General features: G+C 34.8%; 1 protein-coding gene and 1 non-coding gene across 2 annotated transcripts; both read left to right on the top strand.

Moving 5' to 3' along the window:
- The first annotated feature begins 33,429 nt into the window (after positions 1-33,429).
- LOC148948529 (fibrillin-1-like) lies at positions 33,430-234,396 on the top strand. The gene is made up of 53 exons (XM_089094443.1): positions 33,430-33,568; positions 43,058-43,326; positions 79,341-79,423; positions 81,028-81,225; positions 95,467-95,571; positions 98,705-98,800; positions 110,741-110,935; positions 112,763-113,011; positions 115,921-116,079; positions 117,104-117,394; positions 120,746-120,868; positions 122,150-122,398; positions 124,530-124,655; positions 126,352-126,567; positions 129,024-129,223; positions 136,382-136,562; positions 140,886-141,305; positions 142,967-143,191; positions 150,381-150,506; positions 154,346-154,471; positions 158,695-158,820; positions 162,008-162,089; positions 163,073-163,236; positions 166,721-166,914; positions 168,562-168,696; positions 170,851-171,025; positions 172,077-172,190; positions 173,248-173,382; positions 177,009-177,226; positions 177,733-177,871; positions 180,124-180,237; positions 181,347-181,505; positions 183,563-183,757; positions 187,327-187,455; positions 190,311-190,559; positions 191,540-191,794; positions 193,849-194,010; positions 195,994-196,101; positions 197,804-197,983; positions 200,025-200,137; positions 202,555-202,687; positions 206,952-207,049; positions 210,275-210,425; positions 211,146-211,349; positions 213,066-213,191; positions 214,613-214,852; positions 216,869-217,044; positions 219,420-219,614; positions 221,375-221,479; positions 222,592-222,909; positions 224,613-224,696; positions 227,486-227,617; positions 229,886-234,396. The coding sequence occupies exons 2-53, from the start codon at positions 43,178-43,180 to the stop codon at positions 230,105-230,107; spliced, it is 8,847 nt and encodes a 2,948-aa protein (XP_088950569.1). The 5' UTR covers positions 33,430-33,568; positions 43,058-43,177; the 3' UTR covers positions 230,108-234,396.
- Positions 108,662-108,733, top strand: TRNAD-GUC (transfer RNA aspartic acid (anticodon GUC)). Its single transcript has one exon. It is a non-coding gene; the product is annotated as a tRNA-Asp (tRNA).
- Positions 234,397-252,625: the final 18,229 nt, after the last annotated feature.

Below are 252,625 nucleotides of genomic sequence, written 5' to 3' on the forward strand. Positions count from 1 at the left end.
AGAAGTGATGAATATAGACCCCCTAAATGAATGAATATAGGCTATAATGAATGAATGAATATGATGAAAATTTTCTTTATAGCCCGGTTTGTATATATAGGCCTACGATTATGATGGTTAAGACTAATATCAGGATGGGATACCTTAGGAAATAGTTCAAATCTCTTGATCGTTTGTTACAAAAATTGCACTTTTCTTCTATAGGTATAATTACAGTAACCGGGTAGGGAACGTAATAAATTTCTGATCATTGGGTCTAATAAACTACACTAAAAGATGGGGTTATCTGTTTTTAAGACATTTCTCTTTGTTAGTGTTGTTTCTTTTTATTAAATCATTCTTTACTAACAGAGCATAATTACCCTTCATCATATGATTATCTGCCACTGTGACTGCTCCCATTCCCAGTTCCTCACTGGTCCATTCCTCTGCGTTGGTGACCGCTAAAATTTACTTTACGATCCGTTTGTCTCAGTATATTGCTCTATCTCCCCCCCCCTTTCCATGACAGTTTCATAGTTTTTCAAATATTGAAAAAAACCTGTAATTTATATTGGTATTCTCGTCGTATCTCTTAGTAGTTGCTTGTACTGTGGGTGTCCTTAGAACCCAGGAAACTATAGAATGGCCTAGAGTCGAACTCCGATAATATCTTTTGTTAGGAAAAGACAAACCAACAGCGAAGAGCTTCAATAGGAGCAACTAAAGGGCTGGGCACACGTAGCTGATTTCAGGAACTGATTTCCAAATCAGCGCCGATTTGGAAGGAAATCGGCGTCGATTTGAGGTTGAAAAATTTTCACAAAGATTTTCAAAATCAGCGCTGATTTTCATCATGATCAATGCCAAAAAATAGGGATAGCCTACAAATAAACAGCCAGCCAGAGGTATCTGTGGTGAAAGACCCGACTACTGAGCTTGAGAATTAAACTGAGAACTAAGCTAAGATTAATCAAGTAACTATTAATAGACTCCAGTTGACTATTTGTGTCCATGATTTTTTGTTTTGAAAATTTTGCGCAATAAAATTTTCTTTCAACCAAATTTTTCTTACCGCTATCGTTTGTCCACTGATGCTGAAATCAGTTCCCGAAATCAGCTACGTGTGCCTAGCCCTTAATCGCGGATTACACATGGCAACGGGTAGCAGGCGACTAGAGGATTTTTTTGGCATCTCAGGAGGGTTGCCACCGTGAGTAGGATTTTACGAGATCTAGTAAAAAAAAAATCTAGTAAATTTAGAGGATCTAGTATATTTCCCGAAATCTAGTAAAAAGTCATGATTTATAATAAACACAACTTTTGTTATTTTCCATGAAGTCAGGGGAAAAAATTAGGGTCCATTCATCACAAAATCTGATTTTGGATTACGTTTCATATTATGACTACTATTGCTCTCATTTTTACAATTTCGTGTCAACCCTAGCGCTTACAAATCTCTACTCTTCTCTCAGCTTCTTCTTGATACTCGCTTTGAAAGGCAAACTATTTAAAATCAGTTCTGGTATGCCGGCTTAATTTGTTTTCAGAAAATTTTCCCAGACTCTCAGACTTTTTCAATATATCCGAATTTTATGACCTGAAGACCATTGATCAATTTTAAGCCGGGCTTCACCAATAGAATTTCCAGAATCCAAGATTCCAGACTATTGTTTGACTTCTTGCATACACCGCATCTGGAATATGAAGCCTATCCAGTAGTACGTCCAAATAATCCAAAAAAAGGATTTTTGAATTTATAGGTTTCCGGAATTTTCAATCATACTATGAAAACGAAAGAAAAGAGGAAAAAAGAAAAAAAAAGGAAAAAAGATTGTAAAAATCCTATTGATTATCCTCCTATAGTAAAAATCGATGCTTGATGGTGCGCAAATTTTTTTTTGAGTATTTAGTAAAAACAGATGCGAATAGTGAATTTTTCCTCACAGATTTAGTAAATTCTTCCAGACCAGGGTGGAAATGCTGCATTCCAGTCAGCACTCAGCGGGCTAGATTTCTATCTGGCTGTCATGGGTTTCCTTACTGGCTGTGCTGAAAAGAGCTTAGTGGTTTTACATTGTCATTCCATGCAATAAACTATCGAACTTAAGAAAGTGAACGGGACCAGCGTATTTCCCTTCCCCCATAAAAGTTACCCCACGAAGAATTTTCCCTCGGAAAATTTTCCCCTGGAAAATTCTCCCCACGTTTAAAATTGAGCAGCCCAGGGGAAATTTATACTAATAAAAGGATGAAGGAAAGAAGATATTCTGGAAAATTCTATCTATAATGTATTCCAAAATGCATGTAGAAAATATGGCATAGACTATCGTACAAGGTTTATTTGTATATGTTATTTCTTTTAATTCTTCTTTTCGTGTTTTGGGGGAGTTAGTTATCACAGCAGGATATAATAAAGGACGAAAAAATTAATTTGCTTGCTTATTTATAATGAGGAGTTCTATTCATCTTAAATCTTTTGGGATTTTGCATGGAGTTTGACTCCATTTTATTCAACTTAAAAAAAACTGAAGTAGGAGTAGAGTAGTACCTACCATATTGCGTACGGCCATAGCAATTTCTATGTTATTTGCGTACGGCCATAGCAATTAGGTCAACCAGACAGGTTTCTGGTGGGTATAGTCTGGTTTGGTGGGTATAATCTGGTTTGGTGGGTATAATCTGGTTTGGTGGGTATAATCTGGTTTGGTGGGTACAGTCTGGTTTGGTGGGTATAGTCTGGTTTGATGGGTATAGTCTGGTTTGGTGGGTATAGTCTGGTTTGGTTTTTCAAAGAGAGTGAGTATGTTATTTGCTTGTATGTATAGGAATTCCCATGTTATTTGCTTGTATGTACATGAATTACCTAGTTATTTGCTTGCATGTGTAGGAATTACCTTGATTTTAGATTGCATGTATAGGAACTCCCTTGCTATTTGATTGCGTGTATAGGAATTTCCTGGTTATTTGCTTGCGTGTATAGGAATTCCCATGTTATTTGCTTGCATGTATAGGAATTCCCATGTTATTTGCTTGCGTGCATAGGAATTCCCATGTTATTTGCTCGCGTGTATAGGAATTCCCATGTTATTTGCTTGCGTGTATAGGAATGCCCATGTTATTTGCTTGCGTGTATAGGAATTCCCATGTTATTTGCTTGCGTGTATAGGAATTCCCATGTTATTTGCTTGCGTGTGTAGGAATTCCCATGTTATTTGCTTGCGTGAGTATAGTCCTTCTAATGAATTTGCTGGGGCCCCTGTACCAAACAGGTTATTACCTATTAGCCAAGTTTAAAAAAAAAACAACCTACTAATCAACCTACAGATGAATGACGACGGATTTAACCTAAAAAAAAAAATTTGTATATCAGGAACTAGAAATCTACATGCACTCCATTTTTGGAACTAGGAGCGAGATTGTGTGACGCTATAAGACTGGTTTCGTTTCATGGGTTCATTAATAGAAGGACTAATGTTTTTTGAAAAGGGTAATTAATTCTTTAGTTTACGAGATTTGCGAATTTTTTGCGAAAAGATATTTGCGTAAAGGTATTGCGATGGTTAAGAATGCCTCACGGGTAATTAAAGAATGGGATGCTTGCATCAACAATACAAAGAATATGCTATTATACTTAATAGATTTGACGCAGGAATGGGATGCTATAATTAGAATGAATTTAAGTTGAAAAATTGTGACGTAAAAATAACTCAGTTATTTGCTTGCGTGTATAGGAATTCCCATGTTATTTGCTTGCTTGTATTTTGTGTTAAAATAAGTAGTTTTTATATCTTTTAAAAGAGCTTTAAGGGGTTTGAGAGACTCAGTTGCCTAATTCCGTGTGGTTTTTCTTTACTTGATGATCATTAAAAACGAATTTTTTGTGTTAAATAAGTAGTTTTTGTATCTTTAAATATAGATTTAAGGGGATTTAGAGTCTCTTGTTAAAATGTAATTTTTTTTTTACTGTTCCTTATTGAAAAAATTATATTTTATTGCTTTTATTTTTATTTTATTTTGAATCTTTATTTATATATTTACGTTGTTTAATAGACTCAGTGTCATATTTCCATGTGTTTTTTCATTACTTTGTGGTCATTAAAAACGAAATTTTTATGTTAAATAAGTAGTCTTTGTATCTTTTAAAAGAGCTTTACAGGGTTTGAGAGACTCAGTTGCCTAATTCCGTGTGATTTTTCTTTACTTGATGGTCATTAAAAACGAAATGTTTGTGTTAAATAAGTAGTTTTTGTATCTTTTAAAAAAGCTTTACGGGGAGTGAGAGACTCAGTTGCCGGATTCCATGTGATTTTTCTTTACTTGGTAGTCATTTGTTGTATCTTTTAAAAGAGCTTTAAGGGTTTGAGAGACTCAGTTGCCTAATTCCGTGTGATTTTTCTTCACTTGGTGGTCATTAAAAACGAAATTTTTGTGTTAAATAAGTAGTTTTTGTATCTTTTAAAAGAGCTTTAAGGGGTTTGAGAGACTCAGCTGCCTGATTCCGTGTGGTTTTTCTTTACTTGGTGGTCATTAAAAACGAAATTTTTGTGTTAAATAAGTAGTTTTTGTATCTTTTAAAAGAGCTTTACGGGGATTGAGAGACTCAGTTGCCGGATTCCATGTGGTTTTTCTTTACTTGTTAGTCATTAAAAACGAAATTTGTGTGTTAAATAAGTAGTTTTTGTATCTTTTAAAAGAGCTTTAATGGGATTGAGAGACTCAGTTGCCGGATTCCGTGTGGTTTTTCTTTACTTGATGGTCATGAAAAACGAAATTTTTGTGTTAAATAAGTAGTTTTTGTATTTTTTAAAAGAGCTTTACAAGGTTTGAGAGACTCAGTTGCCTGATTCCGTGTGATTTTGCTTTACTTGATGGTCATTAAAAACTAAATTTTTGTGGTAAATAAGGAGTTTTTGTATCTTTTAAAAGAGCTTTACGGGGATTGAGAGACTCAGGAGCCTTATTCTATGTTTTATTTCTTCATTTGGTATTCATAAAAAACTAATTTTAGGTTTAAAATAATTATTTTTTTTATCTTTTAAAATAGATTTAATATGTTTTTGATAATCAGTTTACTTAGTACGTGTGGTTTTTTTTTAATTTGGGGTCAGATTTTTTATATTTTAAAGTATATTTAAATATTTTTATAAACGCAGTTGCCTAATTACGTGTGGTTTTCCTTTACTTGGTGGTCATTAAAAACGAAATTTTTGTGTTAAATAAGTAGTTTTTGTATCTTTTAAAAGAGCTTTACAGGGTTTGAGAGACTCAGTTGCCTAATTCCGTGTAGTTTTTCTTTACTTGGTGGTCATTAAAAACGAAATATTTGTGTTGAATAAGTAGTTTTTGTATCTTTTAAAAGAGCTTTACAGGGATTGAGAGACTCAGTTGCCGGATTCCATGTGGTTTTTCTTTACTTGGTGGCCATTAAAAAAGAAATTTCTGTGGTAAATCATTATTTTTTGTATCTTTTAAAATAGCTTTAAGGGGTTTGAGAGACTCAGTTGCCTTATTCCGTGTGGTTTTTCTTTACTTGGTGGTCATTAAAAACGAAATTTTTTGTGTTAAATAAGTAGTTTTTGTATCTTTTAAAAGAGCTTAACGGGGATTGAGAGACTCAGTTTTACCTTGTCACAGTTACATTTTCTTGATTTTTCAAAGTTCATTTTGAATTTCTTTCGTTGAAATGCAAGAGTTGGAATATTTCAGTAGTGTTTAGTTGTGGTTTACCTTGTCACACTTACATTTTCTTGATTTTTCAAAGTTCATTTTGAATTTCTTTCGCTGAAATGCAAGAGTTGGAATATTTCAGTAGTGTTTGGTTGTGGTTTACCTTATCGCAATTACATTTTCTTGATTTTTCAAAGTTCATTTTGAATTTCATTCGTTGAAATGCAAGAGTTGGACTAGTTCAGTAGTGTTTGGTTGTGGTTTACCTTGTCACAGTTACATTTTCTTGATTTTTCAAAGTTCATTTTGAATTTCTTTCGCTGAAATGCAAGAGTTGGAATATTTCAGTAGTGTTTGGTTGTGGTTTACCTTGTCACAGTTACATTTTCTTGATTTTTCAAAGTTCATTTTGAATTTCTTTCGTTGAAATGCAAGAGTTGGAATATTTCAGTAGTGTTTGGTTGTGGTTTACCTTGTCACAGTTACATTTTCTTGATTTTTCAAAGTTCATTTTGAATTTCTTTCGCTGAAATGCAAGAGTTGGAATATTTCAGTAGTGTTTGGTTCTGGTTTACCTTGTCACAGTTACATATTCTTGATTTTTCAAAGTTTATTTTGAATTTATTTCGTTGAAATGCAAGAGTTGGAATATTTCAGTAGTGTTTGGTTGTGGCTTACCTTGTCACAGTTACATTTTCTTGATTTTTCAAAGTTCATTTTGAATTTCTTTCGCTGAAATGCAAGAGTTGGAATATTTCAGTAGTGTTTGGTTGTGGTTTACCTTGTCACATTTAAATTTTCATGTTTTTTCAAAATTCTTTGTGAATTTATTTCGTTGAAATTCAAGAGTTGGAATATTTAATTAGTTTTTGGTTTTGGTTTACCTTGTCAAAGTTACATTTTCTTGATTTTTCAAAGTTTATTTTGAATTTATTTCATTGAAATGCAAGAGTTGGAATATTTCAGTAGTGTTTGGTTGTGGTTTACCTTGTCACAGTTACATTTTCTTGATTTTTCAAAGTTCATTTTGAATTTCTTTCGTTGAAATGCAATAGTTTGAATATTTCTGGAGTGTTTTTTGGTGGTTTACTTTGTCACTGTTACATTTTCTTGATTTTTAAAATTTCATTTTGACTTTCTTTATTTGTATTGCAAGAGTTGGAATATTTCAGTAGTGTTTGCTTGGGGATTACCTTTTCAAATTTACATTCTCTTGATTTTTCAAAGTTCATTTTGAATTTCTTTCATTGAAATGCAAGAGTTGGAATATTTCAGAAGTGTGTGGTTGTGGTTTACATTGCCACACTTAAAGATTAATGATTTTTCAAAGTTCATTTTGAATTTCTTTCGTTGAAATGCAAGAGTTGGACTATTTCAGTAGTGTTTGGTTGTGGTTTACCTTGTCACAATTACATTTTCTTGATTTTTCAAAGTTCATTTTGAATTTCTTTCGTTGAAATGCAATAATTGGAATATTTCACTAGTGTTTGGTTGTGGTTTACCTTGTCACAGTTACATTTTCTTGATTTTTCAAAGTTCATTTTGAATTTCTTTCGTTGAAATGCAAGAGTTGGAATATTTCAGTAGTGTTTGGTTGTGGTTTACCTTGTCACAGTTACATTTTCTTGATTTTTCAAAGTTCATTTTGAATTTCTTTCGTTGAAATTCAAAAGTTGGAATATTTCAGTAGTGTTTGGTTGTGGTTTACCTTGTCACAGTTACATTTTCTTGATTTTTCAAAGTTCATTTGAATTCCTGTCGTTGAAATGCAAGAGTTGTAATATTTCAGTAGTGTTTGACTGTGGTTTACCTTGTCACAGTTACATGTTCTTGATTTTTCAATGTTCATTTGAAATTTCTTTCGTTGAAATGTAAGTGTTGGTATATTTCAGTGGTGTATGGTTGTGGTTTACCTTGTCACAGTTACATTTTTTTGATTTTTCAAAGTTCTTTTTTAATTACTTTCGTTGAAATGAAATATTTTTTCTAGTTAATGTGTGTTTGGTTATGGTATACCTTGTCATAGTTACATTTTCTTGATTTTTCAAAGTTCATTTTGAATTTGTTTCGTTGAAATGCAAGAGTTGGAATATTTCAGTAGTGTTTGGTTGTGGTTTACCTTGTCACAGTTACATTTTCTTGATTTTTCAAAGTTCATTTCGAATTTCTTTCATTGAAATTTAAGATTTGTTATATTTCAGTAGTTTTTTTGTGTTTATTTAAGTTTCTCTGGTAATTCTTATATAATTTAATTTGTTCTTATAGTTATTGTTTATTTTTATTGAACTATTTGTTATATTTCATTATTTTTTGTTTCTTGTTTAAATTTTCAAATCTAAAATATATTGATTTTTCAAATATTATTTTGAATTTCTTTAGCTGAATTTCAAGAGTTTGAATACTTCATTGTATGATTTAATTTTTATTGATTTTTAAAATTTAATTTTTAATTTCTTTATCTGAAATGCAAGAGTTGGAATATTTCAGTAGTGTTTGGAGACGGATTACCATGTCACAGTTTCATTGTCTTGATTTTTCAAAGTTGATTTTGAATTGCATTCGTTGAAATGCAAGAGTTGGAATATTTCAGTAGTGCCTGGTTATGTTATTCCATGTAACAATTACAGTCTCATGATTGTTCAAAGCTCATTTCGAATTTTTTTCGTTTAAATGCAAGAGTTGGAATATTTCAGTAGTGTTTGGTTGTGGTTTACCTTGTCACAGTTACATTTTCTTGATTTTTCAAAGTTCATTTTGAATTTCTTTCATTGAAATGCAAGAGTTGGAATATTTCAGTAGTGTTTGGTTGTGGTTTACCTTGTCACAGTTACATTTTCTTGATTTTTCAAAGTTCATTTTGAATTTCTTTCGTTGAAATACAAGAGTTGGAATATTTCAGTAGTGTTTGGTTGTGGTTTACCTTGCCACAGTTACATTTTCTTGATTTTTCAAAGTTCATTTTGAATTTCTTTCATTGAAATGCAAGAGTTGTAATATTTCTGGAGGTTTTGGTTGTGTTCTACATTGTCACAGTGACATTTTCTTGATTTTTCAAGATTTATTTTGAATTTCTTTCCATTAAATGAAGGAGGAGCATAATTTCAATAGTATTTTGTTGTCGTTTAACTTGTCACAGTTACATTTTCTTGATTTTTCAAAGTTCATTTTGAATTTCTTTCGTTGAAATGCAAGAGTTGGAATATTTCAGTAGTGTTTGGTTGTGGTTTACCTTGTCGAAGGTTACATTTTGTTGATTTTTCAAAGTTCATTTTGAATTTCTTTCGTTGAAATGCAAGACTTGGAATATTTCAGTAGTGTTTGATTGTGGTTTACCTTGTCACAGTTACATTTTATTAATTTTTCAATGTTAATTTTGAATTTCTTTATTTGAAATTCAAGAGTTTTTATATTTATGTTGTTTTTTGTTGTTGATTACATTTTAAATGTTTAATTTTCATGATTTTTCAAATTTCTTTTTGAATTTGTATCGTTGAAATTCAAGAGTTGGAATATTTCAGTAGTGTTTGGTTGTGGTTTACCTTGTCACAGTTACATTTTCTTGATTTTTCAAAGTTCATTTTGAATTTCTTTCGTTGAAATGCAAGAGTTGGAATATTTCAGTAGTGTTTGGTTGTGGTTTACCTTGTCACAATTACATTCTCTTGATTTTTCAAAGTTCATTTTGAATTTCTTTCGTTGAAATGCAAGAGTTGGAATATTTCAGTAATGTTTGGTTGTGGTTTACCTTGTCACAGTTACATTTTCTTGATTTTTCAAAGTTCATTTTGAATTTCTTTCATTGAAATGCAAGAGTTTGAATATTTCAGTAGTGTTTGGTTGTGGTTTACCTTTTCACAGTTACATTTTATTGATTTTTCAATGTTCATTTTGAATTTGTTTCGATGAAATGCAAGAGTTGGAATATTTCAGTGTAGGTTTTACATTGTCTAGATTTTTACATCTACATTTTGATTTTCTTTCTATGAAATGCAAGAGTATGAATATTTCAGTAGTGTTTGGTTGTGGTTTACCTTGTCACAGTTACATTTTCTTGATTTTTCAAAGTTCATTTTGAATTTCTTTCATTGAAATGCAAGAGTTGGAATATTTCAGTAGTGTTTGGTTGTGGTTTACCTTGTCACAGTTACATTTTCTTGATTTTTCAAAGTTCATTTTGAATTTCTTTCATTGAAATGCAAGAGTTGGAATATTTCAGTAGTGTTTGGTTGTGGTTTACCTTGTCACAGTTACATTTTCTTGATTTTTCAAAGTTCATTTTGAATTATTTTTCATTGAAATGCAAGAGTTGGAATATTTCAGTAGTGTTTCGTTGTGGTTTACCTTGTCACAGTTACATTTTCTTGATTTTTCAAAGTTTATTTTGAATTTCTTACGTTGAAATGCAAGAGTTGGAATATTTCAGCAGTGTTTGATCGTAGTTCACCCTGTCACAGTTACATTTTCTTGATTTTTCAAAGTTCATTCTGAATTTCTTTTGTTGAAATTCAAAAGTTGGAATATTTCAGTAGTGTTTGGTTGTGGTTTACCTTGTCACAGTTACATTTTCTTGATTTTTCAAAGTTCATTTTGAATTTCTTTCGTTGAAATGCAAGAGTTGGAATATTTCAGTAGTGTTTGGTTGTGGTTTACCTTGTCACAGTTACATTTTCTTGATTTTTCAAAGTTCATTTTGAATTTCTTTCGTTGAAATGCAAGACTTGGATTATTTCTGTCGTGTTTGGTTGTGGTTTACCTTGTCACAGTTACATTTTCTTGATTTTTCAAAGTTCATTTTGAATTTCTTTCGTTGAAATGCAAGAGTTGTAATATTTGTTGAGTTTTAGTTTGTTGTTTACCTTTTCACAGTTTGATTTTCTTTGATTTTTTAAGGTTCATTTTGAATTTCTTTCGTTGAAATGCAAGAGTTGGAATATTTCAGTAGTGTTTGGTTGTGGTTTAACTTGTCACAGTTATATTTTCTTGATTTTTCAAAGTTCATTTTGAATTTCTTTCGTTGAAATGCAAGAGTTGGAATATTCCAGTAGTGTTTGCTTGTGATTTACCTTGTCACAGTTACATTTTCTTGATTTTTCAAACTTCATTTTGAATCATTCAAGAAACGTGATTAAACACGTTTTTAAACTACATGCTATTTGCATGCCTTTCCTTGGCACCTTTCCAAACGAACGGCGATTCCCCGCTGGTTCCTAAACATTGCAAAAAAGTGAGCAGTACGAAAACTCCAAAAGTTGGGTTAATCTAGGTTCACTTAGAGTGGCGCGCCACTCCAAGTGAACCAAGATTAACCCAACTTTTGGAGTTTTCGTACTGCTCACTGTGACACTGAAATATTCCAACTCTTGCATTTCAGCGAAAGAAATTCAAAATGAACTTTGAAAATGTAACTGTGACAAGGTAAACCACAACTAAACACTACTGAAATATTCCAACTCTTGCATTTCAACGAAAGAAATTCAAAATGAACTTTGAAAAATCAAGAAAATGTAACTGTGACAAGGTAAACCACAACCAAACACTACTGAAATATTCCAACTCTTGCATTTCAACGAAAGAAATTCAAAATGAACTTTGAAAAATCAAGAAAATGTAACTGTGACAAGGTAAACCACAACCAAACACTACTGAAATATTCCAACTCTTGCATTTCAATGAAAGAAATTCAAAATGAACTTTGAAAAATCAAGAAAATGTAACTGTGACAAGGTAAACCACAACCAAACACTACTGAAATATTCCAACTCTTGCATTTCAACGAAAGAAATTCAAAATGAACTTTGAAAAATCAAAGAAAATGTAACTGTGACACTGAAATATTCCAACTCTTGCTTTTCAGCGAATGAAATTAAATATTAACTTTGAAAAATCAAGAAAATGTAACTGTTACAAGGTAAACCACAACCAAGCACTACTGATATATTCCAACTCTTGCATTTCAAGGAATGAAATTCAAAATGAACTTTGAAAAATCATGAAAATGTAACTGTGACAAGGTATACCACAACCAAAAACAACTGAAATATTCCAACTCTTGCATTTCAACGAAAGAAATTCAAAATGAACTTTGAAAAATCAAGAAAATGTAACTGTGACAAGGTAAACCACAACCATACACTACTGAAATATTCCAACTCTTGCATTTCAACGAAAGAAATCCAAAATGAACTTTGAAAAATCAAGAAAATGTAACTGTGACGAGGTAAACCACAACCAAACACTACTGAAATATTCCAACTCTTGCATTTCAATGAAAGAAATTCATAATGAACTTTGAAAAATCAAGAGAATGTAACTCTGACATGGTAAACCACAACCAAACACTACTGAAATATTCCAACTCTTGCATTTCAACGAAAGAAATTCAAATGAACTTTGAAAAATCAAGAAAATGTAACTGTGACAAGGTAAAACACAACCAAACACTACTGAAATATTCCAACTCTTGCATTTCAAAAAATGAAATTAAAAATTAACTTTTAAAAATCATGAAAATGTAACTGTGACAAGGTAAACCACAACCAACTACTACTGAAATATACCAACTATTGCATTTAAAAGAAATAAATTCAAAATGAAATTTGAAAAATCAAGAAAATGTAACTTTGACAAGGTAAAACACAACCAAACACTACTTAAATATTCCAATTCTTTCATTTCAACAAAAGAAATTCAAAATGAACTTTGAAAAATCAAGAAAATGTAATTGTGACAAGGTAATCCACAACCAAGCACTACTGAAATATTCTAACTCTTACATATTAAAGAAAGAAATTCAAAATGAACTGTGAAAAATCAAGAAAATGTAACTGTGACAAGGTAAACCACAACCAAACACTACTGAAATATTCCAACTCTTGTATTTCAATGAAAGAAATTCAAAATGAACTTTGAAAAATCAAGAAAATGTAACAGTGACAAGGTAAACCACAACCAAACACTACTGAAATATTCCAACTCTTCCATTACAACCAAAGAAATTCAAAATGAACTTTGAAAAATAAAGAAAATTTAACTGTGACAAGCTAAACCACACCCAACCACAACTGAAATATTCCAAATCTTTCATTTCAACGAAATAAATTCAAATTGAACTTTTAATAATAAAGAAAATGTAACTTTGAAAAGGTAAACAACAACAAAACACTACTGAAATATTCCAACTATTGCATTTCAATGTAAGAAATTCAAAATAAACTTTGAAAAATCAAGAAAAGGTAACTGTGAAATGGTAAACCACAATCAAACACTACTGAAATATTCCAACTCTTGCATTTCAACAAAAGAAATTCAAAATAAACTTTGAAAAATCAAGAAAATGTAACTGTGACAAGGTAAACCAGAGCCAAACACTACTGAAATATTCCAACTCTTGCATTTCAGCGAAAGAAATTCAAAATGAACTTTGAAAAATCAAGAAAATGTAGCTGTGACAAGGTAAACCACAACCAAACACTACTGAAATATTCCAACTCTTGCATTTCAACGAAAGAAATTCAAAATGAACTTTGAAAAATCAAGAAAATGTAACTGTGACAAGGTAAACCACAACCAAACACTACTGAAATATTCCAACTCTTGCATTTCAGCGAAAGAAATTCAAAATGAACTTTGAAAAATCAAGAAAATGTAACTGTGACAAGGTAAACCACAACCAAACACTACTGAAATATTCCAACTCTTGCATTTCAACGAAAGAAATTCAAAATGAACTTTGAAAAATCAAGAAAATGTAACTGTGACAAGGTAAACCACAATCAAACACTACTGAACTATTCCAACTCTTTCATTTCAGCGAAAGAAATTAAAAATTTTATTAGAAACATCATTATACTTTATATTTTACAATGTAAAACAAAAACAAAAAATACTTAAATCTTAAAACTCTTTAATTTATAATAAAGAAATTAAAAATGAAATTTGCAAAATCAAGAAAATGTAACTGTGACAAGGTAAACTACAACCAAACACTACTGAAATATTCCAACTCTTGCATTTCAACGAAAGAAATTCAAAATGAACTTTGAAAAATCAAGAAAATGTAACTGTGACAAGGTAAAACTGAGTCTCTCAATCCCCGTAAAGCTCTTTTAAAAGATACAAAAACTACTTATTTAACACAAAAAATTTCGTTTTTAATGACCACCAAGTAAAGAAAAACCACACGGAATCAGGCAACTGAGTCTCTCAAACCCCTTAAAGGTCTTTTAAAAGATACAAAAACTACTGATTTAACACAACAATTTCGTTTTTAATGGCCACCAAGTAAAGAAAAACCACATGGAATCCGGCAACTGAGTCTCTCAATCCCTGTAAAGCTCTTTTAAAAGATACAAAAACTACTTATTTAACAAAAAAATTTCGTTTTTAATGACCACTAAGTAAAGAAAAACTACACGGAATTAGGCAACTGAGTCTCTCAAACCCGGTAAAGCTCTTTTAAAAGATACAAAAACTACTTATTTAAAACAAAAATTTCGTTTTTAATGACAACCAAGTAAAGTAAAACCACACGTAATTAGGCAACTGCGTTTCTCAAACTCTGTAAAGCTCCTTTAAAATATACAACAAATGACCACCGAGTAAAAAAAAAACCACACGGAATCAGGCAACTGAGTCTCTCAAACCTCTTAAAGCTCTTTTAAAAGATACAAAAACTACTGATTTAACACACAAATTTCGTTTTTAATGACCACCAAGTAAAGAAAAACCACATGGAATCCGGCAACTGAGTCTCTCAATCCCCGTAAAGCTCTTTTAAAAGATACAAAAACCACTTATTTAACACAAAAATTTAGTTTTTAATGACCACCAAGTAAAGGAAAACCACAGGGAATTAGGCAACTGAGTCTCTCAAACCCTGTAAAGCTCTTTTAAAAGATACAAAAACTACTTATTTAACACAAAAATTTCTATTTTAATGACCAACAAGTAAAGAAAAACCACAAGGAATCCGGCAACTGAGTCTCTCAATCCCCGTAAAGCTCTTTTAAAAGATACAAAAACTACTTATTTAACACAAAAATTGCGTTTTTTATGACTACCAAGTAAAAAAAAACCACATGGAATCCGGCAACTGAGTCTCTCAATCCCCGTATAGCTCTTTTAAAAGATACAAAAACTACTTATATGACACAAAAATTTTGTTTTTAATGAACACCAAGTAAAGAAAAATCACACGGAATCAGGCAACTGAGTCTCTCAAACCCCTTAAAGCTCTTTTAAAAGAGACAAAAACTACTTATTTAACACAAAAATTTCGTTTTTAATGACCATCAAGTGAAGAAAAATCACACGGAATTAGGCAACTGAGTCTCTCAAACCCTGTAAAGCTCTTTTAAAAGATACAACAAATGACTACCAAGTAAAGAAAAATCACATGGAATCAGGCAACTGAGTCTCTAACTCCCCGTAATGATATTATAATATATAAAAACTATTATTATTTCAATCAAATTATAATATTTTTTTTTAACAGAATTCATTTCAAAACAAACGTAATTAGTCTACTGAGTCTATAAAAACCTTTAAAGATATTTTAAAAGATACAAAAACTACTTATTTAACACAAATAATTCATTTTTAATGAACAACAAGTAAAGAAAAATCACACGGAATTAGGCAACTGAGTCTCTCAATTCCCGTAAAGCTCTTTTAAAAGATACAAAAACTACTTATTAAACACAAAAATTTCGTTTTTAATGACCACCAAGTAAAGAAAAAACACACGGAATTAGGCAACTGAGTCTCTCAAACCCCTTAAAGCTCTTTTAAAAGATACAAAAACTGCTTATTTAACACAAAAATTTCGTTTTTAATGACCATCAAGTAAAGAAAAATCACACGGAATTAGGCAACTGAGTCTCTCAAACCCATTAAAGCTCTTTTAAAAGATAAAAAAACTACTTATTTTACACAAAAATTTCTTTTTTAATGACCATCAAGTAAAGAAAAATCACACGGAATTAGGCAACTGAGTCTCTCAAACCCCTTAAAGCTCTTTTAAAAGATATAAAAACTACTTATTTTAACACAAAATACAAGCAAGTAAATAACATGGGAATTCCTATACACGCAAGCAAATAACTGAGTTATTTTTACGTCACAATTTTTCAACTTAAAATCATTCTAATTATAGCATCCCAGTCATGCGTCAAATCTATTAAGTATAATAGGATATTCTTTGTATTGTTGATGTAAGCATCCCATTCTTTAATTACCCGTGAGGCATTCTTAACCATCGCAATACCTTTAAGCAAATATCTTTTCGCAAAAAATTCGCAAATCTCGTGAACTAAAGAAGTAATTACCCTTTTCAAAAAACAATAGTCCTTCTATTAATGAACCCATGAAACGAAACCAGTCTTATAGCGTCACACAAACTCGCTCCTAGTTCCAAAAATGGAATGCATGTAGATTTTTAGTTCCTGATATACAAGTTTGTTTTTTTTAGGTTAAATCCGTGGTCATTCATCTGTAGGTTGATTAGTAGGTTTTTTTTTTTTAAATTGGCTAATAGGTAAAAACCTGTTTGGTAAGGGGGCCCCAGCAAATTCATTAGAAGGACTATACTTGCGTGTATAGGAATTCCCCTGTTATTTGCTTGCGTGTATAGGAATTCCCATGGTATTTGCTTGCGTGTATAGGAATTCCCATTTTATTTGATTGCTTGTATAGGAATTCCCATGTTAGTTGCTGTCGTGTATAGGAAGTCCCAGGTTATTTGCTTGCGTGTATAGGAATTCCCATGGTATTTGCTTGCGTGTATAGGAATTCCCATGTTATTTGCTTGCGTGTATAGGAATTCCCACGTTATTTGCTTGCGTGTATAGGAATTCCCATGTTATTTGCTTGCGTGTATAGGAATTCCCATGTTATTTGATTGCGTGTATAGGAATTCCCACGTTATTTGCTTGAGTGTATAGGAATTCCCATGTTATTTGCTTGCGTGTATAGGAATTCCCATGCTATTTTAAGGGCTTGTGTTCCCTCCCATGATATTATAAGGGTTTATGTCTCCTTCCTATACTATTCCAGGAGCTTATGTTCCTTCCCATGCTATTATAAGGGCTTTTCCGTGTGGTTTTTCTTTACTTGGTACCCATTAAAAACAAAATTTTTGTGTTAAATAAGTAGTTCTTGTATCTTTTAAAAGAGCTTTACGGGGTTTGAGAGACTCGGTTGCCTGATTCCGTGTGGGTTTTTTTACTTGGTGCTCATTAAAAACACAATTTTTGTGTTAAATAAGTAGTTCTTGTATCTTTTAAAAGAGCTTTACGGGGTTTGAGACACTCTGTTGCCTGATTCCGTGTGGTTTTTCTTTACTTAGTGCCCATTAAAAACGAAATTTTTGTGTTAAATAAGTAGTTCTTGTATCTTTTAAAAGAGCTTTACGGGGTTTGAGAGACTCGGTTGCCTGATTCCGTGTGGGTTTTCTTTACTCGGTGCCCATTAAAAACGAATTTTTTGTGTTAAATAAGTAGTTTTTGTATCTTTTAAAAGAGCTTTAAGGGGTTTGAGAGACTCAGTTGCCTGATTCCGTGTGGTTTTTCTTTACTTATTGCTCATTAAAAACGAAGTTTTTGTGTTAAATAAGTAGTTTTTGTATCTTTTAAAAGAGATTTAAGGGGTTTGAGAGACTCAGTTGCTTGATTCCGTGTGGTTTTTCTCTACTTAGTGCACATTAAAAACGAAGTTTTTGTGTTAAATAAGTAGTTTTTGTATCTGTTAAAAGAGCTTTAAGGGGTTTGAGAGACTCTGTTGCCTGATTCAGTGTGGTTTTTATTTACTTGTTTCACATTAAAAACGAAATTTTTGTGTTAAATAAGTAGTTCTTGTATCTGTTAAAAGAGCTTTACGGGGTTTAAGAGACTCGGTTGCATTGTATTTTCCATAATTTTCTTACAAGAAACTAGAGTTTACGGCCAAATACCCTTATTAGCTCAGATTTTATAGAAATGGTTTTATTTTTCAATCTGAAAATAGACCAAAGTTTCAGATTTGAACCAGAGAAGTGTATTTTCCATAATTTTCTTACATCTTTGGAAATCATTAACGATAACAAACATGTTTTTGACCAGATGGGTTTTTGAAAGCACATTCAACATGGCGTGCGCTATTTTTTTTTATCATGAACCCTTTAGAGACCAATTTGATCAACTTGGAGAAAGCTCAAATAGAATCTTTACTGATATTGATATTAGTGCGTAAACTACAAACTGACAAAAATATCCAGAACTTTTTTTCTTATAGCCTTGACTTTGAAGACATTTCTTCATCTTAATTGGCTTTAGAAATATCATGCAAAATAAAACTAAGCAAACAGTCGTTGCTTTGTCGAATTTTGAGCAAAAAAAACGATTGTAACACCTGATTGGTTCGTTTGTATGCAATTTCAAGCCAGATAAAAGAACGAAACGTCTTTGAGTCACATTTTTTTTTAAAGGTAAATTCGATGTTTCTCTATGATTCAATCCCAACGTCACCCTGCTCTGAGTGTTGAAAATGATTTCACGACATTATTGTAGTTTTTTTTCTTGCCCCAAACTATTTTTTTATCATGAACCATTTAGAGAACAATTTGATCAACCTGGAGAAAGTTCAAATAGAATCGTTACTGATATTGATATTAGTGCGTAAACTACATACTGACAAAAATATCCAGAACTTTTTTTTCTTATAGCCTTGACTTTGAAGACATTTCTTCTTTTGTAGGTGTGTGTTGTCTAAAACCTATAGTTTTGGGAATGCTATTTGGGCTTTTCAGAGCTAGGTTTCTTAGTTTCTCATAGGTGTGTGTTGTCTGAAACCTACAATTTGGGGTGGGTAGTTTGCTATTTCTGGCTTTTCAGAGCTAGGTTTCTTAGTCTCTCATAGGTGTGTGTTGTCTAAAACCTACAATTTGGGATGGATAGTTTGCTATTTCTGGCTTTTATGCGCTAGGTTTCATAGCCTTTTGTAAGTGTGCGTTGTCTGAAACCTATAGTTTGGGATGCTATTTGGGCTTTTCAGAGCTAGGTTTCTTAGTCTCTCATAGGTGTTTGTTATCTGAAACCTACAATTTGAGGTGGGTAGTTTGCTATTTTTGGCTTTTATGAGCTAGGTAATAAACTATTTCTGTAAAATCTGAGCTAATAAGGGTTTTTGGTCGTAAACTCTAGTTTTTTGTAAGAAAATTATGGAAAATACAATTCTCTGGTTCAAATCTGAAACATTAGTCTATTTTTGGATCGAAAAATAAAACTATTTCTATAAAATATGAGCTAAAAAAGGATTTTGACCGTAAACTCTAGTTTTTTTTTGTAAGAAAATTATGGAAAATACAATTCGTTGGCTCATAGATGAAAATTAAGTCCAGTTATGGATCAAAAAATAAACTATTTCTATAAAATCTGAGCTAATAAGGGTTTTTTGCAGTAAACGTGCGTTGTCTGAAACCTATAGTTTGGGATGCTATTTGGGCTTTTCAGAGCTAGGTTTCTTAGTCTCTCATAGGTGTTTGTTGTCTGAAACCTACAATTTGAGGTGGTTAGTTTGCTATTTCTGGCTTTTATTAGGTAGGTAATAAACCATTTTTATGACATCTGAGCTATTTAGGGGTTTTGGCCATAAAATCTACTTTTTTGTAATAAAATTATGGAAAATACAATTCTATTGTTCAAATATGAGACTTTAGTCTATTTTTAGATCGAAAATAAAACTTATTCTATAAAATATGAGCTAAAAAAGGACTTTTGACCATAAACTCTAGTTTTTTTTGCAAGAAAATTATGGAAAATACAAGTCTTTGTCTCATAGGTGAAAAGTAAGTCCAGTTATGGATCTAAAAATAAACTATTTCTTTAAAATCTGAGCTAATAAGGGTTTTTTGCAGTAAACTCTAGTTTTTTGTAAGAAAATTATGGATAATACAATTCTCTGGTGGAAATCTGAAACTTTAGTCTATTTTTGGATCGAAAAATAAACTATTTGTTTAAAATCTGAGCTAATAAGGGTTTTTGACCGTAAACTCTGTTTTTTTTGTAAGAAAATTATGGAAAATACAATTCGTTGGCTCATAGGTGAAAATTAAGTCCAGTTATGGATCGAAAAATAAACTATTTCTGTAAAATCTGAGCTAATAAGGGTTTTCGACCGTAAACTCTAGTTTTTTGTAAGAAAATTATGGAAAATACAATTCATTGGCTCATAGGTGAAAATTAAGTCCAGTTATGGATCGAAAAATAAAGTATTTCTGTAAAATCTGAGCTAATAAGGGTTTTTGACCGTAAACTCTAGTTTCTTGTAAGAAAATTATGGAAAATACAATTCCCTAGTTCAAATGTGAAACTTAAGTCCAGTTTTGGATACTCATAATGATGAGGACTAATGATTCTAATTCAATATTTTTTCCATAAAAACAGACTATTTTTTTTAAAACTTATAAATTATTCAACTTTATTTATTTTTTGTTTTTTTGTACGTATATTAAAATTACAAAATATGCCCACGGCTCTACCAATTCTACTCTATGATTGGTCAGAGATATGATGTGGCTTTCCCATTGGTATTCTATGTCTGGTTATCGACACTACTTAGTCTATTGCATGTGTTAAATCAGTATTTTTTACGCAGTGGAACGATAAACACATAAGTCATATCTTAAAAAAAAAGTGAAGATGGAGCATTTTAGTTAAGTGTGTTCACATAAAAAGGTTATTGTAGCATTGAATGCCAACAAGGGGAATTATTTGAACTATGAAACAAGTACAAGTGGTAGCACTATTGGAAATGTATGCATACATTATCATGACAGTAAGTAATTCAATTTCCTTGGAATAACGAAAAAATTCAACTCTTATGTTGGTGGTTATGCGAGATTGAGATCTCCAGAGATGATTGTACTCAAAGAGAATGCCAACATAAAAATAATCGTTGATAATTGAGGACAACTCCTTGCTACTGTGGCAGGTAACACATTACCTACTGATACATCCAATCGTCAGCTTTCGGGTATTAGTATTCAACGGAAGGTCAAAAAAAGAAAGGCCTACTCTTCTACTAATATCGTAAATCATATCTTGTCTACGTGCCGAAACTGTTACCTGTGGAAAAATAATGTGATAATAGACAGTGAAATTGCCAGAAAAATAAAAAGGACATTGTCAGAAAATATCACTATGGAATATAAAGATGAATCGATGAAAAACAAAGCACCAGCAAAGGTTACTGCCATTGATCAAACAGTCAATGAACCAAATAATATCAAAGACGAAAAGCATATTGAGCCTGTTGATGAGACACCAGTAAAAATTGTGTATGACTCTAAATGGAATAGTGATTATTCTACTGATTACGAATTAAGAGAAGACAATAGCTACAATATCAAGAGAGAACATGTTGAACTATTTTATGGAACAAATTCAAAAATTCCAAAGTTAATCATTGATATTAATAATGTATCATAATATATTTTTGTATTAATATTCTACATAGCATTATCTCATTAAAAATAGGTTATGCATTACCTTGTTATGTGTTCATTATTTTTAGAGTAAGCTAGCATATCAAACGTTTAGAATGTCTATTAAAACATCGTAGAAGTAAGAAAAGGAATTTGCATACATCTATTGTCTGACACATGGGATAACATTGACCAAATCTAACTATCAGAATGAATAAATTCTTTATCAACATCCGTTGTTGGATATGTTATTATGTCATTATGAAAAAATTGTAAGTAACTAGGTAAGTAAGTAATTAAGTAGGTAAGTAAGTAACAAACTCTTTCTTGAATTCACCTTTTGGATACACAATACAGAAATTTAATTCAGGAAATTATGAAAAAAAAATTGAACAAATTCTTTATTAACATTCTTTATCGATTGAAGTCGCTTCCTAGACAGTCAATACAGCAATTTCACAAAATCTAAGTATCAGATTGATTAAATTCTATATCAACATCCATTTCTCGGATACATGCGGATGAAATTGACAAAATCTAAGTGTTAGAGTGAATAAATTTTATTTATCAACATCTTTTGTCAGATACATCGAATGAAATTGACAGAATCTAAGTGTCAGAGTGAATAATTTATTTTTTATCCACATCTTTTATCAGTTAAAACAATTATAAATAACAAAATCTAAATATCAGAGTGAATAAATGCTTTTTCAGCATCCTTTGTCGGATATGTTGAATAAAATATGCAAAGTCGACATAGCTTTATTTCATTTTTTAAGGTTAATTTAGACGAGGTTACGTGCGATCGAATAAAATTGACAGAATCTAAGTGTCAGAGTGAATAATTTATTTCTTATCAACATCTTTTATCAGTTACAACAATTATAAATAACAAAATCTAAATTTCAGAATGAATAAATGCTTTAACAACATCCTTTATCGGATATGTCGGATAAAATTGACAAAATCTAAGTATCAGAGTGACTAAATTCTATATCAGCATCCTTTTCTGGGATAAATAGGATAAAATATCGGATAAAATTGACAAAATCTAAGTATCAGATTGATTAAATTCTACATCAACATCCTTTTCTCAGGTAAATGGGAATAAAATTGACAAAATCTAAGTATTAGATTGATTAAATTCTATATCAGCATCCCTTTCTCGGCTACATGGGAATAAAATTGACAAAATCTAAGTATTAGATTGATTAAATTCTATATCAGCATCCCTTTCTCGGCTACATGGGATAAAAATTGACAAAATCTAAGTATCGGAGTGAGTAAATTCATTATCAACATCCTTTGTCGGATATGTCGGATAAAATGGACAAAATCTAAGTATCAGAGTGATTAATTTCTATATCAACATCTCTTTCTCGGATACATGGGATATAATTGACAAAATATAAATATCAGAGTGAATAAATGTATTATCAACATCCTTTAAATTCATAATCTAAGTACCAGAGTGAATAAATGCATTATCAACACCTTTTGTCGGGCTATGTCGGATAAAATTGACAAAATCTAAGTATCAGATCGATTAAATTCTACATCAACATCCTTTTCTCAGGTACATGGGAATAAAATTGACAAAATCTAAGTATTAGATTGATTAAATTCTATATCAGCATTCCTTTCTCGGCTACATAGGATAAAATTGACAAAATCTAAGTATCAGAGTGATTAATTTCTATATCAACATCTCTTTCTCGGATACATGGGATAAAATTGACAAAATATAAATATCAGAGTGAATAAATGCATTATCAACATCCTTTAAATGCATAATCTAAGCACCAGAGTGAATAAATGCATTATCAACACCCTTTGTCGGGCTATGTCGGATAAAATTGACAAAATCTAAGTATCAGGGTGATTAAATTCTATATCAACATCCTTTTCTCGGATACAAAAGATAAAGTTGACAATATGTAAGTGTCAGAGTGAATAATTTTTTTTTTATCATATGAAAAAAAAAATTGTAAGTAAAAAGTAAAAAACTCTTTCTTGAATTTGCCCCCAGGGGCCTAGTGAGAGAGACATGCAAAAAGCTAGGTTCATTTATTTTTTACTAAAGCAATAGCTACCATCTATTTCAATTAAGGTAAAGATGGCAGCACAACTGATTTTTCATTCATCCGGGCACCTGCAGCCAACTTACAATACCACCCTTTTTTTCAAATATCTGCATTTACGTTAGGTTCATTTAGGTTCCCTTAGCGTGGCCCACGCTAAGGGAACCTAAATGAACCTAACGTAAATGCAGATATTTGAAATAAAGGGTGGTATTGTAAGTTGGCTGCAGGTGCCCGGTTGAATGAAAAATCAGCTGTGCTGCCATCTTTACCTTAATTGAAATAGATGGTAGCTATTGCTTTAGTAAAAAATAAATGAACCTAGCTTTTTGCATGTCTCTCTCACTAGGCCCCTGGGGGCGAATTCAAGAAAGAGTTTTTTACTTTTTACTTACAATTTTTTTTTTCATATGATAAAAAAAAAATTATTAAATCTGACACTTATATATTGTCAACTTTATATTTTGTATCAGATAAAAGGTTTTTGATATATAATTTAATCCCTCTGATACTTAGATTTTGTCAATTTTATCCGACATAGCCGGACAAAGGGTGTTGATAATGCATTTATTCACTCTGGTGCTTAGATTATGCATTTAAAGGATGTTGATAATGCATTTATTCACTCTGATATTTAGATTTTGTCAATTTTATCCCATGTATCCGAGAAAGAGATGTTGATATAGAAATTAATCACTCTGATACTTAGATTTTGTCAATTTTATCCCAAGTAGCCGAGAAAGGGATGCTGATATAGAATTTAATCAATCTAATACTTAGATTTTGTCAATTTTATTCCCATGTACCTGAGAAAAGGACGTTGATATAGAATTTTAATCAATCTGATACTTAGATTTTTGTCAATTTTATCCGATATTTTATCCTATTTATCCGAGAAAAGGATGCTTATATAGAATTTAGTCACTCTGATACTTAGATTTTGTCAATTTTATCCGACATATCCGATAAAGGATGTTGTTAAAGCATTTATTCATTCTGAAATTTAGATTTTGTTATTTATAATTGTTGTAACTGATAAAAGATGTTGATAAAAAATAAATTATTCACTCTGACACTTACATTCTGTCGATTTTAATCGATCGCACGTAACCTCGTCTAAATTAACCTTAAAAAATGAAATAAAGCTATGTCGAATTTGCATATTTTATTCAACATATCCGACAAAGGATGCTGAAAAAGCATTTATTCACTCTGATATTTAGATTTTGATATTTATAATTGTTGTAACTGATAAAAGATGTTGATAAAAAATAAATTATTCACTCTGACACTTAGATTCTGTCAATTTCATTCGATGTATCTGACAAAAGATGTTGATAAATAAAATTTATTCACTCTAACACTTAGATTTGTCAATTTCATCCCCATATATCCGAGACATGGATGTTGATATAGAATTTAATCAATTTCATACACAGATTTTGTAAAATTACTGTATTGACTGTCTAGGAAGCGACTTCAATCGATAAAGAATGTTAATAAAGAATTTGTTTAATTTTTTTTCATAATTTCCTGAATTAAATTTCTGTATTGTGTATCCAAAAGGTGAATTCAAGAAAGAGTTTGTTACTTACTTACCTCCTTAATTACTTACTTACCTACTTACTTACAATTTTTTCATAATGACATAATAACATATCCAACAACGGATGTTGATAAAGAATTTATTCATTCTGATAGTTAGATTTTGTCAATGTTATCCCATGTGTCTGACAATAGATGTATGCAAATTCCTTTTCTTACATCTCCGATGTTTTAATAGACATTCTACACGTTTGATATGCTAGCTTACTCTAAAAATAATGAACACATAACAAGGTAATGCATAAAATATTTCTAATGAGATAATGCTATGTAGAATATTAATACAAAAATATATTATGGTACATTAATAATAACAATGATTAACTTTAGAAATTTCGAAACTATTCCATAAAATAGTTCACTAGGTATTTCCTTGACATTGTAGTTTTTTCATTCTCTTAGCTCGCAATCAGTAGAAAAATCACTACTCAATTTAGGGTCAGAATCAATATTTACTGGTGTCTCATCAACAGGCTCAATATGCTTTTCGTCTTTGATATTATTTGGTTCATTGACTGTTTGATCAATGGCAGTAGCGTTTGCTGGTGCTTTGTTTTTCATCGATTCATCCTTATATTTCATAGTGACATTTTCTGACAATGCCCTTTTTATTTTTCTGGCAATTTCACTGTCTATTATCACATTATTTTTACACAGGTAACAGTTTCGGCACGTAGTCAAGATATGGTTTACGATATTAGTAGAAGAGTAGGCCTTTCTTTTATTGACCTTCTGTTGAGTGCTAATACCCGAAAGTTGACGATTGGATGTATCAGTAGGTAATACGTTACCTGCAACAGTAGCAAGGAGTTTTCCTCTATCATCAACGATTATTTTTATGTTGGCATTCTCTTTGAGTACAATCATTTCTGGAGATCTAAATCTCGCATAACCACCAACATAAGAGTTGAGTTTTTTCGCTATTCCAAAGAAATTGAATTCCTTAATGTCATGATAATGTATGCATATATTTCCAATAGTGGTACAACTTGTACTTATTTCATAGTTTAAATACTTCTCTTTGTTTGCATTCAATGCTACAATAACCTTGTCATGTGAACACACTTAACTAAAATGCTCCATCTTCACTTTTTTAAGATATGACTTATGTGTTTATCGTTCCACCGCGTAAAAATACTGATTTAATACATGCAATAGATAAGGTGGTGTCAACAACCAAACATAAGATACCAATGTGAAAGCCACATCATATCTCAGGCCAATCATAGAGTAGAATTGGTAGAGCCGTAGGCATATTATGTAGTTTTAAGAAACGTACAAAAAAAAATAAATAAAGTTGAATAATTTCTAAGTTTAAAAAAAAAATAGTCTGTTTTTATGGAAAAAATATTGAATTAGAATCATCAGTCCTCATCATTATGAGTATCCAAACTGGAGTTAAGTTTCATATTTGAACTAGAGAATTGTATTTTCCATAATTTTCTTACAAGAAAAACTAGAGTTTACAGTCAAAAACCCTTATTAGCTCAGATTTTACGGAAATACTTTATTTTTCGATCCAAAAATAGACTAAAGTTTCAGATTTCCACCAGAGAATTGTATTATCCATAATTTTCTTATTAAAAAAAAACTAGAGTTTACAGCCAAAAACCCTTGTTAGCTCAGATTTTACAGAAATACTTTATTTTTTTATCCATAACTGGACTTAATTTTCAGCTATGAGCCAATGAATGGTATTTTCCATAATTTTCTTACAAAAAACAAGAGTTTACGGTCGAAAACCCTTATTAGCTCAGATTTTACAGAAATAGTTTAGTTTTCGATACATAACTGGATTTAATTTTCACCTATAAGCCAACGAATTGTATTTTCCATAATTTTCTTACAAAAAAAAATAGAGTTTACGGTCAAAAACCCTTTTTTAGCTCAGATTTTCCTGAAATAGTTTGTTTGTTGATCCAAAAATAGACTAAAGTGTTAGTTATCCACCTGAGAATTGTATTATACATAATTTTCTTACAAAAAACTAGAGTTTACTGCAAAAAACCCTTATTTGATCAGATTTTATAGTAATGGTTTATTTTTCAATACATAATTGGACTTAGTTTTCACCTATGAGCCAACGAATTGTATTTTCCATAACTTTCTTACAAAAAAAACTAGAGTTTACGGTCAAAAATCCTTTTTTAGCTCAGATTTTATAGAAATAGTTTTATTTTTCGATCCAAAAATAGACTAAGGTTTAAGATTTGAACCAGAGAAATGTATTTTCCATAATTTTCTTACAAAAAACTAGAGTTTACGACCAAAAACCCTTATTAGCTCAGATTTTACAGAAATAGTTTATTACCTAGCTAATAAAAGCCAGAAATAGCAAACTACCCACCTCAAATTGTAGGTTTCAGATAACACACACCTATGAGAGACTAAGAAACCTAGCTCTGAAAAGCCCAAATAGCATCCCAAACTATAGGTTTCAGACAACGCACGTTTACTGCAAAAAACCCTTTTTAGCTCAGATTTTATAGAAATAGTTTATTTTTTGATCCATAATTGGACTTAGTTTTCACCTATGAGCCAACGAATTGTATTTTCTATAATTTTCTTACAAAAAAAAACTAGAGTTTACGGTCAAAAGTCCTTTTTTAGCTCAGATTTTATAGAAACAGTTTTTTTTTTCGATTCAAAAATAGACTAAGGTTTCATATTTGAACCAGAGAATTGTATTTTCCATAATTTTCTTACAAAAAACTAGAGTTTACGACCAAAAACCCTTATTAGCTCAGATTTTACAGAAATAGTTTATTACCTACCTCATAAAAGCCAGAAATAGCAAACTACCCACCTCAAATTGTAGGTTTCAGACAACACAAACCTATGAGAGACTAAGAAACCTAGCTCTGAAAAGCCCAAATAGCATCCCAAACTATAGGTTTCAGACAACACACACATATAAAAGGCTATGAAACCTAGCGCATAAAAGCCAGAAATAGCAAACTATCCATCCCAAATTGTAGGTTTTAGACAACACACACATATGAGAGAATAAGAAACCTAGCTCTGAAAAGCCAGAAATAGCAAACTACCCACCCCAAATTGTAGGTTTCAGACAACACACACCTATGAGAAACTAAGAAACCTAGCTCTGAAAAGCCCAAATAGCATTCCCAAAACTATAGGTTTTAGACAACACACACGTACAAAAGAAGAAATGTCTTCAAAGTCAAGGCTATAAGAAAAAAAAGTTCTGGATATTTTTGTCAGTTTGTAGTTTACGCACTAATATCAATATCAGTAACGATTCTATTTGAACTTTCTCCAGGTTGATCAAATTGATCTCTAAAGGGTTCATGATAAAAAAAAATAGTTTGGGGCAAGAAAAACAAACTAAAATAATGTCATGAAATCATTTTCAACACTCAGAGCAGGGAGACGTTGGGATTGAATCATAGATAAACATCGAATTTACCTTTAAAAAAAAGTGACTCCAAGACGTTTCGTTCTTTTCACTGGCTTGAAATTGCATACGAATGATCCAATCAGGTGTTATAATCCTTTTTCTTGCTCAAAATTTGACAAACCAACGACGGTTTTCTTAGTTTTATTTTGCATGATATTTCTAAAGCCAATTAAGATGAAGAAATGTCTTCAAAGTCAAGGCTATAAGGAAAAAAAATTTTGAATATTTTTGTCAGTTTGTAGTTTACGCACTAATATCAATATCAGTAACGATTCTATTTGAGTTTTCTCCAAGTTGATCAAATTGGTCTCTAAAGGGTTCATGATAAAAAAAAATAGCGCACGCCATGTTGAATGTGCTTTCAAAAACCCATCTGGTCGAAAACATGTTTGTTATCGTTAATGATTTCCAAAGATGTAAGATGATTATGGAAAATACAATTCTCTGGTTCAAATCTGAAACTTTAGTCTATTTTCAGATCGAAAAATAAAACCATTTCTATAAAATCTGAGCTAATAAGGGTATTTGGCCGTAAACTCTAGTTTCTTGTAAGAAAATTATGGAAAATACAATGCAACCGAGTCTCTTAAACCCCGTAAAGCTCTTTTAACAGATACAAGAACTACTTATTTAACACAAAAATTTTGTTTTTAATGGGCACCAAGTAAAAAAAACCACACGGAATCAGGCAACCGAGTCTCTCAAACCCCTTAAAGCTCTTCTAACAGAAACAAGAACTACTTATTTAACACAAAAACTTCGTTTTTAATGAGCACTAAGTAAAGAAAAACCAAACGGAATCAAGCAACTGAGTCTCTCAAACCCCTTAAAGCTATTTTAAAAGATACAAAAACTACTTATTTAACACAAAAACTTCGTTTTTAATGAGCACTAAGTAAGGAAAAACCACACGGAATCAGGCAACTGAGTCTCTCAAACCCCTTAAAGCTCTTTTAAAAGATACAAAAACTACTTATTTAACACAAAAATTTCGTTTTTAATGGAGCACTAAGTAAAGAAAAACCACACGGAATCAGGCAACCGAGTCTCTCAAACCCCGTAAAGCTCTTTTAAAAGATACAAAAACTACTTATTTAACACAAAAATTTTGTTTTTAATGAGCACCAAGTAAAGAAAAACCAGACGGAATCAGGCAACAGAGTGTCTCAAACCCCGTAAAGCTCTTTTAAAAGATACAAGAACTACTTATTTAACACAAAAATTGTGTTTTTAATGAGCACCAAGTAAAAAAAAACCACACGGAATCAGGCAACAGAGTGTCTCAAACCCCTTAAAGCTATTTTAAAAGATACAAAAACTACTTATTTAACACAAAAATTGCGTTTTTAATGGGTACCAAGTAAAGAAAAACCACACGGAAAAGCCCTTATAATAGCAAACGAAGGAACATAAGCTCCTGGAATAGCATAGGAAGGGGACATAAACCCTTATAATAGCATGGGAGGGAACATAAGCCCTTAAAATAGCATGGGAATTCCTATACACGCAATCAAATACCCGGGTATGTCATATTAAAGCACGCAAATAACATCGGAATTACTATAAACTCAATCAAATAACTTGGGACTTCCTATACTCGCAAGCAAATAACATTTGAATTCCTATACATGCAATCAAATACCATGGGCATTCCTATACACGCAAGGCAATAACGTGGGAATTCCTATACACGCAAGCAAATAACATGGGAATTCCTATACACGCAAGCAAATAACATGGGAATTCCTATACACGCAAGCAAATAACATGGGAATTCCTATACACGCAAGCAAATAACATGGGAATTCCTATACACGCAAGCAAATAACATGGGAATTCCTATACACGCCAGCAAATAACCTGGGAATTCCTATACACGCAAGCAAATAACATGGGAATTCCTATACACGCAAGCAAATAACATGGGAATTCCTATACACGCAAGCAAATAACATGGGAATTCCTATACACGCAAGCAAATAACATGGGCATTCAAATACACGCAAGCAAATAACATGGGAAGTCCTATACACGCAAGCAAATAACTTGGGAATTCCTATAAACGCAAGCAAATGACATGGGAATTCCTATACATGAAAGCACATAAAATGGGCATTCCTATACACGCAAGCAAATAACATGGGAATTCCTATACATGCAAGCAAATAGCATGGGAATTCCTATACACGCAAGCAAATAACATGGGAATTCCTATACATGCAAGCAAATAACAAGGGAATTCCTATACACGCAAGCAAATAACATGGGAATTCCTATACACACAAGCAAATAACATACTCACTCTCTTTGAAAAACCAAACCAGACTATACCCACCAAACCAGACTATACCCACCAAACCAGACTATACCCACCAAACCAGACTGTACCGACCAAACCAGATTATACCCACCAAACCAGATTATACCCACCAAACCAGACTATACCCACCAGAAACCTGTCTGGTTGACCTAATTGCTATGGCCGTACGCAAATAACATAGAAATTGCTATGGCCGTACGCAATATGGTAGGTACTACTCTACTAGTATGACACGGCTTGATGACTTTTTTGAAAACTTTCTTTTGTTTTAAACAGTGTAATTACGGTGTAAACTACTTCTTAGTCCCAGCCTGTTATCCCTGTGCACTTCCATCATAGGGCAACCCTTCTACAGTTGCCATTAATTTTGTATTTCCATAAACCTTTATCTCACCCTGCTGGGATAACTCAACCCCCCAAACACAAAAAAAGAAGTAAAAGAAATGAAAATGTAAAAATAAATCCTGTAGGATATTCTACACCTTATATTCTGCCTTTATTTTGGAATGAAGGTAGAAATGGTAGAATATTCCAAACTTCTTTCTTTTCTTCATTATTTTTATTTATTATGCTTCCCGTTTGGCTGCTGAATATTGCAGGTGGGGGGGGGGTAAGCTTTGTAAGTCTCTCGCTTTGATTTCACTTCTTGCATAATACAGGCAGCTCATTTTGAACTTATTATCAAAACCATAGGACAGACTGAATTACATCTTTTTTCCAAGAAAGAAATTTGTATTATATCCCCTCCAGCAAGAAACCTGAAACTTGACGCGACGGCACTGAATATAAAATTACAGGCTGTAGAAGCAAAAAGATGATCCGTGGGGCTAATGTGAATGATAATGCTCAAGCAGAATACTCTCCGTAAGAAAAAATGCGGGTGCGAGCAAGCGTTTAAAAGTGCTTTAGCTTTTGCATTTAAAGTTTTCAAAACAAGAGATAATGTAACACATTCAGGGGAGGGAGGAAATTCGAAAAAAAATGCGAAATGCTTGACTATCGCACAAACCATACAGAGAACTACGGATTAAATTGCTAAAATCTTGAGTATTTGGCAGAACGACAAGAATTTAAGGGCTCCCAAATCCAAAGTATATGATTAGACCTTGTCCTTTTTCTGTCTTTGTTTGATCTTTGGTCTTCAAAATATGAATATAGACATGATTATATATATATATATATATATATATATATATATATATATATATATATATATATATATATATAAAACGAAACAATAGTAAAAAAAAGAGAAAAACGAGGATTATACAAGCCAGTGAAACATATGAACTAAAATGCAAATATTTCACCGGGTTACCCTTTCACGGTTACATGGAGAGGGTCTTCAAATTTTAGTTGCGCTTCGTTTGAAGGTTTGAAATTTTTTGTATAGTATCCATGGAGTTTTATTAGTACTTTTGATGTTATTATCCTGCACTGAGGACGGTCAAGCGGAGGTCTTGACCGAAATATTTGCATTTTAGTTCATATGTTTCACTGGCTTGTATAATCCTCGTTTTTTCTCTTTTTATACTATTGTTTCGTTTTATCATGATTAGCCAGTGTGGTCTTAGAATTTATATATATATATATATATATATATTATTTATATTATTTATTTATATTTATATTATATATATATATATATATATATATATATATATATATATATATATATATATATATATATATATATATATATATATATATATATATATATATATATATATATATATATATATATATATATATATATATTTATATATATATATATATATATATATATATATATTATTTTTTCTATTATAAACTTTTTAGGGTTAGTCGAGCTACTGAAATATACCGTTTGAAGAAACCTAGCTAACATGGGGGGGGGCAATATTTATGCTATGTTCGAAAGCCCTCTACTGCCTAGAAACTTTGTTTTAAGATTGAATGTCCTTTCTTCATAATTAGGAGAGTGACAATGACCCATTCTGTATCTTTCTTTACGTGGTCTTATGCTCGAGATTTGCAACAACTCTTAAGGTCAGGGGAGAGATCCACCTTTGAGGCACTTCTTGGGAGTTTATATACTGAGCAACGAGCTTGAAAGGAATCAACAAAATCCTTAATATTTTATTTTGATTTTTTTAATCTAACGAGAGACTTCTGATCAGACTCTATGATCAGGAACTTTGATCAGAGAGAGTTTTTCAGACACCGGTGGTAACGCCAGGTTTTGCTCCCCTCTCCCCCTTAAGAACGTAAGCTGAGTAGGTCCTTAGTAAAATATATCTAAATGGGGCCTTGACAGATCCTGCTCCAAGAAACGAGTAAACCCCATTGCCCCTCCTCCATATAAGCAGCTGAACTTGATCAGGTTCAAATTAATGAAGCCCAGACTAATTGGGAAAGGAAAACCTTGCATAAATACAGTAGACAAACCTCGTCAGCGGGGGGTGTATGGTTTAGGATCTTTAACCACCCCTCTTACCACAACAGAGAGCAAACTCGAAATCATGTTTACAATTTGTCCTATGATATATCATCTTATCCGTACAGTTCAGTTTTTTAAACTTGATCCCCCCCCCTTCGAAATAAATTTTTACGTAGGTGACTATTGCAGAAACACCCTTAAAGGAACAAAGACATTTTTAAATGACTATTAAACACAATGAACGTATTACATTTATATTTTAAGGCAAGGGCCTATAAATTGTTTATAAAGAAAATCCTCATTGCCAATTTTGAAAGGATGACTAATCAGTATGAGAAGGATAGGCTGGTTGGATTTTTAGGTTTTGTGAGTTCATACAGACAAAGATGGCCAAATTCTATCTGTTTTATGGCACATACCAAATTAGTGTATGCTAATGAGTGTTTAGAATCGGGTTCGGTGTGAGAGACCTCAGCTGTTGAATACATCCCAGATAAGAGATACAGAAGAGAATCTTTGTCAGTTAGCGACCGAAAATTCGTGGCTTGTGTGCTCCTGTCGTTGGGAATTTTGTTTTTACTTTCTTTGGAATCACTGCCTTTGGAATAAAGAAAGGGTAAGATGCATTGATTATTAGTTTTTGTTTTTGACTCTTTGAATTGAATCTTATAGCGCTGACACTCAGGGATGCGGATCTGCAGCCCTTGGAATTGTTGAGAGGTGGGCTGAAGACTTGTGGACACATAACGATAGCATTCTATTTTGGCTGTTCTGCAGAAGAAAACATCCTAATTAAATAACATCGTAGTTTATTTTGCGAAAGAATAAGCTAATTATAACCGAATGCGAGAGAAAACCCGGTTTACTCAGATCAAACAAAGCAAACTTCTTTAGTGTGTTCTGGATATTACACAAGTACCAAAAGTGGTACTATTAGATTCCTATTTTATGCTCTTTCCAATGGGGTGGGAGTGCATTCTCAGAAATTCGAGTTACTCTGGTGTCCTCACTGAAGTAACTCTATATTAACATCTTTTCCCTACGTGGATCAGTTTGCGCCAATTGTACGTTTTTGTTTTTGTTTTTTTTTGGTGGTGGTTTTATTGGTTTTTAGTTTTATCTTGTTTTTTTTTATCATGTTTTTCTTGTGTTTCTTTCGTTGCTGAATACGCCTTTTTTCTATGCTGGCGAAATATCCACGTTGTTTTGTTTTTGTTGTTTTCTTTTCTCTCCACTGGCCACAGTCTCGTTTGTTTTTTTTTGTTTTTTTTAGAGATTTTTCTCTTTGTTGGTTTAAGTTAGACCTACTACTTTTATTTTATTAATATATCTCCTTCTGTGGAGCCGCCTCACTAGAATTTTATCCAGATTATTTTTTAAGATTTAAAATCATGAAAGCAAAGGGAAACGTGGTTTGAGCATTGAAGACACTCACTAATCCATTTCAGCCGCTAGGCTATTTCAGTTGAGTCTATTCTGGGCTAGCCAAATGGGTCTTATGCATTTCGGCAATTTTTTTTTATTGTAGCTTAAACAGAAGGGTCAAGCTGCTTTTTTCTAACTGGGGAAGTTGTTGAGCTAGGTAAATTAAACTTTTAGCTACGTTAATAAAGCCAAATACGAATAAAAGACGATGTTTTCTGACTCGCTTCCTCCTTGCTTGTAAGGTTTGAAAAATTCCAGGGAAACTGTTCTTGGCTAGTCTAGCTTTGGATAAAATTCAATTTTTCTTTAGAAGACGGGTCAAATCCTTGAAACTAATTTGCCAAGGCTTATAGTCTTAAGATAAATATGCTTTTAGACAAAAAAAAAAAAAAAAAAAAAAAAAAAAAAAAAAAAAAAAAAAAAAAAAACGAAAAAGATAATTCCTTACAAGAAGAAAGGTAGGGGAATTCGCGTATCTGAAATTCTTTCTTGTCATAGCTTGAAGATTACCGGAGGACTATTGTAGGGCAAAACCCCTGTGTTCATTTTTCTTTGATAATGCTGCCTTGGAAGGTGCTTTTTTCCTGATGTTCGTACGAAAAGGGTAAATCGGACAGAAACAAAATGGGAAAACGAGAAGGTTGAAATTGTAGCATCTATCGTTTGAGGCGCGAACTTGTTAAAGACGAGACGAAGCAGATCATGCTCTGCCATAAAACTGACATCAGGTCCTTTGACGTTTCTTATATTTCTGACCACTTCGGTTTTTGTCGCCCCCTCCACTTTCATCGCTTGGGTGGGATTTGGGCCTTGTCACTTAATGTATTACGTGTCACTTTACTCGGGTAGGAGTTGGCCGCTGGCCCTAGTTTCGATTAGGCAAGCGCTTTGAGACTTCGCTTTGCTCGGGCCTTTGGCCCTCACGGGATTTTTTCAACTTCCTTCTGAAAATTAAATAAAAAGAGTGATCCACAAATAATAATTTAAGAAACCTCTTTTCTAAGAAAGAGCCCCCAAGTCCACTTTTATTGCCTCCCTACTGTCCTGGGGTGCCTCCGGTCATCAAAAATAGACCCTGTCTACTCGAATGGGATTCGAGCCTTCCTCTGTCACACGTGGGCCTTATCCTCGGTCAATTGGGGCCCTGGGCTTTGATCCCAGAATAATCCTCAACTAGATCGTCAACGCGCAGGGGTTTGGGGCTTTGTGAATGAGACATTACATAATTTATTTCCTTTCCCTCGCTAAGATTGGCAACTCGGGCCTTCGGCCCTTACATCGTTTCTTTTTGGCCTCCCTTATATGTTGTATGCTATAGAGATGTTCAAAAACCCATTTTCATACTGAAGTGCCAAAAGTAAGCTTACTTCAAAAAGTCTGCAGAGTTGACTAACAGCAGAAGATTTCTGAGACGCTAACTTTTCGAACTATAAAAACATGGATTTTTGCGATTTTTTTTTCTGTTTTGGCGAAATTTGGATTTTTTTTTCTCGATTTAAATAGACGATGTCTTTATGGTTTTAAAATGGGATAATTAGCACTAAATACACTTTATTTACGAAGACTGTCCACGCGGCAATAAACTTCTAATAGCGGTATGACAAAAAAAATCGCTTGTTTCTCATATTTTTAAGGATATATACTAGAAAAGAACGGAAAAGTTTATCGTCTGAGCACTAGATATTTTCTTAGGTAGCCAATTTGACGATGTCCGTTCTAAAACGCTTAACATTCTTCATACTCAAGGGCATGAGCAAATACAAAAAAAAATTATGGGAATTGTTCCGTCACACGATTAGAATAAGCAACAAAAACTTTTTTTTATTATTTTTCAATATTTGTATTAAGGACCAAATCAAACTGTTAGACGTATAACAAATTTAGCCGAATCGCTTATGTTTAGCTAAAATGACATTTAGGGACCGTTATTGGCATAACATAATTTTGCCTTTGATAATTAAATACTAAGTCTCTTCAAATAAAGGTAAAGAGCGACTATAAAATTTAAATTGAGCTTAAATTATCTTATTCATTAGAGCTGTAAAAAAATCGCTTGCTTCTCATATTTTCTAAGTATATATTCTAGAAAACCCCCCTCAGCGGAGCGCTCTTTCGGTTAAAGTTTAACTAGTGCTTTCCTGAAAACATTTGAGAGGTTAACAAATATAGCCTACTAATAATTGAAAGCTTTTTTATTTACTGATTACCTTTCAAAACACTTGAACTGATAATTTTATTCTTTGAACTATCTGCGAATTAATAAGCACTCATTCCCAAAGCCATGTGATAAGAAATTTAAACTTTTTACCACATTGTTCTGTGTTAGAGCATTTAGAGCATTCATTCTCGAATGAATATGACGGGAAAAAAAAGTCAAATTTAGAGAAAATCTGGAGGTTAAGGGGGGTCTCAACAGTCTCAATATGTATAGGATACTTTCTGCTTGTTATAAATGTTAAATGTCCCTCTTTGCTTTCATTTAAACCAGTTGTTTTACTTCTATTCCATTTTAATTCATTTTTTATATTATTATTTTCAAAGCTGTCGCAAATAGGCCATCTGCCCCCTCAAGTGCCCACTATTTATGCAAAAAACTGCGATAATAACAGCCCATGTCCGTATGTTTACTTTACTCATTAAAATATGGTTTTAGTTGATATAAGGAAGATCGTCGCCCCCCTCCGTCAAAACCAGGTCCTTACGCTTACACAATGCTGTTATATTTACAAGCTAAAATTGTTCATTAGATAAAAACATTAGAAGCCTCGCACGTTGGGCGGGGTCTTTTGGGAATGGTTCTTGAATCATGCGCGTTTTTCCATTTCTTCTATAGTTTCCCATTATGTTACGTTGTTGTTCTTCCATTTTGCTGTTTTAGATATCCCCTATATTAAATATGTTTGGATTTATAAATATGTGTAGCTTGGTTTGTTGACTCTTCAGACATTTTGCCGCACTATCGCACAACTGCATTTATTTGATTCAGTTCTTATTACCATTGAGTTATCGTCTCTTCTAAGGCCTTATTAAATCCTATTAAATTCAAAAGGACACAATTGTGTAACGAAATTGGCATAATTTAGAGAGAGATTTGAAATGCAAAGTGCTTCCAATTAATTCGGTCCCATTCCCTACTGCAACTAAATTGGGAGTGATCAGGAATATACTGAGGGAATAAATGAAGTGATTATGAAAGAGGATTGCTTATATTGGATGAACTCAGCAAACTGAGCCAAGACTCAAGCCACAGAAGCCTATTATCCCCAAGCAGGTTGAAAGTTGTCTGGGAAATTTTCCTTCTAAGACGAACAGGGCCAGATTTACTTGATCGGGTATCATCATTAAGCCTATATTACCTTGGTACCCATGTAAATATTTGTTCAAATGTTTCAATATCGCATAGTCATTTAGATACGAATTTATGTACCAGAGATACGGCCTTAATGCAGTTTTGTGCACACACAAAAAATGTCCACTAAAATCATTCACTGAATGATTTTAAAACATTTTGGTTGGATTGTAGGTGTCTTGGAAAGAACAACTTCAAAACTTGGCTACATTCTGATCTCAGTAGCCTATACAAAATTGCACTAGCAGAATTTTCTAAACCAAAAAAAAGGTTATCCAAAATACTCAAATTCTGCTAAAGTAAAACAATTTGTAAAATCGCAGCAAAAAGCTCCAGGAAATGAAAAAACTATGATTGCACTGTTGGATGTCACTGTAAACATTTCACCTAGATTCGCATTAAGCTCTATTAGAAACAGTGTCATTTTTGCTCATTAATATTACAGGGCAATAATTTGTGTATTCGGCTCGGCAGGAATTTGATAGAAGCAGGTACACTAGATTTTAAATAGCAACAAACTGAACCAAATGTGGAAATTTTCGATGAGCTACTAGTTTTCCTTAAATTTTGAAGAGCTACTAAGTTTTCATGAAACATAATGAGTAGAGTTATTGAATTAGATCAGTTTAAAAAAGAAGGAAATCCAAAGAAAAACAATCATGTCACCCCGAATCTCTATGAAAATGGCTTTCCTTCCCCATAAAGGCAAAGGTATACCTACTAAAGAAAACTGATCTCTTTCTATGGATGCTTGAATTACGTTGGTCTATCTTAGTTTTGGCAAGATTTTTGAAGACGCTTAATTTCAGCAGGGGGGGGCGAAACTGGGGTCTGGGAGGGGGAGAATTGCCCCCCTGTCCCATAGAAAATTACGCTCTTGCATATAGAATGAGACAAGGGAACCTCAATGAAGACGAAAGTTATGGGAAAAAATTGTGTTGATTTTTGGCATCCAAAACAGGCCCAAGCTTGTTTTGTTTCCAATCGGTTAGCCAAACGAATATAAGAGGAACAAAAAAAAAAAATTGGGTTGTATCTATTCGTGAATCGCCAAAAGGGGCCAAAATTGTTTGCCTCCGATCGGGATGAAACTTTCAGGGTAAGTAGAATGGACCAAGGGGATCTTATAGAGGACAGCAATTTTTTGAAGAAAAAGTGGTCGCATTGATTCTTAGCACGAAAATTATGTTGTTGTTTTTTTATGCTGGGGGGGCTGTTCGATTAATGGGCTTTTCGACCAGTTAGACAAGAAGTAGGGACATCGTTGTCTTGAGTAATTCAATCGCTTATGGGGGTAAGTCCGAAAAGAAACAGCTTGCAGTATGACAAAATGAAAGAAAAAGGTTTTTGCTGCTTTCGTGTGGGACAAACATGATGCGGAAAGTCTTTTCAGGTTTATTTACCATAAAGTACGGAAAATAGAGCTCATCTGGTGAGACTGTGTTGCATTACATTAAAAAGAAGCCAGTGAGTGGCTGCTGTTCAGGGTACAAACATTAGTTATGATAATTACACTTCATGGATAATCTACTCTCAGTACCCTGTCCATTTCACTGCCTTAATCTGGAGTTGTGTGATTGAATTCAGTGCTTGAGATGAATAGCAGTAGCAATACAAGCTTCCAACTGTTAGTTATTGCTCAGAAATACACTGGCATTGCAGTTTTTCAGCTATAGAGATCATCCACGACAAGATGGATTTACTGGTACAGATCCGCGATTAAAGTGGTCCCCAGACATATATGTACCTGGATTTTGGCCAAATATCAGTTACAGAGACAACCTGTGACGGAGAATGCAACAAAGACTCATGGACTTGCCGTCAATTTTCGGAAGAATGGTTTGCTAGACCTCCTACAAAACCACGCTTCGTGAGGGTAAGACTTGCCTTGCTCGAGTGGCAGCTTAGGTCTGAGGTTCCCTGAGACAGGGGTTCCTTACACCGAACTGCCCGATTCGCTGTCGGTGGCTCTCACATTCATCAAGGAGTAGCTGAGGCTTATGAATTTTTGAAACAGCACTGACTTCATATGTTATAGCCTATGAAGCTTTAAACAGGCCAAGATAAAGTATATTCCAGATTATATGTAAGGGAGGGATTAATTACAACTTCCCTATGTCCCTGGTACGCCGGTATGGCTATGTCGTATTTTACATCAGACTCCTGTGTTTGAAACTGTTTTCAAATTTTACAGCCTATGCAAATCCTTCCTTTTGTATGGATTCCAGTTCTATGTTTAGAGATGAAAAGTGTCAACTAAAAAGCCCAAAAAGTGCCGCTTTTTATGAATTGATTACTATCTTCAGATGTCTTCAGTACCAATAAGGCCTTTTTTGGGTGGCCAAAAATGCTGTTTGTCGGTATAAAACGGCAAAAATGGTTCTTTCCTGCGGCAAGATCCCTTTCATTGCTAAAAAGGGCACTAGGTTTAAAATTTCCTCTCTAATCAGCTCTTTTCTTACTTATTACTTTTTTTTTCAAAATTAGCCAAAAGGATCCTACGACAGCTCTTCTGAAGTTCCCCTGCTAGGTATGGCGGTACTTGTCTGTTAGACGACATACATTCAAGAATTACGTTGTGTGAGATCTGACAGAAACCGGTTTGCCTATCAGGGATCGGTTATGATTTGCTTATTTTAAGCGAGATAAACTACGATGTATGAATATTTTAATTAAGTGTTTAATATATAGAGGTGGTTTGGGGTTAGGTTTGGTGGTTTGGTGGTTAATGGTCCCCAGACATATATGTACCTGGATTTTGGCCAAATATCAGTTACAGAGACAACCTGTGACGGAGAATGCAACAAAGACTCATGGACTTGCCGTCAATTTTCGGAAGAATGGTTTGCTAGACCTCCTACAAAACCACGCTTCGTGAGGGTAAGACTTGCCTTGCTCGAGTGGCAGCTTAGGTCTGAGGTTCCCTGAGACAGGGGTTCCTTACACCGAACTGCCCGATTCGCTGTCGGTGGCTCTCACATTCATCAAGGAGTAGCTGAGGCTTATGAATTTTTGAAACAGCACTGACTTCATATGTTATAGCCTATGAAGCTTTAAACAGGCCAAGATAAAGTATATTCCAGATTATATGTAAGGGAGGGATTAATTACAACTTCCCTATGTCCCTGGTACGCCGGTATGGCTATGTCGTATTTTACATCAGACTCCTGTGTTTGAAACTGTTTTCAAATTTTACAGCCTATGCAAATCCTTCCTTTTGTATGGATTCCAGTTCTATGTTTAGAGATGAAAAGTGTCAACTAAAAAGCCCAAAAAGTGCCGCTTTTTATGAATTGATTACTATCTTCAGATGTCTTCAGTACCAATAAGGCCTTTTTTGGGTGGCCAAAAATGCTGTTTGTCGGTATAAAACGGCAAAAATGGTTCTTTCCTGCGGCAAGATCCCTTTCATTGCTAAAAAGGGCACTAGGTTTAAAATTTCCTCTCTAATCAGCTCTTTTCTTACTTATTACTTTTTTTTCAAAATTAGCCAAAAGGATCCTACGACAGCTCTTCTGAAGTTCCCCTGCTAGGTATGGCGGTACTTGTCTGTTAGACGACATACATTCAAGAATTACGTTGTGTGAGATCTGACAGAAACCGGTTTGCCTATCAGGGATCGGTTATGATTTGCTTATTTTAAGCGAGATAAACTACGATGTATGAATATTTTAATTAAGTGTTTAATATATAGAGGTGGTTTGGGGTTAGGTTAGGTATTTAATATGATGCGTTCTGCGCAGCCTGCTTTCCACAATTCTATGTCGTAGTTTCTATAATTTTGTTTCTATAGTATTAGATTATCAGCATGTTTTGGTATATTTCATTAGGATTAACTAACTTCACTTCTTGGGTGTGTTTCTTTTAGCAGACAAGTAGACTACCGCTATGGCTATCATCGGAAAAAAATAAAAGTTTTCTTATTTCAATTTCTTTTCTTCACTGGCTTTTTCTTAAAATTTGCCAAAGAAGTCCTCAGACAGTTTTAGGGGATTCACCGCTTTGTGCAGCAATATAATCAAGAATTTATCATTACAAAAACAATCTGCAGAAATGTTTTTCAAATGTACAGTTAAATGTGTTGTTGTCATATCTTTAGCTAAGCAATAACAAGGTAAGTAGCTCATTTTTATAGTTGCCGACGTAAAATTGTGCTTGATCTTTTTTGCCATTTTTCGAAAGTATATTAAAATATATATATATATATATATATATATATATATATATATATATATATATATATATATATATATATATATATATATATATATATATATATATATATATATATATATATAATGCGGCATCGAATGTTGTTCTACTATTACAAAATCCAAAATGCCTTCTGTGAGCATTTAAGGATAAAGAGATGTATCGTTTCAACATCATCATATCACGGGCTAGGTCCAGAAGCCCCATTTGGCTCCTTAGTTTTATATCTTGAAACTCCTTATACGAGAGGGCCCTTTTAAATATAATTTAAAGGTAGTCTAAAAAAATGTCTATCTTTAGTACTCGAGATCTATGAACTCAAGTCAGAGATAATAAGTCAGCTCTAATTTTCTATGTTACTTAATAAGGCACGGGATATGGCAATTTCCTTTCAAATCAATTTCCTTTCAAATGCCTCCTTTTCCTTGCAATTTCCTTTCAAATGCCTCTCCACATTTTGCGACCGCTGGTTCGGTACAATCACCCCTATAAGAAGGAGACACATCAGTACTGCCTATGCAAAAAATGTGATTTTCCTTGTTGTTCAAAATGGAGGACTGTAATTCTCCTATACGGGTTTTTCGACAATAGTGGGTCTAATGGTACAGCTTTCGTTTGTGGTTCCAATGGTGGGCTTTCAGGCTATTTTTTGAAATCTGTATAATTTGTTTTCGCAATGAACATTTACGATTAGCAGAAATAACAGTCACGATTCCTGAATCAGCTTAACGCGGCGATTTATCCTCACTTGACCAATTTTTTTTAAAACACATTTTAAATTCTAATTCACTATGGGCAGGATTTTTTTATTTACTACCTAGTAATGGTTGCACGGTTGCAGATACTGCTGCAACCATGATGTTGACATAAGATAGATGGTGAGGAAAAAATCCAAATAATAATATTAAAAAAATCCGTTAAAAAAATATTAAAAAAATTTATTTCTCGTAAAAATGTAAAAGATAAAGGAAAATATATAAGAAAACTTGAACAAGATAATGCAGGGCTGGATTGTTATCTTGTGGCCTCAACATCGAATGTGAACAGCAATGTCTTTAGGCTAGTCTCAACATACACAAGCAAGTTTGATTTCTCTTTCATGGTGATTTTGTTTTTCAGAATGATGTATTTACCCCGGCCGATTGATTTTACTACTATGTAGCGAGCAGATTGTTCGATAAACACAAATTTACAACCTAGTCACATTCTAGTTCTATCAACTGAACTCCAGTGAGAAAAATGATTCTTCGAAGTGATTTACTTATTTTTGTCTTATTCAGTTTGGTGGCATTTTGTAGAAGTGCAGATGACCCCGAGTATGTACCTTATAGTAGTAAGATAGCACAGCAAAGTGGAACCGGTGGACTTCATCCAGTCCCAGTTAGTGGGTAAGTGTAAAACATGGCTATATATATATATATATATATATATATATATATATATATATATATATATATATATATATATATATATATATATATATATATATATATATATATATATATATATATATATATATTGTTGGTTTAAAAAAAGATGCAAAAATGACTGCTGCTATGGCTGTTTCAGCGATTTCCTTCCACGAAACTACACCTTTTGTGCTCTTGCTAATGAACGTATCTCTGACCAGATTTAAAAAAATAAATCGAACAATTTTCTATATAATTTTAGGCCTATTATCCCACTTGTAGTCAAAGTGAACTAAATGCCAAACAAAACGCTCCTAGGTATTCGAGAACTCCCAATTTAATTTTAGCTCTGACTTCCTACTGTGCGTGAAAAATTCCAAAGGTTTTTCACAAATTCTAATTAACAATGTCTCTTCCTCTGTCTTGCTCAGATAGTGAGCATGTTTTCCCGCACCAGAAGAACAGCTGTTTTGTTCCTAATTAGGTCTTGCGTATGAGATCTTGCTAAAGACGTTTCATTTATATCCCAAGTATATTATCCAATCCAAGAGGGTGCATGTTGACATTGGCAGGTGTACATTATTTGCTGCCTCGAGTCCCTCCTTTGAACCCGGGTTCGATTCCAAGTCTAAGCCCCTCATTGGGAGAACCAAGGTATTCCTTGGTGAAGGGGGAGAACCAGTATCTCTTAATTCGGCTAAGACTGCGGGGGAATCTCGGTTCGATTTGAAGAAGTTACACTGGTTTGAGATATCTTCTGTAGTTTCGGTAGTTGTTCTATTCCTTACTCTCTCTTGGGCCCATTCATGCCCTCTTTTGCCTTTTTCCCCTTCTTTTCTACCTTTTTTTTAATGTATTTTTGGGTCTTAGTTCCTCTAATAACAATTTGCAATTGAAATCGTGGATAGGATTCACAAGGAAGCAGACAGTTATGAAATATACCTATAGTTTAATGCTAAGAGATGAAAAATAATTATAAAGAGTGATTTCATACTTCAAAAAAATTTTACAAACCAATTGATCTTGTGAAAGATGTAAAATTCAATTAGTTTCTGGTAAGTTTCAACGGACGATTCCATTTTGTATTATTATTATTATTGTTTATCGGAAACGCGTCTTCGTACAAAAAGAAAATGACGGACGTCTCGGGACAACGAAAAACGGAAAACGAAAAAAAAAAACAACACACACACACACATACAAATAAAGAAAAACACAGGCACTTGTAACAATAGTGAGGAAGAAGAGCTATGAGAGTGTAACTAGTGTAGAGGGAGTGGTTTCCAAGTATGGTTTGAATTCTTTTGGTTATGTTTTTCTATAAGTCTAGCAACACCTTTAGTGTGCTCCGCTATATGAAGATTATTCATGAGTTTTGAACAGCGTGCCCAAATCGTGTATCTCAGTAAGTATTTTACGAAACGGAAGAAAGTGCAGCGGATTTCAATTTATCAGCGTGTGTAAAAATTTTCCAGAAGGGTGCACTGTAGTGAATATGGGGGAGAACAACAGTGTTGTATAGCGTTGATAGATAACTGTGATTAAAACAAAGCCTAGCAGAGACTATGGAAGCATATAAAGCTGATATTCGGTGTCTGATGTGTTTTTTTTTAGAAAAGGACGAATGTGAGAAATTGTGTTTCCAATGATAATGTCGAGGTAAACAATTTGGTCAGACAGGCGGATTTTTGAATTTTCCGAGTACAATTTCACCAGAAAGTGGACCTTTCCAGTTAAATAAGAACTATGACGGATCTTTCAGCGTTGAATTCAACTTTTAAATATTCTGTTCGTAGAACATTGATAATTTAAGAAATTTTTGAAGAAATCTTACAGATAGCTTTTACCTAGCATAAGTAGTTTTTTTTGTATTAAAACTTGCATGGGGTATTAGGGAACTACTCATATAAATTTCGGGTACTTGTCTATTATATAAAACACACTCGAGAAGGGGAGTTTGATCAATGCTAAGAAGTAAATGAACGCGTTAAAACAAACTGCAGTAACAAATGGTATTTTACTTTTAGAAAACCACGTATTGACTCTCAAATTCACGGTTTTCAAACATGGCCTAGTGTTACACTTGTTGCTTCTCGTAAGAGTACAAAGTTATGGTGTGTCCATTGACGCATTGTTTTGTTTTGGGCAGCAACCCCTTATCCTGGAAAAATATAATTGCTTATTCTTCGGTCCTTGGCAAATCCCAAATCTTAGTTTGAACATCCATGGTGAGACACTATATTCTATCACTAGTCAAGGCAAACTAACCGGTGTCCTCAAGAATCGCATTAATAATGAACCAAAATGAACTAGGTCAAGAATCGCGTTAATAATGAACTCGTTAATAACAAACAAGTTTTGTTTATTTTGTTCTGAAGATTAAGATGCACTTTTTTCCCATTGCTTCTTGTCTATCTTTGATTTATGGTTTTGAGACATTTACTGGATACAGGGCATCTGAGTTCAGGACAAAAAGACTGCTACCCATGTGCAAGAAAACGTTTACCATCAACTACAACTGTTCATTGCATTCCGCTTTTCAATCAAATGGTTTATCTGACTTCTTTGAAGCTGAAAACAGACGATTCATAGTTATAATTAACAGTACTATACTTTTGATGTTTAATTACCGAGTAACACTATTATAAACTTAGTTTCTTGATTATTATGTGAAAAAAAGAACATTTGACCATAAAGCACATATCCATTCCAAATATGGGTATCCCACCATAACGTTGACAGTGAATTTTATGGTAATGCTTTAGTAACGCTTTTTCATATGTTAACCAGTTTCTTTAATGGCCTATTCAAAAGACGCAAGGTGAACTGCACAGTATATCCCATGTTAGTACACAAAACTGGATTCGAATTCTTTATGCATTATTCATGAGGAATCACTCTACACTAATAGCTATTTCAGGTTGTTTACTTTTTTATCTTTTGGCTCTGATTCTAATTCTTAAAGCTATGGGGTTTCCCAGCTTCCTATTTTAGATATTACGATGAAACCCAGCGGCGATCTTAGGGGGGAGAGGAGGTACTTGCCCTGGACGCAAAATTTCAAATAAATAATATAAAGGTTAGAAAAATGCTGTAATTTTTGAGATGACGCAGTTGACAGCAAGTATAAACAAATTGAATCCGAAATTTTCTTTTTTCCCTATCTTCATCACTGTTCCTTGAAAATGAAATAGATCGAATATGATTAATTTTGAAGTTTTTTTTTGTGATATTTTATATTCAATTTTGTTAATAGGTGACAATTCTGTTAATAAATGAAAATTTTTTTTAAAATTTGGCCTGAAAAGGGGGGGGGGGCTAATCAGGATTTTGCCCTGGACGTCAGCAAGGCCAGAACCCGGACGTCGGCAAGGCCAGAACCCACTGGCAAAACCTAGTAAATGTGACCATACAGGTTTAATGGTAAGCCGATTTAATATTCTAATGGACAGTGAAATAGTAGCCTGATTGTTTAGATAAAATAAGTGAAACTTGCACACCCATATATATCTTTTAAAACTCGGAAAAAATGTTAATTCAGTTTTTCAAACACTTGGTCTTAACGAACTGTAAATAAGGAGCGACCCGGCTCAATAGTAACTGAAACTGTAAAAAAAAACGGAATTTTGATACCAATAGATACATCAAAATAATCAGATTTTTATGCTGATTTCAAATATATATATTTAATCAAGTTTTAGGTTTACCCACCACAAGGTACTCATCTGAGGAAATTTGCCTTATTTTCGAAAAAAAAGGGGGAATTAACCCCTAAAATTCATAGAACCTTAATGAAAATCACACCATCAGATTCAGCGTATCAGAGAGCCCTACTATAGAGGTTTCAAGATCATGGATGCGTGTTTGTTTTTTTTCCAGGGGTGATTGTATCGACCCAGGGGTCCTAGATCATCACGGGAGGGCTCATTCGAACGGAAATTTAAAGTTCTAGTGTCCTTTTTAAGTGACCAAAAATGGAGGGCAACTAGGCCCCCTCCCATGCTCATTTTTTCCCAAAGTCAGCCGATCAAAATTTTGAGATAGTCATTTTGTTCAGCATGGTCGAAAAATATAAAAACATTGTCTTTGAGGATTACTTAATCCCCCACAGTCCCCGGGGGAAGGTCTGCAAGTTGCTAACTTTGCCCAATGTTTACATATAGTATTAGTTATTGGGAAATTAAAAATTTTGAATATTCATTCAAATTGTCTCCACTGTCTTGCAAAAAGATTTCCCTAGTGTTCTTCGTGCTTTTGTTGTTTGTTATGGAAAGGCAGTGTGGTCTTCGTCGCAATTTTTGGTTATTGGGAAGGTTACAGAAGTTTTCAGGGGGGATTTTTTCTGGCTGTCGGGGTTGGCTGGGTCGGGGGTTAAGTGGGAGGATCTTCCCACGGGGGAAGGGACATTGCTATGAAGGTGGCGCCGGATTTCCCAGCATTATTTAAAAAACGATCAGAAATTAAATAAAAAAAGAAACTTTCAACTGAAAGTAAGGAGCAACATCAAAACTTAAAACGAACAGAAATTATTACGTATATAACCCCCTAGTTCACCCCCTAGTCAACACCTCGCTCTTTACGCTAAAGTTTTTTTTAGTACTTTCATCAGAGCTATTTATTCTAATTAACGGTCTTTGAGGTTAAGGGGTCATTCTTAAAGAATTGGAACAAATTACGAACTTTAGCGTAAAGATTGAGGTATTGACTATGGGGCGAACCCCTTTAATATACATAATAAAAATACACGGATATAGAAGTTCATTACGTAATTTAATTCGTAAGTTACGTGTATTTATTACTAATAAAAACGTTAGTAAATAAAATTAAAAGTTTTAGTCCCCTTTTTAATTAACCAAAAAATTGAAGGGAAATTAGGCCCCCTCCTCCGCCCTTTTTTTCAAAATCGTCAAATCAAAATTTCGAGGAAGCCATTTAGTAAAAAAAAAAAAATTGATATGCAAATTTTGTTTTAATTATTCATGTACGGTGATCCAACATCAAAACCTGCATTAAGTCAAAAACTTTCAGAAACTAAATAAAAAAAAACAATTTTTTTAACTGAAAGTAAGGAGCGGCTCTTTCTCACAACTCTACTTTTTTAAACAATAAAAAAAAATTGCGAAAAGAGCGAGGCGTTCATATACGGAATAATTTCTGTTCGTTTTAAGTTTTAATGTCGCTCCTTACTTTCAGTTAAAAAAAATTTGTTTTTTTTATTTACTAAATCAATATATCAAATACATATCAAAATAAAAATATATCAAGGGTTGTGTATATCATGAACTTGCTTGAAACTCCCTTCCTTTTCCCTAATGGAATTAAGGGATAACCAAAAGCAGGCTTAGAAAACCTAACTCACTTTTATTCACAAAAGTGTTAGACCAACAACAATTTTGAACTCTTAACTAACTCGCTTGAACTTTGACTTATAACATGTACATTTCTTTAACTCTTTTTTAAGTAAATATAAAATATCATATATACACCCAAAAAAACAAAGTTGCCTCTCTCGCGGGCCAGTGGGGAGGCCAACCCATCAGAAGAATGACCGTCTAAAACTTTATTTGCAAGTATTTAGAAAGCAAAATCAATGAAGGAACATTAAGTCAGTTAGTATGATGACTCATACAGAAATGTTAATGCTATAAGACAATATTTTTCTTAGTCAGTTTGTGGTAATGAACTGTAAGTAAGGAGCAACCCGGCTCAATAGTAACCGAAACTCTAAAAACCGGAATTTTGATACCAATAGATATATCAAAGAATTGAATTTTTATGCTGATTTTAGTTCTATAAGTTTCATTATGTTTAGTCTTACCCATCAAAGGCTACAAGCCTGAGAAAATTTGCCTGATTTTCGAAAAAGGGGAAACAACCCCAAAAGGTCAAAGCATCTTAGTAAAAATTAAGCCAGTAAATTTAGCGTATTAGAGAATCCTACTGTAGAGGTTTCAAGCTCCTATCTGAAAAAATGTGGAATTTTGTATTTTTTGCCCGGAGAAAAATCATGAATGCATGTTTATTTATTTTTTTTTCCCATGGGTGATCGTATCGACCCAGTAGTCCTAGAGTAATGTCAGAGGGCTCATTCGAATGGAATTTAGAAGTTGTAGTGCCCTAATTAAGTGACCAAACAAATTATAGGGCAACTAGGCCCCCTCCCTCACCCCTTTTTCTCAAAGTCGTCCGATCAAAATTTTGAGATAGGCATTTTGTTCACCATAGTTGAAAGGCCGAATAATTTACGCCTTTGGAAATATCATGAACCCCCCACAGCCTCTGGGGAAAAGTCTTTAAGTTATAAAATTTACCCATTGTTTGCGTATAAAATTTGTTACTAGGAAGTATCTATTCATTTTTTTTAGGGGGAGGGGGGATTTTCTGCTGGTGGGATTTTCCACGTGAATAATTTTCCATAGGGAGGAAAGTTTCCAGGGGGTGAATTTCTAAGGGGAAGTTTTACACTGGGGGAATTTGCCAGAATTCATATACAAAGTTCTTTTTACGTCTTGCTTTCTTACTGCCGACTCAATTTTACGCGTGGAGATATTAAGGATTATTGTCCGGGGTAAATTTTCACCAGGATTAAGTTGTCTAGGGAATAAATCCGTGAAGAGGAGGGATTTTTCCGTGGAGGCGTAGTCAGATTTCCCGGCATTATCTAAAAAACGATCAGAAATTAGATAAAAAAAAACAAGGTTTTTCAACTGAAGGTAAGGAGCAACATTAAAACTTAAAGCGAACAGAAATCATTACGTATATGAGGGGATGCTCCTCCTCAACACCTCGCTCTTTACGCTAAAGTTAGAATTTTGTCCCAATTCTTTAAACATGACTCCTGTTCCTTTAATTCGGACAATAAGAAGCTTTTTTTTTTATAAAGTACTAAAAAATTTCAGCGTAAAGAGCGAGGTGTTGAGGAGGAGCAACCCCCCTCATATATGTAATGATTTCTGTTCGTTTTAATGTTGCTCCTTACTTTCAGTTGAAAAAAACATCTAAAGCGCGATTGAAAGCAGTTTATACATGGGAGAACTAGGATATTTATCTGTTAATTAGGACCACGGGCCAAACACTAAGCTAGAAAGGGGATCAGACACCTTAAGAAGGTAAAAATCCCTTTTGAATGTGTAGTGGTCTTTGGGATTCAATAGTTCGTTAATGTTTAATTAATACGGACCGAAAACGTTGTAAAATCGCCTAATTAGATTTTGTTATTTATTTTCTTTGTTCAACGTGACAACACTGACGAAAATGTGTTCTTGCCTTAAAAACTTCATAGTTTTGAAATATTAGTAAATTTGGGTTTTCAAGGAGGAATATACCTAAGATGGGTCCAGGGGGATTTTTATTATTATTTCGATGTTCTTGGTACTTTAAATGTTGAAGCTTGGGGAAGAACTATTAATGAAATAGATGGCATTAAAAGAATTTAATTATAATGAGGCTACAGATAATGACAGTAGGGCAAATAAGCTTTAAAATTTGGCAGTTACGATGTTGAGATAAGATTAGGAAAAATTACGTTATTACGACTGACATTTTCGATAAAGGGGAAGTCCTAGATTTAGACAGAAAACAACTTAACTTAAACCTCCATATGAGAGTTGGCATACGAGTGGAAAAAAGAGCCGAAAACAAGTGAATTACAAAAAACAATATTGGAAATTATGGGGTAAACCGAGAAAATCTTCGATATAGTAAATTATCCTGAAAGTCACCACTTTTCAACACCTTCTTGGCAACATTTGGTGCTTCTCAAGCATGCGATCGTTCCAAGGGTTTCTTTTATTACGTTTATACTCATCGATCATGAACGATTAATCCAAAACGTCTGCCATAAAATGCTGGAGGAGTGTAAGCCGTGATCAGTACCCTGAAAACCCCTAATTTCTCAAAAAACGGTCTACTTCATCAAAAATGTATGAATAAAAGTATTTTGGGTACCTTTTGTCAAGAAAATCACACATCACCATGCTGAGGTATTTATTTTTATGTAGCTATGGACCTAGGAGACGAGCTCTGAGTGGCCCAAGAGAGCTAGTCTAGGGTCGAAGGTATGAAATTTTGATTTCTGACAAATTTCATTTGATTTTGATCTTTTTTTTTTATTTATCTGTAAATTATCAAGCAAAACCGCTAAAATGATAGAACATACAACATCAGCATATAGTAAGGACATTGATCAGATCCCACGGGATGAGCAGATCCTACTAATGCATACAATGCACTGCATGTAATGTGATAAAGTAATCATATTGAGCAGCTCCTACCTCTCCTCTTGAATATTTTGCCTTTGTAATGATAAGTGACCCTTATGTTAGGAAAATGAAGCCACTTCTGGAATTCCATGTTTAGAGATTGTACATGTCTAGCAGCTTCTGCCTAGTCACTACTGGACTTCCAATGAATTTATTCCCCCCACCGGAACTAATAAAATCTCTTAGAAGTTTAAGTGCCTCTTGCAAATTTCAAATTAATGCCCAAGTGCCCTATCTATATTTAATTTATCAATGGGAAGAGTCTATTTTCACGTGGGTGTGCAAGGCCGTACCCAGTGGGGGGGGGTTGGGGGATTTGACACCCCCCCCGAAATGTTTGTTTGACTCGTAAAAACGTAACAAAAATGGATACAAACAAATTTTACATGGCTTTTTTGAGGTTTTTTTTGTGTAACCCCCCCCCTCCCCGAAACAAATCTTTGAGTAAAACCCCCTCCAAAAAAAAATACTTGGTACGGCCTTGTGAGTGTGTGTGGAATCCACCTCGAGTTTCCATTCTAATCCCATAGGGATGTTTTACCAAAATATCTCTTACCAAAACATCAAAATTAAGCCGCGGTTTTTAGCACCGGACTTCGCTCCCTTGGGAATATCTTCTAACCCATCTGATTTTTCATTCTCTTTTTTTTTGTGAATGAGGTGAAATTTTGCAGAAGTGAATGATTGGAAAAGGACCAACCCGTAATTGAAATCTTCTTTGAATTGTCAAACTTTGGGAAGTTTATTTATGAGAAATTATTTGATTTGACGTTGATTCCGGACTCAAATAGAGCTATACAATGGGTATAATGCCGTTCATCATCAATCTTTTGGGACATGGGGCCTATATACTGATTATCCCTTACCAGATCAGTAATTGTTACAGTATTATGTATGGGCTGTGTTTGAGGGCGCACAACTCAATTGGGAACACAATAGAAAGAATTTATTATCTCTTGTTATGAAGATGACTCGAAGATGCTATCTGTGAGTGATGGTGGTATTTATGGGGCTGTAAATAAGTATCGGATCTATTGGATTACTTTGTCAGCTTTTACTCAGTGTCTCGCCCCTTATTTAAAAGCTTAGATTTATCGATATCTTCGATGCCCTATGATCCAAAATCAAAACGTATTGAGTTCAATAAAAAAATGAAACAAAAAAACTAATAAATCTTTGGGGAGACTCCCATTATCGTTCTAAAGTGGGTTAGACTAGACTTTGTCTGGATTAAGTAAAAAAAAAAAACGATATTTTTAAACTGAAAGTAAGGAACAACATTGGAGATTAAAACGAATAAAAATTGTTACGTATATGAAGAGAGTTTCCCCTTCCCCAACCTTCGCCCTGCTTTCCGTTTAGCCCTAGACGGTTGACAGAAAAGGACGATCTTCAGTAATTTGTCATCCTTCATCCGGAGAAAGTGCCCTAACTATCTCAACCTTTCTGTCATTATAGCCCTTGAAAACGGGATTGATCCACATTTTTCGCCCAAGCTGCTATTTGAGATACGGTCACTCAGTCGGTTTTTTTTTGGAGCGCCTATGCTTCAGAACCATATTTAAATATTATAATCTTCCAATATTCTAATCTTGGTTTGCAGACTTATTTTCCCATTCTTCCAAACTTTTTATTAACTGCGAAAAAACGCCCCGAGCCTTGGCTATTCTACTTACAACATCTTCACTTCTGCCACCATCCTTACCAATAATACTACCAAGGTAAGTGAAGCTGTCCACTTGATCGATCTTTCCGTTATCTAACGTCACCTTTTCATCTTCACTTATTCCTAGCCTTAGCGACTTAGTCTTCTTAACATTAATTTTCAAACCTATTCTAGCACCCTAAACTCACCAAGCCTTTAAAAGTTCACTCATTTTGTACATACTTTGCATCTAGAATACTTAAATCACCAGCATAATTTAAGTCAAGGAAAGTTTTTCCTCCCCGTTTGATTCCGTGTTCTCCCATTACCTTTCCGGTGCTGCTTACCGTCAACAGGATCCATATAAATGGAGATAGAATATAACCCTTCTTAACTCTACCAACGTCATTGATTCCCGGAAGGCATGGTTCTCTAATATGCTGAGTTTGATGGTGGGAATTACGTTAAAATCGCTTGACTCGTTTGGGGCTTTCCCCCCTTTTCCCAAAATCAGGCAGATTTTTCAGGCTCTTGGCTTTTGATGGGTAGCTTTAAATTTAATGAACTTTCTATATTTAGAATCAGCATAAAAAGCCAACTCTTTGTATGCATCAATTGTTATCTACCAAAATTCTTTTGCTTAGAGTTTCGGTTACTATTGGGTCGAGTTGCTTGCTACTCGTAGTTCGTTACGTGACAGTTCTTTGCGATAGCTGAAAAGTGTTGTTTTAAAGGGTTATATTGCAACTGAACTCTCGTGTAGCTGAGCCCCGTGCAGCTGAACCCTCGTGCATAAGGCCCCAGGTGTACCTGAACCCCCGTTTAACTCAACCCTTGTGTAACTGAACCCTCGTGCAACTAAACCCCTGTGCAGCTCAACCCTATTAAACTGAACACACCCTGATGCAACTGAACCCTATGAAACTCAACCTCTGTTTAACTTAACAGTCGTGTAAATCAACCTCCGCCAGCCCCCGTGCAACTCAACCCCTTTCAACTGAACCATTATGCAACTCAACCCCCCTGCAACTAAACGCTCGTTTAAATAAAAACTTGCCGTTAATGCTAATTCAGGAATGATAACTACTATTGAAATTTGTCTTAATAGTAAAAGTTTATTGCGGAAACAAATTTATGGGAATTTTTAAAAAGAGGTAGAAGCGCTGATAAGTCTCCCTTTTCTTGTTTTATTTCTCCCGTACAAATAGGGCGCTAGGTCATCGTAGAGAGCTGTTTAAGGTCATTTCAAAGCTAATATTTATATTTATCCGCTTTTAGTTTCCCTATGACAACACCATAAAATGTCTTTTGCCACTAAAATGGTGTTTTAGTGTCATTTCTGGAATATAAAGGCTTTGAACCATAAAAGGCCTAAAACTGAGATTTCCATGATCGAAAACCCTTAAACTGGTGTTTAAAATCCTCCTCTTGAATACTCCCCTTCCAAATCACCTTTCCAAGTGCATAAATTTTTTTTTGAAAATACCAAGCCGATTCGTTAATGATAGATGCTATTTATTATCATTTCAGCACAAAAATTAATCTCGAAAATAATTCCCCCTCGAAGGAATTTCGAAAAAGTGTTTTTTACCCGGACGTGTTTTTTTTTGGTCCAGCACTAACAGGTCAGTGGAACGTTGTAGGGGCACTAAAAAAGGTAATAATCTGCCGTTCGCCGAACTAGTGTTTCATCTCCCCCTCACCCAGTAAAGTCGGGTGTCATTTCCGGGTTGATATTATGTGGAATGACACAAACAAAACGGTTTTACGTAACTTAAAAGTCACACTGAAAGAGCTTGAGGAACCGGGTATAAAATCAGAGTTTTCACTTACCCTTTGACAAAGCCTTACACGAGTACTAATTGCAAAGCTCGTAGTTTGCAATAAAACCCAAAAACACTTTATCGGGCCATGATTTTTGCGATAGACCCATTTATGAAAGTTTCTTTCAATTTTGAAAACTTCTGGAGTTACCCAAATGGATAATATAAATTAGAAACTGTGAACGAAACGAGAAACAAATTTGGAGCTTCTATTGATTTAAACGGTGAATCGGTTGGACGAGGGTTCGATTAAATGGTGTTAGGTTACACGAGTCTTGAGTTGCCAGGAGTCCAGTTAAATGAGGATTCGGTTGAACGAGAGTTCAGTTGAATGGGGTTGAGTTGCACGGGGTTTGAGTTGCAGGGAGGACTAGTTAAACGGGGTTTCAGTTGCACGAGGGTTCAGTTACACGAGGGTCCAGTTGCATAGGGGTTCAGTTAAATGGGTTTGCGTTGCACAGGTGTTCAGTTGAGCGAGGGATCAGTTAAATGGGGTTCAGTTGGGCGAGGGTTCAGTTGCACCAGGGTTTAGTTGCACTAGGGTTCAGTTACACGAGGGTTCAGTTGCACGGGGATTAAGTTACACGGTGGTTCCGTTAAACAGGGGTCCAGTTGCGCTTGGATCAGATGCACGAGGGCTCAGTTACATGGTTTCAGTTGCACGAGGGTTCAGTTACGCGCTTACCATTTTGAAGAGAGAATCATCTAAAAAGTTAGATAAACTGTCATGTGACTGAGTTGATTAAGGAAGTGAGACCTCACATTTTATAAAATATTGGACATTCACAGTTTATTCGTGACATGACATAAACTATTGTCTTTTAGGAATTTAGTACACGGTAATTACTTAAAATAAGCGAAAAGTCAATTTCTTAACCCCGTTGTCCTATATCTCCCAATACAATTGTATATTTTATGTTCAATTTCCTTTCAACTTTCACACAAATAAGGAGAAGATTGAAATTTGGAGTTAAAAACCGCAAATTCTCTTGATTTTCATAGTGAAAATTCTATTGTTCATTTCAAAATACTAAGCATTTCATACGCTCAAATTCTGATTTTTGAGAGAAAGCGAGACAGAGAGAGAGAGAGAGAGAGAGAGAGAGAGAGAGAGAGAGAGAGAGAGAGAGAGAGAGAGAGAGAGAGAGAGAGAGAGAGAGAGAGAGAGAGAGAGAGAGAGAGAGAGAGAGAGAGAGAGAGAGAGAGAGAGAGAGAGAGAGAGAGAGAGAGAGAGAGAGAGAGAGAGAGAGAGAGAGAGAGAGAGAGAGAGAGAGAGAGAGAGAGAGAGAGAGAGAGAGAGAGAGAGAGAGAGAGAGAGAGAGAGAGAGAGAGAGAGAGAGAGAGAGAGAGAGAGAGAGAGAGAGAGAGAGAGAGAGAGAGAGAGAGAGAGAGAGAGAGAGACTCCTGATTATTTGCTTAGTTATTTGTAGACAATTCAGTATTAAAATTACCACCCAAATTAATGTTATCCAATATTTGTCGGGAGATTTTTTAAAATAGCTTTTGCAGCATACAACGTTGTCAAATTACTTGACAATTTGTCAAATTACAAATCACTGTTACTTCTGTCTTAGATAGATGACACATATAACTGTAATGACTCTCACCCAATGGGGACTTTGTAAATTTTTGTGCCTGTTCATTTTGGCAAACAATATTTCGATTCAATGACTTTAACTACTTTCGTTGTATGCTTCTAAAAATTTGTGCACAAAAGTGCTTTAAGCATAGTGTTCTTTTTTGTTTCCAGTTCTTGGTTTCATTAATGAATGTCCTTTTTTAAAACTTGCTTGTGTAAGTTCTAAAACTGTTTATGTTGGTGGCATGACAACAAATTACTTCCTTATACTCTAGTTTATACAAACTAGCATTCGTTTATAAATATTGCCTACAATGAAAGATTTTGGTATAAAAAGCTAGTATATTTCAAATAGAAAATAACAAAAGTTATTCTTGGACCAAACACTTGCTTTAAATGAAATCCAAGTAAGGACGTGCTGAAAATTGTTCTTGGTCTCAGCAGGTTCTGACGCTTCTCTTCAACGTTGTTCTGCTGCTTTAGCTCTTTATTACAACAGCATTGAAGCCTACTGCTGTAAATACAAAGTGGTTGCATTTTACTCAACCTTTTTCTATTCTACACTGTTTAAGATCTTTGCATTTACCTTCTCTAAATTCCCAAATATTTTACGTACCTCATTATGTTATCTCGGCGTATTCTAGGGGAAGTTTCTTTTTCTGTTTCCGCCTTAAGGGATACTAGCTAAACGATGTCTCATTTACCGTATCTTTTGGAAGGAATTGGGTATTTAGCCACCAGTGTTATACCGGTAGGCTGCGATGCCACCAGTATTATAGTGGCAAGCAACAATGCCCCAATATTGGCGTGGTAATGTACGGGTGTCTCCACTTATTGGAGGGGAAAGCCCCGGCCCCAACATATAATGTAATGCCCGCGTGTACCACACCGGTTCTGCAAATATCGGGTTTGGTACTACCCTATTTACAGTATACCCTGTCCCAGCGTATGATAACGCGATCGAGTGGTCAAATGGCCACTTTCTAAAGCCGAATGTACCCGCCCTTGGGTTACCACTGAAAATCTCTAACTCTCTCCTTGGAAGTAATAAGCCCCCCTGTCAATATAATAATGACGGTATCTCATAACTCTACTCCTACCCAGCCTGGGTCCCAGGAAAACTAGTACACAGTTTGTAGAAAATCTTACTTGTATTCTTCCAAACGGTCACATATAACAACCAAAAAATATATGCTTCCCCGAACGGGATCTAAATGCAGACTAACTCAAAAATTCTTTACAGTAACTGTTCATAGGGATGGACCTTCGCCTGGCCCAGCCAATCTTCTCAATCCCCATTCAAAATCCATTCTTCTTTCTTAGCTTTATCTTTCAATGACTCAAACCAGGAAGTCCAAAATAGAATTTAGTTCAATGCTTACTTATTGCAAAACAACTATAGCTTAGCAACGAGACTTTTAAATTGTCATTGAAAATTATACTATAGGCAAATCTACGCAAATGTAATTACGGAACGAAAACAGGTCATTTATCTGAAAAGAAAAAAAAAACAGGGGTGGAACCCCAACAGAAGAACATACTCAAATTCATTCTAGACATATTTTACCACGCACTCTCAGGATGACCTTGTAGCACCTCCCCGAAAATCGGTGCCATAACTGTGGTCTGTAGATCAAAGTCGTGGAACAGCACTTATGTTCCTCTCATTAGCTCTGCTCTAGGACTAGGAAAAGAGGAAAAACTTCTACTCGGGTACCAAACAGCTTGCTTGCTCTCACCATAACATTTGAACCTTCCAAGATTTTCTGGTAACTTGAAGGTGATGCACTTCAACCAAAATGATTGCCTTAAATTGAGCACTTCTATACTACTACTAATACCACTAACTACTATGATTTACGAGAAACAGTGGATCAGAATCAGTTTCGTGAGGTATCTAGGTCTGGGAGAAAACCTCTCCTTTATATACCGTATCCAGGCTTTCGAACAGAAACTCTCGTAATCTGGGTATCATTAAGGAGTTGAAACATGGGTTTCCTCAAAAAACCTTCCTTAATTTTACAATGGACTTTTGAAGCCTCACTTGCAGTATTGTGCAATAGTTTTGCAGTCAACTTTCAAATCACACATAAATTGTGGTCCTTGAACACCAAAAGTCTCGATTTAAGGTAGTGGGGCCACTCTGCTTTCCACGAAATAGGTAGCAGATTCCCACTGGATTTCCACAACATGCCCTCCCAGGATTCCGCAACATGCCCTGTTACTTCACGACATCCATAGCACATTCCCATAGGATTCTGTGAGGCCCTTTTTTGCCACAAGACACGCCCCCGTTTCCTTGACCAGGTGAAATATGGATGACGCAATCTTGCTTCAGTATTCGAAAAGAGGAAAGTAAGAGATGTAGGTGTTAGGGAATGTTTACCTATGTACTAGAGGATGACGCAATCGTGCGTGACATGTTACATCATAGGGGATGTTTAGTAATTGAAGTTGAAGGTAATGCTATCGGACGTGGATTTATCGGAAATAAGTTAATAGCAGCGCTCATCTTATGTAATGACAGCGCACACACCACTGTCACATAATACTTTTTTGAGATTTCATTTTTCGTCGAGACGTTAGACCAATTTTTTTTTTCAAGGCATTTTTTTCAAAGGCGTTTTTTTCTTTTTTTCATGGTGTTTTATTTCTTTAGTTCTTATGTAAGGGGGAATCTTTATGGATGATGCATTCCCATGCGAACCGTTTCTTCAGAGTTCATGAGGGAATCCACCGCTTTTAATTGAGGAGGACACATACGTAGGGTAATACATAATACTTTTTTTTTAGTACGTTTTTCTCAAAGGATCATTATGTTCTAATGATTTTTGTGCTCGTTAGGACTGGAAAGATCAATTTCCATCCAATAGAAAAACGCCCCAGACGCCAGGTCCAACAAGCTATTTCCAATGTTTTGCTCTGGCTAATATATTCTAGATAGTCCCCGAAGCCGCGCCACGCCGAAATGACGGCGGCGAATGTGTGATTCAGTATCGGCGGCGGCGCGCCACCACGCACCGCGAAATTTTTTTGGGGGCGCGCCGCCCATATTAGCCCGACGGCATCCCACGGCGCCGATTTTTCTGATTAAGAATAATAATAAAAATTCCACTTATTCCACTTCACCAAGAACGTTCAACCTCGATTTTAGTAAGGATTTTTAAATGGTTGGCTAAAAACATACAAGAACAATATGACAAAATAGGAATTTGTTGGGCCGTGCGGAAAGTGTTTATGTTCACCGTCGATCAGACCAAGTAAAATTCTCATTTTTAGCCACTGGACCCAGGGAAACCTATGTTGTGTTTATGTTTAACATCGCATTGTTCCTATAAAATCCCGTGTTTAGTCATTTCCTTCTTGTTAATGATTTGGGCTAATGTGTGTATATCTTTCAAAGTTTGAAGTTCAAACATCTCCTGTTCATCAAATACATACGAAAAGGAAGTAAAAAAAACAACAAATAACAACATCGAAAAAACACTGTATACAAGTCAGATACCATGGCTTAACAACACCAACAATTTTAAATCAGCGGTTACATCACTTCAGTTACAATTGATGTAACAAAAGTGAGTTTGTTCACTCTGCCTGGAGCCATTGATCTTTTTGCAGTCACTATCAGTCCTGTCGTGCTAAAAAGCCGTTTAGCTGGGGCACATGTGGCCGGTACAGCCAGAACTTGACGAGTGTAAACTGCCACTCGCGGGATCTAATACTAGTATTGGATATTGGGGTCCCACAGAATGCCGCAAATGGGCTTCTTCTTTGTATCTGCTGAATTAAGTTGTTTTATAAGGGAGAACAAACCTGCACCTTCACCCAAGGGCTCCTGCGCCCTACACTACAGGAGGAACTAAACTGCACCTTTACCCTCTTTTCTCATCAACACGAAATAACCCTCCGAAATTTTTTTCTGAAAGAAGTGGTCAAGTTATAACGTTTCATGTCAAAGTTTAAGGCTACTTCAACTTCAGTGTGCTCTGCTAACTGTGCAAAAAAAATTTAATTCATTCCTATAGATATATTTCTATACTAGCTCTAGATAATCTACCAAGCTACCTAATCTGGAAATTTGTCGATGACTTGACAGTTTTAGAGATATGTCATAAAAACATCTTTAGCAACCCAATGGGCATACTCCAAGATATTGCCTGTGAGGCCTCTTCCCTTGAAATGACTGTTAACCCTTCTAAATCTGCAAGAGTCTCAGTAATTTTTTTTGAATCCCCTCCCCTTTTCCTTACTCCTATATATCCTGAAACTTCTGTCACATCTCTTAAACTCCTTGGTGTTACAATTTCTTCCAATTTGAAATGGGATGCCCATATAAACAATATCCTACAACAAGCAAATTCCTCGCTTTCCCTCCTTAAACTTTTAAATAAATTCAGTTGCCCCGAATCACATTTACTACAAGTATACATTTCTTTTGTGCGTCCCTTATTGAGTACGCTTGTCTTGTGTGGCACCCTGGCCTCTCTAATGAAGCAACACAAAAAATTGAAAATGTCCAAAACAGAGCTCTAAGAATTATTTTTAAAGAGGGCAAGATACCGTATTTGTATTTGTTAAATATTTCAAACCTAGAGACCCTCGAGAGACGAAAAAATAATTTGTGCCTCCGTTTTGCAAAAAATGCCATAACAAACCCTTGGACGGCAAGTATTTTCCCCAAACGTCACTCCCCATCCAGATTACGGCCGCCTCAAGCTGTTTCTGATCCCATCCCTGTTTTGTGCCCCATTCACTGAGTTACTTCGAGATATGAAAGAACTTTTGTCCCCTTTATTACAGTATAAATGAATAAAATGTCCTAATAGTTTCTTTTTTTTACTTTTTTTTTGTCTCCCCCCCCCCCCTTCTTGACCAGTTTTTATTTTTTAACTCTTTTATTGATTTACTGTAGTTGGATTATTGACACTTTTTTATTGTCCCTTTTAATTCATATGCATTTATGTCTCGCTCTTTTTTTTTTCCTGTGTATATTCGCTTATTGCCCCCCCCTCCCTTTTTTTTTGTCCGTTATAATTATTTTTGCGATTTGTGTGTGTGTAAGTTTAGTTTGATCAGTTTTTATCTTTTTAACTTTTTAATTGACTTTTTAAAGTTTTAATTATTGACTGTTAAATGATTGTTCATTATGATTTTTCCATTTCGCTGTTGTTGTTTCATTTTTGCCAGTTTTAGTGCAATCATTTATATTGTCGACTCCGAAGTCCGAATTCGGCCCTTTGTGGGCTTGTGATAGTGATCTTTTTGAAATAAATATCTTACCTTATCTTAAGCGGGAAACTACCGCAAATCAGCATCGATAAATAAATGAAACCCAAAACGAACAAAAATAACAATAAATAACTGAGTCAAACTCAAAACGAGCAGAAATTAACATAAGTTGGGCTCAAAACCCCTATGCCTTCCCAAGGCCAGAACATAATTTTCACTTTACTGAAAAAATATAAATGTTTTTACTTTTATAACTTTAATAAATCAAATAATATTAACAGTTTGATTACTAAATATCACTATATGTATATTAAACTGACAATGTATATTCATTTGTATTTTTGTCAGCAAAGTACAAATTATGTTCTGGCCTTGGGAAGGCATAGGGGTTTTGATCCCAACTTATGTTAATTTCTGCTCGTTTTGAGTTTGAATTGGTTATTTATTGTAATTTCTGCTCGTTTTGGGTTTCATTTATTTATCAATGCTGATTTGTGGTAGTTTCACGCTTGGTAGATTATTTGATTTTTATTTTGCTCATTTTTGGTTTAATGGAGTTCTTTACTTTTCTTTGAAAAAACTTATTTTTTGGAAACAGTTTTTTTAATTAATTTCTGTTCGTTTCATATTGACATAGTCTTTTCAGGGAAAAAGCAAATCATACTTTAAATCTTTTTGTTTTTTTAAGAATTTATAATTTGGCCTGCTATTTGTATGCTGAAAAGCAATTTTCAGCAAAATTTAACAACATAGACCCTTATAAAAATCTGGAAACAAATAGTAGTGTTTAATTTAGTTTCATACCTCCTCTAGTTGACCTGAAATAGAAAACTTGATAATATTCGCAAAAAAATTTTTCTACTTTCTTTGATAACTTGGATACACTTACGCTATTTTGATTTGGTCAAATTTAAGAGCAGAAGAAACCCTGAAAGTTTGAACATAATACCCTCAGTCGTTCTTGGGATACTGCTGAGATGCCTTATCAGAAATTAGCATAAACACAGTGCATTTTGATTTAATCTTAATCTAGTTGACCTGAAATAGAAAACTTGATAACATTCGCGAAAAAATTTGTTTACTTTCTTTGATAACTTGGATACACTTATGCTATTTTTATTTGGTCAAATTTTAAGAGCAGAAGAAGCCCTGAGAGTTTGAACATAATACCCTCAGTCATTCTTGGGATACTGCTGAGATGCCTTATTGGGAATTAGTATAAACACAGTGCATTTTGATTTAATCTTAAGGCAACATTAACTTTTTAAACATAAAGGCAAATGGGAGGGTGGGCGTGGGAGGAGGATTAGTTTCTCTCCAATCACTTTCGACTATTAAAAAGGACATCAACCCTTTCTATTTTCAATCGAATGAGCCCTTTTCGATGTTCCTACGACAACTCCTTCGATACGAAGTGTCCTGGTCTAAACAACAACAAAAACAAAAAATGATACATTATACCCATATCGATATCTACTATAAAAATGTCAAGCCTTCCAATCACTTTCGATTATTAAAAAGGGCACTAGGCTTTTCGATTTCCAAACTAATGATCCCTTTTTGAGTTTCTACGACAACGCTTTCTATAAACACCTTATATTTCCCCAGGGCATAAATTACACCCTTACCCTAAGGGATGTTAGGGTGGTTGTCATCCTCTAAGACCTAATTTCCAAAACTTTCAACTACGTTAAGCAAAATGGCTATCTCAAAATTTTGATTGGATGTGTTTGGGGAACTCATGGGTGTGAAAAGGGTGTTAGTTGCCTTCCAATCATTTTCGACTATTAAAAATGGCACAAACCACTCCAATCTCTAATTAAATGAGCCCTTTTCAAAGTTTCTACGACAACTTCTTCGATATGAAGTGCCCTGGTCTAAAGGAAAAAATAACAAATAATACATTGTGCCAACATCGTTCTTATATACCTCCAGGGCATAACTACAAAACCCTTGCCCTAAGGGTTGTTGGGGAGTAACCTCCTCAAAAAACGTATATTCTCTCTGGAAATCAGTTACTCTGAACAAAATGGCTATCTTAAAATTTTGATTGGATGTGTTTGGGGAAACGGTGGGCGTGGAAGGGGTGTTAGCTGCTTTCCAATCACTTTCGACTATTAAAAAGGGTACTAGTTATTCCAATTTCCAATCAAATGAGCCGTTTTTGAAATTTCTACGACAACTCCTTTGATACGAATTGCCTGGTATGGAAAAAAAAATAATACATTGTGCCAACATTGGTCGTTACTTAGACAGCTCGATTGCGCTGCCTATGACAACATCCTGAATTGCCTAATGCTCTTTTACCTACCTCTTTCATCCGAAAAATCAGAAAGAAAAATGAACAGAATTTTAAAGTAGAAGGTAGAATTATTGTTTCTAGAAAAATTTCTTCTTCTCCTTCCTATGAACCAATATACATGGCGAGCCCAAGATGACAGTATTTATTTTTAAGAAACAGATTAGCCGGGATGATGGTTGAAGCCCGGAGGTCGATAGCGATAACCAAAAAAGAGAGAAAAAAAAACAAAAAAAAAACGGTGGCGTATTTGTGACGCTGCCACCAATAGAAACAGCGGCGGCGTCTGTGCGCTGGTAAAAGCTCTGCGGCGCGTCACCAAATTTTCGGCACGGCTTCGGAGTCTAGTTCTAGAAATAGCCATTACCATGCAATAAAAATCCCCATGTTTCGCATACTGAATGACGATTATGTGTTTCCTACACCTGCGATATTTGACGTACAGAGGGGACAATTTTTTCTAGGTTTTATTGTTTCCAAGGCAAATGTGTAATTAGAGAAATCATGAAAATAATTTCTATGTATGCGAAGTAATCGTCAACCTATGTATTCGCATTCTTTTTATTTTTTTATTAGAAGTGTTATCATTATTTTAAATTACTGCTTGCAATGCAAATGTGTAATAAGTGAAATTATGAATATAAATACAGCGTTTCTTGAGACAAGACTATGCAAATGGGAAAAAAACGTGAAAAAACCTGACATAGGATGAAATACAAAAAAACATGCGTAAATTACAGGAAAGGTATGAGGGTCCTCGCAAGCATTGCCAGAGGGGCGGGATTGTTATTAGAGCTAAATTTAACCCATATTAAGAGCTTTGAACCAAAATACCACATTCTTTGATCCATGACTATGAATATTTCCCACCGCCATGACAGTGTATGGCTGCCCCCTAGCAATCATTTCCCAAGGGCGGGTCTGTTATTAGAGCTAACTTCATCATTCCTAAGACATTTTCAGACATTTCTTGTTAAATATTACGTGTTCAACCTATTTATTCAAGTTTTCACGAGCTAAGCCTTTCATGATGCACTACAAAAGATCTCATACCACGTGGCATCCCCCCACGTATCACCCCTAGGGCATTTTCAACCCTTTCCTTCCGTAAATAAGCTTGTGAATTTAAATTAAACACTGTATTTTTTATTTGAACAGTGGAAACTCGGAATTTTATTGCTAAAGCGTAATAATCCAAGCAATTCACGCCACAGTATCACACTATTACTGCTCCGCGGCACCTCTGATATCACATCATCATTCCAAAGACATTTTTCAGACATTTCTTGCTAAAAATTATGTTTTAAATTACGTTTAAGTTAAGTTCATTTTGGTTAGGTTAGCATGACATCTCATGCTAACCTAACCTAAATAAACTTAACTTAAACGTAGTTTAAAGAGTTACACTTCAATTTTGAATTTTTTCAAAGATATACTCCGGTTCTGAGATTCACCAAAGAAGATAAAAAGTTCCACTTCAGTTCTGAATGTTTCAGTGAAGAAACAAAAAGTTCAAGCTCCCTTCTGAATTTATCCCTAGAAGAGAAAAATGTTAAAGGTCGATTCTGAATTGTTTTTTCAAAGAAGAGAAAAATGTTAAACTTCGAATCTGAATTTTTTCCGAAGAAGAGAAAAAGTTACACTTCAGTTCTGAGTTTCCCCAAAGAAGACAAAGTTCCACTTAACTTCTGGATTTTCTCAAAGATGGGAAAGAGTTACCCTTCGATTCTGAATTTTCTCAGAGAAGAATAAGTTCCATTCAAGTTTCGAATTTTTCAACAAAGAAAGAAAAAGTTCAAGTTCTCTTCTGAATTTCACAAACAAGATAAATAGTTCCACTTCAGTTCTGGATTTTTCAACGAATAAAAAAGCTCAAGTTCTCTTCAGAATTTTTCCATAGAAGATAAAAATGTTCAATTCTGAATTTTTTCCAAAGAAGAGATAAAAATGTTAAACTTCGATTCTGAATTTTTTCCCTAGAAGAGAAAAAAGTTACACTTCAGTTCTGAGTTTCCCGAAAGAAGAAAAAAGTTCCACCTAACTTTAGAATTTTCTCAAAGATGAGAAAGATACACTTTGCTTCTGAATTTTCTCAGTAAAGAATAAGTTCCACTCAAGTTCTGAATTTTCTCAAGGAAGAGAAAAAAAGTTATACTTTGATTCTGTTTTTTTTCCAGAGAAGAGAAAAAGTTATACTTCGATTTTGAATTTTTCGAGAGAAGAGAAAAAGTTCCACTTTGATTCTGAATTTTCTCGAGGAAGAGAAAAAAGTTACACTTCGATTCTGAATTTTTCCAAAGAATAGAAAAAAGTTCTAGATCAATTCTGAATTTTCTCAATGAAGAGAAAAAAGGTCCCACTTCAGTTCTGAATTTTCTCAGTTCTGAAGAGTAAGTTCGACTCAAGTTCTGAGTTTTTCAACGAAGGAAAAAGAGTTCAAGTTCTCTTCTGAATTTCTCAAAGAAGATAAATAGTTCCACTTCAGTTCTGAATTTTTCAACTACGAAAAAAAGTTCAAGTTCTCTTCTGAAATATCCCATAGAAGAGAAAAAATGTTAATGTTCGAATCTGAATTTTTTCCAAAGAAGAGAAAAAGTTACACTTCATTTCTGAGTTTCCCCAAAGAAGACAAAGTTTCACTTAAGTTCTGAATTTTCTCAAAGAAGAATAAGTTCCATTTAAGTTCTGAATTTTCTCAAAGAAGATAAAAAATGTTATACTTCGATTCTGGATATTTTCCAGAGAAGAGTAATAGTTATTTCGATTCTGAATCTTTTACAGAGAAGAGAAAACGTTCAACTATATTTTCGAATTTTCTCAAGGAAGAGAAAAAGTTCACTGCGATTCTGAATTTTTCCAAAGAATAGAAAAAAAAGTTCCAGGTCAATACTGAATTTTCTCACTGAAGAGAAAGAAGTCCCACTTCACTTCTGAATTTTCTCAAGGAAGAGAACAAAGTTTCAAGTTCTGTTCGGAATTTTTCCGTAGAAGGTAATGAAAAGCTATACTTCGAGTCTGAATTTTTCCATAGAAGAGAGAAAGTTCCATTTTAATTCTGAGTTTTCTCAAAAAAGTGAAGAAAAGCTCAAGTTATCTTCTGAATTTTTTCATAGAAGAGAAAAAAGTTACCCTTAAGTTCTGAATTTTCAATGAAGATAAAAAAAGATATACCACAGCTCTGAGATTCATCAAAAAAGATAAAAAAAGTCCACTTCAGTTCTAATTTTTTCAAAGAAGAAAAAATGTTAAACTCCCCTTCTGGATTTTCCGTAGAAGTGAATTCTGAATTTCTCAAAGAAGAGAAAAAATTTAAAGTTCAATTCTGAATTTTTTCCGAAGAAGAGAACAAAGTTACACTTCAGTTTTGAATTTCTCAAAGGAGAGAAAAAATTAAAAGTTCTTTTCTGAATTTCTCAAAGAAGAGAAAAAATTTAAACTTCGTTTCCGAATTTTTCCAAAGAATAGAAAAAGTTCTATTTGATTCTGAATTTTTCCAAAAGAAGAGAAAAAAAAGTTACCCTTCAGTTCTGAGTGTCCCTCGGAGTTGATAGCGTACCCTAAAAATAGTAGAAACAAAACAAAGTAATGTAATAAAATATTTTTATGGAACTAATTCCGTGTCGAATGTCATCATTAAAAGATGAACGCCTTAAATCTACTTATAAAATACTTCGTCAAATTTTTTCTTCAGATGTCACATATTTCCATTTTGGGGGTATACACAACTTTTAACAACCTCGTCATACATTTCATTGTCGATAATACCGACTTCATCGACTGCATCTGTTGGTAAACCCATGATGGTAACAGTAACTTTTGCTGATGCTTTTTTTTCATCAATTTATCTTTTTATTCCTTAGTGATATTGTCTTTCAAAGCCCTTTTTATTTTACTTGTGGTTTCATTGTCCATTATAACATTATTTTTACATTGATTGCAGTTTTGAAACTTGGATATGATATATCATATGATACTGTTGCAGCGATATGCCTACCTTTTTCTTGTCTTCTTTTGAATGGTAATGCCTGAAAGATGGTGATTGGATTTACCAACGGGTAATTTGTTACCAGAAACGGTAGCAAGAAGTTTGCCTTCATCGTCAACTAACAGTTTTAGACTAGCATTCTCTTTAAGCACTATCATCTCAGGGAATGTTACTTTTGCATAACCACCATTTTGATAATTTTTTCGGTATTCTAAAGGAATTTAACTCCTTAGTGTCATGACAACGCACACATACATCATAGGCAGCACAATAGCGCTGCCTAAGTAATTAACGATGTTGGCACAATGTATTATTTATTTGTTTCTTTGTTTAGACAAGGGCACTTTGTATCGAAGGAGATGTCGCAGAAACTTCGAAAAGGGCTCATTCGATTGGAAATTGCAAAGGCTTGTGCCCTTCTTAATAGCCAAAAGTGATTGGAAGGCAACTAACATCCCTTCCATGCACACCATTTCCCAAAAAACTATCCAAACAAAATTTGGAGATAACCATTTTGTTCAACGTAGTTGAAAGATCTGGAAATTATTTCTTTGAGGAGGACACATCCCCACACCCCTCAGGGCAAGGGTTGTAAGTTATGCCCTGGTGCAAATAAGGTTTATATAGATAGCGTTGTCGTAGAAACTTCAAAAGGGGCTCATTCAATTGGAAATTGAGAGGGCTAGCGCTCTTTTTAATAGTCAAAAGTTATTAAAAGGCAACTAACTCTCACACCCACCATTTCCCCGAACGCATTCAATCAAAACTTTGATATAGCCATTTTGTTTGAGGTAGAATTTTTTTTATAGAAAATTTTTTTTTATAGAAGGTGTTTTTGTAGAATTTTTAAAAAGGGCCCGTTCGAATGAAACTTCAGGTGGCTAGTGTCCTATTCGATAGTAGAATATGATTGGCCAGAACCTAAACTCTCTCTCACGCCCACAATATCCCTAAACACATGTGATACAAAATCGGAAATAGCCATTTGGTTCACCGTAGTTTAAAGTTCTGGAAATTATGTCTTTGAAGATGATAAACCCCCCACACCCCTCAGGGCAAGGGTTGTAAGTTATTTCCTGGGGGCATATAAGGTTTTTCTTATAGAAAGCGTTGTCTCAGAAACTTCAAAAAGAGCTCATATGATTGGAAATTGAAATGACTAGTGCTCTTTTTAATAGTCAAAAATGATTGAAGGGCAACCAGCCCCCCTCTCACTCCCACCATTTTCCCAAACACATCCAATCAATATCTTGAGATAGGTATTTTGTTCAACTTAGTTGAAAGGTCAGGAAATTATGTCCTTGAGGATGACAACCCCCACAGCCATCAGGGCAAGGGTTGTAAGTTATGCCCTTGTGGAATATAAGGTTTTTGTAGAAAGCGTTGTCGTAGAAACTTAAAAAGGGCTCATTCGATTAGATTGAAGGATTAGTGCCCTTTTTCATAGTAGAAAGTGATTGGAGGGCAACTAACCCCCCTGTTACGCCCACTATTTCCCCAAACACATCCAATCAAATTTTTAGATAGCTATTTTTTTCAACTTAGTTGAAAGTTTTGTAAGATTAAGTCCTTTAGGATAACACCTCCCCCCACAGCCTTCAGAGTAAGGGTTGTAAGCTATGCCCTGGGGGCATATAAGATTTTTTTATAGAAAGCGTTGTTGTAGAAACTTCAAAAAGGGCTCATTCAATTGGAAGTTGAAAGGGCTAGTGTTATTTTTAATAGTCGAAAGTAATTGAAGGGCAACTAAAACTCACACCCACCATTTTCCCGAACACACTCAATCAAAACTTTGAGATATCAGGAAATTAGGTCTTTGAGCATGACAAACCCCCGACAGCCCCCTGAGCAAAGGTTGTAAACTATGCCCGGGGGGCATATAAGGTTTTTATACAAAGCGTTGTCGTAGAAACTACAAAGATAGCTCATTCAACTGGTAATTGAGAGGGCTAGTGCCTTTATTAATAGTCAAAAGCTATCTGAGGGTGAATCCCCCCCCCACGCCCAGCATTTTCCTAAACACTTCCAATCAACATTTTGATATAGCCATTTTGTTGAACGTAGTTGAAGGGTCTGGAAATTATGTCTTTGAGTACGACACACCACCCCCCGCCCACAGCCCTCAAGGCTAAGGTTATAGGTTATACCCTTGGGACATATAAGGTTTTTATAGATAGCGCTGTCGTAGAAACTTCAAAAAGGGCTCATTTAATTAGAAATTGAAAGGGCTAGTGCCTTTTTTAATAGTAGAAAGGGATTGGACGGCAACTAACCCCTCTCTCACGCCTACCATTTCCCCAAACACATCCAATCCAAACTTTGAGATAGCCATTTTGTTCAACGTAGTTGATAAATCTGGAAATTAGGTCTTGTAGGATGGCAACCACCCACAGCCCTCAGGGTAACGGTTGTAAATATGCCCTGGTGGCATATAAGGTTTTTATAGAAAGGGTTGTCGTAGAAACTTCAAAAAGGCTCATCCGAACAGAAAACGAAATGGCTAGTGCCCTTTTTAATAGTAGAAATTTATTAGAGGGCAACTAACCCCCCTCTCACGCCCACCATTTCCCCAGGCACGTCCAATCAAAATTTTGAGATCGCCATTTTTTTTCAACGTAGTTGAAATTTCCGGAAATTATCTCTTTGAGGATGACAACCCCCACAGTCCTCGGGGTAGGGGTTGTAAGTTATGCCCTGGGGTATATAAGGTTTTTTATAGAAAGCATTGTCGTAGAGACTTCAAAAAGGGCTCCTTCGATTCGAAATTGAAGGGCTAGTGCCCTTTTTCATTGTAGAAAGTGATTGGAGGGCAGCTAACCCCCCTCTGACGTCCACCATTTCCCCGAAGACATCCAATCAAAATTTTGAGATAGCCATTTTTTTCAACGTAGTTGAAAGTTCTGGAAATTATCTCTTTGAGGATGACAACTCCCACAGCCCTCAGGAAAAGGGTTGTAAGTTATGCCCTGGGGGCATATAAGGTTTTTATAGATAGCGTTATCGTAGGAACTTCAAAAAGGGCTCAATTGATTCGAAATTGAAAGAGATAGTGCCCTTTTAAAAGTCGAAAGTGATTGGAGGGCAACTAACCCCCCTCTCACGCCCACCATTTCCCCAAACATCCAATCAAAATTTTGAGATCGCCATTTTGTTAGACGTAGTTGAAAGGTCCAGAAATTATGTCCTTGAGGATGACGCTCCTCCCACAGCCCTCAAGAAATAGTTGTAAGTTATGTCCAGAGGTATATAAGGTTTTTTTTTAATAGAAAGTGTTGTCTCAGAAACTACAAAAAGAGCTCATTTGATTGGAAATTGAAAGAGCTAGTGCCCTTTTTAATAGTCAAAAGTGATTGAATTGCAACTAGCCCCGCTCTCACTCCCATCATTTTCCCAAACACATCCAATCAAAATTTTAAGATAGCCATTTTTTTCATCGTAGTTGAAAGTTCTGGAAATTATCTCTTTGTGGATGACAACTCCCACAGCCGTCAGGGCAAGGGTTGTAAGTTATGCCTTGGGGGTATATAAGATTTTTATAGAAACCGTTGCTGTACAAACTTTAAAAAGGCTCATTCGATTCGAAATTGAAAGGGCTAGTGCCCTTTTGAATAGTAGAAAGTGATTGGGGGCAACTAACCCCCCTCTCACGCCCACCATTTCCCTGAACACATCCAATGAAAATTCTGAGATATCCATTTTGTTCAACGTACTTTAAAGCTCTAGAAATTATGTCTTTGAAGATGACAAACCCCCCACACCCCTCAGGGCAAGGGTTGTAAGTTGTTTCCTGGGCGCATATAAGGTTTTTCTTATAGAAAGTGTTGTCTCAGAAATTTCAAAAAGAGCTGTTTCGATTGGCAATTGAAATGACTAGTACTCATTTTAATAGTCAAAAGTGACTGAAGGGCGACTAGCCCCTCTCTCACTCCCACCATTTTCCCAAACACATTCAATCAAAATCTTGACATAGGTGTTTTGTTCAACGTAGTTGAAAGGTCAGGAAATTATGTCTTTGAGGATGACAACCCCCACAGCCATCAGGGCAAGGGTTCTAAGTTATGCCCTGGGGGCATATAAGGTTCTTGTAGAAAGTGTTGTCGTAGAAACTTAAAAAGGACTCATTCGATTGGAAATTGAAGGACTAGTGCCCTTTTTCATAGTAGAAAGTGATTGGAGGGCAACTAACCCCCCTCTTACGCCCACTGTTTCCCCAAACACATCCAATCAAATTTTTAGATAGCCATTTTTTTAGTTCTTGAAAATTAAGTCCTTTGGGATGACACCTCCCCCCACAGTCTTCAGAGTAAGGGTTGTAAGGTATGCCCTGGGGGCATAAAAGGTTTTTCGTAGAAAACTTTGTTGTAGAAACTTCAAAAGAAGCTCATTCAATTGGAAGTTGAAAGGGTTAGTGTTATTTTTAATAGTTGAAAGTGATTGAAGAGCAACTAACCATTTTCCCGAACACATTCAATCAAAACTTTGAGATAGCCATTTTGTTCAACGTAGTTTAAAGTTCTGGAAATTAGATCTTTGAGGATGACAAACCCACCACAGCCCCCTGAGCAAAGGTTGTAAGCTATGCCTGGGGGGCATATAAGGTTTTTATAGAAAGCGTTGTCGTAGAAACTTCAAAGATAGCTCATTCAATTGGTAATTGAGAGGACTAGTGCCCTTGTTAATAGTCAAAAGCTATCGGAGGATGAATCCGCCCCACGCCGAGCATTTCCCTAAACACTTCTGATCAACATTTTGATATAGCCATTTTGTTGAACGTACTTGAAGGGTCTGGAAATTATGTCTTTAGATTGGGAATTGAAACAGCTAGTGCCGTTTTTAATAGTCAAAAGTGATTGAATGGCAACTAGCCCCGCTCTCACTCCCGCCATTTTCCTAAACACATTCAATCAAAATTTTGAGATAACCATTTTGTTTAACGTAGTTTCAAGTTCTGGAAATTAGATCTTAGAGGATGACAACTCCCCCACATCCCTCAAGGCTAAGGTTGTAAGTTATGCCCTTGGGACATATAAGGTTCTTATAGAAAGCGTTGTCGTAAAAACTTCAAAAGAGGCTCATTCGATTAGAAATTGGGAGGGCTATTGTTCTTTTTAGCAGGCAAAAGTAATCGGAGGGAGAATCACCCCCCCACACCCATCATTTCCCAAAACATTTCCGATCGACATTTTGATATGGGCATTTTTTTCAACGTAGTTGAAAGGTCTGGCAATTTTGTCTTTGAGGATGACAACCCTCCCTCCAAAGCCCTCAGGACAAGGGTTGTAAGTTATGCCCTTGGGGCATATAAGGTTTTCATAGTTTTGTTGTCGAAGCTTCAAAAAGGGCTCATTCAATTGGAAATGGAGAGGACTAGTGCCTTTTGTATTAGTCGGATCAAAGGACTAATGCCCCCCCCCCACGCCCATCATCTCCCCAGACACTTCCAATCAAAATTTTGAGATAGCCATTTTGTTCAACGTATTTGAAAGGTCTGGAAATTATGTCTTTGAGGATAACAAATCCCCCCAGCCCTCAGGGCAAGGGTTGTAAGTAATTCCCTGGGGGAATATAAGGGTTTTATAGACATCATGGTCATATAAACTTCGGAGGGGGCTCATTGGATCGGTAGTCAGACTCTTTAGTGCTCTTTTTAAGAGTCAAAGTGATCGGAGGGCAGCTACCCCCCCCCCCCCAACGCACGTCGTGTTGTCTCGTAATGCATCTAATAGAAATTTTGAGATAGACATTTTATTCAAAATAGTCTAAATATCATATAACAATGCTTTTGTGGTTTAAAAAACCCAGAGATTAGAGGCAAGGGTTGTAAGTTATGTCCATGGGGTATTTAAGGTTAACTCAAAACGAGCAAAAATTTATATGAGTAGGGTTCTAAACCCCTATGCTTTCTAAAAGTCAGAATATAATTTATACTTTACTGAAAAAATTCGTTTAAATGTTTTCATTTTAATACCTTTAATAAATCAAAATTTATTAAGATTTTAAGGAATAAATATCAGCAAATGTATATTAAACTGACAATGTACATTTTTTTCAGTAAAGTAAAAATTATACTATGGTTTTAAGAAAGAATAGGGGTTTAGAACCCCACGCATATCAAATTCTGCTTGTTTTGAGTTTGAATCTGTTTTTTATTTTAATTTCTGTTTGTTTTGGGTTTTATTTATTTGTTGATACTGATTTGTGGTAGTTGTACGCTTGGTAGATTATTTGATTCTATTTTTATTCATTTTTGGTTTAATGGAGTTCTTTATATTTTTTTGAATTTTATTTTTGGTAAAAAGTTTTTTTTAATTAATTTCCAATAAGATCGTCATCAATACTTACTTCATAGTTCAAATATTTCTCTTTCTCAGCATTCAATGCTACTACAACTTTATCATGTACGCTCGTCTTCTTGGAATATTTCATTTGCACTTTTAAAATACGATGTAGAGGTATATCCTTCCAATTTAAAAATGATAATGATCGAAAACATATAATAAACTAGCTAATTTCGATGAGGAGCCATAAATTACCACTGTGGCAGCCACAAACAAAATCTTGGTATTGGTGGAAGTTGGAGGCATCATGCAAGGGTTGGCTGGCGAAAACTTGTATAAATGGGTTCAATGTATAAGAATTGTCTGAAAATGTCTTAGGAATGATAAAGGGGGCTTCAGAGGGTGCCGCAGAGCAGTAATAGTTTGGTGGTCTGGCGTGAATCGATTGGAGCATCACATTCTAGCAATGAAATGCCAATTTCCTGCTGTTCGGATAAAAAAAGAGTTTAATTTAGATTCACAAACTTATTTTCGGGGGAAAAGAGTTGAAAATGTCCTAGGGATGATGATTGGGGGGATGCCATGTGGATGGCGGAGGGAAAGATGTGTAAAGCTATGATGGTGGTATGAGATGTTTTATAGAGTGTTATGAAAGGCTTGGCTCGTGAAAACTTGAATCAATGGGTTGAACGCGTAATTTTTAACATGAAATGTCTTAGGAATGATGAAGGAGGTGTCAGAGGGTGGCGTGGAGCAGTAACAGTGTGGTAGTGTGGAGTCAATTTCCTGGAGTATCACGCTCTAGCAATGAAATGTCGAGTTCCCGCTATTTGAATAAAAAACAGTCTTTAAAATAGATTCACAAGCTTATTTTTGGAGGGAAAGAGTTGAAAATGTCCTAGGGGTGATGAGGGGTGGTGTAACGTGGATGACGGAGGGGCAGGTGTGTAAAGCTGTGATTATGGTATGAGATGTTTTGTAGAGCATCTTGAAAGTTTTGGCTCCGAAAAACTTGAATAAATTGGTTGAAGGCGTAATTTTTGACAAGAAATGTCTGAAAAATGTCTTAGGAATGACGAAAAGGGTGTCAGAGGGTGCTGTAGATCAGTAATAGTGTGATAGTGTGGCGTGAATTGCATGAAGTAACATATTCTACAGCTTAAAAGTTCACAACCCTGCCCTCCGGAAATTATTGCTAGGGGGCAGCCGCCTATTGTCACGGCAGTGTGAAATATTCATAGTCTTGGCTCAAAGAAATGTGGTATTTTCGTTAAAAGCTTTTAATGTGGGTTAAATTTAGCTCTAATAACAACCCTGCCCCTCTGGAAATGCTTGCGAGTACCCCATACCTTTCTTTTAATTTACGCATTTTTTTTGTTTATATTTCATCCTATGTCAGGTTTTTTCACGTTTTTTTTTCCCATTTGCATAGTCTTGTCTCAAAAACGCTGTATTTTCAGAATTTCTCTCTTACACCTTTGCATTGCAACTAGTAACATGTAATAATTATGACGCTTCTAAAAAAATTAATAGAATGCGAATATACAATTTCAAGAATACTTCGCATAGATGGAACTTATTTTCAACATTTGTTTTATTAAGTATTTGTCATGGAAACAATGATTTCTAGAAATAGATTGTCCCCCTCTGTACCTCAAATATTGCAGGTGTGGGAAACACATAATCGTTATTCTAGTAAGCGAAACATGGCGATTTTTATTGCATGGTAATGGCTATTTCTAGAATATATTAGCCAGAACAAAATATTGGAAATAGCCTGTTGGACCTGGCGTCTGGGGTGTTGTTCTATTGAATGGAAATTGATCTATGGAGTCCTAACGAGGACAAAAGTCATTAGAATAAAATGATTCTTTGAGAAAAAATGAACTGAAAGGAAAATTAAGTATTATGTAACATCCCACGTACGTGTCCTCCTCAATTAAAAGCGGTGATTTCCTGCAGGGACTCTGAAGAAACGGTTCACATGGGAATGCATCATCCATAAACATTCCCGCTTACATAAGAACAAAAGAAAAAAAACGCCTTGAAAGAAAAAAAAACACCTTGGAAAAAACGCCTTGAAAGAAAAAAAACGTGTTGAACGTCTCGACAAAAATGAAGTCTCGAAAAGCATTATGTGACAGGGATGTGTGCCGTGTCATTACGTAAGATGTGCGCTGCAATTAAGTTATTTCTGATAAATCCGCGTACGATAGCATTACCCTCAACTCCAATTACTAAACACCCCTTGTGATGTAACATGTCACGCACGATTGTGTTATCCTTTAGTACATAGGTAAACATTCCCTAACCCCTACATCTCTTACTTTCCTCTTTTCTAATACTGAAGCAAGATTGCGTCATCCATATTTCACCTGGTCAAGGAAAAAGGGGCGTGTCTTGTGACTTAACAGTGCCTCATGGAATCCTGTGGAAATCTGCTATGGATGTCGTGACGTAACAGGGCATGTTGTGGGAACAGGACATGTTGCGGAATCCTGGGAGGGCATGTTGTGGAAATCCTTTGGGAATATGCTACCTGTGTCGTGGAAAGCAGTGCCCCCACTACTATTTAATCCACACTAGCGTTTATTTAAAAATACTGTAAATATAGACGACTATCTCTCCTTTGGTTCACTTCATCCCTTGTCGTTCTCAGCTTGTGTTTTTAAGTTCTTCTTAGGGCTACTTCCATCATCTTTAAACGATCTGTCGATCTGTCTAGTATTAGGCAAAGTTATAGATTTAGTTTTTTTCGCTTGAATATTAATATATTTTTTTATTTCAAGAGATGAGGTGGTGTAAAGTGCAGGGAGTAAGGGGTGGAACTCTAACGTTACAGTTAATTATTTTAATTTATTGAGGAGCAACGTGGCTGTGTTAAAGAGTGAAGTGGGAGGTGTAATCCATTCTAGTGAAGATATGTTCGTGGTCTCAATGTGTACTCTGTCGCTGAGCAGTGTATTTGAAGCTTATTGATTTCGTTTTTATTAATTAAATCCGAATGAGTATTGAACTATTGAACTTATCAATAATTTGACCCACTAGAAACAAGATACTGACAAATAAATCTAGTTGAAGGTTTTGCTTTTGCTTCATTCTTAGAAATTTGCAAAGATTTAACGTTATCCAGCAACTTGAGAAACTCAATTGAAAATCAGAGTAAACAAGCAGAGTAAACGATTTTTTTCGTTATATATAATTTATTCTTTGATTAATAGGCCCTCCTCTACACAGAACATTAGTTCTGAAGACGCCCTGTGATAAAAAAATATGATGGAGTCTAAAGTGTTCATTCATAAAAACAATATATTTTATGTTCAAGGTATGCATGAATATGCTAGCAATTTATGACACAATAATTTACTGCTGATAGATAAATAAAATATATTCTGATGTTTTGGAGTAAAATGAGGTTCAACAGAGCCATAACTCAGTTTCCAGAAACTAAATTACTATAGAACCCAATAGCAAACAGCAAAATGTTTTCCTAATGTAATTGATCCTTTTTCTGGTCTTAAAGGAATAATCTGAGGTATCGGACATCAATTCGCTCTGTGTAGAGCAGAATCATAAAAGATCGCAGAAAGGATTGACGCAAACGAGGATGGTACGAATTGAAAGCCAAGGATTGCCACTTTCAAAAATCATTGGTGGCACACTTCATGCGTAGCAGAAGTATGCCAAGCGTGGTGCGAAATTTGCCATATGTTGTCTTAAGAGGCACTGCGTAATGTAGGTGTGCCGCACGTGGCGTAACAAGCGAGATCTACATAAGCTGGTGGAGAGGGTGAAATAAGCTGGTTTATTTTATTCTTCTTTTTTTAAATTCTGAAATTCGAAGGAATTTTTTCGGAATGTTTGAACTGATTTCGCCAATTGCATCATTGAAAAATAAATAGCAATCTTCAAGCCCTTTTTAGCTATCGCGTATGACCTTGTATCTCACTGAGTAGAATTAGCCTAGAAAACAAACAATTCAAAACAAGAAAAACTTAAACTTTTATTTTGAAAAGTAGTAAAAACTAAGGAGGTAAGCATGCTATTATCAAAGGTGGTTTTAAGGGAGGGAAAGCGGGGGCACTTGCCCCGGGCTCAGAAATTTTAGGGTTGCGAAATTTCAAATAAATAATCTAACAATTGTAATCATTTTGTAATTTTTGAAATTTTTTATTTATTAAAATGAAGTAGAGGGTGCAGTTAATGGATGAAAATAATTAATAAATTATGAATTGATAAAAAAATATATAGAAATTAAAAATAATTAATTGAACTTATTAATTAATAAACTGAAGATAATTTTGTCAAAGAATGAAAATTTTGTTAAATTTTGGCGTGGAATTTTTTTTAGGAGACAGGAGGTAGGCGCTAATCAACATTTTTTCCGGGCGCAAGAGAGGCCAGAATTGCCACTTGTTATTATTACACAAAATAGGTGAGATGGGGGATAGAGTGCCAGTTTTCCTTACAGGGGATTACCAAGACTGAAGAAAACCCAATTTATATGCCATACCGAAGGAATTATTCTCTTTTTTGAAATATGAAATTTAGGGGGCAGCTGCCTTCTAATGCACTCATTGGCTACCCTCAGGGGAATACATTAGCTATTACGGATGCTATTGGCTCAAAATTATCCCAGCTTGGATTTGTCTTTTTCGTTTTCTTCGTTTTTTTTTGTTTTTTCGTACGTAGTGGTGTTAATAACTTATCCAATATCGTCGAGTCGTCTACAAGGCAATTTATTCTCGCTAAATGACCAAAGCCAAGAAACTACGATAAAGATCTTCTTTTTGCTCATTTACATTGCTAGGACACCAAGTACCTGCTATTATGAATTTTAAGTTGCGGTTGATTCGATAGTATCAGAGTAATGATTACATAACCTTCATTCCAGACCCAATGTATGCAGGTCAAGATCAAAGAATTATTGCTGTCCTGGTTGGACTATTAAGCCTGGAACAGGACTCTGTATTGTTCGTAAGTAATTTTAGTTAATTGAGCCTTTCAGAAGCCAACATGATCCAATTTCTTTTGTGAGGCTTTAGCCTCATTGAATTTGTAATTTACACAGTTAAAAGGATAACCCCCACTCCCCAAAGAAAAAAGAAAATAATATTGACACTAAAAAGGAATTTTAAAATATATTTACGAGTATTCTCCATACTTGAGCACGTGAGTAAGAACCCATTTTTTCATCTTTCCAATAAAGTCAAAACCAGCATTGGATTTTATTTTTTTTTAGCTTTCTCTACGGTTTTTTATGGTTTTGGTCAGATTGGCTGTTGAACGATTAAATTATGGGAAGTTGTCATAACATCTAACCGTCAGGACATCGACAAAATCCGTCATAATATCGACAAAAAAAAAACCGTCAGAACCACTAACCGTCATAATATCTAAAATTTTTAAACTTTATTTTTTTGGAGTTTAGGGAAGAAAAGGTACCTAGGTTATGTTAGGTTACGTATTTAATATATGCTATGCTTTACCCCCTCCTCCCTGATATGCAAATATATAGACGAAATTTGTTTCTAAACTATTATATACTTATTACTATTATATAAGCTTATAAATTTTTTGTCGATGTTATGACGGTTAGTGCTTGTGACGGTTAGTCGAAATGGTAGCACCCGTTAAATTATGTAATGGTTTGCTAAAATAAACAATTCATATCCTGTAAACCAGTTCATTCTTCTTGTTTTTTTATTTCTCTCAAGAAGAAAAAGTTGCCTTACGTGTTCTTCGCGTTTTGTTGAAGCTCTTATCAGGATCGTCGTCTACACATGATGTTCATATGAACAAATAAATCCGTTTCTCCTTTGAATTCCTCCTTTTAGACCGAATATCTAAGAGATTGTAGCAACTATTTCAGGATTGAAGGGAAATTTGGAGGGCCATTCTATAGTCGATCCCTCCCTCTTCCAAGATTTGCCCTATTCAAACAGGTCATTTTTCCTTATATTCCTGATAATATTTTTTTTTGTGTGGAGTTTTTTGGATGTATTAACACTGTTTTTCAACCTCTGGTCCACAGATCAGTGTTAGTCTGTGTAAATTTCGGTGATGTAGTAAGGAAAATCTCGTCTACCTTATAAGTTTTAGCTTCCGTTTGAATCGAAATAAAGGGTGTCCGAGAAAGATTACTTTCTATGTTCACCATTGTAAAAAAAAAATGAAGAACACTCGCTTTGAATTGGGCAGGTGTAAAAGAGTTTACTTTTTAGGGGGATATATTATGTCCGGAAGGAGATTAAAAAGTTAGAATAGGCAAAGTATGATGGAAATCGTAAGAACCTCGGGGTTTCCTGGAGAGCATGGGCACCAAGGCTCATCCCCTTGCGTGTGGTTTTCGCTTAAGAAAGTAACTCTTACAAGATTCATGCACAATTTATTGAAAGAAATTACAATGCAAAAACAACCAGATACGCATATGTTACAATATTGTCGCCTCCAATATACTAAGTGTATTTACTAGCTTATTATATCTCTTGCGTACATCATCACCCATATTTGCACTTTAACCATAACTTGTCAAAATATTTACTTATCTTACTAAATGTTAACTATGTCATCCTTCACAGCTATTTGCGTAAGAAGCTGCGGCACCGGAAGATGTGCCAAGCCAAATATATGTTTATGTGAAGGCTCTACATGGGGAACGACTTGTGGAGGAAGTGGCCGAGGAGATTACGGTGGCTCACGAGGTGACTATAGTGGTGGCAGAGGAGATATACCCGGAGGCTACAATGGCGGGTCCAATGGTATTAGGGGACCGCAAGGTAATCTTTTATTTATTTTATCTATTTTTTTCAATTGTCTTAAGACTGTTGTGCATCAAATATTGCATTGTTTAAAGTTGTAACCAACATGTTGTAGCCTATGTTGTACAACAGTGTTATAAAATAGCAGAAACGAAGTGGTGTATTCACGGTAACTAGGGAACTAATTTTCTGGCTCAAACCACACACGCATGCATCATTTTTGGGGGCGGGGGAGCTTTTCATTACCCCAAAATAGGCAAGTTATGTGAAAGATGCTGGGAAATTTTAAGAAATCGTGAAAATTTAGGCATTTCATTGAAGGGCTGTTAAGCTGGACTATAAAATCATACCCATTTAAGTGCCTGCTTGATGGTGGCCAGTGTTTACCCCCCCCCCCCAGGTGATCCCCCCGGAACCCCCCTCCCCGGAAAACGCTGCTCTGCGGAAAATTCCCCCGGAAAATACCATCTTGCAGAAAATACCACCGGTAAATACCCCTTCCCCTGGAAATAACCCCCCCCCCCGTGGAAAATAAGGTTTCCAATTTTGGGTATTTTTTTTAGTTTTATTGTTTTTAATTTCTGTAGGGGGAAGGAATTTTGGTACTTGTGTATTATGCGCCGCTCACGCAAGTTTACACTGTGTAAAATTTTGTTAGTTTCTTCGTTACTTTAGAAATAAATTTGTGCTATAGATTTGCACATTAGGGGGGGGGAGTAAAGTATAGTGGGTCTGCATGTAAAATGTGTTTGGTACAATTATCCTGTGTATTAGATAGATCGATAAATAAGTGTATTTTTTAAGCCAAATATACAGCCATGAACACAGTAAAATAACATCGGGGGGGGGGGGCGTATTTTCTGGGGGGTAAAGTATTTCGACAATTTGAATCAGAAAACAATTCTTTCTAGGTATAATGCCACCAAAAAATTACAGAAGAATAGCGAGGTATCTGGAAATTTTTTTAACTAAAAAAAAAAAAAGAACTATAAAGTAAATGTAATGTTTCATTTAAGTGTTTTTTCCAAGTGTTAAGTGTTTTTTTTTTCAATGACCAGTTTTCCAGTATTAAGTACTATTATTAGGTAGGTTAATGTAGTATTTCATTTAAGTGTTTTATGATGATCGGTGATCAAAGTTTATGTCATTGTGCCTTTCATTTATGTTATTTTACTGTTGTCATGGCCTTATATTTGGCTTTAAAATACACTTATTTATCTATATATCTAATATGCAGAATAATTGTATCAAACAGATTTTTCATGCAGACCCGCTATCCTCCCCCCCCCACCCCCGAATGTGCAAATATACAGTCAAAATTTGTTTCTAAAGTAACGAAGAAACTAACAAAAAAAACGGTGGGTTCTCGAATTTTACACAGCGTAAACTTGAGTGAGTGGCGCATAATACGCAAGTACAAAAATTCCTTCCCCCTACAGAAATAAAAAAAATAAAACTCAGATAAAATTCTCAAATTTCGAAAGCTTTATTTTCCACGGGGGGTATTTACCGGGGGGAGGTATTTTCCGTAGAGGATATTTTCCGCCGGGGGTGGGGGTATTTTCCGGGGGGGGGTGTTTTTTGCGGCAGGATATTTTCCGGGTGGACTATTTTCTGGGGGGTAGTCTCTGGGGGGGGGGGGGTAACCACATAGAACCCTGCTTGATAACCCCCTTACATGTAAAAAAGAAACAAAAATATGGTACTTGTTAATAATACAGAACAAACCCAAGAATTGAAGTTAGGTTAATCCTAATGAAACATAAATTTCATCTAACCTCTAGTTTATATAATAATGTAATTTGGGCTATATATTTGCACACTAGGGGTGGGCGGTTGGGGTAAAATAATCTAACCTAATATACCCCGCCAAAGTCCAATGTATTGTATCATCTGTCACTTCTTTTTGTAGTTACAAAACCTGTTTTCTGAGATGTAACCTAAGCGTAATTTTTGAGTGTGTTCCTTATTATTAACAAGTACCAAAAATATATTGATGTTACACCGCTAAATTCTACTAAATTCTAGCTACACCGCTGTTGAAAGTTAAACCTATAGTTTAGAATAATAATTGTCGTTTTAGAAAACCACAAGAAAGTATAATTCCCTTTTTATATTAAGGCATGCTTATGCCTACACCTTTTTAGATCTACTGCTAGGTCTGCTCCTGATCCAACTAATATTCTTCAGTTTTAAATCCTTGAAAAACGAAGACATTTCATGCACCCCCCCCCCCTCCACACACACACACAAACACGAATGTTGAATTTTTTGGTATATCAAGTAAAAATATACGAAGTTAAGAACCCAGAATTCCAATAATGTTTTAGAGGTAATTACTTGGCTAAAAAAAAAAAAAAAAAGAAAAAAAAAAGAGAGAGAAGAAGAATAATCCAGCAATTGAGCTAAATGCGCACTTGAACGAGGTTTTAACCTTACTCGTCTATCCAATTAGATTGAATGGACTTTGACACCGGGACTCAAATTCCAAGGTTCAAAAACGTTTGGGAAGATTTATTCTATGATTTGAAAGAGTGACATTACTTTTTGAAACAGCCTTTTTCCATGGATTTTTAACCATTTCTTTGGCTCATCGCCATTTTACTTCGAAGGATGTGCAATGTTATCTGAGTATCGGAAATCTTGGTGTTTGAGAATGATGATGTCATAGAAATATGTGTGAACTCAAAAGATAATCTTTTCCATGTGAATTTTCCCCTCTGCCAGCCTCTATGATTAAGGTTTATCAGAGCCGAGACAGCATGACACACCAAGTGATGAAATAATGAAATATGTCATTGAGTGACAAGAGTGACCTTAATTCATCCCTTGAAATCAATAAGCATGCCGAATGATCGAAAGCAGCAATTCCTCGTGTCAATTGGCCCTAGAAATGAATCTTCTTAAAACCAGTGCTTTATTTTGAAGGATCTAGAACACCAACATTTCGCTGACATGGCAACAGAATGGTACTTCAAAGCAATGAACGTTATATATATTTCCACAATAATGACAGAGAGAGAGAGAAAGAAAGAAAGAGAAAGAGTCAAACTTCAGCGTAAAGAGCGAGTCGTTGAGGAGGGGACAGCCCCTCTCATATACGGAATAATATCTGTTCGTTTTAAGTTTTAATGTCGCTCCTTACTGTCAGTTAAAAAAAAACTTGTTTTGTTTTAATTTAATTTCTGAACGCTTTTGAATGAATGCAGCTTTGATTTTGGCTCACCGCACATGAATAATTAAAACAAAATTTGCATATTAATTTTTTTTTATTATTTTCGTACGATACGACAGATACGATACGATTGAATTTTTTTCGAATCACAAACCCCTGAATCACAAAGGCCGTTTAATTAGAATAGATAGCTCTTTTGAAAGTACTAAAAAAAAACTTTAGCGTAAAGAGCGAGATATTGACTAGGGGGCGAACCCCCTCATATACGTAATAATTTCGGTTCGTTTTAAGTTTTAATGTTGCTTCTTACTTTCAGTTGGAAAAAAAACTTGTTTTTTTATTTAATTTCTGATTGTTTTTTAAATAATGCTGGGAAATCCGGCATCCCCTTCATAGAAATGTCCCTTCCCCCTTAAAAATATCCTCCATGGAAAGATCCTTCCACGTAACCCCCTCCTCCGACCCCCTTCCCCTCCACCAGAAAAAAATCCCTCCTGGAAACATCTGTATACTTCCCAGTAACTAATACTATATGTAAACAATGGGCAAAGTTCTTAACTTGCAGCCCTTCTCCCAGGAACTGTAAGGCATGAGGTCATCCTCAAGGACATACTTAATAAATTTTCGACTATGCTGAACAAAATGGCTATCTCAAAATTTTGATCAGGTTACTTCGGGAAAAAAGAGCGGGGGAGGGGGTCTAGTTGCCCTCCAATTTTTTCGGTCTGTTCAAAAGGGCATTAGAACTTTTAATTTCCGTCCCAATGAGTCCTCTCACGATATTCTATGACTACTAGATCGATACGATCAGCCCTGGGGAAAAAAACATGCATCCGTGATCTTTCTTCTGGCAAAAACTACAAAGTTCCACATTTTTGCAGATAGGAGCTTGAAACCTCTACAGTAGGGTTTTCTGATACACTTAATCTGACTGTGTGATTTTCATTAAGATTTCGTCACTCTTATGAGGTTTCCCCTTTTTTTCAAAACTGAGGCAATTTTTTTGAGTATCATTACTTTTGATGGTTTAGTCCAAATTTGATGAAACTTATATATTTCAAATCAGCATAAAAATCTGATTCTTTTTGATGTGTCTACTGGTATCAAAATTCCCTTTTTAGAGTTTCAGTTGCTATTGGGCCGGGTCGCTCCTTACTTACAGTTCGTTTCCACGAACTGTTTGAAAAGTGCATCGCATCGACGGAGCAAAAGGTATTTGGACATTCTGAGCTTGCCTAGTTGGATATTTATGAAAGTATATGTAGCATATTGAATTATCGGTCCTACCAGAGATTATAAATGCCTGAAAAAGATATGGTGTCATTGCTAAAAAAAAAAGTTGTCTTTTGAGATGGGTGGATAATTTCATCGATGATACCGCCTTTCCCTTTATAATTTAAATAAAAGGAAAATAAGTATTAATTCTTAAAAATTTTAAGACACTGTAAATATGTTGAAAAAATAGATGCATTAAAATAGCCCGAATATTTGATGTTCACTTTCGGAAGCCTTTATCAACTGAAAAAGGAAGAAAAACTGGACTAGACAGTTAGCTACGGTAATTGCGGAATATTAAAATAAAAACGGGAAGAACATTCACGACTAAAATAGGTTTGCCAACTGGACACATTTTATGTCTAAAGGACAAACTACTATGTGCTTGGATATAACGACATAAAAGGGCAAAAAAAGTGACACATTTTAGAAATTACGGCCAACATTTCCTAATTTGATATAAATTTGGTAAAAAAAAAATGTCACTTTTCACGAGCGATTTTTCTTGTTGTTGTTTTTTCTACTTTTTTATTTATTTTTTAGCATCCAGGTTTTTTTTAGAGATGTCTCAAATAAAGGATTTTCTCCAAAGTAAGGGATTTACAAGTTTATATGGTTTAGTGCTTTTACACTTAAAAATGCATGGTTTTGTGCTCTAGAGGTGGTTTTAGGAAGCGGGCAGAAGGGGCACCTGCTCCAGGTGCAGAAATTTTAGGAGCACACATTTGCAAGTAAACAATCCAACGGTTATAATCATTTTGTAATTTTTCAAATTTTATTTGGTTGAAAAAAAATGGAATATGCCGTTGGCAAAATCTTATCAATAAATGAAATTCTTGTAAAAATTTGGCTGAAAAACAAATCAATCAAACTTAGGTGGTTCTATGAAGGGGGCAGAGGGGGCACATGCTCCAGGTGCAGAAATTTTAGGAGCACACATTTGCAAGTAAACAATCCAACGGTTATAATAATTTTTTAATTTCCAAATTTGGTTGGTTGAAAAAAATGGAATATGCAGTTGGCAAAATCTTATCAATAAATGAAATTTTTGTAAAAATTTGGCTGAAAAATAAATAAATCAAACTTATTTTGTGCAAAAAGTTTTTTTGATTAATTTCTTTTCGGTTTATATTGGCATAGTCTTTTTCAGGGAGAAAGACTGAGCTTCTTCTGAAGTTAAGCAAGCAACCATCCCTTCCCATAAAAACCTTAAATAGTCCCTGGGCATAACTTACAACCTTTGCCCCTAATCTGTGGGGTTTGTTTCAACCCCAAAAGCCTTGTTATATGATATTTAGACTATGTTGAACAGAATGGCTATCTTAAAATTTCTATTAGACGCATTTCGGGACAATACGACGTGTGTGTAGGGGGAGGGGGTAGCTGCCCTCTGATCACTTTTGCTTCTTAAAAAGAGCACTAGAGCGTCTGATTACGAATCCAATGAGCCCCCTTCGAAGTTTATATGACCACACTTTCTATAAAAACTCCAGGGCATAATTCTAAAACCCTTTCTATAATGTCCCCAGGGCATAACATACAACCCTTGCCCTGAGGGCTGGGGGGATTTGTTATACTAAAAGACATAATTTCCAGAACTTTCTGATAGGCTGAATAAAATCGCTATATCAAAATTTTGATTGGAAGTGTTTGGGGAAATGATAGGCGCGGAGGGGGGCATTTGCCCTCTGATCCCTTTTGACTAATAAAAAAGGCACTAGTCCTCAATTTCCATTCGAATGAACCCTTTTTGAACCTTCTACTAAAAAAATTTCTATAAAAATCGTATATGCCCCGAGGGCAAAACTTAAAACCCTTGTCCTGAGGGCTATGGGGAGAGGGTTGTCATCCTCAAAGACATAATTTCCAGACCTTTCAACTACGTTGAACAAAATGACCATATTAAAATGTTGATCGGAAATGTTTGGTGAAATGATGGGCGTGGGGGGGGGGCGATTCTACCACCGATTACTTTTGACTATAAAAAAGGCGAATAACCATCTTGATTTTCGATCGAGAGAGTCCTTTTTTAAATGTTTGCGACAAAACATTCTATAAAAACATTATATTCCCCCACGGCATAACGTACAACCTTAGCCCTGAGGGCTGTGGGGGTTTGTCATACTAAAAAACATAATTTTCGGATCTTCAACTACGTTCAACAAAATGGCTATATCAAAATGTTGATCGGAAGGGTTTAGGCAAATAATGGGCGTGGGGGGGGGCGATTCTACCTCCGATTACTTTCGACTATTAAAAAGGCGAATAGCCCTCTTAATTTCCAACCGAAAGAGCCCTTTTTGAAGTTTTTACGACAACACTTTCTATTAGACATTATATGGCTTCAGGGCATAACTTACAACCTTGGCCCTGAGGGCTGTGGGGGATCGTCATACTCAAACACATAATTTTCGGATCTTCAACTACGTTTAACAAAATGGCTATATCAAAATGTTGATCGGAAGTGTTTAGGGAAATGATGGGCGTGGGGGGCGGGGCATTCGCCCTCCGATCGCTTTTGACTATTAACAAGGACACTATCCTTCTCAATTCCCAATTGAAAGAGTCCTTTTTGTAATTCCTACGACAACGCTGGCAAAGACCTAATATTCAAAACTTTCAACTACGTTGAACAAAATGTCTATCTCAAAATTTTGATTGGATGTGTTCGGGGAAATCCGTGGAAGGGGTGTTAGTTGCCCTCGAACCACTTTCGGCTATTTAAAAGGGCAAAAACCGTTCCAATTTCCAATCGAATGAGCCCTTTTCAAAGTTTCTACGACAACCCCTTCGATACGAAGTGCCCTGGTCTAAAGAAAAAAAATAAATAAATAACACATTGTGCCAACATCGTTCTTTACTTAGGCAGTACTGTTGCGCTGCCTATGATATTACAGTTCCGTAAACGAACTCTGTGTGATCGCGACTGGAAAGAGTTAGAGAATGTCTATGTAGAGATTCGGGGGAAGAGTGGGCCCAGACCAAAGGCCCCACTCTGGGTACTGTAATTATATAGATTGAAAATTTTTGTATAACTCAAACATTTCAACAAGGTATATCATGCCTACCATGGGCGCCCTTTAAGGGGGGGGGCAAGGGGGTGCCAGCCCCCCCCCCGGGCGGAATGACGGTGTCATATATTTGTTTTAATTTAAAGAGCTTTTTCCACAGAATAAGTTTTAAAAGAAAAGTAAAGCTGTATTAACCTAAAACTGGGCAGGAATAAAGTCAAATAATCTTCCAAGCCCAAAACTACCATAAATCATTGTTAAAATATTAACGAAACTCAAAACGAACAGAAAATATTGTAAATGGACAAGCCAAATTCAAAACGAGCAAAAATTAACATTACTAGGGAATTAACATGCCTTCTCAAGAGTTTTTTTCTTATTTAAGTAAAAAAAAGTGAAAACATTTAAACATATTTTGTTTTAGTAAAGCGCAAATTATTTTATAGTCTTGAGAAGCCATGGAGGTTATCGCCCCTACTAATGGTAATTTTTGCTCGTTTCGAGTCTGACTTTGATATTTATTCTAATATATGCTCATTTTGAGTTTTATTTATTTATTGGTAGGGATTTGTGGTAGTTTTACGCTTGGATGATTACTTTACTTCATTTCAGCCCATTTTTGGCTTAATGGAGCTCTTTACTTTTATTTGAAAAACTTGTTTAGTAAGAAAAGTTTTTTTAGATGAATTTGTGTTAGTTTTTTATTGGAAAAGTCATTTTAATGAAAAAAAAATATTTTATATCTTTTCGTTTTTTTCTATAAGAATCCATAGTTTGGCATAATTGTAAGGGTTTGACATGCCCAATATCCCTAAAGACATAGTTGCTGGACTGTTCTACTATGCTGAACAAAATAGTTGTCTCAAAATTTCGACTAGATGTTTTTTGGAAATAAATCGGCTTGAGAGACGGCTGAATGCCCTCCAATCTCTTTTTTACTCTTAAAAAGGACGCTAGAACTTATAATTTTGAATCGAATTGGCTTCTTTAAATGTTTCAATGATAGTTCTAGCTATTATAGAGTGGTGATGCCTATGATATTGCTTATATGTTTCTTGAAAACCTGCATGTATACAGTTTTTTCGTTTAATTGGAACACCCCCTAAACACCTCCTGTAAGTCTCACCTTAATACTCTTAGCGTTATTAGTTACAGTAACTCTAGTTGTAGTACTAAAAGTATACACATAGTGCCTTCTGGCTAGTTGAAAATCCCCCACAACTTACTCCTAAAGATCTAACTTAATAATATAAGTTGTTCTTAAGATATTGCTTTGTCACCTTTTTGAAAGTCCACATGGTCATAGTTTGTTTTGATTTAGTTCAACGTCCACCTAAATATTTTCTATATTTGATTACTGAAGATATTGTTATATTCTCTTTGGACTATTTCCTACAAAATTGGTATCTCACAATCTCGATCGAATGTGTTTGGGGAAAAGAGGACATCAGGGAGGGGGGGACTATTTTCTCTCCATCACGCTTGACTCTTAAAATGGATTATTTGAAAAAAAACTACGTTTTCTAAAGAGTTAAAGAGGCTGAGTCACAAGTTCGAACCTGCAAACGTACAGGGATTAGGAGGTACAGTTGGGGGGCTGCCGCCCCCAAACCCCCGCTTTCGCAGCCTTTAAATAAAAAAAACAAGTTTTTTAAACTGAAAGTAAGGAGCGACATTAAAACTTAAAACGAACAGAAATTATTCCGTATATGAAAGGGGCTGTGCCCTCCTCAACGCCTCGATCTTTACGCTAAATTTTGACTTTCTCACAACTCTTTTTCTTAAACAATAAAAACTTTAGCGTAAAGAGCGAGGCGTTGAGGAGGGCACAGTCCCTTTCATATACGGAATAATTTCTGTTCGTTTGAAGTTTTGATGTTGCTCCTTACTTTCAGTTTAAAAAACTTGTTTTTTTTTATTTAAAGGCTACAAAAGTGGGTGGTTTGGGGGGCGGCAGCCACCCAACTGCACCTCCTAATCCCTGTACGTTTTAAGGTTCAAACTTGTGACTCAACCTCTTTAACTCTTTAGAAAACGTAGTTTTTTTCAAATAATTTCTGTACATTTTTGTACAGTTTATTACTTATTATTGCTTGAATTACTATCAGCTGATCGTGTCAGAGGTTAAAGTTGGGGGGCTGCCGCCCCCAAACTCCCCTCTCTTCAAAGCTCTTACGTTAAGGCTTTTAATATTCCTGAACACTCAAATCAAATGCACAGTAAAATTTTCTTTTTTCAACTTGTCTTCGAGCATGCGGGTACACGGCATGTTATGAAAGCAGTGGAGACTTACCTGTAACCTGAAGGCCGACTGTGATATTCTTTTGGAGACGCCTGTTGAGCCGAAGGATTTAATAGATTGGATTTAAAAAAGAAACTGAGTTTCTTTTTTAAACTTTAAATCCAATATAAAAAAATTTTCCTCTGACGGGGAATCGAATCCAGGTCTTCCGCCTGACAGCCAGGAGTAGCGACCACTGTACCACAGAGACACTGCTTATATTTTTTTAAGTCTCTGCAGTCTATTTTTGATGCAGGCGAATACCCACAAAACTTGATATTTGGTTCTTGGAAAACAGAGAAAGAGTGATCGGATTGAGCTGAAATTTTTAGGATAAGCTCCCAGGCCCCAGGAAAGCTTATCCTCTAAATTTCAGCCCGATCGGACAACGTTAAAGGGCGGCTGTGCTGGGAAAAATTAACATGGGCTCTTATAGGAAAACGAGGTTTTTCGTAAATGTAAATTCGGGTGAAAATTTTTTCGGTCTGAAAATATAAAAAGGCCCTAACAGATCGAATTCCGCCTTGAATGAGCCCTCTTTCATCCAGATCCGTTGCCAACTGTAGCCTGTAGGCGTGGCTAATAAAAAAAAAAAGAGAAATGAACATTAAGTGGCTATGTCTGTTTTTTTTGGAAAACAGGGAAGGAGTGATCGGATTGAGCTGAAATTTCGAGGATAAGCTCCAAGGCCCGAGGAAAGCTTAACCTCTAAATTTCAGCCCGATCGGACAACGTTAAAGGGGGGCTGTGGTGGGAGGGTCGAAACTTCCGGCCCCCTTTTACCCATGAAGGTAAAGTCGGAGGGGGGTGAAATTTTGCACGTTTCTTACTTTGAGCTTGGGCTACAAAATACGATCACCGCCGTCTCTCTGCGACCTCTAGGACCGGAAATCGCTTAACATTGTGGTGGGTCGCCTCTTTAAAGAGGCACAAGTGTGCCTCCTTGAACTAGAACTATGCATTTCCAATGAAATGAGCCTCCTCTAAAGTTCACAAGACCACCTCTTAATAAAAACCTTACACCCCCCCAGGGAATAACTTAAAACCCTTACGCCCATACTCTGGGGGGTTGTGTCAACCTCAAAGGCCGTGTTGTAAAACCTTTGGACTATTTTTGAACAAATGGCTATCTTAAAATTTATATCGGATGCTTTTGGGAAAAATATGACGTGGGGTTGGGTTATAGCTGCCCTCCAATAAATTTGACTCTTAAAAATGGCTCTTCAAATTCCAATTTCCAATCCAATGGCCCTCTGTGAAGTTTATACGACCACCGTTTTCATAAAAACCTTAAATTCCATCGGGGCATACCTTACAACCCTTGCCCTGAGGACTGTGAGGGGGTTCTCATCCTCAAAGACAAAAGACATAATTACTGGACTTTTAAAGTACGACAAACAAAATGGCTATCTAAAAAATTATGATTGAATGTCTTTGGGGAAATGATTTGTGTACGGGGGGGGGGGGAGCTGGTTGACCTCCAATCACTTTTGACTGCTAAAAAGGCCAATAGAACTTCTGCTTACCAATCAAATGAGCCCCCTCTGAGGTTTGTATGACCGCCATTTCTATAAAAAGGGCATAACTCCCCAGGGCATAACTTACAACCCTTGCTCTGAGGGTTGTGGGGGGAGGGTCATTCTCAAAGTCATAATTTCCGGACCTTTAAACTACGCTGAAAAAAATGGCTATCTCAAAATTTTGATCGGATGTGTTTGAGGAAGTGATTGACGGGGGGGGGAGCTGGTTGCCCTCCATGAGCTCTTTTTGAAGTTTTTATGACATTTCTTTCTATAAAAAGTGCCCTGGTCTAAAAAAACAAAGCAATATATTGTGCCCACATCGCTCTTTACTTAGGCTCTTTATGATATTTTATCTTGAGGCCGATTAGACCAGGTAATCCCCCCCTAAACTTCAGCCTATGGGTGCCCATGATGTCTACCCTTGTACTAAAATGTACATGCGTAACTTTTGTTTTAAATGGGATTTTCCATAATTTGGCTCCCTTGCTTTTGAGGTTGCACGGATCATGTTGCGGTTTGAAAGAAAATTATCATTCTAACGAAATCTTACAACCGCTCTGATTAAAACCGCCATTTTCGATATTTCAATCTGATGGCACATGGTGCTGTGACGCATCCGGGGTACAAAGGATGTTGAACGGCGGGATGTTTGCCCTCTGATCGAGTTTGGCCTCCAAAAAAGACGCCAGAATTTTTAATTTCACGCCATTTGTACTATTCTTAACTTCGTTGGATCGTCCGTCCTATGTATTTAGGCTGGTAAAAAGAATGCACAGGAGAATCGTCACTCTTTACTAAGTTACCGCTCGTTGAAGATGATTTTCCATTTTGTTTTCTGCCATATATCTTTTTGTCAGATGCTATCAATAACCTCCTAGTAAAGACGACCGAGGGAGGTGTATTACTCAAGCATAATAGGTTAATTTTCTGTTACTAGCTTGTTGCATTATTATTATTATTATTTATTTTTATCTGATATAATGGAGAACCTTGAATGTACAGCTTATAAACTATAAGTCGACCTTTCATTGCTACTTAGATGCTTGTCTTTCAAAATGATCTCATGTTTGAAAGAGGCGACATTCTGATTCTCATTTCTCATGGGGCAGTGTCAGATCCATGTCACTTGCATCTCATAGCCACATGACTCTGATCCTCTGATCCAGTCTGATCCAGGTGTATCCTGGATTCTGACAGTTCTGTATTAAATTAATTAAAAAAACTTTTTCCACAAAATAAGTTTTTCAAAGAAAAGTAAAGAACTCCATTAAACAAAAAATGAGCAAAAATAAAATCAAATAACCTACCACAAATCAGCATCGATAAATAAATGAAACCCAAAACGAACAGAAATTAAAATAAATAACCGAGTCAAACTCGAAACGAGCAGAAATTTACATAAGTTGGGCGCAAAACCCCTATGCCTTCCCAAGGCCAGAACAAAATTTGCACTTTACTGAAAAAATACAAATGAATGTCGGTTTAATATACATATACTGATATTTAGTAATCAAAATGTTAAAATTATTTGATTTATTAAAGTTATAAAAGTAAAAATATTTATATTTTTTCAGTAAAGTGCAAATTTTGTTCTGGCCTTGGGAAGGCATAGGGGTTTTGCGCCCAACTTATGTTAATTTCTGCTCGTTTTGAGTTTGACTATTTCAACTATTAAAAAGGGCATTAGCCCTTTGAATTCCCAATCAAATGGGCCCCTTTTGAAGTTTCTATGACAACGCCTTCTATAAAAACCTTATATATCCCAGGACATAACTTAAAACCCATGTCCTGAGGGTTGTTGGGGAGGGTCCTCCTCAAAAACGTAGTTTGTATCTGGAAATCAACAACGCTGAACAAAATGGCTATCTCAAAATTTGTATTGGATGTGTTTGGGTGAATGATGGGCCTGGGGGGGCTAGTTCCAATCACTTTCAACTATTAAAAAGGGCACTAGCCGTTTGAATTTCCAATCAAATGAGCCTTTCTAGAAGTTTCTACGACAACGCCTTCTATAAAAACCTTATATGCCCCCAGGGCATAACTTAAAACCCTTGCCCCGAGGGTTGTGGGGGAGTGTCCTCCTCAAAAAGATATTTTCTATTTGGAAATGAATTGTGCTGAACAAAATGGCTGTCTCAAAATTTTGATTGGATGTGTTTGGCGGAATGATGGGGGTTGGGGGGGCTAGTTTCCCTCCAATCACTTTCGACTGTTAAAAAGGGCACTAGCCGTTTAAATTTCCAATAAAATGAGCCTTTTTAGAAGTTTCTACGACAACGCCTTCTATAAAAACCTTACATGCCCCCTGGGCATAACTTACAACCCTTGCCCTGTGGGTTGTGGGGCAGTGTCCTCCTCAAAAATATATTTTCTCTCAGGAAATCAACTACGCTGAACAAAATGGCTATCTGAAAATTTTCATTGGATGTGTTGTGGGGAATGTTGGGCGTGGGTGGTGGGGGCTTAGTTGCCCTCCAATTACTTTTGACTATTAAAAAGGGCACTAGCCACTCCAATTTGTAATCGAATGAGCCCTTTTCGAAGTTTCTACGACGACTCCTTCGATACGAAGTGCCTAGGTATGGAGAAAAAAAAACAACAAAAAACAACACATTGTGCTGACATCGTTCTTTACTTAGGCAGCGCTAGCGCGCTGCCTATGATTAGGCATATGTTGCCGTACTTTACCTTAAAACCTGTTAAGTAGAAGTTCCCAGGCGTTGAGAGCGGTGAGTTACCTAGGCGTTTACAAAGGGTGAGGAGGGGATTTTGGATCCCTGCCATCATCTCAAAATCTAGAGATGTTCACGATTTTCCACGTGATTGCTATTTTGTCCTAACTCCTTGCGTTTTCTTTTCAATCCCCCCCCCTCCCACCTCAAAAAACATGTGTGCACTTTCCTGTACGTCAACTCTAACTCTATAAAGTTTTGTGTCCGCATGTATATTTGCAGTTTCACCCTCCAAATTTTTATTTTTTTTTTTTTATTTTAGAACTGTTGGAAGCGCAGTGTCGTGCTACTTGCTCCAATGGTGGAAGGTGTATCAACGGAAAATGTGTCTGTAAACCAGGTTATACTGGAGAAAACTGCGCTGAGGGTAAGGATAACTTTTAGATTTATAATCCAATGAAGACATACGTAGAGCTTTCCTCCCCTTGGGTGACCATACATTGTAAAGTGTTGTTACAGATGAAAAGTTTAAAACTTCTCAGAAGAAAAAGAATATGGAACAAAAATCTTGGAAGCTTGCTCCTCCACAGCGAAAGAATTTTGTGGGTAATCTTGATCATATTCACTAGCCTATATACGACGGTTTGAAACAGATTCGTTTGGACAATGCAGCGTTTCGATGGAATTTATTTTCTTTTCATTTAGATAACAACTTGACATAAAATGAGTCGAACTTCTCCTAAGATGTCATGTTTGTCTAAAAGTCTTATTAAACCTTGTTCAGACCTTTGTTTCTTCTTTATTTTCCACTAAGGGTGTTTTTGTCACTTCCTCTTTTGTATTTGGCTTCTTAGATGTTTGTTTTTTCTTTTATTTTTTCGTTGCATTGATTGAAATCTAGTTTATTTTACTTAATCTATTTAATTTATGCAATCATTTTTTCAACTATTTATTTTTTTCTTGCGGTTTGGTGATATATTCTCCTTAGTAATGCTCCTTTTTTCCTTTCTTTTTTTTCTCCATGCTCCGTTCTTCATTTTTCTTCCTTTTTTTATGCTTAAATTACTCGTATGTATTCCCTCTCCTTTACCGACCAAAGAGCCTTTATGATTAGGTGATTAGAAGCCTGTAAGTTCATTCGCATGGCGCCAGAGACGTTTGTTTCAACGTCACTTTTTATTTATAGTTGAAAAAAAACTTGTTTTTCAAAAACGTTGCTCTTTCTGATGCTAAGGATATCCCTAATCTAATCGATAAGAAGTTTTTTTCTAATTCAGAAATGCAGCAAAATTACATTCGGGAAACATTCGTAGTTGGCTTGAAAAAATCATGACTTGGGCGCAATGTTCCACAGTATCAAACAGTTCGTGGTAACGAACTGTAAGGAGCGACCCGGCTCAATAGTAACCGAAACCCTAGGAAACGGGATTTTGATACCTATAGATACATCAAAAGAATCATATTTTAATGCTGATTTCAAATATATAAGTTTCATCAAGTTTATTCCTACCCATCAAAAATTAGGTGCCTGAGAAAATTTGGCTGATTTTCGAAAAAAGGGGAAAATACCCCCTAAAAGCTATAAAACCGTAATGAAAATCATACCATCAGATTCAGCATATCAGAGAAAACTGCTGTAGAATTTTCAAGCTCCTATCTACAAAATTTGCATTTTTTGCCAGAAGAAAGATCACGGATGCGTGTTTATTTGTTTTGTTGTTTTTTTTTCCCGGGGTGATCGTATCGACCTAGTGGTCATAGAATATCGGGGAAGGCTCATTGGAACGGAAATTAAAAGTTCTAGTGCTCTTTTTAAGTGACCCAAAAAATGGAGGACAACTAGGCCCCCTCCCACGCTCATTTTTTTCCCAAATTCACCCGATCAAAATTTTGAGATAGCCATTTTGTTTAGCATGGTCGAAAAAATGATAACTATGTCTTTTAGGATGACTCGGGGAAGGTGTGAAAGTTATGAACTTTACCCAATATTAACATATAGTATTGGTTATTGGGAAGTATACAGACGTTTTCAGGGGGGGGTTCTGGTAGTGGGGGTGGGGGTGGGTCGGGGGTTATGCGGGAGGATCTTTTCATGGGGGAAGGAACATTGCTATGAAGAAGTCGCTGGATTTCCCAGAATTATTTTAAAAAAAGATCAAAAATTAAATAAATAAAAAACAATTTTTTCAACTGAAAGTAAGGAGCAACATCAAAACTTAAAACGAACAGAAAATATTACGTATATGATTGGGTTCACTCCCTAGTCAATACCTCGCTCTTTAAGCCAAAGAGTTTTTAGTACTTTCATAAGAGCTATTTATTCTAATTAACGGCCTTTATGATTAAGGGGTCATTTTTAAGGAATTGGAACAAAATCTGAACTTCAGCGTAAAGAGCAAGGTATTGACTAGGGGGCGAACCCCCTAATATACGTATTAAAAACATATGAATTTAGCGTTACGTAAGTTAATTCATAAGTTGCGTATACTTATTACTAATAAAAATGTTCGTAAATAAAATTAAACAAGTTTCGAGAAAGCAATTTAACCAAATAAAAGTAAAATTAATATGCAATTTTTTTTTATTTTTCCTGCACGGTGAGCCAAAATCAAAACCTGCATTAATTCAAAAACATTCAAAAATTAAATAAAAAAACAAATTTTTTTAACTGAAAGTAAGGAGCGTCGTTAAAACTTTAAACGAACAGAAATTATTCCGTATATGAAAGGGGCTGTTCCCTCCTCAACGCCTCGCTCTTTACGCTAAAGTTTGACTTTCTCACAACTCTATTTTTTTTAAACAATAAAAAACTTTAGCATAAAGAGCGAGGCGTTGAGGAGGGAACAGCTCTTTCATATACAGAATAATTTCTATTTGTTTTAAGTTTTAACGTCGCTCCTTACTGTCAGTTAAAAAACTTTTTTTTTTATTTAATATATACAAAGATCGGTCATTTTGATGAATAAACCTGGGGACCGAATACTTAAATGAACTCAAAAGAACGGAATTCCGTCCTTTGAACGGAACTTCTGTTTTCAAATTAAACAATTTTTATTCTTAATCAGGAGCCAAATTTAAACTTCTTTTTAAATTCGACTCGTTTGATTTTACACGCATGCCTCGGCTGTAGCTCAACTTCAATGAGTTCAAAGAGCGGAAAACATAATTTTAGAAATATCGAAACATAAGCAAGGGATTTACATTGCAGGCAAGGACGTACGCAGGGGGGTTATCTGGGCCCCCCCCCCCCGAAATGACATGATTTATCCTCATAATTTTCTGATATTTCTCACAGAATCAGGGATTTGAGGGATTTGCCCCCCCCCCCCCCAAAAAAATGGATTCCTGCACACGTGCCTGATTACAGGCTATACTTTATTGGAAACCTTTCCATCGGGGGGCGGGCAAATAAATAGGTCAAAGGCTACACTTGGGACAAGGTACGTTGGAAGTTGCTAACGTCTAGGATAATTTTGAAACTAAACTGTACATTTTATTTCTAATGACGCTTTCTAAATATATTCATTAGTTCTAATATTTATAACGATTATTTTTTGTAGCAATTTGTTCAGAGCCTTGTCAAAATGGTGGACGTTGTATTGGCCCGGACAGATGTGCTTGTGTATATGGTTTCACGGGTAGAAAATGTGAAGCAGGTTCGTATTTTTTAATACATATATTCTTTTAATATGTGACCTATTCTTTTACCATGTTTTATTTAGCGCATTTTAAAATATTCAAAAACAATCATATGCTTGTATGCTGCACTTCTATAAGCCTGGGTGCATCCGAAAATGTGGTCTCTAGGGGGAGAGAGGAATCTAGAATTTCTGTCTGGGTGGGTGGAAGTTCTCTCATCCTACGAAATATCAGCACCACAACCCGCATTTTCCTCACTCGGTAGGTGTGCCTTTGCTCATAAGCCTAAAGGCCTTGTTTAACTTTTTGCAACAGCTATTTCTAGTAAGGACATCTATCTTATCTAGCAAGGGCATCTAGACTTATCAATACTTATAACTTGATTCTAGAAAACAAAACAAAATTGTTCTTGAATATGAAATTAGAAAAATATGGTTAATCACGCTTCAAGTATTGTAGTCTATACCTGCAAAAAAATTATGACACATGATTTGAGTAAATGTATTCTATTTAGCCTACATTGTTAAAATTCAAATTGCAACCATTTTTTGTCACGATAATGAATGCATTATTTTTTAACTTAAGATTTCTTGTTTTTTAGCATTTCTATGTTTTATTCAGTCTTTAATTCATGATTCATAATAATCAATATTCTATATATTCTTATCCTCGAAGATTTCCATTAAAATGTCTAATTTCTTGTGAGATATGTACCGGAAGTATCTGTTTTTGGAACACCATATCTTTTCCGACTCTCCACCTTTCTTTGTCGTGACCTTTGAATTATCCTGTAAAAAAAGCTTTGATCTGAATAAAACAATTGCTACTTAACTACGGATACGATTTTTTCAGTTTAAATTGATTAAGATTCGAACTGTTGAGTATATCAGATTCGATATATGATGTTAATTTGTGTGGAACTTCGGTTGATACAGATACGGCAAGTACGTACGGAATTGACATTATACATAACCAAGCACATACGCTGGGGATTGTGGGCTCTGGTCCGTAGTTCCAAAAATCTTGTGATCTCACGATATCCCTATAAATTTCGCATAGTTCGTCCCTTTTTCTGTTTGAAATGACCTCAGAAATAACTTCCTCTGTCTTAGCCCTAAAAATGACCCCCCCCCTTTCTCTCTTGAAAAGTATAGACTCCTTTCAGGCCTTTAAATAGATATTAGTTAATGAAAAGGTAACAAAAGCTTTAAGTACCAACGGCATCAAAATCAAAACATTTTGTACCCCCACCCCCTCCCCCTGGAGTCATTTGAGATATATTCATACCTGAAAACTGCAACTTTATTAGATTTTTCTTTTGGCTGTTTCAAAATTGTGAAGTATTTAGGACACTGTCAAATTTTTGCCAGCGTTGCCTCATTGAATCGTGAAAGTAAACAAGCAAAACTAATTCAGTGGCGGATCCAGGGGGCGCCCCCCTAGCATAGTCTAAAGTAGTGTAATTTACTTAATTAACTCAAGTTTTCGTTAACTAAACTTGCTCCTAACGCAAGTTTATCGGATCAACCTATTTTGCGCTCCCCCCTATTTTTGTCGGATCAACCTATTTTTCCCCTCTTCCCTCCCTAAAAAAAAATCCTGGATCTGCCCCTGAACCAATTTGTCATGTCTGACAACATTCTTTGTCCGTAATAACTTAACATTAACAACCTAAAAATAATCAACTACAGCTCCATAGGAAGACCAAACGGTTTTAAGCTGCTTGGTGTTGTATGTTTTTAGCTTATTTTTTGCTGGTTTTTCACCAACGTTTCGTTTTCTTAAATTTGGCACCATCAAAAACTGCATAACTTGATAGGTACTCTTGACCAATCAAAACGATTGGATATCATTTTCACTGTGCTTGGTACCCTAAAAATTCAGTACCCTAAAAATTCAGGTTTTTTTTGGGGGGGGGGGGCATAGTGAGAAAAATATATGGGTAATTTGAAAGAGAAATACACGTGAAATTTGAAAAAACTTAGGGCTTCGGAGAAAGGGTATCAATATCAATATAAACATAAAAAGAATTGACTTTTATGCTGATTCCAAATATGTAAAATTCATTTAAGTTCAGTGACACCCATAAAAAGCTACGAGCATGAGAAAATCGGCTTGATTTTTTGAAAAAGGGGAAAAACACCCCCCAAAAATAAAGGAATCTTAATGAAAACTGTACTGTCAGATTCAGCATATCAGAGAACCCTATTGTAGAGGTTTCAAGCTCCTATCTGCAAAAATGTGGATTTGTATTTTTTGACAGAATAAAGATCACGGATGCGTGTTTATTTACTTTATTTTTTTTCTCAGGGGTGGTCGTATCCAACCAATGGTTCTAGAATACCGGAAGAGAGCTCATTCAAACAGAAATTACAAGTTCTAGGGCCCTTTTTATATGACAAAAAAATTCGAGCGCAACTAGCCCTTCTCCCACTCCCTTTTTTGCCCAAAGTCGTCCGATCAAAATTTTGAGATAGTCTTTTTGTTCAGCGTAGTTGAAAGGTCCAGTTGCTATGCCTTTGGGGATAACATGACCCCCCACAGCCCCTGGAAAAAGGGCTGTATGATATGAAATTAGCCTATTGTTCACGTACAATATTTGTTATTGAGAAGTATACAGACATTTTCCGGCAGAGGAGCATTTTCTGCTGGGGGATTTTCCACGGGGAGACTTTCCAGTGGGGGAGAGAAGTTTTCAGTGTGTGAAATTTCCAGGAGAAATTTTATATGGGGGGAATTTGCTAGAATTCCTACGGGAAATTATATTTATTTGTCTTACTTTTTCTTTGCCGACTCAATTCTACATGTGGAGAAATTCCGCGGGAACTTTCCGGATGGGGCTATTTAACGTGGGAGGAACTTTCTTTGGAGAATTTTCTGTGGGCTGAGGAAATTTTCCATGGAGGAGTAGCCAAATTACCGGCATTATTTGAAAAACAATCAGAAATTAATTTGAAAACTCTTTTTCAACTGAAAGTAAGGGGCAACATTAAAGCTTAAAACAAACATAAATTCTTTCTGCATATGAGGGGGTTGCCCATTCCTCTATGTCTCGCTCTTTGCACTTAAGTTTAGAATTTTTGTTCCAATTCTTTAAGAACGACTCCTTAAACACAAGACCGCTTAATTAGAATAAGAAGCTTTTTTAAGATTACTAAAAACTTTCGTGTGAAGAGCGAGGCATTGGAAAGGGGGCACCCCCCTCATATAAATAATAATATTTGCTAGTTTTCATTTTTAATGTCGCTCCTTACTTTCAGTTGAAAAAAACTTAATTTTTTTATTTCTTTAACTTAGAAATAAAAAAATATCTGTAAATAGGACAGAAATCGAATCATTGAAAAATATCTGCAAATAGGACAGAAATCGAATCATTGAAGGATAAGAAGGTAGATATACAGTGATAATTTCCTGGATAAAAAATAAATCATTGAAAAGAAAATAAGGCTAAGTGCTTTTTATAATGATATTAGTACTATAACCAGACAGATCAAACGGTTGTAGTTTGGTCAGGAAGTTTGATAGAGGGGGATCCGCTCCAGGAATCATTAATTGTTTTAATTTTTATTTCCAGTATTTAATTGAAACTCCGGTTCTCTTATTTGTCATTGAAATGCCGGTACTTCTGTTATAGCTACCACACTCAAGTTCTGCCGAGAAGGGAATAAAGAATTGACATCAATGTTCGGTGGATTATTACTGTTATTAGTCGCACAATGCCAGCGCTACTTTCGGATCATTTATCCCTGCATCAGCATGTTGTACGAAATATCTGCTGAGAATAGAATAATGTGAATTTAAACAAAATATGTATACTTTTCTCACAATTTAGACTTTTTTGTGCACGTATAAGCGGTACGAACCCATTCTCTTTTTCTGTTGTTATCAGTTTCATCATGCAGCACTAGTAGATCGAGCTTTGCTTGGGAAGGGAATTATAGGCATAAACAGGATTCAGTGCAACGCCCCTCCGGAATGGATATCCCCCATACTCTGATTTACACAAGAAAAACTTTTCCTTAGTTTCTATAGAATTGGTTTTTTCAAAGAAAAATACAAAGAGGAAGGTTATTTTCAAACTGAGAGCGTCGGTTTTTCCCTCTAATTGGCGTCCGTAGTAATTTTTAATTAATTTAAAGTTTCTGCCGCAATGATGCCAAGGTTTGTTCAGATTTTCTGGATATTCTTTGTCAAATAATGCCCAATGGATAAGTTAATAATTCTAATCTTAACTTTAACTTTTTCAAATACTTTCAAATTTGAAACACGGTACTATTTAAATTTGGGGTATATGCCACTATATAATGTTTCACAATCTGTGGTAATGCTTAGACTTATCCTGTATCTTTACTTAGACAGCGCTATCGCGCTGCCTGTGATTTTTGTTTCGGCTTAATGTAGCCCGCTGATGTCAATGCTATTAATTAATATAAATGTGCTAACCCCCAAAAAAATTAATTTGCTAAATAATATTTAAATCAATCACGTATGTTAAAAGTTTAGTACAACAAATTAAATCTTACAAAGTCAAAATCCATTCAAAATTACGAGCAAATAAATAGCGCGATACCCGGGATTATTAGAATAGAATTTGGTTCAATTATGAGATTGAGCATTCTTTGCTGAGCGTGGGGGTTGGGGAAAGTGGAGGGGGATATTTACTGCAGCATTAGTGGTGAATTAGGCTGAAAAAGCTGAGTGTATACGGTATTTAACATGGTCCACCTGAAAGCTTGTTTAGGCTCTGCTACTATCGTCTGCAGCTGCTCATCGCTGACAATCATAGGCAGCGCAATAGCGCTGCCTAAGTAAAGAACGATGTTGGCACAATGTATTGTTTATTCTTTTCTTGGTTTTAGACCAGGGCACTTCTTATCGAAGGAGTTGTCGTAAAACCTTCGAAAAGGGTTCATTCGATTGGAAATTGGAGTGGCTTGTGCCCTTTTTAATAGTCGAAAGTGATTGAAGCCCCTCGAACTTGGGGGGCAGCTAGCCCCCCAAGCCTATCATTCCCCCAAACACATCCAATCAAAATTTTAAGATAGCCATTTTGTTCAGCGTAGTTGATTTCCGGATTGAAAATATATTTTTGAGGAGGTCACTCCCCCACAACCCTCAGGGCAAGGGTTTGAAGTTATGCCCTGGGGGCACAAAAGAACGATGTCGGCACAATGTATTATTTATTATTTTGTTTTCCTTTAGACCAGGGCACTTCGTATTGAAGAAGCTATCGTAGAAACTTCGAAATGGGCTCATTCAATTGGAAATTGGAGTGGCTTGTGCCCTTTTTAATGGTCAAAGGTGACTGGAAGGCAACTAACACGCCTTCCATGCCCACCATTTCCCGAAACACATCCAATCAAAATTTTGAGATGGCCATTTGTTCAGCGTAGTTGATTTCCAAATAGAAACTATGTTTTGAGGAGGACACTCCCCCTATAGCCTTCGGGACAAGGGTTATAAGTTATGCCTTAGGGGCATATAAGGTTTTTATAGAACGCGTCGTTGTAGAAACTTCAAAAAAACTCATTTGATTATATATCATTGGGATTAATGCCATTTTTAAAGGTTAACAGTGATTTTAGGATAAATAACCCCCTCTCACGCAAACCATTTCCCCAATCACATGCAATCAAAATTTAGAGATAGCCATTTTTTTCAATGTAGTTGAAAGTTCTGGAAATTAGGTCGTCGAGGACGACAACCACCCATAGCCCTCAGGGCAAGGGTTGTCAGTTATGCCCTTGGGGCATATATGGTTTTTATAGAAAGTGTTGTCGTAGAAATTTCAAAAAAGGCTCATTCTACTGGAAATTGGAGTGGCTAGTGCCCTTTTTGATAGTCGAAAGTTATTGAAGGGCAACTAACCCTGCTCTTACGCTCACCTTTTCCCCACACACATCTAATCAAAATTTTAAGATAGTCATTTTGTTTAATGTATTTTAAATTTCTCGAAACAAGGTCTTTGAGGGTGACAACCCCCCCCCCCACAACACTTAAGGCGAGCGTGGTAAGTTACGCCCTGGGGGCGTTTACAATTCTTACAAAAATTGTTTTTGTAGGAAGTTCAAAATGTACTTATTCAATTGAAAATCGGTGTGGTAGACACCCTGTTTATCTATCACAAGGGGTTTGAAGGCAATTATCGCCCGCTCCACGTTAACCGTTTCCCCAAAAACGTCCAATCAAGATTTTGAGATAGCCATGTTATTTCACACAGATTAAAGTTAAGAAAATGACACTTCTAATTACAACACTCCCCCCATAGTCTTTAGGGCAAAGATTATAAGTTATTCCCTGAAGGCATAGTCGTTTTTGTGGAAATTCTGGTCGTAGAAACTTGAAAAAGGGCTCGTTCGATTGAAAATTCAAAGGGCTAGTGCCCTTTTTAATAGTCTCGAAAGTGATTTGAGGGTACCTACCCCCCACCCCTCTCTCACGCCCACCTTTTCCCCAAACACATCCAGTCAAAATATTTAGATGACCATTTTATTCAACGTAGGTGAAAGTTTTGGAGATTAGGTCTTTAAGGGTGACAACTCCTCCAACCCCACAGCCCTCAGAGCAAGGGTCGTAAGTTATGCCCTGGGGGCATATAAGGTTTTTCTAGAAAGCGATGTGGTAGAAACTTCAAAAAGGCCTCATTCGATTGGTAATTTAAAGGGTTAGTGCCCTTTTAATAGTCGAAAGTGACTGAAGGGCGACTAACCCCCCTCTCACGCCCACCATTTCCCCAAACGCATCCAATCAAAATTTTGAGATATCCATTTTATTCAACGTACTCGAAAGTTCTGGAAATTAGGTATTTTAGGATGATAGCCCCATCGGAGCCCTCAGTGCAAGGGTTGTAATCTATGCCCTGGGGGCATATAAGGTTCATATAGAAAGTTGTTGTAGAAATTTCTAAAAGGGCTCATTTGATTGGAAATTGGAATTGCCCTTTTTAATAGTCGAAAGTGAGTGGAGAGTAATTAACCCTCCTCTCATGCCCACCATTTCCCCAAACACATTCAATCAAAGTTTAGAGATAGCCATCCAAGTTTAGAGATGTTCAAGGTAGTTGAAAGTTCTGGAAATTATGTACTTAAGGATGAGAAAGCCCCCAGAGCTCCCAGGGCAAAGGTTGTAAGTTATGCCCTGGGGTCATATAAGGTTCTTATAGATAGAGTTGTCGTAAAAACTTCCAAAGGGGCTCATTCAATTGGAAATTTAATAGTTGCCCTTTTTAATAGTTGAAAGTGATTGGAGGGTAACTAACCTCTCTCACGCCCACCATTCTCCTAAACACATCCAATCAAAATTTTCAGATAGCTATTTTGTTCAACGTTGCAGGAAATTCTGGAAATTAGGTTTTTGAGAATGACAACCCCCCGCCCCCACCCCAGGCCTCAGGGCAAGGGTTGTAAGTTATGCCCTGGGTCAAATAAGGTTTTTTTTTTGGAAAGCGTTGTCGTAGAAACTTCAAAAGGGCTCATATGATTGGAAATTGAAAGGGCTAATGCCTTTTTAATAGTTGAAAGTGATTGGAGTGCTACTAACGCCCCTCTCACGCCCATCATTTTCCCAGACACATCCAATCAAAATTTTGAGATAGCCATTTTGTTTAACGTAGTTGAAAGTTCTGGAAATTAGGTCTTGGAGTATGACAACCACCCTCACAGTCCTTAGGGTAAGAGTTGTAATTTATGCCGTGGGGGCATATTAGATGTTTATAGAAAGTGTTGTCGTAGAAACACAAAAAGGGCTCATTCGATTGGAAATCGAAAGGCCTAGTGCCCTTTTTAATAGTAGAAAGTGATTGGAAGGCTTGACATTTTTATAGTAAAGATCAATGTGGGTATAATGTATTGTTTTTTTTTGCTGTTGTTGTTGTTTAGACCAGGGCACTTTGTATCGAAGGAGTTGTCGTAGGAACTTCGAAAAGGGCTCATTCGATTGAAAATAGAAAGGGCTGATGCCCTTTTTAATAGTCGAAAGTGATTGGAGGGAAACTAATCCCCCTCCCACGCCCCCTCCTATTTGCCTTTATGTTTAAAAACTAAATGTTGTCATAAGATTAAATCAAAATGCACTGTGTTAATGCTTATTCCCAATAAGGCATCTCAGCAGTATCCCAAGAACGACTGAGGGTATTATGTTCAAACTTTCGGGGCTACTTCTGCTCTTAAAATTTGACCAAATCAAAAAAATGTAAGTGTATCCAAGCTACCGAAGAAAGTAAACAGATTTTTCTTGCGAATGGTATCAAGTTTTCCATTTCAGGTCAATTAGAGGAGGTATGAAACTAAATTAAACAGTAATATTTGTGCCAATATTTTTAAAATGGTGTATGTTGTTAAAAATTGCTGAAAATTTTTCTCCAGCATATACATAGCAGGCCAAATTATAAAGTCTTAAAAAACAAAAAGATTTTAAAGTATTATTTTCTTTTTCCCTGAAAAGACTGAGTCAAGATAAAACGAACAGAAATTAATTAAAAAAACCTTTTTCCACAAAATAAGTTTTTCAAAGAAAAGTAAAGAACTCCATTAAACAAAAAATGAGCAAAAATAAAATCAAATAACCTACCAAGTGTGAAACTACCACAAATCAGCATCGACAAATAAATGAAACTCAAAACGAACAGAAATTACAATAAATAACCGAGGCAAACTAAAACCGAGCAAAAATTAAGATGAATTAGGCTCAAAACCCCTATGCTTTCTCCAGGCCAGACCATAATTTGCACTTTAATTAACAAAATACAAATGACTTTGCATTGTCAGTTATGACTTCCATGCAGGACCAGCACAGGACTGCCTTACCCCAAGCCATACCTTTTGATAAGCTTTACCAATTTATTGGTTAATTCAGAATATACTAACGTAACAAAATAACTAAGAAACAAAAATACCCATTTGATTCAGAATTCAATACTGTATCCAAATATTTCAATCGTTACTTGCAAAAATTCCTACCATAAATAAAAAAAAAATGTCATTGACAGTATTCTGTACATCTTTTAGGTTCTATAAATCAAGCCTTAGTAAAAAAAATATTTTTTATTTATTTTTTTAACTCTAGATTCTATAAATTAAGCTTTAGTGAAAATAAGATAATTTTATCAGGGGTTGCTAATCTGCAGCTTCACCAAAGAAGAGATTCAGGGACAGGCCCTGGAGTTGTGACTGTTGGCGCCTGAACCAGTAAGGAACATGGTATTTTTCTATCTTCAAAAAGACAACAGAATTTGGCTTAATAGGTATAAATATTGTAGTTTTGGTTGAATTAGCAGCAATTCAGTTTGAATTAGCCTACTTTCATATTAAACTAGCCTAGGCTATACTCCTCTGTCTTTTCGAAGGTGGAAAAAATACCGCGTTTCTGTCTAGCCTAGACCCCAAACCCCAAGTGAGCTGAGAATTAAACTGAAACTAGGTTTTTCAAATTCCAGCCTAAAAATTTTCAAGTTTTTTCTATGACGCCGCCCCTCTGGAAAGCTAGACCCGAGCAAATCAGAATCACTGATATTGATTCTATAAACCTATGCATTCATAAAATTTGTACCAGACACAACATGTACTTTTGGAAATAAGCAAGATAGCTTCACGTGGCGCCTGGACTATTAAAGAAATGGATTTTTTTTAAAATAATTCATGGAAATGCTTATTGCAGAAGAAGCAACTCGTAAAATTTCTCTTGAAATGCTCTGTGCTAAATCAACTAGAATTATCCTTTGTGTTATTGAGGTATTTCCTAAGTTTTTTTCTAGAAATATGAATGGTTCTTTCTTTAGAACTTGTTATTAAACTTCATTTGTCGGTTAAAAAAATAACATGCAATTCTATCTACTATTACGTTTTTCATCATATTATTTAAGTTTATCTATTAATAATGTGTCCTCGGTAGTATAGTGGTCAGTATCCCCGCCTGTCACGCGGGAGACCGGGGTTCGATTCCCCGCCGGGGAGGACTTTTTAATTTTTTGGTTGGAGAAGGTAGGTGTAAACTTCTTATTAAAATTGCTCTGCCTTGGAAGAAATGTCATCGCCCCCAAAGTTTTGACGTTTCTGTGCCTTTACTTCTAGTCTAATCTTTGTGATTGGCCGCAACGTTTGCATTTATCTTAAATGTTTAATGAAACTAAATCTTATAAAAGATGGCATAAGCCAACCAACAGATGAAGAATTCGTTGTGTTCATCTCCATCACTGGCTAGATGGAGGTTTGTCTATAAGAAAAAAAAAAGTATGTCATCTGGTGCTACTCAGCAAAGTCATAGCATTAATCACAAAACCGGAATAAAAATATAGTTGTACTTATGTGTTGTTTCTAGTTCTTGCTTTATGTTCATAAGAGGATTAAAGAGGCAGTTTTGCTGAAAGGACACAACAGGCATATGTGTGTGCATTTGTTTAAATTAATATATACTAAAAATCCCCTAAACATTTTATTATTCATGAAAATTTAAGGTCGAATTTAAATAAATTTATACCTTTCACTGGTATCTAAATTCTATTGAATTAAAATTAAGTTCGTTTTTAAGTTTTCTAGTTCTACTGGGTAACACTGCAGCATTGGCGCCCATAAGCTGAATTTTAGGGGGGGGGGGGGCTTAGCTGGTCTAATCGGAACTTCTTATGCTGTATAATAGAAATCTCAAAACAAAAGTATAAAATACGAGGCAGCATCATTCAGCCAGGGGGGGGGCTGGAGCCCCAATCTGCCCCCCATATGGGCGCCCATGCACTGCACTGTCAATGGCATTAAAAGTGTGAAGTTCTCATTAAATTCATTTAAAAGAACCGAAAGCTCCTCCCTTGTAAACAGGGTTGCCACCCGGTGAAAAAAATCACTAGATTCTTGAAATAAAAATAACTAAATCAGCACATAAATCACTAGATCATTGACTAGAAGTCACCAGAACTATAATAGTCTTTATCATTGTAATTAATAATTGTTTTGTTTCTTTACCTTGTTCTATACAGGAGCACCTACAGGAAGGGGATAAAATTACCCCTCTAGATGTGGAAAAATACCTTTAGATTGATGTTTAGTTTTTTCTCAAGCAAAAATTTACCCTGGACATTTTTAAAAATGCCTTTTTGCATCTTAATGCAGAGAAAAGAACAAAATTCTTGCTTCCTCCCTGTATTTTCCAGAATGGTACCCTTGGCTTATACCCCGATCTCTGAAAAGCTTCTTGTATGATTTACTCGATTGAATCATCAATCTACGCGCTATATTGTGAAAAATCGCTAGATTTAGGAAAAAATCACTAATTTTGTAACAAAAACCACTATAAATCACTAGCCAGAATAAAATAATAAGGCAACATAAAAAATCAATAGAAATAGTGATAAACCACTAGGGGTGGCAAACCTGCTTGTAAATCCCTATGCTCTGTGATCTGTGTGCTGGGTATCGTGAGCCTATAATACCTCTGAGTTCTGTGCCCAGACCCGTCTGACTTGGACGCATTTTTGGCGTAAATTATTCATGTCAGGTATATGGAAATATTTCGTTGAGCCAAGAAAACAGAGCTGATATAGCAGTGGAAAGTGGAGATTAATTGTACTATATAAGATACTAATATTAGCTATTCATTTGATATAAGCAATTTATTCCAAGACAAATCCTGATTGTTCTTGATTTCTGCTCAATCTCTCATATAAATTCCAAAACATTTTTGTACAATTCTGTTGCGTGCAGTTTGTCGGCTGGTTGAAACGCTCGTTCTTCTTTTATGTACTCAACACGGGACACCCTTGCCTGGAGGAAAATCCTCGGCACACCAGTGTGATTTTGGGACCGTAACAAGCTCTAATAAGCGAAATTTAACAAGGAGTATCAAACTCAAAGCAGTATTTTGTGTGGGAAATAATGTGTGCGTATAACTCACGCATTTCACCAAGAAAATGTTTGACACATTACCATCACATTTTTAGTGAATCTCTCTCTGAATTTTTTCCTTTTTAGATTATAGAACTGGACCATGTTTCACAAGAGTTAAAAGTGATACTTGCCAGGGACAGCTACCGGGTGTTGTTTGCACTAAACAGTTATGCTGTGCAACAATTGGCAAAGCTTGGGGCCATCCATGCGAGCACTGTCCCCAAAAGCTAGACTGTGATAAAGGCTTCCTGAAGAACATACACACTGGACAATGTGTTGGTAAGTCATCCTCTTTGTCTTTAATATTCTAAAAAAGGAATCTCGCTACTCTGCCCTCACAACTAATGTTTTGATCTTGGGGGATAATTTAGGAAAGTCTCGAGAAATTTAGCTTATGTGTGTTTGCTGATTATGTCGAAGAAAAGATGAATCTTCGTGCGAACATTACAATGTGGAAAGGAAGGTGTGGTCCAAATAATAGCAGGTTCACAAAGTAAATTGTCTCCACTTGCGATAAATTGTGCGACTGCTTCAATACTGCACTGAATAGCTGTATGCTGCTCTTCATTTCTTTGGAAACTAAGGTGCTTCAGAAGTTGCAAAAACAAATCATTTCATACAATCAAAACGTATGATAATGATAAACGTATGACGATTATAAATGCTAAATGGAACAAAATTTTATCTAAAAAATAAGGTAGATTTAAGCAGGGAGGAAGGTGGGGAGGGGGGTAACACTAACAAAACGCCTCTTGTTTTTCTGGAGGGGGATATATTTCTTGCATTCACCGATCTCAAACAGTTCCCTCCTTGCTACGCTTCTACTACACAGTTTTCCTTCAATGGGCTCTCGATTCAAGTTACCTCTGATTGCAACTTATCGAGCCCTAAGGAGAAGGTTTCTAAACCTCAGAGTCAAATATATTTTTTAATGAGGGGAGGGAGCGTAACGAATTAATACAGACTTGCTCCGTCGTTTTTACCTACGAGGATGAATATTTCAGTACAATTGTGGTAAAATCTTGGGGATTAAATTCATAAGTTTTGAAGATTAGGATTTATTTACCAACTCATAAAATTCATTTTTTTTTAACTTAAACCATGTTTTTGGTCTGTTGTTGTCTGTTAAACTTAAACCACTCTGATCTGTTGTTTTTTAAGTGGCGTTCACATGCGTGTCTAGCTAGAATCCCATGTCTAGACACGTGTCTAGCCAGACTTCAATGTCCAGAAAACGACCGTTCCTAAATGAAATTCGGTGCTTAGCTAGACACGCTAGACAAGGAGCTTGGCTCCTGGAGTTCTAGACTCTAGAACTTAATGTCTAGGATTTTTGATTATAGCCAATCAGAATGTGTCAAGTTCCACTATTTTCATCATCTATGTTTACATTTTTAAACTGAAATTTAATTTTTATTTTCACATTAATTGTTTTTTTTCATTTTAGGCAAATATGCAACACCACGTATAATAGTGAAGTACACTAAGGCAACTGTTTGGCTTATCTCATCCATTATCTTCTGACAGTAAAAATAGGGATTACAATTTTGAAAGTTTAGCCTGCATAAGCTCTCTTGATTGGCTAGAAATGACAATTGCAATCTATTTGAAACTAAATTTGTAGTTTTTCAAGGAAAATACTAGAATTTCGATTACAGCCAATCAGAATGTGTCAAGTTCCACTATTTTCATCATCTATGTTTACATTTTTAAACTGAAATTTAATTTTTGTTTTCTCATTCATTGTCTATTTTTCCTTTAAGGCAAATATGCAACACCAGACATAATGGTGAAGCACAGTAAGGCAATTGTTTGGCTTAGTGTCAATCTATTTGAAACTAAATTTGTAGTTTTAAAGGAAAATACCAGAAAAGGTATTTTTCCAAATCTAGGTCGGAAGGCAAAAAAAAAACAGAGGGAGGGGGCAATTTCAGTAACTTCAATTGTTTTTCAGTAGGTACAGAACTATCATTTAGTCGGGTTTTTAGTCTATAATTCTGCTCCAGAACACTTAGGAGCAGGATTAAAATAATGTTATATATGCATTAGTTAATGGCTATTTAAATGTTCCTGATTGGCTGCTAATATTTACATTTGTACTTTTAGATATTGATGAATGCGAAGCAATTCCTGCCCTATGTGAAGGGGGAAAATGTGTGAATACTATTGGCTCGTTTATCTGTGAATGCCCACCTGGTCAAACACGTGATGAGGACACAAACGAATGCGTTGACGCTGATGAATGCTTACAAGGGGATGTCTGCCAAAATGGCCAGTGCACAAACACAGAGAATGGGTATTTCTGTACGTGCAACAGAGGATTTATACCAAGCCAAGATAGGAAGTCCTGCATTGGTAAAGATATTCATATTCCAAATAAAAAATAATATATTGACCTTGTATCTAGGGTAAACCAAAAGTAATAATACACAGAAGTCAATTAAATGTTTTATGAAATAAAATTTTTATTTGTCTAATGTAGTCTTGGATAAAGAAAATATCCTAAAAAATGGCCGTTGGGCCAAACAGTATGTATATTCTACCCATAGGTTGGACCAAAAGTAACAATACTAACTTTTTAAATAACTTCTTATAGATTTTTTTATTTACATAATGTAGAATTCACTTTGCCGACAGTGTTTCAGAGTCCAAATTTGTGTTCGTAATCCTGTGTCTATAGATCCCAGACTATTTGTTTCCTCAGCGTTATTTTTGCACCTATGTATGTCAAAAGGAAATAATCCAGGCCATAGTTGTGTGATTCTCATGGGGATAACGGGGAATGCCTCTGAACAGGGAAACAACTCTCCAAATATGTTTGTTTACAGGATTTTATTTCCAGGTGATTTTGTTTTTACTATAGTAAGTGGTAAGCCAAAATACTGCCAAACAAGTGGCTGAATTGTTACGTATTATCTGCACTTTTAGAAAGTATAAAGTGATATTTTGTTTATAAAAAATCCAGTCATATTCTCCAGGCTACATGCTGCAAGTGATAAGTGATGTCGGGTGGGGACATGCCTTTCTTTTTTGGCTTTTCTTCGTACTCACTGAACCCCTTTCGCCTCTCTTCCTCTAGACACTTTATTGTCTAAGATTAAGTTTTTGCCACAGCCCTAATAAAAGGCCCAGCAACCAGAAAACATATAGGATTTCATGGGTATTTAACCGTTGGCTTTGCTTCAAAAGTATTATTTTCCTGTTGAAGATTAAACAATATCCATTAATTTTGCTTGAAACTCTTTTTCGATAGATTAATAGCGTCTGCAAAACTAAAAATGGCGCATGCATGTATCTTCAAATCATTCCCATTTAAAATTAGGAAATATTATCCATCATTATCTGCAACTTCTAATATTTAATCGGTATTATTTTACCCTACAAGCTAGTTTCTGTGCCGCAAATGTAATAAGCCCTTAGACGAGGCTTTATGGACACATGGTACCTAATACTGTAACGTTGTATATCCTCTACGACCAACAAGAACATTCTATGTCAGCTTAATTCATTTTCAACAAAACCCAGCATTGTCAAAAATTAAATGGCGGTTGGAGCTACCAATTTGGCTCGGCTGCTGCCATTTATTCATGTTCTACATGCCTGCTATCTAGTCTCTTAAATATTGGAACAAGACATCGCAATATTTCAATATGTTTTCTGGGTCATTATGGTCTAAACCTTGTAACCAGGAAAATCAAACCCATGACATATAGACATATCAATTAGGGATCCTAATCCCTCCAAGGACATCTGTAGCAGAATTCGCCTGTTTTTACTATTTTCAGCCATTAAAGCAAATTGTGGCCTTTTCTTCTAATGATTTGGCCAACGACCCTCCCCCTGCGTGATATTGTTGACAAAACTCATTGAAGTGCATCAAAATGAGGGTGTTTTGGCCAAAAAACTTTCTGTGAAACTGTTGAAACCCTTTCAGCTTTTTCCTAAAGCCCTAAGAAATTCCCTATTCATAGCACCTTAGGATCTAGGCTATGTGTCATGGGTGCTGAGTATTTTAGAGGAGGATGAGGATCCTAAAGTTGGTGCTTTGGGATCCTTTGGGCACCAATGTACACAATATATGTATGCAAATTTCCATGTTCTTCATTGAAATAAATGTATTTTAACATATTTTTACTTGACAACTATAATTAAACATGCATCCTGAAAATTGTTCATCTTATTAAAGCCTTTTTTATTTAGTAAATCTATCACGTCTCAAAGACAGAACCATTACAAAGATATCCTAATACGGCTTGCACATTATTCCAGAAGATTAACTATTCTCAGATTTGCTATAATTATATATTCAAATCGAGAAAATTTGCACCTAAGAATTGTTCTTATTATGTTCAAAGTGTTTTATTCTCTTCTTAATTGTAGGTTTACTACAGTGCACAATCTGAAATATAGCTATGAGTCATTTCATTAATGTCAAGTTATGCACTATTTTGTTGTCTTTCATTATGACTGTTTTTAATATAAGCTCACCCTTTAAAGCATGAATAACAATTTCATCCTTTTACTGATGCACATTAGATGATGAATCACTCCAACTTAACAAATATAGAAACAGCATTGAAAGTTTTCATCAATATAAGAATTGGTTGATAAAATTCAAGATTGAAAATTTTACTCAAGACCATAACCACGGCTGATTGTCTGGTTTATCTCCCCTCCCCCTCCCATTTTCTGGTTTACCATTGTGAATATATAATAAGAACTCTTTTGTAGATTGACTCCGCCCACTCTGAAATGAATTAGACTAACTTAAAACAAGATTCTGGTTATAGGCCTAAGTTGACTACCCTGGGCTAGTCAATCAAGCATAACGTTTTCAAAATGATTTTGTTTCATTGAATACATCAGGTTTTTATTGGCGCCTTTTTTGCCGTTTATTCTTTTCTTTTTCCCCTTCCTACCTTATCGTAATAGTTTGAAACAATTTCAAACTTAGAAAATTCTGCAGTCTTCTTAGAAGATAGATAACCCACTTGGCAGGTAACAAAAAGTTAATGAAGTAACATTAGTTGCATATACTAGTATTCATTTTTGGTCATCATCATTTTACACTTTAATTGTTTTTTTGCGTTATCGGTTTCGTTTTGTAGTAGTTTCTATCTTCTTACTGTTTTTAAAGCTTGAAATGCATACTTCTGATTTTATTATTAATTTAAGTGTATGCTTTTTTACATTAATAAAATATTTAACTATAATTAAAATTGTTAGTATCAAACTAATTTTAATTATTCTCAAAATAATTATAGATGTAAGGCGTGGTAACTGCTATTCAACTATAACAAGAAATGGGAACTGCAGAAACAAGCTACCGATCAAGTTAACAAAGAAAGATTGTTGCTGTGGATTGAACATGGGCAAAGGATGGGGGGATGGAACCTGTGAACTCTGTCCAGTTAGAGGTGATGGTAAGCTGGAATAATTTTAAAAACTTACTCTGGCCAATCTTTTCGTAAATATGGTAATGTTTTGCTTTGAATAAAATATTCTCTGTGCTTTCCAGATATTATCTGGCGTAATTATCTGACGTGATATAATTTTCAGAGTGAAGCAATTGACCTTCTTTCTTTGATTTCACGTTGTGTTGTGTAATTTCTCAATTTGAATAATTTCTCAGAAGAAATTGCCTCCACATAAAAAAAGAGAGAAAAAAAAAACATGTAACATTTTTAAAAACGGCAGCGGAAAAAAAGTCGGAACTTAGTTTTTTTTTTCAGCCCTTTTTGTTTGCCTGATATATGATTATTCTTTCTCTATTTCTGAATATGAAACCGAAATATTCATATTTTATTTCTATTTGTATCAACTGCCTTTACTATAAACTAACCTTTTTTTTTAATTTTGTTTATAAATTCAAGCCTTTCCTTTAACTTACAACCGAATCAAACAGTTCGTAGTAACGAACTTTAAGTAAGGAGTGACGCGGCGCAATAGTAACCGAAACTCTAAAAATCGAAATTTTGATATCAATTGATATATCAAAAGAATCATATTATTATAACAATTTCAAATATATCATAATTTAAGGCCATATTTAACTCTGTGTATGCCCCTACTTAAATATTAAAATCGAGCTTTAACCTGGAAATTGCATTCGAACCGTTTGTTAGTAAAAAAACAAAAAACAAAGCTTTAATGACTTTATACTGATAGGTTGTGGAAAAAATTTTAAAGATGAATATTGAATTCAATCAGAAGTATTTACATTTTTTTTTTTGGGGGGGGGGGGGCAAATATATAAAAGATAAATACTCAATCAGTTAAGCATGTGAAAATTATAAAAAGTAGATAATGCATAAAACTATCTCTTAGGGGTGAGCCCCAACTTCCTCCCGGTGCGTAAACATGTTTTTTGGGATATTCTGTTCGTCAAAGTAAGCGTAGGAGTATTTCATATTTGGGTCTCGTGCATAATTTTTCGTATTATTTCAGACGAGTATGCCTCATTATGTTCAGAGCCTGGATCATTAACTCAAGTAAATGAGTGTGCTCTTAGACCTGATATTTGTGGACAAGATGGAAAGTGTGTCGATACCCCTGAGGGATACAGATGTGAATGCAAACCTGGTTTCCAAGTTACAACTTCTGGAGTCTGTGAAGATATAGACGAATGTAGAGAGAGTGGAGTCTGTGTTGGAGGTAGATGTACTAATATACCAGGAAGCTTTAAGTGCGTTTGTCCTCCAGGGTTTGACTTATCTGAAGATGGAAGGTCATGTATTGGTAAGTAAATTCTGCTCAATTGTTTTCGTTTTATTTAAATCTCCATGCGTAAATTGCCAAAGGGGTTTTTATGTAAATTTCAAAAGAACTTCTGAAATTTGACCTAATTTGATGGTTTGATTTTCAAATAATCGTCGTGCTTTAATATATATATATATATATATATATATATATATATATATATATATATATATATATATATATATATATATATATATATATATATATATATATATATATATATATATACATATATATATATAATAAACTATATATAAAAAAACATAAAAATATATAAAATATATATAAAAAACTATTTCAGCCGATTTAAAAAAAATTCTAAGTTCTTTGCATTGGTTTTAATACATCCTATTGTTTTTGAAACTGTATTTATTATAACCATTCAAATTTTCTTTATGAAGCTCGTCCGATATGAAGAGCAGATTTAGCTTTCGATACTCTGAGGCAAAAATTTGTTACTCCATTCCAATAAGTCGACGTTTATATCATGATAAACATAAATTTTTAAGTCTATTAAAATTAAAAACTTAGACGCGTAGCTGAGTTATTATTATTATTTTCTTACTTTATCTTTTTGTCGTTCTGTGTGGGTAGTGTCATTCGGTGGTTAAGCAACTTTAATAAAGAACTTTAAGCAACTTTTAATTAAGAAGATAAGCAACTGTAATGTTTGGTTTTTCTCAGGAAAAAAAAAACACCGTTGAGCTTTATTTGAACTAGGGAAACAGCCTAAGTACCAGTTATTCTATTCTCTTTTTATGTTCTTGATAATCATTATCCCATCGGTTTTTATTGGATAACATTCTGATTTAGAGAACTATTTTTTTTTTAATTTAAAGAATGAAATTTGAAAAGCTTACCAGTAAGCTTTATTTGAAAAGCTTACTATTTTACTAGTAAGTCTGAAATTTCCATGAAAAAAATGTTTATCTATTTTTTTTTAGAATATTTAACTTCAGCGGAAGCTTCTTAACTCCGGGATATAATCAAATTTTTATTAGATTTTTTTTTAGGAAAAAAATCACCTTATTTTCAGTCCAAAGGCTATAAACGCATAAAGATGACACGGCAGCATGGAAAAACCTATGCAGAAGTTTTTTTTAATTGAAACATGCAATTTTACTGACTAATTTTGTTATTTGTTCGATACAATTATGAAGTTTATAGAACCGAATTTTGGAAAAACTTTCATAGTGTTCAATGTTTTATGAGCGTTCAATCAAGGGCGGCGGCAGAAAATTTTCCAGGGGCTGGCCAAAGTATCCGTGGTGTTTGAGTGACAGGGAATATATTTCTGGAAATTTTTTTTGTAGGAATAAGTTTTTTTTAAGTACTTTTAAGAAATAACTCTCAAATAAAAAAAACAATGAAGTTGCATGTAAAATGAAGCAAAATATAGTAAATTTTAGAACGACAAGGATTCCTGGCAAAGGGATCAATTTATTTAATGAATAATATATTTAATTAGTATACATTTAGTCTTAAAAAAAAATCAAACTCAAACCAAATTACAGAAAGATTTATTGCTTCTGTAGATTATAACAGATATAGACTTGCCTTTATGCGATTACCTACGCCTTCGAATAGTTTGCAGATGAAGTAGAGATATTCAAAAACCATCCCACTTGCAGAGATACTATGTTTTAATTTTATAACGGCCATGTAAAATGTACCTCTTTCATAACAGGACACTTCTCCCTCCCTCGAACTTAAATCCCTCATATATTCAGATAATTAAAAAAAATAGAATAGCGAAAGAAAAACAAAATTTAAACTTACTATCCAGCTGTCAAATTAATCCTCTTTCTTTTTAGTATCCCATTCAATTAAATAAATTGAACAGGTTAAAAAAAAATTCGTCACAATAGAATCTTATCAAATAGTTCACCAAACTAATAGTTCACCAATATTCACCAAGACTAAAAATGGAATTCTCGGGACAGTTGTGACACCGGCAGTATTGGCTTTTTACGCTGCTTCTAAATATATAAAATTCCTTCAGTTTCTTGTTAACCACCCAAAACCAAAAATCTGAGAAAATTTGCATGATTTTTGAAAAAAGGGGGGAAACATCCCCCCAAAAGCAATTGATCTCATTGAAAATCCCTTTATTAGATACATCATATCAGAAAACCCTACCATAGAGGTTTCACGCTCCAATTTTCAAAATGGAATTTCGCATTTTTTTTTTTCAGAAGAAACGTCGTCGATGCATGTTTATTTGTTTTGTTTTTCACAGGGGCGAATGTATCAAACCGAAGGTCCAAGATAATTGGGAGGTAGCTCATTCAAACGTGAACTTAAAGCTCTTTTTTAAGGGACCATACAGACTTGGCCTGGGGAAAGTCTTGTTTTCATGGTATTCTAGGGCACCAAACTACCACTTTACCCCAAAGAGGACACATTTGCAGTCAATTTAATATTCTGAGAATCTAATTGATTTAAAAGTATCAATAACTATATTTTAGGCTTCCCAGTTGCAAAAGAAGTAATGCCACACGGTGGCAGTACTGGATTCAACGAAGTCTATTCGCTTTATTTGTAATGAAAATAGGCTACGTTTGGTGATCTGTAATTGCGGCTAGGTGCCCTCTAATCTCTTTTGACTCTTAAAAAGTGAACTAAAACTTTCAATTTCCAATCGAATGAGCCCTCTTTGAAGTTTATACGAGATCTATAAAATTTTAGATAATCTAAGAATATGGGGGACTTATAAGAATGGAAATTGGTACTAGTATCAGAAAGAAAGATGACCACTGCCATCTAGCGTTTGGTGATTCTGTTTCTTTTAAGCGTACCGTAAAACACTGCATACTCATCTTTTCAGGTACTTCAGATGGCGAGGAGGGTAAGAAAACCGAATATTTTGACCAGTGTGCTTTCTTGGTTAAAGTCAACTAGCCTACTTAACCTGCCACGATTTATGCAAGCTATCCTAGGCCTACTCTGTGCAAACAAGATTTTTACTTAAAATAATTCCTAAGAAGAAAAATCATGACAAATTATTACTTAAAGGGCAATTCCAGCTTGAATTGTGTATGAATTCAGATTTATAAATTACTTATTTATAATTATAATTTTAGTTAATATAAAAATGTCAGTGACGCTAATAGTTTTTAATATCTGTCAAAACATTGTTTGATCGCCAAAAATTCCTTCCTTATTGTTTTCCCATTTAGTTTTCAGCTATAATCTGGCAAGCTTGTCGATAAAATTTAGTGTTATAATTTATGTTAGTTTGTGTTATTGCATATACTTCATTTTTATCCTTAAGATTTTGAAATTTTGGATTGTAACTTTTTTACTGAGCACTTATTTCTTATAATTCAGATCACAATGAATGTGGTGAAACTGGAATGTGTGCCAATGGAATTTGCATCAATATGGATGGCTCTTTCAAGTGTCAATGTAGGGATGGCTATGTATTGTCAGCCAGTGGCTTTTCTTGCATAGGTAAGAAATTAAATGTAATCCTTAATCTCATATTAATTATGAAGTCAAGGTGACAACCCAAGCCCCCTCCTCCAATAGTCCTAAGAAATAAGATCATTTTTTTTTATTAAGTGGGTGATTTTGAACTTTGCTGTTGATTTGTGGTCTCTGAGATTCTAGTAAAAAAAAACAATAAAACCTAGGGGTAATAAAGTAGTCCGCTGGGAGAGCTTTCTTAAGTTGTACTTCAATTACATTTTCAGCCTCAGAATTTTCCAGCTATCGATGGACGAGCTAAAAGGAGAAAGGTAGTTTCGCAAGTCTCGTTGTTTGGGGAAATCGCATACAAGTCTTGTATTATTTTGACTTCAATGTGACACTTCAACGGTTTCTCTTCCGTTCTATTCGTTTGAAAATTACATGAAAAAATCTATATCCATATGCTTTAGAACAACAACGTTTATTGTTTGCTTTCACAATATTACTAAGAGAGTTCGCCAACTTAGCGTGCATTATAAGCTTTTTCTTGGAGTCTTATTGCTAGAGCCTTTAAACTCTTTCAATTAAAGGTTTTTTTTCTTTCTCGAGATTACGTTTTCTTTTGGTTTTCGTAAATAAAAAAATTGTATTCTAAACGAAGAAGTAGGTTACACAATGACTAATCAACATGAAGTGATTGGTGACTAATCAATGACTAATTAAATGAATTGAGGGTAATTCCAGATACACATTGTCATTCCGTAACATAAGCTACTTAAGGTAAGAATGTAAAATGGTCTATGATTGGACAGATAGAATCGATTTTACATTCCTATTGAACTTAAGTATACCAACGTTAACCGGAAGGAAAATCAATGTAAATCCGGCATAATTCTTAAAAATATCTTAAGCCTCATTCACATTGAAATTTTTCTAATACCGAGATTTAGCTAGCGCTAATTTGAGCCAATCAGATTTTCCCCAGAATTTACTGATTGGCGGAAAATTTCTGTGAAAAATTCCGATTGCCTCAAACTAGCGCTAGCTAAATACCGGTGTTAGTAAGATCTTATTGTGAGTATGCCTTCAGCAAGTTTCTTTCCTTGCTAGGTTCTTCCAAAGTTCGAGAATACATCAATTTTTTTAACTATTTTTTTATGAATTGAAACCAAAATTAAAAGAAAAGTTTAAAAAAACTAAACAAAAAACAATGGAGCAAAAAAAAAAAAAAAATTAAGATAGACAAAGAAAGAGGACAGGATAGTCTGAAGAAATGATTCAAGTTAATACCTATAAGTTATTTTAATTCTTTTTATCTTATAGATGTTGATGAGTGCCTGGAAAATCCTAGAATTTGTCTAAACGGACGCTGTGAAAACACTCCTGGATCTTATTTGTGTCTCTGCGAGAATGGTTTCACTTCCTCCAAAGATGGCTCTTTTTGTGTTGATATGGATGAATGTTCTCGAGGGGGCATGTGCTCCCATGGAAAGTGTGTTAATATGGATGGAAGCTTCACATGTGTTTGTGACTCAGGGTATAAACTTGGAACTGATGGAAAAACTTGTGTTGGTATGTTGCTGAACTTTTTTTTACTTTGATTTTGCTGACAAACAAAAAGAAGAAAAACTACGAAGTGAATTATATCTAAAGTGTAATGAATTATAGGAACAATCGTAAGATCTCGACATATTTGTCTGGAAAGAGGGCGGGGTGTGGGTATTAAGTGTATATTCGGGTATGACTTTAAAACAAACGCTAAAAATAAGTGGTTATATGGAAAATATAAGAATTGTAGGAAAGACGCGAATTCTTTCATTTACGAACTATTTGACTTTAATTACGGGCAATTTTTAATCACGGTCTTCTCGAAGCTATCTCTCTTGTTCATTTAGTATGTGAGCTGATCAGAAATCAAAGTGATTTTAAAAATTGAAAAGAGAAATAAAATTGAAAAGAAGACATGTTGTTGGCCCTTGCCAAGACAGGGGACGTATTATTTATGGTGTAGGTACATTGATAAGACAGTGCTTTGCTTACAAATTAGTAAACGATAATATTTTTTCGTCATTTTAAACTAGCATCTGGTTAGTTTTTCGAGCTGTCAACATATTTAAGGAAACTTTAATGATTTTTTTACCAAAGATTTTAAAGAAAATATCATTTGAGTATTGTGGCAGCTTTGGGGGGGTTTTCTGTGGTGCTGGAAAAACTCGCTAATGGGCCCCTTGTCTTTGAGACGGTCAGCTGAATAAAAAACAAGTTTTTTCAACTGATAATAAAGAGTAGCATTAAAACTTAAGACGAATAGAAATTACTCCGTACACCAGAGGGATGCCCCGTCCTCAACCCTTACTCTTTTCGCTAAAGTTTTACTTCTTTGAAAATACTTCTCCTTGAAATTCAACGGCTCTTGTGTTTCAGTAGTCTTTGTTAAAGAATTGCGACAAAAAGTAAAACTTTAGTATAAAGACCGAGGGTTGAGGAAGAGGCAGTTCCCTCATTTACGGAATAATTTCTGTTCGTTTTAAGTTTCAAGGTTGCTCCTTACTTTCAGTTGAAAATTTTTTGTTTTTTTCAATTTAATTTCTGACCGATTTTCAAATCATACCAGGAAATCCCCTTCCCTAGCCCTCCACCGAATAAAATTTCCCTGGAAACTTTCCTACCCGAGGAAAATTCTTCCCATGGAAAATCCCCCACCCCAAAACATTTCCGTATATTTCCATATAACAAATACTATATGTGAACATTGGGCAAATTTCATAACTTACAGCCTTTTCTCCAGTGATTATGGGGGTCATGTCACCCAAAAGGTATAGTTATTGGGCTTTTCAACTATGCTGAATCAAATGGCTATCTCAACATTTTGTTTGGATATCTTTGGGGAAAAAAGGGGTGTGGGAGGGGGGCTATTTAGCCTCTAGTCTTTTTGGTTAACTTAAAAAGGGTACTCGACCTTTTGATTTGGATTCAAATGAGCCCTCCTGATCTTCTAGGACTGCTGGTTCGAAACGATCACCCCTGGAAAAGACAAAAAATAAAAATAAAAACGCATCCATGGTCTTTCTTCTGGCCTGAAATATCTACGTTTTTGTGAATAGGAACTTAAAGCTTTTACTGTAGGGTTCTCTGATATGTTGAATCTGATGATGTTATTGTCCATAAAATTTCTTAACTCTTTGGGGGGGCCCCCCCCCCCCTATTTACAAAATGAGGCAGTTTTTGCCAGGCTCGCAGCTTTTGATTGGTAACATTAAACTTAATAAATTTTATATATTTGAAATCAGCATAGAAGTGTAATTCTTTGAATGTATCTATTGCTATCAAAATTCTTATTTTTAGAGTTTCGGTTACTCTTGGGCCGAGTCACTCCTTACTTACAGTTTGGCACCACGAACCTTTTGATACAGTATTTCTGAACGAACTAATTGAGGCTCAGCTTAGTTGAGTAGGGCATACATATAGGAATAGAATTCGAAAATGACCTATATATAAGAACATGAAGAATTATGCCAAACAGGATGTTTGAAATGAACAAAATTCTCTAACGAGAGTGATTTAGTGAAAAGGGAAGAATTGACTTTTGTTTCGTTGGAACATTTGATTTTGTTTCCAATGTTATTGCTTTCTTATCAAAAGCGACAGCTAAATTGATAGTTTGTTGAATAAGCAATTATCGCATTAACATTTTTCATTTTAGATATTGACGAGTGTTCTACACTGCAGGATGCTTGCAAAAGTGGAACTTGCGTGAACACTCAAGGTAGCTTCAAATGTGAATGTCCCCCTGGATTCAGTCTTGGGCCGGATGGTCGCTCATGTCTAGGTAAGTAGTTAGGAAATGTTACCGCAGTTTACCACTAGCAACCTTTCTCTTTTCTTCTTTTTATTGTTAGAAAGATGTGTCTTTAGAGGATATTTAAGCTATACAACGGCCCCCCTCCTAATAGTTGGAGAGACAAAACCAATCGTATTTGAAGAGTTTCAACTCTGTATGTTTAAATGTACAAATAAAAAAAAAACTATAATTTTTCGAACAAATAATCTTTCAAATGGGGATAAATCCATTTATTTAAACAGTGAAAGAAACAGGTAAAAAAATCCAGATATTTCGATCACAATATCTGGACATTTGTACCTGTTTTTTTTTTCACTGTCTAAATAAATGGATTTATCCCCATTTGAAAGTTTATTTGTTCGTCTTAGAACGGCTGTGTGGTCTAAGAAAACAACACTTGCTGTAAAGGTGTTATGTCGAAAATATTGAAATTTTTCACTTGAATCACCGACTCTTGACACCAACAACAGTTTCTCTCCTGCCACTGGAATAGTCTCTCAGATACAACGGTCTCAGCATCAACGATGAAGCTTTCAAGAAGTTACTAGATGTCGAAAGGAATGGTGTTCCCTGGAAGTACCAGGACTTTTAATTAAGGTAATTGGTGACCAAGATTCAAACTTATTTAGATATTTATTTTGTCCTTTTTTTCAAAGGTCTTTGTTGTTGTTTTGTGTCTTTCCACAGAAGGTGCAGAAGAAAAAAAAATTCTAAAATGCTTGTAAAAATGCTACAGATCCTTAAAGTTTCACATGCAAATGACGTAGCATAATGAAGTGGATGCAGCCTATCCTTTTACTTAAATTTGAAAATGGACGTGTAGCTGTAAGCCTTTAGGTCATTTTGTATACTAGTGTTTTCCATTCGTAGTTTGGACTGTGGAGAAACGAAATGTCTGTAGTTTCGATTGCATTAGGAATGGCCTTCCACACACTAGATAAACAACAATGTTAGTGGCGTTTTTCACAATGATCTGCCTACTTCCTTAAAAAATAACCGTTTTTTAAATACTTTTATCATGGAATGTACAATGGCAGAAACAAGCAATGAGAATTGTTTCAGGGAAATACGTGTGAGAATCTCACAGGCTTGTTCGCCTACTGTATATTCCGGGCTTTGTTGTGCCTATCAGATGTGCTGCACTGAGCCTTGCTATAAATTCTATTTATTACTAAGAAACTTGAACAGTAATACTCTTCTATAGGCAGATTGGGAAATTCGGAGAAGTAGGTTTTTCTTGAATTATTTCTGGAGAAAACTGGATCGATCCTTAAAAGGTGAGGTGGTGAAATTTCTGTTTGTAAGGGTTTAACTTGCTAGTTGTTAGGCACAACTATTTACAATAAATAACAGGTTTCTAGCACTGTGTTTGGTCTAAGCTTCACAATGCTTATGAGTGAATACATGCTTCGGAAGTGTAAATCTTGATCAGGGGTGTTTAGGAGGGGGTTGGCAAATTTGTCGAATTTTTCTATTTTTTCAATGAAAATACCAAAATAGGCAATTTCAATGAAAATACCTTCTAAAAGTTTCTTTTTCTAAAGTCTGTTCGGTGATTCTGGGGGGGCATAGACCCAGTGCTCCCCCCAATCGACGCCACTGATCCTGAATATGACTGTGTAACGTTAAATAAAGTGTATCTGTTTTTGCGTGTCATTTGAAGGTGATTTTTTTATTATTTTAGACTCACGCCGTGATGTCTGCTATGCCCACTTTAGAGATGGTCAGTGTCTTAACCCCTCGATGAGTCTTGTATCTAAATCATCATGCTGTTGCTGTACAGTGATATTGGGATCACCCATGGGATGGGGAACGCCTTGTCAAGCTTGTCCTCAGCCAGGCAGTGACGAATTTGAACAGCTTTGTCCACATGGTGCTGGACTTACCCATAGCGGAGACGGTAATCTTTAAATACATATTTCTACTAAAAATAAGAAAAAAAGATAGAAAAGCTTATATTGCATAATCCTGGGCTTTTCTTCAGCACAAGGTTGCAAGTTTTTTTTCCCTATAACTTGGGTTTTAAAACATACTTTGCCTTAATTTTATTATTTTTTATCATGAAAAGTATTAAAGAATTCCTGTAAGGGAGAAAATATCATCTACAGTTAAAACAAAAAGAGAATTTTTTTACGTTGGAAAAGGGGATTATTGAAATGGTATAATCTGCCTTAACTAAAACTAGTTTTAACTACTGTTGAAGTGATTGTTAGTTAGTTTTTATTGTTTAGAGGTTGCACTCTGCTCAATAGTAAATCGCCCAGTTGTTTTTTTTTGTTTTTTTGTTTAGTGTGTTACTAGAGAACTAAACTGAAATTAAATAACTAATTCAAAATTGAATTCTCGTTTTTCTATCCAGAAAACACTGCTAAGCACTTTTAGGCCTCTAATATGGGGATCAAATTATGTGGCGATGCTCCCTATCCTGTCTCCACCTCTGTGCAAGCACGCTTTAATACACATGGGAGTAAAAGAGGAAGTCAAATCAAGAGACAAATTTACATTACCTGCTGTTGCTCAAAAGGTTTCGACGTCTCTCTCAAAATGACTGTGTCTCAGATATGCCATGCCTCTCATAGGTTCGTCATCGCAGCCCTAGGCTCTTGGAAAAGACAAAGCAACTGGTTTATCTATCAGGATTTATTGCCGCCCTGTATATGTTCTATCGACTATTGGGCTAATAAAAGAGTCATCTTAAAACCAAGACTATATAAAAACATGTATTGGTAGTTAAAACATTTGAAGCGATATCTGGCATTATTCGTAACAGCCGGTTAATAATTCTCTTTCTTTTTTGTCACTTATAAAGGGCACTAGAACTCTAGATTTCCAGTTAATACAAAGGTTGGTCCCGACGTTAGCTACATTATTGACGTCAATTCAGCTCTCTCTAAGAACAGACCGATCAGTGCATTCAGCAGAAGTTATTAATATCAAGAAACTTATGAAGAGTGTAGACCAAAAATATCTCTGAATTTTCACAGGTTGTTATTTCTAAATCTGATTCTGAACTAAAAAGTATGTCTCTGAAGAGTAAAGCATAGTCTTAAAAACTGGTTCTTAACAAATGAACCTGAAAAATGTTTTTCAACTGAAGGTAAGGAGCAACAGTAAAACTTAAAACGAACAAAAATTATTCCGTATATGAGGGGAGCTGCCCCTTCCTCAACGTTTGCTCTTCACGCTAAAGTCTTAAAGTTCTTCAAAAATATTTCCCATTCAAAATCAATGGCACTTGTGCTTGAACGTTCTTTTTAAAAGAACTGTGACAAAAAGTCAACTTTAGGGTAAGAGCGAGGGTTGAGTAAGGGGTAGCCCCCCTCGTATACAGATTAAATTTTTGTTCGTTTCAAGTTTTAATGTTGTTCCTTACTTTCAGTTGAAAAAGCGTATTTCTAACCGTTTTTCAGATCGTGTCAGGAAATCCTCTTTCCCCCATGTAATTCCTCCTTAGAAATGTAATTCCTCCATGTAATTTTTCCTTAGAAAATTCCTCCTGGAAACTTTCCTCCCTGTGGAAAATTCTTCCATGAAAAAATCCCCCTCCGCATAAAATTCACCCTACACCCAGGGGGTGTGAAGGTCATTTCATCCCCAAAGGCTTAGTTATTGGACCTTTCAACTATTCTGAATACAATGCCTCTCTAAAAATTTTGAATGGACGTCTCTGGGGAAAAGGGGAGGTGACGGGAAGGGGTGTATTTGCCCTCCAATCTTTTTGTCACTTAAAAAAGGCACTAAAACTCTAGATTTTCGTTCGAATGAGCTCTCTCCCGTTCTTCTATGACCATTGTTTAAATAGAGTAACGCCTCAAAAACAAAAACATAAAATAAACAGACATATAAACACCCATCTGTGATCTTTCTTCTGGCAAAAAATACGAAGTTTCACATTTTGTAGATAGAAGCTTAGACCATCTACAGCAGGATTTCCTGATATGGATCTGGGGTAGGATTTTCATTAAGATCGCTTATTTGTAGGGGGTAATTTCCCCCTATTTTAAAAATCAGACTAATTTTCTCAGGCTGGGAAGTTTTTACTGTCGGAGGTTTTAACATAAAAATTAATGAATTTTATATATTTGGAATCTGCATAAAAATCCGCTTCTTTTGCTGCGTTAATTGTTATCAAAATTCCGTTTTTTAGAGTTTCAGTTCAAGTCGGTCCTTACTTACAGCTGCCATAAACTGTTTGCTTATCAATTGTAAGTTAAATGTCAGCATCAACCAATGTGCAGTATAGGCCCTTGTTCAGTATTATTTGACTTGTTGCTGGAAAAGCTATTGTCAATAATATGACATAGGTCCACTTACGACTATATATAACTGTAGTGTATGCAATATGCTTTTTTTCAGATATTAACGAGTGTGCGCAGAACCCCAATATCTGCCAAAATGGAGCATGTGAAAACTTGTTAGGGACCTACCGCTGTATTTGCAACCCTGGGTATCAAATCGATCCTACTGGAAAAGTTTGTACTGATGTAAATGAATGTGCCATTGACAACCTATTGTGCGACGGTGGTCAGTGTAGAAATACACCTGGCAGTTTTCAAGTAAGTAAATCCTAATCTACATTTTATACTGATAATTATCAGTAGGCTAATTATAATTAGCTCAGTTGACTAGGAAGTTCTGAGATGTTTTGGCTCCAATGTTTTATTATAATTATTTTTTTTCCCCAGAGGCACTTCATATGGAAGGAGTCGTCGTAGAAACTTCAAAGGGGGCTCATTCTATTGGAAATCGAGAGTTCTAGTGCCCTTTTTAATTGTAAAAAATGATTGGAGGGCAACTAGCCCCCCCCCCCCCCCCACGCCCATCATTCTCCCAAACCCATCCAATCAAAATTTTTAGATAGCCCTTTTATTCAGCGTAGTTGATTTCCAGATAGAAAATATATTTTTGAGGAGGGCACTCCCCCACAACCCTCAGGGCAAGGGTTTTAAGTTATGCCCTGGGGGTATATCAGGTTTTTATAGAAGGTGTTGTCCTAGAAACTTCCAAACAGCCTCAGTTGAGTAGAAATTAAAGGGCTAGTGCCCTTTTTAATAGTCAAAAGTAATTGGAGTGCAACGAGCCCCCCCCCCCCCTACGCCCATCATTCTCCAAACACATCCAATCAAAATTTTGAGATAGCCATTTTGTTCAGCGTAGTTGATTCCCAAATAGAAAATAGGTTTTTGAGGAGGACACTCCCCCACAACCCTCAGGGCAAGGGTTTTAAGATATGCCCTTGGGGTATATAATGTTTTTGTATAACGTGTTGTCATACAAACTTAAAAAAAGGGTCATTCAATAGGAAATTCAAAGGACTATTGCCCTTTTTAATAGTCGAAAGTAATTAGAGGGCCACTAGCCCCCCCCCCCCCAACGCCCATCCTTCCACAAAACACATCCAATCAAAATTTTGAGATAGCCATTTTGTTCAGCGTAGTTGATTTTCAAATAGAAAATATGTTTTTGAGGAGGACACTCCCCCACGACCTTCAGGGCAAGGGTTTTAAGTTATGCCCTGGGGGCATATAAGGTTTTTATAGAAGGCGTTGTCGTAGAAACTTCAAAAAAAGGCTCATTCGATTGGAAATTCAAAGGGCTAGTGCCCATTTTAATAGTCTAAATTGATGGGAGGGCAACTAGTCCCCCTCTCTGTTCATCCGTTCACTATACCTATAGTATCAACATTTTTAGTTTGCTATTTCGTTCAGCTGTGTTGATTTCCTCGTAGAACAAATGTTTTTGTGGAGTATACTCTCCAAAAACCCACAAAACACTGGTTGTAAGTTATGCCACGGGGCCATATAAGGTTTTTATAGAAGACGTTGTCGTAGAAACTTCAAAAAAGGCTCATTCGATTAGAAATCCATTGGGCTAGTGCCCTTTTTAATAGTCGAAAGTGATTGGAGGGCAACTAGCCCCCCCCCCCCTACACCCATCATTCCCCCAAACACATCCAATCAAAAATTTTAGATACCCATTTTTTTCAGCGTAGTTGATTTCCAGATAGAAAATATATTTTTGAGGAGGACACTCCCCCACAACCCTCAGGGCAAGGGTTTTAAGTTATGCCCTGGGGGCATATAAGGTTTTTATAGAAGGTGTTGTCGTATAAACTTCAAAAATAGCTCATTCGATTGAAAATTCAAAGGGATAGTGCCCTTTTTAATATTCGAAAGTGATTGGAGGGCAACTAGCCCCCCCCCTCCACGCCCCTCATTCCCCCAAACACATCCAATCAACGTTTCGAGATAGCCATTTTGTTCAGCGTAGTCGATTTCCGGATATAAAATGTTTTTGAGGAGGACAATCCCCCACAACCCTCAGGGCACGGGTTTTAAGTTATGCCCTGGGGGTATATAAGGTTTTTGGTGAAGGCGTTGTCGTAGAAACTTCAAAAAAGGCTCATTTGATTGGAAATTCAACGGGCTAGTGCCCTTTTTAATAGTCGAAAGTGATTGGAGGGCAACTAGACCCCCCCCCCCACGCCCATCATCACCCAAAATACTTCCGATAAAAACTTTAAGACAGCCATTTTGTTCAGCGTAGTTTTTCTTGAAATAGAAAATATGTTTTTTAGGAGGACAATCTCTTACAACCCTTAGGCTACGGGTTTTTACTTATCCCCTTGGGGCATATAAGGCTTTTATAGAAGTCGTTGTCGTAGAAACTTCAAAGAAGGCTAATTCGATTGGAAATTCAAAGGGGTAGTGCCCTTTTTAATAGTCGAAAGTGATTTGAGGGCAACTAGCCCCCCACGCCCATCATTCCCCCAAACACATCCAATCAAAATTTTGAGATAGCCATTTTGTTCAGCGTAGTTGATTTTCAGATAGAACATATGTTTTTGAGGAAGATACTCCCCCACAACCCCCAAGGCAAGGGTTTTAAGTTATACCCTGGGGGCATATAAGGCTACTATAGAATGAGATGTCGTAGAAACTTCAAAAAAAGCTCATTCTAGTAGAAATTCAAAGGGCTAGGGACCTTTTTAATAGTCGACAGTGATTTAAGGACCACTAAACCCACACTCACGCCCACCATTTCCCCAAACACATACAATAAAAATTTTGAGATAGCCGTTTTATTAAACGTAGTTTTAAGGTCTGGAAATTAGGTCTTTGAGGACGACAACTCTTCGACAGCCCTCAGGGCAAGGGTTGTAATTTAAGGATTCTCCGAATCCTTCATATTATTTTTTATGGAAGGGATACTCGTATAAACTTTAGAGAGGGCTTATTTGATTGGAAATTGAAAGTTCTTGTTCACTTTTTAAGAGTCAAAAGAGATTGGTGAGCAACTAGCCCCCCCCCCGTCCTCCCCGCCCTAAATGCATAAGATAAAAATTTGTTAAAAATAGTTAAAAGGTTAAGTAACAAAACTCTGGCGTCGACAAAACCCCCCAGGGCCCGGGGGTAGGAAGGGATTCTCGTATAAACTTCAGAGACGGCTCATTTGATTGGAAATAGGAAGTTCTAGTCCAGCTTTTACGAGTCAAAATCGATCGAAGGGCAAATACCGCCCCCACGCCCTTTTTCCACACCCCTCCCCTTGAACTAATTCTGTTTATACCTGAAGGCCCAATGAGAGTTATAATGTTTTGGTATTAACACACACCTCTTAGGCGTCTGCTCTCCTCCCTAACAGGGAAAGAAACAGAGAGTGTAAGGCAGTGGCGGATCCAGGGGAGCGGCGAGGGGCGCACCCCCCCCTGACGTAGTCTAAAGTACTGGAATTTACTTAATTAACGCAAGATTGCGTTAATTAAACTTGCTCCTAACGCAAGTTTATCGGATCAACCTATTTTGCGCCCCCCCCCCCTAAAAAATCCTGGATCCGCCCCTGTTATAAGAGCACTATAATTTTTAATTTGTAATTCAATGAACCCCTTTACAAAGTTTATGCGACCACCTCTTCGACATAAAGTGCCCCTGGAAAAATAAATAAGTATTAATTCATTGAACCCTTATGGCTCTTTACTTAGGTAACGCTATAGCATTGCTTCTGACCTTAAAAGTTGAGTAGAAATTTCAGCTTCAATTTTTAAGAATATCCGAAATTATCTGAGGGGAATATGTTTGGGGGAGCATATTCCAAGGCTGGGAAATTTCTGCTGGGTGGAATTTAACGCGGAGGAATTATCAGCAGGAAAACAAAATGTTCTTTGAGGGGTGAGGAATTTTCTAGTGGTGTGTTTTCTAAATTTGAATTATTCAGGGAGGGGGATGACTAAATCAATTTGTTTATATTCTAAATTTTACATCTGATAGTAACGGTAATAAAGAATCAATAAAAGTATCAGAGATAGCACTTCAGGTTCCTTTAGACGATTTTGTTCGTATGTTTTCAAAAAAGACATTGTCAAAAAGACAGATTAATTTCATTTGTTTTACTTTCTCTGTGGCTGCTCAATTATGCATGTGAGGGGGGAGACTTCCCCCCACCACTGTCTCCGTTAAGGTTTCATTTTTTATCTCAAGCCTTAAAAATGAACGCAATGCGATTAAAGTATAACTCAAAATAACATATATAGAATAATATATGCACATAACACGGAACAATTAATGAAAAATTGTATATTATGAGTTGAGGCTCACCCAAATGATGGGCCAGGGGGCTCGCCATTCCACAATCTATGAAATTAATCCTGCAATAACTGAAAATATAAAATATTTTTGAGTATTTTAACGTCTTTCACAACTCAAACGGTCCAACATTCTACAACCCAATGAGTCTGTCTAATCTCCTAAATTGGGAACGGAGGAGATAAGTGAAGTTCCGCCCCGTATTGGATGAGTCTCCAACCTCACCTACCCCCTCTCCTACTGTCTACGCTAAAGTTTTCTTCCTTCTGCCAGCTACCACCCTAAAGACTTTAATAAGGTAAAGTTTTGTATGGGAAGAACACATAGTAAATCTATTATAATTATCCAACTATAAGGTTAAAATACATATTCTGTGATAGATACAAAATCGCTTTGGCACAAAAAATCCTATTAAGGTCAATTCCAGTGATCCATTTGTGTCACACACCATTTGTGTCGCAACAGTCGTGATCCCTTTGTGTCAGCAAGTAAAATGGTCAAAACACCCTTATTGGAGCTATTTTTTCAATCCATTCATTGTTGCTAATCGCTGTCCGCAAGTTATGCAAGCTGTCTATTGTTCATATATAAGGTCTTTATCAAAGAGGTAATCGTAGACTTTGAAAAAAGCCTCTTTCGATTTAAATTAAAAGTTTAAGATCCGTTTTTAGAAGTCAAGAATAACCGGACAGTAAGCAACCCCCTCCCCCAGGCCATAAAAACTTGAGACTTTTTGCAATCAAAAACGAACAAAATTTAATTAAGAAAAAACTCCAAAAAATACGTTTTTCAAAGAAAAGTAAAGGTCATTTTAAACTTAAGCTCAGGAGATATGAATACCTGTTAAAATTCAAACTCAAAAAGACCAGAAATTACTATTAAAGAATAAATGAAACCCAAAACGAACAGAAATTAAACAAACAATCATAGCAAAAAACATAAAACAAGTAATAAAATAAATTAATAAATATATCTTAAAGCAAGTAATGCTTAGATTGAATATGAAAATCAAGCTTAAAACGAAAAAAAATAGTTTGCTATTAAAGTATAAAAATAACTTAAAACGAACAGAAATTAAATAAACAATCAATGCGAACAAATATAGAATATATATTAATGTAAATGAATAAATAAATCTTAAAACAAGTGAAACTTAAATTGAATATGCAAATAAAGTTTGATTCGAATAGAAATAACTACAAACAAGAGTTTGGGTATCGCCTTACTACAGAAGCCTAAAACTTAATGTTTCATTGGCGCTTTACTGAAAACGAATTATATTACAAATGGTTTCTTTTGTACTTAATATTGAAAATAAATATTAAAATTGCAGTAAAATTTTAACTGATAAGCTTTCAGCAATTAATATCATTATACATCAAATATTCAGTTTAATCTATTAGTTCTTTTCAAGATTGGTCAAGACAAATATAGTTTCACTACAAACAAAATTTGGATACTTCCCCCTTTTTTAACGGCAAAAACCTAAAGCCTTCTGCGTCATTGGCGCTTCACTGACTATGAATTACTCTTATATTACAAATGTATTCTCTTCTGGCACTTATAGCATTGCAAATGAAAAAAAAATTACAGTGAAAAAAATCTTGAACTGGTGGATCTTTCAACAATTAATATCATTATGTATCTAATATTCTATTTGATTTTGTTTATACTTTCCAAGACTGTTCAAGACTCGTATAGTTTTCAGTAAGGCGCCAATGACGCAGTAGGCTTTAGGCTTCTGCAGTGAGGCGATACCCAGACTCTTGTTTGTAGTTATTTTTATTCGATTCAAACTTGATTTGCATATTCAATTTAAGTTTTACTAGTTTTAAGATTTATTTATTCATTTACATTAATATATATTGTATGTTTGTTCGCATTGATTGTTTATTTAATTTCTGTTCGTTTTAAGTTTCATTTATACTTTAATAGCAAACTATTTTTTTTCTTTTAAGCTTGATTTTGATATGCAATCTAATAATTACTCGCTTTAAAATCTATTTATTCATTTATATTATTACTTGTTGTATGTTTTTTGCTATGATTGTTTATTTAATTTCTGTTCGTTTTGGGTTTCATTTATTCTTTAATAGTAATTTCTGGTCGATTTGAGTTTGAGTTTTAACAGGTATTCATATCGCCTGATCTTAAGTTTAAAATGGCCTCTACTTTTCTTTGACAAACTTATTTTTTGGAAAGTTTTTTTTTTAATTAATATTAAAAAATAAGCGTATAAAATTGTTGTTGATTCCTTAGGTCTAAGGGAACGAGTAGGATTATTGTCCTATGCTTCTGTGCTAAATAGAGTGTTTAAGTTTATTTGTTTATTTTTTTGACGTCAATTGTCACATTTTTTCTTTTTTTAGTTAATCACGTTATTCCTTAAGTGTGTGTCAAAAAGGGAAGACAAATGGCCCGCTTTTTTGTTCATTGTTGTATTTACGTGGTTTTGCCGATTTTTCGCCAGTAAAAAGAATGCAAATCTGAATGGTTCTTTTCTACAAAACTTTAAGCAAGTAAAAAAAAAAAAAATGCTTTTGAGCTACAGCATCTAACTGTGCGATTTTTCTCTTTGCTTAGGCTTTATAAATATAATAAAACACCCAAATTAACCCGAAATACAACTGTCTTTGTTTAACCTAAAATATCTATTTGAAAAAAAGGAGTTTTATTAAATTTAACCTTTATTTTCTTCTCTCTATTCACGTTTCCTTCTTATTTTACTGTTTTGTGTTTTACTGCTATATTTTGTTTAACGCACTGTATATATCCTTTTTTTCTGTGTTGCTTCGAGATGTTTTCCTGTGGTGATACAAAATATTGAATTTACTGGAATTAACTTCGCAATGTGAGAGACACTCATTAACCAAAGCTTAGAAACTTTTGCCATTGCTTACAAGATATGTTTTTCTTTTCTTCTAATTTGATTCACCAAAATATTTAGCTTTGTTTCTGCATAGCCAGTTGTATTCGTTCGTCTCGATTTAGTCTAAACTTTTGTTGAAAAAAAAAATCTTTATTCGAAAATATGTTTATAAACCTTCATCAGCTGAGGTAGTCTATCTGCTGATGACGGTCACTGTGAATATGACCGTCAATTAATAGTGATAATTAATATCCACTTTGTAGTGTATCTGCCCAACTGGAACTCAACTTAATCCAATGAATAATGTGTGTGAAGACATAGATGAATGCAAAGAGCTTGGCGAAGATGCTTGTGTTGGGGGCGAGTGTGTCAATGTTGCCGGTTCCTTTCATTGTGAATGTGCTGATGGCGCTGTGCTTGACAATACTGGACGAGTCTGCATTGGTGAGTTCACACTACCTTTAACAAATTTTAACAGCTATCTATATGAACAAAAGCTAAAAACTTGATTCTCTAATAAGGAACTGTTATTAAACTAAGAATTTTGTTTCTTTGGGGCGACAATAATTTCTTTTTTACTTATTATTTTCCAATTTCTATTTTCATTCCCTATTATCTTCATAAGACATTAATCAGTTTTGTTCTTAATATGATCTTTTTATTAGCTCGAATTTCTGGCAATGTCAGATAATAATTTAGACTTCTTAAAATGATAATTTTTACATGTTGGAATCCGCATAAAAGGAATCCACATTCTTTTGATGTCTTCAAAATCTTGTTATTTTTCAAAATTTAGTGAATTTTGAAAAGATTTTAAATTATTTACAGACGAAACCTCTTGATTAATCTTAAACCTCTTAAATTGGCTAATAACAAAAAGGCTACGATTTAGCTGACTTGAATAAAACATGCTCTATGCAAGAGCCAAATTTCCTGTGATCCAAGTCTCAAGTTACAAAGTCGCATGGAAAATTGTGTAAAATAAGATTTTTCTAAGAAGGATAAATGAAAAAGCGAGAAATCTAGGGGTTTTGCTGACGTGACCATTCGGTGTAGAAGGACTTATTTTCAAGTATGGAGCACCTAGATATGTTTTTTTTTTTTTTTTTTTTTTTTTTTTTTTTTTTTTTTTTTTTTGTATGTGTGTAATTGTGTTGTGTTATGAATTTTGACAGTCAAACTGCACAACTGTCTAATTTTTTTCTATAAAATAAGGTCTCTTTTTGTCTGTAATGTATTTTTCACTCCGGCCCTGGTCTACTGATGGTGCTGCAGAGTTCTCAGATGTCAGACCTGACCTCAGATCCTATATCCTAGAGCTTGGATGCTAAAACATTGAGTTTGGATGCTAAAACATCTGACTGCAACTGATTCTAAATATATTTTTTTCTTCGGTTATTAAACTTTCATAATATTTTTCTGCTTCATTCCTCTCAAATTTAAAAACACTACGGTTGAAAATAGTTACTTTTTAAGTTTCGATGTTTTAACAGAGTTCGATTTTGTTTTGAGCTGCGCATCATATTCATTATAACCACTATGAGTTATCTCGAGTAAAACGGGAACGATCTCGCTTTCTTTTAGTTATTCGCTACCTTTAATCATAGGCAGCGCAATAGCGCTGCCTAAGTAAATAACGATGTTGGCACAATGTACTATTTATTTATTTTTTTTCCTTTAGACCAGGGCACTTCGTATCGAAGAAGTTGTCGTAGGAACTTGAAAAAGGGCTCTTTTGATTAGAAATTGGAGTGGTTTGTGACCTTTTTAATAGTCGAAAGCGATTGGAGGGCAACTAACACCCCTTCTACGCCCACCATTTCCCCAAACACTTCCAATCAAAATTTTGAGATAGCCATTTTGTTCAGCGTAGTTGATTTCCTGATGGAAATTATGCTTTTTTGGAGGACACTCCCCCACAACCCTTAGGGTAAGGGTTGTAAGTTATGCCCTGGGAGCATATAAGTATTTATAGAAAGCGTTGTCGTAGAAACTTAAAAAAGGGCTTATTCGATTGGAAATTGAAATGGCTAGTGCCCTTTTTAATAGCCGAAAGTAATTGGAGGACAACTAACACCCTCTCACGCCCCCCATTTCCCCAAATATTCAATCAAAATTTTGAGATAGCCATTTTTTTTCAACGTAGTTTAAAGTTCTGGAAATTAGGTCTTTGAGGATGACAGCCCCCCCCCCATCCCTCAGGGCAAGGGTTGTAATTTATGCCCTGCGGGCATATAAAATTTTTATAGAAAGAGTTGTCGTAGAAACTTCAAAAAGGGCTCATTTAATTGCCCTTTTTAATAGTCGAAATGATTGGAGGGCAACTAACCCCCCCCTCACGCCCACCATTTTCCCAAACACATCAAATAAAAGTTTTGAGATATCCATTTTGTTTAACGTAGTTGAAAGGTATGCAAGTTAATTATTTGAGGATGACAAACCCCCGAGAGCCCCCAGGGCAAAGGTTGTAAGTTATGCCCTGGGGCATATAAGGTTTTTATTGATAGGGTTGTCGTAGAAACTTCAAAAGGGGCTCATTCAATTTGAAATTGAGAGAGCTGGTGTCCTTTTTAGTAGTCGAAAGTGATTGTAGGGTAACTAATCCCCCACTCACGCTCACCATTTCCCCAAACTCATCCAATCAAAATTTTCAGATAGCCATTTTGTTCAACATAGTTGAAAGGTCTGGAAATTATGCCTTTGAGGATGACAAAGCTCCCCCATAGCCCTCAGGACAAGGGTCGTATGTTATGCCTTTGGGCATTTAACGATTTTATAGAAATTTTTGTCGTAGAAGGTTCAAATGGCTCTTGATTGGAAATTGAGAGGACTAGTGCCTTTTTTATTAGTCGAAAGTGATCAGAGGGCAAATGTCTCCCTCCACGCCTATTATTTTCTCAAACACTTCCAATCAAAATTTCGACATAGCCAATTTGTGAAGCCTATCAGAAAAGCCTGGAAATTATATCTTTGAGGATAACAAATCACCTCAGCCCTCAGGGCAAGGGTTGTAAGTTTTGCCCTGAGGACATATAGGGTTTTCATAGAAAGTGTGGTCATGTAAACTTCCAAGGTGGATCGTTGCATTGGTAATTAGACGTTCTAGTGCTCTTTTTAATAGTCAAATTCATCAGACGGCAGCTACCCTCTCGCCCTTACACACATGTCATTTTGTTGAGAAATGCGTCTAATAGAAATTTTTAGATAACCCTTCTATTTAAAATAGTCTAAACATAATATAACAAGGCTTTCAGGGTTGAAACAACCCCACAGATTAGAGGCAAAGGTTGTAAGTTATGCACAGGGACTATTTAAGTTTTTTATTGAAGGACCGGTTGTTTAATTTCAGAAGAGGCTCAGTCTCCCTCCCTGAAATAGACTATGTCAATATAAAACGAACAGAAATTAATCAAGAAAACTTTTTGCACAAAATAAGTTTTTTTAAAAAAAAAGTAAAGAGCTCCATTAAACCAAAAATGAACGAAAATAGAATCAAATAATTTACCAAGCATACAACTACCACAAATCATTATTAATAAATAAATGAAACCCTAAACAAACAGAAATTAAATTAAGTCAAACTCAAAACGAGCAGAAATTAATCTGAGTAGGGTTCTAAACCCTATGGTTTCTAACAGCCAGAATATAATTTGTGATTTACTTAAAAAAATTCTTTTTCATAAAAAATGTTTTCACTTTTATAACTTTAAGAAATCAAAAATTAATTAAGATTTTAAGGAATAAATATTAGCATATGTATATTAAACTGAAAATGCATTTTTTTAAGTAAATCCATTTGATTTTTTTTCAGTAAAGTACAAATTATATTCTGGCTCTTAGAAATCATGGGGTTTAGAACCCTACTCAGATTAATTTCTGCTCTTGTTGAGTTAGGATTTTTTTAATTTATGTTTGTTTTGGTTTTGGTTTATATAATGATACTTATTCAGGGTAGCTGTATTCTTGTTAGATTATTTGATTCTATTTTGTTCGTTTTTGTTTTAGTGGGGTTCTTTACTATTTTTTGAAAAACCTATTTTTTGCAAATTTTTTTTTTGATTAATTTAAAAAAGGTTCAATTAAAAGAGCTATATCCTTGTCGATCTTGACGCGGTTTCAGGATTATTCTAAGAAATAAATTTCTTGTGTCTGAGAATGATAATTAATCAATTAATTAATCATTAATCACTTTTGTTTTCAAGAACTATTTCATGTCAGAATCCAGTCTGCACAAAGTGAACCTAGGTTTGCTTGGAAAACTCTTGACAGGTTAAGTAGGCTAGTTAATTCTAAACTGGTAGGCCTAGTTGTGACAAAATTCTCTTTTCTTTACCCTTCCCTACATTTTAAACTATTTGAGCAAAAGTATGCAGCAGTTCGGGGTAGGCTTTAAAAGCAACAAAACAGCCAAACGCTAAATGGCGTTAATGCTTTTTCTTTTTGACACCAATGCCAGTTTCCATTTTTATAAGTTTCCTATACTCTTTTTTGTGTCAAACTAAACTAAATTAAAACATAACTAAAAACTAAAATTAACAATAAGCTAATTATAGGAAAATTTATAAAAATTATAAAAATTTTAATATTTAGGGAGAGGACCGAGAGACAAGCCCCCCCCCCCTCCTTTTGTAAATGCCTGTTTTAAGACATTTTTGTTTTAAGTATAATCTGTTCAATATTAAAATTTTCAGCCAATCAGTCTAAACGTTGTCATTACCTGTTTTTTTTTCCACCTTCGTGATATTAAGCTACATCTTATTGTTTCAGACAATAGAAAAGGATCGTGTTGGACCAAGGTTGTTGATGGCAGATGTGAGAACAATCTACCAAAACTGGCACTAAAATCTGAGTGTTGCTGTTCGGTTGGCCTAGCATGGGGTAGTCCCTGCGAAATGTGCAACCCTGCCGAGTGTGATTGCCCTATTGGATTTGCCAAAATTGATGGAAAGACCTGCACAGACATCAATGAATGCAACCTTAATCCAAATATTTGCAAAGGTGGAGGTATTTGCTTAAACACGGAAGGGTCATTTACTTGCACGTGTCCCCCTGGGTTAACTTTGGATCAAACTGGGACAAAATGTATTGACCAGCGAGAAGAACCATGTTATTTGGATTTCAGACATGGTATATGTATAAAAGAGATGGACGGCCACTATTTGAAGTCTCACTGCTGCTGTACTGTTGGTATGTATTCATTTTTTTTATTTATTTCTTTTTTTAGAAAGTTCTTGTAAAGCTAAGTGCTGCGGTAATGACAATTTGTCTTCCCAGCGTCTTCTCTTGACTTGATAGTAACTTACATCTACAAAATTGTTTGGAACTATTTTCTTTTCCCACAAGTAACTGCAGAAATTCTGTTGTGTCAGTGGATATATATTCTTTGCGGTCTAAATTTAAGACTGTATTTTTCTTGAAATTTATGGTCTAGCGAATGTGGTATCATTTAAATACCTTTTAATACTTGCAATGGCTTTTTTATCTATCATGGGTTAAAAAGTTAAGTTTAAATAGTGTTATTCTTGTAAGGCTAACTTTGGACAAAGATAAAATCTGATGATGAATCGTAAATCGCACTTTTAAAAGTCGTGATTAGTGAATCTATTAAAAAAAAAATTCATATTCTATCCATTTAGCATTTATTATAGTCAAATTTTGAATCGACTTTAGGAGTTTTTATTTCTTCTTTTATCCGAGCTATATTTTCTCAAAAGGAATTTATCCTTGTTCCCTTACAAATTCCCTGTGAAGTATCAACGGCTGAGTTTTCTTCGTGAGTGAAGCTGCTTATGGTTTTTATTGCCTATTGTAAGGGTGACTGGAATATATCTCAGGTTTTCCAAGTGAAGCAGGTTAAATTTTTCGTCATTTTTCGAGACTGTGCATTTATGCAATATTTAAACCTTCGCCATTGAGCGGTTGTAATATATTTACTGTGATACTGGAATATGTATCGTTCGTGATATACAGTCATATGCAGGGCAAGTGATTTATGTAGTCTTTTTTATAATACATAAATTGCTGAGAAGACATTTTAGTTTCCTTGGGGACTGATATGGGAACCTAGGGAGCTATGTTTTAGCTGACATTTTTTTTGATTTGATGAAGCAAGGCTTTGTTAATTTTTGGCAATTTTGGTGTTTAGCTTGTCTTCTTTTATATCAAAGAGCTTTTTACAGTGGGTTAGATTATTTACTGTTTTTTAGTTCCTGCGATCTATTTCGCTTAGGTTTTATTTTAATCACTACTTGCAGAAAGCTCCTCCCTTGCAGAGAGCTCCTCCTTGCAGAAAGAGAACTTCTTGTTTTTTGTAGGAATCAAAAGCTTCGAATGCTGCTGACAGTATGCATCATCCAGCAAAACTAGAAAAATTAAAAACAAACTTTAGTTGATTTTAATTTTGATCTTATAAAATTCTTGCTTTGATTAAAATCCCAAAGCTAAAGCAACTAAAAAAAAAAGTTAAAATGAAAAAAAATGTCTCTGTTGCCTTGTGGCAAAAGTAAGTCTTTTTATTTCTGTAAATTGCAAAAGCAGAAGAAAGGAAACAGACGAATAGATATATTGCAGTTAATACGAGGTCTGGCAGAAAAATATTGCAACTGGCAGTACTGCAAGCGATGTGGCAACCCCAGGTTGTTCTTGAGAGAGCTCCCATAGCTTGATTCGATTTTCTACTCCGTCTATTGACTCATATTTTACTCAGGATCTTTTAGAAGTTTTACGACGTTGCTGGGTAATACTGCGCTTGTGCTAATTTGTTTTTACCCCAGAGGGGTCTCCTCTTCTTTCAGATCCCTATACTCTTACATTTCGGTGCTTTCTTAATTCTGATCACATTATTTTAGGTAAGGCATGGGGTCATAGCTGTGAGTCGTGTCCAAAGCCCTCAACTCCAGCATTCGAAGAGCTTTGTCCAAAGGGCCACGGATATACGGGCCGTAAAGATATTAATGAGTGTACTACTTTTCCAAACATGTGCGAGAATGGAAGATGTAAGAATTCCATTGGGTCTTTTAGTTGCCGCTGTAACCAAGGATATGCTCTAGATGAAGATGGAATGAAATGCATTGGTAAGTTTCCAATTATATTTACACATTTGTTGCTAAAATTACTCCCTTTATAAACACTGGTATGTAACCTCACCTGTTGGGGTGAAAATAGATCAAATACTCGCTTACGGGCAATTCTATGGATTTGGACTGTCTTTAAAGAAGATCGAATATTCTTTTAGAAAAAAAAAGAAAATGTTCTTAGGTAATGCTTTGGGTAATGGATGTTTTAAAGAATTGTAAGTGTCATTTTGGGAGGAAGAGTTACAAGGGAGAATGGGTATGGCTTGGGTATGGCTTGGGAATGGGTATGAAGTTTGGCTTGTTAGTATTAAGTATGAAGGATGAGTATGTAGTACAAGATTTACCAGAGCATGAAAAGAGTAAAATAAAAATGCTATAAAAAACGTCAAGAAACGATTTGATCTCCAAATGCCCTAAAAATAAAATTGCTTTCCTCCCTTCCGAGAAAACCGAAATTTTGTAAGACCAAAATTTAAACCGTGGGTTGATCATGCCATAAAAAGTTGTCCTTAATTAGTTCTTAAGTAAAAAACGCGTTTTTTCAACTTAAAGTAAGGAGCAACATTAAAACTTAAAACGAACAGAAATAATTCTGTATATGAGGGTGGCTTCTACTCCCTAATCCCTCGCTCTTTACGCGAAAGGTTTTAGTACTTAAAAAAAACTTCATATTTTAGTTAAGCAACCATTGCGTTTCAGGAGTCCTTCTTAAAGAATTGGGACAAGAAATCAAACTTTAATGTAAACGGGGAATCGAGGAGAGGGAAGCCCCCTCATGCATGAAACAATTTCTATTCGTTTTAAGTTTTAATGTTGCTCCGTGCTGTCAATTGAAAAAACTTGTTTTTTTATGTCTAATATATGATCGTTTTTCAAATAATGCCAAGAAATCCGCCTCCCCTTTCATGGAAAATTCCCCTTTCCCCACGAAAACTTCCTCCGTGAGAAGTCCCTCCTGTGTACCCCCCCCCCCCTGGACAATTATATCCTCGAAGAAAATTCCCCCCCCCCAAAAAAAAAGAAAATTTCGTGCAGACGAATCTGCCTGGAAAATTCTCCTTAGTCTAATTTCATAAGAAATATGTTTTTTTATCTAATTTCTGACAGTTTTTCGAATCATACCCCCCCCCCTTTTCCGTGGAAATTAATTCCTAGAATCCCCCCCCCCCAATGGAAAGTTTCTTCTGCGGAAAATTAACCATGGAGAATTTCTCCAGTGGAAAATTCCTGCTTAGGAAAAATCCCTCAGACAACTCAAAGTCCGCTGAAAATGTCTCCCGGACAATTGCCCCGGAACATCCACATGTAAAATTGAGTAGCCAAAGAGAAAATATACAAAGAGTGAAGTTCGGATATGAATTTTGGCATATTCCCCCGTTTAAAATTCCCCTGGAAGGTTTATCCCGGAAACGTCACTCCCCACGGAAAATTCTCCCTCTGGAAAATCCCCTTCCCCGAAAAATGTCTGTTCCCAATGACAAATACTATATGTAAATAAAGGGCAATTTTCGTAATTTACAGCCCTTTCCCCAGAGACCGTAGGGGGTTATGTCATCCCCAGAGGCATAGGTATTGGACCTTTCAACTATTGTGAACAAAATGGCTATATCAAAATTTTTATCGGATGACTTTGGGGGAAAACGGGCATGGAGAGGGATGTAGTTACCTACTAATATTTTTAGTCACTTAAAAAGGGCACTAGAACGTCCGTTTGAATGAGCCCTCGCCTGATCTTCTAGGGCCATAGGTTTGGTACGATCACCCCTTTGGAAAAAGAAACAACAAATAAACACGCATCCATTATCTTCCCTAAGACAGAAAATACAAAAACTTACATGTTTGCAGATTGGAGCTTGAAACCTCTACAGTAGGATTGTCTGATCCGCTGAATCTGATGGTTTGATTTTTATCAACATTCCTTCATTTTTTTTTCCCCTTTTTGAAAATCCTGTAAATTTTCTCAGTTTTGTAGTCTTTGATTTGGTAACAGTAAACTTAATAAATTTTATATATTTGGAATAAGGATAAAAAGCCATTGGGTCAATCCACGCCAAATCATCCAATCGTGACTGCGCGTGAAATTCCAATTTTGCTGAAAAAATTCTCAGCTGTTCTCTTCATTGATAGTGCACACAGGATTTTTTTTTTTTTTTGAAAGCTATTTTTTCGGGAAAAAATTTAAAAATTTTAAAAATTAGAAAAAAAAGATTTTTTTTGAAAAAAAAAAAAATCCAAACAGTTGGTATTTTTTTCCACTTATTTAACCAATTATCTACAAAGCCAGGAGAGATTGGATAGAAAAAATTGAGGCAATCCGATAACGACGGAAGAACTGACGGCCAACCGAGGTTTTTGTACCCTTGTGCAAAAAAGCAGAACTTCAAAAATCTGTAAATTCTTAACGGTAAGAGCTAGGATACCATTTTTTTTTTTATTCTTGTCCTCTTGTCACCAGGTACAAAGGAATGTTTTGCATTTTCTCCTATCGCTTTTAGTTTCGGAGATATTTTCATAGAATTTTGACAAATTGTTAAAATTGTCACTTTTCATCCCCAAAAAAAGCTCTGTAGGCAACGCGATCCAGGAAAACTACTTATTAGGTCCTAAACTACCAAACGTGACCTACCTGAAACCGTAAAAACCTCGATGGCAAAATTCGATCCTGATTTTTAAAAGAAGATTGAAGTTGGACCGTTTTTCAAGTTTCCTGTTATCATATCAAAAAAGCTAGGAATATCAGAAAGGAGGGAGGAATATTGCCTCTTTTGACCTAAAAAAAGCCACCTAATGTTCTTAAGCCACATGTAGTTCAGGCTGTTCTGGACTTTTATGAATCTGACGTCAACAGCCGGCAGCTTCCAGGCAAGAAAGATTTCGTCTCCGTAAAAATCAATGGCAAAAGGGAACAAAAACAAAAGAAATTACTGCTGGCCAATATTTCTGAACTTTACGAGTTATTTAAGAAGGACAATGAGGACAAGCCGGATTTCAAAATCGGACGCAGCAAATTTGCTGAGCTTAAGCCACCCTGGTGTGTTACAGCTGGCTCAAGTGGGGTTCATTCGGTATGTGTTTGTCTGTACCACCAAAATGCTAAGCTTAAATCATTAGGCGCTGATATAAGGATTTGCTCAAGGATTTGATGTCCAAAGTTGTATGCTCTATCAGAAATGAAATGTGCATGCTACACAAGTGCACTGTCTGTGTTTATAAACAACACGACTTGGAGAGTTTTCTCTGGGAGGAACTAGCTGAATCTGATTCAGTGACCTATAAAGAGTGGGTACATGTGGACCGAACAGTTCTTAGACAAGTAGAAGAAACGATAGATGTGTTCATACCGAATTTCGTCGAGTCAATCCGGAACCTTACAGTACACCATTTCATTTCAGTCCGTCAGCAAAATTAAATAGACCAACTAAAGCAGAATCTCGGCTCCAATGAGGTCCTCCTGCTTTTAGACTTTGCAGAAAATTTTTCCTTTTTGGTCCAAGACGCAGTTCAGGGTTTTCACTGGGAAAGTTCTCAGGCAACATTACATCCGTTTGTGGTATATTGGCGTAGGGGTGATAGCCTGTTCAGCAACAGTTTGTGTGTTATCAGCGACCACATGGACCATAACACTGCTGCAGTTCACGCTTTTTTGAAAGTCGTATTGCTTCACGTTAAGGCTATGATTCCCGGCCTTTGCAAAATATATTATTTCAGCGACGGTGCAGGATCCCAGTACAAAAACAGAAAAAACTTTCCAAATTTGAGCTGCCATTTCAGTGACTTTGGGTTAGATGCTGAGTGGAATTTCTTTGCTTCGTGTCATGGAAAGAATGCGTGTGATGGGATTGGCGGTACTGTGAAAAGACTAGCAGCTCGCGCCAGCTTGCAAAGGCCATTTGACAATCAGATACTTACGGCACACGATCTTTATGAGTGGGCAGATAAGTCCCTACCCAACATTATAGTATTTTGCGTTTCGTCAAATAACGTTAATGAAAACTTTGAAAGTTGCCTCGAAGACCGCTTTGAGAAAGCTATTACTATTCCTGGAACTCAGTCATTTCACAGTTTTAGGCCCAAAGGCAAAAATAATATCAGTGCTTGCGTTTTATCAGATTTGGGTACTATCTTGCCAAGAGAAGAATTTATTGTGTTGCGGTTAGATTTCGAGAACGTCCTTTTAACCGATCTGGACTCGGGAGACTACGTAGCCTGTGTGTATGGCTCTGATTGGTGGGTGGGGTGTGTTGTAAGCATTGATGAGGAGAGTGGCGAAGTTGAAGCTAAGTTTATGCACCCAAATGGACCATGCTCAAGTTTTCGTTGGCCTCGGCCTGACGACACGTGCATAGTACCAGCTGCTAACTTTCTACAAAAGCTGCCTATTCCTGAGTCTCGTAGTCGCTCCGCAAGAAACTTTGTTTTAGAGCCAGATGTAGTAGCCGTTGTTACAGAAACATTCAAAACTTACAAGAAGAAAAGCAGAGAAAGCAACCATTAATTGTTTTATTTTCATTATTTCATTTTTTTTCTAACTTTATTGATCTAAGTAGTTTTGAAGAAGCGTCTATTTGTTTCAAGAAACATAAAATCAGCCATTTCCGGACAAGTTCACATGAAGGGTAGGCTAAAAAACTTTAGTAAACTATGCTACATACTAAGAATACCAGGTGCCTGAATTGATTAATTAAATTCAAACTAGAAAAGTTTGAGATTGGTTACACGAGATACAGCACGAGTGGCCATATTAAAAGATATGTTCGCTAACCAAATAAAAATGTAATAATTGGCGATAGAAGAATCTGCATTTTTATGATAACAGGAAACTTGAAAAACGGTCAAACTTCAATCTTCTTTTAAAAATCAGGATCGAATTTTGCCATCGAGGTTTTTACGGTTTCAGGTAGGTCATGTTTGGTAGTTTAGGACCTAATAAGTAGTTTTCCTGGATCGCGTTGCCTACAGAGCTTTTTTTGGGGATGAAAAGTGACAATTTTCACAATTTGTCAAAATTCTATGAAAATATCTCCGAAACTAAAAGCGATAGGACAAAATGCAAAACTTCACTTTGTACCTGGTGACAAGAGGACGAGAATAAAAAAAAATGGTATCCTAGCTCTTACCGTTAAGAATTTACAGATTTTTGAAGTTCTGCTTTTTCGCACAAGGGTTCAAAAATTTCGGTTGGCCGTCAGTTCTTCCGTCGTTATCGGATTGCCTCAATTTTTTCTATCCAATCTCTCCTGGCTATGTAGATAATTGGATAAATAAGTGGAAAAAAAATACCAACTTTTTGGATTTTTTTTTTTCAAAAAACCTCGTTTTTTGCGAATTTTTAAAAATTGTAAATTTTTTACCGAAAAAATAGCTTTCAAAAAAAAAAAAAAATCCTGTGTGCACTATCAATGAAGAGAACAGCTGAGAATTTTTTCAGCAAAATTGGAATTTCACGCGCAGTCACGATTGGATGATTTGGCGTGGATTGACCCCATTGTGTATGTAATGAGGGGGAAAGATTTGGATTTTATTTAAAGAAGAAAAAAATGTCTAAAAAAAAATCAAATATGTATAGGTATTGGGTACTGGTTGGTATTGGTATAAGGTATTGGGTTCAGTTGAAAAAAAATTGAAATTTTTTCTAAGAATTCCCCCCCCCCCCAATGGTAAGTTTTTCCTGTGGAAAATTCAAAATTCAATTATCAAAATAAAATGTGCGTATTGCATATTTTTTTTTATGATAAATCACAGTTAGAAACCTAAATGGTGACTTTAATAAGACACGTAAAGTGTCAGTTTATTTTCCGTTTTTTTTTCTTTTTAGTTTTGTCATGTTTGTAAACATATTCTTCGCCAAGGCATCATTAAGATAAAATATCGTTAACGTTAAGATAGCGCGTTGAAAACGTATTCTTGGCATCAGTGGTATGCAGTCAGAAAAATGTAGGGGAAGGAGTCGATAAATGTATTTTTTGAGATCTAGAGGGGAGGCTATTTTGTTGTTTTTTCTATTTTCCTAAAGAAAATACAAAAAAAGGTGTTTTCAATGAAACTACCTAAAAATATGATTTTCAAAATCTAGGGGAAAGGAGATGCCCCCCCATGTCCCCCCTAGTTGACACCCTTCTTAGCACCGACTTTATGTCAAATATTTTGTACGCTACTGTGGGTATTTATCTTCTTACGGTGGTCGCTTAACCAAATTTAAATTTTAAACACATTGTACATCTGTGCATATAAAAGTAATAGATCTTACACAATAATATCTTACACAATTGTTCGTAAACAGGAGAGTTTTGATGTTTGAGAACCACGAGAAAGGCATTATGAACTTTGAAAAAGAATATTAGTTTGGTACCTTTATTTTTGCTAAACTGAATTTTCTTTGGTTATGCTCAGATACCTGGGAACTATTGTAAGAGATTAGCACCCTGAACAACAAGGTTTTGTTGCAGATATTTACGAGTATTAAAACCTTAAAATTTCTGGAAAAATAAAACAACAAAAAGCAGGAATGTAAATAAATACCCACAGAAATCTTGTAAAATAGACAAAGTATTTGGTAGGATATCCGCGAAACATATGGTTCTTCGGATGTGGAACAGACTCAGTTCGGGAGATTCAAATGTCTTAATGTGGTCGGTACAAATTTAATTTGTTAAACGTTGTCAAATATACAGTATAAGATATATATTGCCAAACAGCTGTCATGAGTTTCTATTTGGAAATCAGCCACCTGTTCAATCGTTGACTCAAGAGGCACCGATTAGGGGGGAGGGGGAGAAAAGATACTGTTTTTTTTGTATTTTCATTTGTAAGAAAACGAAAACCAACAAAATTATTTCCCCAGGATTCTGAAAAATGCAATGCCTCCCCCCCCCTAAATGTTTGTGAACTGGCGCGCCTGTGACTATTAAAGTGAGAAAATATCAATAGATATGTGTTGGAAGGTAATTGTTGCTAAAAATAAATTTAATAAGGGACATGTGTAAGACTGTTCCCGCTGGCATGAAATAATAAGATAGAAAAGTAGGAGAGAAATATAGTTGCCAAAAAATAGTTGCCTTAATGGTAAAAGGCGAAGTTTTGTGATAAAAAGGTCTTTTTTAATTGATATTTTAGTGTAAAAACATGAGATTCAAAGAGGTTGAACCTTTGCGCATCACTTAAATAAATCGCAATTTGTTTGTTTTAGACATCGACGAGTGCAACATAATGCGTGGTGTATGTGGCAATGGTACTTGTCAAAACACAAACGGATCTTTTGTTTGTGACTGTGAAGAAGGCTACGAGTCTACTATGATGATGCAAGTTTGCATGGGTAAGTTGCTTCTTCTAGCTCTTCGCAGCAATTCAAAAAGTTGACAAGTTATTCTTGTACCACAATGGATCCATTTTTTTTTTTTTTTCTTTATTTTTAATTCAATTATTTAAATTATTCTTCGGTTTGGTGTGTTTTAAATTTAATTCATTTAATATCTATTTGATTGGCTTTAAGATCATATTTTACGAAGGTGCAATAACCGTTAGGCGCAATTTTTTTTTATTTATTTTACGAATGCTTTTATTTTTTTGCTTTTATATATTTACAGTCAAAACATAATAGAAAAACATTTTTTCTATAAATGGACAGAGTAAATACCTTAGACAGAGAAAGAGAGAGAAGATCTTTTCTTTTGCCACCCTCAGCGCTTCATGTGTCCAGTGGTCAGACTTTGGGCAGGATGGCCAGTGGCTGGGCGATTACTGAAATTATGACTTTCATTGATTTGTGCCTACTACTCTCAGGAGCAACTCGAGAAAGTAATCACTTCAATCTCCTAGTTTATTTCTTAACTATGGTTAAGAAATAAACTAGGTTAATCTATTGTAAACTGAAGCAAAATTCAAGAAAAATTAGATTTTCGGTTCAAGAAGTATACAGTACTTATTTTGTCTTCTTTAGTTTTACCCCAGGAATGCTTACTTACGTCAGCTTTCTTTATGTAATATTGTGGACATTTAGAATCTAGCAACACAAGCTCTTTCGGAGAGGATTATAAACATTTTTAGACCCGTATTTCGTCTAATTTTCTCAGAGCAGGACCTACAATCTTGCAAATAACTCCCTATATTGTATTATTTCTGCTCGAATCGTATCCAAATATCTAAACTATTCCCAAAAGATGCAGTATACTAATCAGGTCCTAAGCTTAACTAATATATAAAGTGCTTTGCATCACATTTACCATCCTTCGGCGATCCTTATTTCTTAACCATGGTTCTGACTATAATTGAATTTTGCTGTTGCGTAATTTTTACGGGCAACCCCTCGAAAAACATGGGCGAATATTTTGTTCGTTTCTGTTTTGGTTAGAGCGGAAAAATTCGTCTCTCCAGACGGAAAAAATTTCCGAGCGGGTTTAAAATAAATAAATGTTTGCGAACTTGTTTCTTCTGAAAATGCATTCGCCAGGGTGGGAGAAGGATTTAATCTGTTTCCAAGAACCTTGAAGAATTGAAATACACACAAAAAAAGCACAAATGAATCTTTTGTGACTGATTGTGATGAAGACTACGAGTCTACTGCGATAATGCAAGTTTGTGTGGGTAATTTAATTCTTCTTTCTCCTCATTAACTACACTACTAGATGTTAAGCGGAAAACATTCTGCAAAATATTCTTGGTGGTTTGTTCCTTGGTGATGTGTTATTTTGTTGATGTTCAGTTCATTGCGCAGTCACTATAGTTTACGCATATTAGCTATTACATATTAATGTTATATTTCGCTGGAAGCCAATGAAATTCAATATGGATTGAATTCAGTCTATTGTATATTAAAACATTGTAAGCCAAATAATGGTGATTCAAAGAATTAAACCCAAATGCGTATCTTGCTTGGGGTAAAAAATTATTTTGTTCACATTCTTTTTAAACAAGCTTAAATGGGTGCTAACCTTGCTGTAGCACAGTGGATTGATGATCTGCTTGGATATACGGGACCCGGGGTTCGACCCCTCCCCCTCCCGTAGCAAGGTTGAGCGACACGCTTGCTACTTGTCCCTGTAAAAAAAAACCAGCAACTGAAACGTGGATTCGACACCCTATGTGATAGTAATGGCTCAGGAGGGTCTTCATCCATTTTTAACGTATACTATACTTTAATTTGACAGTACCTTAATTAGTCAATCCTTTTTTTGGTTTTAGTTACATTTAAAGTGACTTCTTTGTTGAAGTTAGATAGAAGTTAAGCTTTAGCTTAACTGGACTACTAACCATGTATTATTTATGTCACCAAAGAAAAGGAGGATACTTCATTTGGTAGGTTCTTATAATCTAGGTGTGGCGTATAGACTGTCATCGAATCTCTCCAGGGGCTGTGTCTGACAATCATTTTGCAGACTTTGTACGTTAAAATTCTATTCCAGCTAGTCTAAGAATTGACTAAGAGTCACTCATCGATGTTTTTACCTTTCTGTCAGACACTTCTTCTCTTTCAACGGAAGGTCAAAATCATATCAAGCACAAGAATAGGTATTTTGAAGAAAAGTGAAAAATGACCAGCCTTGTGCTGAGTATTGTGGTTGCAGCCATCCAGAAGGCGTTATGTTTTAAGGCAATAAATTCTATATTTGAATGGAAAAAAAAGAAAATGTTTAAATGCCAGCAGTATCAAAAAAGGATGTTTCTTTGTGTCTCAAAGATACTGAAAAAGTTATTTTGATTTCATGACAAAATGAAAAATATTGTACAGGTATATGGCAGAATATCCTGCGATGGTGCATCCCTTCTCTATGGCAAAATGCCAAAATGCTTTTTGGAATACAGAAACTGCTAGAGTATCTTGAGAACCAAATAAAATTCGGAAAACGGATTGAACCAATCGATAGGGTATGCTGAGTCTCAAAATATAAGCTACTAATCAAAATTTGATCACATAAATTTCACATAAAGCCTTTTGAATTGCTGCAACCAATTTCCCAGTGAGAGATTCGACTAAAAAGTTAGGATGTGTAAATCATCATAGCTTGTATATCATACCGCCTTATCCCTTTATCGGTAGAAATATTCTTGCGGCTTAACTTGTATACCTTGATTCGACCTAGCATAATAGTTTTCCGGTGATGCCGTAAACACAAGCTAAGAAATTGCAATCTAGGACTATTCTCCTAATAAAACTTGGTCCTGCCAAACCTTCAGGACCACTTTTCGAGTGAGAGACCACTTCAGGCTCAATGTATTCATCGAAGAATGTAGGCAGCAAAAAGAAAGTGATGTAGTTAAGACCGGCGAAGAAAGAAAAAATTGACTAGGAAATACACAAAAAAAAATTTGGAAAGGGGAACAACAGTGATCTATTAAAAAGTGTATTTAGAGTCAGAAGGTACTGTGAGTGAGTTTTGCAAATTTTTACGATGTTTCAAACTTGAAAAGTGAGAAGAATTCACTTGAACCAAAATTTCATTTGGAATCTTTCTTACTTTGTAAAAATAAAGATATTAGAAAAATAATCCTGTACTTCTCACCATAAAGTCAGAAAGCTCGTGGTGTAATTTCTTCATCTTTTAGTGAAGGTCCGAATCTCCGTATATAAAGAGGGAGCGAAGGTCCCTTTTAGCTAGCAAAAGAAATGGTGAAGTAAAGCCAGTTCTTTTGCTAGTATAATGTAAAATTTTTTGACATAAACTGACTGGTCTCGCTTTTTTTTCTTCTGTTGTAGTCAAACTTAATAATATTTTCCCTTAATCTTGTCAGCTTATAGAATTGCGAATATTTTGTTACCATGATATTATTATTTGCATTTAGTCTTTAGGTTTGGTTTTTGCAATTTCAATATGGTAGATTTACGTTAAAAAAGTTTGACATTTAAGAACTCCTTTTTTGCAATGTTTGTCTCTGCTTCTGAGTTTCGAAATAATATATTTAACGACTCCTTTTGTATTAAATATTTGTTTCCTAAAAAATTAAACTGAATGCTATTATTTTTAATATTAAATAACCTACTAATTATAGCTTGATTAGCTTAAAGCATTAAGAAACCATCCAATTTAAACCATTTTTAATTTAATTTAGTTTTTCTGGTTGTACTTTAGATACGATGCAACCCTTGTAAACTAGTTTTGAATACTTTTACATCTGTATTCTTCTCCGGCAATTGTTGAACTTCATTTTATTTTTCAGACATCGACGAATGTGCACGTATCCCTGGCCTTTGTAGAGGTGGAAGATGCATTAACACGCCCGGCTCATTTAAATGTGAATGCCCACCAGGACACGAACTTGCGCCGAATAAAAGATCTTGCAAAGGTTCGTGTTTTTGTTATGTGCGTGTCGCCATCAGGGTTGCCACCGTCAGTAGGATTTTACTAGATCTAGTAAAAAAAAAATCTAGTAAATTTAGAGGATCTAGTAAATTGCCTAAAATTTAGTAAAAACTAGTAAAAAGTCATGATTTAAATTGAACGAAACTTTTTTTTTATTTTCAATGAATTCAGGGGAAAAAATTATCTTAAATTTATGCCAATTTACAAGTTTTGCTTGCCTGTCTCTTAAGAGACAGACAAGCAGTCACCTATTTTCATAAACAGACACTTCACTTCCGGCGACTAAGGGTCGACAAAATCATCTTTCTCTGTATCAAATCTTACCAACTAAAAATGAAACAGTAATGGACACTTGGATTTGTGATGATTGGGAATCTATCGGAAAAGCCACCCAAAACAAAAACCACCCAAGGTGATTTGGTGAATCTCCTCATTCTGAATAAGTTATCTTTTTTTTCAGAATTGCATAAAATGATTCATTTTACTTGTAGATAGAAAGTTTATCATCCTTTCATCCTGGGGTCGAACTAACGTAAATAGTAATATCTTTGGGTTTGGGAAATTGCGGGCGGGGCACTCATAATTGAGTTAAAGTCTAAATCTATGATATAGGTTTGATACATTAATAAACATTTATTGTTGTCAGATATTAAATAATTGTCCCATTGTTTATATTTGAGTCTCTTACTAAAATGGCTGTTGACCACTGTTAGATGAATGCCCTGAACTTGAGTGCTTCTTCTCTTCTGAATGAGATGACGTATGGTTTCAGTCTGCACAGGGGTGGATCCAGGTTTTTTTTAGGGGGGGGGGGGCAAAATAGGTTGATCCGAAAAAAAAATTAGGGGGGGGGGGCAAAATAGGTGGATCCGATAAACTTGCGTTATGAGCAATTTTAACTAACGCAAACTTGAGTTTGCGTCAACTAAACGGAAGAAAACTATTCTCCGTCACGTTTACCAGTTGGACCTCGAAAATCCGTGCAATTTTGGAAAGCTTGGTCCCTTTTTAAAGACGCTGCTGGAAATGAACTGCTTCCATACTTGCCAAAGTTCTTTCTGACTCTCTGCAGCTTGCCCCATTCAAGCGCTGGAGCAGAGAGACAGTTCTCGATTTTGTCCGTCATAAAAACCAAAAATCGGAATAAGCTAAATATCTCGACTGTTTCGGCCCTTATGAAAACAAAGCAACTTGTCCTCAGGTCGTCAAGTGGAGTCCATGACAGAGTGATCCCCAGAGATTTGACTCGGGCTACCAAGAAATGGAAACAGGTGGATCCCTTGAGTCAGAATTCGACACTAGACGATGCTTTAAATTTGGATGAGGACGAGGACGAGTAAAGCCTTTTAAGTGCGACTTTTTTAATTATGACTACATGTTTTTCTTTTTACTATTAAATATGTATGATTTACCCGAGCTGAAGACTATTGACAAAATGGTATTTTTTAAACTAATTAGCTTATCGTATACTATATAATTTTTCTTTTTCTTGGTAACCTAAGTCCAATTTTAGGTGTACTTTTTCACTTACATAAGTTCACAAATAAACCGGGAGCCGATTACGTCGTTTCCATTTTTAAGTGACAAAGATTAAATTTGTTTTTTATTATATAGTATACGAACAAGAATCCAGAAAAAAATCAGTTAAAAAAAATCATAAATTAATGGCTTTAAAATCTGCCAGATATCTTTGTAAGCAGCTAATCCTGAATTTAAAGACCAGCCCAATTAGTGTTTTAAAATTGGCAAATTTCCTCCTAAAAGTATAAAACTGAAAGCTTTAGATTTCAAGCCTAAAAACAGAAACTGGGGGACAAATTTCAAAAGCCGTCACTTTCAAACACACCTCAGATTCTTAGCACTTCATCGCCTGAATTGCTTCGTGATGAGTTGTAGCTGTTTGTCTTCGTTGATTGTTTTTTACTTTTTCAATATATCTAAATTTTATGACCTGAAGAACATTGATAAATTTAAAGCTGGGCTTCAACAGCAGAATTTCCAGAATCCAAGATTCCAGACTATTGTTTGACGTCTTGCAAACACCGCATCTGGAATATGAAGCCTATCCAGTAGTACATCCAGATAATCCAAAAAAAAGGATTTTTGAATTTGTAGGTTTCCGGAATTTTCAATTTTCAATTTTACTATGAAAACGAAAGAAAAGAGGAAAAGAGAAAAAAAAGAAAAAAAAAGAAAAAAAAAAGAAAAAAAAAAAAAAAGGAAAAAAGATTGTGAAAATCGTATTGATTATCCTCCTATAGTAAAAATCGATGCTTGATGGTGCGCAAAAATTTTTTTGAGCATTTAGTAAAAACAGATGCGATCTAGTAAATTTTTCCTCTCCGATTTAGTAAATTCTTCGAGCTCAGGGTGGCAACCCTGGTCGCCATAGCTAAAAAGTGTTTCTGTCAGGTGTGATCGCTTCTTTGCATGAGCAACATAGACCTTTATTATAAAAACAAATCAGTTCTGTTTTTGAAAAGAATTTTCTTTGTTACAGGGAATTAAATTTTGGCGTGTGTATGAGACAAACAGACTAAATAATATTGTGTTAAGACTGATTGGAACAAAGAATTTTGTTAATTAAAGTAAAACATTATATCTAATATGCACGCCAAAAAATATGAATAGGACAGTCTTTTGTTTATTGTTAATAAATAAGACTATAGGCCTACAGATGGATAGATAGATATTTATTGCAACGATATATATAAGACTATATTTATAAGATATTTCGCCTACAGATGGATAGATAGATATTTTCATCTATAAGATTATAGATGAATAGATAGATATTTACTGAAACAAAAGTCACTTTGGGCCATGGCAAGAAAAAGATTGACACAAAATAATAGCACATGATAATAACAAATATGAAAAAACATAGTTCATAACAATAACAATGAAGAAACATAAAATTGCTGAACAAAAACAAACATAATAAAGCCCATAATACCATAAAACTAACTCACATAGTTGCACAAAATGTCGCACACATGATAAATAGACACTGAATGCTTTAAACCCACATGAGTCATGGCTGCTAAAAGGAAAGATAAAAATCTATTCAAAAATCACTCTATGGATCATTCCTGATTTAATATATTTTGCAATCTTTTTTATTGTCCTATAATATTTCGATCCTATTACTGGGACAACCACTCATTTGACCCCAAGCTACTAGAAAATAATTCTTTTCTCAAATCCTGTAACTCAGGACAAAGAGCCACGAAGTGAAGCAGACCCTGAACGTGAAGTGAAGCATATTATTAATTAAGTGACTCCACTTAATTTAAGATCTATTCTGTTAAGTTTTATTTTGATATTATTAAGGCAATATTAATGTTTTTCCCCTATTCAATGATTAAATACCTAATTTTCTAAAAGATTATATCTATAGAATTATCCAGCTATTGAATTATCCAGCATCGATTTATAAATTATTTTTGAATACTTCATAGTTATTCTTGAAAACTGGCTCGAGCTAAATGTGTCCTATGTTTGGCCAAATTCAATTTCTTACCGCAGATTTGTGCCGCTAAATTTTAAGATACCTTACGTATTTTGTTGACTTTTTTCGTAATTAATTTAAACAAGTTTTTCCACAAAACAAGTTTTTCAAAGAAAAGTAAAGAGCTCCATTAAGCCAAAAAGGAGCAGAAATAAAGTCAAGTAATATTTCAAGGGTAAAACTACCACAAATCGCTATCAATAAATAAATGGAACTTAAAACAAGCAAAAATCAACATGAGTAGGGCTGATAACCCCCTTACCTTCTACAGAGCAGAAAATAATTTGCACTGTACTGCAAAAAAAAAAAAAAAAAAAATGACCGAGGGATTGTTAGTTTAATTTACATATACTAATATTTATTCCTTAAAGTTTTAATAATTTTTATTTATTTAAAATGCATTTTTTTCAGTAAAGCGGAAATTATGTTCTGGTCTTGAGAAAGCCTGGGGGTTATCAGCCCTACTCATGTTAATTTTTGCTCGTTTTGAGTTTTACTCGACTATTTATAAATAAATTTCAAAATTATGATGTTTTACGGGAGATAAATAACTACATAAATGTAGTTGTTAATTTCGGAAAGTCAGGACGTCAGTACCCACTGATTGAGAGGAAGCCGGATTAAAAAAAAGAAAAGAAAAATGGGAGACCTTAGTACAATTGTAGCTGTATCTAAAAACTAAATTCTCCTTGCAGATATTGATGAATGCTCGCGAACCAGCGGAATATGCTCAAATGGTGTTTGTGAAAATATGATGGGTACTTATCAATGTGTCTGCAATGATGGTTACCAACAAACTGGACTCAAATCTCATTGTGAAGGTATTCTTACTCTATTATAGTTTTCCATAAATACCTATATTTCTTATGAGATATATAAATATACGAAAACCGTTCTATGCCATAACATTATGTAAATGTATACATCGCAACCATTTTTATTCTAAGAGATTAATATCATTTATAGAGAGTGAGCAAAAGAACGAACATATCAGTGTTTATCATGAATGTACAGTGCTTTGAGAACACAATATATTATAAACATGAATATCTCCATTGCTTTTCCTAATTAAAAAAAAAAAAAAAAGAAAAAAAACAGTGCCATCCTAAAAAGCGTAATATTTTCGTAATCGGCAAAAGTTCAGTAATCGGCAAAACCAATATACTAGGCTGAATTTGATAGTCACCTAGTTGAAGACAGGAAAAAGGCTGGGAATCGGTTGAGCTTAGCGAAAGAAGGTGATAAGTGGAACTTATAAGGCTAGTAAAGATCACAGTATAGATATCTATATGAACAGTGGCGAAAAGTCCAATACTCTCCATTAAATATTTTTAACACATATCAGTCTAGACCTCTCTTCATGACTCCGCCTCTTCGCGCACGCCCAATGACAAATGTTTAGCGCATTACGACGGGCTTATGGGAAATTATTGCTGTGACGCGCAGAGGGATATCCTTTTACGACTGCTTTAATCTGCGTCATTTTCGAAGAATCTTTGGAAAATGACGATATAAGACTTACTGTTCGTACATCGTCAGTTGGGTATCAAAAGGACGTTTATCCATAATTGTTAATTTTCAAACCATCAAAAAACAATTCCTCACAACTTTTTATTTCCCCTCCAATAATCGTAAAACAAAAACTGATCGTTTTGTAAAATCAATCCGTTTTTGTTCTGCGGATGTCAGAGGGGAAACAAAAAAGTTGTTAGGTTTTTTTTTGCTCTTCTGAATTTTACCACTATGAAGATACGTCCTTTTGATATCCGACTGAATATAGTGGTAAAGATAGTTTTACGAGGCATTCATAGCGTTTTCAAGCGGTTATTAGGTTCGTAACGATATCTTTGTTAGAGTATTTTTCAAGCCAATTAATTAGACTGCAGACTGCAGTGTAAATTTAATTTAAAATTTTCGCTTAGCACCTAACGCTTGAGCTGCGCAAATCTTGAATAATTTTGTAGGGCCATATTGGAAAATGTTATCTTAAATACGGATATCTTAAAGGCAAGTTAAATCTCAGTATATCGTCTCTAAGGTCTGGTGAAAAATTTGCTTTGAATAAATTTGTTTTCAGGTAATAAGTTTTATCCATGAATACAAGACTAAAATACAAGATATTATTCCCCGCAAAGGCTCTACAGTCTGTTAATGTGGGAGGGCAACAATAGTATGACAGTATAGTACATCTTCGTATGGGGGCTTTAGGAGGCAGATACGGGTCTTTCCAAAAGTTTCGGAAACGGTAAATTTATGGTGATACATTAACTATAAAAAGTTATGTTTTCTGAGTAGGACACTTCTAGCATGTAGGAAAACATTTAGCAAAAGAAAAAGGTTGGAGAGAATCCTCTTGGTTCCCACTTTGCTTTTTGTTTGTTCTTTCTCGAAATAAATGGATATAAATCATAATTTTTTTTTGTATTGTTGGCCTACCAAAGTTCCATTTCCTAAAACTGTCTGTTTGGGTGGCAAATGGTGCGAAGAATTGTACTGAAACATAGTCTCTTATGTATGTCATGAAAATTGTTTGAAATAAATTGAAAGCATAAAGAAAAGAAAAAGATTAAACGAAAGTCGTAGTCAAACTTTTTTAGTAAAATAACAGCCATAGAACTAATAAATATCATTGCAATGAAATTAAGCTATCGTACGTCAAACTTTTTTGCATAAGAACAGCCATTTGTCAGGGGATATATTTTAAGCTATCAGAATAATCAGTGTGGAAGGTAGGATACATATAGTTTGGCAGACACTTGCGTCAATGTTCCATCTCTAGCATGGAAAAAATTATTTTGGCATATCATTTTATGAAAAATTGACACAAAGAGTAGGCGGACTAATAAAAGAGAAAACTAGAGTTCATCTCTGAGAGAAGAAAACTTAAAATACAGCAAAACAACCAAAGTCATCTAACAATACTCATTAAATTCTTGAAGATAATTTTAAGAACTGAAATAAAATATTGGTTTTATTTATTTGTATTATGGCTTTTACTTTATATCAGGTGGGAAGTCAAAGGGTTTGTTTTTGTTAAAAGTGCACAATACGTATATTAGTGTAGATTAAAAAAAGATAGTATAAGTTCAGCAGATTAGCTTAGCTTGGCTACTTTATAACAAAAAAAAAAGAATAAAAAGGTAAGTACTTGCCAACTTACGGAAAATTGTGGCATTTTGTGGCAGTTGTTATGATGATAAGAATATAGAGACATCCCCCCCACCACAGACTTGAATTGGATCTAGATCTAAAAAAGGACAATGGATAAGTTAACGTTAACTATGCACAGTTGACATGTGGCAACTCCTTCTGATAAATGTATCGGTTTGAACAGATGTTGTATCCTCCCTCCCCATTCCCCAAAGATCTAGCACCGTTTCAGAACCCCAAAAACAAGCCTAGTAGGAGACTAGCTCCTACTTCCAGCCAATTTTAACTAAGGTCTGACAATACGATTTTGTAGCTGATGTGATGACAGGAGTCATCACAGCAGCTGGTTCAGACAGGATGGTTCAGATATGACTTGATGGGAAGGATTTAGCGACCCATACCCAATCTCCCCGTTTCCAAGCTACAGACATCTGATCATTAGAAAAAAAAACTACGAAAGTAGTTATGCTCGCTCTGTAATACACGAAAAAAGACAGAGCTGTGCAAATTTTAAATTAGACTAGCGAAAAAACTTATAATAGTCAGAGTAACAAAACTACGTTTGTCATGAATTCAATATTTTAATTGTTGTGACATTCTGGCAATCTAATATCAACGATCTTTCTCAAAGGGAAAATTATCGGTTTTGCTATCCGCATCAAAAAGACATTATTGATTGTCATACAAACATCAAATTCCGTATTTTGATTGTCAAGCAAAATAAGAATTCAAAAGTTGAACTATTGATTTGATAATCCAAATGTTAATCAAAAAGGCTTATAATGATAGCATATAAAGCAGTATTGATTCAAATATAGTTGCTAATTTTTAGTATTTTACAATAGGCTAATTTTATAGATCTCGACGAATGTGGACTGAACAATGGGGGCTGTGATCATCAGTGTGTTAACATTCCAGGAACATTTATGTGCGCATGCGAGTAAGTTCTCTTTTCTATCACTATTTTGTTTTTTGATAAGAATTTTTCTTCAGCATTACCCGTATTATTTAAGTGATCAAATGGCGTTTGAAACTTTGTAAAGCTGTTAGTTTAACTTAAGGTCAGTTAACTTAATTATAGAAATTTTTTGCTAAACAAAAATTTTTCTAAGCATTCGCTAAAAATCGTTTAAAGATAGAAGTTAATTTGATACAAAAAGAAACCATTGGTTAAACGCTAAGTTTGGCTAGCCTGATTTTGCCGTTGTCGAAGTTTTCTGCAGACTAAAGAAAATACCTGTTTTTTAATTAAGAAAATACACGTATAATACAAGTAAATGAAATATTGTTTGAAACAACTTAATATTGTTAAACTGTTGGTTTAACTTAAAGTCAAACATGTCTTCATGTTTTTCATAAAAGATAATTTGCTAAACAATTTAAAAACAAATGCTAAAACCTAGAAGTTAACTTAAAGTAAAGCTAATTAACACGAAAATTTGCAAAGTATCCAATCCTTTTGAATTGCTGTTGAAGCTATCTTGACAAAAAAAAGGCACATGGGTATTATCTAAGTAAAATATCGTTTGAAATAGCTTAATACTGTTAAGCTGTTAATTTAGCTTAGAGATCAACCTACTTGTTTAATTTTTTCGCTAAAAAAAGTTCGCTAAAATATGCAAAAAAATCGCTAAAACAGTACAGTTAAACTTAAGGTTGGTAATCCTAGTTTTGCTGTAGTTTAAGCATTCTTTACACTAAAAGTTGAGTAAAGAAAAGTTGATTCATTGTTTTACACAAATCTGAAGTTTCTGAGCAATGTCAACATGCCAACTTTCAATGTGACCATTAAACACATGGAAGGGTTATTACATATGGACGTTGCGCTCGCTTGATAACCTTTGCTGTAATGTTATTTATCTTGTTAAAGACCAGAGGCATAATTCTAATTGCTTCAGTTCTAATATTTTGTTTCGATAACAGCTCAGGTTTTGTTCTTCAACCTGATGGTAGAAGCTGTGAGGATGTGGATGAATGTAAACAAAGTGGCAAAATTTGCAATGGTGGCCAGTGCACAAATGTTGAAGGGAGTTTTGTGTGTACTTGTGATGGTGGGCTTATTATGGGACCAGACGGAATCTGCGAAGGTAAGTCGCTCAACGATCACTGCTAGAAATGATTGCTCTTTAGATTATTCAGAAGATTGATTGCCTTGGTTGCAGCAATAGCTGCAATCTAGTAAAAAGTTAACTACGATCCGTAGTAGCAAAAAAACATATTTTAAACAGTGTGTCCCCTCCCCCCAGTGACGAAGATTCCCCAAGACACACTATTTTGAACATAATAATTGTCATTCACATTCATCTGAATATAATTTTTAGATACGAAAATGAATTCTGAGAATTCCGGAAATGATCCTGAAAATTGTCAAAATAATGTTTAATTTAAATAAAAAATCAGCAGCTGAATCTGTATTGTCAAAAACTCTTGGAAAAACCTGGAGGCTTTCATGCGTACCCCCCCCCCCCATCAATGACAACAAGGAAAATCATTTTGAAATGTGTAACACTTTTAGTCTCCTTTTATTTTTCTATGTGTGGACCGCCCGTCTAAATGTATACCGATTATGCAAAAATTCGATTACATATATTGGCCTTCAGAAAGGAGTGCACGTTTAGTATATTTTTCAGTATTCTGCCTTAGATAATAGACCGTATCGTCGCGCCAAAAGAAAAAGGGCGTACCTTGCAAATTTCCTAAACCGATTAATTGTGCTTTAAAAATTCTTCTACGAGTTGGTGTACTTTATTCGTAGTTGGGAGAGTAGTGTTTTCTTCAGAGGAGGTAGGGGAGACTGGCCATGAATGGGAAATATGATGTATCAGAACCTCCAGCTTCAAGGCCAGAAAATGTTCGTTTTATGGTCTATAAATAAAAAGAAAAGTCAAAATATTCAGCTGTACTTCGTTATTTCTGCCGACATTTTCTTATTGAAATTCTTGAGCAAAAACCTAAGGATTTTTATTCTCATTTTTAAAGTTGATAACACTTTATAGTTGTTCTTTTGTTTTAGACACAATAATATCTATTTATCGCCCCTAATATATCCACTGGTGGTCTCTAAGAGATCATTTTATATTTTTTTCTTTATTTTGTATTGACGCATATGACACATAAGTCACGTATTGAATTATATGTACTGTAGTTTCTCACCTTACCTCAGTAGCGTCAATTGGGTGGGGGGATGTTCCCCTACCCTAGAGTTTTGCCCTCTCCCCTATATTTTGAAAATGTATTTTTTAGGGTATTTTCATCGAAAAATGCCTTTTTTTGGCATTTTGGTTGAACAAATTTAAAAGAAACTATAAATTTGCCATCCCCCCAGATATTTAGATACCCCCTCCCCTCCCAAAAAAAATTGCGAACTGGGGCCACTGCTTTACCTAGTAGTTTTAAGCAGAAAATGACTTTTTTTCACTTATTTGATAACTTCGATTCGATTAGGTAATGTTGGTTTAATTATTTTAGCTCTGTATTTTTGAAAATTCTGTCTGTCCTAAATTGACCTTATTTCAATTCAGTGCCGTTACGTGGATTTATACCAATTTTCCTTGCCATTGCCACTTGTTACACAAATTTTACCATTAACTCATATGTAAATAATTTCTTAGACCACACTGCTTTTCTATTTAGGAAAAATTAAGCAAGAAAAACGGGTTTTAATTTTATTAAAGCAGTGAATAAATAGCAACAAAATAAACACTTAATGAAAAACAACTCCGAATATTTTGGCCCCACGTCCGGAAGCCTTTCTCAACGGAAAAAAAGAGAGAAAAAAATGTTCTTTAAAAAATATAATATGCATCGAAAAATTTTTCGATGCAACATTTTTTTTCTCTCTCTCTTTTTTTCCGTTGAGAAAGGCTCTCGGACGTGGTGCCGAAATATTCGGAGTGTTTTTTAATTAAGTGTTTATTTTGTTGTTATTTATTAACTTCTTTAATAAAATTAAAACCCGATTTTCTTGCGTAATTTTTCATTAACTCATATGATTAAAGACATATTTTACGTATGAAATAGGGGTCTAAGTGTTTACCCCTCCCCCCACTGGGAAAATGTCCCAACACAAAAAATTGAGCAGCCGAAGAGATGAAATAGACGATTGGTTTTCCTTTAAATTTTCGCGGAGTATAATATTTTATTACAAGTATTTTAAAATTCTTTGTGATGGTTTGAAAAGGGGAGAGGGTGACTTATCTAAATTTATGCCCCAGTCGTGTCATCATTTCTATATTATCTATGGTAAATATATCCTTGTTACAATATATCTGTGGATAGATCCTTGTTTCTACCGACATGGCGAGGTGAAGGATTCTTCAAATTCTATCCTTTCACTACATTCCTTGACCACAGGAATGTCTATTCAGGAACGATTTTAGCGCCTGCCCAATTGCGTGTTACACATTTTTGGATTTTATTTCTCGAATTAGATAAAACAATAGTTATGACTTAGACATTTTGCATTCCATTTCTCGAATGAACAATACAATATCTCGAAACAATAGTTATGACTTTTTATTTTATATTTTTTATAACAATTCATCTTGGTATTATGTTTTTGCATCAAAGACATTGTACCGCTGATCTAGACAGCACATGTGCCTCTTGCACTGCTAATTTAGTTTTGCCAATAGTTCTGAGGTTGAAAGGACTGCGCCGGTCAATATTTTTTTTTTTTACTTTGTGTTTTCACTTACATTGATGACTATGATTGACTCTAAAGGACGCAACCAACAAAGTGCTAGATTAACACTGTGATTTGCCATATGACAGTCAACTGCAAATTGTTTTTATTCTATCTTTATTATAATACCAAGGCCGTATTCAGGGGGTTTACGGGGTTTAATGCCCCCCCCCCCCCCGAAATGTTTGTCCGACTCGTAAAAGTGTAACAAAAGTGCATATAAACAAATTTTGATGCGTCTTTAAAAGTTTTTTTTGTAACCCCTCTTCCGCTGAAAAAAATTCTGGATACCCCCTTGATTTAGAATTAAAATGCCTTCAAGCAAATGATGAACCCTTGCCAAAAATATGTCTAGCTTTTGATAATGTTAAAGCTATCTGTGACCACATAAAAAGTGAACCTTAACTTTAAGATGTTCCGCAGTACACTGAATTAGTGCAGAGACGCTCCACATCTTAAAAGCTCGTATTCTACCATTTTAAATTACTTTCCAGAATTCCGCATATTTACATACATAAAAAGATTTAGTGTTAATTTTGTATTATGAGTGAAGTTTATGAGTAGATAATTAAAATTAAATTCATAATCTTCATGTGATCTTTTATTTTAACGCTTTGGTCTCAGTTTAAGAAAAAAACGGTGGGCCTAAATCCTTCACATTAAGGATAAGAAAGGTCAAAGTTTCGGAATCTACTTTGGATTCTATTATTGAATCTATTTTATTACATTTTATATTGTATTATATTTTGAATTCTATTGTAGGGCTTATATATATAGTCATTGGACTTTTTTCGTCCTGTATCTTCCAGTAGGTTACAAGATTTTTTATATTTTTAGCGATAACTCATTAGGAATTTTGAGTTCAACTAGTTCTCTCTTCTCCTTAGATATTGACGAATGTACTGCAAATCCAAATGTCTGTCAGCACGGCAGCTGTGATAACACTCTAGGCTCATTTACATGTAAATGTGAAGAGGGATATTCAGTAAAGATTGGTGAGGGACCTGGCTGCACAGATGATGACGAGTGTCTTCTGGGAACTTATGACTGCGATGTTAACGCCGATTGTATCAATACGGACGTAAGTTTTTTCTTAGATTAGGGGCATTGGGAGGTGGGGGTAACACCTTGGGCATTTAATTATGTAGGTTTAATGTAAGGCCCATTAGGATGGGTTGAAAAAGATCAACTACTTGGAGAAATAGGTTTACTCTATCTGTGTTGCTTTTGAATGATAGTTTTGCTTATCCAAATAGACTTATCTTATGTGTGATTCTTCACGTAAGAGGTTTGCTTATGATAAGGGGTTTCAATCAATTGGGGGGGGGGATACCGTCCCTAAATTTTGAAATGCACCTTTTTTGGTATTGTTGGAAAAAAGCCGAAAAGAAAGAAATTCCCCCTCCCCAGAATTTGAAAAAAAAAACTTTTTTGTCGTCACAAAAAGATCTAAGAAAAATCCTTACCCCTTCCCTCCTCTACATTTTGGTGAATTGACCCTACTGCATAGGAAGCTATTTGATTTGGGAAACGATATAAATATATATATATGTATATATATATATATATATATATATATATATATATATATATATATATATATATATATATATATATATATATATATATATATATATATATATATATATATATATATATATATATATATATATATATATATATATATATATATATATATATATATATATATATATATATATATATATATACATATATATATATTATATGTATATATATATATTTCTTATATATATACTAAACGGCTACTAAAATTTCTTATTGATTTTGTGTATGTAAACCTAGAAACAATGTTGTAGAAAATTCAACTAATTTCTCATTACCCAGTACTCTTTATTCAAATACTCATTACTCAATACTCAAATACCCAATACTCACTATACTCATTACTCAAATACTCGTTACTCAAATTCTCGTTACTCAAATACTCAACACTCACTATATTCATTTCTCAAATGCATGTTACTCAATGATCAATAGTCTTTGTTCAATACTCAAATACTCAATATTCACTGTAATCATTACTCAAATAATCGTTATTCAAATACTCAATACTCATTATTCATGCTCAAATACTCAATTCTCGCTATACTCATTAATCAAATACTCGTTACTCAAATATTCAATACATATTATTCAATACTCAAATACACATACTCACTATACTCATTGCTCAAATAGTCAATACTCATTATTCAATACTCGATACTTGCTATATTCATTACTCAAATACTCAATACTCATTGCTCAAATACTCAATACTCACTATACTCGTCACTCAGATACTCCTTACTCAAATCCACAATACTAATTACTCGTCACTCAAATGCTCAATACTCACTATACTCATTGCTCAAATACTCGTAATTCAATCAAATTTTCCATGTTCATTGCTAAAAATTCTTAGAGCCGAATTTTTTGAACTGTTGTTTCTCCTACCTTACACGTCAGTATTTTGTGTTTTTATATTTGACTAAACGACAAAGGATTAAAAGAAATAAACTCCTTGCATGCGTATATTTTCTTTCATAAATGATAATAAGGGATATGGATATTTTCCTTTTTTTTTTTATAAATAGACAATTAATAAAATTCAAAATAATGTGCATGATTTTAAATATTGTTATAAACTTGGTCTTTGTCTAAGTCTTTATAAACTTAGGAAATGTATCAAAAGTTATTTTTTCAGGGAGGCTATGAATGTCAGTGTAATGATGGCTTCACTGGAAATGGGCACACATGTAGAGACATAAATGAATGTTTAACTAACAACGGAGGCTGTCATCAAGATGCACAGTGCATTAATACTGAAGGATCGTTCAAGGTAATTATCTCTTAAAGCTTTGTTTTGTGATTTTCTGGGGTGTTTTTGTTTTGTAATATTACGATTTCAAAGATTTATTTATTAAATGTACAGCATCAAGCTAGAAATATTCTGCCATAGTTATACCTACTCAAACCCAGTTTGCAAGGTTTTTCATTTGCAAATTAGGTAACTTTAGTTCTTAGTAAGGATGATTCACGTATTCATATTTTTCGTATTCACGAAAAATCTTAGTTGCATTTTTAGCAAATCTGAGCTATTGACAACATCATGATTATTATCAGCTAATGCAGTCAGATTTTCTCTGACTCTAAAAATACGGTTGTAATTTGGATTTGGTAGATTTGCAATTTGGTTGTAATCTGGACTATACTTGGCAGAAAAAAGGAGACGCATCACTGCTACCCTTGCATGCGATTTTTTTTTGTAAATAGGGAGTTCAGTATCTCAATCTTAGTGTGTTTGACAATGGTGATTCCAAATTTGAACTTTTCATTTTGATCCGCCCCCTTTTTTCGAGGATTTTCAAGCTTTTTTTTTAAATTTTTGAAAACTTTCTTTCGCATTAAGCTTTTACGGTTAAAATGACCTGTATGAAATTTAATCATTGCAGAGTCATTTTTAAATGAAAAATCTTTCTCACAACACAGTTTTTTTTTTCAAAACGCAGAATTTTGCTACTGTCAGTTGTATTAGCTCTTTACTTGGTTGCAGCTACTGCTCTAACCAAGATTGCCTTTGCGTTATCCGATTATCATTCGCGCCTTCAGGCATTCTGGATTTACTGTTTATTTAATCCAGTTGGTAAAATGTCTTTTACTATCCCCCACCAAACTCCTTGTTTTGAATTGTCACTTATTTAGTTTTTGTAAAGCTCAAAACTGGATGCATGGAAATTACTTTTTATATAGCTGCTTTCCAGAAACTACTTTCCCCTTAGAAACTAGCAACTTTCCTCTTTTACTTAGCTGCTTTCCAGAAACTACTTTCCCCTTAGAAACTAGCAACTTTCCCCTTTTACTTAGCTGCTTTCCAGAAAGTACTTTCCCCTTAGAAACTAGCAGCTTTCCTCTTTTACGTAGCTGCTTTCCAGAAACTACTTTTCCTTAGAAACCAGCAACTTTCCTCTTTTACTTAGCTGCTTTCCAGAAACTACTTTCCCTTAGAAACCGGTAACTTTCCTCTTTTACTTAGCTGCTTTCCAGAAACTAATTTCCCCTTAGAAACCAGCAACTTTCCTCTTTTACTTAGCTGCTTTCCAGAAACTACTTTCCCTTAGAAACCAGCAACTTTTCTCTTTTACTTAGCTGCTTTCCAGAAACTTCTTTCCCCTTAGAAACTGGCAACTTTCCTCTTTTACTTAGCTGCTTTCCAGAAACTAATTTCCCCTTAGAAACTATCAACTTTCCTCTTTTACTTAGATGCTTTCCAGAAACTAATTTCCCCTTAGAAACTAGCAACTTCCCTCTTTTACTTAGCTGCTTTCCAGAAACTACTTTCCCCTTAGAAACTAGCAACTTTCCTCTTTTACGTAGCTGCTTTCCAGAAACTACTTTCTCCTTAGAAACTAGCAACTATCCTCTTTCACTTAGCTGCTTTCCAGAAACTACTTTCCCTTAGAAACCAGCAACTTTCCTCTTTTACTTAGCTACTTTACAGAAACTTTCATTTAAGAATATTCTAATAGCATTTTCATATTCTATTGAAAGCGCAGAGAAACGAACCTTATTATGACTGCACATAGAGATTCGGAGGAGAGGTTTCCTGTACATCAGTCCAGGAAGCTCATCCTCACTCGAAGAAAACACTGGAAAATATTGTCTATAAATGTTATCTCCCCTCCTCCCCATTTAGCAAAAATCTTCGAACCCGTATCTATGACTCCATGCACAAATTAGCCTGTTATTTTTATTTTGTAAACATATTTCATAGTTTTATTTTGCTTTGATACTGTTTCAATTTAGGATCAACTGAAATTGATTTACCCTGTAAAGGCACTGAAGATGCTGATAGCTTACATTTTCATACGAACTTAGCAAACTTGCTATTAATCTCTAGTTCAACTTATACGGTTTTTTGTATCTGTATTTTGAACCCAATTTTTGTATCCTGTATCCATACCTATTTGGCTGATTTAAATGTTTTTATTTTTAGTGTGAGTGTGATTCAGGATTTACTGGAGATGGTTCAGTTTGTAAAGATATTGATGAGTGTTCAAATGATCCGAATCTTTGTGACAATGGACAGTGTCTTAACTATCCTGGATCTTTTAGATGTGAATGTGACATGGGATTTATGCACCCTGAGGATAATGAGAGGGCTTGTGTAGGTAAGAACTCTTCCCTCGCTTTCTCCTCCCATTTCATTTATGTGCATTGTTTTAATCTTTGATCATTCCTTTCTCCTGATCTATAAATAGAACGATTGTTGAAGCTTTGCTTCAGTTTTGACCCTAGACCTTCGCTCCTCCAGGGACATTGATGGCGCATAGGGCGTCAATGAATCCTCTCTACTTGTCCCGAAGGTGTGCCACAGCAATGAAATCGTCCCACTCCGTTACTAACGAGGTCCCAATCGTTCTTAAATATTGGCCATAAGTTCACCGTAATGTATTTTTTTTTTTAAATAAATCTTTTTCTTTGGCCATCTGGTATTCGATAATAAACTGTCAGGGGAAGGTGGCTTTGTTGCATTTGAAGGGCGTGTATTAGATATGCCTACCTCATCTCTCTTTAAACTGGAGTGATAAAAGGCTGGCCTGTTTGATTTGACAAATTAAGGATAATTTTGTTTTCAAAAATGTTAGGCTCGGTGAACCAGAATTTTTTTTTTAATTCAGAGTTGATTTATTTAACAGCAACAAATTATAGCTAAACAAGGAACATGATCACCATCATATTTCCGCCGCAAGGCTGCACGGCTAGGAATGTAGGGGAGAGAGAGAGAAGAAAAAGACAGTAAGTGAAAACACTAGAACAAAAAGAATGGAGAACCGTGGTCCACCACTTATTACCTGCCATAAACCAAGACAAAGTGAGACGCTATGCACAAAAAAACAATCCCAACACGGCCCAGAGACGTCCACCTTAGGGAGGAAAGAAAAAATAATAAAACAATAAATACAAAGTAAAAAAGTAACAACAAAACATAAAAAGAATAGTAAAAAAAGAAAATGGAAAGAAAAAAAAACACTTACAAGTAAGAAAACGCTTACGATTTGTTTGAATGAACCAAGCGAATGACTGTCTCTAGATGACTCAGGCAGAGTATTTTAGGTAGCATGACAGGCGTTCTGGGGATTGAAGTCCTATCTGACTGACTGAAACTTATTACTTGTTTATTTAGTTAAATTTAACTATATAATTGTTTTATATTTTCAGATATTGACGAATGTCATATGTTCAGCAACCTCTGTGTCTATGGTAAATGCGAAAATGTCTTCGGTATGTTCCGATGCATTTGTGATAAGGGATTTGTTCTTGACGAATCTGGAGGTACTTATAATTATTTTTGTGGAATAAAATGTTCAACTAACTTTTGTGATAATTTTCTGCTTGAAAAAGTTAAGAACTAGCCATAAATGATACAGTCCAAACCCTGACGGGAAACAACATGAGCTTGTTCCTTTATTTTCAGTTTTAGTTGTACAAAGATCGAATATTACATTGTTTTTTTCTTGTGAAAAAATAATTTCATGATATTTTTCGTGTAAAAATATTAAATACTCTAGCCATATATGAGATAGTCCAAACCCTAACTGGAAACAAGATGAAACCTTTTTTTCTCTTTTCGGTTTTTAGTTGTATAAAAGGTCAATTATTAGAATTTTTTTGTGAAAAAATAATAAATTTGTTTTTGTGTTATTATTTACTGAATAATTTTTATGTTAAAAGGAGGATAAAAGATACAGCCACCCAAAGGACTTTAGTCTTTTATGTGCCTCTTTGTTTTTTGCACAATGTAGCTGTATTCTTTTTTTTGGGAGTGAAGTAATAAATATCTGAATCTGAGAATACTTCTAGTATTAAGCCTCCAAAATGTGCCTTTTCTGCTATTTGTAAAATAAAGAACTTCTCGATAATTTTGAAAGTCTGGACATTTTTTCAATGGTTACGAATATGGATATTTCTAATTGACACCTTTCTTTGCTATATTCTATGAAAAATATAGAAGAATTAATGTATACCTTTATGTTTATTTGCTATTAAAACTTACAAATGATTAATTTCCAGGAAACACTGTAATATTTTTTTCTGGAAAGGGGACAGTAGACCTAATAAGTTTGGGAATTGCTGATTTATGGCATTGATATACCTGCGTCACTTTGTTGTGGCACTTTTCTAAGTGCTTACGCTTGTACTTTAGTAAAAACTCCAAGCTGTACTTGTGAATTGAGATTTAAGTGAAATCTACAATGTACTTACTAATTGAAGTGTAGAATCTAATATAGAAAAGAAAAATTCAAACTTCAGTCAAGTTTAAATCCAACTATCTATTATTTTAAATTGGCCTTCGTTCAGGTACTATATCAATTATGTATATTCTTTTCAGGAAATTGTACTGACATTGATGAATGTGAAAACCCACAGTCATGCCTCTATGGTACATGTATAAATTCACCTGGAAGCTATGTATGTCAGTGTCCACCTTTCCACGATTTAGTCCCTGGCGGCAATGGGTGTGTAGGTAAGATGTATTGTGCTAATTAAATGAGGTGTTTGGATTTCTAAATCCTTCATAGCTTTGCTATGAAAAGTTCAGCGTTGAAAATTGAAAGGTCAAAAGGCTCAAGGTGCTGTAAACACTTGATACTGGTGCTGCTGTAGATCATTCGTTTCATGTATCCGTGCATTAAAGGTGTGTTTCGGCCCCCCCCCCCCCAAAAAAAATGTTTGTGATAATTTAATAGCAAATATGTTTCTACATGCTAACTGGAAACTGCTTTTGGCAATTGTTTGTGATTTTCTCGAAGAAGTTGAAATGTTTTTTTTATTTTTAGGAAATAGTATATGGTTCAGAAATATCGCAGCAGAAATAACATTTGTCAATTTTTGGTACAGAAAATAATTGCGGAGATTTTTTTTTCCGTGTTTCACAAACTCGTTTTAAAATATTGAGTGCTACATTAAATCTTTTTATACGTTCCAGTAATTTATTTTCAAATCTCGCGGCCAGTCAGATGTTCCCGCAAATTGTTTGTAACACTTATTTGTCTTTCAACATTTGTATTTCCACGCATCGGCAGAAAGTTTTTGCTAGAAACAATTGGGATGGCGGAAACAAGCTTACAGCCTTATTAATCTGATATTGATTAAATAAAAAAAAAGTTTTTTTTAACCGAAAGTAAGGAGCGACATTAAAACTTAAAACGAACGGAAATTATTCTGTATATGAAAGGGGCTGTCCCCTCCTCAACTCCTCGCTCTTTACGCTAAAATTTTTTATTGTTTAAAAAATAGAGTTGCGAGAAAGAGTCAAACTTTAGTGTAAAGAGCGAGGCGTTGAGGAGGGGACAGCCCCGTGCATATACAGAATAATTTCCGTTCGTTTTAAGTTTTAATGTCGCTCTTTACTTTCAGTTAAAAAAAACTTGTTTTTTTTATTTAATTTCTGAACGTTTTTGAATTAATACAGGTTTTGATTTTTCTCACCGTACATGAATAATTAAAGCGGAATTCGCAGATTATTTTTACTTTTTTGGTTAAATGGCTTTCTCGAAAGTTGTTTAATTTTATTTACGAACGTTTTTATTTGTAATAAATATACATAACTTACGAATTAACTTACGTAACGAACTTCTATATTAATATATTTTAATACGTATATTAGGGGGTTCGCTCCAAGTCAATACCTCGCTCTTTACGCTAAAGTTCGAATTTTGTTCCAATCCTTTAAAAATTACCCCTTAATCAAAAAGGCCGTTAATTGGAATATTAAACTTATTAGTTTCAATACACTATATTGAATATACACTATATTTAAATAATAAACTATTTATTAGTTTATTAGTTTCAATACACTCTTATGAAAGTATTGAAAAAAACTGTAGCGTAAAGAGCGAGGTACTGACTAGGGGGTGAATCCAATCATATATGTAACAATTTTTGTTCGTTTTAATTTTAGATGTTGCTCCTTACTTTCAGTTGAAAAAACTTGTTTTTTTATTTAATTTCTGATCGTTTTTAAATAATGCTGGGATATCCGGGGCTCCCTTCATAGAAATTTCCTTTCTCCTATGAAAAATTCCGCCATGGAAAGATCCTCCCACGTAACCCCCGACCCCCCCCCCCCCACCACCAGGAAAAATCTCCCCTGAAAACGTCTGTATACTTTCCAATAACCAATACTATTATTTAAACATTGGACAAAGTTCATAACTTGCAGCCCTCTCCCCAGGGACTGTGGGGGATTCATTCATCATCAAAGACATAGTTATTATATTTTTCGACCATGCTGAACAAAATGGCTATCTCAAAATTTTGATTGGGTGACTTTGGGGTAAAAAATGAGCGAGGGAGGGGGCCTAGTTGCCCTCCATTTTTTGGGTCACTAAAAAAGGGCACTAGAACTTTTAATTTCCGTTTGAATGAGCCCTCTCGCGATATCCTAGGACCACTGGGTCGATACGATTACCCATGAAAAAAAAAACCCAGAAAAACAACAAATAAACACGCATCCGTGATCTTTCTTCTTGCGAAAAATACAAAATTCCACATTTTTGCAGATAGGAGCTTGAAACCTCTACAGTAAGGTTCTCTGATGCGCTTAATCTGATGGTGTAATTTTTATTAAGTTTCTATGACTTGTAGGGGGTGTTCCCCCTTCTTCAAAAATTAGGCAAATATTCTCAGGCGTGTAACTTTCGATAAATAAAATTAAATTTGGTGAAATTTATATATTTGAAATAAGCATGAAAATTTGATTCTTTTGATGTATCTATTGATATCAAAATTCCATTTTTTAGAGTTTCGGTTACTATTGAGCCGGGTCGCTCCTTACTTACAGTCCGTTACCACGAACTGTTTGATATTGAGAGTTCAATGTTAAAAAGAAAACGGTCATAAAATATTACTTGAATTGTTGTTGACAACATGTCATAAATATGTGTGGTAACATCATGTACTTTATGATGCTGCTGCTGCTGCTGCAGATCGTTGCTTGTTTTGTATTTTTATTTGTGTGTCAATATTTATGTTTCCACGCATCTACAGAAAATTTTTGCTTGCACCAATTGAAATGGTGGAAACGCGCCTATAGTCTCACTAATCTGAAATTGATATTGAGAGTTCCGTATTAAACAAAATCGGTCATAAAATATTACTTGAATAAAATACTACTTGATAAATCTATACTTCTGTTGGCTCAACTCCCTCCCTCCTCCTTCCTCAGATTTTGGTTGCATGTGCCTATGATATGGATGATTTTTTTAATTTAATTTCGGATCGTTTTTTTTAAATAATCCTAGGAAATCTGATGCCCCCTTCATAGCAATGTCCCTTCCCCCATGAAAACTTCCTCCATGGAAAGATCCTCCCATGTAACCCCCGATTAGCCAAGTTCTGCGTCTAGCGAAAAAAACGATAAGAAAAGTATTAAAAAGTTAAAAATATTTGGACAGGATGAAGTTAGAAAATAATTCTTACTACATAATATTCAGAATAATTGTACCTAACACATTAGGCATGTAGACGCGCTATACTTTACCCCAACCCCTAATATGCAAATATACACCCCAACCCCTAATATGCAAATATACACCCCAACCTTTTCTTTGATTCTCACAACAATGTTGATGCTCATACAGAGGGATATCCGTGGTTCTCATTCCACCGTTCAACTATAAATCAAGGAAAGTGTAATTTCCAAATTCACTGAAATTAAAAACTCAATTTTCAGCCGTCTTCATGTTTCACCTGTAGGTTTTTAGCACTTTGACCATTCTGTTTAATTGTGTCATCTTTTTAATTCCAAACTTTGACTCATTACTTTGATCATAGACACCATGTTCTTTTTTGGCCTGAGATTGGGGAGTGGGGGTGGGCGGGGCAATTAGGCCTCATTCTAAGTTTGATGAGATCTCAGTTGCTAACAGCAAATATATCTATTTTCTGTGATACGCTTTCAAGCGATTTTAGAGGGGGGAGGTAGGTCGCACAAGGCACTATCCCGGGGTTGATTCTACTCCCCAGGGCGCGCCCAGCTTCAGGTAGCCTGGTCCTGTGATTAATTGTCACTACTAGTAGTATTGCATTAATAATATATTAGTATCATAACAAGATATTACAATAATATCGTGATTTCGTATTTTCTAGATAAACGCGTTGGTAACTGTTACTTAGATTTCATGACCATGATAAACGGGAGGAATGTATGCCGCAAACCCCTCACAGAGCAAGTTTCCAAGTCAACGTGTTGCTGTTCGGTTGGCAAAGCCTGGGGTCCGATGTGTGAAGCCTGTCCTGACCCAGATTCGGAAGACTATAAAAATCTTTGTCCAGCGGGATCTGGCTTTAGACCCAATTCTATCACGGTATGTTTTCATTAGGTAAAATGCTTTAAAAAAAAATGCTAACGTGGTAGACTAGCACTCTGAGCTGGAACTTTTGGTAGTCTGTTTCAGGGGAAGGTTTTTTGTTGGCGGTGGGGCGTGTTTTGTTATAAAGATTTTTACAACAAAAATAATTCTTGAAAGGGAGGGAAAGAATTTTTTCAGGTCCTAGGGGCTCGGAAACAAAGAAATTTTAGAATTTCTGTACGAGACTATTATCAAAACGCCTTTCAAGAAGTTAAGAATCTTCATTTTTTTGCAGAGAGTAAGAAATACTACAAAGTTGTAAATTTGAATAAGACCTAACGAAAAATATTTTTCAAAAATTATTGTTAGCTGATCATCTACAGTTGTTTACGCACACAAAAGAATTGGGATCTATAACTGATATGATAGCGAGAATAGAACAAGGTGTTTTTTTTCCTGGACTATGGCTATTTTAAGCTGTATAATACGACTAATATCTATAATTATATTTTAAATTTTAGGTTGTTCTAGAGGACATTGATGAGTGTGATGAAATGGATGGCCTTTGTACAAATGGTCGCTGTTCCAACACATTTGGCTCTTTTATGTGCATTTGTAATGATGGTTATAAAATTGACGAAACCAATGCAGTCTGTGTTGGTAAGTTGACGGCAATATTTAGCTTGCTAATTATTTGTTTCAGTTTCAGTTTACCATACTGACAAAACTGTAATTTTTTTACACTGACGAACCTGACTCTTGAAGCAAGAATCACAATTATAAGTGGAACAAGGAAGTTTATAAAATTACTACTACTAACAACTCACTGCTGCAGCAAGTCACCTGAGGCCAGAACAGCAGTGCGCACTCCTCCCTCCCCAATTTTTTCAAAGCTTAAATATTTACCCCTTCCCATAGAGGTGTGTTTCCTTTAAATCCTTCCTTATGGCCTCTTCCCACCTCAATTAGGGACGACTTATTTTTGTTTGATCCCAGAAGAATGGCCAAAAATCACAATCTTCGGCGATCTGTCAGTCTTAATCTGTAAAACGTGGCCTAGCCATCTTAAAATTTCTGTGATTATAGCCCTAGAAAGTGGGATCGAGTCGCATTATTCGTATAGCTTATTGTTTGATATAATTTCAGTCACATGAATGAAAAAATTATCTTTAGATAATTTTCCTGGAAGATACTTAACAAATATTCCTCGGACCTTCGAACTCACCGGTTTGAAAACTGGATTGTCGAACTATGAAACAAGAAAATTTATAAACTTACAATACAAAACCTGTAGTCTGCCAAAACCCACGATTGGAAGCCAAAATCTTACTTCCCAGCAATGTTGTCAAGCTCGATCTAGATAATGAACTCAAAATTACAGTAGTATTTCGTGATCAGGATTGTCAGTGGAACAGCATATTCTTCAGTTCAGATCATGAATAAGAATCGTAGTTCTATTTAGAAAAGGCTTAGTATTAATTTTAAAAAGGAATTCTGCAATCTATGGCTTTTATTTAGGTAATTTGCAAAATAACTTTTACTGATGATACAAGACAAGTACACATGTTGTGGTTTTTGCTGTTTTCACCGTAAATTCCAAAAATGGCATCTATTTTACCATTTCCTTGACCTTGTAACTCACGGGTTTTTTGCTGTTTCGACAAATTTTTTTTCCCGAAAAATAAATTCTGGTTTACATGCGTTGGTAACAGAGTTTACATTAGTTAAATTATTATTTTTCTTTTACAGATATGAAGAAATATTATTCTCAATGCGAGTTCATAGACATACTGGGTAATAGCCAAATTGAAGGCTTCTGGATTGCAAAGCTTTATATAATTCAATTTTAATCAAAAATTCAAAGAAGCACAAATGCAATTTCCTAAGGGTTGTCTTAGGTCAGGCTGTATCGATATGAAATAAAGATTGTTGTACCCTTACATATAGGCAATTGTTTTTTGGAGGTTTTCAGTAGAATTTATATCTTTCATTCTCATGTCGTGTTCAAATGTAAAACAAGTAGAAATTAGTTCCTATTGGTTCCATGAAAAATAATAACAGGTTCCTTGACAGATATTGAAAAAAACCACCTAGTTCTTCTACAAAAACTCAGCTTCATACGCGAAACCGAGCCGCTTGAATAGTATATGGCTTGTTTGTTATCCAAACTTACGGTTTCTTATCTCCTTTTGTTTGAATTTTGTATATAATTTTCATTTCTTTAGAAATGATCTTGGGTACTTGTATGATATACCTACTACCTAATTTTCTTCTAATATGTTTCTCTGACGCTCAATCCTAATGAAATATACCAAAGTAAGATAAAGAATGATTTTTTAGAAACACATTTGGGCTATATATTGGCACATTAGGGGGGGGGGTAAAGTATAGCGGGTCTGCATGCCTAGTGTGTTAAGTACAATTATTCTGCTTATTATGTAGTAAGAATTGCATTCTGACTTCATACTGCTAAAATAATTTACCCCCCCCCTCTACCCCTAATGCACAAATATATAGCCCAAATTGTATATTTTCTATCTATTCTGTCACTTCTCTTTGTCTTGTTTCACGATAAGCTGAATTACACCAACGAAAAAAAAACGGTTCTATAGTGCGTCAATGTATGAACAACTTGAGCGGTAGTGGGTTTATCACACAAGTACCTGATCTTGTTTTATTATTATTATTGTTATTATTATTATTTTTATTATTATTATTATTGTTATTATTATTATTATTATTGCCTCAGCTGTCAGAGCGTATTCTTTTAGTATTAACCCGATGATTTTCTGCAAACTTTGAAAATCAACCATTTAGACCTTTGGCCTGTTGGTATTTAGCAAAATCCTTGACACACCTGTGTGACTGAAGTATTACTATTCATAAACATCTAACCGACTTTAATTTTGTAGATTTGAACGAGTGTGAAGAAGAACCTGACATTTGTGGTGTGGGCAAGTGCATCAACACAGAAGGATCTTTTGAGTGCATATGTCCTGAAGGATATATGCTCATGCCAAATGGAAGTAAGCAATTTTTTTTTTTTTGAAAGTAACCTTTAGAGGGTTCAATATCAACGTGGATCTAGTCTTTTTTATAGATATGTTCTTAGTACTGATATTTCAACAGAGGATTTGGTCTAAAAATTTTGTTTTTATAGCGTTTATAGACCTCTAAAAAGTACAACTTTTACACTTACTCTTAGTTTCCAGCAACTTCAGCTGTGGTCCGACAACCTCTTCTCTTTGATTTCCTATAGCAAGAATTCGGCACAATATTAAACATGTCTTGAAACTCGAGTGCTTATCGAAACATTCATGAACTAAATTGCAAATCTTGCATCTATCGACTATTTTAGGGGTTACAGAAAAGCGGCTGTGATTTCGGCAGTTGTGGAAAACATCTCGTCTCCTTCCATAGCTACTGTGAACCAACTCCCCTTAGTCTGTTTTGTCTATGGCTCTCACCTCGGTCATTATCAAATCATAGTCAGCTGTGGATGTAACTATTGGTCTTTATAATTATAACCGAAGAAATGGCTCAGTGCGCGTAGCTCCAGGAGCCCTCATCTCAAAGCTACTTCTGTTCTGTAACTTTTAATATCTGAAATTCTTATTTGTTATCTACTGCCTAACTTTAAAAAAAATTGTGTGATCAACCGTTTTAAATGTGAACTAAATACTAGCGTTAAGCGTTCATTTTTCTGAAGAGAACCATTTATTATTTTGAATTCAATCAAATCTTGCTATAATTATGTTAAATGTTTATAAATCCTTTGAAACCCTTGAATATTTTTGGGGGGTTGCGAGCACTCAAAAAGAGCTCTAATCTAGAAAGAATTCCTTATTGAAAGCTGACGTAGAATAAGACTGTTTTCAGCTTGAAAAACGCTGCCTCTTTCCAGCCCTTTTGAGCAATTTTCCCTCCCTTTTCCACTTGTATAACTCGTAAAAGAAATTACATGTCTCAATATACCCTATCTCTTTCAACTTTATTCCTCGCTTTTCACGTAACTTAATCTGAGTTCATTGTAACTCACTTATTTTTATGGGACCTTCTGCGGAGCCTAGGGTGCAAGTGGATTCCGTGGTTTTGAGAGGAAAACTGTAATCTAATTCAACTTTCCTTTTTTCAGGAGAATGCATTGATATGAGAAAAGAGCCTTGCTACATGTCATACATAAACAACACGTGTATCAACGCTATGAGCCAGAGCCAAACAAAGATGTTGTGCTGCTGCTCCATGGGAGCCGCTTGGGGTATCAACTGCGAAGCTTGCCCTGCTTTAGGATCTAGTTAGTTCTATTTAGTTCATTAGTCATTTATCCTATTTTTACTTATTCACTTTAAAGACTAGAAAAAAGTCTAAGTTTGTTTAAGTAGTGTACGATCAGGCACATGCGCAAAATCAGCCAATTCTTTTTTCATTTCTTATTTCTTAGAAAATGTTAAAAACGAGTGTTTTATGGCAAATATTTCAAGGGGTGATGCACGAGTACGTTAAATAATTAAAATTTTTGTTCATTATTAAGTATTTTAAGGGATGTTTAATGAATATAAGCTTCTGCAATAAGCACCTCATCAGAGGTGCTTATTGCACCTCTGATTTAAAAAAAAACATTTCTTTTTGCCAAGTCAAATGCTTAAATCAAAGAGTTAGATAAAGAAATGCTGAGAATGGGTCTTAACCTAGACAAAATTTTTGTATATTGAAAACTAGCGTAAAAGACATGAATTCACAAAACACCATCGGTTTAGTTTGAAAACACTATGCCTGCAAAACAGTTAAGTTGTTTTAGTTTGGCAATCTGTCTTTAGGATCTGTTTATCATAGTCAATACGAACACTATTAAATTAATGTTTAAGTAATGTGTGTTTAAAGAACTTTAAATATATACTTAGTTTTCTGAATTTAGTGCTCATTTGCTGTATGTATATAAATTTAGCAATCAAATAATTGTGGTACGTTTTACTTTTTTAAGTATTGCTAATTGTATAGATTTTAAAATGGTAAAAGTGAGAAAATACAGAAGTAGTTCATTTTTAAAACTTATTTTTATAAATTTTATATCTAAAACTTAAAAATCTCAAGTTTAACTAGATACACTGTCCTTCGTGCTACGCTTTGGAACTGTCCCTCCTTTTACTGAAAATACAAGCTTTAAAAATGTAAGAAAATAATTATAGAAAATAAGTATTTCTTCCACCTATTCTTGGTTTTTGAACCTTAGTCTAAATTTGTAAATATGAAAAGCAGGTTACCCTCAAAAATACGAATTAAACTGGTCTTAGGATATTGTTTTAAAAAAACTTCAGGGACAAATTTAGTGATAAGGTCTTGTGTATCCACAAGCCTTGATCTCCATGTGCTTTGAATTTTGATACCTTCAAGTCGTTATTTTATCTACAGTTCCTAATGAAGCAGAAAAATTTCTATTTACCCTTTCTATGATGAACAGTATCAAAGGCTCGCTTGGAAATTTGACTCTCTATTGAGTGGGAAATTAAAGTAGTAACGATTTTCGTCCAACATATAGTTAAGGTTTTCGCTTCATGATTCCTTAGAAATTCCCTCTGCAATATTTTCCGTGGGGTAGCTAGTGGTTCATTGACATGTACTGTGGTACTATGTACTATGCACTATTTGTATATTGGTATACTGAAATTAGTGGAGTGAACTACTGGGGAGTAAAGATACATTAAGAACTTAGAATAAAAATTAAGTTTTTAAAAATTAGGGTTTTAATATCATATTTGAAATTCTACACTTTTTCGGTGGTTTGATATTATTATATCTTTGAATGGGATCATTTTTAAGTTGGTGCTACCCTTGGAGAGAAAATTTTCGCTAAAAAACTGAATACTTTGGTTATTTTAAACATTCCAACAGCTTAATAGAGATGTACCTTTGGCACCGAATAATATCCTCCTTTAATAAGACCAAAAGCAATTTTTGTGGAAAGCTTAATAACTTCGTTATTTTCTATGTTCCGACAGTTTAAGAGAGATATACCTGTAGAACTAAATGGTATCACATTTTAATAAGGCCAAATACGCCTTTCGCGAAAAGCTTAATAACTTTGATATTTTCTAGTTTAGATTGTTGTCAGGGGTGCCGTTTTTTTTGTTTTTGTTTTTTGGAGAGGGGGGGGGCAAGGGGGAAATTACACCTCCCCCTCCCCCCCAATAATTTGGAGAAGAAATTATTACATAGCCCATGTCCCTTGACCATCCGGCTATGGACCCTTCTTAACCCCCCCCCCCAAATAAAAGTGCTGGAGCTACACCCCTGATTGTTGTATCTCCTGATTTATCTATGTCACAGACAGCTTTTATAACACATTTTTTTCAGGAGACTATCTTTCTCTTTGTGGATCTCAACCAGGACAAATCGTGGATCCAATTACCGGACGAGCTAGGGAAATCGATGAGTGTGCGCTAATGCCTCAAGCATGTCAAAATGGAATTTGTATGAACACACCGGGATCATTCAAGTGCGATTGTAATAGAGGCTTTGCTGAAGATCCTGAATCTCATCAGTGCATTGGTACTTTAATCTTTTTTTCTGGGGTAACAAAATCGAAACATGGCAAGCATTTTAGAAATCTTAGCCATCAAAGGTATTTTCCTGCCTAAATGCAAAATGTGCAACGAAGCTGGTCTATAATCAATCAGGTGGAAATAATCAATCATTACCATGTGATAACGAAAAAAAAAAACTTTTATAAGCAATCGTAAAATGCAAAACAATTAAAACTTAATTTTTAAAAATAAGACAAGTTAAGAGATCAGAACAATAAGTTGGACGCATGCGCTTAAAAAGGTTTAGCATAAAAAGCAAGCGATTTCCCTTCAGATGGTTTCCGGATTACGCGGGGGAGGGGGTATAGGGATGAACCAAGGGTTGAAATACACTCGGATTTTTCACCTGAGATTATAAGGCCGTGAATGGTTTACTGGAGACCCTGAATCTCGTCAGTAAATTGGCAATTTGACGCTACTTTTTTTTTTTTTTTTTTTTTTGTGCGTAAAAAGTCCTAATGTGGCAAGGATTTCAGAGGGTGCTTTTGAACCACAAGCTATCGTTAAGGATAATTAATTTTTCTGCGTCATTTTCGCTCAAAAGCATAAAATAAAAAAAAAATTATCCACGTTCATTATTGCAAGTTCTGAAGGAACTACTATATTAGCCCCTTTTACTAATTATCAGCTTCAAATGGGTACCTGGAGAAATCCGGGAAAGGTTAAAAGGAAGGGTGTGTGAAAGTACAGGATGGTTGGCCCCCCTCCCCCTCATTGCACTTCCTGGCTGAAGGGCCAAGAAACGGAGATCAGCACCACTGGTAGGGACTGTAAAGTCTAATGCCTTATTCTTTACCTTTTTTTTTTTTTTTACTAATTATTAACCTGCAAGCTATTGAAGTTCTAGTTGCAGATAATAGCAAATAACTAATAATGATAATCGGTCTCTATAACCCGCCATGAATATCTGAGGCTTTGGAAATACGTTTCGGCCGTCATATCACAAAATTTGTCAGTAATAGTTTCATTAGAAAATATGCTTCCGTGAGCTAGCGAAAAATCACTGAATTTGTAGTTGAAGATAATAGCAAATAACAAAATATGATAATTGGCCTCTATAGCCCGCCAAAAATACCCGAGGCCGTAGAATATGTTTTGGCTGTCATATCACAAATTTGTCAATAACAGTTTCAATAGAAAATATGTTTCTGGGAGCTAGCGAAAAATCGTTGTTGAGAATTGCAAGTGATTTTTCTAACAATTCAAAACATTGTTGAAAAATTTGTAGACGAATTTTCAGCCAGAGATTCAGAAGATTCGAGTCATGAAAATGAAACTGTGGGCCTCTGAGAGGGCCATGGCTGATTTTATTTAATATCTGCCCGCAGAGTTTCACGGGAACCTAGCTTACTTAAAATCGGAAATAAGCATATGTAAACACGCAGTCGTATGTTTAAAAGCTTGATTCATTTTTAAACAAAAAAAAACTTTAAAAAGAATATGAGGAGAAGAGAGAATTTCAAGCCGAAGTGTCATCGGTATAATCAAACAGAAGCTGGTGACCTGACACTAGAAATGTATAGTTTTTATAAGATATTTTTTTGTTAATGTTTCGGAAATGTTTCCCAGTGGCTTCGATTCAGTACAATTAGAGAATAGGGGGGAGGGGGGCAAAATATATTTTTTAAATCTAGGGAGAGGCAATTTTACTGTTTTTATGGTATCAATTACAATCCAAATTAAGCATGAGCCCCCTGACCCTACAATCGACACCCGGGTGTTGTCCCTTTCCTTCCTGTTATTTATATATTGGTGTACTATCAGTTAAAAATGAAACGTGTTTAAGACGTTTTTTGTGCAGGAATAAAATTTTGGGAGATCATAATATTAAGACGTTTTTTGTGCAGGAATAAAATTTTGGGAGATCATAATATTATACGGGAACAATGTGTTTTGAAAAAGGGTAGTTACCAGCTAAATGATAAAAATAATTACGCGCTTAAGATGCCTGTTGTTCAAAAACAACTTAATTTTAGACTTTTTTGTTCTAACTTGATGCCGATTTTTATTGGTGATTTAATTCGTTTGTATAACCTTTTGTTGCTGCAAAACGCCTTTTCCGTCATTGAATTAGGTGTGTGTGTATCGCAGAAAAGTTGTATTGTTTAAATGGGGAGGGGCTTGTCATATCGAGCTAACCAGATCTAATTACTAAATACGTACACAGAATGGAGGGCCCTGGGTCACATGCTACACCCAAAACAATTTCGTGGTTTCTACGCTTCTTGAATAGTTTCTTGTATTTTTCCATGTAATTCGACGCTTTTTGTATTTGTGATCTCCCCCCCCCCCAAAAAAAAAAATGTTGCGTAAATACCCATCCAGTATGCTTAAAATGAATATTTATAGCGAAAGCAGAACCGTTAGAAGCTATTTTTGTGGGGATTCTGCTGGTCAGGTGTCGTTTTGGGAGTGCCTCTAACTCTAAAAACCACCTCTTCCTCTAGTTCCCATTTCTGTTCTTTGTACTGTTTCGCCAAAGTTTATTACTTATGGGTGTTTCTAATCTAAAAATATTACGTGAAAACATATACTTCATGAAAAATATATACATACTTCCCCAATGAAGTATATACATACTTTACCATACTTCACCTTCAAAAAAAAATTTATATTTATTTATAGAATTTATATAAACAAAAAAATGAAAAAGTAAATAATTTATTACTTAATGGTGTTTCCAATCTAAAAATATTACGTGAAAACATATACTCCATGAAAAATATATACATGTTCGATGGCTCTTGTTAAGTGAATGACCGTAAATCTCAAATGGCTAATATGAAGTTTTTTTATGGCTCTTGCTTCTTTTATGGCTATAAATTTTTTTAGCTCTTTTTATTCTCTAATTTTATGACTAAAGAAGTTCGTGGTGTGAATGGCTCTACCACTAATATACTTAATTTTTTTGACTTCTATGCTGTAAATGATTACAATGGCTAATATAACTTATTTGCTGCAGCCAGTCTTGCAAATGTTATAGCTATATTTGCTCCTATTGTCCCAATGGCTCTTGTGACATTTATGCTGCTTGTGACTGTGGTGCCGCTTGTGGATTTCACTTATCAGAGTATATCAGAAGAAAGACCTACTGAAAAGTACGAGTATGCTCGTATTGTATGCTAGTGTTGAAAATATACAATGTTTTGCGTTTGTCTATCTTTTCTCTTTCTTCTTCTTTTTTTCATTTTGGTGTCATTTTGGTATCACATGAATTGATTAGTTTTTTTCATTTCCTTTTTTACTAAGCAGAAGTCTGTAAGAGTAATAGAATATGTGAAAAACATAAAAATGGAAAAGAAATCCTGTTTTATATTTTGTCAAAAGGCCAACTAAGAGGCAAAAGCATATTATCTAATTAATTCCAAATGTTCTTTTTGTATAAATTATTTATCTGTTTTATTTAATTTTTTTTTTTTTTGCGTTTGGTAATCAAGGTGGCAGTTAACTCGGCCAGTACTACCAATGCTGGATGTTGAATTCTGATATACTTCTCATGTTTATAGCTCTTCTCAATCATTGTAATTTTTTTAGATGAAAATGAATGCAACCGTGTTCCAAACCCTTGCCGTGGCAATGCTCAGTGTGTAAATACCCCTGGTAGTTTTGAATGTGTTTGTCCAGATGGATATAAACTGGCTCACAGTGGCAGAGAATGTGTTGGTAAGATTTTCTTATATATCTAAGTTTGAAAAATTCTTTCAAAAATGTTTCTAGATCAGGGGCTCCTGAGTGAGAGTACACACATCTCTCAGGTGCGACAAAAGATTTTTGGGATTGTTTTGAGCAAAGGATTTCTAAGGAGTGCTATAAAAAAAAATGTATAATTGATCTCTTGTGACTTATTGCCGAGTTCGGTTTTTGAGCCGTTTCCGAGTTGTAAAGGCATAGTGATTTTTAAACTGGGGTTTGTCGATTCGTTTCATTCATACCTTCTGTGAGTGTAGTCACCGTCTGAGGGATGGAATATTGATCATAGGAGGTGTTTTCAGTGGGCAGTAAATTTGCTAGACAAGTCTCTTTTGCCTATTTTAGAGCAAAGTTGGGTGAGATGCATTATCGGTGCCTCGCAAGGTTTGCAAGCGTGCAAATAAACACATAACGCTCATATGTAAAAGGAACAAAGACTTTTAAATGTATTATCCTAGCTTACCATGTAGAAATCTGTAGAAGGTTCATAGATCCGGCATCTCATTAGAGATGAGCATGTCACAGGAATAATGATGAATCTTCAAAATAATGACTGGTAAATTTTTGAAATATTATCGAAATCTGACTTCGGAATGCATAAACACAGAATTACACAGAAAGTGCCTAGCAACTCTTGGTGAGCTTCGAAATGCTTGGTGCCAACGTGTGCTTCAGTTTTTTTTTCTTTTTTTTCATAGCAATCTTTCCGACTTCCCAAACAATCTTGGTGCAGTCAATAATGATCAAGGTGAGTGATTCTAACAAGATTAGTGCTTCAAGTGAGAACATCTATGAGAAAAATTCATTTTTATTAAATATCAATATTCACAAAAAAAACATATCAAACAGACCTACCACGTGAAAATCTATACAGATGTGGTGGGACTCACTATTTTACTCACTCATATATATATTGAAAAAAAACTTACTCACATATACAATGGAAAAAAAAAAATGCAATCATATATATAAATAAGAAATAAACCTCATAAGAACCGCAAACCAATCCTTATACAAGACAGAAGACAGAATACAGCCCCCCCCCTCACCCATCCCTATTCATTAAGAAATTCTTTAACCTATTTTTAAAAGAGGACACACTCTCAGCCATCCTAGTGCTTTCCGGAAGACTGTTCCATACCAAACACCCACATGCCTAAATACAAAACTAGACCTAGCAGTTTGTCGTCTCTCATGTACTAGGTCCGCAGAATTCCTTGTATCATAAGAATGGTACGCAGAATTCAATGATAAAACATCAAAAAAATAATTAGGTGCTAAATTCTTTAAACACCGATGCACAAAAATACATGTCTGATATTTACTCAACTGCCCAACATTTAAAACCTTAAAATGGTGATAACAATACATTGTACTTTCACAATTTTCAAAGTCATCGAGCAGGCGCAGTGCTTTATTCTGCACTTTTTTTATCCGTTTTAAATTTACAACAAAATTACTAGCCCACACAGAACAACCGTATACAATGTAAGGATGAATAAGTGAATTATATAAAATCTTCAAAACTGAAACAGGAAAGACATGTTTAAATCTACGAATCAGCCTTAAGCCCCGTGCAACTTTCACCGATACAATTTCACTATATTTTTTCCAATTTAAATTACAATCAATCTGAAAACCAAGATAAAAACCAAAAGACTTCAGAAAAAAGCTATAAGCGAAAATGTTCAACTTGATTTGTACGGTTACCGTTTGGGGAAATATTACTTTACTATTCGTATGATTATAATCTAACTTGCAGTATCTATAAATATCCCTTGTATGAATAAAATATTTCCTTTTGTGTAGTATGTTTTGAAAGTTTTTCTACGGTTTTCGAGACAAAGAAAAGGTAGCCTACAGCGTAAAAAGAAATTGACTTGAACACAAATAGGCACAAATGACTAAAATAGACACAAACTGTAGTTATTCTTTCACCCAGAGGCTAAAAGCTAGTTAAAAAATAAGTATTAGATTTTAAGATAATAAAATTGGTCTTCCTATAAGTAATTAACTATCAATATTTATATAAGATTAGATTAATCAAAATAATTACTTTTAACAATTATAAATTTTTTTTTGCCTATTTCACAATTTAGTGGAAAAATCGTTTAAAAGTAGTTTTCTAGTTTTGGGTTCCCAATCTAGGGAAATATAAAAGACAGGTGCTGGTGCAATTCTACTATACATACTGCGATCAATCAGTCCTTTACACGGCAGGAATTTCCCCATCCTGAGAAAAAGTGATTTAAAAAGGATTTGGAGTATTTATTTCAGATATTATAAGTTTCTATTTTTCATTCCTCCTTGGACTCGTAAACGGATTCTAATTAATATATATGATATACCTGACACAACATTAGAGTTGGAAAAGCTACACAGGAAGCTCTCAAGGCCTGCTCTTGATCGATTTTGTATGCTTTACATTTTTTGTGTATATTTTTAGTTTCTTTTTTACTCTACATTTTAATGCTTATTGTATAGTGTTTTTGTTGCTTATAAATAAACTATTATTATTATTATAGGTTTAATGCAACTTGTAGACATTATTAAGTGCAATAAGAAAGAAGAGTTTCCTTCGGAAAGAAGAGTTATCCTTTCATTTTCGAGAAAATAAAAATTATATTTACTGCTAAATAATTTTTTTCATAGTATATGTATATTTTCTTTTATCTATCTAAATACTTTTATTTCGCGTTGTTTAAATTTAACTATTATAAATAATTAAAATCAGCTGTTTATGCAAATTTTTAAGACCAAAAACGTTTTAAATTTGGGAAATTTAAAACCGAATATTTCTTATATTTAAAATATTTCTATTATACTAGATGTTGACGAGTGCCGTGAGCGTATTGGTGTTTGCAACAACGGAGAATGCAACAACTTCCAAGGCAGCTTCCAATGTGTTTGCAAACCAGGCTATACGCTAACACCATCTAGAGATTCATGTATTGACATTGACGAATGTAGCCGTAATGTTGGTATTTGTAACAATGGTACTTGTATCAACACAATGGGCAGCTACAAATGCCACTGTCATCAAGGTTTCAAACTGTCTGCATCGGGAGATTGCCAAGGTAATTTCAATTCTCTGAGTGCTAAAAAAAAATGAGTTCTTCAATTGCCAAATTAACTACTCCGTAAAAAGAGCGGAGAACAAAGAATTTATAATTTGCAGACAACTAATATGTTTTGTTTTTTAGTACATTTTACCGATTATCAGGAGGAGTTCAGAAATATTTATATATGTTTGTACCAAAACAGTAGAGATGAAATCCAATTGTTTAAATTGGTTAAGTGAAAACTTAAACAACCATGTTGTTCTTACGAAATCAGTAAAAATTGAAGGCTCAGTTTGTAATGAAACAAGACCTCCATATGTAGTTTTGATTGAACCGGGTGCCAAATTTAACAAAGAGAAACGTGAGGTAAAAATCAGTATAAGATGAGTAAAACACATATTTCACCTGACAGTTTAAGAAAGTGTAGGTTTTCTGTTTGAAGGACTAGTTGTCCCTGGGAATCAATAAACTGTTAATGTCCGGATTTTTACGGACGGAAAGTGCCGAAAAATTTAACTAATTGGTTTTGTTTTTTGTTTTTACGGTTTAACTTGGCAACACAGATGAAAATGTGGCACTGCCCTAAAAACTTTTTCTTTTAAAACAACTAAAAGATTAATATTAGGAGATGGCGCTTTTCAGGACCTAAGATGGGTCCAAGGGGCAAAAAAGTGTGTATTTTGGAAAACTTCCCCACTTTAAATGTTTGAGTGTTAACAGTGTGAAAAGGACCAACAAAAGAGAACAAAAAGGAATTCTCTTGGACACCAGCTGCATCCCTGAGTACTAACATATTGAAATAATATCCAGTTCCTATAATATTGTCTTTAAGAGATTTTCAAGAATCACAAACGTCTTAGTGAAATTTAGGGATCCGTGGAAATTCAAAGTGTAACAAAAAAGAGAAAAAAAAGATTACTTTAATGTGCCTAATATCTATATGAAAAAGTATTTTATTATTATATGAATAACTATTTTATTATTTCTATTTCTAGATATTGACGAATGCAGAATGTTGCTGAATGTTTGTAGAAACGGTCGTTGTAAGAATATTCCAGGTTCTTTTATCTGTGAATGCGCTGATGGCTACATGCCAACTGATGACGGAATGAATTGCCGCGACATTAATGAATGTATGGAAGTACCGGGTACATGTCCCCCACCTGGAAAATGTCAAAACCTTATGGGCTCCTTTGTGTGCTCGTGTCCAAATGGCTATGAGCTCCTGCCAGATGGTAACACATGTGAAGGTGAGTAATTAGTTTCATGTCGCATTTTATATAATTCACAAGTCTCTGTAACTCCTAGCCAATCACTAATCTAGCAACAAGAACATAATGTTATGCAAAGAGTACCTAAAGCGAGTATTTCTCCATTACACAATATGAGCCAGTAGGTTGTTGATCCTCACAAGAGAGTATACGTTTGTCCTAACAAGAAAGTATTATTATTCATGCAGGTTTCAACGGCAAGTGACGAATTTTGAACGTTTTTGGGTAAATGTACCTGATATGTCTCAAGGCCGAGTGATCGATTTGAAACCTTAAGATTTGTTTTTTTTTGTTGGGGGGGAGGGGTTAAGTGGGTTTATAATTTTATGTTTTGGAGAAGCGGGCAAAATATGTTTCCTTTGGTCTACGTAACAGTGTGCGCTTTGTTGTTTTCTTTTTATGCCTGTGGTACGACAGGCTCTTGTGCTTGTAGCCAAATAATTTTCATACATAACCAGGTAACCATGAAACATATATAGGAAAGAAATCTCTGCGCTCATTTTATTTCTAATAATGAGTTTATCGTCCCAGGAAAATTCAGTTTAGTATTAAATTACAATTTCAGGCTGTAATAAGCACTCCGACCCTGCTATCCTGTGGTGGTGAAATGGAGCTTGTGGTACAATGGTAGAATGGTCAAGCGCTAAAAATAGAGGTGAAATATGAAAGAAAACGGGTAAAGTCCAATTAAAACAACCAAAAAGTTAAGAGAAAGAAAAGAATAATTATACAACTGTAAAATATTCTAACTCGTTTTAGAATTGAGTCGAATTATTTATTTTAATTCCCCTGCAAAAAGAGGATATGAATCAACCGTTCCACAAATTATAGCGCATAATTAAAATTTACAGCAGCCTCCGTGAAGAAGAAGGAAACGATGAAATTATTTTTATTTTAATATAAATAATAGATAGACTAAAGAGAGCGTTACTTAATGTTACTTAAACGTTACAGACATAGTTATCTTGCAAAAAAGGAATTATCAAGTTATTTTTCTTTAACTTTCATTTGATTTTATTGATTTTGTGTTCTAATGACACTACCTTCTTTGCAAAAATACTGGTTAAAAAGAGATTTTGAGGGATAAACTTTACTCAATCATGGGCGTGATGTTGGAGGCTTATTAATTTAGGATTGGTTTGTCTGTGAAAAATCCATTCTGATGAGTAATAACTGCCAGGTTTTTAAAACTTCAGCAGATTAGAACAGAATAGGGTAAATATGCAGGGTTTGGGGAGGTTGTATTTCCATCACATGAATTTTGGGAATTTTACCATCTCTTGTTTTTTTTACATTTTCTACACCTTCAAAATTTTTCATACAATTCCATCTATTTATTTTTTTTTATTCTGCCCCTTCTCCTCCTCACCCTGATATAAATTCTTGCGTGCTAGCCTGATCTTGCCCTAATATTCAAGCGAGAGATTTTCCTGGAAACTTGTAATTGAGATTTGGTCATTTTACTTGTGCAAAATGTTGAATTACCTAATTATAATTAAGTAATTTAATATAATATAACACGGTACTGCATATCCATATAGCATATAATACCAAATGATATAATAACCTCATCCAGAATACACTGATATAATAACCTCATCCAGAATATCAGCACTGATGAAGGATGATACACGATTTGTTGATGAGAGATGATAGATTGCCAAAGATTGTGCTTTTTGGTCTTCCAACTAGGTAAAAACGAAAAGCAGGTCGTTCCCGAATGAGCAAAGAGGTCATAAGGAAGGACTTAAAAGAAATTAGGACATCGTGAGAGGGAGTAAACGGTGAAGCTTCGAGTAGATTGGGGTGGAGAAGGAGCCTGTGAAGCAATGAATAGATTGGGGTTGAGGAGGAGCCGGCGAAGCTGATTTTCTTTCAGGTGGATTGGTACTGCAGCGAGCTGTTAGCAGTAATAGTAGCGGTAGTGTAGGCACTTACAGATATTATTTATTTATAATTTAGGGCTTTTCCTTTCTAGTGTTTCTCTAAGATCTGGACTATTAATATTTGGTACTTATTTGTGATTATTTTAGACATTGATGAGTGTCTCGATGAAGATCTATGTGAAGAAGGTACATGCACTAACACCGAAGGAGGTTTCAAGTGTGAATGTCCAGATGGCTTTATTCTGTCACCAGATGGTAAAACTTGTATCGACAAGCGTGAGGAAATGTGCTTCAACATCTACAGAAGAGGTAACTTGCTTTGCAAACGGCATAGTGTATTCATGAATTTATAGGCTAGCGACTTGTTTGGAGATATGAGTGGGACCGTTGATCACTGCTGAAGCACCAAAATAAAAAGTTTCACTCAATTCTCTCTCTTTTTTTGTGTTTTAGAGTAGCCCTTAGTTAAGCTTATTTTATTTACAATTAAAACGAAACTATGAATAGCCATGGGCTGAGGTGTGAGTAGGCAATGTGTCTCGATCAGAATTGGGGGAGCAATGGGTTTCTTCGACTGGCTGTAAATTTTACCTTTTTTTCACCAGCAATGAACGTAATATTTCATTGCTTCCAGTTGATAGCACCGTGGCATTTACTTGCCGGGATCGAGCTCACGGTAAAATCAGTAGGATTGTCGTGCATCTCTGGACCGAGTTGAAAAAAAAATTGGTCTTTTACCTGTTCTTTGGACTGATCGAATACGTTGGAGGGGAGAGTTCCTGGTGTCACTCTTGACGGTAATGAAGATTCAACAAAACAACTTTAACGTATTTTATTCTTTGATTAAACATATTCTTTGAAATCAGGTTCTGCAAAGTAAACTGTTTGCTTTCTTTCACATTTTATTTAATATTTTAAATAAAATTTTCTTAACAGGGACATAAAATCTTCAACTAACAAAGATTTCTAAAAATCCCAGAATGTTTCATTAACATAGCTCAAACACTTTCTTGATTATATCGAAGAAAGTAGTTGAAAAAAAAAAAAAAAAAAAAAAATCAAACTGTAGTTAGTTCCATGGAGCACCGATCCAATATTTGGCATAATTTAGAGCTAACAGAATTAATGTAGAACAGGAGAGTGTACAATTTTCAATGAGGATTCTTCATATTTTGCTAAAATAATTTTATTTATGAACAAGAATAAAATACAAAATGTTTATTCACCACAGTCGTTTTAGGCTAAAATGAGTGTGCCCGTAAAAAAAAAAAAAGAAAGAGAAATATAAAAGAAATTGCAGACACCGTGACAGCGAAAATCTGAAGACTAAGTCTCATCAGACTTTCTGGATGTGCCCCATGGCCTTTATTTTTCCAATACTGAATTGATTATTTGGGAACGTGGCTGCATTATTTTGGCAGTATGCTTTTACTTCTGAAAAAATATTAAAGCACCGCTTAAATAGGACATAAAGATTATGGAATAAGTAAACATTAAATCATAATATTTAATTGTTTATTTAATTGTGTAAGTATTATATTCATATTATATATTAAAATAAAATTAAAGTTAATCATATGAATATTATATTATAAATCATATTAAGTAGATCATAAAAGATAGTGCAATAAGACAAAAAGATTAATATAAAATGATTGATTAATGACTTTATGACTGTAATAGAGACTTTATGTTTCCAGGGAAAAAATGTTAATTTCTTGTTTCTTTTACTGTGAACACAAAGAAACTCTTTCCTCATCAGTGTAACGATGTTTAAGAATTCTGTAACCTGCTCTTTTCTGTAGGCCTATACGTTAATTTTCAATATTTGGAAGGCCAATAAAACTCACGTACAGTTAAGCCCTGTCTTTACTGATGTAGTGGCTCGTCTTCATTCGCCAATAACGGTAATACGGATCCTTTTTTTTGCATTAACGTTAATAAGGTGAGTAGTGCAAATTCTGATATGTATTACAGAACAGAACATAACAGAATATGTACTACAGAACAGAAAACAGAACAGGGTTGTGTTTTTCTTGTTCCTCTTGGTATTAGTCGAGATTTTAATTCAGAATGCTTCACTATAATCAATGATGTTTATCTTAGTTCCCTCTCAAATGAAAATTTAAAGAACACATCCGTCAATGAGATAAAAAGAAAATTCGCGATTGTAGTAAATTATTTGGCATGGAATAATGACTTTAAGATTCCTTTTCCATCCTTATGACGTTCCAGGGAATCTCTTTAAAACCTGGAAGGACAAGTATATAACTAAAACTCCATTATTTGTAGGTCAGTGCATGGATCCCCGAATGGTGCCAACAACCAAACAACAATGTTGTTGTACAATGGGATCGGCCTGGGGCATTGGCTGTGAAAGGTGTCCACAAGAAGGAACGGGTAGGCTCTCTTTTTCTTTTCTTCTTCGTTATTTCTTGTATAATTTTATTAAAAACTGGATCAAAAGCCATTGACCAAGGGACTAGAAAATCCAGTTTCGTGGGAGTTTCGAAACTTAGTTTTTACAAAAATGCAGTTGGAGATATTTCTTAATATTCTTGGATTTTTTTTTTCAATATTCTTAGTTAAACCATAAATTTAAAACCCGAATTTCAATACTTCGACATTATGGAAGATTTAAGTTTTGAAGAATCATAGGAAAGGTTTAAGCTTGAAAGTTCTAATGAACCATTTCTTTTTAAGGGGAGGGGGGTACTATTGCATTAAGCTAGGATTAAACTATATTTGATCATTGTGCGTATTTAGTCTATGTCTTCAACATCATTATGTCTTTCAACATCATTCATCCTTATTGATACTCGGTTTAAAAGAATCAACAGGAGGGTTTGATTCTCCTCAATAGACTCAATAGACTCCTCAATAGACAGACACCTGCAGTGATTTCCTGAAGAATAGCTTTTTTAGACGCAATATTTCCATCTGAAACAGTCTATTGAGGAGAATCAAGCCCTTCTGTTGATTCTTTTAAACCGAGTCCTAAGGATGAATGATGTTGAAAGACATAATGATGTTGAAGACATAGACTAAATACGCACAATGATCAAATATAGTTTAATCCTAGCAATCCTAGCTGCAACAAGAATAAAGCTTTTAGGTATGCATTTACAGCGAAAAACAAGGGCGCAGGTGTTGCCTGCAAGTTCTTGTTTCACCATCTCCCTAAAAACACCGATTTCTCATGAACTTGCAAAACTCTAGTGCATTTTAGAAAAGAACATTTTTTACTGTTTACTGTTTATTTGATTAACATCATTATGTCTTTCAACATCATTCATCCTTAGGACTCGGTTTAAAAGAATCAACAGAAGGGCTTGATTCTCCTCAATAGACTGTTTCAGATGGAAATGTTGCGTCTAAAAAAGCTATTCTTCAGGAAATCACTGCAGGTGTCTTCTCAGTGTAGGTAGTCCGGGAAATCAGTGAGTCAACATAAGCCGTGTTTGTCATGTTGCCATGCAAACGGCAGTACTAGTTTAGATAACACATCAGAGGAAGAATGGCTGGAGCTATCTGGCTAATTTTTCTATTCAACAACAACAGCCACTATAATTTTATTTAGTTTTTTCTCACTTGTTTGCACTTTAGATTAAATTATTACTGGTATTCTTGTTTTAACTCCTTTGTGCTTGTAAAAAATAGCCATTAGCTCCACCTCAAATCTCTCATTTTGAGATTTGAATGGTAACATTCGGTGCTAAAGCTTGCCCTTAAAGACCTATTTTGTGTTCTCTTGAATTGTGTTATCGTCATTTAGGTACTTAAAGTTGCAACAGCTTTCAATGGTTTGTTTATCTCATTTTGTTCGCTGATGAACAATTGAAATAATGCTGCCTCTAAATAAAAGTACCATATCCTGAAAACAATTAAGGTCAAGATTATGTTTCCTACATTACAGTGAGTTTTTTTACTTTTATTATTATTTATTCACTTGTTCGGGGATATAAAAACAGTCTAGTTCCATAGCGACTTTTTGTGCAAGATATTTTAATCGCACTAGCTTCTCCTTGCCCCCTTCTTATAATACTGCAACATAGACGAAGGACATATAATTATTTCGTATTAAGTAGATTTTTAATTCTAGCTGAATTCCAGAGGCTTTGCCCTGATGGTCCTGGGCGAGGAACTAAAGGTGAAGATCTCAACGAGTGCCTTGTAATGCCTGGCATCTGTGAAGGAGGTGAATGTGTCAACACAGATGGCTCTTTCAGATGTTCTTGCCCACCTGGATATGTACTTGATGCCTCTGGTAGAAAATGCATCGGTAAGTATGAAACTGTTCTTTTCATCTATTAGAGTTTGTTGCTGAGGGGGGGGGGGGGTAGAGGCGGGCACAGAGAATATTTTTGAATATTGGCAAAATCTTATCAGGAAACACAAAAATAATTGGAGACATAACATAACTAGTTACGTTTTTTTCTGCAGGGGAAGGATATCGGAAGAGGAGAGCTCAGATAAGGAGATGCAAAAAAAGAGAAGTCACGACTTACCCTTTACTAAAAAAGCAGGAATAGCACACCTGTTTCTGCTATTGCAAGTTGTGACCAACGATTTGGCTAGGGTAATTCGAAAGGCGTCACGTGAAATCTGTTGTGAAACTGATATTAATAGCCTGACCTGTCAAAATTGACCCGTTCGATCCACTCTTTTGGCCTATTTTTCTAATTTTTTTCTCTAACTAGTTATAAGTTTTTACTGGGTATGTTTTTGATGTATCTAGTAAAAATGCATTGGTAAGTTGGCAATTTTTCTTTTCATATATTAAACGAAACAAGATGCTTGAGTCTGGATCTCTGTAGTATCTACAACTTGTCCGTTTCAAACTTGCTGTCGAAATCAATCATAGGAAGACCTTAAGTTTGACTCTTAAGTATGAGAATTCTGTCCAAAAGAAATTACAACTTGTTAACGTCGTTTCTGTTTTACTAGGGTAGGTTTTATGCAGTTATTGTTAATGTTTTTCTAAGAGGTCTTCTTTTTCTAGGCTGTTGCTAACACTGCAACCACGATAAGGGAAGTATAAGATAATGTAATAGAAAATAATAAATAGGTAAAATCATATATTATTCTTAAAAAATCTATCATGTGCAGTGAGTGAGCCTAAATGGCTTTATGCATCGAAAACACGAAACAGTTTAGAGCTTAGCCCATTAGCAACACAATTAAAAAAAAATAAATAACATGCAAATATATAATAATCAGAACTATAAATTAATAGAAATTAAAGAAATTAGTTATTATAGAAATTAATTACTATATGACAATCAGAACTAAATAAAATAAACTTTAAACATTTGTATTCTGATTATTATTTCTCCTAATCTCCTTATATAGAATCTCATGGTATGTTACACGCCTGTGCTAACTTTTTCATGCCTACGGAATTGGTCTATTAAGACTGAAGTACTCACCCCTAGAAACACTTAACTATCGCTATGCAAGGAACATTTTACTTTCCATTTGATGGCCTGGCATATAAAACTCTGAAGTTCGGGGGTGCTGTGTTCAAAATGACCCCCTCTGGGTAATCATAGACAGAAAAAAATTCGACTGAAATTCCTTCAATTCACGCTATGACGAGCAATAGGGACCTTATCCCGCGGTGTCCTCGTCTGATACCTTTTTCCAACTTAAAACGTAGGTATGGTGGCCAAAGAAGGAATCCCTAGTAGACATTTAAGACTCACCTGGATCCCCGGGATGGCTTCGGCCGACATGGCCGTCGTTTGGAAGGACTGACTGAAGATTGCAGAAAAGGCTGTAGCTGACAGATCATGTTGAATAACATCAGTCATTCTGTCGTTAATGGTTCTGGGAAGAAATGATCTTTCTCTGTTCCCCGCCGAATGTAAATAGGTGTAATAGTTTCTTTCACGTAAAAACACTTGACATGACATTCATCAATATTTTTGGGAGGTCTTTATGCTTTTAAGGAAATAGTATGCACTAGAGAGAATGTATGAAATGGCTGAAAAACTCCGGGGAAATCTCTGGAAGTAAAAATAGCAGAAGCTTTGAACAGGGTAATTCGTTCAGTTTGCCGGCGTCGAGCGAAGCAATAATTGATTAGATGATCTTTTTTTTATCTATCGGATCTTTAATTTTTGCCTTTGAATTTAATAGGGCTTCAATTTACGGAAATGTACCATATCCCACTTTTAGTATGTTTACAAACTTACAAAATAGTTCAACTTTAAAAACAATTTCTTGAATGTTGCTCTCCCCCCTGCCCCCATTGCATATCTGTTTTTGGATACCTACATCTATTTAATGTTATTTTCAATAATTTTCTGTGATACTTTCAGACGATAATGAATGTTCGCAATCGGCAAACATCTGCAGAAATGGAACTTGTACAAACGTAGATGGAGGTTTTGAGTGTGACTGTGAAGAAGGCTTTGCTCCTGGTCCTATGCAGGTAATTATCCTTTTTCTTTCGTTTTTTAATCCACCTTTTCAGGCTTCAAATGTTTGACTGTTCTAATAGGATTGCACTTGTATTATTTCACTATTCTAATCCTTTCCAGCCTTTTCTCTTCCCGAGGATACCTCTTGAAAACACCAGAAAAAGAAATAATTAATCATTTTGTCAGCATAGGATGTTGATCACATCTAGATGTGTTCATTCGTTACAAGAGCTGTGAGGTAACATGCGCCTGTCAGAAAAATGAATAAAATAGTGTAAGGAGCTACTAAAATTAGCAACAACACAAATGAAACTCAGAGAAGAGAGAAAGTAAAAAAATGAAAAATAAAATCAAAAAGGGTGAAAAAACGAGGATTTTGTCAGCCAGCGAACCATGAAGAAGACAAAATATAAGCAAATATTTCGACAAGGACCTCCGCCAAGTCGTCCTCAGTGCTAAACAAAAACAAAAAAGACAAAAAAAAAAAACGAGAAACTAACCTTTCGAAGTTTCCTGTACAAAGACAGAATAGACACTTTTTTTTTTTTTTTTAACACAATTTAAAAAATCTAAAACAATATTGGTCCAGTGCTCCCCGTAAGCTTGACGCAAATACATTCTTAGACCACACTGGCTATACATGACAAACGAAACTCAGAGAAGAGAGAAAGTAACAAAATGAAATTTGTACTTTGTACAATAAAATGTACAAAGTACAGTTATTCTGTCTTTGTACAGGAAACTTCGAAAGGTTAGAATCTTGTTTTTTTTTTTTCGTCTCTTTTTTGTTTTTTTTTAGCAAGGAGGACGACGTGGCTGAGGTCCTTGTCGAAATAATTTCTTATATTTTTTATTATTAATGGTTCACTTGCTGACAAAAAACTCGTTTTTTCACCCTTTTTGATTTTATTTTTCATTTTGTTACTTTCTCTCTTCTCTGAGTTTCGTTTGTCATGTATAGCCAGTGTGGTCTAAGAATGTATTTGTAACAACACAAATACAAGGTAGCGAGTACTATTTCGGGGTCAAGATCATAAGATAAATGGATAACGTCTATCAATAAAATGAACAGTCAAAATGACGAATAAAATACTGCTAAGGGGAACTACGGTATTTCCTCTTGATGAAGTGACATTTTCTTGAGGCTAAAGTCTATTGGCATTCTTCCAAGCTAGTCTTGCATGGTATTTAATTCCCAAGTTGTCGGTGAAAGTGACAGCGAAGGTTGGACTGTTGGTATTCACCCCTATGTAGGTGTAATCAGCTGCAATCAGCTGTGTTTCTAGGAAGGAAATTGGAATGCGGGAAAGCTTTTTTTACTGTTCAAAATAAGCCTCATTTTGTCAAGGTCGTGTTTCAGTGTCATAAGTATGGATTTAATATTAAATTCCATGGTAAAGGTGCTAACTTTGTCACAAAATTAAGATGCCTAAGTGATTTGAAAATTTAAAATGATTTCAGTAACAATTCATAACGCTTGAAATCAATCAGAAAGCATTAGCGGCTAAATTTAGTTCCCTGACTGGACCTGTCAGAAATGCTGGTATAGTTGGACTTAACATTTAGAACACCATATTCCTGATCCGACAAAAAACTTCCCGACAAACTGTTCTTATGATGAACTTCTGCGCACCGAGTTTTCTAGCTTCATCAAAGACAATTGAGTTGTACAGATTGTCAAAGGCTTATGAAATATCAGCAAAAATACCTGCCTCAAAATATTCCTTGGTCTCTAAATTTTTTCAGATAGTATCTAACTTCAATACAAGATAATTGTACTACTATCAAGGCCCTATCCAGTTAGGGGAGGGGAGGGGTCCCCCCTCCGAAATGTTTGTCTAACTTGTAAAAATGTAACAAAAATGAGTATAAACAATTTTCTTTTTATTAAAAAAAATTTATCCCCCTACCTCCCCCCCCCCGGATAAAAAATCCTAGATACATGCTTGTGTACTATGTTTTGGTCTGAAGCAAAACATATTTGGATTAATAGTTCCGCTTATATCTTGAAATGAAAATAGAAAAAAACAACTTTGAAAACCTTTGAGAGAGCTTGTGTTTTTGAAATGAGCCAAAGGCGACTATGATCACTTGGGGTATTATTTAGGAATCGAAGGAACATTTGTAACAGCAAGTTTACAAATACGTGGAAAGACAACTTCGACAAGACACTGGTTAAAAATAGCAGTCAGGGGCAGCCTATTAAATCTGATCACTCTTCGATCAATGTCTTTTGGATCTCAAGGAGAAAACTAGATATCATGGGGTCAATATTTTGATCCTGTGCCTTGGCATTTGCAATTGTAATCTAATATCCTGCTCCTTATTTTGTGCCATTTAAGAGTGTCACAGGCCTTTATAATTGAACTGAGGAGGTTAGTAATTAGACTACTTGCAATTGGACTTTAATTTAATTTTAATTCAACAGATCTGTGAAGATATTGATGAATGTTCAGAGTACGGACATCAATGTGCCTTCCGCTGTCACAACGTTCCTGGATCCTTCCGTTGCATATGTCCCTATGGTTACACCCTTGCTCCTGACGGAAGACATTGTCAAGGTGAGTCATCAGAGATCCTACATGTTTTTTTCCAGGTAAAAGGTAAAGATAAAGAATACGGCATTGGACTTTACAGTCCCTACCGGCAGTGCTGATCTCCGTTTCTATGCCCTTCAGCCAGGAAGTGCAATGGGGGGGGGGGCAACCATCGTGTGCTTTCACACACCCTTCCTGCTTACCTTCCCCAGATTTACCCAGGTGCCAATTCAAAGCTGGGTTGACTCTGGCTGAGCTTACAAGGTCTCACCACTGACCCCCGTCCCAAACCAAATAATTGGATACACTAGGATTCGAACCCTCGCCCTATCGGACAAAGTATGCATACGCTTTACTTCAGCGCAACCATTCTTGGCTATGCATTTGGCCAATACAAGAGAACTTGTGTTTCAAATGTAATTGAACGTTTACTTTAGTTTCTATGGTAACGCCTAATATATTATTACTCTTTTGTATATTGCTATTTATCCATAATATAAATTATGGTAAAATAAATAAGGAAATCAAAGCTTTTGTACATGTTTGTATCTCTCGCTATTTCAAGGTTTACCTGTACCATTAAAGCAAAAAGTATCAAAGCTTAAGGAAAAAAAGAAGATTATTCTGTGTATTAGAATCAAACAGTTCGTGGTGACGAACTGTAAGTAAGGAGCGACACGGCTCAATACTAGCCGAAACTGTACAAACGGAATTTTGATATCAATATACATCAAAAGAATGGGCTTATTATGTTGATTCCAAATATACAAGAATAATCAAGTTAAGTTTTACCCATCAAAGGCTAAGAATCTGAGAAAATTTGCGTGATTTTGGAAGAAGGAGGACACCCCTCCCTAAAAGTCAAGGAATCTTAATGAAAACCACACCATCAGATTCGGCGTATCAGAAAACGCTACTGTAGAGGTTTCAAGTTCCCATCTTCAAAAATTGGGATTTTTTTTTTTTTGTTGGCAAAAGAAATACGGCGTGTTTTTTTTTTTTTTTTTTTTTTTTTATTCTTGTTTTCCCCAGGGGTGATCGTATCGAACCAGTGGTTTTAGAATATCGGGAGAGGGCTCATTCAAACAGAAATTTAAAGTTCTAGTGCCCTTTTTAAATGATCAAAAAAATTGGAGGGAAGCGAGCCCCCTCCCACGTCCCTTTTTTGCAAAAATCGTTCGATCAAAATTCTTAGATAATCATATTGTTCAACATTATTGAAAGGTCTAATAACTATTCCTTTGGAGATAACGTACCCCCTTCCCCCCGCAGCCGCTGGAGAACGGTCTTTAAGTTATGAAATTTGGGGTAATTTTCCAATGGGAAATTTTCTACGGGAGGAAAATGTCAGGGGGATGAACTTATCACTGGAAATTTTATGCTGAGGGAATATGCCAGAATTCCTATACAAAATTGTTTTTATCTATCTTACTTTCTCTTTGCCAAATTAATTTTACCTGTGATGTTAATAGTAATTGTCCGAGATAAATTTCCACCAAGATTGAATTGTCTAGAGGATCTCTCCATAAAGGGAGAGCCGGATTTTTCGGCATTATTCAAAAAATAACCAGAAATCAAATAAAAGTTTTTCAATTGAAAGTAAGGATCAATATTAAAACTTAGAATGTACAGAAACTATTACGCATATAAGGGGGTCCCCCCTTCTCAATACCTTGCTCTTTACGCTAGCATTTGACTTTTTCTCCCAATTCTTCAAGAAGGACTAATTAGAACAATAAGAAGCTTTTTAAAAGCATTAAAAAACTTAAGAGTGAAGAATGAGGTATTAAAGATACCTCATATCCGCAATAATTTCTGTTTGTTTAAAGTTTTAACATTGCTCCTTGCTTTCAGTTGAAAAAACTAGTCTTTTTTATTTAATCCTGCCCAAGATCCATGATTTTCATAGTTCTTGCATTCTGCAAGCCAAACTAAAAAGCACTGAGGCTCAATATATGAAAAAAAAAACAAGTTTTTTTAACTGAAAGTAAGGAACGACGTTAAAACTTAAAACGAACAGAAATTATTCCGTATATGAAAGGGGCTGTCCCCTCCTCAACGCCTCGCTCTTTACGCTAAAGTTTTTTATTGTTTAAAAAAAATAGAGTTGTGAGAAAGTCAAACTTTAGCGTAAAGAGTGATGCGTTGAGGAGGGGACAGCCCCTTTCACATACGGAATAATTTCTGTTCGTTTTAAGTTTTAATGTCGTTCCTTACTTTCAGTTAAAAAAAAACTTGTTTTTTTTAATTTAATTTTTGAACGTTTTTGAATTAATGCAGGTTTTGATTTTGGCTCAACCTTTATATGAATAATTAAAACAAAATTTGCATATTAATTTTGCTTTTATTTGGTTAAATGGCTTTCTCGAAACTTGATTAATTTTATTTACGAACGTTTTTATTAGTAATAAAAATACGTAACTTACGAATTAACTTACGTAACGAACTTCTATATCTATATATTTTTAATACGAATATTAGGGGGTTCGCCCCCTAGTCAATACCTTGCTCTTTAAGCTAAAGTTCGAATTTTGTTCTAATTCTTTAAAAATGACCGCTTAATCACAAAGGCCTTTATTTAGAATAAATAGCTCTTATTAAATCACTAAAAATTCTTTGGCTTTAAGTGCCGGGGTTTGACTTGTGGGTGAAACCAATCATATACGCAATATTTTCTGTCGTTTGGAAGTTTCGATGGTGCTCCATACTTCCAATAGTAACACTTATTTTTTTTTATTTAATTTCTTATCTTATTTTTTAATAATGCTGGGAAATCTTACGTCCCCTTCATAGCATTGTCCCTTCCCCCATGAAAACTTTCTTCATGGAAAAATCCTCCCGCATAACCCCCGACCCACCCACCCCCCACTACCAGAAAAACTCCCCCTGAAAAGGTCTCTATACATCCCAATAGCGAATACTATATGTAAACTTTGGGTAAAGTTCATGACTTTCAGCCCTCCCCCCGAGGACTTTGGGGGATTAAGTCATCCTAAAAGACATAGTTATCATATTTTCGACCATGCTGAACAACATGGCTATCTCAGAATTTTGATCAGGTGACTTTGGGGAAAAAATGAGCGTGGGAGGGGGCCTAGTTGCCCTCCATTTTTTGGTCACTTAAAAAGGGCACTAGGATTTCCGTTCCAATGAGCCCTCCCACGATATTCTAGGACCACTGGGTCGATACGATAACCCCTGGAAAAAAAAAAAAAAAAAAAAAAAAATAAAACAGTCTTGGGCATATTTATTGTGGCAAAAAAAAAAAAATGCAAAATTACACATTTTTGTACATAGGTGCGTGAAAACTTTACAGTAGGGTTCTCTGATACGTTAAATATGATGGTGTGATTTTCATTAAGGTTCTTTAACTTTTAGGGGGTCTTTCCCCCTTTTTTCGAAAATCAGCCAAATTTTCTTAGGCGCGTAACTTTAAATGGGTAAATGGTAAACTTGGTGAACTAAACTTGATGAAACTTATATATTTGAAATCAGCATTAAAATCTGATTCTTTTGATGTATCTATTGATATCAAAATCCTGTTTTCTAGAGTTTCGGTTACCATTGAGCCGGGTCGTTCCTTACTTACAGTTCGTTATCACGATCTGTTTGAAAGCTGAAAAAATGCAGAACTTGCCTGCCGAGTTCAGCCGCCTTCTCACCCTCTTGAAATCCAGGACACCATCTTGCCTTCCACAGTTCCACTATTAATGTGTTCCCTGATCTTTCCACTGTAACTGTCCCATGGGCTGCTCATTTGCAGGTGACAGAAGGAGCTGTCAGAATAAGCTATTGAAGATTGTAGCAATTTCTTAGGATTTTTTTTTTGTCGCTTTAATTTTTGTTTTCATGGGCTGTGTCATTTTTCAAAAAGATCCTACGATTTGATTGCTGAAATTTTGCATAAATCGGTCTCTATTAGTAGAACTGCTATCGGAGATATGCTTAATCAAATAGATAAAGTGTACGCTTCGATTAGGAAATATTTAGAGCTATACAGGACATATATTCTTATGTTTAATCCCGTCTAAAAATGTAGAAAAAAAAATTTCCTAATGATTTTTTTGCTTTGCACTGTAAGCTTTCGCTATGCTTTATGCAGATGGGATTTCCTCAAAGATGATCCTTTCCTCAAAGATGATCTAGATTGTCCTCTTATCTGTTCTTCATATTCTGCATCGAAATTTAACGCTGCTATTATTTGCATACTTTTAAGGAGCACCTACTATGAATTTCAGTTGGAGAGTTTTAGTTACGTAAATATCTTTCTGATTGATTTGTTTTTCAGATGTTGACGAATGTTCCACTCCTGCAAATAACTGTAAATTTGCCTGTAAGAATCTCATTGGCACCTTTATGTGTATTTGTCCTGAAGGTTATACCCAGGTAAGTCCAATTCTCGTTTTGTTTTACTTACCTGGGTCAGTGCTTATACCACCCCCAAACTTTTCGGAGTTTCCCCAAATTTTCCAAAAGAAAATGGGATTCACCGAAATCTTCCTCGAAAGTTAAGGTTAACGAAAATTAACGGTTTTAATGCTACGTTAACGTTCGCGTCTTTATGAACCTTAATGTTTGAGCAGATTTCGGAGAACCAAGTTTTCTTTTGAGGAAATCCTGGAAAACGCGGATGATTTAGGGGTAGTGAAAGCGCTGACTTGGGTCTAGTTCGTTTACATTTGTCCATAAAAGCCAAGTAACGGCTAACAGAGCTATAGAATGAGAGAATCCTTTTTATTTTATTTCTGTCCTGTTAAAACTGAACTCCAAAGCTCTGTTGATGAACTCCACTTTTTGGATTTGTTCTTGACATTTTAGCGTCCAACCGAAGACCATATATTAGCATTAAGGTCAAAAATCCACGACAATTTAGATTCTCTATGCGCAGAATGGTCGTTATTGGCTATTTGTTAACCAATGAAAACCCAGGATATAATGACGCGCTGTTCAGTTGAGAATTGTCGTTCAAAGGGTATGCATCTTCCTGTAGGTTACACAGAAAATATTATTTTTAGCAATGTTATGAGGCAGATGAATCCTTTTAGCAATAAAAAGGTCTTTAACAGCCAGATGTGCACGATTTTGCAGTTAAATATTGCTTTAAAATAATTCAATTAATGACGCCTCTTGACTACTAAGGTCCTTGCGTTGGCCATGCAGTGTGTTGCTACAGCAAGGTACGGGACTAAATTCCTCGTTTTAAAATGTTTGCCAAAGTTTTCAAGACACATAGATATAGAGCGATTGCGTAACATAGCATTATTTTGTGTTTATTGTCTGGTAAAGTCCTTGGTACGGGATAAGACTTATTCCAAACAATAACTATCACTAGCCCAGCTGGGCTGAATTCGGGTTTTGGAGAAAAAAAAAACAGAATAGCATCAAAAAAGTTTAAAAAAACAATTATAGACTTTAAGGCAAATTGAAAGCCAAAAAAGATAGAGAAAAACGAACATAAAGAACTAACAATTAAAAATGGGCATTAAAAATTAAATAAAGATCATACAAAGAAAGAGAAAAGCGGACATAAACAAATAACAAGCAGTAAGTTAGTTGGATGCATATCGGGACAAAAGTTTTTGCGTATCTTGAAGTCAAACAGCGAACAGATAGGAACAGGCTGAGAGATGGTCTGGGGTAGGCAAGGTCTGGGTGGGAAGGGTCTTTTGGGGAAAATATTTTCCGGTTTTGTATTGCATTTTTTGAAAAACGGAGGCACAACTTAACTCTGGTGCACTCAAGTGTTTCCACACTGCATTTATTTAGAAGAAAATAACATGGAATGTCTTCGAAGAGTATTCGCTCTTTTATGATATAAGGCTCTTTTATGATAGATTCAATTTTGTCTGACGCTTCACGCAAAATACCAGGGTGCCAAACCGTAAAGAATGAACCATGACCCATAGTAACCAAAAATTTAAAAAACACGTTTCGAGTAAAACTGGCTAGTGAAAAAAGGCCATTTTTAGCTGACTCAGGAATGGTAACTATTATCTCGGTTAGTCTTAATAGTAAAATGTTATTTTGAAAACGAATTGATAGGAATTTTGAAAAATATTCTGAAACCCCTAGAAAAATAATGTCAGATCGACAGAAAATTACAGCATTGGGATTGTCACGGCCGAACACCCCACAGGGGAACATTACAATCCCCTGACTTGAAAAACAAGGGAAATCACTTTTTGCATGGGTAGCACTGATGCGTTCTACACAGGCGAATTCAAGCTATTTTGAGCATGTTAGCAACTTTTTTGAGCATTTTAGTGTTCATTTATATGCGAATAATAACAAATTCATAGGCTTATTTCCTCCACCCCCTCCCCTCTCTGACCTATTTTAGGGTGGAAATGGGGTACTAAGTGATGTAATTTTTCAGTTCTGGTGCCTAGACTTGAATTAATGGGGAACGACCTTTCAATCCACTAGATACTTCATAAATTAAGATTCTGATTGTTCATTCCCCACTGACCTCGCTTAGGATAGAATTGGGGTCCTAAGTGATGAAATTTTCCAATTTGGATGTCATTCTCCGTCTCATGACTTTAATTAATAGGAAACGACCTTTCAGTTATATCTTTTTCAAATTATGTACCATATTATTATAATACCACAAAAAATATTTTTACCCCTTTTGATCTCGCCTAAGGATGAAATGAAGTACTAAGTGATGGAAGTATTTTAACTCTGGTGTCATTTTCGGTCTCCCCAAACTTGAATAAATAGGAAATGACCTTTCAATCCGCCAAATACTGACACATTGCGCGTGCCCTGAAAGGGCGTACTAAATGATATAATTTTTCAATTCCGATGTCAATTTTGGTCTTCTCGGACTTGGATTAATAGGAAGCGACCTTTCAATCCAGAAAATATTGCAGAAATTTCCCCCCCCCCCATTCCCTGAAAAATTCCCGGATCCCCCCCCCATTCCCTGAAAAAAAGGTGTTATTATGCTATTAAACAAATTTCTCTGAACATTTTGGTGCAAAAAAACATTTCTGTTGCTCAGATGCCGAGTTTTGGCCTTTTTTTGTAGTTTTACTGTACTATGGTAACTATGATGCATTGTTATATTTTCTTCTGTTTATATCTACTGTTATATTCCGATCCCTCCTTTTAGAACGTCAAAATCATGCTACATAATTTCAATGGATATCCCTTTTGATCGCCAGAAACTATAAATAATGATGATACTATATATCTTTCATGAATTTTACTTTTTATCATGAATTCAATTAGAATCAATGATTTTACTATTTACGTCACGATAACTTTAAGCTGCCCGTAGTTTTTAGGTTACTGGTAGTCGACTCACTGATTACATCTACTGCATCGTAATAAAAAATCATACGATGAAATCATTTTAATAAAAGCTACAAATATTCAAAATCTTCAGTGTCTGCACTTCTGACTATTGATAGACTGCAACCCCAACTACCTTTACTTAAATTAGAAATCCTGTTTTTATCTGCTGATAGATGGCGCAGCATCACATTTTTTGCGATGTTGAAGAAAGTATTACTTAATAGCTCTTTATTTACTTGGTAATTTTGACTTGGAATAGATCTAAGGCGTGCTCTTAAAATACGCTTATAATAAAATTGCGTTTTATAGGTTGGTGTAACTGATGATTGCCGTGACGTCAACGAGTGCAATGCCAATCCAAACATATGTAAGAATGGTATGTGTATAAACACCAAAGGCTCATATAGATGCGAATGTGAAGATGGATACGAGCCATCACCAGATGGAAAATCTTGCATTGGTGAGAAATTATTTCAGATTGTCAAAAGTTCACTATGTTTCCGCCCATTTTGGAGCTATATATTAAACACATTAGCCATCAAATTTTAGAAAAAGTGTAATCCCGTCTTTTCATCAGTTAGAAGCAATTTTTTTGGCCGAAAAAAGGCCCTCCCAAAATAATTAAATTTCCAAAATAATTAAATTTTAAATTGCATTAGGGAAATAGAGACGTTTTCAAATTCAATGACGAATAAGACTAGTTTATCTTTTTTGTTTGATTTTTTGAAAATACATTTTGTTTTCTCAATCAAATAACATTCCAGGTAATTTTACTTTATTTATTTCTTGAAATTCAGTTTCTTGATTGAGAAATATTTTGAATCGCAAGCAAAATAAATGTATTCCCATCCAACTCACTATGTGCTGTAAATAATGGTATTGAGGAAGGGCAACTACGTTTAGAACTCAGAACTATATTTTATATATTACTGTTCTAGAAAAGACTGTTTTGGTGTTATTTTTTCCTTTTTTGTGCTATTGTATTTCTATTTTATTGGCTTCTTTTTTTAGCTGGTAGAAATTTTTCTAAGGTGTTTAAGTATCTAAATATATTATGATCATCTTGAAATTACTATCGGTATTTTCATAAACTATTGAAACTACTCGAGCTAAAAAAATGATAATGCTTTTGTATTTAACTTCGAATCCGTTAACACATTCAAATTAAATCCTTTTCCAGATCGTCGGACAGGCTACTGCTTTAGGCAGCTAATTGGTGGAATGTGTTCATCCAAGACTGACGACTTAATGCTTGTAACTAAAGCGGATTGCTGCTGCACAATGGGTACCGCTTGGGGTCCACAGTGCGAATATTGTCCTCGCAGAGGAAGTACGGAATATGACGAACTTTGCTTAGAAGCTGGCTATTCTATAGATGGTACCGGTAAGAAGAATTCTTTCATCTGTCTTTTATGTCACTTTTTAGATTTTTTTTACCGAAGAATAAGATGTAAAATCAAAATCCTGTGATGGCACAGTGGATTGATGTCTGCTTGGCATTACGGGGATTAGGCTTCAATCCAAGCTGCTGCAGGGCCTGGAATCTGCATGAAGATTATGTTTTAGCTCTTCAAATAATCAGGCAAGAAGAGGAAGAAGAAGATGATTGAAAAAATACTAATAGATACCGATGAATAGAATAAAAAAAAGGAAAAGAATACGATGCCATCAGTTTTAGGATTATAAAGCTGGCCCCGTCATATGGTTTGTTTTACCGCATACGAACTATATTTATATATTTTTTATTCCATGACTTGGTATTCCTCTTCAATTGAAGCTCCTGAACTCGGATTTAGGAATTTCTGAGACTCTTTAAAAGCTCTCAGTTGGTCTTATGAGGAAAACATTTGTAAAAACTAAATTTTTTTTCGTATCTTAACTTTATTGTGTTTATCTATTAGTTATTATCTATTTATTACTTATTAAGCATTATTCTTCTTCCTTTTTTTCATGTTTGATTTGTATACCTTTACAACTTTGGAAAATATATAGTGGTAGTAAATAGTGATGAAGACCACACTGCCTTTTGATCATAAACAACCAATAAACAAGTAGAACAATAGGGAATTTTTTCCGTAAGACGGTGGAATTCAGAATTTTAAATAAATATTTCGAACCATGTCCAAGGGCCGTCCTCAGCATAACTCAACTGAAAATTCAAAAGAGAAACCTACATTAAAATACGACCATTAAAAAAAATAAAAGAAAAAAATTGAAACAGCCTTAGCATCCTTCTTTCAATGAAGTTCAACCAGGACTGATAGATAGAGTAATGTGAGTCTATGTAATTTATTCAGACGAAATAAAAATAATTAAATACGTGCTTTCAATGCAAATCTTGGCTTTTTGGCAGCTAACTTCATAGGCCTTTTTGTAGCTGGTTAGCAAGATTTGCATTGAAAGCATGTATTTAATTATTTTTATTTCGCCTGAATGAATTACATTGACTCACCTCACTTTATCAATCAGTTCTGGTTGAACTTCATTGAAGTAAAGATGCTTGGGCAGTTTAGTTTTTATTTTTTGGTTTTATTGGTTGTATTTTAATGCAATTTTTTTTTTTACGTTTCCATATTAGCCAAGTCGTGGACGGCACTTGGACATGGGGTCGATAAACTCATTTAAAGCTTTGAATTCCACCACCTAACGGAAAAAATTCCCTATTGTTCTACTTGTTATTTGTTGTTTATGCACTGGGTGTAAAAAAAGCAAACAAAGAAAAAGACATACTGGTGAATATTTCACTTCTTTAGCCAGCTGATGTTTTGTCTGTCGGTTGTCATGCTGGTTTTGATGATACCTTCTCAATTTTTGAGATCCAAATTGTTTTTTTAGATCACGAGTAAGGATCTGTTTCAGGTAAATTGTTCTAGATCGCGGTATAACTGTGTAATGTTAGAAACTTAGACGAACAGTAACTGTAGATAAGCAGGCAGGGGAAAATGTATTAAGTTTTTTTTTCCAGTTTTTTGTCTGTCTTTGGCGGTTAGAGTTACAATATCGGAAAAAGCAAATGCTCTTTACCTGTCAACCACAAAACCAGAACCCCATATAGATTAGGATGTCGAATTGATGATCAGTACAATTAATACAATTTCAGATATCGACGAATGCCAAACGATACCTGGACTATGTAAGAATGGGAAATGTGTCAATACTCTTGGGTCATACAGATGCATGTGTAACAAAGGATTCAAACCTGATCATTCTGGAACTCGTTGCGTTGGTAAGTACATATTTATAGGACTAAGTCATTGCTGAAACTATGAGCTCTACATTGAGCTAGCTCACCTAGCATGTTTTCAGCCAAAGCTAGCCCAAATTTCTGCGCGAAGGTATTAAATGTAATAATAATAACTGTAGTAGTGAGCTGTTCAGCCATATACAAAATTATTAGTATTTAAAAAGAAGAAACATTCCTGACGATCGATTAAATAATTTGTATGTTCCATTTTTGGCTTTAAGAATCGTTTAAATTCACAGATTTTTTTATTTTAAAGACATAATTCAAACATGATATAAAGCTACTATAAGATAGTGTCACTATTGCTGGAGCCTGGTATTTCTTTGATTGACCCAAATAACCAGCAATGGCAATTAAAATTTTTTTTAACCGTTTTTATTTGATTTTTTTGCCAAAATTTGACGCCACCTGTAATTTTTACATAACAAGTCACACAGAGAATTAAAATTTGACAAAATATTCATTTATTGATAAATTGCAACAAAGAACATTTTCCCAGAATATGTTATCTCTAGAAGGGGTCCTGCGGTGACAGACTGCGATTAATCTCTGCTTGGTAATACGAGAACCCGAGTTCGATATCAGCAGCAGCAACCGGATACAGGGCTTGGAATTTGATTTTGGTGGACGATTACTGAAAGTACCTCCATATAAACCTAAGCAGGAAGAACAAGAAGAGATTCCCATAAGGACATTTCTGGCTTTGTCTATCGTGTCTAACTTTTAATATGGCAAAAAATGATCACCAAACCTAGAAAAAAATTCAAACACATATAACTTGTAGGATTTGTTTTAGTGATAAGTATAGGATTTCTGGTGTCCCTTAACTAACAATAGTTCCTGAGAATGAATTTAACTTATTTTCATGATTGATAAACGTTGTGTTAAAGCTTTAAGATTAACCTATTGGTACAATTATGAGATTAATTTTGATGGGATATTCAAAAATGCTGTTATAGTTAAGGGCAAAGGAACCATCTAGTATGTAGATGGCCATGGCTTCAAGTTTCATCTGAGACATTTTGATACAAATTTCCATATTTGCAAAGACTAGTTGCATTTTAACGTTATTGCTCATGCTACTAATCTTATTTTACAGAAAAACATGTTTAACAGGGAGAATTAGTTGATTTTTCGAATTTGGTATCCTATCCCACAAGACCACAACCCAAATTCTCTGATTCCTTAGTAAATATGTGGTTGTGTCCACATGGACATGTTACAAAATGCTTTGTATGGGCTACTACTGCCTTGTAGACATAATAATAGCTTAAGCATTGTATAAAGTAAAAGAGCCTGTTGCTTAAACTGAAAGCTGCTTAGAAGTATAATTATCAATTTAAAGACTCAAATAATAACTACAAATAAAATTGCTAAAATTAATTCTATTCGCATCATTTTAGATATAAATGAATGTGAGCAAACTCCTGCTCCGTGTAAGTTTGCATGCACCAACACCGAAGGCAGCTTTTTGTGCTCATGTCCGAAAGGATATACACTTGCAGCAGATGGTGTGACCTGTCGCGATCTGGATGAATGTGCAACTGGTCAACATAACTGTGAGCACGAATGTGTTAACACTCTGGGAAGCTATAAGTGCTCTTGTCCCAAAGGATACACTGAGTCAAGGGATAAATGTATTGGTAAGTAATGTAGATAAGTTCTTTGATGTGTAAGGAAAAGCAGTTTGAATATTTTCTAAGGCAATAGACCTTTTAGCTTTCAAATATAGGTCCTTAGGTATCACAAAAATATTCCAAGGAAGAAAAAAAAACCACAGAGTCAAAATTGTCAATTTTTTCTATTCTTATAACTTGTGATAGGTGAATCTCAACTCAACTTATTTTACATATTTTGAATCAGCCTTAAATCAGATTTTTTAATGCTTGGTATTGTTATAAAATTGTTTTTTCGTTTTTATTGACAAAAATAAATAAATTGTAAGACCTTATTTGCCTTAAATAATAGATAAGAAAAAAATTGCTTTAAAAAAAAGAAATTAAAAAACCAAGGACAAAACCAACAACTTAAATTTTCAGCGAATAAATTCTCATTAGCTTAAAATTTATCTCATTGGTTTTGTTTATCCACTATTACCAGAGGTCGCTCCTTATTTATCATTCATTACCATGAACCGCTTAATGCCCAGAGATCATACCTATACTTAGAGGGAAGCTCCTCCGCCCTGTCCCTTATATTTACTTGAAGGACTGATTACTCAGAATTTACCTCTGCAATTTAAATCCAAAAATTACTTGGAATAGTTAAAAGCTCTATTGATAGATATGCAATCTGGAACCCGGAAGTAACTATACACATTTAAGTAAAAGAAACTAAAATATTGTTAGTATATCAAAGTGATTATTAAAAATTTTATTGTCAGGTATATATTGTCAGTTTTTACTTTATCAGGAAAGAAATACAATTGCATGTTGATAAAAAAAATATGATATTAAAAGAACATTTTTTAGTGCTTAGGCAACAGACTGTGACGAATGATAAATGTATTGGTGGGTAACCTGCCATATTCTGCAACATCTGCTTTATTTTAAAAAGCTAAAGGAAAGGAAAGACTAAAAAGGAGAAGGAAGACTTGGTAAATTCCAATAATGCAAACTTTTTCAATATTAGTACAAGTTGATCAAGATTCTACAAGGCAAAATTGTTATTATTTCTATTTGCGAGGTTCACAAACTGCAACTTAGGTGGGTCTTAATTTCAATATCACCAGATGGGGATCTTTAGGAAACATGTTGGGGTAGGTAAAATTCCTTTATCCCTATATGTAGGCATGAAAGATAGCAGCCTAGAGCACCAACGCTAGAACTAGTTAAAGGAAAAAGCTGAAGGAAAGGCAATTCCAGCATTTTTTCAAGGCATAGGTAAAAACCCTTGAACAATAATAATGACCCTTGAAAAGACCCTATAAGCTTCAAATGAGAGGAAATTAAGAGCGTTATGGACTCATCAAGTTGATTATACAGAAAAAAAAGCAATCTAAACTGTACAAAAAAGTCTACGAATTTGTAATACAATATTTGATGGATTTGAGATGAAGATTCTGCTGGCGTTTTCTTTATTTTTCTTTAAAATATTCTAAAGCCGTAAATTCTCTTGAGAAAAGTTGGTTAAAAGCTGTCTCTAACTGTGCTTTCAGACTGAAAAGAGACTTTTAAAAATAACGAAAAATGGAACTTTAGAAACGCAATTTCTCTATCTGAATACTGGACCTTATAAAAGATATAAAGATATAGCAGTAGTGGAAAATACTTGAGAATAAACTAGGGTTGGTATTGAACTTTCCTGTCAAATCCTGGTCATTTCAATCTTCCGCTTATGTAGTGTAATTATGACGTTTGAATAAACCAAGAACGCGGATTCAAAAATATCTGCTTTTTATTTACCAGTTTAAGGATAATGTGCCACAGACATTGATAACCAAAGGGCTTTACCTCTTCTGATCATAGACATACATAGAATTGAAGAAACTCTAATTATGGTTTTAGTTCAAAAAAAGATTGTTGTATGTTAATCAATTTAAATTTGTTAAGATTTTTGTCTATGGACTCTCGCAAGCGCAACATTAGGTGTATTTTGTGAATATTTATATCATTATGGCCATTTATAAGACAAAAATTATTATAACCACTCTTTTTTAGATGTCAACGAATGCTCAGAATCTCCAGGAATATGTGCTGCTCCTGCTACATGTATCAACACTCTTGGTAGCTTCAAATGCATGTGTCCGCGTGGCTACACGCTTGACCCTACTGGCAAATTCTGCGTTGACAATGATGAATGTGACGACGACTCTGCCTGTGAACATAGTTGTCAGGTATGTGATATCATTAATCGACATTCTGTAGAATCAGTAGATCTGTATCCTAATTTTGGTACTATAATAGCTGGCGTAAGGCCCACTCACAATGAGGCTTAGCAAACGCAAGAATGTGCTGATGCTAAAATTGAGAAGGTCTGGATCCATTTTCACTAAAATCTTCCTATTTATCAGACCTAATTTTAGCCAGATTATAAGCTCAGTTTGTTTGATTATTTTGAAATCTATTTAACGCTAATCAATTAAAAAGCTTCATTATAGATCCTTATCTGTAGAAAAAAAACTGACATTATTTTAAGTCATTTTGCTCAAAATTGTTCAAAGGACCAATAAAAAAACCTCCGGGGATGACATGACCCCTCTCCTAGTCCCTGGGGGTGTATGTTTTATAATGTAAAAAGAGGGGTGTGCTTGCTCTAGGGTATCTGATTGGACCGAAGCATTAAGGAGAGTTTCCTGAGCCAAAATGAATAAATATTTTGTGGGAAAGAAGATGGCTTAGGGGGCCCGAAAATGGGCCAACAAAATTTACGTCAAAGATCAGTTTGAACTTTATAGCCAAAAATTCTTGGACAAGAGAAACCTGATGTACTAAAAAAGGATAAAAAAAACTTCTATTAATTTCTGTTTCAGTTCAGGGACCCCTGATAATGAAGTTCTAAAAAGCCATTTTTCCTGATCCACATGAAACTTATGTACAAAGCGAAAAAAGCAGTAAAGAAGAGAGAAAGAGTATAATAGAAGCCAGTGAAAAACACATACTACAATGCAAATATTTCGGTCAAGACCTGTGCTTGACCGTCGTCAGTACACGTTAATAAAATAAAAAATTACTGATAAAAATCCAAAAATAATATAAAAAATCAAACCTTAAAACAAACACAAAAACTAAAATATGAAGACCCTCTGAAAGTAACAGTGAAAGGGTAACTGAACAAAAGTACTATACTGAATGGCAATTGAACCTAACCTAACCTGGCAATTCAATTTTTCAATTTATGTAGAGCATTGTTAATAGCCAATTGCTTCCCAGGTAATTTGTAAATATTTGCATTGTAGTATACGTTTTTCACTGGCTTGCATTATCCTCGTTTCTCTTTTCTTACTGCTTTTTTTGTTTTCTCATGATTAGCCAGTGTGGTCTCAGAAATAAAAATGCTCTGCTTGAATTGAAAAATTTAATTGCCATTCAGTATTGTATTTTATCTGAACCAGTTTGAACCTCGTAGTTCAAAATTAAAATGAATATAAACTTCTATGAATTAAATTCAAAACAAACAAGAATTAAAAGAATAATCAAATATAAAGATAAAACATACTGCTGCGGATGAATAGCTGAATCCCAAAACGAGCAGAAATACCAGAAATAAGAGCAGAAGTGCCTGCTCCCTAAACTTCCTCGGGGCCAGAGTGTCATTTCCGCGTCATTGAAAACATTTGGTATTTTGAGGGATGGGTTTTCTACTTGTCATAACGTCAACGACATTAAAACAGTAAGATAATATCATTAGACTAGTCATGATTTGTGAATAAGAGTGAAAGCAGGGCTACAATAATAAACCAAGATCCCAGGTCGTTCCAGGCGGGACGTGATCTTTGATGAGGCTTTATATGACAGCTGTATATCATGACAACTTTTTGTAGCAACTTTATATTTATGGCTTTATATCTATCTCCGGTATAATTTTATATTTTTTCAGGGCATGAAGCTAGTTCATGATTTTTGTCCTGATTTTTGTCAAGACGTTCTTGATTTTTGTAATTTTTGCTTTGATATTATTTTGAATGAAATAGCAAAGATCAAATAAAATAAAAAACTGAAGAGAAGAAAATGTCTAGGTTATAACACGGTTATGATAGCTATTTAAAACTTCAGACAATACTGCCATCCTGAGGAGGAATAGAAAACTAAAAAAAATTGCTGGGGATGTGCTACCAACACAGAGTAAAATTGATAAGTATATTCAATTCTAGGATTTGGCTAGGCAACGCTGGATGGCGTTAATCTTCTCATTCTAAACACCATCTTGAACTTCCGGTCTTATTAGTTACTCATATTCTTTGTCTGGAGTTTTTTATGTTTATTTTATACTCTCTGCCGTTTTAATATTTTAAATATATGGCTTACTTCTGTTTTTTTTTAATATACTTATTATTTTTCAAATAAATTATTAATATTTTTGTATTAAATAATAAATGTTTTAATAAACGTGCTTTTTTATAATAACATTATTTGATAATAAAAGTATCGTAAAGCCACATAGTCTCCGTAACGACTAACCTACTGCTCAAATAAAATCCTTTTTTCGTTCGTGGGTTATGTTTTCAGTAAAGCGCTAGTTTTGGATAATCCTAATCATTTTGAATTTTAGAATGCAGTTGGTGGATACAGCTGTGGCTGTCCAGAAGGCTACAGTAAGCACACTTACTATAATAGGTGTGTTGATGAGGATGAATGTTCCAATGTTCCATGCGGCACAGCACAGTGTCAGAACACTCTAGGCAGCTACAAGTGCAACTGCCCACATGGTTATCAGTTTGATGGACATCTTCTTGTCTGTATTCAGGTAATGTTTTGCCTTGTAATTGGAAGGAAATTTTATTGGCTGCCATAGAAAAGGCAAGTAATCGTGGCATGGCTTGTGTATGATGTCACAGAGCAATTTCGACAAGAAATGGTCTGTTATTAATGCGTTTGGTTGAGGGTATTGTAGTGTTGATGCAAAGCGTAATATTAGATAATCCTCCTGATCAGCATAACTTGAAATATTATCTGAATCCGTAAATTTAGGCATAATTTTTTGGTGTGTTATGGTTTTGTGAATGCCTGAAATCTTGTTCCTTTAATTGGGTCGTTTTTTGTATCCTATAGAGAGGTAACTCCGAAATATGTTTTGAGGATATTATAATGAATAAAAGTATTATAAAATCGTTATAATACATTTCAAAAATACAATAAAATGAATAACAAATAGTATCAGATATAAACTGATATTGAAATCTAGAGATTGTGATCAACTGTAAAGTAACTAGTGAGGTTTCAGTCTCGTTTGAGTCAAAAAGGCCAATTTAGGGATTTGAATAAAGAATACTTGTTGCATAAGATTCACTCGTGAAATTTTCTGAACTTGTTTTTCATGTTCAAAATGCGTTTCCTTCGAGAAAGTACAATTAAGTTTCATTTAAAGAATTGTAAGACTGATCAACTTTGGATATGAAATAAATCAACAAAATAATTCAAATCAAGAGGACGTGTGTTTAGTTGTAATTTTAGAAGGGTATAATAGGAATCACTTATTTAACAACTCACTGCATCACCAAGCCTCCTGAGACCAACACAGTTACGCATGCTCCTTCTCCGCCCCAATATCTATTCAAAGCTTCACTCTTTACGCCTTGCCAAGACATTCAATTTTTTTTAAATCCTTTCCTATGATTTCTTCCCACCTCATTCTGGGTAACCTGCTTTTTAATTGGGCCCAGATGGCCAGATGTCCCAGATGGATGGCCAAAAAGAACAATATTGTACAGTCTCTCATTCGTAAAACATGTCTTAGCCATCTCAACCTTTCTTTTATTATAGCCTAGAAAGTGGGATAGAGCCATATTTTGAATGCAGTTTGTTGTTTTACCTACAATCAATCAAACGAGCACATGAATCTATCCGTAGACAGTTACTCTTACTATCATCACCGTAGCTTCCAATATTCTAGTCTTGGTTCGCAGACTTATCTTCCTATCCTTTTTGAGTAATCTAAAGAGCGACCTAAGGATTATGAGTGACTTAAACTATATTTATCTTCGTATTGTTTTGTATCTCCTGTATTGTTGATTGAGTTAATAATTATGATGCTATGTTAGTTTGATTGAGACTTATAATAAAGACTAAAAGAATCGAACGGTGGAATACAATTTTTGAATTAAATAAGTTTGAATGTCACACCTGGCCAGGATTGACGAAAAAAAGAGAGAAATTTCAATGAGGAAATTTTCAGCTCGTTTTATATTTTTTTTTTGTGTGTGTGTGTGCTTTTTTCTGTAGTATTGTGCCTTTTCATCTATCTATTATCTTTATTTTGTTCACTTATTTTGGATGGCCGGTCTTTCATTATTATTAGCACTGAAGACGGCTTGACAAATACCCTTGCCAAAATATCTGCTATTCATTTTACGTCATTCTGTTTTATTTTCTGAAAAATATCATCGTTTGAATTTTATTTTAGTTGTCATGGATTTTATTTTTAATCTATTTATTTATATATCAGTAATGAGTGAATATATGAAGAGATGATAAGACTAACATTTTATGATATTGCTTTTCACTTAGGTTTCACTTGGATGTAGTGGAAATCCATGCGCATTTGGATGTCAGCCATCTTTTGGCGGAGGATTTACCTGTGGATGTCCACCAGGTTATCAAAGAATTGGCCAGGTATTTGTCTTTTAACTAGATACGTAATTGAAATACTTCATTTTGAAAATTGCCCTAAAACAGCAGAATTCGTGTTTTGAGTTAAATAATAAATTCTTTAATAAGGAGAGATTATCTCGATCTGACAAAATCGTGGCAGAAAAGAATGAGAATTGTAATAAAGAGAGTTAGAGAATTTAGATAAAAAAATAAAATTCCGAAAAGAAAAAAAACTTCTTCCTTTTATTGATGCTACAGCAAACACCTACTTGAACGTGGAAGGGGATGCATTTGCCCCCCTCCCCCTGCCTATATTATGAAACATGCTTTTCTTGGTATTTTAATTGAAAAATTTAATTTAAGTGGGTGGCTTCTCCCTCCCTCCATCCCCAGATTTTAACACTGCTTTGTTTAAAGATTTTCATCTAAAAAAAAAAACGAAAAAAAATCCCCTCCCCAGATTTTGAAAAATTCATTTTGCCCCGACTCTAATACTTTTGTGAATTGGTGCCACCTGTGTGGCAATACCAATACCTTTTGGTTTTAGTAGAAATTGTTATTAATATGTAAAAAGGTAAGATTGTGTTGCTGACAAAAGGAAGTAGGTAAAAATCCAGTTTCAAATCTAGCAAATCCAGTCCCAGGTCTGGTTCTAAAACCGAACTGATTGGGGGCGATGATTATCACGAAAGTTAGTTGACGATCAAATTAAAGAACGGAAAGGGCTTGACGTCAAGACGTCAAAATTTTGAATTTAATCTCCTCTAGACTAGACTTCTAGAGCTCTAAGGAGGAGGGGACTTTCTCAATATAGAGCAGAACTTATAAATTGCATACAAAGAATTCAAAAGAAGATTAAATATGGAAACTATTGAAATGACTCTGCCGTTTTCAGTTCCATCAGGCTATACAATGTCAAACACTATCTTCTAAAATTACTCTCTCGGGAAAGAAAAAAATACTTTAAATTCGCCTATTCTTCTGCAAATATCCTTAGTAAAAATAAAATCCTTAATTTACATATATTCAAAATTTTATCTCACTTGGCCCTGATACCTTTTGTATGGAGAAAATACATCATATTGTATTTCAATGCAACTGCTTTTTTCTCTACAATCGTGTTTTTTTTCTAGGGTCATTGTGTCTCCACAATCGCACCACCTAACCAGTTTATCGGTGGTTATTCCTATGGCAGCTCTTCCTATGGTGGAAGTAACAGCTACGGAGGATCAAATCAAGGCTTTGGTGCTCCATCAAGTCTCAATAGTTTGAACAACGTTTACGGATCTTCAAATGGTGCATATGGTGCAAACAGCTTCCAGACAAAGAGTGGTAGCTATCAGTATGGATATGGAGGAAGTCAGTATGGTGTAGATCAGGATCTTCAATTGGATCCATATAACCAAAATCCTGAAAAAGTTATTTCAACTGAAGGATGCTTTTCATGCAAGGTTAGCACCGTCAACTTTCTGGAGTCAGTCATTCTTATAATAATTCTGTATTATTTTTAGACAGAAATCTTAGTCTTGGTTTCAGACTTGTGTGGTTTATCCAAGAGTTTATGTAAGGTTTATCCAACCGTGTTGTTTTTGTATATGGATATAGCTTATCCTAAAAAGTTTATATTACTCTGTTTTAAATGTCTGTTTACATTAGAAAAGCTGAGATAAGTTTAACTTCCCGTAAAAGGCAAGCACGTGACTGAATTATTCGATAAACAATGAGAAGACAGGGATTCATGACGTCACTATTCCTTTAAGCTTAATCTTTCAAGCCATAAGAATCTTAGAGTATGAATATACAGAAAAAAAGGAATGTTTGTCTTTAATAGTTTCTTTCTTTTCTTCCATATTTAAACATTAACAAGTAGGGTATTCTAGCAGTAGGAAAAAACCACATTTTTTGAACAGAATTTCATAAAAATAAATTACATAAAATATGATTTCTCGTTACGTATCTTTTTGAAACTTCTAAGAATTGTTTTGATTCTAATCTCATATAAACTACCTTGTACATACAACCAATTTTACTTTAACAAGGTATACCTCTTCATTTTATTTATTTTTTTTTTTTTTAGATGTTGGCATTTACTCTATTTGGGCTCTTTTCGAAACAGTTGCACTTTAAATGTTCAAATCAGCCCACAACTAAACATATACTTTGCAAATTGCATTTTCATAATTTTTGTTGGGCTACCTTGTATTAAGCGTCTGACAATACTGAACAGAACTCTTAGTCTCAAATGCTGAAATTTCAAAGGGTAAGGGGGGATTAATATTTCTTCTGGCTGAAGTGTATACCAGGGTACAACCAAATAAAATGAAGTTAATTGAATTTTTTGTCCAAAGTATAGAATACACATATTTAGTCTAAATTTCTATGCAGGACATAACTGTTTTAGCTTCAGCATAAAGAAGCTTGCCTGAAATGTATTACCGAAATTCTTGGTTATTTTTATAACTCTATAATTCCTTGATCCCTTATTTTCCTCATGTTTTCACAATTGTCTTCGGGAATATTACTATTTTTGTCTTGTAAATTAAAGAACAATGCAAATATACTTAATAGTTTTGGACGAGAGGAAGCTGATCTTTTCATAGAATATTCGGTACTTGTGTATTATACGCCACTCACTCGAGTTTGCACTGTGTAAAACTCGATAACAAACCGGTCTCTTCGTTAGTTTCTTCGTTACTTCAGAAACACATTTGGGCTATATATTTGCACATTAGGAGGAGGAGGGTAAATTTTAGCGGCTCTGCATGCAAAATGTGTTAGGTAAAATTATTCTGCATATTATTAAGTAAGAATTTTTTTTAACTTCAAACTGTCCAAATACTTTACCCCACCCCTCTAATGTGCAAATATATAGCCCAAATTATATATTTGACATCTATTCTGTCACTTGTCGTTCTCTTGTATCACGCTAAGATGAAAGAAACTAACGAGGAAACCGGTTTTTTCTCGAGTTTTACGCATCGTAAACTTGAGTGAGTGGCGTATAATAGACAAGTACCAAATATATATTTTACTTTCAACTCTTTTTCGCTTCACTTCATTTGGTTTATTTTTTATAGCTTCATTCGGTTTGTTTCGCTTCATTTGTTTATTTTGTTTCATTTGGTTTATTTTTTTTTCTTGTTTTGATTTTTAGGTGAATGGGATAAGTGGAAGAAGACATAAGCGAGATGCAAATGACACAGAGGTGATAGCTGACGAAAAGACTGAAGGTCATAAGGTAAACTTTGAAACTTCTATTAATTATTAGCGTAGTGTCATCTCTCAGAACTCACTATTATGTTTAAATTTATTTTTGGATATTATAAATGATTAAAAATAAACATTTATTTTATTTCTTACGGTTTACAGAAAGAAAAGTTGTCTTTTTTGTTTAAAAAGTGTGTTTCAAAGGATTCATTCATGCTTGTTCTCGAGTGTCTTAATGTGGGAATTTTATTTCAGCCATTCATTTATTCTAAATTTGTTTACAATTGTATTCAATTTTGAGCCCTAGGAGTTCGGAAAACTTAAATTTAGAATTCATACTATCTTTAAAATATACGCTTGAATGACGGTGGACCCTTGCATGATTGTCTGGCCTCTAGGAAAAAAAAAACACGAAAACTAGCACAATATAATCAAGACAGTTGTGAGCGTACAGTATTTTGACTAATAAATGTAAATTTCGAAAAAAAGGAATATATGGAACCTATACAATAAACGACGTGCTTTAAGGGATTCAAGTTTTTGGAAGGCAGCAGAAAGTTGGTTGGGCTGACTTTAAGCCTGTACGACCTTCCATGTCAGTATATAATGACCATGTTAATATATTTGTTATGTAATTAGTTGAAATGTTTTTTTTATGTTATTATGTTATCTACGAGTTATTGGCGACTGATCGTGGCATAGCAAGAGGGTGGGGAAGCCTGGCAGCTCTCTCCTCCCAGCCCTAAAAAAACTTGAACAAAAACTCATCCCTCCAAATTTGTTTCTTCTCACTTTAGATTTAAGAGAACATTCTTTTTTTCTCTTGAGTTTTCTTCTGTTATTGCAAGAATACACACCGAAATCCAAATCTAAAGACTGGCGGGCAGAGTGGCCTTACAAAATATGCAACACTTTAAGTAGCCAAAAAACCACAAGGGCTTGTAATTTGAAAGAGAGAAAATATATTTTGATCTAAAAAACATTTTGTGTATCCTTGGGGTATAAACCTTATCTTGACAACGTCAAATATAAAAAAAAACGAAAAATTATATTGGAGATTTTCGTTTATTTATTATCTTAATGCTTTGGGGGGCAATCAAAAACATTATTGTAAAGAGACCCAGTGGCCCTTTTACGAGGTCCTAGGATTAACTTCAAAAACGAAATCGTAATCACTTATAAAATGTTAAATATTTGCATGGGTGCCCATAACGGGGGACAGGCCCCCCCCCCTGGCTGAATGATGCTGCCTTAGTTTTATATTGTTGTTCTAAGATTTCTATCATATAGCATTAAAAGTGCTAATTAGACCAGGTTTGCCCCCACCCCACCCCTGGAATTCAGCTTATGGGTGCCCATGAATATTTGGACTCTAAATAGTGACAAAATTGATAAATTAATTTTTTTTGTCAAGTAAAATAAAACAAAGAAAACAAATATATTCCAGTCAAAAATAACAAACAATTTCACTAATGATGGTTATTGGTTATATCCTCGAAGCACTCGAGCCTTAACGTGGTTTTACTGGGTTTTTCTTGGGAGGAGGGGGATTGTAGTAACGAATTTTGGTGTTTTTGAAATTCGTCTGTCTTATTTTACTCGGTTTCATCGCTGTTATTATTATTATTATTAATCAAACAGTTCGTGGTAACGAACTGTAAGTAAGGAGCGACCCGGCTCAATGGTAACCAAAACTCTAAAAAACGGAATTTTGATACCAATAGATACATCAAGAGAATCAGATTTTAATGCTGATTTCAAATATATAAGTTTCATCAAGTTTAGTCTTACCCATCAAAAGTTACGCGCCTGAGAAAATTTTGCTGATTTTAGAAAAAAAAGGGGGAAAGACCCCCTAAAAATTATAGAACCTTAATGATAATCACATAATCATATTCGGCGTGTCAGAGAACCCTAATTTAGAGGTTTCAAGCACCTATTGACAAAAATGTGGAATTTTGCATTTTTTGCCAGAAGAAAGATCACGGATGCGTGTTTATTTGTTTTTTTGTTGTTGTTTTTTTCCCAGGGGTGATCGTATCGACCCAGTGGTCCTAGAATTTCGAGGGAAGGCTCATTGAAACGGAATTTAAAAGATCTAGTGCCCTTTTTAAGTGACCAAAAAAAGTGGAGTGCAACTAGGCCCCCTCCCACGCTCATTTTTTTCCCAAAGTCACCCGATCAAAATGTTGAGATAGCCATTTTGTTCAGCATGGTCGAAAATATGATAACTATGTCTTTTAGGATGACTTAATCCCCCGAAGTCCCTGGGGGAGGGGGGAGGGCTGAAAGTTATGAACTTTGCCCAATGTTAACATATAGAACTGGTTATTGGGAAGTATACAGACGTTTTCAGGGTTTTTTTTCTGTTTGGTGGGGGGGTCGGGGGGTTATATTGGAGGATCTTTCCATTAAGGAAGTTTTCATGGGGGAAGGAACGTTGCATTGAAGGGGGCGCCGGATTTCCCAGCATTATTAAAGAAAAAGATCAGAAATTAAATAAAAAAAACAAGTTTTTCAACTGAAAGTAAGGAGCAACATCAAAACTTAAAACGAACAGAAAGTATTACGTATATGATTGGGTTCACCCCCTAGTCAATACCTCGCTCTTTAAGCCAAAGATTTTTTTGTACTTTCGTAAGAGCTATTTATTCTACTTAACGGAATATTATTCTAATATTCTAATTAATTTGAGGAGGGGACAGCCCCTTTCATATACGGAATAATTTCTGTTCGTTTTTTGTTTTAAAGTCGTTCCTTACTTTCCGTTAAAAAAAACTTGTTTTTTTATTTAATATTATTAAGGGTTCATCTTTTTAGGTTGTCAAGAGAAGTGCCCAGTTCGAAGAATTGGAGCTACCCAACCATGAAATGAATATGACGCTGGGTTTGGCTCAAACTAAACATAAAATGAGAATATTGAGGATGCAACCGGCTATTCGCGACTTACAAGTAAGTAACTAAATAAACAACGACTTGAACAAGATAAGACAGCAAAACTTTGAAGTACCAAAGACAGAGAAATCTGATTGTTTTAGCTGGTTTGATCTGATGTTTGATAAATTAGGAAGAGTTGGAAACTCGATTTCTTAAGAAAAAAAACTTCATATGTAGTTATACAGTTTTTGGTTGTAGATACCGCCAAGTTTAAAACTAGGAGCAAAACGTAAAAAAAAATATCCAAATAAAACCAAACACCTACTCCTATTACCGACTCTTATTTACTTAGAATTCTCATGGCTTGTCACTTCGACTTTACATCTTCGGCTCATTCCGTATCCGAATCACAATACCCACTACCAGAAGATCAGTTGTTAATGGGTAAAAATGACGAGTATATTCCAATTAATTTATCAATTTGATAAATTAATAAGTTGATTCGGGACAATGGATCAGACAGAAAATTTTCGAGGTAGAAGGAGGGGGGATGAGTTCTTCAAAAGTTTTCCGGAATGAATGTTTGAGAATTTTTTTTTTTTTTTGTTGCTGAAAAGCACTAAGTTCCTTCTGAGTATTACAAAATAATGTATATTTTGCATTACTTTAATCCTTTGGGGCGAGGGGGGGGGGGTTGTGGTTGATCCTCTGCTCTTGTTTCACAGCCTTTAAGAAAAGGGGATATGTTTTAGATTAGTTTGCATAATCTGAACAGGTATGCAAAATTTAATGAAATTCAGACGGAGTACTTAATAAAACCGAAGGAAAGCTACTAGTTTATGTCAAAATTTAGTAATAATTAGGTAGTACTTCAACGTATAACAAGCTCCTTTCGGAAAGAGTGCAGCTGACACTTGTTTGAAGTGATGAAAATTCTTCCAGTTTGATTTTATCCTTTGGTCGCGTTTGTGGAGGCTTATTTACTGTATAGTGGGTAGGGAAGATCACCCATGATTGGTACAAAAACATTTGAGCGTCTCCAGCTCAGAGACAACCTGGTAAAAGTTTATAAAAATAAATACCATAATAAGTTATATATTTTAGAAAATCATAGTGATGATTGTCGATTTTTTTGTACAAATTCTTGAGCAGAAAAATGTCCTAGCGAAAAGCTACGAAGTCTCATTTTGTCTCCTATAAAATTGATAATGGAAGACGCACCCATTACTTTGGGCACAACAATATGTCATCTCATTGAATGACTTTCAACTTACATCTAGTTACTAATTTCTTATTTTTTGCTTCTTTTCGCTAATCTCTTGTTTAATTTTTTACTTATTAACTTACTTCTTTTTACTAATACCTTTCCGTTTTTCTAATACTTACTTGTTTCTGTTATTCTTGTTTACTTTTGTTCTTATTAATATATTACTACTTATAGCCTACTTACTTTGTGTTCAAGGGAATGAGCCACCACTTGTCTTTTTTTTTTTTTTTTTTTTTTTTTTTTTTTTTTTTATACATGAAGTAGTATTTTTCACGGAAATTTTTGAAGAAAGTCTCAGTATTTTATTTATAGCTCAGATATTTCTTATAGGTGAATCCCCACAAACCAAACCAACTCGAATAACCAAAATGGTACTAGCCAAGTTTGCTTATAGCTACTCATATGAGTTTACGCTCTGTACTTAGTAAATCACTTACTAAAGTCGGTCTCATATCTTTTTGCTCGTATCGTAAACAGTAGTTTTTGAAATGGGTGACACACGAGAATCGTGTATCAGTTGATAAATTCTACACCGATGAAAGGCAAAAAAATATCACGTTGTCTTTTTTTGTAGTTGTAAGCCTTTTTACGTACATTTTTGCGATATGCAGGATTTAGTCGAGTCTAATTATGCAATCAGAGCTAAATTTTTAAATGATATATTTGGACTCTAGCAAGGGGAATTGCCCTCTCCCCTCGAATTACCAAAAGGTGCATGAAATATACATTTTTAGCTATTCAGTGGGTGTAAAATATTTTTTCCCATAGTTGAGCTCCTCTTTCCCAAGAAACGGCTTGAACTAGCCCCCTCCTTCCTCTAACAAACCTATGCTCTGGTCAAAATTCTGGCTATAGGTCTGGTAATTAGTCACGTACGTTAGGGATCTGCTCCTGTTTTATGTTAATTAGGATATATAGTTTGATTAAATTTTTTATTCTTTTTTGCTTAAATCTTTGTTTTTCTTCTTTTTTTGGGCAATCCCAGCCTTTTCTGCCGGGGTAATTAATTGATGTGACTATTTTTATCTCCTTGCCAAATAATCTTTGTTTCGGTTGAAATATTTCTTTACTTTTAGGATCATTTTGAGTATGATATTGTTGACGGAAATGAGGAGAACTTATTTGAGATGGTTGAGCGACGGGGAGTCTGGGCTCTGCACTTTCGTCAGCGGCTTAAGCAGCCTGGAAAGTTTAGGCTGCACATAATAGGCAAGCCTATAGATGTTGATAGCACTGGTCTAGCTCCTGAGCAGTTTGATGTTTATGTAAATTTGTATGTCCATGATGAAAAAGTTTAGGCCTTTGTTTGTTTCCTGCGTTGTCATATTTTAATCACTGCCATTTGCATTTTGATAGTCAATATGCAATATTATTTCTCTTTTTTTTTTATAATCAAGAAGGGGTTGCTGATTAATTTTATTCATTTTATTGAAAGCAGATTCGTTATCCCAGTTATTAAATTGTGCCAAAAAAATTAAGTGGCGACTTAAAATTTTAATTTAATATAAGCTTAACTGATATTGTTTTAGAATTACTGATATGTTCAGTAAAATATTCTTTTTCTTCAACTATATACATATTATCATTTTTTGTTTTGTTTTAGAAATTTAATTGTGGAGAACAAAGGTAAAGTAATTTGTCCAAACTATTTTGTTACGTCTTGTTTGCCTCTTTTTGAGAATGAGATATTTTTTTGGCATTTGTATCTTTCTTCTAGAGTAGTGACATATAAGCCGTTTAGATGCCAAGTTGAATAAGTCGACGTTTGTATTTTTATAGATTTAAGTGTGAACGTTTCTGATTGACATTTAATATTGCACGTTCGTAAGTATGTTTCACAAAAATAAGGATTAATGGTCAAAAATACTATAACCTTTGGCCGTTTGAAGGATTTTGTAGAAACCGGTTTGGCTATAGAACAATGTTTGTGAGCTGATTTGCCAAGATGGATTCGCTTTTTATTGACATTAGCGATCAGTGATAAGCGGAGAGACTGATCTTTACTCTTTTTCAAGAATGGTCAAGGCCATATCGGTCAAGACCTGAATAGCAGATCCAGTTGCTAGTGACATATTATTGTTTATTGGTTTTTAGTGACAAATCAAAATGATTACTGTCGTGACCTTCACACAAACTGTAAATCGAACTATTTTTACTGTCTAACAAGCAAACAGCTTTATGAAGTAAATCATATTCTTTTGAATTCTGTTAAATCGCTATCGATCAGGCACGACCACAAACAATTGTTCGGGGGGAGGGCATAAATAAACACAATTTTTATTTTATAATTTGAATAGGAAGTGGCCTGAAATTCAGCAAAATTTTGGATTTCAGAGGGGGGTGTGTGACCCAGAGCCCCCTGCCCACTGGTTGATGTTGATAACAATCACTAAAACAGGAATTAAGGCGACATTTTGAACAATTTAATCTTCACTCCTTATTCGTGATTCTAAATGTGCCAGGCTACTTAGAAACCAGGCTCGCTTTTTATTGACATTAATTTTTTTTTAAACTGTTTTTTCTACTGAAAGTGAGGAGCAACATTAAAACTAAAAGCAAATAGGAATTTTTCTGTATACTAGGGGGGATGGCCCCTCCTAAAAAATTGGATCCCATTTGTGTTACAGGAGTCGTTCTTAGATAATTGGGACGAAGGTCAAACTTTACCATAAAAAGTGGGGTGTGGAGGAGAGGGCAGCCTCCTTCATATACGGAATAATTTATGTTCGTTTTAAGTTTTAATGTTGCCCCTTACTTTCAGCAGAAAAAAACTTTATTTTTTAATTAAATTTCTGATCATTTTCCAAATTCTCCCAGAAAAGCCACCACCTCCTCCATAGAATCCCCCTCCCATCCATACGAAAAAAAATCCTCGATGAAACGTTCTTCCCTCGTAAAATCCTTTCCGCTGGAAAATTTGCCCCAGATAATTCCATCATCACTGCTAATTCCCCCCAAAAATTTCTTGTCGACGATTCTGCCAAAAAAATTCTTCTTAGCATGCTTACATTTGAAAAAAGACTTGTTTTTGTTTAATTTCTGATCTTTTTCAGGTCATAACGGAATCCCCATACCCGAGTAGAAAGTTTCTCCCATGCGAAATTACCCCGTGGGGAATTTCTCCTGGTGACAGTTCCCCATGGAAAATTTCTCCCGTGGAAAATTCCACCCCCAAATAAAAAACCCTCAGAGAATTCCAACTCTGCTGAAAATTTCCCATGGATGATTCCCCCAGAAAATGTCCACATGCTAAATGGAGTCTCCAACGAGAAAGTAAGACAAATAAAACCAATTTTATATGTTAATTCTGGAAAATTCCACTTGTGTAAAATTTCCCCTGGAAAGTTCATCACTGGAAATTTCCCTCCCAAATAGAAAAATCTTGCTTCTCAATAACAATTACTCTGTGTAAACAATGGAAAAATTTCATAGCTTGCAGCCCTTCGCCCAGGGGCTGTGGAGGATCATGCCATCCCCAAAGCCATAACTATTGAACCTTTATTCTGAACAAAATGGTTATCTCAAAGTTTTGATCGGACGACTTTGGGAGAAAAAGAACGTGGAAGAGGGCCAAGTTGTCCTCCATTTTTGGTCACTTAGAAGGTGCACTCTAACCTTTTATATCCGTTCAAGTGAGCCCTAATCGATCTTCTAGCACCATTGGTTCGATACAATCACCCCTGGAAAGTACAAAAAAAGTGAACACGCATCCGTGACCTTTCTTCTGTCATAAAACTAAAAACTTCCTATTTATGCAGATGGGAGCTTGAAACATTTACAGTAAAGTTCTCTGGTTCTCTGATACGCTGAATCTGATGGTGCAATTTTTAATAAGATTTTTTTTTTTACTCTTGGGGGATGTTTACCCCCTTTTTCGAAAATCAGGTAAGCTTTCGCAGGCTTGAAGCTTTCCGATGGATAACATTAAACTTAATAAATATTATATAATTGGAATCAGCATAAAAAGCCAATTCTTTTGATGGATCATTTGTTATAACAAAAACCGTTTTTAGAGTTTCGATTACTATTGGGCCGATTCGCTCCTTACTTACAGTTCGCTACTACGAACTCTGATTCGTAACTGGTATAAATTTTTGTTGCCGTTAAGGTACGGAATGTGTCGAATACCCCCTTAAGTTTGTTCTAGATTGTGTTAAAAATTCAATATAGTGTTCTCCTAGATTGTGTTTCCATGTCCAAGCCTATTAGCAAATATAAATTGCTTTATATATTGTATATATATTATATATATATTAGCAAATATATTGCTTTTCCACCAAGCAATTGGTACATTAAAGCTTAAATTAGGAATATTTCTTCGTTTTTAGTATTGTCAATTGTTTTATTTTGTTTATTTCATAATGGACTTATTCAATTTGGCCTCTTAATTGCTCGTGTTGGTTTGCTATGCTATAAGATATGTGTAAAAAATGTTTGATATTTAGTACATAAATCGGAAGAATAGTGACGACCTAATATTCTTTTATTTTCCATTTGTGCTGCTTACAGAATACACTAGTCTGTGGTGGAACATATTCACATTTGAAAACATATTATTCACCTATGAAATGTAGAATCAATATTTAATTTCATTTTTCTGTAACCCAAGTTCCAGTTAAATGATAGTTCTAATTTTAGTGAAATGAGTGACAAAAAACATCTGAACTTACTATCAAAGTGCTAGGTAATTATATTCCTTATATGGAAGATCTTGAGTAAAATGATAAGAAACCTTTGAAATTGACAAAAGGACATTTTCTTTTATCTAATCAATTTGACCAGGAGAATCAGTCTGGAGATCTAGAAGAAATTCACTTGGCTTTTTCATTTAACAATAGCCTTTTTATTTTACCCTATAAGTTCGTTACAAACAATACCACCCCCGTTTGTCATAACTGTTCAAACCTTTCCTTTTGTCAGAATAATCAGAGTAAATGGAATTTATTCAAAGATACATGGAATTATTACGATGATACGATGGAATTATAGATATGATGGAATTATTTCGAAGATACAAAGCCAAACTGGGAACAAAAAGAATCATTCGAATTTGATTTGTCAATCTTCTATGAAGTTACTGCTATTAGCAGATGCACAGAGGGGGGGGGGTGCTTTTGGAAATACAGAGTTAAGCGTTGAAATAAAAAAGGATCAATCAATCTAAAAAATCCACATGTGGCAGAACTATATACCACAAAATAGTTTTTCTTTCTTTTTTGTATTTTGCTTTTGCGTAGCCTTGATAAATTGGCTTTTTATTAAAAATACTGTTTATGCTGTCGTGGAGCCCTTGGGAGATCCGTATTTGTAGCATTAGTTCCATTTTCTTTTTTTATTCAACTTTTCTATTTTAGTTTGTTACATTTAAATTAGTTGATTAAATCTGCTTTTTAGACTAAGGTGAGGCGATAATCTAACATGTAAATATTGTTGAATTGTTCGATTAATTATTAAGTCCTGTACTTTTTCAATCCGAATATCTTAAGCTTTTTAGCGTGTTTTAAGGGAAAAAAACCAGTGCTGAGAGTGAATTGTGAAATATCGTGTCTTTTTTTTAGTTTGAAGTTGAATAAAATACCGAATCTGACATTTCTGCTTTGTGTAATGTCTTAGCTTTAACTTGTATCGCATAGCTTGATTTTCCCCAAGCATGTTTTTGTTTTCAGCAAAGAACAACTTATGCTATGTTCACAGTGCCAAAAAAAGTCCTGCAATAAGCAGTCGTCACAAATTGTATCAATGAACAATTTCTTTTTAAATTAATTTCACGCAAGTGCGTTTGAACCTTGGGATTTGATTGACTGTTTTAAGCCAGGGTCAATTTCAAGCGTTTTATCCTCCGTAGTCACAGCTACTCTGACCGTATACGATGCGAAATATTCATCCAACTGATTTTTGAATTTTTCCCTGAGACCTTTTGGATCTGCAGGACATCCACAAACAAAGTATCTACCAGAAATTCAAAAACCAGGATCTGAACAAATAGTATGGGAATTACAGAAGGCTTCTTGGACAGCACTGATTCTTGTTGTTTTGCTTCACTTTCGTTTCCAATTTGTCATGATGTTCGTTTGTGATCTGTTGTTATTCTTGTTGTTGCATTTTTTCCAGCCGCAGATTTTATTTTGCTTCATTTTCGTTCATTATCATCTCAGATACTGTTTCTGTTTCTAAAAGAATTTATTAGTCTTATATAAATTAGAATGGAAAAATATAGCCTGGGCTCTATGTAGCGAAATTTAGTAATAAGATAAATAATTATTTTAGATTTTATAGTAAAGAACGAACCCAAGAGATTCAGTGAGCAGATTCACTCAAACATGACAACAAATCCAATGCAATAGTACCTTGTATGCAAAGATGCAGTGTTTGTAAAAAAAAAAAATGGTACTTTATTTAATTTTTGCGTTTAGCTAATTACAAAAGGCACTAGATATAGCAAATTTCTTTTCAAAACAGCCCTCAAAAAGCTCTATGATGTTCGACTGCCCACTAGCAGTTGAGAAAGAAAAGGAAAAAAAGGAGGGTCCATCAGCACTACCCAGGCAAAAAAGTGATTTTCCTTGCTTTTGAGACCAAGGGACTGTAAGTTTCCTTTAAAGGGTTTTCAGCCATGGGAATTCCAATGGCGTACTTTTTGTAATTCACGTTTTTTGAAGTTCTCATATAACTGTTTTCGAAACACTTTACTATTAAGACTAATCAAAATAACGGCTATCATTCCTGAATCAGCTACAAACGGCATTTTTTTTTTCTCACAACTTGTTTTTACTAAAACAAAGTTTTTAATTTTTGGTTACTATGGGCCATGGTCCGTTTTTACTAGTTACAGCCGCTACAACATGAGAAGAGCATCAGCAAGAGCTTAGGACCTGCCACTCAAGAACTTGTCACTTGAACATAGGCTCAAGATTAAAAAAATCCTCCAGATAACTGGGGATCCCAAGGACTTCTTACAGTCCAGTTCTTATCTAGCTTAAGTGCTTTGTGTAGACTAGCGAGAAAGTATTAGTCCCTGACCTTCACTGGCGGGATCCAACTAGATGGGAACAATTAAGGTATTTTGTGTAACACCTGAAACAATGCCAACAAATTTTATTTCCTCGGATTGGGATAAAGATTACTAGGCATGTAAATAGAGACAAGGTACCTCAATGGGGACAAACCGGAAAAATATTATTGTGCTGATTCGTGAAACACCATAATGAGCGGAAAATAGCTCCCTACATTCGGATTGAGACTTTCACTGAAAGCAAACTTGATCAAGGAGACCCTAAGGAAATCACCAAATTTTGGAAGAAAATGAGGTTGTATCGACTCTTAGCGTGAAAATTCGTTTTTCTTCACGCTGATCTGGTTTGGAGTTTCACACACTTTATCTGAAATTTCAGGGCCAACGGAATCTCAAATAACACAAAAATTAAGGAAAAAATATCTAGTTGAGTTGATCCATGACGTCCCCATTTTCTTAGGCAACAAAAAAGAGGCAACGCTCTTTCCAGATGCTACGCTTTAGTGTTTCCTATACTAAATGGCTATGAGGCTTCAATGTAATGATTTTTCCCAGAACCATTTCTTATGGAACTAGTGGCTGTAGATACTTTTTAGGGGGAGGGAGCTCAGTCAATTGAAAATTCTAGAGCCATTTTTAATAGTCAAAATGATCGAAGGGCGGCCAAAACCCCTCCTATGCACTTTTTAGCTGCCCTCCCCTGAAGACATTCGATTAAAATTTTGAGCTACTCATTTTGACCAAAATAGTCCAGAGGTAAAAAAAAACTATGCTTCCGGGGTTGACATAACCCGCTACAGCCCCCGTGGCAATGGCTGTAAGCTATGCAAGTTACCCCTTGTGTATTTTACTTTTTTTTTACATATAGGGTTAATTATTGGGAAGCAGGACATGTTTGATCCTGGGTCTGTAAAAAGGCTTAGGATATTAAGGTGAAACTTTCAGGAATTGTTGTGGGGTATGTTGAACAAAATGAAAACCCCCTATATGCATGCTGGTGTCAAAAGAACGCATCAACAGTATGTCAGGGACGGCTGAGGGTATCCAGTTAAAATTTTCAGGGAATGTTGAGGGAGGATGTTGAAAAGTGACCAGAGGGTAACCAGCATCCCCTATCCTTTTTAGGTGCCCCCTCTTTCAGCATTGATCAAAATTTTGAGATGGACGTTGTGTTTAAAATAGACTAAAGGTCAAATGAATATGCCTAAGGGGATGATATAACCCCCGCAGCCCCTGGGGCAAGAACTTTAAGTTATGCAAGCTGCCTATTGTTTTTTACATGTATGGTTTATTATTGGGAAAAGAGGACATGTTTGATCCTGGATATTCAAAAAGTCTTAGGGTATTAAAGTGAAACTTTCTGTTACTACGGTAAATTGTGACTGCGACTGTGACTACTCGTGACTGCGACAAAGACTACTTGCGATTGCAACTACTCGCGACTGCGACTACTTGTGACTGCGACAGCGATTATTTGCACCTAGCACAGCGACTACTTGCATTTGAGACTGCTTTGAACTTGTGAAGTTCGACTGTAACTGCTTTGGACGGCAACTAAGACTACTTGCGATTGTTACTTTTACGACTTGACTACAACTATTTGTGATTGAGTCTGTGACTACTTGCAACTACTATTGCTTCTACCCCGATTGCATGTTACTTTTACTGCTACTAATTCAACTGCTACAATTCAAACGAGAATCTATTAATAATGGTTAAAAATTTTAAGACAGTGAACAATTAAAAAAACCACTTTTTAATGGACGAATAAGAATAAAAATCTGAATATTCCGGTTTCACATTCATAAGCCTTTATCAGCATGGAAAAACAATGCAAAACAAAAAACTAGCTTAAGAACATCAAAATAAGGAAAAGATAAAAATGCTATACCAGAAAAGTAAGGAAAGAAAACTCATATTTAAGCAAAGTATGCTTAAATGTGAGCGTTACATTAGCGTAACAATATACAAGACACAAGGCAGGATGTCTTCTATATACTATTGTACGTATATGTCTGTATTAATCCTCTGATATAGGACTTTAGAATTCTTTGCTACTACTATTATTATTATTTAACTGAAACAAAAGAGTTTAAGTGCTTCCAGATTTCTAAAAGGGCTTCTGTCTTGAAGGGTTATATTAGAGCCGGGTTTGCAATATCTCAAGCATGCTTAGCAGTATTAAAATGAAAATTCCAGGGGATATTGAACTAAATCAAGAGACCCTATACGCATCTTGGCCCTTATAAGGGCATATCTGCAATATCTCTGGATCTGATAAGGGTATTAAGTGTAAACTTTCAGAGAGTGTTGAGGGGGATGTTGTGCTAGATCAAAGGACGCTAGGCACATCCAGTTTTTAAAAGGTAGTATCTGGGCGTACCTATAGTGATCTCAGGACGGCCACAGGTATTAAGTTGAAACTTTCAGGGTATACTAAGGGGGGTGTTGAACTAAATCAAAGGACACTATACAGTAAGGTTGTCAAAACGGCTTATCTGCAATATGTCAAGAACGATTAAGGATATTAAGTTAAAACTTTCAGAAAATGTCGAGGGGACACTAAATCAAAAGATACTATATACATTATTGTATCGAATAGGGCTTCTCAGGAATTGTTAAGATTTTTAAGTTAAAAATTCCAGAAAATGTTGAATTTGGATGCCTAACTAAATTAATACATACCATGAGTATCCCGGTTGTCAAAATGGTATATCTACGATAACCCAGTAACAATTAAGAGCATTAAGTTTTTAAAAGGTAGTATCTGGGCGTACCTATAGTGATCTCAGGACGGCCACGGGTATTAAGTTGAAACTTTCAGGGTATACTAAGGGGGGTGTTGAACTAAATCAAAGGACACTATACAGTAAGGTTGTCAAAACGGCTTATCTGCAATATGTCAAGAACGATTAAGGATATTAAGTTAAAACTTTCAGAAAATGTCGAGGGGACACTAAATCAAAAGATACTATATACATTATTGTATCGAATAGGGCTTCTCAGGAATTGTTAAGATTTTTAAGTTAAAAATTCCAGAAAATGTTGAATTTGGATGCCTAACTAAATTAATACATACCATGAGTATCCCGGTGGTCAAAATGGTATATCTACGATATCCCAGTAACAGTTAAGAGTATTAAGTTTTTAAAAGGTAGTATCTGGGCGTACCTATAGTGATCTCAGGACGGCCACGGGTATTAAGTTGAAACTTTCAGGGTATACTAAGGGGGGGGGGAGTTGAACTAAATAAAAGGACACTATACAGTAAGGTTGTCAAAACGGCTTATCTGCAATATGTCAAGAATGATTAAGGATATTAAGTTAAAACTTTCAGAAAATGTCGAGGGGACACTAAATCAAAAGATACAATAAAAGTCCAAAATAGGGATAAAATCCTTTTTAATAGACAGTGTATAATAAATTTCACAAAAAAATACCAGATATTTCGGTCACATATACAGGGACCGTCATCAGTAGTAAAACTAAACTAAAATAATTAAAAAAAAATGTATATACTAAATCAAATAAAACTACATATTGTTTAAATCTCTAATTCTTTTCAAAGCAAAGGCGGAAGCTAGCCTCTTTGACCTTCTTGGATTCGGTTCATTAGCGTTCAATGATATAACATTTAGACAAAGGTCAGCTACATTCGATAAATTGGACTTGACTCTGTCAGATTTTAATAAATTATCATAGATAGAGTTCAGCCCATATTCACCTGTATCCCGATTCAAAGCAATATTCTTGAACAAGATTTTCTTTATTTCAAGCGTTTCACGAAAATTTTGCTTTAAACCCTGATCCCTAGAAATCAAAGAGACATTCTCGAACAAAATAAAATGGTCTGGAAAATTTAAAATATGTTCTGAAAAAGCTGAAGTAAAATCTTCAGACTTAGAATCAGTAGTAAGCGCCCAATTCGTTTAAAACTTACACGCAAACTTACGCCTGAGGCATGGATATGTGTGTAAGTTTTCAACGAATTGGGTTACCAGGGTCATTTGCAAAGAGGTATCATTTCTATAGAAGCTATAACAATTTGAAATATCATATGGAATTTGCTTGAAGCTATATACTTTGCGTACGCGCCCGTACCAAACAGGTTGGGTATAATCTGTTTTGGTTCAAGTTTTTTCTGACACAATTAACTGAATTTCTATTTCCTGATATACAAGTTTTTTTTTTCGAGTATAACTTGATTGGTGATTAGGATTTGAATAAAAGGAATAGTTTTCTTTACACTTTTACAATCGGAAATGTTTGATTAACATTTGCAAAAAAGGGGTAATGAGATTTGCGAATTGGAGTGTAGGATATGGGGTCGACTTGCACGAGGGTTCAGTAGCACGAGGGTTCAGTTGTACTGGGTTTCGGTCATACAGGGGTTCAGTTACAGGGGGGGGTCAGTGGCATGGGGGATTAGTTAAATGGGGTCGAGTAGCACGGAGGTTCAGTTGTACAGGGTTTCGGTTATACAGGGGTTCAGTTACATGGGGGGTTCAGTTGCACGGGGATTAGTTAAATGGGGTCGAGTAGCACGGAGGTTCAGTTGCACGGAGGTTCAGTTACATGGGGGTTCAGTTGCACGGGGGTATCCCTTTTTCGAAAATCGGGCTCCCTGTTTTCAAAATCCCTTTTTCTTCTGAGGCTTGGAGCATTTGGTGGCTAGATATTAAACGTAATGAAATTTATATAATTGCAATCTGCATAAAAACCCAATTCCTGTCAATTGTTATCAAAATTCCATTTTTGAGTTTCGGTTACAATTGAGCTAAGTCGCTCCTTCATTACAATTTAACACTGTGAACTATTTGATAAAACTTATTGGGCTAACGTCCTATTTGTAATTAATCTTGTAGCAATCCGGAGTTTTTGAAGCACGATTCACGCTATTAAGGCTTAGTATTTATGAGTCCAGTTGAAATGTACACCATTTTAGAAAATTCTCTTTTTGGGGGAAGCTTTTGGTTCCTTTACATGTACGTAAAGGACTGAAATACCCTTACAGGAACTAGAACTTTTTATCTACCGTGAAAATATTCACAAATATGGTATTACTTTTTCTATCTTCCACTGAAAAATTTAGAATTGAACTTTAAATTTCTGTATGTCTTTGTGAAATAAAGAACTTAAGTGGAAGATTTTTATTTTCTCTGGATAAATTAGAATTGAATTGTGTTCTTTGGTAAAATTCAGTAGGGAACTTGAACTTTCCTTGACTTCGTTGAGAAAATTTTAAATTGAACTTAAAATTTTTTCATCTCTATGAGAAAAGTCGGAACTGAATTTAAGAAAATTTAGAATTAAAGTGAAACTTTCTATCTTCATAGAAAATAATCACAATAATAGTATAACTTTTCCTATCTTCTATGGAAAAATTAGAACTGAACTTTAAATTTTTATGTGTTGGTGAACTTAAAACTGACGTGGAAGCTTCACCTACGAAATACTAAGAAACCTTAGCTCAGAAAAGTCTGAAATATCCAACTACTCATCCCAAACTAGAATTTCCAGTCAAATGAGCCCTCTTAGGATATTTTGGTACCACTAGGTCGATAGATATGCGGGTCAAATTTCATCTTAAAGTGCCAATGTATCTGATAGAATAATTTAAGTCTTATGATCAATTTCATAAAACCTATAATTTTCACCTTTTTCTTCATTAAGTATCAATTACTTCAAGAAATTAATTCCAAATTTTTGCAGATAGGAGCTTGAAACTTCCGAAGTAGGGATATTGGTTTTTAGAGTTTCGATTACTATTGAGTCGTATCCCCCAACGCCACCTATGAAAAGATTATTTTAAAAGAAACACTTCAAATTGAAAAAAGAAACCATAAGCAAATAATCTTAACAAAGTTTAATCTCTTCCCAAAGAAACTTAAAAAGTAAACAAAGTCAACCCATTTCTCACTGGCAAATTCCTACGATATTTTTGAGTATATAAAAAATATAATTTCCCATTCATGTTAAACTTTGATTGAACAAATATTAGACAAATCTACTTCACTTATACAAGTAGAATTATCTGGCAAGATTTCTGTCTCAAGAGGTTTATCCGATATTGGAATACGGTTTTTTAGAATGTGCCATTGAAGATGTATCGCTTGTGGAACTTATTTTTAGCCTCAGATTCTTTACAGGGCTTCTGTCTTCTTCATTAGCATCTATCTTTCTTTTTTCAACCGACCACTTCGTTTCTGTAGCCTCAGAGTTTCTAAGTTTTCTTTTCAGCTTTTGCTGGGTTTTCCGGGTTTTCTTTTCTACTTTTCCTATAAGTGATTCATCTTTCATATCAAGTGGAATTTCCTTCTTTGGTTCGCTTATTTCGCACTTGGAATGAAAGTCAAATTCGTCATAACGAGGATGTAAAGATCCTGATGCCAGCAGAGCATAGGACTTTAACTCACTTTCTGTTAGTTTGTTTATCACTATTGTAGAGGATTTCAATTGTCTCCGAATTCCAGTTATTTCAGCGAGGCTAATGAAACATCTTTCTGTCATTTTTTTATTTCCTGAAATGGAAACAGAGATCATTGAAATATTGATCTTTTTTCTGCATTGGCAAAAAATATTGCATTCAAAATTTTTTACAGTCTCATGAAATGTAATTAAACAAATATAAAATATTTTTCAACTAAAGTAAGGAGCAAGTTTAAAACTCATAACAGATTGAAGCTACTTTGTATATAAGGGTGGGACCCCCAATTTTCTTTAAAAAATTTGGAAAAAAGCCATCTTCACAATAAAGAGTAAGGAGTTAATGATGAGACAGACTTTTGATCTTTTACATAATTAAATAAATAAATAAATAAAAAAAAAACTTAGGAATATTTTCATTCGAACTTAACTTGCAGGAAATAATCAAAGCAAACTCAAAACGAGCAAACTCCCTATGTCTTCCCAATTTAATTTTCTTTCATATGAATACTTTTCATTTTAAACTTAAAATATGCTAAATTCTTGATTTTTATTCTAACTTAAACTTCACAATAAAGAGTAAGGGGTTAAGGATGAGACAGACTTTTGATCTTTTACATAATTAAATAAATAAATAAATAAAAAAAAACTTGCGAATATTTTCATTCTAACTTAACTTGTAGGAAATAATCGAAGCAAACTCAAAACGAGCAAACCCCCTATGTCTTCCCAATTTTATTTTCTTTCATATGAATATTTTTCATTTTAAACTTAAAATATGCTAAATTCTTGATTTTCATTCTAACTTAACTTGTAGGAAATAATCGAGTCAAACTCAAAACGAGCAGAAATTAACATAAGTTGGGTGCAAAATCCCCTTTTCAATTGCGTATTTTCTTTAAAATTTGGAAAAAACCAATTAGCTGGGATGCCAAATGGACACTTTTAGTGGCTTTTGGATAATTTTTTTTACTTTTAAGGAAAAAGGGACAATATTGAGTCAAAAAAGGCAAATTTTTGAAAAAAAAGACACTTTTTATTCATTTTACAAAATTGAAACCAAATGGCTTTATTTTCTTCTTTTTTTTTACTGCTTTTAATTTGTACTTTACTTTTAGGCTTTGGTAACGGCTTACACACACACACACACACACACACACACACGCACACACACACACACACACACACACACACATGTGTGTGTGTGTGTGTGTGTGTGTGTGTGTGTGTGTGTGTGTGTGTGTGTGTGTGTGTGTGTGTGTGTGTGTGTGTGTGTGTGTGTGTGTGTGTGTGTGTGTGTGTGTGTGTGTGTGTGTGTGTGTGTGTGTGTGTGTGTGTGTGTGTGTGTGTGTGTGTGTGTGTGTGTGTGTGTGTGTGTGTGTGTGTGTGTGTGTGTGTGTGTGTGTGTGTGTGTGTGTGTGTGTGTGTGTGTGTGTGTGTGTGTGTGTGTGTGTGTGTGTGTGTGTGTGTGTGTGTGTGTGTGTGTGTGTGTGTGTGTGTGTGTGTGTGTGTGTGTGTGTGTGTGTGTGTGTGTGTGTGTGTGTGTGTGTGTGTGTGTGTGTGTGTGTGTGTGTGTGTGTGTGTGTGTGTGTGTGTGTGTGTGTGTGTGTGTGTGTGTGTGTGTGTGTGTGTGTGTGTGTGTGTGTGTGTGTGTGTGTGTGTGTGTGTGTGTGTGTGTGTGTGTGTGTGTGTGTAAGCCGTTACCAAAGCCTAAAAGTAAAGTACAAATTAAAAGCAGTCAAAAAAAAGAAGAAAATAAAGCGATTTGGTTTTGATTTTGGAAAATGTCCAAAAAGTCTCCTTTTTTTTCAAAAAGTTGCCTTTTTTGACTCAATAGTGTCCCTGTATCCTTCAAAGTAAAAAAAAGTGTCCAAAAGCCACTAAAAGTGTCCATTTGGCATCCCAGCTAATTGGTTTTTTCCAAATTTTTAAAGAAAATACGCAATTGAAAAGGGGATTTTGCACCCAACTTATTTTAATTTCTGCTCGTTTTGAGTTTGACTCGATTATTTCCTACAAGTTAAGTTAGAATGAAAATCAAGAATTTAGCATATTTTAAGTTTAAAATGAAAAGTATTCATATGAAAGAAAATAAAATTGGGAAGACATAGGGGGTTTGCTCGTTTTGAGTTTGCTTCGATTATTTCCTGCAAGTTAAGTTAGAATGAAAATATTCGCAAGTTTTTTTTTATTTATTTATTTATTTAATTATGTAAAAGATCAAAAGTCTGTCTCATCCTTAACCCCTTACTCTTTATTGTGAAGTTTAAGTTATAATGAAAATCAAGAATTTAGCATATTTTAAGTTTAAAATGAAAAGTATTCATATTAAAGAAAATTAGATTGGGAAGACATAGGGGATTTTCTCGTTTTGAGTTTGCTTCGATTATTTCCTACGAGTTAAGTTAGAATGAAAATATTCCCAAGTTTTTTTTTATTTATTTATTTATTTAATTATGTAAAAGATCAAAAGTTTGTCTCATCCTTAACTCCTTACTCTTTATTGTGAAGTTGGCTTTTTCCAAATTTTTTAAAGAAACTTGGGGGTCCGTCCCTTATATACAAAGTAGCTTCAATCTGTTATGAGTTTTAAACTTGCTCCTTACTTTAGTTGAAAAATCTTTTATATTTGTTTAATTACATTTCATGAGACTGTAAAGAATTTTGAATGCAATATTTTTTGCCAATGCAGAAAAAAGATCAATATTTCAATAATCTCTGTTTCCATTTCAGGAAATAAAAAAATGACAGAAAGATTTTTCATTAGCCTCGCTGAAATACCTGGAATTTGGAGACAATTGAAGTCCTCTACAATAGTGCTAAACAAACTAACAGAAAGTGAGTTAAAGTCCTATGCTCTGCTGGCATCAGGATCTTTACATCCTCGTTATGACGAATTGGACTTTCATTCCAAGTGCGAAATAAGCGAACCAAAGAAGGAAATTTCACTTGATATGAAAGATGAAGCACTTATATTAAAAGTAGAAAAGAAAACCTTGGCAACACAGAAACAGCTGAAAATAAAACTGAGAAACTCTGAGGCTATAGAAAGGAAGTTGTCGGTTGAAAAAAGAAATAGTGATGCTAATGAAGAAGACAGAAGGCCTGTAAAGAACCTGAGGCTAAAAATAAGTTCCACAAGCGATACATCTTCAATGGCACATTCTAAAAAACCGTATTCCAATATCGGATAAACCTCTTGAGACAGAAATCTTGCCAGATAATTCTACTTGTATAAGTGAAGTAGATTTGTCTAATATTTGTTCAATCAAAGTTTAACATGAATGGGAAATTATATTTTTTATATAATGAATAATATCGTAGGAATTTGACAGTGAGAAATGGGTTGACTATGTTTACTTTTTAAGTTTATTTTGGAAGAGATTAAACTTTGTTAAGATTATTTGCTTATGATTTCTTTTTTCAATTTGAAGTGTTTCTTTTAAAAGAATCTTTTCATAGGTGGCGTTGGGCGATACGACTCAATAGTAAGCGAAACTCTAAAAACAAATATCCCTACTTCGGAAGTTTCAAGCTCATATCTGCAAAAATGTGGAATTAATTTCTTGAAGTAATTGATACTTAATGAAGAAAAAGGTGAAAATTATAGGTTTTATGAAATTGATCATAAGACTTAAATTATTCTATCAGATACATTGGCACTTTAAGATGAAATTTGACCCGCATATCTATCGTCCTAGTGGTACCAAAATATCCTAAGAGGGCTCATTTGACTGGAAATTCTAGTTTGGGATGAGTAGTTGGATATTTCAGACTTTTCTGAGCTAAGGTTTCTTAGTATTTCGTAGGTGAAGCTTCCACGTCAGTTTTAAGTTCACCAACACATAAAAATTTAAAGTTCAGTTCTAATTTTTCCATAGAAGATAGGAAAAGTTATACTATTATTGTGATTATTTTATATGAAGATAGAAAGTTTCACTTTAATTCTAAATTTTCTTAAATTCAGTTCCGACTTTTCTCATGGAGATGAAAAAATTTAAAGTTCAATTTAAAATTTTCTCAATGAAGTCAAGGAAAGTTCAAGTCCCCTACTGAATTTTACCAAAGAACACAATTCAATTCTAATTTATCCAGAGAAAATAAAAATCTTCCACTTAAGTTCTTTATTTCACAAAGACATATAGAAATTTAAAGTTCAATTCTAAATTTTTCAGTGGAAGATAGAAAAAGTAATACCATACTTGTGAATATTTTCACGGTAGATAAAAAGTTCTAGTTCCTGTAAGGGTATTTCAGTCCTTTACGTACATGTAAAAGAACCAAAAGCTTCCCCCAAAAAGAGAATTTTCTAAAATGGTGCACATTTCAACTGGACTCAGAAATACTAAGCTTTAATAGCGTGAATCGTGCTTCAAAAACTCCGGATTGTTACAAGATTAATTAAAAATAGGACGTTAGCCCAATAAGTCCTATCAAATAGTTCATAGTGTTAAATTGTAATGAAGAAGCGACTTAGCTCAATTTTAACAAAAACTCAAAAATTGAATTTTGATAACAATTGACAGGAATTGGGTTTTTATGCAGATTGCAATTATATAAATTTCATTACGTTTAATATCTAACCACCAAATGCTCCAAGCCTCAGAAGAAAAAGGGATTTTGAAAACAGGGAGCCCGATTTTCGAAAAAGGGATACCCCCGTGCAACTGAACCCCCATGTAACTGAACCTCCGTGCAACTGAACCTCCGTGCTACTCGACCCCATTTAACTAATCCCCGTGCAACTGAACCCCCCATGTAACTGAACCCCTGTATGACCGAAACCCCGTACAACTGAACCTCCGTGCTACTCGACCCCATTTAACTAATCCCCCATGCAGCTGTACCCCCCATGTAACTGAACCCCTGTATAACCGAAACCCTGTACAACTGAACCCTCGTGCTACTGAACCCTCGTGCAAGTCGACCCCATATCCTACACTCCAATTCGCAAATCTCATTACCCCTTTTTTGCAAATGTTAATCAAACATTTCCGATTGTAAAAGTGTAAAGAAAACTATTCCTTTTATTCAAATCCTAATCACCAATCAAGTTATACTCGAAAAAAAAACTTGTATATCATGAAATAGAAATTCAGTTAATTGTGTCAGAAAAAACTTGAACCAAAACAGATTATACCCAACCTGTTTGGTACGGGCGCGTACCCAAAGTATATAGCTTCAAGCAAATTCCATATGATATTTCAAATTCCTATAGCTTCTATAGAAATGATACCTCTTTGCAAATGACCCTGGTAACCCAATTCGTTGAAAACTTACACACATATCCATGCCTCAGGCGTAAGTTTGCGTGTAAGTTTTCAACGAATTGGGCGCTTACTACTAGAATCTTGCTTTAAAGCCGAAAAAATAGAATCTTTATGTTGTAATAATCTCATTTCCAAACTCTGGTTAGTACGTCCCACATATGAGCTTCCGCAAGTACATGGGATCTGATAAACCCCACTTTGTTTCCCCAATGAAGTTAGATCCTTCCCAGAATTTAGAAAACTACCCACAATATTATTACTCTTTAAAGCTACCCTTAGACCATTGTTTTGTAAAATTCTTTTAAGTTTTTCACTTAGCCCGGGTACATATGGTAAGGAACAAAAAACATCCTTCTCCCGAGGTGTCTCCAAAACTTCCTTGGAAATCTCTAGAAACCTTTTTCTTCTTTTTGAAAAAGTCTGGTTAATTAATAATTCTAGATACATGTTGTTTATTAGTATTTTCCTTAGAAAACACAACTCCTCCTCAACAAATTTTGGAGAGCAAATACTAAATACCCGATCAGTTAAAGAAATGATCAAACCAATTTTTACTTGGCGAGGAGCGTGACCGGAACTATAAGACAAAAATCTATTGTTATTTGTCGGTTTTCTGTAAATTTTAAACTCCAGACTATTTTGATTTTTTTCAAAAGAAGCACATCAAGAAAAGGAAGTTTCCCATTTTCTTCCAATTCAACAGTAAACTTTAAATCCCCCACCCCCAAACAATTAAGATGCTCCAAAAATCCTTTTCATTCCCCCTCCCCATAATCCCATACTGAAATAATGTCATTAGTAGAGAGGGGGGTGTTACTCGTGACATTACCACGTGGCTTATGGTTTTCTCACTGAGAATGAAAAAACAGGAATTTTCTCACTTGGAAAACCATGAATTTTCTCACTTTTATGTCTGTTTTAATGGATGATTATGTGTGCTGGTCGATTTATATGATTTTTTTTATGGATGTAAAAATCGAATTGTGGATGGTGTATTGTTTTTTTCAGTGAAAAAGTAAAAACCATGACATCTATCATATTTATGTATGTTTTCTTGTTTTGTGTCTGCGAGAAGGAAAAAATAGGAATTTTCGCACAGTTATGAATGACAAAAGCAATTTATGTCCATGTTTTATGTCTGTCCGTTGTCAGTGAGATTGGGCATGCTTGACGCGAAGGTTATGATATTGTTTGGCTAGCCTATCCGGAGAACTTGTCTTACATAATCACTAGGGGAAATTATTGATTCACGAAGGGGAGAATTAAAAAACATTAAGGCTTCTTTAATCTTAGGTCTGAGGGATACACGTTCTTTAGGTCAGAGAGAAAATTAATATTCTATTTTTAAATAGGGCTTCATCGATCTTTAGTGTCAGGAATTATAAATGACATCACTTGTTATCTTGGAATTATGCGGGAGTCTAAAGAGATAGAAATTCTATTTTTAAATACGGCTTCACGGAGCTTTAAGTCGGAGAGATAAATTGATATTATAACGAAACCATAATAGTTTAGCTAGGAACATTTATGAGATGAAGAGATTAACGTAGGAAAGGGTTTCCTAGAAATTTGAAATGTGAAAGCACAGAGATGCCAAAAAACAAAAGGAACACACAGAAATTACTTTTAGGGGATTATTTGGGCGAAACGGTTTTAGACAGCTTATGGAATTATTTCGGCGAAACCATTAGAGACGTTGATTTAAAAGACGATTTAAAAGATGATTTTAGAAGAGGTTTTGAGTGTGGTCGTTATAATACACAAGTTCCATTGAACAGTGTTGTGAGGTCCCCTACCACAACCCCAAAGGGCCCCGATCGCCCTACCCCGATCCAAAGGGTTCCAATCCCTATACCCCAATCCAGAAGGAACCCCCCGGTGCCCAAAGGTTCCCAGGGCTCCCACCCGGCCCCCAGACCCTCAAAGACCCACCCCGGGCCCCCAAAGGCACATCGAGCTCCCAAAAGACCACCGGGGTCCCAAAGGCCTTCACCCGGTCTCCAAATGTCCCCCAGGCTCTCAACCGGCCCCCAGGACCCCCAAAGGCCCTCCACCGGTCCCCAAAGGTTCCCCAGACTTCCAAAGGGCCCCCACCCTCCCCTCCCTCTCCCTCTCCTCCCCCTCCTCACCGTCTCCTCCCCCCTCCCCTCCCCCCAATCCCCCTCCCCTCCCCTCCCCTCCTCCCCTCCCCTCCTCCTCCCCCCTTCTCCCCTACCCCCCTCCCCTCCTCCCCTCCCCATTTTTTTAATATTTTTTGTGCATTGAGACACAGAAGGGCACCCTCCCCCAAGGGTCCCCCAAACACCCTCCCCGGGCCCCCCAAAGAGCCCACTCTCCATTTTTTAATACTTTTTTATGGCTTTATTATATCTTTTCTCAACAAGTTCCATTCATAATGTCATTCCTAAACCCATTTTCCAACCTCAAAGAGTCCCCCCCCCAATTCGTAAATACTTTCTTGAATTTTTTAACATGGTATTATTTTAACTTTTTACGTATCTTAAAATGACAAGAAATATGCTTACGGCTCTACCAATCGTACTCTGTGCTTGTTCATGGACACAACGCGGCTTTTCCACTGGTACGCTATGGCAGGTTATCAACACTACCGAGTTTATTGCATGCATTAAATCAGTATTTTTTACACAGTGGAAGAATCAACACACAATTCATATCTGTAAAAAGTGAAGATGAATTATTCGACGAAAGTATGTGCACGTGAAAAAATCATCGTCGTGTTGAATGCTGACAAGGAGAAATACCTGAACTATGAAACGAGTGCAAGTGGAGATCTTATTGGCAATGTATGCATACGTTGTCATGACAGTGAGGAGTTAAATTCCTTTGGTGTACCCAAGAATTTTCATCATGCAAGTGGTGGATATGCGAGAGTAACATTACCAGAGAAATTAGTAGTCAAAGAGAATGCCAACTTAAAAATAATAGTTGATGAAGAGGGACAACTTCTAGCTAATGGTTCTGGTAGCATGTTAGCCGTTGATAGATCTTATCGCAATTCTTCTGGTGTTAGTATTTGAATGAAAGCAAAAGGAAAAAGAAGACATGCATACAACTGCATCAACATCATAAATCATATCATGTCAATGTGCCAAAACTGCTATCTATGTAAAAATAATGTGACAATAGACAGTGAAATCGCAGGCAGAATAAAAAGGACATTAGCAGACAATATCATCAATGAATATAAAGATGAATTGACGGAAAGTGAAGCGCAAGTGTACTAATAATGTATAATAATGTATTTAACATATTTTTATATCAATATTCTACATGTCCTTATTTCATTAAAAATATATTATGCATTATTTTGTTAAGTGTTCATTATTTTTAGGGTATGCTAGAACGTCAAACGTTCAGAATATCTATTAAAAAGGTCAGAGATGTAAGAAAAATAATTTTAGAGATAATGATACTACTAGCAGGCTCAATTTTTCATAGAAGAAAGAAAAGTTCAAGTTCTCTTCTAAATTTTACCAAAGAACACAATTCAATTCTAATTTCACCAGAGAAAATAAAAAGCTTACTCTTCACTTTTAAGTTCACCAAGACATAAAAAATTTAAAGTTCACTTCTAAATTTTTCCGTAGAAGATAGGAAAAGTTATACTATGATAGTGATTATTTTCCATGCGGATAAAAAGTTTCACTTTAATTCTAAATTTTCTTAAATTCAATTCCGACCTTTCTCAAAGAGTCAAATTTAAAGTTATATTCCAAATATTTTCCCGGAACAAGAAAAGTCCCAAGACATAAAAAATTTAAAGTTCACTTCTAAATTTTTCCGTAGAAGATAGGAAAAGTTATACTATGATTGTGATTATTTTCTATGAAGATAAAAAATTTCACTTTAATTTTAAATTTTCTTAAATTCAGTTCTGACCATTCTCAAAGAGATGAAAAAATTTAAAGTTCTGTTCCAAAAATGTCCCCGGAAGAAGAAAAGTTCAACTTCAAGTCTGAATTTTCTCAATGGAAATGAAACAAGCTATTGAACAATCCTCTTTTCCCAAAATAAAATAAAATTTTTCAATTCAATTCAGATTTTTCTCAAAGATATGAAAAAATTAAAAATATTTTTCCAAATTGTTCTTAAAAGATAGAAAATATCAAGTTCTAATCTGAATTTCACCAAAGAACACATTTCAATTCTATTTTCTACAGAGGCAATAGAAAGTTTCTACTTCAGTTTTAACTTTACCAAGACATTAAGAAATTTAAATTTCAGTTCTCAATTTTTCATTAGAAGATAGGAATAGTTCGACTGTGATTTTGATTATTTTCTATGAAGATAAAAAGTTTCACTTTAATTCTAAATTTTCTTAAATTCAGTTCCGACCTTTCTCAAAGAGAGGAAAAAATTTAAAGTTCTGTTCAATATATTTTCTCGGAAGAAGAAAAGTTCAACTTAGATTCTGAATTTTATCATTGAAAATGAAATAAGTTATTGGATCAATTCTATTTTCCCAAAATAATATAAAAATTTTCCACTTCACTTCAGATTTTTCTCAAAGAGATGAAAAATTTAAAATACTATTCCAAATTTTTCATAGAAGATAGAAAAGTTCAAGTTCTCTTCTGAATTTTACCAACAAACACAATTCAATTCTAATTTCTCCAGAGAAAATAAAAAGCTTCCACTTCAGTTTTAAGTTCACCAAGACATTAAAAAATTTAAAGTTCACTTCAAAATTTTTCCGTAGAAGATAGGAAAAGTTATACTATGATAGTGATTATTTTCCATGAAGATAAAAAGTTTCACTTTAATTCTAAATTTTCTTAAATTCAATTCCGACCTTTCTCAAAGAGTCAAATTTAAAGTTCTATTCCAAATATTTTCCCGGAACAAGAAAAGTCCCAAGACATAAAAAATTTAAAGTTCCCTTCTAAATTTTTCCGTAGAAGATAGGAAAAGTTATACTATGATTGTGATTATTTTCTATGAAGATAAAAAATTTCACTTTAATTCTAAATTTTCTTAAATTCAGTTCTGACCATTCTCAAAGAGATGAAAAAATTTAAAGTTCTGTTCCAAATATTTCCCCGGAAGAAGAAAAGTTCAACTTCGATTCTGAATTTTCTCATTGAAAA

The sequence above is a fragment of the Artemia sp. Qi Xiang Cuo genome, chromosome 9 (assembly GCF_049724085.1).
Source record: "Artemia sp. Qi Xiang Cuo chromosome 9, ASM4972408v1, whole genome shotgun sequence".
Lineage (NCBI taxonomy): Eukaryota > Metazoa > Arthropoda > Branchiopoda > Anostraca > Artemiidae > Artemia > Artemia sp. Qi Xiang Cuo.

Coding starts and splice junctions, on each gene's coding strand:
- LOC148948529 (XM_089094443.1), top strand. CDS start 43,178: ATGATTCTTCGAAGTGATTTACTTATTTTTGTCTTATTCAGTTTGGTG. Junction 110,936..112,762: donor ACACACTGGACAATGTGTTG/GTAAGTCATCCT, acceptor TTGTACTTTTAG/ATATTGATGAATGCGAAGCA. Junction 207,050..210,274: donor GTCCTGAAGGTTATACCCAG/GTAAGTCCAATT, acceptor TGCGTTTTATAG/GTTGGTGTAACTGATGATTG.